General features: G+C 44.0%; 1 protein-coding gene across 1 annotated transcript; it reads left to right on the top strand.

Moving 5' to 3' along the window:
- The first annotated feature begins 99737 nt into the window (after positions 1 to 99737).
- On the top strand, positions 99738 to 235419 carry LOC124556088 (inversin-like). The gene is made up of 9 exons (XM_047130114.1): positions 99738 to 99795; positions 109547 to 109755; positions 124592 to 124703; positions 185533 to 185655; positions 185805 to 186028; positions 203300 to 203428; positions 215470 to 215627; positions 228696 to 228921; positions 235063 to 235419. Exons 1-9 carry the CDS (start codon positions 99738 to 99740, stop codon positions 235210 to 235212), a joined length of 1389 nt encoding a protein of 462 aa, XP_046986070.1. The 3' UTR covers positions 235213 to 235419.
- The last annotated feature ends 52939 nt before the right edge of the window (positions 235420 to 288358 follow it).

The raw sequence follows: 288358 nt of genomic DNA, 5'->3' as shown, positions 1-288358 counted from the left end.
CTTAAGCTATCGCAAGCCTAGTTAAGTGGTCATTTGTACTCAGGTGATTCATGAGAAAAGGTTTACGGCCTGATTATGGCCGCACGACGGCCATTAACGGATCTTGGACGCGGAATAGTAGTTGGAGCATTCAGTCTCGGAAAAGTTAGGGAATTCGGTATTCCGAGATCCACAGTGTCAAGAGCGCGCCGAGAATGCCAAATTCCAGGCATTACCTATCACCATGCACAACGTTGTGGCTGACAGTCTTTACATGACCCTTTCGGTCATGGCGTCCTCATACAAGGACATACTAAACAAATGCTTAGTGTATTAAAATTCGTTAAATTTTAGCATTTGTGATTGTTGTCCTCATATTGTCAAAAGCAGAGAGTTTATTTGAGAACAGTATCGACATCTCCTGTCAATCTGTGGTACCACAAAACAAAACTAAATGTGCACAGTCACATGGGCGCTTCCCAGTAATCTTTGTACCTCCCATCATAATAGCTTCTGAATTTAGGTAAACAAATTTATTTCTGCGTAGAAAGGTGCATTCTTGAAGATGAAAACTACTCGTAAAGGTGTCTTTCAGAACGTAAGGCAAGTGACATATTTATAACTTTATACATGTCTCCAAATGAGGACATTGTGATTGAAAGCTTGTAACAGCATAGATATTTAGGACATTATTTTGCTGTCTTTTTAGTTATCTTACGGTGATTTCACAATGCCCCGTGTCCAAGACAGACGAAGGCCACTTACAGAAGAAGAAGTTATAGAGCTCCTTAATTCATCTGAAATTGACGATCTAGCCGATGATCCTGGCGATAATTTTGAACAAGTGGACAATGATGGAGGTAATGTCAGACGTTTCATATCATACCATATATTGTAAGCTGAGTAGCCTAGACGCAAAGTCCGCTAACTGCACAGTAAGTGACACTCGTCCGATCCAAACGGCTGTGCATTGGCAGCGAGAATGTTATTGTTGCGTACGAATTTGTTACATCGCAGCCCAGCCAACCTAAAGCTGAATAAGAAAAGTATCCATTCTAATCGTAACAGACTGAAAGGTAGCTCTGAATATCCAGATTGGTAAATCAAGTCTGTTCAAGTGCTTTGCATCCGGACGTGCCTATTGGGCATTTAGCGGGCTTTGCATCCGAAGACAGCAGTTAGCTGCTTTTGAAACCGAACACGATTTTCGACAGCCGTTTTTGACAGTTTATAGCCGGTTTTGCAACGTGAAACTTATTCCATCACTTAGGCACTGAAAAAATCTATACGGCCGTGGGCTCACCTCAAAATCGACATAAAATGAATTTAGCGGCCTTTTCATCTGAGTTCCTCATACGTACGTTTTTTATAAGTTTTTCTTTTCGTAATAGCATTTTTTGTTATAGGGTCAGGAGAAATATTTTGAAATCGACCGGCCAGAAGTTACAGACTGAAAGGTAGCTCTGAATATCCAGATTGGTAAATCAAGTCTGTTCAAGTGCTTTGCATCCGGACGTGCCTATTGGGCATTTAGCGGGCTTTGCATCCGAAGACAGCAGTTAGCTGCTTTTGAAACCGAACACGATTTTCGACAGCCGTTTTTGACAGTTTATAGCCGGTCTTGCAACGTGAAACTTATTCCATCACTTAGGCACTGAAAAAATCTATACGGCCGTGGGCTCACCTCAAAATAGACATAAAATGAATTTAGCGGCCTTTTCATCTGAGTTCCTCATATGTACGTTTTTTATAAGTTTTTCTTTTCGTAATAGCATTTTTTTGTTATAGGGTCAGGAGAAATATTTTGAAATCGACCGGCCAGAAGTTATTCAAGTTTACAATCAATATATGGAAGGGGTCGACAACATGGATTTTCTGATAACAATTTATCGCACATTCATTAGATCGCGAAAGTGGACGCTTCGCACGTTTGCTCATGCAATTGATATTGCATGTGTAAATGCATGGGTTGAGTACAAGAAAAATGCATCAGAATTAGGTGTTCCTAAAAATAGGACCCTTGATTTGCTTCACTTTAGCGCGTGTGTGGCCAAAGTACTGACAAAAATAGATAAGCCAGCTGCCAGGAAAAGGGAGCATCCCACTTGTGAGAGTGCAATACCATCTCCAAGAACTTCAAAACGAGCCAATGCGGAAGTTCGTCCAGAAGCTGATTTTCGCTTGGACAATGCTGGGCATCTTCCAGAAGTCAGTGACAAAAAAATCAAGTGACAGATGCAAGAAACCGGCTTGCAAAGGCAAAACCACATTTTATTGTGTAAAATGTAACATTCACATATGTCTGGATAGAAAAAAGATTGTTTCTTTGATTATGTTTCTTCAAAAGTGGAAAACCGTAGTTTATGTGTCTAATCATTAAGTAAGCTTTGTGTGATTTATGTATTTTGGTGAAATAAAATACTTTGACTTTTCGACTTATTCTCTACGCACTTGAACACGATGTCTCATTCGGGGACGTGTTGTATTCCCCCTTCCGGAGCACATCGGAATATTTTATACATCTGAAAAATCTTAATTTAATTCGAAGAACTGGATAGCAAAGCACAGATTTTTTTTTTTTTTTTTTTTTTTTTTTTTTTTTACAGGAACAAAATAATTCGTGACCGAAAGGGTTAACCACAGAGAGCAGCGGCGTTTGTGATGATGTTCTCAGTGCTAACAGGCAAGCAACACTGCGTGAAGTAACCCCAGGCATCAATGTGGGATGTACGACGAACGTATCCGTTAGGACAATGCGGCGAAATTTGTCGTTAATGAGCTATGGCAACAAACGACCGACGCGAGTGCCTTTGCAAACAGCACGACATTGCCTGAGGCGCATCTCCACGGCTGGTGGTGACCATATACATTGGACGCTACACGACTGGAAAACTGTGACACGGTCGCATGAGCTTCTGTTTCAGTTGGTGAGAGCTGATGGTAGGGTTAGAGTTTGTCGCAGAACCCACGAAGTCACGGACCCAGGTTGTCAACAAGTCACTGTGCAAGCTGGTGGTGGCTCCATAACAGTATGGGCTGTGTTTACATGGGATGGACTGGGTCCTCTGGTCCACCTGAAACCATCATAGACTGGAAATGGGTATGTTCGACTACTTGGAGACCATTTGTAGCCATTCATTGCCTTCATGTTCCAAAACAACGATGGAATTTCTGTGGATGAGAATGCGCCGTGTCACTGGTCCACAGTTGCTCGCGATTGGTTTGAAGAACATAGCCGCGCGGGATTAGTCGAGCGCTGTTAGGCGCTGCAGTCATGGACTGTGCGGCTGATCCCGGCGGAGGTTCGAGTCCTCCTTTGGGCATGGGAGTGTGTGTTTGTCCTTAGGATAGTTTAGGTTAAGTAGTGTGTAAGCTTAAGGACTGATGACCTTAGCAGTTAAGTCCCGTAAGATTTCACACACATTTTTTTGAAGAACATTCTGAAGGATTCGAGTGAATGACTTGGCCTTCCATATCGCTCGACATGAATCCCGTCGAACATTTCTGGGACATAACCGAGGAGTTTCATTGGCAAAACTTTCGCAATTATGGACGTCCATAGAGGAAGCATGGTTCAATATTTCTGTGGGGGGCCTCCAACGACTTTTTGAGTTGTCACGTCGAGTTGCTGCGTTACGTCACGCAGTAGGAGGACCGACACGATAATGCATCTCAGTTAATTTAATCTGTCATTCTATAACTCATTACGTCGAAGTAACATGTTATTTTGCGGGAGGGGTGTAATTTGGATCTATCCAGTTCATTAATAAAATATTGCAATTCAGTAATGGACATTTATTCTCTTTAAACACTAACTATGGCCATCGATTCTTACAATAAAAGGTACTTAAGAGCGGCTTCACTCAATGAAACATGAACAAGGAAAATGTTACAATCACACAGTCTCCTAAAACAACTGATAATTCACGCTCAGTAACATGGGAATGCTACTGCAACATAGCATGTCTTATATGCCCGGTGGTTAGGGAGAATGGTGTGAGAGAGTGGTAACAGAAATCATTCAAACTCAAGAGAATTGTCATACAAGGAGTCAGAGATGTAAACTAGTAAGGACCTGCAAATATTCAGTTACTACAGTCAAATTGACTGGGGTGAAAACAGAGCGAGTAAATGCATGTAGCTGGACACTCAAAACTATAATAATGAGCTCAACGAAAATACCATGTCATACTTACAGGGCGGCCACCAGACAAGTGCTAGTGGGTTCGCAGATTTCGCTGAGTTTGTTTTCGCTGAGGGGCGGTAACAGTTAGTACCGTTAGACCGCGTTCTCACGTTGGCGCCAACAATGTTGGTCCAATGCGTGAATCGATAAAATAGTATTGGAACATACACTGGCCGCTGGTTCCGTTGCTTGTCGGCATTTCGACGAAACATCAAAAGGAGCTGGCGCCAGTGCTGAAACGCCGACCACCCACAGACGCCAACGAAGTTCGTTTTGGTTGTCGTTTCGAAACACGAATGCGTTCGCCGCTTGAACCTCCAGGTCGGACATTTGAAAACACAGCGTCTCAGGAACACTGGAGTAACATGCAAATTCTTGAGGTTTGTAACTTTACCAGCAAGAAATACGTTTGTGGAATCGTACTATAACGAAACACAGAAATCGCAGTGTTACTGCGGATGCTGGTAACCAAAGAGCTACACAACTGCTGAATCTCTTTTCGGTATCGTACCTGTTAAGGTATAAACACACGCACATATCTCAGAAAAGATTGATTATTAATGTATATATTTTTATTCATGTTCCGTAGCTGTGCTGAGTTTTTCTACATTGATGTATTTGTTTACTAGTGTAACGAAGCTTGATTCACTCAAGTTCTTGCCCATATCTTAAGCCATCTGATACTCCGAGAATGCCGGCCGCGGTGGTCGTGCGGTTCTAGGCGCTCCAGTCCGGAGCCGCACTGCTGCTACGGTCGCAGGTTCGAATCCTGCCTCGGGCATGGATGTGTGTGATGTCCTTGGGTTAGTTGGGTTTAAGTAGTTCTAAGTTTAGGGGACTGATGATCTCAGATGTTAAGTCCCATAGTTCTTAGAGCCATTTGATTTTGAACTCCGAGAATTTCGCGACGATGGAGAATGCTGACAAATGGTTCCCTTATACTTCAACACTTCTGAAACGTCAGGAGTATAAAGTCGTAAGTTTTTGTTATGACTGAAAACGTAGTTCCTGTATGGAAGGTATTGTGAATTATGTCTTTTTTTCTATGAGTATTATTAAGTTGGCTAACTGATTTAACTGATTGGGTTTTTGAATGGTATTACTCCAGTAACTGTTTTTGTTGGTTTCTGGAAATTTGAATTAAGTATGTTTTCGCAATATAAAATATGAATTACAGACAGAATGGCCGCTTACTTTCAACGAGCAGATAGTTTGTATGCAAGGTAAAAAAAGTGCATGTTACTCTGTGAAACAATTTTGATAGGTACCCTTGTGTATTTAAGTGACTATTATGAGGAGTTTGGATCTATATAATGAACAGATCATAAAATAATACAGGAGAAAGCCAGCTTAGCAAGGTAGCGTTTTACGTATTAATTTCATAAACTTACGATCACTCAACAACTACGTTCTAATTAGACTTATTGGTGGGTTAGTTTGTAATTATCTGATCCGTGAGTCACAGTTTCCATGTTTCATCCACGTAACACACAGTTTAACTGAAATAAAAATTTAACCATATCGTACATACTACTTATATGAACGTATTTTAAAACATTTTTCTCTTAATTCTTTTCCCCGAAAATTGCGGATTACGCACATCTGCAACTGATTTGGTGGTCTAGCGGTTCTAGGCGCTCAGTCCGGAGCCGCACGACTGCTACGGTCGCAGGTTCGAATCCTGCCTCGGGCATGGATGTGTGTGAGGTCCTTAGGTTAGTTAGGTTTAAGTAGTCCTAAGTTCTAGGGGACTGATGACCATAGATGTTAAGTCCCATAGTGCTCAGAGCCAACTGATTTTGGAAATTTTCTGCATTGACTTTATCATATGTGAGGTAAAGGGTGTGTTAAACCGCACGAAGACGATCCTACACTGAATTTTGCAAACCATGTCTTCATATTCTGAACGCCACTCAACAGATCGTCTGAGACTGGAGTACTTATAGGCCTATATATGTGTTAGTCATTGTCCACTATCTCCTTTAACATGTTTTCGTTTTGTGTTTTGCAGTGACAAAATATGGTCAATCACCTTCAAACCTCAAATGCACCGGCCGCGATCTGTTCGTCAGATACGCTTACGAGACGCCAGTGTTGGCACCGACATGTGGATGGAGAGTTACTCACTTGCCTACTGCAGGGCAGCGTGAATCTAAGCTACGGGACGTCTGACACGCTCTGTGTTCTCCATTAACCCTACGATTATCAAACTATTGCAAGGTGGCCACAGACCACGCACCGTGGAGTTGAGTCTCTGGCCCCCGCAAAACTTCTAAAACTAATTCATCCATCCACTTATTCAGAAAAACTATATTGCAGGGTCTGTACTTTTACAACGTTCTCTGCAACGTCTTTCAGACATGCATGTGTGTCTGAATGAACAGGCACTGCCGCGATCGCCAGATATATGAAATACAAGAAATATATTCGTTTTGTGCGGGGTCGGCAGTCGGACTCGGATATCCCGCTTTAGGTGAGCGGTCGCCTTAACCGCCTCGACCATCCCAGCACGCCTCCAGAACCGAAACAAACTTCCGTACGTCATCGTGTGCCTACGTCCTGTACTCGCGCAGCTACTGTGATTCCTGGAAAGGGAGAGACTTACGATTATTATCGCGGGCTTGTCTTTCCATGAAATACTATACTGCACTGCCTGTGATTTTACGATGTACTTTGCAATGTCCTTCAGACTTGAATACACTTCAACTTCTCTTCGTCCCAAAATTTCGGGATGCTTCGTGGAACATCAGTAAGTGGTAGACCTCTGGAGTTTTTCGAGTAACTGTCAGAGTGCTACAGCTCGTATGAGTAGAATAAGAATTTTATCGTTTTACCGCTGCCCCAAAAGACCCAGTGAGAGTGGAAACCCTTCTAAAATCATTTCGCAATTATAGGTATGTTGGAAAATCATCTGAATCCAGGGATTAATGTTGCCTAACTGTCGGGGGTGTACGTTCTGGGTAACATATCACTTCTTCCCACATACGTCTCGAGAAATCAGTTAATACACAAGTTTACCAACAATAAGTTTTTTCCAAGTAAATGGGGCAGCATACAGTTTGCGTTTTCGCCGGAGAGTACACCATGTATTAATGTAAGCTAGTGGGTGCCCATATACTATTGATCAGGTCGTGTATCCACAATTTCAATCACACGGCACACTTCGAGCAGTTATAGGAAAGCAAATTCGCCCGTGCGCAGTGGAGTATACGGGGAAAACAAGTACCACTACGGGGAAATACACAATGTGTCCACTGCCTGTGTTCGACGTCAGCGTATAATAACCACACACAGACGGCAGGTGGCAGCAATAGCAATGGAGGGCCCATAAAGCATATCGGAAAGAACGCGGAGAACAGTGCAGTCATTGTCGTAACGCGGAAATGGAACAATTTATTTGACGTTCAAGAAAGAATGAGCATTGGCTTTCGGGCCAAGAGTAGAAGCATTTCCAAAACAGCTAAATTTGTTCGCGTGCCGCCGTGGTTAAAGTATACCGTTCATGGCAAGATAGTACTACCCAAAACGAGCGCAGTGGCAAGTGTGGTGCATCACATTCCATAGATGACAGGGCTGCGGAGATGTGCACGGACGTATAGACATGTTACACTATGTGATAAAAAGTATCCGGACACCCCCAAAACCTTACCTTTTTCATATGAGATGCATTGTGCTGCGACCTACTGCCAGGTTCTCCATATTAACGACATCACTAATCATTAGACGTCGTAAGAGAGCGGAATGAGGGCTCCGCGAAACTCACGGACTTCGAACGCCGGCCGCTGTGGAAGAGCGGTTCTAAGCACTTCAGTCTGGAACCGAGGTGCTGCTACGGTCGCAGGTTCGAATCCCGCCTTGGGTATGGATGTGTATGATGACATTAAGTTAGTTAGGTTTAAGTATTTCTAAGTCTAGGGGACTGATGACCTCAGATGTTACGTCCCATGGTGCTCAGAGCCATTTGAACCATTTTTTAGTTTTCGAACGTGGTCAGGTGATTGGGTGTAACTTGTGTCATACGTCTGTACACTCCTAAACATCCCTAGGTCCACTGTTTCCGATGTGATAGTGAAGTGAAAACGTGAATGGACACGTACAGCACAAAAGTGTACAGGTCGACCTCGTCTGTTGGCTGACAGATACCGCCGACAGTTGAAGAGGGTCGTAATGTGTAAGAGGCAGACATTTATCCAGACCATCACACAGGAACTTCAAACTGCATCAGGATCCACAGCAAATACTATGGAAGTTAGGTAGGAGGTGAGAAAACTTCGATTTCATGGTCGAGCGGCTGCTCATAAGCCACACATTACGCCGGTAAATGCGAAACGACGCCTCGCTAGGTGTAAACATTGGACGACTGAACAGTGGGAAAACGTTGTGTGGAGAAACAAATCACAGTACAGAACGTGGCGATCCGATGGCAGAGTGTCGGTATGGTGAATGCCCGGTTAACGTCATCTGCCAGAGTAGGTAGTGCCAACAGTAAACTTCGGAGGTGGTGGTTGAAGTGTCGAGACAACATGTAATTACACCTTTTACGCAACGACACAAACTCAGCACAATAGGCTTTAGGGTGGTAGGACTGCACCAAAGTGACATATCAGGCAATCACCATCCAGAGTTGCACCTAACATTTTATTTGGTACCTTTAAACAAGAGAACTTGACAAAGAGAAGCATCACATGTTTAAAACTACCACACTTCTTTAAATTTACCATTCAGGTGAAAATAAATTAGTTCAATTTTAAACGTTCATAAAAACGCGGCACTTATGGCTTTAATTTACTTAAATGAGTTAAATTTTATAACTAAAGTACTCTTTCATTACGACAGTGATTGTTATTACTAAAATAATTCAGTTACTTTAACATATAACATATAAAATTTCATGTGAGCAAGCAAGCTCGTGAGAGTCAACAGCTAACGCTCAGAAAACGGACGCCCGCCCATTCAGCTGTTTGCAATACAGGTTCAACATCGACCCCAGACGGGAGCAGCAACGGGCACGAGAAAATCCCAGAACTAGTGGGTATCCACAACAGACTGACATCTGCCTTAAATAACTAGAAACACAATAACTCACTAAAACACATAAGTAAAATTAATACATGAAATTAATTACAATATTGATCTACTGTCATTGAAGGAATTCTAGTACCACCAGAAATAGAATCCGTTTCAGGCCCATAAACACACAATAACAACTGGCCTCTCAATAACTGGTAAGAATTTATGAAACTACTTATTTCAAAATTATACACGTGTCTCTCAGACACGCTATTAATTCAAACAGAAGCGTAACAGTAATGTTATTACAATTCAGATATAAATATATCCAGGGAAATATATATCAGTAGCGACTGGACATCTTAACTCCGTGGTGTGATATAATAAGTAGGGATCTACAACGGAATGTCATTGCACTCCAGGCCCTCGTAAATGTTAATGTTCACAGCACATACACCGTAAATCATTACGTATTAAACCAATTAAAATCAACACACTGTAGGCCAGACTCAGTAGGAGTAGCGACGGCCGCCCAAGAAAAAACAGTGAACCGCACAAAGCCCAGTAGTGGATTCCGAGCACAATTTACAGGACTAGCAAGGCCCTTACTCCCTTGCTTGTTCGATGAAGAAAGCCGCCGCAGATACCGATGCCAGGAGACATGAAGCAAGCGGGAAACCAACACCAACGGCTTCACAGTAACGTCCCTTTCCACGCTGCCGATATTTGCCACGGCGCCGTCACCCGGGTAAACAGCCCCTTCTGCACATGCCCTGCTTGCTGGCTGACACCGGACGTTAGCTGTCCGCTACAGTTCCCAAAACGCCGTTACTGCTCGGCGTCCCAAAGCGAAATCACTCCCTCTTCCTCAGCTTTTCCTTTCGCTCCAAATCGGCCTGGTAGGTGGCGCCAGCTCGCGCTCCGCGCACCTCGCCGGGAAGATGACGGCGGAGGGAATATCGCTGATCGAGCCACACGGCTCAGTGGTGTTATAGCGTGGTCGTGTTTTTCATGGAGGGGGCTTGCACCCCTTGTTGTTTTGCGTGGCACTATCACAGCACAGGCCTACATCGATGTTTTAAGCACCTTCTTGCTTCCCACTGTTGAAGAACAATTCGGGGATGACGACTGCATCTTTCAACACGATCAAGCACCTGTTCATAATGTACAGCCTGTGGCGGAGTTGTTACACGACAATAACATCCCTGTAATGGACTGGCCTGCACAGAGTCCTGACCTGAATCCTATACAACACTTTTGGGATGTTTTGGAACGCGGACTTCGTGCCAGGCCTCACCGTCCGACATCGATACCTCTTCTCAGTGCAGCATTGCGTGAAGAATCGGTTGCCATTCCCCAAGAAACCTTCCAGCACCTGACTGAACGTACGCCTGCGAGAGTGGAAGCTGCCATCAAGGTTAAGGGTGGGCCAACACCATATTGAATTCCATCATTACCGAAGGAGGGGCCGGCCGTGGTGGTCGAGCGGTTCTAGGCGCTTTAGTCAGAAACCGCACGACCGCTACGGTCGCAGGTTCGAATCCTACCTTGGATGTGTGATGTCCTTAGGTTAGTTAGGTTTCAGTAGTTCTAAGTTCTAGGGGACTGATGACCTCAGATGTTAAGTCCCATAGTGCTAAGAGCCATTTGAACCATTTGAACCGATGGAGGGCGCCACGAACTTTTAGCCCATTTTCAGCCAGGTGTACGGATACTTTTGATCAAATAGTGTAGGTTCATTTTTTCTTAATCTGTCTGGAGGTGGTGGTAGCTGATATCTGCTGTTGACGCTACATAATCTGAATTTTCACCATCTATGGTGTACAGAACACAAGTGACGATACTCACATAATTGGCCTACATAGGGGATGGGAAGGGGAGGGGAGAGGGTGGGGGGAGGAGAGGGTAGGAGGACGTTGATCATCGCGCTTAGAGATAGGGAGAGCATTGACCCTTGACCTTTGAGACAGGGAGAATGACGCGCACTTTGTCCTATAGTGCCCAGTCGTCCACTACTACTAATGAAAATATTACAGTACTTGACTTTGGTATGAATACGGTGCATGGAATTATTTTAAAGTTCACTTTTACTGATCAGTCTTTAACTCTGGTCGGTTCTCGGGCCCAGTGAACGATAACTACGATCAGTTGTAGGATGAGGATGTTTTAAGATTTATTCCACTTGTTACGATATACTTCGCTTTGTCGTTTATGGCATACGCTGATGAGCCCACACGCGATGAACACCTGCTTAATAGCGTGTTGGTCCACCTTCGACACACAATACAACAGCGATTCTGCATCGTTTGGATATGACATGTTGTTGGTAGGTTTCTGCAGGTATGTCTACGCACAGGTCACGCAATTCCTGTAAATTACGGTCCAATTATCTCTGGGTGCGGAGCTGGTACCCATCAACGTCCCAGATGAGTCCCACCTGGTTCAGATCAGCATATTTGGTGGCCAAGACATCAACGTGAGTTCACTATCAGATTCCTCAAACCACTGTGGCACGTTCCTGCTGTTGTGACTCGGACAAGATTCCCTCCCGAAAATGACATCGTCTGCGGAGAAGACATCAGGCATGAATGGAAGCAAATGATACGCAATAAAATTCACGTAGTCCACAACCGTGGTGGTGCTTCGATTACTGTGGCAGGTTCCATGGAAGCCCAGGTGTATGTTCCTTCATTGCATACTACTGCCCCCACCGCCCTGTGTCCACGGCGTAGTGCATGTTTCGAGCACCCATTCGCCTGGATGATGGCGAGTCCAGGCACAATTATCGACCTGGTGTAACAAGAAGCATGATTCATTCCACTGGCGACGAGTTTCCATGGATTTATTAATAAAGAAAATGAATTTACTGTACGAATCTGCGAATATTGCAAATATTTTGTGAATAAAACCGTCTTGATCACTTAATGTATCTCTTTATTTATTATGCAGTTTCGTCCATTGCCATTATCAGACCAAAACCTAGAATTTGCAAGACAAGGTTTAGTCTCAATATGAAAGATCTATCGAAACAATGTTGAGTGTTACTATCAAAAATAATAAATATAAATAATAAATAGATCTTTGATACTGACACTGATTTTTTAAAAGTCCTGTGTATTGATCTGATGATGGAAGTAACCGAAATGGCATAATAAACAGGTGTATTAAGCGATCCAGACGGTTTCATTCACGAAAACGTCTCCACGAACCCGTGTCCTCTGCAATCGTAACTGACAATCTCGTTGTGTCAGTCTGTGAATACGTAGGGATCGTCTGCTGCGGAGCCCTATATCCAGCAATCTGCGCTGAACAGTGTGCTCCAAAACACTTGTGGCTACACCAGCACCGTGTCGCCATATCTGCCTCAGATGGCTGCCTGTCCTGCTTTGCAGAGTGGACAAGCATCCGTCCTCCACGTTCTGTGATGACGTGTGGACGTCCAACACTTTATCAGCAGCACGTGTTTTCACCGTCTTTCAACCACTTTCCATATATGCTCACGACAGTAGCACGCGAAGAGCCAACCAATTTCGCTGTTTCCGAGCTGATGGTTCCTTGTCGCCGGCCACAACAATCTCCCATTTGACAAAGTCACTTTTGTCTGTGGATTTCTCCATTTGCGGTCCATATCGTCACTAGACTGATTCGTTGTTCGTCTTTGCAACGACACCAGGTAGCATTCGAACTCGAAGTGGGCAGTAGCAGCTCACTAGTGTACGTGGCAATAAACTTCCCCTCCACAATTTGCGTCATCTTTTCAGGGTTATCGTCAGATGCCCTCTGAGCTAAGCTGAATCATACACTAACTGTGAATGAGGAAATTCACATATCTGTGGAATGTGTCACGTTTTCCTGAGTATTCATCTTCTTTACCACGTTTTCACAGCATACATCCGATACGATACTATTGCAATATATGCACCAAATCATGTAGAGACTTGCTATGAAAGTTACGGTGGTGTAAACCACAAATCAGTGAAACAGATGCGCCCGTCACAGTCGGAAAGTCTCAATAATAAACTAATTCTCATACTACCCAACGAATGTTTTTATGTTGAATATTAAACAGTCGCCAACTTGTAACTTTATAGCATCAAATCCATTTTTTGTTGTTAACGAAATCCGTTACCAGTTCCTTCTCATTGCTCACCCATGCTATGTTATGAGCTGCATTTACGTCTCATAGAACGGGGGAAAATGTCGCCCAACGTGAAAAAAGAACATGAGTGTTTGGTCTCCCGTCGACGACTAGGTCTTTAGCAGGAAGGAAGAGATCATTAAGCACAGGACTCTAGTCGGCCGCTGTGGCCGAGCGGTTCTAGGCGCTTCAGTCCGGAACCGCGCTGCTGCTACGGTCGCAGGTTCGAATCCTGCCTCGGTCATGGATGTGTATGATGTCCTTAGGTTAGTTAGGTTTAAGTAGTTCTAAGTCTAGGGGACTGATGACCTCAGATGTTAAGTTCCATAGTGCTCAGAGCCATTTGAACCATTTTGAACGGGACTCTAGTTCGGACTGGCGAGAGATGGGGAAGGAAATCGAACAGTTTCTTTTCGAGGGAACTATCCCGGTTTTCGACCTTAGCGATATTGGGAAGCGTATACATTTTAACCCAAGGATGGTAAAACGAAAACTAGAGCCCCGCCCCTGCGGAATACAAATTCAGTGTGTTTACAGCTTCCTGATTATTGGGTCCACTTAAAATAACGCGAGACCAATAAATCCGTTTATGGAGGCAATCACAGAAAAAGAGCACTTGTTTACTCGAAAGTGGTCAGAAGATAACAAGATCAAATGAAAGGTAACACTGAGAAACTAAAAGTAGAGCTGTGAGCCCGGCCTAAGGTCGGGGACATCATTTTTTATACCATGAGTGTCTCCTAAGACGTGCCAGGCGATTTCCTTTAGTGTTTTGCGAAATATTTGCAGTTTACTTTTCTCAATGTACATGGAGTCTGACGAAGCAAATGGCTGCTCGTCATACGTGTTTCAAGCAACGTCCAGTGTCAACGTGAAGAGATAATTGGCTTTCCATTACAAACAAAATGTTTATTTAATGGTATTTCATGTGATCATTTGGTAGAGATTTTTCAGTATTGGCCTAGTGCGACGTTTGATTGCTTCTAACACTTGTTATATCTGCAAACGTATGTTCGCCACGTATTCTTTGCTGCCTTGCCCCACCTCGTATGCGGCGCTGCTTGCCTACTATGGCCATTCAGCGGCGCTACTCAGTCGCTACTGGAGTACTCCTTATTCCTCGTGTTTTTCTGGTCTTGTATTACAAACTCACACTCTTTGAATTGTGATGGCGGACGTGATAGTGAGCGAATTACATCGAGCTCGTGTTTTTTTCTGGTGTTTCAGTGGTCGTAACTATTGTTCGAAGTCAACAGTTTCACATTTGACGAGAGCATGTCACTGATCTTCACATCATTTCCGAGGTTATGTGTTGATAGATTATTAAACTTCGTGTCTAGACTAGGGCACTCAGCTTCGTCAGTGCTCCGATGGTCCTATTGCTGTGTCTAGTACTGGAGTCATCTGGACCCACAATTCACAAAATCCAGTATCATCCAAAGTGCAAAGAATGCTAGTGTGTGTTAAATATTTTGAAAAGTAGCTATATTAGTGTATATCATGTATCAGTATACACGCACATAAGTGGGATACTAACGGTTTTTCATATGAGATGTAGTTAGGTGTAACTTAAAACAATGTTTGCATTATAAGTGCGCAAATTTGTCGTAAGCTGTGCTTTCGTGCTATGGCAGTAATGTGACTTGGTAATGTATGGGCGAACAGTCAGAGACTACTTCAGGAGATCTGTATATGTTTTGGGTTGAAGTCTCCATATCAAGTATACATGAGTATTGGGACAACCTGTATATCACCCCAAAGTACCATTATGCAAGATGGCGGCGATGACGTCATCCAACATGGCGGCGATGACGTCACCCAAGACGGCGGCTGTGACGTCATTCAAGATGGCGGATTTTGGCGCCAAGTTTGAATTTTGGCGGGAAAGTACCATGCCCCCCACTCCCCCCATAAAATGGCGGTAAGTTCAAATTCCAACAGGATAATGCACCGCACCCCAGTTATCTCCACTAAGCAAAGAAAATCGCTGGAAGATAGCTCACTTGGCCTACCTCCACTAACCTAAGTCACCCGACCGCCACCTCCTCCTACAGACTGGCGGGAAGTTAAAATTCCAACAGAATAATGCACCACATGCCTGTTATCTCTACTGAGCCAAGAAAATCGCGGGAGGATAGCTCACTTGGGCTACCTCCACTAACCTAAGTCACCCGACAGCAACTTTCCAATGAACTATCGCCAAGTTTTGGCGGTAAATAAAGGTCACTTGGGATTTCGCTGCTAAGGTAAGAAAATGGCGCAAAACAAAGGACACTAGTACTAACCTCAGTGCCCGACCACCATCTCAACCTAATGATTCATGGGAAAAAAGGACTTAGAGATAAGTCTTTATTATTTAACCAATTTCATGCAGATATGCTCGCCACGAGGTCCAGATCCCAACTGCCTTAGTACACATCGCCACCAGCAGAGGGCTCCCTCATCTGTGATGTAATGCAAGATTTGCGGCACCCAGTGTGTTCACCATGAGGTCCAGAGCCCAACTGACTTAGTACATTTCGTCGCCGCCAGAGGGCGCTACCGTGACGTCAGGTGATGACGCAAGTACCGCTATCCATGATGGCAGCAAACACTGTGTTCACCGAGAGCTCCAGACTCCAACTGACTTAGTACACAGTACCGGCACCACAGGGCGCTGTCGTCTGTAACGTCATCTGATGACATGACTACCGTTATTCTAGGTGGCGGCATACACTGTGTTCACCACGAGGCCTAGTACATATTGACACCACCAGAGAGCGCTACCCTGCACTTGGAATGAATTTTCGTGAATGCAATGCCCACCTGCACTTGGAAGGAAATAGTTAAAGTCTCCACCACGATCCTCAACCGACCGCCACATCCCCTTACCAACCAATGTTGTCAGGCTAATGTACACTAACGTGCACTAACGTGTACTAACGTGCACAGCACATGACATCATACAAGATGGTGGGGATGATATGGCGGGAAAACGACTCTGCCTATGATTGACATAAGTCTTTATTATTTTGCAAGCAATGTCTCCACCATGAGATCTAGACTCTAACTAATCTAGTACACATTACTGCCACCAGAGGCTACTGTCATCCCTCCTGTGACCAAATCCCAGATGATGGTCTGTAGGGGGAAAATGGTGTGAAAATGACTCAGCCTGCGCTAGGCTGCTGTATTGAGTAAGGAAGGATTGCACTCAATTTATATTTTGAAACAATTTGTTTAGGGAATGAGTATATTTATTACACTGACACAAAACACTAGCCCTAATGTGCTCGAGGTCACAATACACAGTCTGCAGACATGCAAGCAACTCCTAGTTTTCCGAAGTAATTTCAGTGCAGACCTGTAAACTGCTCCTAAATAAAGCAGTACACAGATGTGCAGACACGAAATCAACTCGTAAACTGTCCAAATAACTCATAGCACAGCCCAAAGACCCGCTCGCAAAATAATGCAACAGACACGCATTCAACGCGCGCCACAGCCCCCATGAAGTGACGCAGCCGTCAGCTGTCAAAGCATACACACACGTCCGTTCAGGACCGCATGCACCGTCACACCTACGACCCACTGCTGGACGCAGGGGAAAGTTCTCTCTATTTCCGAGCATACAGTCATGGCTATACCGATGTCACAGAACTACAAGGCGCGTTCACGTTTGCCTCATACTCGAGACACCTCAAGGCAGCACTTGTCTTTACCACTGATGACAGAATAGCACAGGTTACTTTGCCCTTAGCGTTTGTAACAGACCGTGCGTGACGTGTTCAGCCATGCGTACCCGACCCCAGCGTGGCTCACACCTCGCCTCACCGCGAAGCGTCCGCGTGGCGACTCGCCATCTAAAATGTTCTCACTGTTATTCTTACGTCACACGGCTTTGTAAAAAATAACAGCCAAGTCGACCTCTCCAGAATTGTATAGCGTCCCAGAAATAGTTACTGCGCGCTTTATTGATGTCTCAGCTTGTATGCACGAAAATTCTTACATTAACAGAACCTGTTTACGAAAATAACGCCGAATACAGTCTTTCTCGCGGACCTAACGTGATAGCCTTCCTGCTCTCAAGATACGCAAATATTCTCACCGGTATGTAAAGGCTCCTATATCTCAGCACAAAGGATGTCAATCAATCGAGCATTATGATTGGCTCTTATCGAATTTACCCGCTGAATTACTGATACCGCCGATATCGAAGCACTGTCCGTCCTTTTACCTTCTGTAGACAAGGCTTTCTGCGGTTATTTTACGCAGATCGCCATATTGCACTGACAATTAAATCATACAAAGTACCATACATATCGTCAAATACGGAAATACTCCTACAATAGGACACACAGTCATCCTCTCTACTCACGCCATAACCTAAACCATACTAACTTTACAATGCAATATATACATATTTTACACAACGTAAGTCACAGTAACTCTAGAGTACAAATATATACACATTTTACACAAACAGTGCAGTTATCTTTTATATCTGTACAGTACCCGAAGAAATTATGGTGTGCCTACACTCACACAGGATATATGTCATGATGCTCCCCGGTCCTAGGGAAGCTCCATCAGCCTGTTTTCTTTCTATAAACGTGACATTCTGCGCCATACAAAATCATCCCTTTTACATGAGAGCACGCTCAGTGGACTGAAGTCGATGTCAGAACTCTTCTACAAATTCCAGATCGTGTCCCCTAGGCACAGACGCGTTACTGTTTCCGCTCCGAACCTGCTCACTTTTCTGCAGACATCTCCAGACTCGGGGATTACAAGAACACACGTATTTACGCATGGTTCACATAATATACTATTTTCGCGGTACTTCTGGATATCAAGCACTAGGCGTCCTCCTACCGATCGCTAGCGCAACGTAATTCCCAAAATATAGACTGCAAATTATTTCTCTACAATCTCCAAACTTTAGCGAGGTGCAGCATGCTGTAAACCACTGAGTAACTAGAAACAAATACATGAAACTCTTATTTCCACTCTCGAATACCGAAGTAGGTGATGTATCAGATTCCAAATCACCCCTGTAATTTACAAGCCAACTAAGGTCTTTCCCATGTCTAGCTTTCTTTCTACAAACGTGACATTCATCGCCATACAAAATCTTCAGTTTATGAAGAGATCTTGTTGAAACCAATCAAACGTTTCCTCGACATCTATGAATTCTCGGCAAAGTAGTAATACACACTCATTTTCCCATTTCTATAGTTTCGTTTATAACTTGTAAATTGATTAATATGCTCTATTCAGTTTTGAAGCTAACGTGACCTTTTCCTGATAAAAGTCTGAGTTTTTTTGTGTGTGGTTGATGATTATTTTGTAGTCTTCAGTCCAGAGACTGGTTTGATGCAGCTCTCCATGCTACTCTATCTGAGCAAGCTCCTTCATCTCCCAGTACCTACTGCAACCTACATCCTTCTGAATCTGCTTAGTGTATTCATTTCTTGGTCTCCCTCTACGATTTTTACCCTCCACGCTGCCCTCCAGTACTAAACTGGTGATCCCTTGATACCTCAGAACATGTCCTACCAACCGATCCCTCCTTCTAGTCAAGTTGTGCCACATATTTCTCTTCTCCTCAATTCTATTCAATACCTCCTCATTAGTTATGTGATCTATCCATAGCATTCTTCTGTAGCACCACATTTCAAATGCTTCTATTTTCTTCTTGTCCAAACTATTTAACGTCCACGTTTCCCTTCCATACATGGCTACAATCCATACAAATACTTTCAGAAACGACTTCCTTACACTTCAATCTATACTCGACGTTAACAAATTTCTCTTCTTCAAAAACGCTTTCCTTGCCATTGCCAGTCTACATTTTATATCCTCTCTACTTCGGCCATCATCAGTTATTTTGCTCCCCAAATAGCAAAAGTGTCTCATTTCCTAATCTAATTCCCTCAGCATCACGCGACTTAATTAGACTACATTCCATTATCCTCGTTTTGCTTTTGTTGATGTTCATCTTATATCCTCCTTTCAAGGCACTCCATGAATTTTAATGCCTACTCAGAATTTTTCTTTTGTTTCCTTTACTGCTTGCTCAATATACAGATTAAATAACATCTGGGATAGGTTACAACCCTGTCTCACTCCCTTCCCAATCACTGCTTCCCTTTCATGCCCCTCGACTCTTATACCCGCCATCTGGTTTCTATACAAATTGTAAATAGCCTTTCACTCCCTGTAATTTACCCCTGCCACCTTTAGAATTTTAAAGAGAGTATTCCAGTCAACATTGTCAAAAGTTTTCTCTAAGTCTACAAATGCTAGAAACGTAGGTTTGCCTTTCCTTAACCTTTCTTCTAAGATAAGTCGTAGGGTCAGTATTGCCTCACGTGTTCCAACATTTCTACGGAATCCAAACTGATCTTCCCCGAGGTCGGCTTCTACCAGTTTTTCCATTCGTCTGTGAAGAATTCGCGTTAGCGTTTTGCAGCCGTGACTTATTAAACTGATAGTTCGGCAATTTTCACATTCTTTGGGATTTGAATTACTATATTCTTCTTGAAGTCTGAGGGTATTTCACCTGTCTCATACATCTTGCTCACCAGACGGTAAAGTTTTGTCAGGGCTGGCTCTCCCAAGGCTGTCAGTAGTTTTGATGGAATGTTGTCTACTCCCGGGGCCTTTTTTCGACTTAGGTCTTTCAGTGCTCTGTCAAACTCTTCATGCAGTATCATATCTCCCATTTCATCTTCATCTACATCCTCTTCCATTTCCATAATATTGTCCTCAAGTACATCGCCCTCGTATAGACCCTCTATATTCTCCTTCCACCTTCCTGCTTTCCCTTCTTTGCTTAGAACTGAGTTTCCATCTGAGCTCTTTATATTCATACAAGTGGTTCTCTTTTCTCCAAAGGACTCTTTAATTTTCCTGTAGGCAGTATCTATTTTACCCCTAGTGAGATATGCCTCTATATCCTTACATTTGTCCTCTGGCCATCCCTGCTTAGCCATTTTGCACTTCCTATCGATCTCATTTTTGAGACCTTTGTATTCATTTTTGCCTGCTTCATTTACTACATTTTTATATTTTCTCCTTTCATCAATTAAGTTCAATATTTCTTCTGTTACCCAAGGATTTCCACTACCCCTCATCTTTTTACCTACTTGATCCTCTGCTGTCTTCACTATTTCATCCCTCAAAGCTACCCATTCTTCTTCTACTGAATTTCCTTCCCCCATTCCTGCCAATCGTTTCCTAATGCTCTCCCTAAAACTCCCTACAACCTCTGGTTCCGTCAGTTTATCCAGGTCCCATCTCCATAAATTCCCACCTTTTTGTAGTTTCTTCATTTTTAATCTACAGTTCATAACCAATAGATTATGGGCAGAGTCCACATCTGCCCCTGGAAATGTCTTACAATTTAAAACGTGGTTCCTAAATCTCTGTCTTTCCATTATATAATCTATCTGAAACCATCTAGTATCTCTAGGCCTCTTCCATGTATACAACCTTCTTTCATGACTCTTGAACGAAGTGTTAGCTGTGATTAAGTTGTGCTCTGTGCAAAATTCTACCAGGCGGCTTCCTCTTTCATTTCTTACCCCCATTCCATATTCACCTACTACGTTTCCTTCTCTTCCTATTCCTACTATCGAATTCCAATCACCCATGACTATTAAATTTTCGTCTCTCTTCACTATCTGAATAATTTCTTTTATCTCATCATACATTTCATCAATCTCTTCGTCATCTGCAGAGCTAGTTGGCATATAAACTTGTACTACTGTGGTTGGCGTGGGCTTCGTGTCTATCTAGGCCACAATAATGCGTTCACTATGCTGATTGTAGTAGCTTACCCGCACTCCTATTTTTCATTCATTATTAAACCTACTCCAGTATTACCCCTATTTGATTTTGTATTTATAACCCTGTATTTACCTGACCAGAAGTTTTGTACCTCCTGCCACCGAACTTCACTAATTCCCACTATATCTAACTTCAACCGATCCCTTTTCCTTTTTAAATTTTCTAACCGACCTGCCCGATTAAGGGATCTGACATTCCACGCTCCGATCCGTAGAACGCCAGTTCTCTTTCTCCTGACCTCCTCCTTAGTAGTCCCCGCCCGAAGATCCGAATGGGGGACTATTTTACCTCCGTAATATTTTACCCAAGAGGACACCATCATCATTTAACCATACATTAAAGTTGCATGCCCTCGGGAAAAATTAGGGCTGTAGTTTCCCCTTGCTTTCAGCCGTTCGCAGTACCAGCACAGCAAGACCGTTTTGGTTAGTGTTACAAGGCCAGATCAGTCAATCATCCAGACTGTAGCCCCTGCAACTACTGAAAAGGCTGCCCACCAACGGCAAGGTCCATGGTTCATGGGGGGGGGGGGGGTAGTAAATATGTTGTAAGTTACGGAGAGGAGGCTGATAGACTTATAGTTTCGTATGTATTATATCTTCCTTCATATCAAGTAGAATACTTACAGCACATTCTAGTTGTGGGAGACTGTCTTCGTTTAATATCATTCTGTAATTAAGTTTACTTGTTGTTTTTGTATTACTTTTACACCATATTTATCCATTTCTTTTGAAAAACTGCCGTCTCCAGTCGTATTTCCTTCCTTCATACACCTATAGATTTATGCACCTCATCTGGAATTGCATTTGGAATGTCATTATTTTCGTATGTTCGTCCCGGTTCATTTACCTGTTCACAGAATACTTTTATTTAAAAAAATTGTATTCCTTTCAGTTGCTATCAGGCCAGGTTATTCTCAACTCCAGCAACTGAAGGGTTTTAGGAACATCCACATCTTTTCAGGCTAATGAGATTTTAATCCCTTAATGATAAGACTGGTGAGTTTCTTAGTACGGACTTCCATGGTGCGTTGACATATTACCTATTCAAATCGCTGCAACATTACAGTTACACAGTGCACTGACTTCTGATATAGTACTGAATGAAAAACTTTAGAACGATGTGGTAATTATTTTTAGCTGAATATCTCATGAGTAGAATCCAGAAACTCCTTTTCTATGGTGAGATGGAGACAACGAGTCCTTTTCTGCATCTATCCTGAACTTAAAAAAATTAATTACTTAATTAAAAAGTTCACTGATAACTGTAGTAGATATGCAAGGTGAGTTCTGGATGAGATAACGATCTTATCTCAGGGTCTTCTGGTATGAGGTTACATTCTGAGGCAGTTGGGCTAGTTATATTCATGGTCACCCCTCTCTCCCTGTCCCCCCTCCCAGGATACTTACCACACACATTAGGAAGTTGTACAAGTAATATTCAAGGTCACCCTGGGGAAGCCCCACATCTGATGTGGTACAGAACATAATCCAATACTAGTCACGTGGTCATCTGACACTTGTGTGACTAAATATTGGTGGGAAACCCCTGTCCCTTTCAGTCAATGGCAACAGATTAAAATGGCCTCTTCCCCCCCCCCCCCCACACACACACACAAACCAATAAGATTCAAGCCTCTCCCCCCTCTGCCACTTCTCATCTTTTACAATTAATTCATTTTTACAGACCCCTTCATTCGAGGTCTGTGTATCATAGAGAGAGATTCAGGTCAGGTTGGGCTCGGGGTGTTGGGTATTTGTTGTAAATAAAAAATAACACATGAATTATATTATGATTCGAATTACGTGAGTTTCGTGATTTTAGGCTCCATAGGGAGAGGCCCATCGTGTGCGTATTTGTTATAAATAATAACAAAATAAGTTCCTTGTTATTCCAATTACGCGAGTTTCGCCATTCGATGTATGTGCTCGTAGGGATTGGACCAGGATGTGGGTAATTGTTATAAATATCTAATTAATTCCAATTCAGATTAATTCCAATCACGCAATTTTCGTCATTCGATATGCCAGCAGAGACTAGCCACCACCCTCAAGCACAATAAGAAGATGTGTAAGTAATATTATAATTAATTGCTATTTTGAGTAAATTAGTCGCAATTTTTACCCATTTTCTCCAAATACAAACATCTCTGTCCCAACTTCTATGTTGACAAATCACTGCAGCACATAATTTAACAACAAATACGCTCTTTCAAAGTCTTTAAACGTTAAAGAAATATCAAAGTGCGATATACAAACCAATAAACTCCTGCTAAGTCATCCGTACATTGCTAGTGTGTGTGTGTGTGTGTGTGTGTGTGTGTGTGTGTGTGTGTGTGTGTGTGACGTCACAGCATATGTATTAAAACGAGCATATTTTCCTATTTGCGGAAAAAAAAATGATGTCACAGTATATTCCGCAAAATCCCAGTAAATGTCAACAAAATGTATGATGTCAGACAATAGTGTGCGTCGTCATAGAAAAATTCTGTAAGTACTACAATTTTACCGATTTCGAAGACTGTCAGCCAAAGACGCCCGTGAATTATCACAGTTATACATATACATACAGGAGCTGCTAGTGACAAGTGAAATATTTGTAAACTAGGCTACACTTCATACAGTCTAAAGTGTGCTGATTTTGGCCACAGCGACAGAATCAAATCGAGCAGCTTACGCCACGCTAGCCCACACTGCCATCAATGATAAGGAAATTTGCGATATTTAAGCAAGAGATGTGTAATCGTTTCCGACGCGCCCGACCCGATTGCTGGCAGAAAATACACTGCTACTAAATCAGGCATTCAGGGAGTGCCATCCAGCCAACGCTAAAAACAGAAAACCTGTCCTAACCTGCCGGCGCCTACGTGTTCGCCAACGGATATCTTTTTACAGGTTTGCTAACACTTTAAGAGCCAAGCTCTTCCCTCCCCTCCTGCTTTTCTCTCTGGACCAATAACTAAGAAACTCCCCCTCCTCCCCAACTCCCTGCTTTTAATACTAGAGCTTGTGCGTGGACAACGTTATTTTTGGTGAAACAGAGCTCCCAGGTAGAATAAAAGGACACCGAATTAGAATTAACTCTCGCTATTTACCAAATCCACATCACTCCTAATATGTGACTCATAGCGTGTGTTAAAAAACGAGATTTGCTATAATTTAACGATATCACAACGTTTTCTGTTTGCACTACAAATTATGACCCACAATCAACATTCCAAAAAACGTATGAGATGCTTGAATGTTTAATAAATTACGTAATGTATTATTTAACAACAAGTACCCAGGTGCCAAATACCAAACATACATTTACCAGTCAGTTGAAGACGTCAAAAATAACGTTGTTAATTACTGCACAAACAGCTCTGTCCATGACCATGTAACAAGAGCTAGACTCAACTTACATTTACCAAGAAAAAATAAACACAAAACTCAAAACAGTATTTTCTACCAAGGAATAAAACTGTACAACATATTAACAAAAGAGATGAAAGAAATTGCAAAAATACACTTATTTAAAGAGGCAGCTATAAAGTATCTGTTATGCAATACATTTTATACATCGAAGGATTACTTAGATAAAATAGAGTAGGGGTTTGGTAAAAAAAATTATACAAATAAATAATAATAATGCTTATAAAACATCCAAAATTCCACGTAACATCTTCAAACTATGCTTTTTTCCTTGTTTTTTTTCCTTTTCCAGAAATACTCACCCCCAAGCTATGCATAGCACGATACTAACATCTCTTCCTCTATCTGAGCTCAACGTTTCACTCATTATAGAGGGATGCTGACTCAGTTTTTCAGGATAGCAAAGGGGAAGTTGCGGTACAGAAAATGGCCCAGAGATCACCAGTGTGTGTGTGTTGGTATGTGCAGTGAGTGAAGTGCTATGAAACAATGTTTGTATAGTGTGTGCAGTGACTGATAGTGAGATATGAGTGAACAGTGTGACATTACGTTATTTAATAAGTTCTTTGTAAAAAAAAAGTATTGTTTACCAGGAGTAAGTCTAATGATTGTCTCTATCTAGAAGCCTGTAAATGTATGTGTATACAAATTACCTTATTTTAAATTGGTCTAAACTTGTAAATATTTTCACATGTCCTATATCCATGTAAAAATAGATCTACGGATGAATAAAGCTACTGCAGCTACTACTACATCATCCCTGCAGTAACTGCTGGAGTACTCGTTATTCATAGTGCTTTAATGTTTCTCTTAATACAGTTCGATAAAACGAATGTCGCACTAGACTAATAAGGGACTCCTATATCGAAAGGACACGTAAAATTCCGCTTTGAAAATCGTTTTGCTTGTAACCGGAACAAACCGACGTTTTCCGTTGACACTGGGCGGCACATGAAAAAAAAACCAAAAACTCAAATATCTGCTGAAACGCCAGAGGAAAAGTCCCTGTTAACTCTTTGGAGGGAACCCTGTATATAAAGTGCACATCAGCCTAATTTGGGAATATGTGAATAGCCTCCTCTCGTGGGAGCGAGTTTTGTACAGGGCCAGTGAAAAATTACCGATTTGCTGAGCTATACTGCGTATCTTGTCAGTACAAATATCACAAGGCAGCAGGAGCCAAGGTATCACGTTCCTGTGATAAAAGTAGATATGTGCTATTTGTTATCGGTTTATTGCGCTTTATCAGCGTCTCTTCGCGTAGTGCTCATAAGCTAAGAATACCGCAGGAAGTCACGCTGCCCAATAAGGAGTGGATGCTAAGAATCTTATCATTAGCAAGTTCTCTCGGTCTGCCATAGGAGGAAAAATATGGCTCCTGTATCTTTAGGTTTTCCAAATTCACATGAGCTAATGCTGGTGTTGTTCCTGTCTCCGCCTCAGAAACGTAACACACAAAAAGTTCAAACACGAATTCGCTTACGCAGTCACGTACACGATTTGTGAATCAAAATGGCTCTGAGCACTATGGGACTCAACTGCAGAGGTCATTAGTCCCCTAGAACTTAGAACTAGTTAAACCTAACTAACCTAAGGACATCACAAACATCCATGCCTGAGGCAGGATTCGAACCTGCGACCGTAGCGGTCTTGCGGTTCCAGACTGCAGCGCCTTTAACCGCACGGCCACGTTTGTGAATCGATTGAAGGCTACGAAGCAAGTAGAATTCAGTACTTCATTGTTAACGGGCAGAAATTTTCAGATATGAAAGTGATGGTATAAGGCCGATGCTGTTCACGACATACATGAATGATATTTTGAATGACACTATGAGTTCTTGATACTGTTGACAGACGATGTTTTTTCACATAAGTAAGCCTAACACATGAAAATTCGAGCAATATGCACGAATATTTGACTGTTTGACGCTTGGTATTCGGACTGACATTGATCCTTGCTATAAACAAATTAAATGTGTTGTGCTGAACAGGCAAAGATACGTTGGTATTGGATCATACAATTTGCGATCAATCACTGTTAGGAGCCATAAACTTTGAATAGCAAGAGTATGGATCCCTAACAGTTTAAATTGTAACAGCTGTACAAAAATAGTTGTAGGAAGAACAGATGACAGGTTCAGATTTATGGGATGAATCTTATGAAACTGTAATTCACTCATGTAAGTAGTAGTTCCCAGCACTCTTTTTGAATGCTTCCTAAGTTTCGTTCGTCAGTCTGTACTGTTTCGTTAGTAAGTACCAGTGCGTCATGGAGATGTGCATTCATCACTAGTGTCAAATGCTACAAGAGAGACGTCAAGTATGACAGAGAACTTACTTGTAACATTCTAAGAGCGTACGCCCCAAGAAGGGAAAAGTAACGTATTCCCTCTTACATCTCGTGAAATGACCATGACGTAGAATCAAAGCATATACAAAAAAAAAAAGTCCTTCTTCCTGCGCACCTTTCGCGAGTAGAACAAGAAAGGTGGGAATGTTGCGCACGAAATACTCTCCACCACACACCGTATAGCGACTTGTGCAGAATTGATGTAACTGTGATTGTAGAACAAAGTTTAAACTTTTCACACACAGACAGCGATCACGACTTTCATCATTTAGGAAAACTGATCTCTGTGGCTACAAGTAAGGTATAAAAATAGATGACGGCTGCTCATGATAGGCGAATCTTGTGACAGGTGGAATAAACAATCAATTGTGAGATGAAGAATGTAAGTGAGTGCAGGGAGAATTTGTCATTGTTTTTGTTGTGGTCATCAGTCCAAAGCGTGATTTGATGCAGCTTTCAACTCTTCTCTGTCCTGAGCGAACCTCCTCATCTCTGCCGCACTGCTGCAACCTACATCTACACTCCTGGAAATGGAAAAAAGAACACACTGACACCGGTGTGTCAGACCCACCATACTTGCTCCGGACACTGCGAGAGGGCTGTACATGCAATGATCACACGCACGGCACAGCGGACACACCAGGAACCGCGGTGTTGGCCGTCGAATGGCGCTAGCTGCGCAGCATTTGTGCACCGCCGCCGTCAGTGTCAGCCAGTTTGCCGTGGCATACGGAGCTCCATCGCAGTCTTTAACACTGGTAGCATGCTACGACAGCGTGGACGTGAAACGTATGTGCAGTTGACGGACTTTGAGCGAGGGCATATAGTGGGCATGCGGGAGGCCGGGTGGACGTACCGCCGAATTGCTCAACACGTGGGGCGTGAGGTCTCCACAGTACATCGATGTTGTCGCCAGTGGCCGGCGGAAGGTGCACGTGCCCGTCGACCTGGGACCGGACCGCAGCGACGCACGGATGCACGCCAAGACCGTAGGATCCTACGCAGTGCCGTAGGGGACCGCACCGCCACTTCCCAGCAAATTAGGGACACTGTTGCTCCTGGGTTATCGGCGAGGACCATTCGCAACCGTCTCCATGAAGCTGGGCTACGGTCCCGCACACCGTTAGGCCGTCTTCCGCTCACGCCCCAACATCGTGCAGCCCGCCTCCAGTGGTGTCGCGACAGGCGTGAATGGAGGGACGAATGGAGACGTGTCGTCTTCAGCGATGAGAGTCGCTTCTGCCTTGGTGCCAATGATGGTCGTATGCGTGTTTGGCGCCGTGCAGGTGAGCGCCACAATCAGGACTGCATACGACCGAGGCACACAGGGCCAACACCCGGCATCATGGTGTGGGGAGCGATCTCCTACACTGGCCGTACACCACTGGTGATCGTCGAGGGGACACTGAATAGTGCACAGTACATCCAAACCGTCATCGAACCCATCGTTATACCATTCCTAGACCGGCAAGGGAACTTGCTGTTCCAACAGGACAATGCACGTCCGCATGTATCCCGTGCCACCCAACGTGCTCTAGAAGGTGTAAGTCAACTACCCTGGCCAGCAAGATCTCCGGATCTGTCCCCCATTGAGCATGTTTGGGACTGGATGAAGCGTCGTCTCACGCGGCCTGCACGTCCAGCACGAACGCTGGTCCAACTGAGGCGCCAGGTGGAAATGGCATGGCAAGCCGTTCCACAGGACTACATCCAGCATCTCTACGATCGTCTCCATGGGAGAATAGCAGCGTGCATTGCTGCGAAAGGTGGATATACACTGTACTAGTGCCGACATTGTGCATGCTCTGTTGCCTGTGTCTATGTGCCTGTGGTTCTGTCAGTGTGATCATGTGATGTATCTGACCCCAGGAATGTGCAGCATTTGTGCACCGCCGCCGTCAGTGTCAGCCAGTTTGCCGTGGAATACGGAGCTCCATCGCAGTCTTTAACACTGGTAGCATGCCGCGACAGCGTGGACGTGAAACGTATGTGCAGTTGACGGACTTTGAGCGAGGGCGTATAGTGGGCATGCGGGAGGCCGGGTGGACGTACCGCCGAATTGCTCAACACGTGGGGCGTGAGGTCTCCACAGTACATCGATGTTGTCGCCAGTGGCCGGCGGAAGGTGCACGTGCCCGTCGACCTGGGACCGGACCGCAGCGACGCACGGATGCACGCCAAGACCGTAGGATCCTACGCAGTGCCGTAGGGGACCGCACCGCCACTTCCCAGCAAATTAGGGACACTGTTGCTCCTGGGTTATCGGCGAGGACCATTCGCAACCGTCTCCATGAAGCTGGGCTACGGTCCCGCACACCGTTAGGCCGTCTTCCGCTCACGCCCCAACATCGTGCAGCCCGCCTCCAGTGGTGTCGCGACAGGCGTGAATGGAGGGACGAATGGAGACGTGTCGTCTTCAGCGATGAGAGTCGCTTCTGCCTTGGTGCCAATGATGGTCGTATGCGTGTTTGGCGCCGTGCAGGTGAGCGCCACAATCAGGACTGCATACGACCGAGGCACACAGGGCCAACACCCGGCATCATGGTGTGGGGAGCGATCTCCTACACTGGCCGTACACCACTGGTGATCGTCGAGGGGACACTGAATAGTGCACAGTACATCCAAACCGTCATCGAACCCATCGTTATACCATTCCTAGACCGGCAAGGGAACTTGCTGTTCCAACAGGACAATGCACGTCCGCATGTATCCCGTGCCACCCAACGTGCTCTAGAAGGTGTAAGTCAACTACCCTGGCCAGCAAGATCTCCGGATCTGTCCCCCATTGAGCATGTTTGGGACTGGATGAAGCGTCGTCTCACGCGGCCTGCACGTCCAGCACGAACGCTGGTCCAACTGAGGCGCCAGGTGGAAATGGCATGGCAAGCCGTTCCACAGGACTACATCCAGCATCTCTACGATCGTCTCCATGGGAGAATAGCAGCCTGCATTGCTGCGAAAGGTGGATATACACTGTACTAGTGCCGACATTGTGCATGCTCTGTTGCCTGTGTCTATGTGCCTGTGGTTCTGTCAGTGTGATCATGTGATGTATCTGACCCCAGGAATGTGTCAATAAAGTTTCCCCTTCCTGGGACAATGAATTCACGGTGTTTTTATTTCAATTTCCAGGAGTGTAGTACTTCGATAATGAAGATTATATCCTAGCAGGAATTCCCGCTGTCTACGGCCATGTTCGTACAACACGGTGGTTGTTTTGAACAATGACGAGAGTACGTAAATTTAGCAGGACAAGTTGCACTGGTAAGAAACGTTGCTTGGATCGTTATCAGATCTCAGCGCCAGGGTTCCCTAAATAAAATGAAGACATTCATGCTCTCCTGAAAGAATGTCTCATCATCATGTAAATACCCTGCCTCGTTCCGGCGATACAGATAAATTATTTGGTCCAGTTCTTGTGTAAAAAATGAGGTAAGTTACAGGGTTTAGCCGAATATCATCAGGGCAGTTAGTTATGAGACTATATTTGACACATTCTTCAATCCTGTTACCGTGTCTTGAAGAGAATGGTTAAGAATTTCAAATGTTCAGAGAACCGGTTTCGTCAAACAATAATTTTATTGAAGAAGTCTGGGATGTTGTTGAACGCAAGCTCAGATGACAGTAACCACGTAGTCGCCGTCCAAAAACAAAAGATCCGTGTGTCAGACAGATGAAGCTATTAAGTAGGTGGCCGTGATGCTGCGCTGTTGTCACAGACTATTTGAGAAACTGTTCTCGACACAGCTACTCGTTTTACGATAGTTGCGATGTATAAGAGAAGTTAGCGTAGAGAGACATCCTTGAGCAGAAGTAGCTGTAAAAGCACGCGATATGCAGGATAGATGTCGTGATATAATACCTAAACAGCAGACAAAGCGACGGCTGTGGGGCAGATGCCCGTAGTTACGTGACTGCCGTGACAAAGAGCCGCAGCGCCACACCCAGCAGGCGCACGCACCAGTTCACACGCGATATGGCGAAAGAGTTCGTGTAGAAGAAATAAAAGCTTTACGCTTTGCCTATGATATCGTAATTCTGTCAGAGATGGCAAAGGACTTAGAAGAGCAGCTGAAAGGAATGGACAGCGTCCCGAAAAGAGATTTTATGTGAATACCAACAAAAATAAAACAAGGGCAAATGAGTGTCATCATCGTTTATTGCATATGAATAGACCATTTAGGCCCATGGCAGAAGACAAAAATATACGAATACATAAACATGAAACAGATAAATAAAATAAATAAATGTGTGTGAAATCTTATGGGACTTTACACTTAACTGCTAAGGTCATCAGTCCCTAAGCTTACACACTACTTAACCTAAATCATCCTAAGGACAAACACACATCCATGCCCGAGGGAGGACTCGAACCTCCGCCGGGACCAGCCGCACAGTCCATGACTTACTTGCGAAACATAAATAATAGATTCGAGCAAAAGAAATCATATAATGATTTCTGTCGTATAAGGGGCAACATAGCTATTAAATAACAGCAACGAGTTTACTAGAGCAGTCACTTTCAGTGTTACACAAAATAACATTATACCTTGTAAATTATCACGACACAAAATGAAGATGATAAGCAAAGTGGGACTTCCTTCCGTTTACGTTTGAAACTCTCGGAGAACTCCTGTATGGCGAGGAGGGTGGGAGGGGAAGAAAGGGGAGCCTCAATTTGTCTTGCCAGCCCGGGCCTCTGACAAGTTTAGCGCGCCACTAGTAGCAAACCCCACGGTAGGAAACCCCACGACACCCCATGACTGCAGCGCCTGAGACCGCCCGGCTAATCCCGCGCGGCCATGAAACAGAATGAAATGTTCAACACATCCAGTCCATGAATCATGACTATATATAATTGTAACATCACAAACACTGATTACATATGTCTGGCCATTTAATTCTGTCTCGGGCATCCTGCACGTATGCTGTTGGATCTGCCTCTTCCAGCATCCGTAAGTTCTGTCTTTCCACCTCATTCGCGGTCAATGCCTTGGACGTATACGAATGGCTAATGTGCTAACACTTTGCTAGATACAGTACCCTCTGCTCGGAGAACATGCCCTGCTCATTGTAGTATTCTTTTTGCAGTCAGTGTCCCAGTATCAGATTTCTTAAACCACCGATAGAGATCTTCGTTGTGCCTTCTTTCCCGTCTTCCAGTTTCTGTACTGTATGCCGGATCATAAATATTCCTTAAAATCTTCATCTCAAATGCAAGGACGGACTCTTTCATTGTCTATGTACCAGTCCATGTCTCAAAACCATACAATACAACTGGTTTCACTAATGGCATATACAGCTGTATCTTGCTTTCCTGGGATACAATGCGTGAAATGTATAGGTGGTTTAAACTGTAGTACATCCGGTTCCCAGTTATTATTCTTTGTCGAATTTCCTTCTCTGTCTCACTTTTATCCGCCAATATCGATCCCAGCTGTTTGAATATTTCGATTTTTTTAAAATTATTGCTGCCTGTACTAATGGCGTCCATATAATTTTATCAACGAGAGACTACCATATACTTTGTTTTCTCGTCGTTGACTAGTAACCCTAGTTTGCTCGCTTTTAGCAGTTGTGTGTAGTCGAATTGAATCGGGCGATGCTGAGGGAACTAGGTTAGGAAATGAGACACTAAAAAGCAATAGAAGAGTTATGCTATTTGGGCCGGAAACAACTGATGACAGCCGAAGTACAGAGGATGTAAAATACAGACTGCTACGGCAAGAAAACGTTTCTGACAAACAGGAATCAGTATTTTCTGAAGTGTCTGGAGTGTACCCGTCAGCCCAAAAATTGAATTAAAAAAAAATTGAGAAAAGTTAGGATAGCGGTTTTATTGCTTCAGGTCTTCTACATAGCCCCCCTCCCCCCCTGACAAAGCACAGAAAATTCATACAACCACGTGAAACGGTCACAAAAATACATCTCTGGGATGTTGTTCAGCTCGCACGTCACGTTGGTTTGAATATAGGGTTTTCTCGCCCCTCATACGAATTTCTGCATTTTGACGTTTCTTGGTGGGTTCTTACTGATAACACCAAGGATCGTCATCCGTGATGATTTTTTCCGGAAAGAACTATTCGCGTTTTGTATTTCAATCATGTCGCGGAAAGCATCCATGCGTCATTGTTTTTGTTCGGGGTAGCAAGGTGTGCGGGATAAACTTACCACACATTTCTGGAGAATGTGTTGAACACTTGATTTTAAAATGTTGCTCCATTGCAATTTGTGACACAAGAACACTGACATACTACGGCAGCGGGTCTACTGCTTTTAACACTGTCTGCTCACAACTGACTGACGGGATGCACATCTGTTGTTTACAGTTGTTAGTCCAAGCTGCCACCGTAGACGCTGCGCTGACGTTGCTTGTACGACAGAAAAAATCAGCCTCTGAACTTTTTGGATGAGAGGTGTTGCCTTATACGCGCAAGATAAGCAGTCCAGACAAGAAGGGAATAGAATCTTTTGAAATGTACAATTACAGAAGAATACTGAAGACTAGATGGATGGATCGAATGAGGAGATATTGAATCGACTGGAGGAGAACGAAATTTACAGCAAACCTTGAATGAAAAAAGGGACCGGTTGATAGGACATATCCTGAGGCATCAAGGAAACGTCGGATTGGTAACAGAGGGAAGTGCGTGGGCTAAAAACTGTGGAAGGAGACTAAGACTTGATTACAGTAATCAGGTGCAAATACACTCCTGGAAATTGAAATAAGAACACCGTGAATTCATTGTCCCAGGAAGGGGAAACTTTATTGACACATTCCTGGGGTCAGATACATCACATGATCACACTGACAGAACCACAGGCACATAGACACAGGCAACAGAGCATGCACAATGTCGGCACTAGTACAGTGTATATCCACCTTTCGCAGCAATGCAGGCTGCTATTCTCCCATGGAGACGATCGTAGAGATGCTGGATGTAGTCCTGTGGAACGGCTTGCCATGCCATTTCCACCTGGCGCCTCAGTTGGACCAGCGTTCGTGCTGGACGTGCAGACCGCGTGAGACGACGCTTCATCCAGTCCCAAACATGCTCAATGGGGGACAGATCCGGAGATCTTGCTGGCCAGGGTAGTTGACTTACACCTTCTAGAGCACGTTGGGTGGCACGGGATACATGCGGACGTGCATTGTCCTGTTGGAACAGCAAGTTCCCTTGCCGGTCTAGGAATGGTAGAACGATGGGTTCGATGACGGTTTGGATGTACCGTGCACTATTCAGTGTCCCCTCGACGATCACCAGTGGTGTACGGCCAGTGTAGGAGATCGCTCCCCACACCATGATGCCGGGTGTTGGCCCTGTGTGCCTCGGTCGTATGCAGTCCTGATTGTGGCGCTCACCTGCACGGCGCCAAACACGCATACGACCATCATTGGCACCAAGGCAGAAGCGACTCTCATCGCTGAAGACGACACGTCTCCATTCGTCCCTCCATTCACGCCTGTCGCGACACCACTGGAGGCGGGCTGCACGATGTTGGGGCGTGACCGGAAGACGGCCTAACGGTGTGCGGGACCGTAGCCCAGCTTCATGGAGACGGTTGCGAATGGTCCTCGCCGATACCCCAGGAGCAACAGTGTCCCTAATTTGCTGGGAAGTGGCGGTGCGGTCCCCTACGGCACTGCGTAGGATCCTACGGTCTTGGCGTGCATCCGTGCGTCGCTGCGGTCCGGTCCCAGGTCGACGGGCACGTGCACCTTCCGCCGACCACTGGCGACAACATCGATATACTGTGGAGACCTCACGCCCCACGTGTTGAGCAATTCGGCGGTACGTCCACCCGGCCTCCCGCATGCCCACTATACACCCTCGCTCAAAGTCCGTCAACTGCACATACGGTTCACGTCCACGCTGTCGCGGCATGCTACCAGTGTTAAAGACTGCGATGGAGCTCCGTATGCCACGGCAAACTGGCTGACACTGACGGCGGCGGTGCACAAATGCTGCGCAGCTAGCGCCATTCGACGGCCAACACCGCGGTTCCTGGTGTGTCCGCTGTGCCGTGCGTGTGATCATTGCTTGTACAGCCCTCTCGCAGTGTCCGGAGCAAGTATGGTGGGTCTGACACACCGGTGTCAATGTGTTCTTTTTTCCATTTCCAGGAGTGTATTTAGGTTTAACAATACGCGGCCAAAGAATATGTAAATAAGTACAAAAATAGACGTCTGAAAAGCTTTTTCATGATACTTATTTTAACAGTGGAGTAGTCAGTTCCATTAGGAAGAAAAGCATATCTTTGTCTTATTCGGCAGTAAGGAATGATGGCAAAAGCTAAAGACAGACGGTGAATATGTATTTTGTTCTAAGTCTTGTTGTTCTGCAAGAGCAAGAAGAAATAGCTGTTTTGATATTTAGACCATTAACTGTCTTTTGCAGTTTGAAAGGATTTTAATGGCTCTAATATTTTGATGAAAATTTTTCCAAAGTCGGGTTCCTGACACAGAAAATGATTTAGAGAACATGGCAGTGTTGTGTAATGGGATACAGAGATTTCACTCTGTTGGGAACGAGTATTTCTGCTGTGTTTAGACAGTAGTGTAAGGTAAGGGATGAAGATAAATAGAAAGGAGTGTAATGATTGAGAAGACGATACAGCAAATACAGGTGCGCTCATCGGCACGTACCATGATAACTGTTCATAGGCAGGAGTAACATGGTCGAAATAGCGTACATCACAAATGTATCGCACACAAGCATTCATCGCCAGTTCCAGTCGACGTGAGCTCTCACACGATAGTCCTTAAGAATAGGACCACCATAATCAAGGATGGGAAGTGTTTGTGACTCTACGAGTTTCTTTTTAAGCTCGAAGTAAATACTTTTTCCATATTTCTGTTATGAATGAAATGATGCTGACACCTTCTTACAGACTACAGTTGTGCGTTTAGTTCAGTCTAGGTGATGATTCAGAGTTATCCCCAAATTCTTTACAGAAGAAGAAAAGGTGTTTTCTGTGCTGTCTAGGATTAAGAGTGGAAGAGATTCTCTGCATTGAGGAGTAATAAGTCTTTCGTGGGCCCCTAAGATTGCTCGCGTTTTAGATGGGTTCAGTTTCAAACCTATGTTCTGCGCCCATTCCGATCTAGCAAGTACCACAGCATTTACACAGCACAGCACAGCATGTACGCAGATTTGTTGGGCTTGCACTTAGGTAAAAATGAAAGTCATCAGCGTACAAATGATTTTGCAATGGGAGATAATAGTCGACACATCATTAACATATCCTTGTGGCAATCCTGATACTACATTTTTCCATTGTGACCACTTTGTTTCGAAAATTAGACATTGTTGGCGGTATGAATGGTATGAGTGAAACCACTGTACAGCACTTGAAGAAAAGTTTTGACTTTTGAGTTCAGTAAGAATATCAATTGCTGAAACCTACAGAGTACTAATAATCGCCTCTTCTTTGCCCATAGGTTGTTTCAGTTCTTAAGTCACTATCATAAGAGCAGTCGTCGTGCTGCGATTTTTCCGGACGCCAGATTTGTATTCACGCAGAAGGTTATTTGAGGTTAAGTACATGGTAAGCTGATGGTGAACTATGTATTCTGAAGTCTTAGATAATGCTGGTAGAATGCAGATGGACCTGTAGTCAGAAGGTTCTTTGGCAGATTTGGATAGAGATAAAATGAGTTCCTTTTTCCAGACCAATGGGAAGATGCTGGAGGTGAGAGAATGGTTAAAAATATACGTTATTATCGGCAGTAATGGATCGACGATGGAGCTGATCATTTGTATTGTAATACTGTCATCTTCTGCAGCTGCAGAATAAATTTTCTCAGTTGAATTGGTGATTGTATTAAGGCTTAACGGTTGCAGAAAAAATTTTTCGTTTGTACCGACCTCATAGATTTAAAGGGATTCGATGCTTTGTGTCCTTGTGCCTTGGTCAAGAAGAGATTGTGGCGAAATACTCTTTTAGATTCTCAATAGAAACGAGAAGTTCAGCTGCAGATTGGGATTTGCCTACTCCTAGCCTTCGTAGACTTTTCCACACGACGGAAAACCTGTGACAGTCCTGAGTTAACGAGTGGGCGTACCTGGGTTTTACATTTCTCGCTGACTGGCTAACTCGTTGCATAGTCGCTCGTAGGCGAGATGATTCTTGGAGGTCAGGTAACGTTTTTATTTCGTGTGTGCTGCGACTCTGATTCTCATAAGGTGTTTGAGCTGATCGGTAAGCCATGGTGCAATTTTTCTCCTGACTCTTGTAGTTTTTATGAGCGTGTGTTTATCGTAAAAATTATACGTTTAGAGTCTCTGAGTGAAATTAGATACTTCATAAATTATGTCAAAATTAATTCCCTGCGAAGAGAGATCATAGGCGTCAGCTGTCAGCTCAGACATATTCAAGCGCTTAAAATCTCTAAAAGTGGCCACTTGTAGTTTGTTCTATGGACATAACAACAAATAATTCGTGAATATTACATCATGAGCGGATAAGCCAGGTGCGGAAATTTGATCAGCACGAATTACTCTGTTTGGAGACTTGGTTGCAAAAATATCATAGCGTATTTTGTAGAACAAAGTAATATTTACGCTTTTAAAATGTTTCACGACACTTTTCCACTTGTCTCAATTCCCAAAAACGTATAAAATTTACGACATGATCTTGGTGAAGCCAGTCGTTGTTAATTTTGCTTTACCCCTTCGTAAGTTTGAAACATTTCGTCTCGCTAGATCACGAGCTAGATCACGGAGCTTCCATGACGTTGAGCAAAGTCACTCTTGTGTCCGTGACCAGAGCCGAAGTACTCTTGGCGATGTGCAAGCACGAGACCGATGTCTCTACGTATTGCTCCGTAGACTTCCTCAAAAACGTTTGTTGGCAGACCCGAATGTGACCAGATGAAACAACACTGAAGGAAAAAAATCGCAACACCAAGGAGGAGTTGTGCGACATAAACGAAAGCTGGTAGGCGTGTTTCTACATATGAAAAATGATGTCTGCTAACATTTCGCGCCAGTAGCATAATGTTGGCGCTAGTAGCGCCACTATGAGAATGCAAATCAGATTTGCTTTAAATACACGCAGTTACGGTTGTGAGCGTTAGTTACATTTCAGACTGGAGGTGGTGACTTTATGTTAATTAAGAATGGCTTTGAGGCGACAAAGACGCCATTTTCAACACCTCATTGAGTTTGGACGACGTCGAGTAATAGGGCTACGACAAGTGGATGTTCCTTCTGCAATACTGCAGAAAGACTTGGCAGGGCTGTAGCCACTGTACATGATTGCTGGTGGCGGTGGTAGCAAGAAGACCGGACCTCGGACGGCCACGTGGCAATACCGAGAGGGAAGACGACCGTGTTCGGCATATGGCTCTGGCGCATCGTACTGCATATGCAGGAGAAACCGGAGCAGCAGTTGGAACCATAGTGACACAATAAACTGTTACAAATCGGTTACTTCAAGGACACATCAGAGCCAGACGCCCTATATCGTGCATTCCACTGACCCCAAACCACCCCCATTTGCGACTTCAGTGGTGTCAAGCGGGAGTTCAATGGAGGTGATGGTGAAGATCAGTTGTGTTTTCTGATGAAAGCTGGTTCTCCTTCGGCGTCCGTCATGGCCGTGTTGGTTAGGAGGCCAGTTGGGAGGGCCTGCACCCAACCTATCTTCGTGCTACGCACACCTGGAGTTGTCATCTGGGGTGCGATTTCGTATGACAGCGGGAGTGTCATACACTCAGCCTGACTGCAAATTTGTACGTCAGTCTAGTGATTCCACCTGTTGTGCTGCCATTCATGAACAGTATTCCAACTAGTGTTTTCCAACAGGATAACGCTCGCCCACATACCACTGTGTAACCCAACATGCTCTACAGAGTGTCGACATATTGCCTTGGTCTGCTCCATCACCAGATCTGTCTCCAGTCGGGCACATATGGTGCATCATCCGACGGAAACTCCAGGTCATCCACAAAACAGCGTTAACCGACTCTGTATTGACCGACCAAGTGCAACAGGCGTGGAACTTCATCCCACAAACTGTACAACACAGGTCTCTCACGTTTGCATGCTCGTGTTCAACGTTCTGTCGATTACACCGGTTATTAATGTACCAGCGTTTCACATTTGCAATGGCTTATTTCGCGCTTACATTAAGCTGTGATCTTGCAGTGTTAATCACTTACATATGTTACCTACAGAAATGTATTCTCGAAATTTCATTACTCCTTTTTAATTATTTTTTGGTGTTGCGATCATTTTTCCGGAAGTGTACTTTCGTCCGGCCACAGCTGTGAGTTCTCTGACTGCTCTAGGAGAAGACGCATCAGACTAGAACACATGAAATATTAGTTCACTTTATTACACAAATGAATGAGAAATTTACTTAACTTTGACAAACATCTATGGTTCAGGAGTACTGAATAATTTACAACTGTCGTGGACTAGCAAAGCATCACTTATTGGACTAATTAACTGGCTGTTCCCTTGAGATACAATGTTCAACATTAATAAAGCGATAAGTTCATCTGAAATTTTAACGACTCATTGGTCGTACGTTATAATGTCTACTACTGTAGCTGAGGTCTAGAATTGGGCAAAGGTCTTACATCCTCTTCACTATATTGACTTCAGCATAAGGGTGCTGCTGTTGCTTAAAGCGAGGGGATGTCTTCTTGAGCGCCCCCCATACATCGCTACGAATGGCAGCAAGCTCTTATTAATGCCTGTGGTATCGATTCACGTTGCCGGCTTTGCTGTGGCACCACGATCTCTGGACGATACCACACCAGATTATTTCTGTGCACTGCTACACATACACTATCAAGCTAAATAAGGGTCGCCAGCCTCACTTCGTTCCTTGAGACGGTGTCAAAATAGTCACTTCTCCGCCCCTTCTCACAAAACAGGAAAACAGCTGAGCTCTTCATACGCTTGCACCGGATGTGAACTGGCCAACTCTCAGTTTTCCATAGCAGAACATGTCCACTGATTACTAAGGATCACTCACTCTCGACTTCATACAAGCAACACATTCAAAACCACAATTCCGCGCCCCCCTCCCCCCTCCCCCCCCGCCCCCCCCCCCCCCCGGTCAGTAACTTACATGTTACAAGTTCACCTACTACCACTTTCCGCCCCGGTAGCTGAATGGTCAGCGTGACGGACTGACGTCCTAAGGGGCCCGGATTCGATTCCCGGCTGGGTCGGGGATATTCTCCGCTCATGGACTGGGTATTGTGTTGTCTTCATCATCATTTCATCCCCATCCGGCGTGCAGGTCGCCCAATGTGGTGTCGAATGTAATAAGACCTGCACCAAGGCGGCCCGACCTGCCATGTAAGGGGCCTCCCGGCCAATGACGCCAAACGCTCATTTCCATTTACCTACTACCACTGTCAATTCTTTAACCCTACGAGTACCAGTGGTTTTTGCCTGAAAGGGGACATGAATCGACAGTTTCGCAATGTAAAACTGTATGTGATATAAGGTACTCTTTCTCAGAATTTATATTAGCTATTGAGTTAATTTTTTTACAGTTTATGCTCACATGTATCCTGTCAATGTTGAAACAACGATATTGTAAAGTATTTTCCGAAGACTTGAATATAATTTTTTTCTCTATGAGCTACACTTTTTAAAAAATTCTTCATTTCATTGCCTGTATTTTTTTATTTTGCAAGTAATGGACATAATACTGTTTCATTACGTACACATCAGCTGTGTAATCACTCACAGAAAATCTGAGAGTTCAATTTTTAGTAAAAGCTGAGAGAAGGTACATTAAATGTGGAAAAATGAGACTTTCGGGACATTGGCTTCGAAGCTAAAAGAGCCCTGGTGCATTGCTACAGTCTTCATCTTCATCTTCCAATGCACCATGAAGTTTTTCCATAGCACCTGTTTTCATCTTCTGTGCTTTCTGTACTAATCTTTTGAGAGAGTTGTGTGACTCTCGATCCTAACCTGAACTAAGGCTAACATGGCACTCACCATCTGGGAGCCAACAGGAATTCCTAGTAGCTCAAGAACATGGCATTTTGTGATGTTACCTTGGTTAAATGATGCCACAGCAACATATACACCAAAATGAAGTGTGTTAATACCCACAAACACTGTTTTTGGGGGACGATGCCATATTACACTATTTACACTTTCATTTGAGTTCTGTGTTCTCCCGTGAAGACATTTCTTCTGGAGGTTTACATCAGACAGATCCCTGAAGACTGGTTTATTTTTCTCCATTACCACTGCTGGTAAATTGTGATAGTGATCGTAATTATCTACTGTTCTTTTTCCCCCATTATGCTATTTACACCAACTGTTCTGAGCATCAGGACCCGTGACTAGGGTTCTCATTTGTAGAGGGAACGTGGAAAAGCAGTGCCCATACAGCTTTCCTCATAGCTTGCACATCACTTTTATTTTGTCTGATTGCTAGACCGAATATAGTGGCCGGCCGAAGTGGCCGTGCGGTTAAAGGCGCTGCAGTCTGGAACCGCAAGACCGCTACAGTCGCAGGTTCGAATCCTGCCTTGGGCATGGATGTTTGTGATGTCCTTAGGTTAGTTAGGTTTAATTAGTTCTGAGTTCTAGGGGACTAATGACCTCAGCAGTTGAGTCCCATAGTGCTCAGAGCCATTTGAACCATTTTCGAATATAGTGTATTGCAACAACGAATAATTATAGGCCTATTTCGCTTACGTCAATCTGTTGTAGAATAATGGAACATGTTTTGTGTTCTCGTATTATGACGTTCTTAGATAATACAAATCTCCTTCATCATAACCAACATGGATTCCGCAAACAGAGATCATGTGAAACTCAGCTCGCCCTATTTGCCCAAGAAATTCACAGTGCCGTAGACACTGGCGAGCAGATTGATGCCGTATTCCTGGACTTCAGGAAGGCATTTGATACGGTTCCGCACTTACGCTTAGTGAAAAAAATACGAGCTTACGGAATATCGGACCAGGTTTGTGATTGGATTCAGGATTTCCTAGAAGAAAGAACACAACATGTCATTCTTAACGGTTCAAAATCTGCAGATGTAGAGGTAATTTCGGGAGTACCGCAGGGAAGCGTGATAGGACCTTTATTGTTTACAATATACATAAATGACTTAGTTGACAACATCGGTAGCTCCGTGAGGCTATTTGCAGATGACACGGTTGTCTACAAGAAAGTAGCAACATCAGAAGACTCGTACGTACTCCAGGAGGACCTGCAGAGGATTAATGCATGGTGCGACAGCTGGCAGCTTTCCCTAAACGTAGATAAATGTAATATAATGCGCATACATAGGGGCAGAAATCCATTCCAGTACGATTATGCCATAGGTGGTAAATCATTGGAAGCGGTAACGACCGTAAAATACTTAGGAGTTACTATCCGGAGCGATCTGAAGTGGAATGATCACATAAAACAAATAGTGGGAAAAGCAGGCGCCAGGTTGAGATTCATAGGAAGAATTCTAAGAAAATGTGACTCATCGACGAAAGAAGTAGCTTACAAAACGCTTGTTCGTCCGATTCTTGAGTATTGCTCATCAGTATGGGACCCTTACCAGGTTGGATTAATAGAAGAGATAGACATGATCCAGCGAAAAGCAGCGCGATTCGTCATGGGGACATTTAGTCAGCGCGAGAGCGTTACGGAGATGCTGAACAAGCTCCAGTGGCGGACACTTCAAGAAAGGCGTTACGCAATACGGAGAGGTTTATTATCGAAATTACGAGAGAGCACATTCCGGGAAGAGATGGGCAACATATTACTACCGCCCACATATATCTCGCGTAATGATCACAACGAAAAGATCCGAGAAATTAGAGCAAATACGGAGACTTACAAGCAGTCGTTCTTCCCACGCACAATTCGTGAATGGAACAGGGAAGGGGGGATCAGATAGTGGTACAATAAGTACCCTCCGCCACACACCGTAAGGTGGCTCGCGGAGTATAGATGTAGATGTAGATCAGTCAGCCCCCCTTTGCCATCTGATTTTTTCCCATTACTTGGCATTTTTCCTTTCATTGTCGTCTTCAGACGTCTAAGTCTAGTTCCCATTCTTTTCGAAACAGGCCCCACACACTTGAGCTCCTGTATCTCAACATTGTTTCCATATGGTTTGCTTTCATAACATGTTTGAAGGCTTTTGAATCACCATTCCCAAAATACTGTAAATAACGTACGCTATACAACTGGGAGGGGTGATCAGATATTATCTTACTCCAGCAACCTCCATATCACCATTGTTACCTGGGTAATTTGCAGTACCCTTATCACTATGTTCGTTATTCGGTTTATTAGCACAGCGACAGTATTTTGACATAAGAGCCACGTCAAACATCTTTCCAGTGTCAACACCTGTAGCTGTAACAACGTCATTGTAGGAGATATGACTCCGTTCTGCCATGCACCATTGAAAGCTACTGTGAGGTCACGGGAATTTTGATTTTCTTTGACTGCTTCTGCTACAGCTTCACGCATAGTTTTGTGGGCTACATCCTCAGCTGCAGAGCCTAATGCATAGTTGTACATGTCGAATTTTAAAGAAAGATTCATAGCTCCTGCTGCTCTTCCTTTACCGTTATTTCGCAGCCTGTACACTAATCTAATATTGACATTACAAACTTCAATGTAATTGATTTTCACTGAATCAGAACTGGAAAACTCGCAACTGTCATTACATTCACTGCAGATTAGTACAAACTTAGCAGACAGACAAATACGTCGTTCAATACGTAGAGAAACGTTTTCCTTGAAACACTTTTTGGAACGCATGTTCTGTTCAAGATCTTCAGACAATTTACTGATGTCGAAAATCTCATAAACTTCCTTGCCCTTTTCAAGCATTTTATACATGTTTTCAGCGTCTTTGAGCTTCCTACTCCACGAACTAGTACCAGGGGAAGTTGCAGAACATTCGCTGGGGTTCTGTGGATCAGCTACGATGGCACATCTTGGTTCTTCCATCGCTGAAGACATTGAAACAATGTCTCCTACTGAGTGTAACCTGTTCTTCACTCCCGTCTACCAATTCACACGGTTTTTGGACACTTTTCCACTAGCCCTTGCCATCTTTACATAAAAACACAAACAATATGCGAGAATTTTCTTAGTGTGTTCACCACACGCAAATAAACACTGAAGTCAGATATAAGCGGAAAACAAGGGAGCATCTTTTCCAAGCTGGCAAACAGTGAAGCTGCGAATATTTCACATAACACAAATTAACCACTGGAAACTAGCAGTCTTGATATCACGATGAATGACTGGCATATCTCCAGTCGGCCATGGCAGGGAGAAAATGTAAGTGCACCACTTCGGAAAGCTGGTAAATGAAAATGGTTATGAATGGAGTACAACAACGTGCAAGACATCATTTGAAAGAGGAAGTCCCGTAGAATATTTTAAGACAATAAACAGATTCCCTGTTTTCATCGAAAATAGGATTCCATGTCCCCTCTCTGGAGGATACCACACCATATTATTTCTGTGCCCTGCTACACGTATACTATCAAGCTAAATAAGGGTCACCAGCCTCACTTCGATCCTCAAGGCAGGGTTAAAATAGTTCTACATTAACAGTCAGTGCCCTGTTGTACTTTAGCTACGTCCAAAAGATTGTCAGATCCGACAATTGTATTGGAAAATGAGCAGAACATAGAGTTATTTCACCGTATTCAACTGGTTTATAGTATTTCCCCATCAAAACAAAAAAGCAGGTAAACAGTCTAAAATTAATAGGAAGATGGTCACACACAAAATCACCCCGAGTTTCCACTGGAACAAACGCAACTTATTGCCCTCTACAAGACCTCGCAAAGCGCAACTCGTTATTATCAAACTACCTCTTGTTAGCTGGTCTCCACGTCCTGATACGAGACCTCTATCCACCTAACAAGTGTTCGCTGACTGAGTCGCACCCTTTCTCAAAAAAACAGGAAAACAGCTGGGCCCTTCACAACTATGCACCAGAAATGCACTTTGCCAACTCTTTCAGTTTTCCGTAGAAGAACAACATCTCCACTGATTACTAAGGATCACAAGCTCTCGACTTCATACAAGCAACACATTCAAAACCACAATTCCGCCCCACAGAGTCAGTAACTTACATGTTACAAGTTCACCTACTACCACTGTCAGTTCTTCAATCGATCGAGTACCAGTGGTTTTCGCCTGAAACCATCATATTATTATTATTATTATTATTATTATTATTGAAACACCACTACCTTTCGCATGAAACCACCGATTCTACTGCAAGCTAAGGACTTCTAGTGGTACACTGAGGTACTTCTACAAATGTAGTGCACTGTAGCAGTCACGGCGCTGAAAGCAACAGCCGGCGAGGAGATTGTGCTACGTGATTGTAGGAGATTCTAGCATGTGTTTTCCTATAGTTGGCATATTGAGGATATCATTGACAGTGAAAGTAAGTATATCTGAAGTTGCTGTAACGTGAATTTGAGTTTGTACCAATGCTTTTTTGAGCGGTTTCGAAATGAAACCACTCAGGCAGTACGTAATTTTGATACAAATTTGTTATATTTTAGACCCATTTTTGCTTGTTCTTTAGACATTAAGAGTTCATGGAAGTTTCGAGATGTGGGATTATGCCTAGGAAAAATGCGAAATTGTCTTCAAATACACTCCAAGACAAAAAAAAGAGGCTCAAAGAAGTAGTTATCCGAATGGGACGGAAATTGGTAGATGAGATGCACAAGTACAGAAAAAATGATCACGATTTCCGAATAATTGGATGACTTATTCAAAAGAAAGAGCTTCACAAATTGAGCAAGTCTGTAATAACTCGTTGGTCTACCTCTGGCCCTTACGCAAGCAGTTATTCGACTTGGCATTGATTGACAGAGTTGTTGGATGTCCTCCTGGGGAATATAGTGGCAAATTCTATCCAATTGTAGCGTTAGATAGTCAGAATCCAGAGCTTGTTGGAGGGCTCTGCCTACAATTCTCCAAACGTTCTCGTTTAGGAGGAGATTGAGCGACCTTGCTGGGCAGGATAGGGTTTGGCAACCACGAAAACATGCAGTAGAAACTCTTGCCCTGTGCAGGCGGGTACTATCTTGCTAAAAATGTAAGACTAGAATGGCTTTCTATGAAGGACAACAAATCGGGGCCTGGAATCTCATTTACTGGAGTAGAATTGTCTTTAGGTATGTGTCCCGTTTCGAATTGAGGCGTGTCTGGTGGGGCCCTGGCCAGCGGGGGGGATACTAAACTGACTGTTGCCCTGCCATACGGCCCGAAAACCGCGGGTGATGGTCTCGGGTGGCATTTGTTTTCATGGCAGCACTCCTTTGGTTGTCACCTTATAGCATATTGTTCGTTGACGATATTCTACGACCCGTTTTGTTTCCCTTCATGGTAAGCCATTTTGGGCTTACATTTCGGCGAGATAATGCCAGCTCACACATGTCGAGAGTTTCTACTGCTTGTCTGCGTGCTTACCAAACACTACATTGGCCAGCAAAGTCGCCGGATCAATCCCCAGTTGAGAACGTCTGGAACATAATGGGCAGGACCCTCCAACCAGCTCGGGATTTTGACGACTTAATGCGTCAATTGGACAGAATCTGGAATGATATCCCTCAGCAGGACATCAGAGAACTCTATCAATCAATGCCATGTCGAATAACTGCTTGTATAAGGGCCAGATGAGGACCAATGCGTTAGTGACTCACTCAGTATATGAAGCTCTATCTTTTGACCACCACATCCAGCTTTTCTGAACTTGTAATCATTGGTTTGTCTGCACATGTACATTACATCTATCGATTTCCATCCCATTTGGATAATTTCTTCGCAGTGCTTGGAATTTTTTGTCTTAGTCTATATCTCATGAAATGATGAGTGGTTGAAAACACTATGTCGAAGTGGCAGAAAAGTGAAACCACCTCTTTAAAACAACTGACTGTTTTCTTTTTGCGAATTTTTTCTTCTATTCGTTGCTTACTATGATGCTGAAGATCAATTTAGTGAAAAATTTTAAAAATTAAAATTTTCTTTATGTTATTGGGACAAAAAACGGTTCAAATGGCTCTGAGCACTATGGGACTTAACATCTGAGGTCATCAGTCCCCTAGAACTTAGAACTACTTAAACCTAACTAACATTAGGACATCACACAGATCCATGCCCGAGGCAGGATTCGAACCTGCGACCGTAGCGGTCGGACGGTTCCAGACTGAAGCGCCTAGAACCGCTCGGCTACATCGGGCGGCTATTATTGGGACACCAACCTTCAATTCTTACACCATTTTTCAAATTTCTGTCCGGCCGCAGTGGCCGAGCGGTTCTAGGCGCTTCAGTATGGAGCTTGGCGACCGCTACGGTTGCAGGTTCGAATCCTGCCTCGGGCATGGATGTGTGTGATGTCCTTAGGTTACTTAGGTTTCAGTAGTTCTAAGTTCTAGGGAACTGATGACCTCCGATGTTAAGTCCCACAGTGCTCACAGCCATTTCAACCATTTGAACCAAATTTCTGAAAGATGGACGGTCCCTCTTAACCTCTCTTTCACGATTCAGTAGTGGGCTGCGCGAAGTTAGTGCTGCTGACGTAACATATAATCTGAACACAGCACCATTTTACTTCACCTGACGTTCCGTTGACGACTAGTGTGAATCGGCTTTAAACCATTGCCTTTATCATCAGTTTTGACCTCATATTAACGATGAATTTGCAGTTGACCCACAACGTAAATAAATGTAACATATTACGCATACATAGACGTAAACGGATCTGTCAGATCCATTGCTGTTTGATTATGCTATTGGCGATACATCACTGGACATGGTACTACCGAAAAATACCTAGGAGTAACCATCTGGAACGACCTACAGCACTATTAACACTTAAAATTAGTTTTACGAATAGCAGATATCGGACGGAGATTCACTGGAACAATCCTAAACAAATTTTATTCATCCATGATAGAAGTGGCGTACAAAACACTCGTCCGATCACTCCTTGTGTACTACTAGCCAATCTCAGACCATTACCAGGTTGGATCAGTAGAAGATGAACTTCCAACCGAGAGTGACACGTTTCACTACGAGACCGTCTAGAAAGAATGAGAGCGTTACAGAAATGTTTATCAAATTCCAGTGGCAGACTCCACGAGAGACACGTTGCGCTTAGGGAAGAAATTTACTGTTACAATTGCGTAAGCAGACGTTCCGAGGACAGTCAGGAAATGAATTATTTCCTCCTGCAAAAAATTGACGAAATTACCACTTTTAGAAAATCAGAGAAATAAGAGCTCATACGAAGGCCGAAAAGAAGTCTACCTGTATCAAACATTGGGCTTAATTTGAGCAAAAGAGTACTGAAAATGAACGTCTGGAGCGCATCATTGAGTGGAAGTGAACCACGGACTATGAGAAAACCAGGAACAAAGAAAATCAAAGAGTTTTAGATGTAATGCTACAGCAGGATGTTGAAATTTAAATGGAATTATAAGATAAAAATGAAGATGTTCTCCACACAACGTCGAGGAAAATAATATGTGGAAAATGCTGACAAGAAGAAGGGACACTCTGCTTTAGGCTTTGAGCCAGTCTTCATCAAAAGGACAGGATTATAGCACATGTGTTAAGTCATTATAAGAATGCCTTTCATAGTAATAGAGAGAGTTGTAGAGGGTGAAAACTGTCGGGGAAGACCGAAATTTGTAATATATCCAAGAAATAATAGAGGAAGTCTTCGCGGGCGGCACCAGACTAGTCGTAAGACCGATGAAAAATTTGAAGGCCGTTGACAGTACTCTCTGCCACACACCGTACATGTGCATGTAGACGCTGTAACTTCGAATACCTCATAGTCTCCTCGAATAATTATCATACGGACTCACAAACGGCATCACTTCCTTGAAAATTTTTATATGTATCCCAAGTCTCTGCAAGCTCATTGGAATTCATATAGTTCTGCATAAAAGCCATGCTGCACCTTTATATCATGTAGCACGCGCTGGGAAAGACAACAATCTCTCTGTTCTTATCAAACACACGAGTGCATGGATTCGTGACTTTACCAGCTGTGAAGCGCGTGCTGCGCCAAGCAAAGACGTAAGCGGGCTGTGTGCCAGATGTTACGCCTCGCTGGCAGAGGTTACCGCAACCCATGTGTTTGGCAGGGCGCGCTTGTTGCGAGGAGAGAAAATAGTTCGCTGACTTCATTCAGAAGGACAGAGGGGCGCAGCTTCTGCATCACTGACCACACTTCTTCTCGCAGTGTTGATTTCAGCACGGCGTCTGGCCCAAGTCCTGGCAAGTGTTTAGGAAAATGAAAGACGAGCAGCCTTGACCACTGTTTATTCGTTAACTTCACTCTGAGCTTTCCTGCCAGTTTATTAGTGACGAAATACGCTGCAGAATCGGCATGACTTTCCGAACCGCCCGTCTACATTTTTAACACAAACATTACTAAAATGTTTTTTCATCAGTTTGTCAATAATAATTATATAAAATGAATAACTTCCCAATATACATGGTACGTTCTCAAATATGTGACTACTTCGAACTCCGTACGTTGTCCCGGGAGGTGAGTGTTCACGACAGGTAAGGGTAATGTCAAGAGTGCCCCAGAGAAGCGTAATAGGAGCGATCCTGTTCCCCATGTACATATACGATTTATTGGATAGCGTGGGCAGTAATCCGAGTGTCTGTGATTTAGATCATTGCAAGAGTGTTACGGAAATGCTCCGAGAGCTTAGATGGGCATCCTTGGAGGAAAGAAAATAAACTTTTTGAGAAAAACTAAGAAGGGAGTTTAGAGAAGCAGCGTTTTCTAGGAATTGCAGAGCGATTCACTGTATGCACCATTAACCTTACGTAAGGGTCGTAAGGACAAAATAATGGGGATTAAGGCTGATACAGGGGCGTATAGGCAACCATTTTTCCCTTGGTCCACTTACACAGTACTCTCCGCAATGCGACGGATGGTGGCTTGCGAAATCTGTGTGTAGACAGAGAAAATAGTATAATATGTGATCAAAAGCGTCTGGAAACCTATTCCTGAACATTAATGTCGGGGAACTCCACCCTTCACCTTTTGAGCTGTGTTGGGAATGCTTTCGTTGAGGTATCTGAATGTCTGTGGAGGAATAACAGCTCATTCTTACTCAAGAGCCGAAACAAGAGAAGTTAGTGATGTTGAAGACTGTGGTCTTGAGCGAAGTCGATGTTCTATCTCATCCCAAAGATCTTTTATTGGGGCAGACCAGTCCATTTCAAGGATATTATTGACCATAGAAATTGCGTCACAGATGCTGCTTTATGACAGGAAGCATTGCCATGCTAACGCAAACAATAATTGTCTCCAAACTGTTCCTCTACTATATACAGTACTCAACGCTGTGATGATGATGATATTTGGTTTGTGGGGCGCTCAACTGCGCGGTCATCAGCGGCCGCACAAAGTCCCAATTGTTACACAATCAAATTTTTTTCAAAGTCCGATCTAGCAACTGTCACAAATGATGATGAGGAGGACAACACAAACACCCAGTCCCCGAGCAGAGAAAATCCCCAACCCGGTTGGGAATCGAACTTCAGACCCCATGATCCAGAGGAACCAACGCTGCGGACATACACAACACTGTAGAATATTTTCATATTCTTCTGCATTTAGCGTTTTCCACACCCTAGCCACGGAAAACAGCCCCACACCTTAACACAACCTCCTCTGTACTTCACTCTATCAGAGCAATCAGAGCATGAGATCTGTTTGGTCTCGCTGTAGCTACAATTGTTCCTTCACCTCTCCACTTCACAACCACATTACCAACATTCGTCTTGGACAGCTTTAGAAGGGCTGCAATGTCCCTGATCAATTTGTTACTCAGGTGGTATCCAGTCAGTACGCTCACCTTGTAAGGTTTTGGGTTCAGAACAACATCTGTGTAAGCTGTAAATATCTTTGGTTTAATGTTGCAATCTTATCACTGAAATACACTCATTTACACAGTTAACTATGTGACAATGCTACGACAGTTGTCAGACGAATGCATCTCATCCTCAGAAAGTGAAATAATCCTAAACAAAACAATAGTAAATTTTAACTAGCAGTTTCTTTACAAAATTATTCTTACGACTACATCATGACGTTGGCCAGTACTACGATAAATCATCCGATTCCGGGCCGGCCGTGGTGGCCGAGCAGTTCTAGGCCCTACAGTCTGGAACCGCGCGACCGCTACGGTCGCAGGTTCGAATCCTGCCTCGGGCATGGAAGTGTGTGATGTTCTTAGGTTAGTTAGGTTTAAGTAGTTCTAAGTTCTAGGGGACTGATGCCCTCGGATGTTGAGTACCATAGTGCTCAGAGACATTTGAACCATCCGATTCTGGTTTAAAGTTCGGTACTATTTAGGATGACAACCAAGTCTATGGAGAATGGTTAGTTTTGTGACAAGTTGAGCAAAAGATTACCCAAGGTCGCTCGAGTTTCCAGTGGATGCGCCGGCCGGAGTAGCCATGCGGTTCTAGGCGCTACTGTCTGGAACCGAGAGACCGCTACGGTCGCAGGTTCGAATCCTGCCTCGGGCATGGATGTGTGTGATGTCCTTAGTTAGGTTTAATTAGTTCTAAGTTCTAGGCGACTGATGACCACAGAAGTTAAGTCGCGTAGTTCTCAGAGCCATTTGAACCATTTTGAACAGTGGATGCAAGCCGGTGGACCAACAAGTTTACACCTCTGCCCTCGGTATTTACCTTAGCTGCGATGAGCTGTTGTCTGCATGGCTGCTATCGCCCACTGAAATTCCTATAAAAACTAATTAAGCCTTTGTTGATTTTTCCAGCAGAAACTCTCCCTATGTTTCTCGTTATGCGAGAAAACATGTTCTCAGTCCTAGTCTTGGAATATGGCGATATGCACAGACATGACAAGCAGTGTGCATATTAAAATGCCCTCTCAGTCCTCTCAAGGACAATTAACTAACTGGCTTGTTCGTTTCTCCACAGTTGGAGCTAAATGGCGCTACAGCTAATATCTAGCTGAATGTCAGCCGCAGCGAACGCAGTGTTCACTCAAATTTCTCCTCCGCGCCGTACTTGACGCCAGTTCAGAGAAGAGTCCTCGAAAATTTTCCTCTCGTCTTTCTCGTAGCTGAACTGTCTCCTCACCTGGATTCTTTCATTCTCCATGTCACGACTTTTTTCGACTAATAGGAGCGTTCCTCTTATTTTGTGAAAACTCTCTCTGCCGATCGCTAGGGCCCTACCATTGACTTGCGTCGAAATCTCGGCACTTTACTCCTTCCTAGTTCGTTTCCGCCAATCGGACGTTTTGTGCCCACTCCAGCCACCTAAAAGTTACATGCATACATCACATGTGTACCATTCGCTGTTCACGTAATCAACTGCATCACTAGTTTTGTTCGTATCCATTTGGAATTCCGAAATGCAGTTTTCTAGAGCTTTTTTCTGTCCCACTTCTGGTGGCCCATTACTTGCTCTCAAGCATGCGTCACCTGTGGCTGACTCCCGCCGTGGGACGTCCCCTAAGAGCTTTTCGTGGTGCCTCCCGTGGTGCGGCCTCTGCTTCTGCCCGCGCCCGTTTCCACACGAAACGTTTCCTCTCGCTACTTGTTTGACCTTATGCTCATTAACATGCATTGTATAGGAGCAGTGTGTTAACACCATCGATTGAGTGTCATCCCTTTTGCATTACGAGGGTAATCCCAAAAGTAAAGTCTCCTATTTTTTATAAGTACATAGACCTGTTTATTTCTACAGTGATTGACATCAGTTTACAGCTTGAACATTTAGCTATTTTTCGACATAATCGCCATTTCTGTCGATGCATTTTTGTAGACGCTGTGGCAGTTTTTGTATGCTCATGTCATACCAGCTCGCCGCCATGCTGTTCAGAAAGTTATGAACCTCTTCTTTCACCTCGTCGTCGGAGCTGAATCGTTTTCTGGTCAAATGTTTTTTTAACCTAGAGAACAGGTGATAGTCACTGGGCGCCAAGTTAGGACTATAGGGTGGGTGGGTGATTATGCTCCACTGAAACTACTGCAGGAGAGCAAAGGTTTCCCGAGCGATGTGTGGGCGAGCGTTGTTATGGAGAATGTGTACGCCCTTGCTCAACATTCCTCTTCTCCGGTTCTGAATAGCGGTTTGAGTTTTTTCAGAGTCTCACAGCACCTGTAAACGTTAATTGTGGTCCCAGCGATTCAGCTCCGACGACGAGGTGAAAGAAGAAGTTCATAACTTTCTGAACAGCATAGCGGCGAGTATTACATGGGCATACAAAAACTGCCACAGCTTCTACAACAATGCATCGACAGAAATGGTGATTATGTCGAAAAATAGCTAAATGCTCAGGCTGTAAACTGATGTAAACCATTGTAGAAATAGTCGGGTCTACGTACTTATAAAAAATAGGAGACCTTACTTTTGGGATTACCCTCGTACATACTTATAGGCAAATCTGCTCATTACCGCTGAAGTAAGTTACGCGTCATATTCACCATCCCGTTACGATGTATAAAACTCTTACGTAAGATGCGAAATTCGCCTTCATTTATTCTGCCACCTTACAACCTGGCCGTGCGGTTCTGGCGCTGCAGTCCGGAACCGCGGGACTGCTACGGTCGCAGGTTCGAATCCTGCCTCGGGCATGGGTGTGTGTGATGTCCTTAGGTTAGTTAGGTTTAAGTAGTTCTAAGTTCTAGGGGACTTATGACCTAAGATGTTGAGTCCCATAGTGCTCAGAGCCATTTGAACCATTTGAACCTTACTACCTGACCGACCCATTCTGCTGTTACTGGTTCTCTACCGACAACAGAATACTGCCCGCCTCCATTTAAACAGGCGTGTAGTGGTCAATTCCACATTACGTAAGGGTGTCCGGGTACTTCTGAGCGGATAGTGTAGTCATTACGGTTACTTGCGATGATTTAACGAAGAATGGCTGCAACTTCATGACAGAAAATACAAAATCATAATTAACAAAGTAACACGTACTACTGAAATTTCAAAAAATGTTAATTTCAAATGTACAAAGGTGACTTAGAAGAGGGTTTTGACAGTTATGTGTCGTGGATTTAAATGCAATTTCACATGGATCTTGTTCATCAACATTTACAACAACACATACAAGGGAATGGTTCAGATTTGTGTCGAAACCTGCCGTAATTTTTTGCCACTCGTAGTTATTGTCACATAAAATCCACCTTCAGAATTTCAGAACCGGAAGTTACTAAAAACAACTACAAACTAGGGCGTTTTTGTCATAATTCATGCCCTTGACACTGCCTGGTGTAGAGTCTAGAATTCTATCGTTGCTTCCAATGGTTTACGATGCGAACGCTGAATCAGCGATTGAAGCAATCGTGATATAATTAAATATTCGCAGAGAAATACAAATTAGAATTTATCCTTAACGCTCCTTCCGAGTTGGTATAGAGGATTCACAAATAAATGTAAGATTTCCAGTACGTCTACATTAATTTTATTCCTTGTAACGATATCAGAAATGTAAAATACTGGTGAAATATCACACATATATATTTTTGTGCAACATGTACGTACAATTAAAGACGACATCTGTCAATCCTTCGAGAAGCAGACAGTCGTTTTTAGTCGAAACTGGACAGGAGTTAGGAGTAAATCCTGTCTAATATCGCTATATTTTGATTAGCGATATTCATTTTTAAATAGTTTCTGAAACCGTGAGGAAAATTCATACAGTACTAGTGACTACTTCTTGAGAATACTATCACGGTGACAGATTGGAAATTGCGGTGGTTAGTCCATGATAATTTTGTCTCTCAATGATCATTAAAATGCCTCCTACTGATGGAAAAATTCTCTGTCTAACGGTCAGTACATTCGTCGCACGCTATGGAATCTGAAGTATCGCTACTTCCTTGTGAGGGTGAATTCTAATTGCGGCTGTTGTGAATCTGAACTTTTACGACCCGACCAGTAATTCAGAAAAACGGATTTGCTCCCACAAAACGGAAGAGAACGTGACGCATGAAAAATATAACGCTTTCATTTCCAATTTTTCCATATGCTGTCTGATGTGTATCTCCACAGCAAGCAGCAGAACATTCATAAAGATCCCCATCGCTTGCGAGGTGAGACTAAACATGCGAAATATTTTTTGAAACTCCAACTAAGGACACAAAGACGTGTTTCCAAATACCTACAGACATTAGGAGAAAGAACCACAAAAAATGAATGTTAGTTTCCTTTTCTTACAAAACCGTGAAGCGATAATACGATGGCCGCACTTCCCCGATCATAAACACAACGCCCCTAAAATATTAACTAGCGACATTTGTTAGTTGCAAGCACCAAGCAACGAACTACCCGTTTTCGTAATCTTTTAAAGTAACTTCGAGTTCATTTCGGGAGCATGTGGATTTTTACAACGTTAACTACAAGCTGGAAAAAAAAACACGCACACACACACACACCGCAAAATGTCGACATGAAGCGTTTGATCATTCTTATGTTAGGCATATTGGCCTGTTCAGTCTCTTCACAATTAATGTCGCCACATTCTCTCAATGCTTTCCAAAGTTCAAAAGATCGTTTTCATTTGGTCTGCAGAGTGGTGACAGTCAAACTTTCGCTGTTTGAGTCATTGTAGACGGAAAACTGTGTCCCGTATGAGTACCAAACTTCATAGGAACCATATCCAGACTGTGCGATGCATCATTCCCGTTCTTAGTAGTGTTAGCCTCATGACTTACGTTAACCACCTGTACATTGTTGAACACTGTCCTCCTGAAGGGTAGGGTTTATCAATCGGACACCAAAACCCGTTGAGGTGAGCATCAAGGGAGGTAGCCAATATCTCACCTGAGACTTTTCGGACAGCAGTGGAACAATCTCTAGTGCGGTTCCAGGCTGTCGTGGATACAAACGGTCACAGCACTGAGCAACATTTGTAACCTGAAACGTAAACATGGTACACAATTAACAAATATTGCCCTGTCATATGGAACTTAGAATGTGTTTCTTTTTATTCAAAAATGGTTGAAATGGCTCTGAGCACTATGGGACTTAAAATCTGAGGTCATTAGTCCCCTAGAACTTAGAACTACTTAAACCTAACTAACCTAAGGACATCACACACATCCATGCCCGAGGCAGGATTCGAACCTGCGACCGTAGCAGTTGCCCGGTTCCGGACTGAAGCGCCTAGAACCGCTCGGCCACCGCAGCCGGCTTTCTTTTTATTATTTGTTGTTTCTCTTCCGCACGTCCTTACAAATGTTTCCGCAAATTTTCATTGTCCTACGACCATTCGTTTTTTATGGCTCGCTCACGTAGCGAAAGTTTAATTATAACCACCCTGCATATTGAGCTATGGCTTCAATTATTATCGCGTTTCCCATTTCGTTTAGTGTTCTTTCCATTATATTCAGTATTCCGATTTTATTTCCATAATAGCCTAAATTATGTGTTATGAATGAATGTTTTCGTACTTTAAGCATCGTTTCTTCGTCTCATCTCCTGAAAACTCAATTTCACTGACAGATAGTCAAACTGGTAATGCCGTTACTTTATGAAATATCAGTAGTATTCTGTTCTACCCTATGTTACTTGTACAGTTGCTAAGAAATAATTAAAATAATTCAGGTTGTGGCGGTACACCTAACCTGTAAACCATTTGCTCTAGCAAGATGAACCTAAGGAAAGAGATCCCACTCCGTATAAACTCAGAAGTACCATAGTCGAACCTACTTACAGACATGAATCAAGCATTGATTAATGGATGTTAGTAATGAAGATACGGTGAACAGGAAGAGCCATACAACAATAATAACAAGATAAAGAGACAAAATTTGACTCCATAACTGAAATATATCGTGCGTTAAAGATGTATGTTTACTTATACAAACAAATATTTTTTACCAATATTAGAGACAAGGTGTGTGTTAGCAACAATCATGAGGTTTCGCTGATTACCAAAGCATCAAATTAAAAAAGTTGCCAAATGGATATCTTTTGGTTATTTGGGGATATCAATTATACGCCTCTATAATTTCACTTTGGTCAAGGAGCAACGATTTATAACCGGTGTCGCGCACTGTTTCCCCAAAAATGTAACCACGAAAAGACCTAGTTCGAAAAACGGGCTCGTTTAAATAACTTTCGGGGACCGACTGACAAGATAAGGTATGTTCAATTTTTGAGTGGCTGCTGGAGTTCTGAGGATCATCACATATTAATTAGCTTAGGAGGTGATGACAAGAACAGATACGAGAGCAATATGGCGCATCAGCTTTCTGGGAAAAGTTAATGTGGTTTCTCGTGCCGCAATTTCCAGTCTACGTGTGTGCCGCTATAACAACCTAACAGGTGGACCGAAAACTCACGTAAATTTGTTGAATATCACTCCCTAGCCGCGCCTGTGTGCTCGTCCTATCTCTTTTGTGTATGTTACAGGGCCATTTTGCAATAGCTGGGAGAAGACCATTTTGCTCAACTCCGATTTTATGAGACTGTCTGTCTCTAATCTTCCTAAATTGGTAGTGGCCTGGGAATACAATACCGGGTCAAGGTCAAATGATCTGCCCACGGAACATGATGTTTTCCAAAACCTGTTGTAGAGAAATTTCTAAAAGTCCCAGCAAGAAGCGCTGTAAGTGGGAGCAAGAAATGATGGATGAAAATGTTTACATTCCGTTCCTGACTCTGATCAACTGAAAGGCCTAAATGTGAAATAATTTCGTGGATCAGTTTGGAGCTTGCGAAACAGAGCAGTCGGCCGGCAGCCCTAGTGGGCTTGAGGTGGCAAGTCGCGGATCATGTGGGGTGGAGATTGTGTTTTAAAGTGTTTATCATTTCAGAAGTCGAGGGTTAGTAATCCTGTGACCACGAGGCTACTTTCCCACTATGGAAAACATTTTGACGAGCCTGCATCTGTGTGATTATGGATATATTAGATGGCGCTACGGCTGTAACTAATTTTGAATTACGAAACACCTTTTGATCTTATAATATTTTGTAACATTGATAAAACATATTTTCTCAGTGTGAGTTTACTGGTTTATTTCCATGTTTGTGGACCCATAGTTCTTATGTCATGTTTATTTATCTTCGTTTAATCTGAATACCTATGGCTTTTTATTTTCGACTTACTACTGAGAACATTGATTATCGTATGTAATTAATCTTATTTCCACTTGTTAGTCATCGAGAGAGAATTTTGATCTTAACAACATATAAAGCTGTTAAAAAACCCCTATTATTTATTGTTTCCAAAACTAATCGAGTATCCAAATTTAACATAGACGCTGTAAATTATTCTACATTGGCCTATACGTGATCTGCGAAGAACTATCAATATAAATCATATTCTGTGAACTATAGATGTAAAACTTTTGTATCTTTAGTTTATGTTACCTAACTGTAAGGAGTTCGTAGAGAATTGTGCAGGACAGGAGTCGAAAATGTAATGTGGACTATATTGTCGATGTGACAAGAAATGTAAAAAATATTGTTTTTTGGTTCTTTGAAAGTGAAGAATAAATATTATATTAACTTCAATTGGTGTTTCATTTTAATAGAGTTACAGTTATATCTGATTACATAATTCTGAGGATACAACTGATCTGCACTATTGATGATTTTGTTGGATGAATTAATTACACCATAATACTGAGGGCACGAGGAAGATTAACATATTGTTCTTAAACACTTTCAAGATCCATGCACTCTTCGGCGAAACCATACCCTATTTATTTTCAGGACAACGAGCAACAACAATAACTGCAGCAAGAATCAAAATATGAGGATTATTTTCTAGCATTGATCTTTCAAAACGTTAAGTGTGAACGAAATAGTTCTTGCACCCTTGCCCTGCAGTTAACTTAATCAATTCTATGTCTAGTGCCCACCGACAGAATTTAGACCGTTCTTTTATTACATCTTTTATTCAACAATATATTTATTATAGACAAGACAGGGTAGCATTAGACCCTACAAAGCATTCGACGGTGCGTTCTTGTGCGCCCTCACAGAATTCTGCTTGTGCCCTTTCGTGTTTTATAGACGAATTTTGTGGGTTAAGAAGTGTGGTCTTATCCGTAGGAAGACACATCACAGGAAAGCATGGCGTCACTAGTTAAATGAAGTGGTACTAGATAAAAGTAACGGATTTGTCTAGGGTTAGCCAATGCCAACAAATTTCGTTTGTAAATTTTGAGAGTGATATTTTTATGCGACTGTCTTTTATCGACATGGAACTGTTTTTTTTTTTTTTTTTGCAGAGATTATCAGCGGACATTGTTAAGAGCTAGCTGGAGGCACTGTCGGATATGTAATGGTGTACGTGTTACAGTCCAATGTATCTGGGAATCTTTCTGAGAGTAGTTGGATTTAATTATTGACATTAAGCTGAGAAGCTTAAATACCTCTAGCGGAAAGTGAGGATGGTGAATCTTCTTTATACTGATTTTGTAAGTGCGGAATGGAGAAAATTGGTCAGGGTCAGGATTCCTGACTAAATGCGCGGAGCAGCACGATGCATAAATTTGTCGCACGCCCCGCACATGGCTGTTGTCAGTAGCCACGAGGGTCATTTCGCGCGATGCAATGGAAATGGAATTGAGCGTTTGGCGTCATTGGCCGGGAGGCCCCTCGCGGGGCAGGTCCAGCCGCCATATCGCAGGTCTTATTACATTCGGCGCCACATTGGGCGACCTGCACGCCGGATGGGGATGAAATGATGATGATCACAACACAACACCCAGTCCCTGAGCGGAGAAAATCTCCGACCCAGCCGGGAATCGAACCCGGGCCCAGAGGACGGCAATCCGTCACGCTGACCACTCAGCTACTGGGGCGGACGCGCGATGCAATGGAAACACCGAAGTACAGGCGGCAGTAATGTTTCAAGGTCAAGCAAGAGAATGACAGTTGTCTGCGAAATCCTTTAAGATTAATTCAAAGCCTAATTTGTAGCGTGAAAAGACGGTCACTACAATTTTCTATCTTTCCGAAATTGTCTCAGTTATTCAGCACAACTTTTCGCATTCTGTTTGTCATGTATGATTAAAACTAGGTAAAAAATTTTAGTGACTGGAGTAAAATCAAAAAGGAAGTCACACAAGGTTCAATTTTGGGTCCACTATTATTCCTTATATACACTCCTGGAAATGGAAAAAGGAACACATTGACACCGGTGTGTCAGATCCACCAAACTTGCTCCGGACACTGCGAGAGGGCTGTACAAGCAATGATCACACGCACGGCACAGCGGACACACCAGGAACCGCGGTGTTGGCCGTCGAATGGCGCTAGCTGCGCAGCATTTGTGCACCGCCGCCGTCAGTGTCAGCCAGTTTGCCGTGGCATACGGAGCTCCATCGCAGTCTTTAAACACTGGTAGCATGCCGCGACAGCGTGGACGTGAACCGTATGTGCAGTTGACGGACTTTGAGCGAGGGCGTATAGTGGGCATGCGGGAGGCCGGGTGGACGTACCGCCGAATTGCTCAACACGTGGGGCGTGAGGTCTCCACAGTACATCGATGTTGTCGCCAGTGGTCGGCGGAAGGTGCACGTGCCCGTCGACCTGGGACCGGACCGCAGCGACTCACGGATGCACGCCAAGACCGTAGGATCCTACGCAGTGCCGTAGGGGACCGCACCGCCACTTCCCAGCAAATTAGGGACACTGTTGCTCCTGGGGTATCGGCGAGGACCATTCGCAACCGTCTCCATGAAGCTGGGCTACGGTCCCGCACACCGTTAGGCCGTCTTCCGCTCACGCCCCAACATCGTGCAGCCCGCCTCCAGTGGTGTCGCGACAGGCGTGAATGGAGGGACGAATGGAGACGCTTCAGCGATGAGAGTCGCTTCTGCCTTGGTGCCAATGATGGTCGTATGCGTGTTTGGCGCCGTGCAGGTGAGCGCCACAATCAGGACTGCATACGACCGAGGCACACAGGGCCAACACCCGGCATCATGGTGTGGGGAGCGATCTCCTACACTGGCCGTACACCACTGGTGATCGTCGAGGGGACACTGAATAGTGCACGGTACATCCAAACCGTCATCGAACCCATCGTTCTACCATTCCTAGACCGGCAAGGGAACTTGCTGTTCCAACAGGACAATGCACGTCCGCATGTATCCCGTGCCACCCAACGTGCTCTAGAAGGTGTAAGTCAACTACCCTGGCCAGCAAGATCTCCGGATCTGTCCCCCATTGAGCATGTTTGAGACTGGATGAAGCGTCGTCTCACGCGGTCTGCACGTCCAGCACGAACGCTGGTCCAACTGAGGCGCCAGGTGGAAATGGCATGGCAAGCCGTTCCACAGGACTACATCCAGCATCTCTACGATCGTCTCCATGGGAGAATAGCAGCCTGCATTGCTGCGAAAGGTGGATATACACTGTACTAGCGCCGACATTGTGCATGCTCTGTTGCCTGTGTCTATGTGCCTGTGGTTCTGTCAGTGTGATCATGTGATGTATCTGACCCCAGGAATGTGTCAATAAAGTTTCCCCTTCCTGGGACAATGAATTCACGGTGTTCTTATTTCAATTTCCAGGAGTGTATGTAAATGAACTTCCGCTTAACATTAACAAGCAAATTTGGTACTTTTGGTACTTTTTGCAGGGGATATTACAGTTATAACAAATCATATTAGAGAGAAAGCAACAGAAGAGTTAGTAAATGATTTTTCCGAAGAATTATTTAGTAGTTCTCTGAAAATCGACTCTCCCTAATTTATGAAAAAATCTACATTCAGTTGTGTGCAACTAATAGAGTCATACCAACAATAGAGTCAGTCAATAGGGTATGATGCTCCAGATTTTTGGATATACATACTGATGAATCTTTGAAGTGGAAGAAGCATATTACAGCGCTTCTCAAACTGTTAAGTTCATCTGCTTTTGCTCTTCGTATAATAGCTAATCTGGGAAATAAACGTATCAGCCTCCTGTCATATTTTGCATATTTTCACTCAATAATGTCGTACGAAATAATTTGCTGGGGTAAAAAAGCATTGCCTGCACAAAAGCGAGCAGTAAGAATAATAAGTGATGATCACCCACGGTATCTCATCAAGGAGCTAGGCATTTTAACTGCGCCGTCACAATACATATTTTCGCTAGTGAAATTCATCATAAATAATCCATCCAAATTTGCGAAGAACAGTGATGTATATACCTACAACACTATATGGAAAAATGACCTTTATTATCCATTGTTAAAGCTATCATTGGGTCACAGTGGAGTTTAATGAGCAGCATAAAAAATTTTTGATCATTTGCCGGGTAACACAAAATGTCTGATAGGTCTCGAAGCAAGTCTTAAATCTAATTTAAAGTCGTTTATTCCGGACAACTCCAGCTATTGCATTGACGAATTTCTGCTTAAAAACTGGTAGCTAGTTAAAAAAACTTTTTTAAAGTGCAGTTGCATGAGCAGGAATAAAGTGATTATGTGTTCATTAATGTTAACACTAACTGTGTATAAATATCTTGCACACTCACTCGTTCCAAATGACTTTGATTAAAAAAATCGTTCAAATGATCTATGGAACATTTTACTAACTAACTAGCTATTCCAATTCTACGCTCGTCACAACGAGCGACATTAACCAGCACGCGTGCGTTTTTTTAAATACGAACCCCAATTTTTTATTACATATTCGTGTAGTACGTAAAGAAATATGAATGTTTTAGTTGGACCACTTTTTTCGCTTTGTGACAGATGGCGCTGTAATAGTCACAAACGTATAAGTACGTGGTACCACGTAACATTCCGCCAATGCGGACGGTATTTGCCTCGTGATACATTACCAGTGTTAAAATGGACCGTTTCGTTTCTATTCCATTGCATATGGAAACATTTCTATATGTCTTTCTTGCATTCACAGTGCCAAATTTGCATTTGGCCGTCAGAATTGGAAGTAATTTTTTTTCCAGTGTCAATCAAGTCCCACATTAACACATTAGAGTATGTACCAAATTTGGCTTCCATACGATAATTACAGCCCACACTGGGCACTTGTGATTAGCTCCACAATACTTACAACAATCCGGTAGTAGGATAGCATAGGAGCATTCATATATCTAATCAATCAAGACCACCCACAGATACTACATCAGTCCTCACATTTATATGAGGACACTGCGTCAGTGGGCCAGATGACATCCACTGGCTGGCTGCTCAGAGTTCGCCATCAAACTTGAGCGCTTCAGCAGTGTGTTTGCAATTGCTGACCAGCCCTGGTATCCAACAGCCTAGCAACAACTTATGTCATACAAGGGACCGCCAGATGGCACATGAGCTGTTTTTATCGCCAGGAATGTGCTCTCATATCCTGGGAGTCGGGCAGCTCTTAGCAGGTCCAAAACAGAGCAGGAGCGAGTAACGTCGCAGTCCCCTGTGTTTGCTGCATCAAGGCTACTACGACCACACGATTCCAGTCACTAGCATCTCTAGTCTGCAGGATATTGCGATGCCATTTATAGTATACTACACCACAGGAAACCACTTAGACGGTTTTTCCATCACGGAGTTTCTGTAATAGACACAACCTACTATGCTGGAAGACTGCTAAATAAAATGAACTTAATGATCTGTTTTCAGCTGTTGTGGGAACTGTTTTTAACAATACACAGTGCCAAGCAGTCGATGACAACTGTCAAGCGAGGCGCAACGATTCTGCAGACTGTTATTCAGCTTTCACTCGGTGCACACATGATGTGAACGAAATGAAGTATGGTTCGATACTGTATATCCAGAACGCATTCTAGAGCGATTAGAGTGATACAATTGCTTGTTAAGTTTTTGCAATGTAAACTGTAAGGAAAGAAGACGGAAAAAGAGAAAATCTGATCGATCAAACTGTATTTTTTACATTTACTGCCATGTTAAACATAGCGCAATGGACACTTTATTACTTCGACAGACATTGTCAACAAATGTAGCAAAGTTTCTGCCCCTTTTAATGAAATGTTTTCTACAAATAGCAGGTGCAAATTCTAAAATATTCATTGCCTGACTAATGACGTACTAACACTCAAAATCTTCACGAAGCTTGTGGGCAAACTTTACTTTGTACAACAGTCATGTGATTTTGGAGACAGCTGGAGAATCTAAAATTGTGGCTGATTAACATGCAGTCAGACTTCAAGGGTATCAACACAGACGAGCGAAAACTCTATAATTACATGCTTAATAGGTAAATTTACGTGACACAGGCCTTTAGTGGGATTGCTGAACTCTGAGACATCAAATGATTACGAAACTTTCGTTCGATTCTGGTGCGAGTTTCCTTTATGGCTCTACAATGGTGTGGGCTGTATTTGCATGGACTGGGTCTCCTGGTCCAACTGAATCGACCGTTGACTGGAAATGGTTATGTTCGGCTACCTTGGGACCTCTTCAGCCATTCATGGACTTTAAGCTCCCAAACAGCGATTGAATTTTTATGGACGACGATGCGCCATGTCACTGGTCCACAGCAACTGATTTGAAGAACATTCTGGACAATTCGAGCGATCGATTTGGCCACCCACATCGCACGACGTGAATCCCACTGAACATTTATGGGGCATAATCGAGAGGCCAGTTTGTGCACAAAATCGTGCACTGGCAGCGCTTTTGCAGTTATGGACTGCTGTGGCAGTATGGCCCAAAATTTCTGCAGGAGACTTCTAACAACTTGTTGAGTCCATGCCACATACAGTTGTTGCACTATGCCGGGCACAAAGATGGTCCGACACGATGTCAGAAGGTATCCCACGACTTTTGTCACCTCAGTGTATGATATCAGTGGCTCGAAGGAGGCTGAGAGCCAGAGCTGGCCGGCAGTTGCAGAAGCGCTCGTGTGTCGTGACGAGTTCTAAGTAACCATCCAGCGGATGGCATCTGGCGCCACGACCACGGTAGCCTTACATGAATGTTTCGACAAATAACTGTCCCTGTCTTATCCTACTACACGCACAAAGCAATGGCAATTGTTTTGGTTACACAGTTTTAAACTTAGGACAAGTGGTCTTGTTCTGACAAACATGCAGATGCATCAGCGAGTTTTCTGCCATTTTAAACTTACGGTAAGTGGTCTTTTGATTGTTTGACTATTCCTAGATTTTAAACTTAGATAACGTGGGATGAATCACCCATCTTGGATTCGAAACCTTAGCCCAGGTGATCTACTTCTGCTTAACTGTTTAATGTCTCTATCCTACCCTCACAGAGGTAATTGTTTAAACATTAAACAGCACAAGTGGGCCTTAAACTTATGGCAAAAAAGTTGTGAACTGTTAAAACATTAAATATCAGCATAGTACGAGGGGGCTGGCAACTGGGGGAGGGGGGGGGGAGGAATCTGGCAGTGTTGCGCGATGTCATTGGGTGATGTGGCGACCTTCCCCATGCTTGGAGTATGTAATGATTGTATTCCTGTAGCTATGCTTATCTCTGTGCAGTGAGCAGACATGATTTCTGTGTCTGTAGCGTGGAAGTGATTCATAAGGCTGCGCACTGGCCTTAGTTGTTAGCATTGGACTGGCGAATGATTTGTGGCACTAAGGCATGTCTATTGCTGCTGCAATCAACGGCTATTATCTGTGGTGTTCATCGGTAACAGCTGTCATCGACACCCGTATCGAGGCGCTCATACTACACCCTTGACACGGTGGCATGTGTGACGTACAGTGGCTACAACAACTTGGAGATACGGGTGCGATCAAATGCGCTGACAGCGCCGACATTCTAGTCCTCCAACAAATAGTTCTATCGCATCTGCCGTCGCTGCATACATCTGCTCTCCCCAACTCAGCAACTACATGTAATACGATCGCTAATGAATGCATGTAGTCATTACAGTGACTAATGACCATCATATAATTTTCCGGAAAGCTGAGTGAAATAACAGGATAGTCTTTAGGTGTGGAATAACCATCCTCAAACAAAAACAATTGGATAAACAGAAATTTATGTCAAGTAATATGACCTGGAAGAGGGTGGAAATCTACGGGGCTGTGTTACCAACATGATGGGATGCCGTGTGGTCTGGGGCGCCTTGTGACGGTTCACGCGGCTCCCACCGTCGGAGGTTCGAGTCATCCCTCGGGCATGGTTGTGTGCGTTGTCCTTAGCGTAAGTTAGATTAAGTAGTGTGTAAGCCTAAGGACCGATGACCTCAGCAGTTTGGTCCCATAGGAACTTACCACAAATTTCCAGTTTCAAACATGATGAGCATTTTGGGAGCTGAGAACTCGGATGCAACTCATAATTTTCAGATGATCTCTCGATCTGTCACTGATGTTTCTTCCTTCAAGATGACGTGAAAGCTGATGACGTTAACTCAAGCTGAACGCGCTGAGATCATACTGATGATTGGATAGACAAGCACCCTTGCTACCACAGGGGATTTCAGACCAACTATTACGCAAAGTGCTGTGCTGCAGCGAACAGTCTAAACTGACCACGGCTGAAGCAACACAAATCGCCGTTCTGGCATCGTTCAGTAAGAGCCCAGATTGCAGTAGTTGTCGCATCACACATGCAAGTGGGGTCAGCCTTGTATGTGATCTGTGGTTACACAGAATGTGACACATCTCTAAACTGAATAAGACTATGCGCAAAAGAAAGACAGTTATTTAAATTGTGTAATTCTCTACCTATTTGATGTGTCACCATCCAAGACGGATGTTTCCAAAACGGCCACCATGTTCGTAACACAGGCTCATAGGTTCATACCCTCTCCAATAGTATCAGACTTAAATTTCTGTTTACTCACCTGTTTATGTCATAGAAGGGTGGTTCTTTACCAGTGGACTACCCTGTACATCTAAAGAACTCAAGCCGGCCGAAGTGGCCGTGCGGTTAAAGGCGCTGCAGTCTGGAACCGCAAGACCGCTACGGTCGCAGGTTCGAATCCTGCCTTGGGCATGGATGTTTGTGATGTCCTTAGGTTAGTTAGGTTTAACTAGTTCTAAGTTCTTGGGGACTAATGACCTCAGCAGTTGAGTCCCATAGTGCTCAGAACCATTTTTTTTAAAGAACTCAGCTCGAGTTCTCCGTTCGTTTTGCAGTCATCAGTAAAGATGTAACAGGCAAGTAATAAATGGAAGTGTCGAATGACTAAAATTGCCTCTAGTAATTTTGTTCAAAGTTTTTGTTTTAAGGAAGTCTGGCTCTTGTTTAAATGTTCAGTCATATGACCCGCTGTCCTAGTAAGAGACTACAAAACCTAGTGACGTGAAGGGTCCTGTATACAAACTGTTGGTTCGAAACTCACAGGTACAAGAAATTTTCACATCTGAGGTGAGAGGGCATAATACCCGATGGCTAGATGGTCCGCTAATGCCTTGATGAATGCCATGCCTCACATCAGTGTCACTTGTAAAGAGTGCATCTGTCCGTTAGACATAAAGGTTGCACTGCTGTTTGTCGAGTGGGCAGATTGTATTCCTTCCTAGGTATGATGGTTTCGTCTGATACAGAATAAAACGTGGTACTATACATTGCCCGAGCAAGTATTTAAGTCCTTCATAGATACAGCTAAAAATCGTTCTCGGATCTAGTGAATCCCATGGCAAACTTTCTACACTAGCTCTTTCCTCTGAACAGCAAAACACGGAAAGTCTAAGTACTCTGTAAATGTAGGGTATAAAACTTTGCTTGATTGCTAGCAAGTCTATGATTTTTTTTAACTGTTGAGTTTTTAGCAAAAAATAGCTCATATTAGGATTAGTTTTTTTGTTTGCAAAAGCTTGCAGTAATACTGCGTATGAGGCAAAAGATTCACGATATTCATACATCACAACGCGTTTAAGTATTTAATTTCCTACCTGCCGTCTCTGCCTATCACAAATAATACAACGTGGCGACCGTCATCTAATTAGGCGTTGTTTGTAATTGAAACTGAATGTCCGACGTCATTAACCCTTCCTTTACTGATCTGCGAAGGACACATCCGCTACAAAGAATTCTCTGCAGAAGAAAAACAGGCTTATACAGTAAACAATAGGGGCTAAACTACGTACGACATACAGGATGTAATGTCAGCGTTTTATATACATAGTTATAAAAATAATTGATACACATTTGTAGCTACCACACTCGTTGTTATCGGCATGAGAGCTTGTAAAACAATAGGGAAAGTGTTGTGAATCTGGCCGGGCAATTGGCCAGCTGCAGGTGTGACAAATGGGAGTGCCTTCTGACCTGTAAGGAAGACAAAGTGTTGCAGCGAGCCAAATTGGAGCAAATATATCGAATACTGCCAGTCTGCTACGAGTTCCAAAAGAAACTGCGTCAAGGTGTTGACAGCACGCTGATGCGTTGCCAGATATTGTCAATGAAGAGTAATGTTGAACGAAAATCGTTCTTCAATAATCAAAGTAGTGGAAAACTGAAAATGATGGATGCCATAAAGCATGGAGCTAAACCGTAACAGGTAACATCAGCATCTTGGTAGGACGGCTCTTTCAAAATGTCCATTGCCGATTTCCTACCCTGTACCTGTCTGGTCCGATTCAGTGCTCGTATCTAATGAAGTCGTCGTCGACAGCACGTCTACGAACACAATCCGATACGAGCAGAACAAACTGAGGAAAGGAAAGGAGATGACAAGGTCATTAGAGGGGAAACACAAGTTCAAATAGGACACGGACAGAAAAGGGAATCGGCGGTGTACTTCTCAAAAGAAACATCCAGACATTCGCCGTAGAGGATTTATGGAAACCAAGGGAATCTTAAATCTGGATGGCCGGCAGGAGATTTGAAGTACACGCCTCCTGACTGCGAATCCAGTGACTTAACCGTCGTGTACCCCGCACAGTTACAAGTTGAGGTTCTTATCACCACCATGAAATAAAAGGGTCCAAGACTACTCAGTATGGACAAAAGATGATTACAAGAGTGAAACATGGTTCACTGAATAATCCTTCGCCGCGTTTCCAACCGACAGACGGGGGTCTATAAAGTGCATAACCGACTTTGAATGGAACCTGAACTATATTCTTCCTGTCGTTTAACATGGAGGTAACTATGTGACTGTCTAGTCCGCTTGCAAGCTCCTTCCAGTTTTAAATCTTACTCATTACACATCATTGGATGATTTAGTGCCACAGAAGGAAGTCGTGCTTGAGGAAGAACCGTTAGATCTTCCTCACTGAGTCGGTGCACAAACTCTTTCTTTCCTCTTATCGGGCCGGCCGGTTGTTCTGCACAAGTAGACTCTACCAGCTTAGCAAGGAGAGTGAGTAAACCGAGCATAGCCGAGGCCTCATGGCATTACCGTGTAAACATAACTACTGGATACATCGATTGCTACTTACCTATACAATGACTAGCAGAATAAATTTCTGTAACTTTTTCGAAGTCTGCTGTATATTTATTTTAATATTTAAAACTATTCAGGGAATGTCTAACAATTATGTTGACACACACACACATTCGACATGTTACTAAATATGTGACGATGGAATAAGAAAATAGGACATGAGGATGAACTGTAGTGAACTTTTGCCAAACATCACTCTCCCCCTTTTGGAACACATTTGCAGATGTATTCATCACCACTCCACAGTTTCACAAAACACTGCTTCGTTAGAGCCCATCTGTTCCCGCGAGTCAGTCATTTTCACCCTGTCACTGCTATACTAACTAATGTTAAGCATATGTAGGAGAGTTATTCGACTATCTAGAATTGGTAGAAGGTAAGGGGAATATTTGTTTGTGCAGCTAAACACTAATCGGCGTGGCCTGGCCCAGCCTAAGCGACAGGTACAGTCCCGGCCACGTGCGAAGTCAGGCAGTGCTTGGGCATAAACAGGTAAAACCCGGTGCAAGGAATTTGGACAACAATTGCTCACTTTGTAAAAGAATACATGATAGGCCAGAAATTCTGGAGTGTAAGGGTGTCTGAAATATGGCTACTTACAGTTCTTAGAAACTGTGAATACATCTGTGATCTTAGAAAAATGAGAGCCATCTAACGAAACAATGATAATTTCAATATCTTACAAACTACAGAAGTTAATATTTTACAGTGCTTAAATATTTTCACAATGAACCTCATAATTAACAACTTATTAAGGCTTTATGCAGTTTCAACAAACGATATGTGAGATGATAGCATTGCACTACAACTATCATCCCTGAAAGCTCTGTATCTGTAACTATTTTAACTATGGTTCAAATGGCTCTGAGCACTGTGGGACTTAACATCTGAGGTCATCAGTCACCTAGAACCTAAAACTACTTAAACCTAACTAACCTAAGGACACCACACACATCCATGCCCGAGGCAAGATTCGAACGTGCAACAGTAGCGGTCGCGCGGTTACAGACTGAAGCGCCTAGAACCGCTCAGCCACACTGGCTGGCTTTTATCTATAGATTTCTTACATTTTTATTTCCTTTTCATAATGCAAATGTTTGTCAGAACATTCCATCCTCCACAATAACACAGCAATTGAATGAAGCATAAAAACTTCATATCTTATCATCCTGATGGAGTTATATGATGGATATTTTTCTATTTCGCCAGTAACATTATTTATAAATGTTAAAAATCAATGTTAAAAAGCCATGGTAATTGAAGAAGTGGTCAATTGCATGTGTTAGCTGACACCACTACTGAAAAGAGTGTCAAAGGACACTTCTGTTGAGCAGGCCTAAATAATTGGTTCAAATGGCTCTGAGCACTATGGGACTTAACATCTGAGGTCATCAGTCCCCTAGAACGTAGAACTGCTTAAACCTAACTAACCTAAGGACATCACACACACCCATGCCCGAGGCAGGATTCGAACCTGCGACCGTAGCAGTCGCGCGGTTCCAAACTGAAGCGCCTAGAACCGCTCGGCCACACCGGCCGGCCCTAAATAATTATTACACAATATTTAACGACGCTCTGTTGCCATTTAATATGAACACGCTTGCGTAAAAATGATGGCTTATTTACGAAGGTTGGAACTTTAATAGTGGCAAATATTTGTTTACAGCTCGTACAAAATACACTCCTGGAAACTGAAATAAGAACACCGTGAATTCATTGTCCCAGGAAGGGGAAACTTTATTGACACATTCCTGGGGTCAGATACATCACATGATCACACCGACAGAACCACAGGCACATAGACACAGGCAACAGAGCATGCACAATGTCGGCACTAGTACAGTGTATATCCACCTTTCGCAGCAATGCAGGCTGCTATTCTCCCATGGAGACGATCGTAGAGATGCTGGATGTAGTCCTGTGGAACGGCTTGCCATGCCATTTCCACCTGGCGCCTCAGTTGGATCAGCGTTCGTGCTGGACGTGCAGACTGCGTGAGACGACGCTTCATCCAGTCCCAAACATGCTCAATGGGGGACAGATCCGGAGATCTTGCTGGCCAGGGTAGTTGACTTACACCTTCTAGAGCACGTTGGGTGGCACGGGATACATGCGGACGTGCATTGTCCTGTTGGAACAGCAAGTTCCCTTGCCGGTCTAGGAATGGTAGAACGATGGGTTCGATGACGGTTTGGATGTACCGTGCACTATTCAGTGTCCCCTCGACGATCACCAGTGGTGTACGGCCAGGGTAGGAGATCGCTCCCCACACCATGATGCCGGGTGTTGGCCCTGTGTGCCTCTGTCGTATGCAGTCCTGATTGTGGCGCTCACCTGCACGGCGCCAAACACGCATACGACCATCATTGGCACCAAGGCAGAAGCGACTCTCATCGCTGAAGACGACACGTCTCCATTCGTCCCTCCATTCACGCCTGTCGCGACACCACTGGAGGCGGGCTGCACGATGTTGGGGCGTGAGCGGAAGACGGCCTAACGGTGTGCGGGACCGTAGCCCAGCTTCATGGAGACGGTTGCGAATGGTCCTCGCCGATACCCCAGGAGCAACAGTGTCCCTAATTTGCTGGGAAGTGGCGGTGCGGTCCCCTACGGCACTGCGTAGGATCCTACGGTCTTGGCGTGCATCCGTGCGTCGCTGTGGTCCGGTCCCCGGTCGACGGGCACGTGCACCTTCCGCCGACCACTGGCGACAACATCGATGTACTGTGGAGACCTCACGCCCCACGTATTGAGCAATTCGGCGGTACGTCCACCCGGCCTCCCGCATGCCCACTATACGCCCTCGCTCAAAGTCCGTCAACTGCACATACGGTTCACGTCCACGCTGTCGCGGCATGCTACCAGTGTTAAAGACTGCGATGGAGCTCCGTATGCCACGGCAAACTGGCTGACACTGACGGCGGCGGTGCACAAATGCTGCGCAGCTAGCGCCATTCGACGGCCAACACCGCGGTTCCTGGTGTGTCCGCTGTGCCGTGCGTGTGATCATTGCTTGTACAGCCCTCTCGCAGTGTCCGGAGCAAGTATGGTGGGTCTGACACACCGGTGTCAATGTGTTCTTTTTTCCATTTCCAGGAGTGTAGATACGTGTTTCAAAGTTTTACTGGCCTTCAAAGTAGTCACCAGCATTGTGTTTAACCCGTTGCCAGCGATGTGGAAGTCGTAGGATACTCTTAGCAGTGCCAGTTGTGTTGACAATTCGAGTGGCGCGGTCTATTGCCCGACGAATTTGTAGCAGTTCTGAAGCGAATGCCGGGAAGTGTTTCCTTCAGTTTAGAAATCGAATAAACTCACGAGGGCTCAAGTCAGGGGAGTGCAGTAGGTGGTATAGCACTTCGCAGCCCCATCAGTCAAACAAATCAGTAACAGCTTGCACTGTACGTGCTTGAGCAGTGTCCTGCAAAATGATGGTTAGGTCCTGCAGAAACTACTTTGACAGTCAGTAAAGCTTTGAAACACGTATCTATTTTGTACGAGCTATAAATAAATATTTGCCACTATTAAAGTTCAACCCTCGTATTTATGAATAAACCTTTATTTATATATATCGTAAATGGCCTTAGTGCGACAGGATTTTTATTTCTTAATTTAAATTTTGGTAAAATATATTAGTTTAGTGTGGGAAGTGGTAATGTCGAGTCAGAATCATATCTGTAGTACATAAGAACGATGTGTTTTTGGTGGGGACGGACTTCAGCCAATCAAGAAGTAGGCAGTGGCAGAATACTGTTGGAGTCAAGTGGAGACAGACATTTTTGGAGTGGTGTGCTCAAGGGAGCGATTCTGGGCACTTTACGTTGAGATCTGGTGGAAGTCAGACCTATCTCAGGTAATGAGAATTATTCAGTTGTGTGGGTGACTGATTCTGGGCAGTGAATGGCCGCTACAATACTTTAATTTTTGCAGGGACTTTAACTTTCGTGAGGTCTGGATGTGATCCATTGCAGAGCTTAAACTTCCTGCTTGCATTATGGAACTGTGAATAGACAGAGTATGAGATTCTACTCGTTATCGCCGGCCGGTGTGGCCGAGCGGATCTAGGCGCTTCAGTCTGGAACCGCAAGACCGCTACGGTCGCAGGTTCGAATCCTGCCTCGGGCATGGATGTGTGTGATGTCCTTAGGTTAGTTAGGTTTAAGTAGTTCTAAGTTCTAGGGGACTGATGACCTCAGATGTTAAGTCCCATAGTACTCAGAGCCATTTGAACCATTTTTTCTACTCGTTATCACTCGTATGTTATTGTGTAGATTGTCATACTGAACTCTGAATTATTTGAACTGGCGGATATTTTGTGTATTGTGATCACGAAATGCATTTCGTTTTCTCGCGTCTTGGATAACTGTTTAGCTTGGAGATTCTTCCAGAATTCCTATAACACTTTCGAAGCAACTTTATTGCATTTTATAAGGTCGTCATTCTGTCCGTATAACAGGTGGTCATCGTAGGACCGCATTCCGTTTGTTTAAGATTACTTTTTGAATAAACACTATTCAATATAGTTTTCTTGTGTCGTCTACATCATTAAAAACTTTAGAGTAGAATCATTTTTAATAATTATTCATCGAAGTTTTATTTACTATTTCTATTTATTTTATTAATTCTCATTTCTAGCCAGCGTGTAGACTATTTGACTGTAGGTTATTAATTGCATCGAGTCAGCTGCTGGGCGTGACTGTAGAAATGCGCAGCTCGGGTCTACGACATCATCGAGCTACTTTTTTAAAGCAAAGCCGTGCATAGCCTGGTTACTTAAGGTATGAGCAACGTCAGGGAAAGTAGCATTAGGCTTGCTCGTATGGGATGCTGACGAGAGAATCTATTACACAGTAGAATATCCATTAGGTAATGTCGCAAACTACGGCACTGAGAATGTGCGTTCGAACTTCAGTACTAAGTTACGGCTAGCCTTACACTCACGCACGCTGCAATAAGAGAGAACGGGTCGATGAGTAGGAAGACAACCTCAGCGCCTCCGTTCTGATACAAACTCGTGGAACTACAGTGGCAAGGAAGGAAGCTCGCTCTGTTTCTGAAATCCAGTTCACACGTCGGATAACAACAGATGGTCCAAAAGCCTCTGAGTATCCTTAATCGATTCAGGCCTAACTGGAGGTGTGAGAACTAGATACAGAGCTCACAGAAAGTCTGTTATTTTATTTCCACGCCACAGTATAATGTTAACATTAACACACCGCTGATAATGAAAAGAACTGACATTAGTAATAGGGAGCGACCATCACCGAATGTAAACGAAGATGTGCGAACTGTTGTTCAAAGTGTGAGGTACTGACAAGGTTAACCACCTTTGCAGAGAGATGGTCCTGACAACTCGACCGCGACAAGGCGAGCTTTATATTACACTGTCATTCAGAGAAGACCTAACAGTTAGTGCTCAAGTAAGTAACGATTCAAATGTCAGAGTCAGGTCTGAATGAACAGTTAATTGTGAATGAATGGGAATGCCAGTGTTTGGACTTTATAGAGATTCTCTCAGGATCTGGTGCTGAGTAATTGCAGTTGTCACTGATCAGTTTACATGATTCGTGTGATAGCTTACCGCTGCTCTGGCTAAGGCCACAAATTTGTTTTTTCCTGTGATCAGCGCAGCTGCCCAGAGCGACAAAGCTGATACCGTCCGGTAAGAGGAATGGTTCAAATGGCTCTGAGTACTATGGGACTTAACATCTGAGGTTAATAGTCCCCTAGAACTTAGAACTAACTTACCTAAGGACATCACACACATCCATGCCAGAGGTAGGATTCGAACCTGCGACCGTAGCGGTCAGCGGTTCCAGACTCATCATATGGAGAAGGCAAGTTTGCAGATGACATCGTGAGTTTAAAGCGAGTATACAAAACTCAAATCTTTTGATTAGCCTGGATACGCCATTATCCAGGAGAACGACTGCTCGAAACATTCACCACGCTATGAACACGGTCCGGTGGAGGCAGTATTATGTGATTGGAGACATTCACCTGTGTTTCCAAGGGATCTGTGGTAGCAATCGAAGGCACCATGACAGCTGTGGACAACATGAACATTATCGTTGATGTCTGCCCTGATGGCGATAGTATCTTCTAGTAGAATAAATGTAACAAAGCCAGAAGCAAGCCACAGTTGTTTGCAGAGCACGATAGTGCACCCACGTAGATGTCTTGGCTACCAAATTCACCTGATCTGCGTCCTATGGAACATACCTGGGACGTTATTGTGCACCACTACGTGCCCACAAACCACCTGCCCAAAATTTACGCGAATTGCGTGACCCCCGCATAGTTATCTATTGCCACAGACCTCCAGAAATCTACCAAATGCTTGCCAAATCCGTGCGACAAAAAATCACTGCTGTAATGCGTTCTAAAGGTGGACCACCACGCTATTAAGCAGGTAGTCATAATCTTTTGGCTCATGGGTATACATCTGACTTTAATGGATGAAGGAGGGTATGAACCTACTTTTGGGCCCATCTACGCCAGTTTCATAAGAGTCTGACCTCTCCGCCTGAAGGTCACCTGCACCCCCTTGTCGCTACCTTCTCTCTCCTCCCACTTCCCATACCTCCTCCCTCCCCCATTCCATCACATTCTCCCTCCCCACCCTCTATCCCCCCATGCAGCATAAATCTAAGACTGCTCATCTAGCCTCCTTGTGCAACTTCAAAAAAATTAAGAGAGCTGAAATAGATGGTGAACTCTACCGTTTATTATTATTTATTTATAAATTATGACGCTGGAGCAGTCAGTCTCTACCCATGAAGCACACAAACCTGGAGATAGATGTTGACTGAAGGCCCATGACATGCCTTAGGCAGCCCAGCCGGCTGACCACATGAGTAGGGATACCAAAGGTCTCCTACTACTGGTGGGGCCTATTTGCAGCGAATTCAGTAGCCCATCTATCTAATTTGTTTCGGAATTTGCCTGCTACTCAGCAGTTTGACTTCGTGCGTCGTGCTGCTTATGTTTGTTATAATCTTGCTCTAACCAGCTTCGATATATCGATACGAACTCTCCAGCAGCCTCTTTGCATGATCACTGTGACAAAATTAAGTCTTTGGAAAGTCGGCTTTGTTCTTGACCAATACCATGCATTCACAAATGTGCAACATATGATCTTGTTTGTCTGACAGTTGTTCCCTATTACTCGTGATCTGGAGTTGCTATTGGATAAATGAAGAGGCACTTTGTCCTGCGTTTCTGATGTTAAGAAGATAGCCATTTTTGTCGGCCACCATTGAGCAGACACTGCAGTGCATAAGGATTGTGTGAGACCAATCCAATTTATTTTTCTGTTATGAAGGTTAGCTTTAGGTGGTGAGATTAGCCTTGGAATGCTTGTTTGGAGCAGATGGTTATAATTAAACTGACGGTGTTCTGAGTGCTGCAGTGCAGACTGTATACATCATGCGATGCTGAAACATCTTAGGTATGTACAATAATAGGTGCGCGCATGCACCAGTTAATGAAGATACCTATGGTATTTCAGCGTACTGCGATGTATGCAGCCAACACTTCAGCACTCGGAACACCATCAGTTTAATTACAATTGTCTGGTATTACTTCGTATGTTGGTCACCGATTCTGTGATTCCACGCAGAGCAATAGGCGCCCAAAGGTAGCTGTGTCTAAATACTTGGGAGCTGGTTATTGGATCACTTATTACTTTATTCAATTCCGTGCTACTGTAAATTCATTTATGTTAACTGTTCATGGAGTGCAATATTAATTATTTTGATTAAGGAATGAGGACTACGTATTTTAGATGATGTTACCTCCGTTTGTAAAGTTGAATTAGTTTAGAATATCCCTGGATGGTACTAATTTTTTCTCTTGCCTTTACAGTCAATATACTCTTTGTTACATTCACGTCTTATGAAATCATTTTCCAGATGCACACCATTTCTTTTTACTTGATCTATTTGAGTGTGCCATACTGGTGGGCTGCCATCTTGTCATGCTAAGAAAGTCAAATACCCAGTCGTAGTCACTCTGATGGTTCTCGCTTCCCTCGCCCGGGTTCCCGGGTTCGATTCCCGGCGGGGTCAGGGATTTTCTCTGCCTCGTGGTGACTGGGTGTTGTGTGATGTCCTTAGGTTAGTTAGGTTTAAGTAGTTCTAAGTTCAAGGGGACTGATGACCATAAATGTTAAGTCCCATAGTGCTCAGAGCCATTTGAACCATTTTTTTTCACTCTGATGAATCACCACTCAACTGCAGAGTGATCACTGAGAATTATAAGTAATAATAATTATTATAACCTCTCTGAATGCTAATTGGGTTTCAAGTGTTGATTAAAAATGTACAGTGAGACGCTGTATTGTGTCATCTCATTCATATAATGACTTGATATGTACGAAACGAATTTGGGTTGCAAGTGCCCGCACTGACAACTAACAATTTTCTGTACTCTGAATTTATGTGTACACAATAGGGGAGACTGCCCCACTACACAACTGGATGCTGTAAGTGGAAAGCTATCACATCTTCAAAGTAATCTATTGTATTCACGAACCTGTTCATTCATGTGTTACATACACATCTTAGATACTGAGACCCTCATTTCTTTTTGCTCCGCCGAATTTATGAAAGTGTATGCTGTGTGATTCTTTTTACTTGTTTTCGAGTCAGATCACGTTACTAAATTTGTTCTTTTGGGCATTAGAAATTTATATTCTGCATGTCTTCAAACTATTAGGGCTTATTTTTCACTACCTTGAGAGTAATGTGTGCTTCTTTACATAACAACAACAACAACAACAAAACACACACACACACACACACACACACACACACACACACACACACACAACTTTTAGCATCACTTCTTTTGTTTGCTGCTGTGTAGAAGTTGACTTCTGTTCGAAACATATGAGGGTTGATCTGGCACCTGGTAGAGAATGCAATGTTTTACTCGAACTGGAGCATACTCAATGGAATACGAACGCTGAGATGTAGTGTGACCAGTTGCTTAGCATGCAGGGTTACACTGTGGTTTCAAAATTTTTTTTTTTTTTTTGCAAACTCATAACTATGTATGATGCACTTCCTATCTTGGATGCTATGCTACTAGATGATTTGAGGATTAGTGAGCCATGCTATATACCACATCTTTGACATCCACACATCTGTTGTGTGATGAAGGGAAACAAAGCAACTGAACCAACACCTTGTTCCCTCGACACCCTGCGACACGCTTTATGAGGAACACATCGGGTTCTATGCTTCTCTGTAATTCTTCAGTTTGGAAACTTCCTGCTACTTCATTACCTCTGCTGTTCTTTAGAATGTATGTTCCTGGATTTGTCTGCTGCACCTTGGATACTGCAAATATATGTGTTGATCAGCTTGGTAGGTATGACTTCATGAATGCAATATTTTATTTTGAGATATGTGCCAAATCACCTACATTTAAATCCTGTTTGTGTAGCTCCAGCATTTCAAAGTGAGTGTTTACAGTATTTAGAAGCTCATTACCATAGACATTAATTGGTTCATGTTCACTGTTTAGTGAAATGTTTGGTTATACTACTCAGTTACCTGTGAAAGTATAGTTATCCATTTGTATAATCCTTAAAGATTTTTAGCATTCTGTTCCAACGTTCCATGATATTTGTTTTCATCTGGGAGAACGGTGAACAGTGATGTATAACATACCAACCCAGTACTGCCCTAAAATATCTATTTTACAACTCATTGCCATGATCGGTTTGAAGGCTTACTGGAGAGAAATTCAACCCCATCATCAGCAGTTGGTCCACTGTCTGGGCAGCAGCCTTCTCCATCTTTGTTTTTGCAGGTAAAACCCAAGTGAATTTGGAATACGTATCAATGACCATTAAAATATATTTGAAACCATTATTATCCCATGAATATTGCTCCATACCTATAAGATCATCTTGCCAAAAGTCATTCAAGCCTTGTATTCCCTATGTGGATGCTGTGGCCAGTCTTAAATATTCTGTTAATTCCTTGGGCTCATCATAAAATATATACATATATAAGAACATTGTATTCAGTAAACCAGATGTTCTCTCAAATTCTCTATTCCCATTCCGTATTGTGTGCTTCGTTACACTTATAAGTAATGCACTCAACAAATGTAGTTCTTCCATGCTAATTCCGTATGTTACATCTGTGTAGGCACTGCTGTGACATTTAATGCAATTTGTTCTGTCTGTTCTCCCTATCAAGTGACATGTGTTTGAATTTGCCATTAGTGTATTGCATAATGGCATTATTATCCATTTTTTGCTATACATGTATTACTTTCCCAGCCTGTCTGTTGCTTTACTTTCAAGATTGTGTGTCAGTTTCGTGTGTTGCATCCGCATATTTAATAATTTGGTACAGATCTATAGAAATATTCATTGAATCAGCTGTGAGATTCACCTACATTTAAACTTTTTTTCAGGCAACTGTAAACAACAGAAATATATACTGAGAAACGTACAACACCGTGTTGTACTATTTTCCTTCTTTATTACATCCTGTTTCGGTCCTGAAGCATCATCTAGGTAAGAAAGAAAAACTGACTTAATATGTTATACATAATTACACATACAAGGAACATCTCGAGTACTGTTACACTTATAGTGTACATCTAAAAGAACAAAATTTTCGTAAGTGAGACATTGTGACCCATTCAGTAGCAGAGGAATTACTGAATGTTGCGATTCCATGCACATCGAAATCAGGTGACAACTGTACTGAACTCTTTGTGGAGATAATGTAAATCAATTAATGCACTTACTGGACAAAGAAGAAACTAAACGTATGATAAGACAACTGGATAAACTTTACAAAAAAAATAGTGTCACCCTCATGACTTGAATAGTCTGTATTTCTCCGTTGCTTTTATTTCTTTTTATTTATTGTGAACTTCGTTCTCAATAAGCTTTTTAACACAACAAATCGCTACTTACTACAACCTCTTTAATGTATGTAAAAGTAAACCTGTGTTCTTAGTGCATTTCAGCAGAGTGCACTCGTCTCCAGTCATGAACGGTGCAGTGCAGACTGCGGACATTGTTCATTGTGACAGCATGTCTCAAAGAGTAATTTCAAGCATAGATTATGGCCAGACTGTCACCTTACAGTAAGACGGGTTGTCAGCACAGAAAGAGCCCAACAAATTGGCATTGACCACAGCTACCTCATTCAGCAATTTTTAGGGGAAACGGTAGAACTGAGTCGACCTAGAAGTCATACATTCATCCCCATATGATCAGTTTGGCCTCTAGGCTCTCGATACGAACAACAGTTCAAACTCCACATCCATAACAGTGGGGATCACGAAGAAGATAGGACCTGGATCAGTGACGCTGGTTCACTTCACCAAATAGTACAGGAGTTGTCTAACCACTGAGGATCGCCATAGAAGAGCATGGAAGCAGCCAGCTACCAATTCACGTCTCAGGCATGCAGTTTCAGGGGTTCAGTAGGGAGGTGAGTTAGTCATGATTTCGCCATATCATGCACGGATGTCGGACGCTTCCCATCGATATAATGGATAATTTTAAGCCTGTGAAGTTATCAGGACAGGCTCCCCCTCCCCCCTGTTGTCTAGCAACATCTTGGCGATGAGGTCTATCAAGACAATACTGCACGAGCACAACACACCCATCTCATGAACCTCTTCTCCAAATTGCATGATTCAAATGTAAGCAATGGTCTATCTAATGTCTTCATCGCGACTGAGCATGTTTGGGATCAGCTGAAACTTGTAGTGTGTCCTAGCGGGATCCTCAGAGAATGGGTGACCTCGGGAGGGCTGCTATCGAATAGTTGGACATGCTTGAGCACCATCATGTGGACAATGGTAGGTAGGATCCAAACACATTACATTTTATGGAGTGGAGGAATACGATATTGAATGCTACCCACAAGCAGATTTTCAAGATGTGCCCATTTGAACAGACTGTTCATTTTTGGTTATTGTTCAGCTTTTATTTCATAGTAACGTTACTGTTTTCTAGTTCCATGAAGTTCATTCTTTCATTCAATATTCCCTTGAATCTAAGCCCATACACATTCTAAGATATGAGAAAAACTTCATTTGAACAGTTTACATTTTTAAAGGTGTAACATTCTAGGAGAAACACCATATGACCATTTAAATTAAAGGTAATCGTTGTTCTGTTCAGTGCATGTTGACAGTTCCTCCCAGTAGCTGTGTGGACACTGAGCTTTTATACTCTTCACGTACCACCGTATCAGGGCTACACCGTGAGTATTCGATTCCGGAAGAACTTTTATTTGTAGAATAACCCACCATGGATAAATAGGAGTAAATGGCAAGGATAGCTATCGACTATCGTTACTTACAAAGGTGTATTGATAAAGGTACAATGGAGCAAATCAGAAGTCAATACAATACTAGACAGTAACCGGCCACATAGCACAAGCAAGTGTACATCTGCTCTCTGCACGCTGCAAAGCATAGAGATTGGTATGGGCACTGGAACACAGTTGTGCTGCAGGTAGCTATACGCGGACGTCAGTATGACGGTATGAGGAAATGTACATAAGGTGATGCAGTCCTCTTGAAAACAAGGCACTGTTCACGTGGGTGTTTTGGTGGACGTTTAGATCTACATACGCATCTGTACTTCGCAAGCCACCTTATGAAGTGTGGCGGAGGGTTGTTTGTGTACCGCTGTCGTAGGAGGAAGCCATATATCGGTTGACTGTTCTAGAAACGCACAGTTTCCGAATTTTAACAGTAAACTACACCGTGATACGCATCGCTTCTCTTGTAGCATTTGCAACTAGAGTTGAATGAGCGTCTCGGTGACGCTTTCGGGCTTACTAGATGAATTTCTGACGAAACGCGCCTCTCTTCGTGGATACTCTCTATTTCTTCTATTAGTTCTATCTAGTATGGAGCCCAGACTGACAAGCAGTATTCAAGTACTGGGCGAAAAATGGTTTTTTAAGTTGCCACCTTCGTGAGAGAACTGCACTTCCCGAGCATTCTTCCAGTGAATCTCAGAGTCGCACCTACAATACTTGCGATTAATTTTTCTGGTCTTTCCAATCTAAAACGCTCCGTACGCATATTCCAATGTATTTAATGGATGCGTCTGCCTCCAGCAATAGTTATGCCATCGTGTCATCATATAATAATGGATGTATGTGCATAACTTAATATTTGTTTCTGTTGAGGATCAACTCCATACCCCAACACAAAGCGTCCAACCTCAACAGGTTTTTTTTCCTACGCCTCGCTAGAATTTTACAGCTTCACGTCTTCTCTTTATTATAATAGCATCGTCCGCGAAAAGCCTCATGGAACTTCCAGTGTTACCCACTTGATCATTTATATATACACTGAGGTGACAGAAGTCATGGTATACTTCCTAATATCGTGTCGGACCTCCTTTTGCCCGGCTTAGTGCAGCAACGCGACATGGCATTAACTCAACAAGTCGTTGGAGGTCCCCTGCACGAATATTGAGCCATGCTGCCTCTATAGCTGTTCATAATTGCGAAAGTGTTGCCGGTGCAGGATTCTGTGCACGAACTGACCTCTCAGTTACGTCCTACTCACGTCGGGCCATCAGGGTGACCAAATCATTCGCTCGAATTGGCCAGAATGTTCTTCAAATCAATCGTAAACCGTTGTGGCCCGGTGACATGGAATCGTTTCTTAGGAACACGAGGTACATGGACTGTTGTGAGCGGTCTCCAAGTAGCTGAACATAACCATTTACATTCAGTGGTCGGTTCAGTTGGATCAGAGGACCCAGTACACTCCAAGTACACACCACACACCATTATGGAGCCACCACCACATGGGTCCATGGATAAGTGGGGGCTGCACCACACGCGAAAACTACCATCAGCTCTTACCAACTGAAATCGGGACTCATATGACAAAACCACGGTTTTACAGTCGTCTAGAGTCCAATCGATATTGTCACGATCCCAGGTGGGGCGTTGTAGGCGATGTCGTGCTGCTGCTGTTATCAAAGGCACTCGCGTCGGTCATCTACTGCCACAATCAATTAACACAAAATTTTTTGCACTGCCCTAACGGACACGTTCACCGTACGTCCCACATTGATTTCTGCGGCTATTTCAGGCAGTGTTGCTTTTCTGTTAGAACCGACAACTCTACGCAAACACCACTGCTCTCGAAGGCCGTCGGTCACTGCGCTGTCCGTGGTGAGAGGTAATACCTGTAATCTTGTATTCTCGGCACACTCTTGACGCTGTAGATCTCAGAATATTGAATTCCCTAACGATATCTGAAATGGAATGTCCCGTGCGTCTAGCTTCAACTACCACTCTGCGTTCAGTCTGTTAACTCCCGTCATGTGGCCACAGTCACGTCAGAAACGTTTCCACATGAATCACTTGAGTACAAATGACAGCTCTGCCAATTAACTGTCCTTTTATACCTTGTGTACGCGATACTACAGCCGGCTGTATATGTACATATCGCTATGCTATGACTTTCGTCACCTCAGTGTATATTGTGAAAAGTAAATGGTCGCGTACCACTCCTTTATGGTACACTTGAAGTTAATTTTAATTCTGAAGATTTCTCTCCGTTAAGAATCATGTGCCGTCTTTCGTTTACTGGAATCTCTTCATTCCAGTCACACAGCCAGTCTGACATTCCATACTCTAGAATTTGTTCGTTAGGAGGTAGTGAGGAACTGTTTCGGACGCCTTCTGGAAATCAAGGAACGCGCCATCTGCCTGACGTGTTGGTCTTGTGAATGAACAAAGTAAGTTGGTCTTCATAACGAGATGGAATGGAGTCCCTCATAAATTTGTTATCGTTTCTCAGTAGGTGACGCTAGATGAAACTACTGTCCGACTACGCGTGCCCGTTTCATCGCCTACAGCAGATCGCAGGTGACCTGCAATGTCAAAATGAACATGCACCACCCCATCCTTGACCAACTGAGTAATAATGATTTCAGGAATATTTCACAGTTTTGAGAATGCTTGCATAGCCGCGCAGCTCATTTCTACCAAGCTTATTTGCGTCATCACTGAGCGAGATAGCGTAATTTTGGAGCAAGCCTTTGGGTGGCGTTTGACCCGTTTTGAACCATGTTGGCGTTTCAGTGCTTGGGGTCTCTCGTGGTGTCCAGCCGCAACGCCTAACGACGTCATCAACCTACATTGTGTTCTGCAATTGTATCTAATTCAATAGCAATGAGCGAATATGATAGAATTTGCAGAATATATACGAACATTAATTCCCTTTATAATCTGACTTGGAACGATTTTTTTGTCAGTCAAGGCGGATCACACATTTGGTAACATTTGAATTTTGGTACAAAACCTGAGCTGATGAATTGCTCTAGAGTATAAAGATTTTGAAGACATAACATGTGCACTGCAAAAATATAATTTATGTTTACGTAATAACAATATTCTGTGTTCATGTTGGTGCCTTCTCGTTTATATAGCTGTCGAAAGAACCAGAGATCAAATATTTGTTGTTCATGCTCGCCCGCCTGGAAAATAACACTCAATGCGATATTGCAGTGCCTGTGTTATTCCGGATTACGATGTAATATTCTTTCTCACATGCATGTCCGAAAGAACGCTGCATTGTAATTCGAAATCATTTATCCGTCGACACCGGGCAAGCGACTTTCAAGTAAAATGTCTCCCCTTTATGGATATATACGTAACGGATGTGCGAGTACAGGTTGTAGATACGTGGTTCAACATATGCAAGTTTGGGTCCGGTGGTTAGTCGTGCTCGAATAGCCTAATGGTAATGCGACCGCTCAAGGTAAGTGGGAAATCCGGGTCCGAGTCCCCGTCCTGCACAAATTTCCATTGTCCTCGTTCCATTACAGAGCTGATGGTTTTCCATAATCGCAACTGCTAATACATTTCTTGTATATAATAAAACTTAAGTTTACAGCTGTTGAGGATGCTGAAATTTCCCGTCTCATATCCTTCAAACACTTTCAACGCGGCTATCTCTTCTCTTAGAACTTCCGCCTGGGAGATCTTGGACGATGCAAACAACTACACTCCTGGAAATGGAAAAAAGAACATATTGACACCGGTGTGTCAGACCCACCATACTTGCTCCGGACACTGCGAGAGGGCTGTACAAGCAATGATCACACGCACGGCACAGCGGACACACCAGGAACCGCGGTGTTGGCCGTCGAATGGCGCTAGCTGCGCAGCATTTGTGCACCGCCGCCGTCAGTGTCAGCCAGTTTGCCGTGGCATACGGAGCTCCATCGCAGTCTTTAACACTGGTAGCATGCCGCGACAGCGTGGACGTGAACCGTATGTGCAGTTGACGGACTTTGAGCGAGGGCGTATAGTGGGCATGCGGGAGGCCGGGTGGACGTACCGCCGAATTGCTCAACACGTGGGGCGTGAGGTCTCCACAGTACATCGATGTTGTCGCCAGTGGTCGGCGGAAGGTGCAAGTGCCCGTCGACCTGGGACCGGACCGCAGCGACGCACGGATGCACGCCAAGACCGTAGGATCCTACGCAGTGCCGTAGGGGACCGCACCGCCACTTCCCAGCAAATTAGGGACACTGTTGCTCCTGGGGTATCGGCGAGGACCATTCGCAACCGTCTCCATGAAGCTGGGCTACGGTCCCGCACACAGTTAGGCCGTCTTCCGCTCACGCCCCAACATCGTGCAGCCCGCCTCCAGTGGTGTCGCGACAGGCGTGAATGGAGGGACGAATGGAGACGTGTCGTCTTCAGCGATGAGAGTCGCTTCTGCCTTGGTGCCAATGATGGTCGTATGCGTGTTTGGCGCCGTGCAGGTGAGCGCCACAATCAGGACTGCATACGACCGAGGCACACAGGGCCAACACCCGGCATCATGGTGTGGGGAGCGATCTCCTACACTGGCCGTACACCACTGGTGATCGTCGAGGGGACACTGAATAGTGCACGGTACATCCAAACCGTCATCGAACCCATCGTTCTACCATTCCTAGACCGGCAAGGGAACTTGCTGTTCCAACAGGACAATGCACGTCCGCATGTATCCCGTGCCACCCAACGTGCTCTAGAAGGTGTAAGTCAACTACCCTGGCCAGCAAGATCTCCGGATCTGTCCCCCATTGAGCATGTTTGGGACTGGATGAAGCGTCGTCTCACGCGGTATGCACGTCCAGCACGAACGCTGGTCCAACTGAGGCGCCAGGTGGAAATGGCATGGCAAGCCGTTCCACAGGACTACATCCAGCATCTCTACGATCGTCTCCATGGGAGAATAGCAGCCTGCATTGCTGCGAAAGGTGGATATACACTGTACTAGTGCCGACATTGTGCATGCTCTGTTGCCTGTGTCTATGTGCCTGTGGTTCTGTCGGTGTGATCATGTGATGTATCTGACCCCAGGAATGTGTCAATAAAGTTTCCCCTTCCTGGGACAATGAATTCACGGTGTTCTTATTTCAGTTTCCAGGAGTGTATTTACTGAAACTTCCTGGCAGATTAAAACTGTGTGCCGGACCGAGACTCGAACTCGGGACCTTTGCCTTTCGCGGGCAAGTGCTCTACCAACTGAGCTACCCAAGCACGACTCACGCCCCCTCCACACAGCTTTACTTCTGTCAGTGCCTCGTCTCCTACTTTCCAAACTTTACAGAAGCTCTTCTGCGAAACTTGCAGAAGTAGCACTCCTGAAAGAAAGGATATTGAGGAGACATGGCTTAGCCACAGCCTGGGGGATGTTTCCAGAATGAGATTTTCACTCTACAGCGGGGTGTTCGAAACACTCCGCTTCTGGAAACATCCCCCAGGCTGTGGCTAAGCCATGTCTCCTCAATATCCTTTCTTTCAGGAGTGCTAGTTCTGCAAGTTTCGCAGAAGAGTTTCTGTAAAGTTTGGAAAGTAGGAGACGAGACACTGACAGAAGTAAAGCTGTGAGGACGGGGCATGAGTCGTGCTTGGGTAGCTCAGTTGGTAGAGCATCTGCCGGCGAAAGGCATAGGTCCCGAGTTTGAGTCTCGGTCTGACACACAGTTTTAATCTGCCAGGAAAAAAATTTATACTGACGTTTCGTCTTCAGCTGCGAGAGACAACTTCTGAGATAAGAATGGCAGCTGCACTGAAAGCTCAAAGGATCCCAAATTCAAAGAAGCGTTAAGGTCTCTATATAGGGTACCACCATTACAGAATACATAAATATCTCTTACAAGTGCCAAAATTCTTGATTAAAAGTTATCGATTGTAAGAATTATTCCCTCAGTGGAAAGTTGGCATCCTGATTTAATTAAACTGCTAGTATCAACTCAGAAGATGTGTCTTGCAGACTGTGACGGAACAACAGTAAATATGTCGACCTCAGCCTCTCAGCTCTGAAATCTTAACACTGTCCTTAAGAACATTCATTGTTTTATTAGTGCTATTTCTGTTCGTGCAGCCGTTGTCTAAATTCAGTTACCAGTTCTACCAGATGACAGCTCGATTCAAGTCTGTTTCTACACTGAAACTTGCTTCGCATATCCACCCTTCTATTTCCTCGCCTTATTCCGTGTGTTCACGATGTCGACATTTTATTCTGGATTTTGGCAATGTTAGTGAATAGGAAAAAGAATCCCATAATGTTGAATACTCCATTAGTAGTGTAGCGCTTGACACAGTCACGTCGATTAAATATTTGGGCTTAACATTGCGGAGCGATATGAAGTGGGACAAGCATGTAATGGCAGTTGTGGGGAAGGCGGATAGTCGTCTTCGGTTCATTGGTAGAATTTTGGGAAGATGTGGTTCATCTGTAAAGGAGACCGTTTATAAAACACTAATATGACCTATTCTTGAGTACTGCTCGAGCGTTTGGGATCCCTATCAGCTCGGATTAAGGGAGGACGTAGAAGCAATTCAGAGGCGGGCTGCTAGATTTGTTACTTACTGGTAGGTTTGATCATCACGCGAGTGTTACGGAACTGCTTCAGGAACTCGGGTGGGAGGAGGAAAGGAGGCGTTCTTTTCGTGATTCGCTGCTGAGGAAATTTAGAGAACCAGCATTTGAGGCTGACTGCAGTACAATTTTACTGCCGCCAACTTATATTTCGCAGAAAGACCACAAAGATAAGATAAGAGAGATTAGGGCTCTTACAGAGGCATATAGGCAGTCATTTTTCCCTCGTTCTGTTTGGGGGTGGAACAGGGAGAGACGATGCTAGTTGTGGTACGAGGTACCCTCCGCCACGCACCGTATGGTGGATTGCGGAGTATGTATGTAGATGTAGAATGCTAGAGGGCAGCCAGATGCCCTTCCTGTCTCCTCCTTCCCCCCCCCCCCCCCACCATCTCTCCCTCTTCCCTCCATCTCTCCCCTTCCACACCCGTATCTACCCTCTCTCCTCCTACCGGCGCGGAATTTGTGTACCCCATGCGTCTGTGTTTAGTGTTGTACCATGTGGAAGTGTGCGAAAGTTTCAGAAACTTTTGCGGATCCTGTAACTGACGCGAGACGTGGGTACCAGCCCGGTATTCTCCTATTCGGATGTAGGAAATCGCCTAAAAACGACATATAGGCCGACCACCGAGCGAGGTGGCGCAGTGGTTAGCACATTGGACTCGCATTCGGGAGGACGACGGTTCAATCCCGCGTCCGGCCATCCTGATTTGGGTTTTCCGTGATTTCCCTAAATTGTTCGAGGAAAATGCCGGGATGGTTCCTTTGAAAGGGCACGGCCGACTTCCTGCCCCATCCTCCCCTAATCCAATGAGACCGATGACCTCGCTGTTTGGTCTCTTCCCCCAAACAACTCAACTATAGGCCGATCGGCACGCCAGCCCTCACCTTTAATCCGGCGGGATGATCCGATCTGCTGCCTGCGCGCCTTTCCGAATGGCGGAAGGGCGTGCTAACGAACGCTGCTATCCGGGTGGGTGTCTCACTTGTTCATTAATTCATTATATTAACTGACAAACACATGGAGCAGCATATTCTGCTACACTGTCGTGCTTAAATATGCGAGCGGCGAATTGACCAGTTTCAAACGAAACTTAATTTCGATCAGACGTATTTCGAAAGAGAAGAAGTTGTGCGTTTTTTTGAAGGCAGCTTCAAAAGAGAGTACACAAGAGAAAGAAGATTTTGTTTTAACGTCACGTCGACGACTAGATCGCTAGAGACGGATGGAGGAATACACATTTACATAGATGCACAACTAACCACAAAATCAAATGTCAGTCAGGTTTAGTGACAGGAGTGATTAGGAAAATTTATGAATTTCCTTTGTTTTCTGTATGCTGGCAGATTTTTACGAACCTGACGTCTTGGGCTGCATTAAGCTCAGTTCTAAGCTTGTGTGTGGGAGATATATTTAGTGTCGAAGCTCGTGCTGAAGTTCTGACATCTGCTGGCCTCTCGACCCAAATACTCCGGCATGCAGAATCAGGTCGCAGATCTCACGCTTTATCCAGGAATCTGTCACTTTGCCAAAGACAATAAATTTGTTTCAGGAGTTTCACTGCACAGTGCTATATTTACGGAGACGTAGAACAGCTGGGGGATATGGGAGTAATTCATTGGCTTCTCGTATTAGTGTCTTAGTAAGCGATTCCAGTCTGTGCCTCAATACTGACACTGCTCGAAGATCTGAAATTTTCTCTGCCTAGCCGATTTTATTTGCATACTTAACCAGGTTTGCGACAGGAATGAAACCTTCGAGACGGGCTGGAAGCTGCGCATTAAAGTGAATGGAGAGACATCTATAGACACTGAAATACTATCTAATGTTCCCTACTGTCCTGTAACAGCACTGTTGCTGTTCTTGTTATACCTTAACGACTTAGCAGGTACTATTGAGTACAATGTGATGCTTTGCACCGGCAAGTCAGATATCTACGACGAAATGCCATCCACTAAAAATTGTAGTAATATCCAGTTAGATGTCCACAAAACATAATATTTGCGCAATGATCAGCAACTAGCTTTTAACGTAGAGAAATACCAAATTGTGCGCTTTAGCAAATGTAAAAGCATGGCATCCTTTGGCTATAGACTAATGAGTCGCAATTACAGTCACCCATGTTTTATAAATATTTTAGGGTACCAATACGTAGAGATATGAAGTGCAACGATCACATAGGCTCAACTGTAGATAAATGATCATGGGGAGCTACCTCTCACTCAAACGTTTCTGAGTTGGCATCACGACGTTGAGTGCACTCTGTTCCAGTCCTCCCAACAACGAAAAAAAAAATACCTGGCAGTCTCAGGAATCGAACCCGGTTCCTCCATACAGAGGGCAGACACGAAGGCCACTTAGCTACGGAGGTTAGAAAGGTAATGCTTTTGCAAAGTTATTATTTATCAGTAGAGTAATTGGAAACTACAAAAGAGATTATAAATAAAACACTTGTGCGACCCTTACTCAAATACTTCTCAAGTTAATGGGATATATATCAGTTCACACCAACAGGCTCAAAGAAGTATGGTAGGCACGGTCAGAGTCTTGTTTGAATGGCAAAAGAGAGTAACGGAAACTCCTGAAAATCCTAACCCACGGACACTCGAAGAAAGACTCCTTGCATGTCCCAGAGATAGTGCTGGTACAATTAGACATCATCTCGCTCAGTGGCACACAGTCAGTCTTTCCATCCTCTATATGTGAATGACATGGAAAGAAACACTTGTATTTTTATAGTGGAAAGTACACTCTGCCACGTACTTCAGCAGGATTAACAGAGCATTGATGTAGATGTAGTCTTTATTGATGGGTTTTAATCTACTCTTTTCAACGTCTTGTGCAAAGTGTGTTAACTGACATTGTATAAAAACAAAACTACTCATTACGGATTTTGCCTGGATTCAGAACTTCTTAGGAGATATAATTGAACACGTTGTTCTTCACCTGCCTAAATCGATATACGAGGGGGTTCAATAAGTAATGCAACACTTTTTTTCATCCAGTTTCTGGTGAAAAAATGCGAAATTTGTTGTGGGAGATAGTTGAATACTTACGTTTCAGCGTCGTAAGAGTTTATCGAACGAGGTGGCGCAGTGGTTAGCCCACTAGACTCGCATTCGGGAGGACGATGGTTAAAACCCACGCCGACCATCCTGATTTAGGTTCTCCGTGATTTCCCTAAATCGCTTCAGGCAAATGCCGGGATGGTTCCTTCGAAAGGGCGCAGCCAACTTCCTTCCCCATCCTTCCACAGTCCGAAAGGACCGATGAGCTCGCTGTTTGGTCCCCTCCCCCGAATCAATCAACCAAACCCATATAGTTTCATAAAGTTCCGGCAGTGGCAGCGATATACGTACGGTTCAAAATGGCTTCTGTAATGGAGGTGCGTTCCAAGAAGAGTGGTGTCATTGAGTTTCTTTTGGCGGAAAACTAGAGCATCGCAGATAAAATGGTTCAAATGGCTCTAAGCACTATGGGTCTGAGGTCATCAGTCACCTAGACTTAGAACTACTTAGACCTAACTAACCTAAGGAAATCACACACATCTATGCCTGGGGCAGGATTCGAGCCTACAACCGTAGCAGCAGCGCGGTTCCAGACTGAAGCGCCTAGAACCGCTCGGCCACAGACGCCGGCAGCATCGCAGATATTCATAGGCTCTTGTACAACGGCTACGGAGACCGGACAGTGAACAAAAGCTCGGCGAGTAGGTTGACGAGGTGTCTGTCATCATTGCAACAAGGTCGCGCAAACCTGTCCGACACCTCGCGTACCGGCCGGCCGCACGCAGCTGACTCCTGCAATGTTGGTACGTGCGGACACTGTCATTCGAGGTGATCGACAAGTCACAATCAGACACCTCGCTGCACAACTGGACGTCTCTGTTGGTAGTGCTGATACACACTTCCTCCAGTTTGGTACTCAAAGGTGTGTGCCCGCTGGGTTCCTAGCCGCCTAACAGAAGATCGTAAGGAGCAACGAAAGACCATTTGTGCGGAACTGACTGCGCGCTCCGAGGCCAATCGTGACATTTTTTTGTCGAACATCATCGCTGGCGATGAAACGGTTTCATCACTTCGAAACGCAAACCAAACGGCAATACATGGAGTGGCGCCACACCACCTCTTCTCCGAAGAAAAATTTCAAAGCCGCACCCTCAGCCCGTAAAGTCATAACAACGGTCTTCTGGGACTCTGAAGGGGTTGTTGATGCATCAAGACGTTGGCTCCGACGTCGACCAGTACAGTGGTACCACGCAGGCATACAGGACCTCCCAGTAAGATGGCGTAAGGCCGTCTCATGGAACGGAAATTGTGTTGAAAAATAGGGTTTTGTAATCAAAAGAGTTGGGGAATAATATGGTGCATTGAAATCCTGCATAAAATCAGTCTGCGTTCAGAAAGAAAAATATGTTGCATTACTTCTTGAATGACCCTCGTATTTAACAATAAATTCTGTACATGGGGATAACGTCGGAAGCCCCATGAAGCAGTTCTCAGACGATGCTGCTATCTGCTGGAAGGTTCCAACTCTAGGAAACTGTAGCGAAATGCAAGAAGTCCTGCAGGGGATTGATGGCTGGTGCAAAGACTGGCGGTTGATCCTCAACATAAATAAATGAAGACTATTGCGCAGAAATAGACGGTTAATCAATTACCGTTAGATTACACTAATGCTGATATACCACTGGAAACAGGACAAACCGTATACTACTTAGGAGTAAGAGTCTGAAGCGATCTAAAGTGAAATGATCACATGAAATAAGTTACAGGAAAGGGAGGTACCAGGTTCAGACTCACTGGTTGGAAATGCAATTCATGCGTGGAAGAAGTGGTTTACAGAACACTTGTTCGTCATATTCTACAGTACTGCTCATCAATCTGTGACCCTTTATAGATTGTATTAGTAGAAGAGATAGAGAAATCAAACATAAAATCAGAGGCACTAGATCTCATGCGGAGGTTTATTAACAGTCTTTCTTTCCATCCACTATCCGCAAATGGGACAGTGAAAGGGGAGGGGGCGTTTGAAAGTGGTACCACATGTGCCGCGGCCGGCCGTAGTAGCCGAGCGGTTCTAGGCGCTTCAGTCCGGAACCGCACGACCGCTACGGTCGCAGGTTCGAATCCTGCCTCGGGCATGGATGTGTGTGATGTCTTTAGGTTAGTTAGGTTTAAGTAGTTCTAAGTTCTAGGGGACTGATGACCACAGCAGTTAAGTCCCATAGTGCTCAGAGCCATTTGAACCATTTGAACCATGTGCCGCAGACCTTAGGGTGACTTGCTGACTATAGATCGTACAGCAGAAGGCGGCTCCTTTTGAACTGCCTCATGCACTGTGTAGTAGTTAACACGGTAGCACTCCATTTATGTTTACACATTTGCTTCAACAGTGGCGCATCCTGGTGAAAGCCAGTGCCTTCAGTTCACTGCAAACCGTTCAAATATATGTGAAATCTTATGGGACTTAACTGCTAAGGTCGTCAGTCCCTGAACTTACACACTACTTAACCTAAATTATCCTAAGGACAAACACACACAACCATGCCCGAGGGAGGACTCGAACCTCCGCCGGGACCAGCCGCACAGTCCATGACTGCAGCGCCTTAGACCGCTCGGCTACTACAAACTGTCCTGTGTCAAGGATACCAGTGTTGTGACTTATTCAACCAATGCTCGTAAGTTTGATAATTTCGCCCTCGAAATGACTGTTACTGAATTTCACATACTTTGGTTGCGTCAGAGATATTTACTGTTTATTTATCTGTCATAAGCTAGGAACTGAGATTCTTTCCTCTTTCCACGACAGAATAATTGGAATTTTAGAGTTTGCCGCAATTAAACACCACCATCAAACTTTCCTGCCTTATTAGCAAACATTTCTTTAACACTGTGGTCCAAAATTAGGAGTGTAATGGAACCAATGTTGCTAATCATGAAATGCGTACAGAATATAAGTTCTCTGGATAAAATATAAACCTCCATCTTCAGTCGATAGGCGTCACTGGATGCGGATATAGAGGGACATAGGGGATCAGCACACTGCTCTCCCGGCCGTTGTCAGTTTTCTTGACCAGACCGGCTACTTCTAAATCAAGTAACCCATCCAACTGGCATTACGAGGGGTGAGTGCTCCCGGCTGGCCAACAGCGCTGGGCAGACGCAGGCAGTCACCCATCCAAGTGCTAGCCAAGTCCGACAGCGCTCCACATCATTTATCTGAAGGGAACCGGTGTTACCACTGCGGCAAGGCCGTTGGCGAATAAAATACAAGTCACCGCAATAAAAGCGCACTCGGCTCGTTTTGGAGTGCTATACATGGTATAACTGGAAACAGACGGTCATGTGATGATGTGACTCTCCGCTGCTAGCGTAACTCGTAATCATGAAATGATATGTATAGACCAGTCACTTATATGGTATCAGCACAAGAAGATGGGTCGACATAGAGATGTGACATAACAACAGAAAGGACCTATCATATTTAGACATGTTCATCACCACACCGTGAACATATATGTGGTGTCTGTTGTTTCGGACATGTGTGAAAGAACAGACATCATACATATAGTTAAGACAAGAACAGTCAATGATCACTTCAGGGTGGACGCATACCACACTCGAACTCTTAAGGAAATCAGCGAAATGCCGCGAGTGGTGAGGTTAATGGAGAATGGGCACTACATTAGCAGTGTGTGGATAAGTTGAGAATTGGGGTCATATGGGAGGCGTGCTAGGGTAGTTCGTGCAGCTGCGATGACCACAGTGTCTGGATGGCGCAGTGGTCAACGCATCGAATCTGCCTAGTAATCAGTCTGGGTTCGAACCCCAGTCCGGCACAAATTTTCAACTTCCCCATCGATTTAAATCAAAGCCCTCCGGTAGCTAATGTCATTAATTCCTTTGTTCCTTGACACAGTGAATACATTGCCTGGTATCTTGGTGTATGAATGTGGACTGTACATTGTGTCTACAAGGACATGGACTGGTATACCACTCGCAGCCCTGTAACACAGCGTAAAAACAGTGGTCGCAAAAGATCCTAACCGACATGGACCAGAGTCGAGATTCACGCTTTGTGAATGACATTCGGTTTCAAACTAGACAGGAATTGCTGTTGTCAGCAAATGCAGGTCTATCCAACAGCTTCGCACTCTAATTTTCCCGCCGAGCACACGAACACTCACTAAACCTCATCACTCGTCGCGGTAACTGGGAAACGATTAAGCTAAATTCCATGCCAACGCATACGAAAACATTTGCAAGTTCTTGTTCGCTTTCCGTACGAGCAGAATAACTTTATTGACCTTAGAGGATAACACTCTCCCGACTTCGTCCCGTCCTAAAACAATACTTCCATCCCACAGCGCCCACGACTTGCATTCTACACACGCGAGGCTTACAACTTGCTCTCGAATTTCGATCCCCCAGTCACTCCACAAAGCGGTTTTAACGTCCAAGCCTTCCAGCCAATCAACGTCAGAGGCAAGGTGTAAGTATTTTCATTGGCCATTTCCTGCATCCATTAATTATACTCCTCTACAAAATGCTGCTTCCTCCCAGGTCTTTTCAAAACTTTAATTTCAACTTGGATTGGAAAACACCTGGTATAATGGGAAATTGCTAGCCTTAAGCAAGTAGGCCTCAACGAAAACCCATTTAGAATGATTGTTGAAAGACCATCCCATCATCTCCAGGGTGGACAAAGCCCCCTTTCCCTAGATATTGCCGGCCATTGTGGCCGAGCGGTTCTAGGCGCTACAGTCTGGAACCGCGCGACCGCTCCGGTCGCAGGTTCGAATCCTGCCTCGGGCATGGATGTGTGTGATGTCCTTAGGTTAGTTAGGTTTAAGTAGTTCTAAGTTCTAGGGGACTGATGACCTCAGAAGTTAAGTCCCATAGTGCTCAGAGCCATTTGAACCCTAGATATTGGGAACGAACTGTAACGTCAACGATTGCCTGAAGAATGAGTCCACAGATGCGATCAGGAATGATATTGTTGCGCCATTGTCTGTCAGCTTGGTGGCTGTAGCCTGTGACCAAGCAAACAGAAAGCTGTCATTGTATTCTGATGCAAGAATCTGTAGAGATTCTGCGCTGACACGACAGGAATCTCTGTCCTTGCCCTACTGTGAGACTGCTTACCATGGGTCCAACCTCCATCGCTGCTAATGGAGCTGGAACACTGTTGACACAATGTAGAAAGAGGCCAGACTGTTGCAGTGGTGACCATTACATCTGAGCATGGTACTGCGTCTCTTCCGGGATCTACTTGATCAGAAATGATCTCCTGTCACCACGTGGTGGCGCCCAGCAACCGCACCGCCCGCCCCCATTATGCAGTGTCTGTCGTCATACATCGAGTTCATTAGAGACTGTGTCAAGGATTGGGAAGGAATGCACCGCGCGCCCCCATTATGCAGTGTCTGTCGTCATACATCGAGTTCATTAGAGACTGTGTCAAGGATTGGGAAGGAATGCACCGCACGCCCCCATTATGCAGTGTCTGTCGTCATACATCGAGTTCATTAGAGACTGTGTCAAGGATTGGGAAGGAATGCACCGCGCGCCCCCATTATGCAGTGTCTGTCGTAATACATCGAGTTCATTAGAGACTGTGTCAAGGATTGGGAAGGAATGCACCGCGCGCCCCCATTATGCAGTGTCTGTCGTCATACATCGAGTTCATTAGAGACTGTGTCAAGGGTTGGGAAGGAATGCACCGCGCGCCCCCATTATGCAGTGTCTGTCGTCATACATCGAGTTCATTAGAGACTGTGTCAAGGATTGGGAAGGAATGCACCGCGCGCCCCCATTATGCAGTGTCTGTCGTCATACATCGAGTTCATTAGAGACTGTGTCAAGGATTGGGAAGGAATGCACCGCGCGCCCCCATTATGCAGTGTCTGTCGTCATACATCGAGTTCATTAGAGACTGTGTCAAGGATTGGGAAGGAATGCACCGCGCGCCCCCATTATGCAGTGTCTGTCGTCATACATCGAGTTCATTAGAGACTGTGTCAAGGATTGGGAAGGAATGCACCGCGCGCCCCCATTATGCAGTATCTGTCGTCATACATCGAGTTCATTAGAGACTGTGTCAAGGATTGGGAAGGAATGCACCGCGCGCCCCCATTATGCAGTGTCTGTCGTCATACATCGATTTCATTAGAGACTGTGTCAAGGATTGGGAAGGAATGCACCGCGCGCCCCCATTATGCAGTGTCTGTCGTCATACATCGAGTTCATTAGAGACTGTGTCAAGGATTGGGGAGGAATGCACCGCGCGCCCCCATTATGCAGTGTCTGTCGTCATACATCGAGTTCATTAGAGACTGTGTCAAGGATTGGGAAGGAATGCACCGCGCGCCCCCATTATGCAGTGTCTGTCGTCATACATCGAGTTCATTAGAGACTGTGTCAAGGATTGGGAAGGAATGCACCGCGCGCCCCCATTATGCAGTGTCTGTCGTCATACATCGAGTTCATTAGAGACTGTGTCAAGGATTGGGAAGGAATGCACCGCGCGCCCCCATTATGCAGTGTCTGTCGTCATACATCGAGTTCATTAGAGACTGTGTCAAGGATTGGGAAGGAATGCACCGCGCGCCCCCATTATGCAGTGTCTGTCGTCATACATCGAGTTCATTAGAGACTGTGTCAAGGATTGGGAAGGAATTCACCTGTGCCCTTTCAAAGGAACCATCCCGGCATTTTGCCTGGAGCGATTTAGGGACATCACGAAAAACCTAAATCTAGACGCCCAGACGCAGATTTTAACCGTCGTCCTGCCAAATGCAAGTCAGGTGGGCTAGCCGCTGCGCCACGTCGCTCGGTACTAGACGTCGCCTCTGCTAACTGCAGGTCAATGAGCTGCGCTTAGTCCTGACGCTAACTGCAGCTGAACAGCTGCCTTCCAGCTGGAAGCCATCTTGTGGCTGACTTCAAACGACTCGGGGCGCCTTTCCAGGAGCCCACGGTTTGCATCTGCACCTGACTTGCTGCTGAGCCGCCGCCTACCCTGTGTAAATGCAGGCTGCTACAACTGACTTGCGCCCATGGCCGCTGATGCTGTTTTCTACGCTGGGGCCCTTGGTTTGCCACCGCGCTCACGTGCTCCCTGCACAGGAAACTTCTCCGCCAAACGCCGTGACTGACTTACTACGGAGTCTGTTGTCGCTGCGCTTGCCGCTTGCCCGGATTGACGCCGCCCTGCACTCGCCAAGGTACTGACCACTGAGCCCGCGAGAAAGTCGGGACACAGTGCGTACATCACAGCACGTGACACCGCAGGTACTACGAGTGCTAGCAGTCGTCTCCGACGGAGAGCGAATAACTGTTTCAGACAAGTTTAATAATTCTTAACTGCGAATTCAAATGCATGTAAGCTGTCGATAGCACACGACAATGTTAATACCTTTAGTGGTTCAAAATGGTTCAAATGGCTCTGAGCACTATGCGACTTAACTTCTGAGGTCATCAGTCGCCTAGAATTTAGAACTAATTAAACCTAACTAACCTAAGGACATCACACACATCCATGCCCGAGGCAGGATTCAACCTGCGACCGTATCGGTCGCTCGTCTCCAGACTGTAGCGCCTAGAACCGCACGGCCACTCCAGCCGGCAATACCTTTAGTGGTAACCTTTCCATTGACATATTGATTTCCAATGGGTCCTGCACGGAGTTGAGCGTTCGCGAAGTATGGCGGTAAGGCGGCTAGTGTGATGTCACAAGTTCCTTGTGGTGACCTGTATTTCTCGTTGGCCCCACTGACAATGTAACTTTTTGACTGCTGCCGCCTGTTTGTGCGGAGATGTAGTGTGCTGGCCACGTGCTGAGCTAAGCACGTACCACCGTCCTGGGCCAGCCTACTCCACTGCACACTGATCGCAGCAAGACGATGCTCTGACTACTGTGCTGCTTGTAATCAACAAAACTCGCTCTTGTTTCCTCACCGCTTCTATGACTTTATGACGGCCATCCATCTGGCTCTACGCACCTGCTGACCCACCAGATATCCTCCATCATCATCGCAATCTGCAACGAGGACAATAAACAGTCAAGCCATCCAAATCCCATTGCAGTTTCTTACCATTTCTTCCTAGAAAGATCTCTTAAGCAATAGAACATGCATAATTAAGAAAGGTAAGTATCTCTATTTATGTAAATTATGAAGTATGTTGCTCACCAGACCTTTCAAGAAATCCTGTCATTAATTTTGATTTCAGGCAATATCGATTGGACAGCCACGTGGGGACGAAAGAAATTCTGTCCTTCGTAGGCCATAAATCCCAACAGCAGTTGCCTAACTCTTGAGCTGTAGCGACCTAAAATGTTGTGGCATGCAGAATCACTTGTATCTGATCGTGCAGATGGGATAATCATGTGAGAATCCCTGGCGGTAATTTCTCATTCGTAAATAACAGACGTAATGACTTAGAACGTCATACTGTCTGATAAATGTAGGTTTCTCAAGAGTCGCAGCGTATCCTGGATAAAGCCGACTTTATTGATAAGCGAATTTAGCAAACGACTATCGTACAGCGATTCCTATGGCGTCAGAGGCCTCTTAGGATAGTCTTAATCTTAATGCCTTGAAAGATATGAATATCAGAGTCGTATTAAGCACATGGAGCTTATCTCAGTTTTCAACATAATAGCTCTTATACATGAGTCCTCCAGCAGAAGTAAGTAGTGATTACCCTCGACCATTGCTCTGGAAGGGACAAATTCTTGATCCCGTCCGCATCCTTATTGGTGTTTTCAGCAGTTGCCTTAAATCAAATGAGGCGAATACCTCGATAGTACCTTACATGGGACCTCAACCCATTTCCTCTCACGTCTTGTCCCGTCTAGGTATGTGCTTCATCTCTGATGACCTTGATGTTATACTTTAACATTCTCTTCAGGAGTAAGTAATGAAATCATACCCTCTATTTTCTGGAATACAACCTAACGTTATACTATGTTCGTAACGTTTGAACAAATGAAATGTTCTACCATTATAAAAATCAGCTCGAATATGATCTATAGAACATGTAACCAAACAAATTATTTTCTGAAAAGAATACATATATTCTTGAATTCGATACAAGGAAAAACAGAAATAAAAGAGAGAAAATCGTGTAGAAGGTTTTATACGTTTGAGACAGCCTGTTATACGACACAATTTTCTTTTGTCGGGTGGACATCAGTGTCTTTTGCAGGAAGATCTTAAACTACACTTCTGTTTTATTTTCAAATAAGTTTTTTAAAACAAGTGCAGTGGCTATAACATTAAATTTAATCTTAATATTCTTTCAACAAAGAGAAGAGCTTTTGCGGCAAAACATATGCTATTATGCACAAGATACTGATTATTCTTGCTTGATCTCAAACACGATAAAATTGCCTTAGTTTTGTTGACCTACAGTTTTTACATTACATTCTTGGAAGTAAGATAAAGATCTGTTTCGAAAGTGTTACTGAAAGGATAACGTATCACACTAATCTGATTTTGAAATGTCATTGTTTATTATTTGAGGTTTTGGTAATCACGGAAAGCTATTATCATTATACCTTGAGCGATAAAACAAATACTTCCTTCATTTGTCGCTCAGAATCTACGTGATGACCAAATTTCAAGTTTCTGAGACTAATGGAAGCACGCTACGTTTTCGACTAAACTTATGAAAGTCCATTATTCTGGTGGACGTAGGACAGCGGCTGACAATATAAGTAATGGAAGTGGAACACCACAGCCGTATTTTCGAAGTATTTATTATTCAGAGGACTAGTTTGAACGGTACATTTGCGTCATGTTCAGGTCCTACTATAAAACAAATAAGTACTTCCAGTCAATGGCTCATGTGATTTGCCCATGTGGTCTTAGTTGTGACTACACGTTCGAAATATACACTCCTGAAGAACAGCGGTCTACGGCACCTAGTTATTGCATGAGTTCTATGACGCACGAGCCAATGACTGTAAGTATTTATTTGGTTTATAGTACGACCTGAAGATGACGCAACTGTGACGTTGAAATTAGTCATGAATAACAAACACTTTGAAAATACGGCTGTCGTGCTCTACTTCCATTACTTTTTTGACTAATGTTCGCCATACGCAAGAAGGAGTGTCAATAGCAAATAGGCAAGAAATTAACAGAAGCATACAATCTGTGGTTTTTCTCCTTGCTTCTGACTCAGATATTCCATACACTCTGAAGTAAATATAGTTGTTACTGGAAGAATGATACAATTTTAAATAGACGTTCATGCACCCGACTGACTGAGAACGTCCTCTCAAACACTGCTGTCCTTAAAAAGAGATCTTTTTTCTGATAGAATCCAATAGGCATTTTCCAGAACGGTCATTGTTACGACACCCCACGAAATGTCAAACTGATAAGCTGTGCCCCTAGGCATGGAGAAGGTGACCCTGATTTCACCTAGTTTTCAGAACAAATTATTGCGTTGAGTAGAAACTGTTAAGAAAATGAAAGAAGAGGATCTATGGCTGAGGAACCACCTGCAGCGATGTGAAAGTTCTCTTCCAGGATCATGTGCCAGCAAAGGCTGATTTTATACTAGAAAACACGTAGTTTCGATGGGTTCAACAGCCGCTGGTCAGGTCGTTAAGCTGGAACACCAGCGCTGTGTTAAACAATTCTAGCATTCATTTCACGCTCATAATCCCTGCCGCTGGCGTTGGTCCCTGAACGGCAACACACAATCGTTCGACATCCCTGAAAGAAACTAACGGAACAACTTCCTTTGACGTATTTTCGTGTTTGCCATGTTAACCAGAGTCGAGCAGTTACTACAATTTTTTCCTTAAAGTTTATTATAATCAGAACTCGTGTCGGCATTTTTGTTCGAATACCACTTTCGACTGGATAGACATTTTCGGTATAGCATGAATGAGTCTTCGTTTAAGGTTGCTTCGTAATACTATGATGAGACAAAACATTATGACCAAATGCTCAGGAGCCAGTTGGTCCAACGTTAGAATGCAGTACAGCAACTATTGGTTCAAATGGCTCTGAGCACTATGGGACTCAACTGCTGAGGTCATTAGTCCCCTAGAACTTAGAACTAGTTAAACCTAACTAACCTAAGGACATCACAAACATCCATGCCCGAGGCAGGATTCGAACCTGCGACCGTAGCGGTCTTGCGGTTCCAGATTGCAGCGCCTTTAACCGCACGGCCACACAGCAACTATTCTGTTGGCACCAGATGTCTGCGCATGTGCACGGGTCACAGGCTGGTGGTTTGCGAAGACGGACATGACACGCAGTAGAATCCCAGATGTATTCCATTGGGTTCAGATCAGGCGAACTTCGTGGCCAAGTTATCAACGTCATTTCACTGTCATGCTTCTCGAGCCACTGTACTACGATTCTGGTGTTGTGACATGGGCGTTTATCCTGCTGGAAAATGCCATCAGGAAAGACATCAAACATAAGTGTATGCAGGTGGTTCACAATACTGTTCACGTGGTCCACAGCTGTCATGGTGCCTTTGACTACTATCACAGGTCCCATTGAAACCCACGTGAACGTCATTCATAGCATTGTACCGTCTTCGCCGGCCTGTGTCCGTTTCGTGGTACATTTTTCGAGCAGTTTGCCTGGGTGATGGTGTATCTGGACGCGACCGTTGACATAGTGTAACAAGAAACATAATTCATAACACTAGGTGACCCGATTCCTTTGATCCACGGTCCATTCTCGATGATTCCACGTCCACTGCAAATGTAACCATCGACGTCATTGTGTCAACACGGGAATAAATAGGGACCGTCCGCTACGGTACTCCATCTTCAACAACGAACGGTGAACGGTGGGATCCGAAACACTCGTGCGAGCGCCAGCGTCGTACTTTGCCGTCAAATGTGTCACAGATGACTACCAATCTTGCTTAACAGGGCTAAACAGCCTCCGAATTCTATGTTTTAAATAAGTCGTGGATGTCCAACCAACACCTTCTCGCCATCGCGTCGTTTCACCCTCCTTGAACCACTTTCCATAGATGATCACGACAGTAGCACGCTAACAGCCGACCGACCATACACGCCATTCTCGAGACGTCGTTTTCCAGCCACCGGGCCATAACGACCAGCTCTTTGTCGAAGTCGCTTATGTCAGTGTATTTCACTATTTGTGGAGCGTATGTTTCTCTAGAATGAATATCTATTCGTTTCTGCTCCGCTTATACAGTCACGTAAGACATAACACGCCTTTTCTTGCGTGAACGGTTCCAGATACCGAAACGAGCTTTTCGGCAAACGATAGTACCATAAGGGACACGTCTTTGGTGTCAGACACACAGTCTTAACTTTTGTATCTATCGGGTTATCGACACAGGTATTTTTTTCTTTTTAATGCATGATGTATTTCTAATGGTATCCGAGTGCGCTTGTTAATGTTGAGGTTTAAACTCTTGGAGAAAAAATGAGAAATTTTCTAAAATTGATAAAAAAAGTCAGCTGGAATCGGCTACTGCGTTGTAAATATGCTCATTCCATCAAGACATAAGACTTTACTTGTCTATACTGCAGAACTAGCAATAATTGTGTCGTCCATCGGCAGGTCATTTCTGATTCAAGATTCTTTGCATGCAGACGTGAACATCAATGAGGAGAAGTTAGACACGCTCCTTTTATACAGCGTTCAGTGGCACGAGACGCATTGCCAAGGAATGTGGGGTCAGCCAAAGGAGTGCCATTCGCATCTTGCATCGACATAAATTCCACCCTTATCATCTGTCACTGCGTCAGGCACTCGGAGAACGTGATTTCAAAACCCCTATAGCATTTTGTTGGCTTGCTCTGCAACACTTGGGAGACAACACTACGCTTTTCCAACGCGCGCTCTTTACCGCCGAAGCAACGTGCAGAACCATGTTAAAGTAAATTTGAGTAGCAAGTACTACCGGGCAGCTGAAAATCTACGATGCCTTCATCAGGTACAACAACAACGACCTTGAACCATAAACCGATGGTGTGGCGTCATAGGAAGTTTGACTGCGGGACCTTACTTCATTCCGGAGATATTAAATGGAAATACACATGCACACTTTCTTACGAACGTTCTATCCGTTCTTCTAGAAGAGGCGCCACTGAATAAGTGACAGTGCCACCAGACAACACTGAAGCTCGTTGTGGGCGGTGATGATAATGTTTTGGCTCATCAGTACATGAGCAGCAGCTGAACGGCGTCTCGCGGAGTCCTTGCCACTATGCGTCGTCTCTTTTGGGGTGGCATTTAGTAAAAAAAAAAACAACTCATTTTCCAACACTGCTAGCCATTCATATTGCAACATCATACAAATGGCATGCAATAAACTCCAGACTGGCATGAACTGTACTACATGCTTGGTTACACAAATGATCAGCATGTCAGTGCAAACGTATACATAAGGTATGAGTAAGGCCATGTACATTTGGCATGGAGGAGAAGATCATAGGACTGGTTTCTCATTCGAAAATCGCATCTGAAAGTCCTTTTTTTAATGTCATGCTTTGCCTCGCGTAAGAAGAAAATATGCAGCACCTGTCGCAATTCCACAGCCTCAAGTCTGCGGCCTGTCGAGATTGGTTTATTGTTCCTCAGTATTATTACTCGAGTTGGATGACATCCTACGACTGTCATACGAATATAGAGTCGACTGATTCGGGAGGGCCATGCTAAACACCGTGCAGAATGTCAGTGGCTCCACACGACTAGTATCTGTATTTCGAGACTGGAAATAAGTTATTTGCAGCAAGATAAGTATCCACACAGACAATGCGACGACGCCCGGAGTGTAACGGACAGTCATCATTGTCACCGTTGTTGCGGCTTCCTTTGACACGGAAGCAGGCGCGTGCCCTGGACCAACCACTGTACACTATAGTGGCCACACGTAATATTTTAGAATGAGTCCCGCTTTTGCGTATAGCATCACAATGGACTTCTCCGTGTCTGGAGGCTTCAAAGAGAACAAATGGTGCCAGATTTCATTCCTTATTGTCACATGGGCCAGCACGCGTGGCGTGATTGGTTTGGGGCGCCATTAGATACAGAATATAATCAGTTCTGGTTGACACAGCCGCTAATTTGAAAAGTGGCAGTTACACTAACGACGTCTTAAAACCAGTGGCGAAACCATATCCTTAGGCCTCCGTGGCATTATCTTTAAACAAGATAACGCGAAATCTCATGATGGCTGGTGTCGCCTAACATAACTCGATACAGAGGGGGTTCTAATGTTTCCCTGGCCAACACATTATCCAGATCTCCCAACCATAGAAATTTTCTGGTCATGGGTTACCAAGAGTCTAATATATAACCACTTGCCACTCTTTTCACACGACTCCTAGTTCTTCGTTTAGATCATGGCGGACACATCCATTTATGGAGGCTCCGAGGAGAACGAACGTCTCTTGATTGCGTTCTTCATCGTCATATGGGCCCACCACCTGCCATGATCTTACTGGATGCCATTGGGTACATAATACGATCACCTGCAGTTCGCATAGCAGGTAATTTGGGCAGAAGCCGCAACATATCTGGCGGGTTAAGACTGGTGGCTGTCTCCTTTCTTCGAAGTATTTGTGACATCTTTCAACAAGATACTGCAAGACTGCATATTGTCCATTCTCTCCTGGCTTACTTCGACACAAACGGCATTCGACTATTGCTATGGCCTGCATGTTTTACATCTCCCATCCATTGAAAATACACTACTGGCCATTAAAATTGCTTCACCACGAATATGACTTGCTACAGACGCGAAATTTAACCGACAGGAAGAAGATGCTGTGATATGCAAATGATTAGCTTTTCAGAGCATTCACACAAGGTTGGCGCCGGAGGCGACACCTACAACGTGCTGACATGAGGAACGTTTCCAACCGATTTCTCATACACAAACAGCAGTTGACCGGCGTTGCCTGGTGAAACGTTGTTGTGATGCCCCGTGTAAGGAGAAGAAATGCGTACCATCACGTTTCCGACTTTGATAAAGGTCGGACTGTAGCCTATCACGATTGAGGTTTATCGTATCTCGACACTGCTGCTCGCGTTGGTCGAGATCCAATGACTGTTAGCAGAATATGGAATCGGTGGGTTCAGGAGGGTAATACGGAACGCCGTGCTGGATCCCAACGGCCTCGTATCACTAGCAGTCGAGATGACAGGCATCTTATCCGCATGGCTGTAATGGATCGTGCAGCCACGTCTCGATCCCTGAGTCAAGAGATGGGGACGTTTGCAAGACAACAACCATCTGCACGATCAGTTCGACGACGTTTGCAGCTGCATGGACTATCAGCTCGGAGACCCTTGACGCTGCATCACAGACAGGAGCGCCTGCGATGGTGTACTCAACGACGGACCTGGGTGTACGAATGGCAAAACGTCATCTTTTCGGATGAGTCCAGGTTCTGTTTACAGCATCATGATGATCGCATCCGTATTTGGCGATTCGCGGTGAACGCACATTGGAAGCGTGTATTCGTCATCGCCGTACTAGCGTATCATCCGGCGTGATGGTATGGGGTGCCATTGGTTACACGTCTCGGTCACCTCTTGTTCGCACTGACGGCACTTTGAACAGTGGACGTTACATTTTAGACGTGTTACGACCCGTGGCTCTACCCTTCATTCGATCCCTGCGAAACCCTACATTTCGGTAGAGTAATGCACGACCGCATGTAGCAGGTCCTGTATGGGCCTTTCCGGATACAGAAAATGTTCGACTGCTGTCCTGGCCAGCACGTTCTCCAGATCTCTCACCAGTTTAAAACGTCTGGTCAATGGTGACCGAGCAAGTGGCTCGTCACAATACGCCAGTCACTACTCTTGATGAACTGTGATATCGTGTTGAAGCTGCATGGGCAGTTGTACCTGTACACGCCATCCAAGCTCTGTTTGACTCAATGCCCAGGCGTATCAAGGCCGTTATTACGGCCAGAGGTGGTGGTTCTGGGTACTGATTTCTCAGGATCTATGCACCCAAATCGCGTGAAAATGTAATCACATATCAGTTCTAGTATAATATATTTTTCCAATGAATACCCGTTATCATCTGCATTTCTTCTTGGTGTAGCAGTTTTAATGGCCAGTAGTGTATCTTGTTATACGTTGCCACCACCATTCGCCAGCCATTATGCCGAACTATGGTACAGAGTGGAATGAGGATGGAATGGCGTATCCCTGTCTGTCATCCAAGCTCAGTCTGGCTTGCTGCCGAGCCCGATTAAAGTCATTGTTGCCAGAGATGTACTAAATTTCACACCGAGTACACCCCGAAGTCACCCGAGTGGTGAAGCATTGGTGAGACACTCCATTCTCATTGGAGACGACGGTGGTTCACGTCATCGACTGACCATCTAAATTAAGGTTTTCCACGGTTTCCTAACTCGTTTAAGGCAAATGCCAAGTAGGAATAGACAAATCCTATTTTTTTCGCCACTCTTCCAAAATACAAGCTTACGTTCCGTCTCTAATGACGTCAACGTGGCATTACATTATATTATTTTTTTCGTTTTTCCCCTCACAGTGGTGGAGTGGAGCACGTTCTCAGATCTGGGACAATTGATTGGTAAACATGGCGGCTTATACACTTCTGTATAAGAGATGAGGCAGAACATTCTAATCAATGAACTCCGTGAGACTGAATGCTTCTGGTGGCGTTGTGGGCACGTACCGCGGCAAGAAAAGTGTATAAATAAAAATGGCTCTGAGCACTATGGGACTTAACATCTTAGGTCATCAGTCCCCTAGAACTTGGAACTACTTAAACCTAACTAACCTAAGTACATCACACACATCCATGCCCGAGGCAGGATTCGAACCTGCGACCGTAGCAGTCCCGCGGTTCCGGACTGCAGCGCCTAGAACCGCACGGCCACCGCGGCCGGCAAAAGTGTATAAGTTGAACAGAAACGGATAGGGATTAATTCTAGTGAATATACTGGTCGCAGATGAGGAAATCCAGTGACATAAGGGGCTTTGACAAACAGCTGATTGTTATAACCCGATGCCTCGGAACGAGCATCTCGGTAATCGCGAAGCTGGCCGGAAGTCTGCAAGCTACTCGCCTGAATGTCTATGCAAAGTGATTCAAAGACTGTGAAACGATGGCTAGGCAACAAGGTATTGGCTGGACATCCGCGCCTCATTCACAACGTGAGTTCGGAGGCTTGATCGTCCTGTGACGCAAGATAGATGGCCATCTGTGGTACATCTGACGTCGGAGTATAATGCTGGTGCAATCACAGATGTTTCGAACCGCATCGTTCAGCGCACATTGCTGAACATAGAGCTCCCCAAAGCAGACGACACCTACGTGTCACAACGCTGATCCAACGACATCGTCAACTACGACTGCAGTGGGCACGGAGTCATCGAGATTGAAACATGGACCAAAGTAATCGTGTCACCTGTTCTGATAATAATTAATGTCATGTGCCTAAGGCCCCCCGCCGGGTAGACCGTTTGCCGGCTGCAAGTCTTTCGATTTGACGCCACTTCGGCGACCTGCGCGTCGATGGGGATGAAATGATGATGATTAGGACAACACAACACCCAGTCCCTGAGCGGAGAAAATCTCCGACCCAGCCGGGAATCGAACCCGGTCCCTTAGGAATGACATTCTGTAGCACTGACCACTCAGCTACCGGTTGCGGACACCTGTTCTGATGAAGCAAGTTCCACGTTTATGTAAGGTCGATGAACGTGTCTGGATATGCCGTCATCCAGGGGAACGGTTTCTCGAGACTTGCAACACACCACGGACCTAGGTCGCTGGTGGCAGTATTACCCTATGGTGGACATCCATCTGCCATTCCAAGGGACGAATGATGATAATTGAAGACATCATGACAGCCGTGAATTAAGTGAACATCTCTGAGGTCCACTTGCACTCCGCCATGTTTAATGGCTTCCCTGATGGCGATGGTATCTTCCAACAGGATAACTACCCGTGTGACAAGGCTAGAATTATGCTACAGTGGTTTGAGAAGCATGGTAATGAACCTAAGTTGATATCTTGGCCGCCAAATTCACCTGATCTTATCCTGAATGAATACATATAAAATGTTATTGGGCGCCTGCTCCGTGCCCGCAAACAACCAACTCGTAATTTATGGGAACTGCGTGATCTGTGCCTAGAGATCTAGTGCCACATACCTGCAGAAACCTACTAAGAACTCGTCGAATCCATGGTACCCAGAATCGCTGGTGTATTAGTTTCGAAAGCTGGGCCAGTATGCTGTTATGCGGACTGCCGTGACGTTTAGACTCTCCCAGTGTAAACACTGCGAGCGGGTAAAATCACGTGTTGTGTGATGAGTGGCTACAATTATTTACGTAAAGACAATGTACGCTCTGGGAGCGCGCGGGGCGAACGTGAGGGCAGCGAGGCGGCTACCTGTGGAGCTGCGCGGTCTGTTATTCCGGGCGGTCAGCCGGTCAGGCGGTGACCGCGCGCCCCGTGTCGGCTATTCCAATTGATTCCCTCAGCGGTGCGACTGGAGGCCCGCCAAGCGCCGGCGGACGCACGAGCGCAGAGCCGCGACCGCTAATTTTAGTGGGCGTCGCGCGCGCGGGCTGCGAAGGTGCGCCGGATGAGCACGCCGGCTGGTCGCACACGGCTCCTCGCAACATGCTGCACGCCGTAAGTCGCCAGCTCCCTGCCTTGCTCTCTCACCGCACCCAAAGCAGAGCGCATCGGTAACACATCGCGGACGAGTATCGCTCCATTAATCTCTTCCTACATCTTGCTTCATTTTTACTCTTACATTTTGAGGTGATTGTTGTTGTTGTTGTTGTTGTCCACAGTCCGAAGACAGGTTTGAAGCAACTCTGCACTCTGCAGGCTAGTCTATCCATTGCAAGGCTGTTCATCTCTGCATAACTACTGCAATCTCCATCCATTTGAACCTGCTTGCTGTCTACTTCTACAATTTTACCGCCTTCCCCCTCCCCCCTCTACTCCCATTTCCTACCATTACGAAACTCACGATCTCATGATGCCTCAGGATGTGTTCTATCAACCGATCTATTCTTTAAATCAAGTTGAGCCACAAATGCGGCTGATCCCGGCGGAGGTTCGAGTCCTCCCTCGGGCATGGGTGTGTGTGTTTGTCCTTACGATAATTTAGGTTAAGTAGTGTGTAAGCTTAGGGACTGATGACCTTAGCAGTTAAGTCCCATAAGGTTTCACACACATTTGAACATTTTTTTGAGTCACAAATTTCCTTTTTCCAGATTCCAGTCAGCACCTCCTCATTACTTATTAGATTTACATATCTAATTTTTGGCATCTCCTGTAGCACCACACCTCAAAAGCTTCCATTGTCTTCTTTTTTGTGCTGTTTATCGCCCACGTTTCAATCCATATAAACACCTTCAGAAAAAAGACTTCTTAACAGTTAGATTATATTATATGTTAACATATATTTCATTTTCAGACACGCTTTTCTTACAAGTGCCTGCCTGCATTTCGTATCCTCTCTACCTCCACCAGCGTCAGTTATTTTGTTGCCCATATACCAAAACTCATCGAATACTTGTGGTGTCTCATTTCTAATTAGAATCAACTGATTTAATTCAGCTACTTCCCATTCCTCTCGTTTTACACTTGTTGATATTCACCTTTCAATCTCTTTTCTCGATATTACACATGCCAATCAACTGATCTTGCAAGTCCGTCGTCGCCTCTGACAGAATTACAATATTATCGGTGAACATCAAAGTTTTTATTTCGTCTCTCTCAACTTTAATTCTTTTCCTAATGTAGGCCTAAGTCTTTGAAATTCTTCTCACAGTAATGTGTCTCCATTTCATCTTCCTCTAGTTACCCTTCCATTTTTCTAATATTGTCATCAAGTTTGTTTCCTTTGTAAAAGCCCTTTATATTTGTCTTCCACATTTCAGCCTTCCCTTAATTTCTTAGCACGGGTTTATCATCTTAGCTCTTAATATTCATACCGGTATTTTTTCTTTCTCCAAAGGCCTCTTTAATTTTCCTATAGGCGGCGTATGTCTTTCCTGTACACACCCATATTTCTACAGCCTTGGATTTCACGTCTAGCCATTACTGCTTTGCCATTTTGTACTTGGCCTCAGTCTCATTTTTAGACGTCTATATTCCCTTTTATACTTGATTTGCTGAATTTTTATATTTTCTCTTTTCACCAATTACAACGCTTGCAAAGGAGTTGAAATGTAAAATAGTTTACATCATATTGTTGTACTTTACGCTTAGGTCCCCCAGCGTTTGCTGCTCTATTGGCTATGTTCGCAACACAAATAATTTTATTTTACAGGCTGAACTCTAACTCCATCGACAAAATCTCGAAGGTTTTTCGGCGATGTTCTCTGACTATAATGGTATAAGGGACCCGTGGTCACCAGCGGCTCGTCACATTTATTTTGATTTCTTATCACCATTAACCTTTTTATCCGTATTGCACTGAAAATATCTGCAGACAGAAGAAATGTTGACGATATGCGCTGTGTATATTGTCTGGAAACAATTTTGTTCCATCTACTCATGGTACTAACTGTCGTCTTTACTCTTCGCTCTCGAGTTATCATTCAGTACTGCTCTGTTCTGTCTCGGTTTTGTTTTTCCGGCATTGTTAATTGTATGTTAATATTATTACACGGCAGTATGCATACGTTTACCGATGAATAGTTGGCCAATCGTACAGCAGCAGAATCCGATGCGATGAAAAGCTTCGTGTTTCGTCTGAGTGTTAATGCAATACTTCGTGTTTGGTGATGGCATACTATTGGCATTGTCACTGTTGCACTGTTTTGGAGGTATTTTCAGAGAAAAAAGCTAATTGAGCTATCAAACAAAATAACTTATCACGTTATTACTCTGTAACCAGCCACCGGAGTCCAGCGGTCCATTAAAGCAAAATACTCAAAGAATATCATTGAACAACCTCTGAAATTTTGTTGGTGGAGTTTAGTTCACCCTATACGTACATTATGAAATCACTGCAGTTTCCATTACAACTCTTTATTATTCCTTGATATACAAAATATCAGCGGGATATATACGTTTATAAAATATCACGTTAAACACTAATCTCCTCCTCCTTCTCCTCAAACTTTCATATACTGTCAATTTTTCCATCAACTGAAGTTACTATTTATGATTTTTTTTAAAATTTTTTGTGATTTGATTGGTGTGAGCAACGAACATTGATACAATACTGCTTCATTGTGATAAAACTTATTTCGTGTCTAGAAATGTTTGAATTGAGTCCTACCTGATACAGATATACGTAATCTTTCATAAGTAAATCAACGTAACGAAAGAATGTGTACGCAAAGCATGACAACGGGAGGGGGCCATTATTCTGCAGCTTTCTTACTAGTCGTTATTTTGATCACTTGGACGTAACGATAATAACAGTTTTCTTAAGTGCAACGCGTACATATTTAACGAAGTTCTATAGTTTGTACAGCGAGAAATGCAGTGATGTAAGTTTTGTTAATTTTTACTGTGAAACTTTTCGGTGAAATTAACAGGGCAGCATACTAAAAGAGAAGCTGATTCCTGGTGGTACAACACCGCTACAACCCTATGCAGTGTTTACCTATCACAGGAAGTGGAACTGCGCTGTACCGCCAGTCTTTATCTGCCTTTACAGCCTTTATAAACTGCATCCTCATTCCTATGTTAAGTTTCACTCTTATCACTGACACATATAACAACCTCGAACAGCTGAATGCTGTTAAGAAAGTATATATACGATTTGAAACAACCATAGCTGATTAAATGGCTCTGAGCACTATGGGACTTAACTGCTAAGGTCATCAGTCCCCTAGAACTTAGAACTACTTAAACCTAACTAACCTACGGACATCACACACATCCGTGCCCGAGGCAGGATTCGAACCTGTGACCGTAGCGGTCGCGCGGTTCCAGACTGTAGCGCCTAGAACCGCTCGGCCACAACGGCCGGCGCTGATTAAATAATTCAGTAGATATAAAAGCTACTAACATTCATTGTACCTTGAAATGATCTTCTATTCGCATAGAACACCTTGCCAGGAACCTAGTTTCTCTATCTTGAACGTACGAAATATTAATTGCTTCCTCTTCAAGTGGTCATGGGGTGATGGAGTGCGTGAAGCGCACGAGGATGTTTACCTACTCTGCTGACGAAGTATCGCTGTTGACATTTTCTTCCGTTGCAGAAACTGAACTCGCCAGGCGCTGTGTCTAATGGCAGCGTTATCATCGTATTTAATGACTCAGTAGACATGAACCCAATGTCTGCGTACAGTGTGTGCTGCATAACGTGGAAAACATCGTATTTTATAAACACAAAATCAGGGCAATAAAACGTTTCGCAGATGTTAGTAGGCAAAGGGATTAGTATTTTGCAACTTGGTTAATAATCTATGTAATAGATTTCGTTTCTCGATGCAACTCGGCGTATAACTACTACTCATGGCACTACATTAAAGCCTTTTTATTTATCTTCTTGTCACAGGGCCAGTATCTAGCATAATGCTACGAAAATAAACAAGTAACTTCCATGTGCAGTATAAAAAGACAAATCAAAACTTTCGAAAATTAGTTTGTGAGAATGACGAATATTTAAAAAAAAAGACTGTTTGCAGTTTTATATGTTTATGTTCAGTACACAGTCACGGGTTCTAGAATATCCGTAATGGGTATGCTTGACAATCCGTAAGTTTTAAAACTTTTATCGATTATGGCTGTGAAATACTGCAATTGTGTTGAATAAAGATTTTCAGAAATGACCGCGATCAGTCGCCATTCATGATAGTGGGATTTTTTATTTACCTGTTATCGGGTTCAAGTCACCTAGTGACTCATCATCGTATGGTACAGTTCATAGAGGATTGCGGAGGTCGTTGTGTAGCTGTGGCAGAACAGAGAAAAATCCAAACAAGTGTGCACTGAATATGGCAAGTTATCTGAAGTTATTTACATAAAGTGATCATTACGGTAAGTGACGCTGTTCTCATCTAAATGACTAGTCTGCAAGTCACACTTAAGTCCCTGACTGACGGTTCTTCGAATCACCTTCAGACTATTTCTCTACCGTTCCACTCTCTAACAGCGCGTGGGAAATGGTTCAAATGGCTCTGAGCACTATGGGACTTAACATCTGAGGTCATCAGTCCCCTGGAACTTAGAACTACTTAAACTTAACTAACACAAGGACAAACACACATCCATGCCCGAGGCAGGATTCGAACCTGCGACCGTAGCGGTCGCGCGGTTCCAGACTGAAGTGCCTAGAACCGTTCGGTCACAACGGCCGGCCGCGTGGGAAAAATGAACACTTAAATCTGTGTGTACGAGCTCTGATTTGTTTTGTTTTATCACGATGATCATTTCTCCATATACCGGTTGGCGATAATAAATTATTTTGACAGTGAGAGGAGAAAGTGTGTTCGTGAAATTTTGTGAAAGGATCACGCCGCAACGAAAAAGGCCTTTGTATTAATTATAGCCACCCCAACTTCCTTTCATACCCGTAAGTGATACTCTCTCCCGTATTAGGCGATAATACAAAACGAACTGCCCTTATCTGGACTTTTTCGATGTCCTCCATGAGTCCCGTCTGGTAAAGATTCCGTACTGCACAGCAGTACTCTAGTAGCCTACGGACAAGCGTAGTTAGTGTAAGCAGTCTCTTCAATAGATCTGTTGCATCTTCTAGGTGGTCTGCCAATAAAATACGATCTTTGGTTTGCCCTTCCCACAACAACGTCTATGTAATCGTTCCAATCATTATCAAGCCGCCTTTATAATTTATGATGTAAATAACTCTAGATAGTTCGCCACATACTGTGTTTACTCGTTACCATCATGTTTTGTCTTTCCACAGCTACACAATGATCCCCACAATGCTATGAATGGTCACTGAGAAATATAACAACTGATGATGAGTCGTTAGATGACATGAAACCGGTAACGGGAAAACAGAAACTCCACCATGACGAAATGCGACTGGTTGCAGTCATGTCCGAAATCCTTAACTTTTTATGTACCAGTGTGTTAAAGTGATTACCATTTACTGTAACGTAATGAAGCACATTCTGGCTCTTGAAAAATAAAATATGGTGACGTAGTGCTTGTTTGAGACTGCGTTGAGACCTTCCACGAAAGTAGTCGGGGGAATGTGTCATGTGTGAAGTCAGCACACGCAGTGCTGCTACGGCTTTACATGTCATGTTTACATGTGAATGGAGGCGAAACGGTGCCGGCGCTATTGGCTTTCACTTTCAGACCATATCCCGGCTAGTTTCGTGAAAAATTTCACTTGAAACGTTCACATTGCCTTCTTTTCATTACCCGTCGAAAGCTGTTAAACGTACATAATTTATATAATTCTTTTCAAAACGAACTTTATAAAACATGTGTACAAATAAAAAGTTATTCTAGTTATTAATTACAAAGCCAAAATCAGCTCTTTCCATACTATTGTTTCCCTATTGCGGACTTCGCTTCGATGTACAGAGTCGTTCCTAAAATACGAAAATCGATATTGCTCACTCGACTCGGACTTGTATTTTATCAACACAAAATATGTTTGTGTTTAAGAGGTAGTGGCAAACATTTCAAACGGAAAGTTCTGTTCCCAGCGCAAACTTTCTTCAGTTTGGATTACTATTCTCTACAGCGATCAACACGTCAGCATAAAATAAAGATATATTAATGTGAAATCGAAATGACCAGTTAGTAACGAACACATCTCAATTTGAAAACAGAGGAATTAATTATATGAGAACGTAAGGGAAAGAAAAGGTTACTCGTGCAAAGGTATTATTTAAATAGCCGCGCTCATTAGCTATTTATATCGAGAAAAAATAACACGTTGTGCATAACTGACACTTTCCCCAGACACAGGGTATTTGTTTTGGCAGCTGAACGAAAAGGGCAAGTGACGAAAAAATTAGGAAGCTTTCTCAGACGTAAACACGCCTATGCAACAACGGCAGCTACTCGTGTGTTTTCAGTCTGAGTCCTTTTGAAACCTTTAGCTATCTACGACTTAGAACAATAAAGAAAATTATTACAATGTTGAACAGGACTGAGGTTCAGCAACCGTATTGTAGTTTTAATGCAGGACAAAACTAGCCAGCCGTTTGGCTGTCGCTGTAAACTGTCATCTTAAAATAATTTTTGAAATTATACCATAGATTTACCATCGAATTGTCATCTACAGCTGGTTGCCGAAATATGAGGTATAATAAGACATTTTACACGGATGAAGTGAAGGAAGCGCAACCTATAACAAGGATTAGACATTTTCCGTGCCATTTTGCGTGTTACTTACGAGAACTGCTTTCCAGCTTCGGGACGGAACCATTTCTAGCGACCACCTTGCCAGGCGTGTAGTCGATGACTAAATAAATATCAGCTACCTTATCCTGTATGCCACATTGTTAATGTTAGGGATGTAACTTAATCAGCTGGAAGATGTCTGAATAGACCTTTAATTTATTGCAAGATTGAAACCCTAAATTTGGTCATGAAAAGACTCTGAAGTGTAAGATTAAGGTATAAACTACGAAGCGAGTTCGAGTCGCGGTTCAGTAGATAATTCCAATATTAGTAGGGGCAAAATTAGCGAACATTCCGGTATTTAATGAAGCTTTTGAATGAGGAATGTAATCTTCACACAAGATCGAAGGTTACTTAATGAAGTGTCTGATGAATTTATGAACCATAACAGTCGCATTAATGTGACCACCTGTCAAAAGCCTGAACAAACACCTTTTGCAGTGCATACAGGCAGGGAGAGGGTCAGTGAGGTTCTGGAAAGTAGTGACAGGGATGTGCAGCCGCATGACTCCAGTGTGGTGGCCAACTGCCCTAGGTTTCTCAGTTGAGGATCCATGGCACCAACAGCCCAGACGAAGTGGTCTCATCGATTCTCTATTGGGTTTAAATCGGTGGAGTTTGGTGACAAGGGGAGTACGGTAAACTCAACCTGGTGCTCTTCGAAACACGCGTGTACACTGCGAGCTGTGTGACACGTTGTATTATCCTGCTGGGCGATTCCAATGTGCCGAGGAAAAAGCGAACTGCATGTATGGATGGACATGGTCCCCAAGGACAGATGTATACGTGTGTTGATCTACTGCGCCTTCCAGAATGACAAGAACACCCAAGAAAACCTTCCACAGACCAATACTGGCTCCTGCGGCCCGGATTAGGGCGGTTGTTGTAGGGCGTTATACGCCTACACTCAGTGAACGTCCAATTGCGGTATATGCGTGCCAATTCAAGCCTTCGTCGCCGATGAACAGCAGTTAGCATGGGTGCATGAGCCGGGCGCCTGCTGTTTGGTTTATTGATTTGGGGGAGGGGACCAAACAGCGAGATCATCGGTACCATTGGATTAGGAAGGATGGGGAAAGAAGTCGGCTGTGCCCTTTCAAAGGAACCATCCAAGCATTTACCTGAAGCGAATTAGGGAAATAACTGAAAACGTAAATCAGAATTGTCGGACACGGGTTTGAACCGTCGTCCTCCCGAATGCGAATTCAGTGTGCTAACCACTGCGCCACCTTGCTCTGTCAGGCGCCTGCTGTGGAGGCCCATACACAGCAGCAGTCGCTGAACGGTCTTTGAGGAGACACTGTTGGTAGCCCATTGGTTCATCTGGGCGGTCAGCTGCTCAACAGTGCGCGTCTATTCGTCCGTACACATCTCGGCAGCCATCGTTCACCCCTGTCATCTGTGGCCCCTGGTGCACAGTTGCCTCGGCGCTGGCTTCATATAGCCATGATATGATCATGCCCTTTTGAACATCAGATAAATCGCTCCGTTTCCTCGTTACGACAACGTCTGCATTGTTTTCCGCGTCCCCCCGACGCGCTTTATGTACCCTCCACTACTAGTGCTGCCACTTGCCGTCTGTGAATGTTACTGTACGTTGACGTCGAGCAGTGGCGGTGGTCACATTAATGAGACTGGATCGTGTATGGTTCAAATGGCTCTGAGCACTATGGGACTCAACTGCTGTGGTCATAAGTCCCCTAGAACTTAGAACTACTTAAACCTAACTAACCTAAGGACAGCACACAACACCCAGCCATCACGAGGCAGAGAAAATCCCTGACCCCGCCGGGAATCGAACCCGGGAACCCGGGCGTGGGAAGCGAGAACGCTACCGCACGACCACGGGATCGTGTATTTCTAGAGCTGTTGAAAGACATCTACGAAAACAGAGGACTTAAACTGATTTATACTGCTGAAGACGTCATCTTCGTACAGTACTGGGTAAAAGAAGCAAATTAATACCGTTATAAAATACTGAACTCTCATTCGGGAAGAATGCCGAGATAGTTCCTTTAAAAGGGAGCAGGAGACATGCTTCGCCAGCCATTGCCTATCGCATCTTGTGCCTCGTATATAACGACCTCATCGTCGTTAGGATGTAGATTCCTAATCTTCCTTTTCTCCTTTCTTTTTTTAGGGCATCAAAGTATGGATTACTATGGTCAATCACAAAAGCAGAATTCAAGACACAGAAATGAAGTCTTTGAGATGAATCAAAAGGTTCAGTAAACTGACTCACATTCGTAGTGAAGACAACAGAAGGGGATATAAATTGTTGAAGAATACAGGGAAAAATGGCTCAAACGTGTCCTTCGGACGGGTAGTCTATTGAACACCGACCGATGGGCAAAAGATGTTTGCGAAGACAAAGGAAGAGCTGGGCTGATGACTGGAACAGGACTCTAGGCTTAACACGTGAAGTAGGTGATGCTGACGATGATAATTACTACAGATTACGTAGATCACAATATGGAAATGATTTGCACTACAGAATTCTACTCCAAGATGCTACTCCAGGCGGGTATAAAATGAATGTGCGCAACGGAAAATACTGAACGCGAAAATCAAGATTTGGCCCTGTCTGACTACCCCCTGAAGCAGATCTTAGGATCTCTTAATTGTGGTATTATTTCCTTCTTCTTGCTCTTACAAAACCTAACCCTAACCACAAATGAATGATTAAGGGAGCTAGTAACTACTAAATGATAAATGTTGTTTCTGCTTATACATTTATTGTAGATTAAAAACCCCTTTGTATTAAAAATTTTTGTATTTCCTAACTAATATTACTGATCAACTCCCCAAATCTGCCCCTTTTTATGGCTACGCGATCTAATATAAATAACGCGAGATGATTGACATCATCTACACGTACGTACCAAACACTAGAAGGCACTACTTTCAAAGATGAACTACAGTGGTGTGCAACCTCAGTGGAAATAGAACTTACGTGATCACAGCTGTTTAGCCTTATAGCCCTAACAAACCTAAGCAATTAGCAATATCACCGTATGTACTGCATCCGGTGCGTCGGAGTGATGGTTCTCGTACATGTCTGCGACGATGGAAAAATTCCAGCCACAAAATAAACTCTTTCAAACACTAGGACGGCAGAAGGGCTCCTCTGACTAATATAATCTAATACTGTCTTCTCCTCTCATTGTTCTACAGACAAGAAACGCGAACTCCCAGCCACAAGGCCGGAATTCAAAAAAATGTTTCAAATGGCTCTGAGCGCTATGGGACTTAACTTCTGAGGTCATCAGTCCCCTAGAACTTAGAACTACTTAAACCTAACTAACCTAAGGACATCACACACATCCATGCCCGAGGCAGGATTCGAACCTGCGACCGTAGCTGTCGCGTGGTTCCAGACTGTAGCGCCTAGAACAGCTCGGCCACTCCGGCCGGCTGACGGGATGCAGATAACGTCTCTACGTGAGTATAGACAGAAGTGCTCTCAATCACTGAACGCTACGTACTCAACGACTTCCACACCGGAGGCGAAGTCCAGAATCGTATAAGTTCGCAACTGTATATTGCCTAAGTGTTCTAACTATAAAATTTCCTGAGAGCAAAGGCAGCAAGTCGGTCTGTACCAACAAAGCTGATATTGAGCGACCGTCAAACACGGGCGCTCGAAACGGAAGACCTTTTTTCCACCGCTAGCTACCCAGCAAAGCCCGGCTCCCCTCCCTCGTAACTGCAGAAGGCGAATCATATTCTCGAAACCACGGAATATTCTCCCTCTCTACAGATTCTTCCGAACGCCGACCAAACATATTTTAGTCCTTTGTCGTCCAACGCGGGAAGTTTGCAAGGAAATACCTATCCCCGTTAGTTCAAGAATTCATACAATGGCACGCTTCTCAGAGTAAAAATCCTCGGAAATAACCCAGCCTGCGTGATTTCTGAAGTAACGCTTACTTGTTCCTCTTTGCTGCGTCCAAGATTTTCAAAGTTTCCGACTATCCTTCCGGCCTAGCTACACAACCGGCCAACCGCCACTATATTGTGCTTCAACGCTCAGGTGCCCCGACCGTCCGGCTAGGGCTACTTCCTCTGTTAAGCAGGACCAACACACCTGTGCGGGCTTTTCCACACAGGGCCGAAGTTACGCCTGGCGTTTCATTTCCACTGGCGTTCCAACCTCTACTAGTATAGGCAATCATTCATTATGCCCTTTTGATAATAAAGACACTCCATCACCTTTCATGCAATAAGCGTTAGCAACTATTTACAGAGTGTACTTGACAATGTCAGTCTTCTTTAAATATTTACATATACGATGTACAACCTATCAAATGATATCTAATTCCGGTTGTAAATCACGGCAAAGTATGTAGATGTGAGGTTGTAAGGTGCGAAATTATAGCCACCTTACACTACATAGAATATGAATTGGAGAGTTTAGTGTAAAGGAGATTTGCTATTTGGAGAGCAAAATAACTGATGATGGTCGAAGTAGAGAGGATATAAAATGTAGACTGGCAATGGGAAGGAAAGCGTTTCTGAAGAAGAAAAATTTGTTAACATAGAGTATAGAGTTAAGTGTCAGGAAGTCGTTTATGAAAGTATTTGTATGGAGTGTAGCCATGTATGGAAGTGAAACATGGACGATAAATAGTTTGGACAAGAAGAGAATAGAAGCTTTCGAAATGTGGTGCTACAGAAGAATGCTGAAGATTAGATGGGTAGATCACATAACTAATGAGGAGGTATTGAACAGAGTTGGGGAGAAGAGGAGTTTGTGGCACAACTTGACTAGAAGAAGGGGTCGGTTGGTAGGACATGTTCTGAGGCATCAAGGGATCACCAATTTAGTATTGGAGGGCAGCGTGGAGGGTAAAAATCGTAGAAGGAGACCGAGAGATAAATACACTAAGCAGATTCACAAGGATGTAGGCTGCAGTACGTAATGGGAGATGAAGCAGCTTGCACAGGATAGCTTAGCATGGAGAGGTGCATTTAACCAGTCTCAGGACTGAAGACCACAACAACAACAACAGTGTGGTATGAACCCATCAGGTGGTGTAATAAAAACTCTAAACGCTGTAGCATGGTATCAGAGGGTCGGTTGATATTCGTGGCGAATCTCCCACCAAGAATTTTATATACGAATGCACAAAGCATAAGGACTGGTAACTGAACAACTGTGGCCCATCAGCCTCAGGAGCAGAATGCGTACATTGTAACTGGTCATTTCTTCTCCCACTAATATCGTTTCTTTGTAAAGTGCTACTTTTGTGTGTTTGGTTGGTTGGATGATTTGGGGGAGGGGACCAAACAGCGAGGTCGACGGTGAAGGATGAGGAAGGAAGTCGGCAGTGCCCTTTCAATAGAACCATCCCGGCATTTGCCTAAAGCGATTTAGGGAAATCACGGAAAACCTAAATCAGGATGGCCAGACGCGGGTTGGAACTGTCGTCGTTTCGAGTGCGAGTCCAATGTGCTAACCACTGCGCCACCTCGCTCAGTAGGGACTTTTCGCAAGTTTATTTTCAACATGTGCTGCGAAACATCTGCTGTTATTGGGAACTCGACAGCCAGCCTAGCAGTATACGGCCATTGGACTGAACTTGTGATTTCCTGCCAGAGAGGTCAGTATTTTGTGACAATCTGAGCAGCCCTCTCAGATTTTTACATATCCTACTGTCGTTCGCCATCCAGCCATCAGAAGATCGAAAGATTGGTCTTAACTTGTGATTTCCTCCCAGAGAGGTCAGTATTTTGTGACAATCTGAGCAGCCCTCTCAGATTTTTACAGATCCTACTGTGGTTCGCCATCAGAAGATCGAAAGATTAGGTTGTGATTAACAAAAATCAACCCATCAACTCCAAACTATAAAAATTACAAAGCCACCGGAAGCTGGCTGTGTGCCCCTAACAACCGAGAGGACGAACTACACTATGGTCTGGATTGACATGTTACAAAAAGTTCCTCACCCGTTCATAGCGACCATGTGGGCAAGATGGCCCAATATCCGCTCGTCACTATGGTGAAACCTATCTTCAATTCGACATTCGTTTGTTTCACCTTAAACAGCATTCTTTGTACATCACAAAATCTCACGATATGAGAAAAAAATGGTTCAAATGGCTCTGAGCACTATGGGACTTATCATCTGAGGTCATCAGTCTCCTAGAACTTAGAACTACTTAAACCTAACTAACATAAGGACATCACACACATCCATGCCCGAGGCAAGATTCGAACCTGCGACTGTAGCGGTCTCGCGGTTTCAGACTGTAGCGCCTAGAACCGCTCGGTCACTCCGGCCGGCCACGATATGAGAAACCAGTTTCCCAGAGACTGATAATTTTGCCCTGTTAACTCTTACAAGCTTATCGGACAGAATATTAGTTACCTCCTTATCAAAGCTCACAGCTTTGGATCGCTGTAGATGGCGTTGCAATGGTATCAGGCGGTCATGTGTCCCGCCACCACAGACGTAAGTCTTAACAACATTGTGGTGGGTACATGCGAGTCTTTTGTATGGAATGAGCGCCGTTAGATGGCTCAACTTTGAGACGTGACAGAACGGCTGAATGTCAACAGAATGTGTATATCAACACTCTCGGAGACCAAGTGTTGCCATTTCTCCAACATCATGATAAGTACGCAGTGGGCACTCCCGTCTTCCAGGATGTCAACGTTTCGCTGTGCATCCAGATGGGCTGTCGCACGTTTCTATAAGGAATGTTGCTCCATTAGCAGTCATGTAACACGGAATAAGAGCAGGGACTGGCGACGCGTATCACGCCTTGTCAATGAAAACCGATTTCCAAACCAAAACGAATTAGTGCCGTCGGTGACTGGAGGTCGTTTCCATTCAGTTTCCGAACTCTGCTTGCCGTGAACATGTGCGATACGGTTGCTCGCAAAAGACCATTTCTCAAAGCGCTACTTAACATATTTCGGACGAAACTAGGGCTCGGACAGCGGTAGTTAGTCAAGCGAACGGTGGCCGAGTCTTTCACCAGTTCTTGGACCGTGCAGACTTGGGCGACATTTTCCCGAAAAGATACCATCCAGTAAGAAAAAATCGATCTCACAAGTTTTTGCAAAGTAAAAGTCAGTAGGGAAAAATACCCAGAAAAGAAACGTCCTGGTCGTGTCCAGATTGTAATGTAGCTCTTTGTATGCTTGAGCTTTTCAAAACATACCATATTCGGGCAAATAATTTGTAAAAACGGCGTATACAAGCTATTTTACAGAATAAAAATATGATTCAGTAAAAAAATGTATATATCCTAATGTTAATAGCACATAACAAGGCTTTTAAGAATAGACAAACCGGGTTCCATTGTTGCAAATGAAACGTCACACAGACTTATTGGATTCACTGTTAAAATCTATTATTTTCAAAATATCTGTTAAAAACAGCAGTCCACAGCATGTGACAGATGTAGTTCAACCCAGAAGTAATCCTCGACGTGTTGGCGGTGTTTTTTGTACCATGACTTGGGCACTCTCATTGAAGTTACTAAGAATGTCAACAGAATGTGTATATCAGCACTATCGGAGACCAAGTGTTGACATTTCTCCAACATCATGATAAGCATGCAGTGGCCACTCCCGTCTTCCAGGATTTCAACAGCCATGTTCACGGAACTCCATGTATACTTTCCTGGTTTGACGAAAACTCTGGCGCCTTATCGCTCCTTGGCTTCCCCACTAAGTTACCCTAACTTAATCCTATAGAAAGTATCTGGCTCTAATTGGAAAGCAGCAGTCATCATGCCGTCAGTTTGGTAGCTGTTCAGGATTTAATCATCAATGAGTGGCTTCAGCTAAAAATGGCATGCCTGAAGAAACGTATACTCTCTCTTTCTCACCGAATTCAGACCATTACATGGTATTTGCATCGTCATGTCTCCAGGAGGTGACTCATTTTTTGTCTGGTGTGGTTATATGCTCACTGTCTCGAGGGAATCACTACCGAATTTCCTTGATAGACCACATTGAAATTATTACAGTCAATATGCTATACAGATCCGTGTATTCTTTTGGAGTGTGTGTGTGTGTGCGTGTGTAGGAGAGAGAGAGAGAGAGAGAGAGAGAGAGAGAGAGAGAGAGAGAGATCAAATGCTGTCCTGCAATTCATCAAATATTCATGGATGACGTTTCCGTTATGTTGTACTTGTTCTGTTTCAGTCTGAAGATGTAGCAGCGTTACGAAAAAAAATTACGTCCGAAGCCATCGAAAATCTACATCTCAGCGTGGTACGGGGAAATATCCAGAATGTTAAAGACTGCCTGAAATCCGGTGAGTTGGAGACATTTATTCACTTTGGTTAGCTGTTTTGATCTGCAGAAAATCTGGAGCCATTTACTGCCTATCACTGCGAACAGCGTGACAAGCATTCTTTCTATTGTGTCTTAAGTAAGGCTTCTGCCCATCGCATTCATGAATAGTAAGCCAGTGCTATAAAAGGTGTTAGTAGTATAAGTGCAGATATTGTGATCACTGGTGCCTTAATATGTATTCACTTCAGTATATTAGTTGTTTTATCTCTGCAACTAACTGTCGGGTCAGGGATTTTCTCTGCCTCGTGATGACTGGGTGTTGTGTGATATTCTTAGGTTAGTTAGGTTTAAGAAGTTCTAAGTTCTAGGGGACTGATGACCATAGATGTTAAGTCCCATAGTGCTCAGAGCCATTTGAACCATTTGAACCAACTAACAGTCTTTCCACAAGGGTGTTACATAATTTACTACCTGATGTTTTCTGCACAGTCGTAAATGCACCACCAAGACTAACCGTTTGTCGTCCACATGCCCACGCTTCAACACTTGACCTGCTGCCCAGGGGAAAATAAGCATTAATGGCTGGCTTTTGCCACATGTATGTGGAGGTCATGACCAACCTACAATGACCAGTCTACAATTATTAGTCTGTAAACGAAGTAAATACTGACATAATGTTGTTCAGTAGACTGTTCTCATTCACCCAGTATGTCTCTGAGCAAATGATTATTAGTCTTTTTTTGTAATGCACAGTTCCTGATGGGACTGGTACGTAAGAAGTAAAACTAATTTCCTCAAACTGCATTCTGAAATTTTGTTTTCGAAGTCTGTACATAGATATCGAGAAAAAATAAGGATCGTTCACCGAGTGTCTGCCTCATTTATGTGAGACTCTTCCACAAGTCAAACGAAGGTATGATCATCGAGCCTGCCCTTCTTTCGCTCTGTACAGGAAAAATGATCAGAATTGATGTGCCCATTGATAACAAACTCGTTAAAGAAGAACTGTCAATGTGCTTTGAAACTGAAAACATCGCTGACGTGAAACCCAATTCGTGCTTTTCTCGCGTGACATTCTGAAAGTCCTGGATGAAGACCATCAGGCAGGGGCATATTACTTGAATTCCCAAAATCATCTGACTCAGTATGACACCAATGTTTGGTAACGAGAATAAGTTCATATGGGATATCAAACAAAATTTTTGACTGGACTGAGGCATTGCTTGACTGGGACAAAGTAGCTTGTTGTCTTCGATGTTGAGTCATGGACAGATGTACTAGAAGTAACTTTACGCCTGCCCTAGGAACATATGTTGGGACCCTTGCTGTTCATGTGTGTATACGGCCAAGCAGATGGAAACGGTCAAGAGGCAGCACGGCTATACCAAAACAAATAGCGTCACAGACACCAACCACAGCACACAACACTTCAAGCCCTTTTTGGGGGGTTCGTGTGATCATGGGTCATTTCAGACAAACAGACATACAGGGAGGTGGCGGACTGTGCCTACACCAGATTTGGAGGATCTGGTTCTCTCTCTCGACCATTTCCATCTGCTTAGCTGTACATAAACACCCTCTTCGCTTGTTCCCGACATGAACGCCAGACCATTCTGCTGTTTACAGTACTATGCGTCAATCACACAGCCCGTAGCACACAAGGAACACATGGGGAGAGGAACATCCATTCGTCAGCGCCATCTACCGTGGCGGCGATGCATTTCCGGACATATGTTCATAGGATCCTGTTTCCTCCACTTACAGTCAGGAATCCTTCCCTGTAGTTTGTCGGTTTTACTAATATTCACCGTATATAATATATATATTAGTTCTACTGCCGCGTTTTTCTGTCTTTTGTGAAGGCTAATCTTAGGAACTTCTGTAGGGATTTTGATACGTTTTTCTCTCACAGAGAGACTGATTTACGAGGTTAGTTTGTGCACATAATTTATTACCGTTACACCAGAAAAGTCCTCCGGCCGTAGATAGCGTTACCTGTGAAAAACTGGGATAGGTCGTCCAGCTCATTTTCTTTGGTGTTTTGCGGATATGTACAATTACGTTATTTGGATGTGTTGCTGGAGTCAGCCCGAACAGATACTGCTGATCACGTCTTTCATGCGACTATCGGTATAGACAGAAAGCATCGGTTCGTTTCCCACTACAAACGAATTAGTTTCAAAGCAGGACTCTTAGGAGGGACATCCTATATGGACATATGACTTAGCAGACATTAATAGTAATCTCAGACTTTATACAAATGATGCACTTATCTGTAATGAAGTGCCACCTGAAAATAGCTGATCAAATATTCAGGCAGATCTCGATAAGTTTTCAAAGTAGTCCAAAGGTTGTCAACTTGCATTCAATGTTCAGAAACGTAAAATTTTGCATTTCACTAAACGTAAAATCATGTCTCTTCTGACTGTAGTATCAGTGCGTTTCAGCTGGGATCAGTAAACACATACAAATACCTGGGCGTAACAATTTGTAGCGATGTGCTGTGAAACGATCGTAGGTAAATTAGGTGGTAAATTTCGCTTCATGTTAGGGTACTGAGAAACTTCAACTCTTGTGCAGTTCATCCTAGAACATTGCTCAAGTGTTTGGGTCCCACATCAAATAGATCTAACTGCGAAACGAGAACGTATGCAGGGAAAGACAGTGCGAATGATGGAACTTTTGTTTGACCTTCGGGAGAGTGTCATGGAAATACTGAAAAATCTGAACTGGCAGGCACCTGAAGACAGATCCACAATATCTCGCAATTCAAGAACCAATAATAAGTAGAGAGCCGTTTATCCAGCAGTGGGTGTCTAATATTGGTTGTTGTTGTTGATGATGACGATGATCTATTGAAACATAACCAACATAGATTCAGAAAATATTCTTGTCAAACACAATTGGCACTTTATTGAAAGTAATGAGTGACATCCACAGATATTTCTAGATTTCCAGAAGGCTTTTGACACTGTTCATCACAATTGCTTGCCTATCGAGTATCGTGTTAGCTGTGCGACTGGATTCGCGATTTCCAATCAGATAGATTACAGCTGGTAGTAACTGAGGGGAAGTCATCTACTGAAACCTAAGTTATATCTCGGGTTCCCCAAAGAAGCATTATAGGCCCTCTATTTAAAGATTTAGTAGACAATGTGAACTGCTCTTTTTAGAGTGTTTGCAAAAGATACTGTGTTTTACCGTCTATAAAGCCATCAGAACATAAAAATAAAATCAGTCACAAAATGATTTTGACAAGATGTTTGCGGGGTGCCAAAAGTGGCAATTTCTCCTGAATAATAAAAACGTGAGTTCTTCTACGTGTGCACTAAAAGTATATTGGTAATCCTCGGCTGCACGAGAAATCACTCAAATTTAAGCGTTATCTAGTCGACTAAATACCTATGGATTACAACTACCAACAATAGTGGTTAGACACTGGACGCGCATTCGGGATGACGACGGTTCAATCCCGCGTCCGGCCATCCTGATTTAGGTTTTCCGTGATTTCCCTAAATCGCTCCAGGCAAATGCCGGGATGGTTCCTTTCAAAGGGCACGGCCGACTTCCTTCCCCGTCCTTCCCTAATCCGATGAGACCGATGACCTAGCTGTCTGGTCTCCTTCTCCGAACAACCCAACCCCCCAACCAACAATAAATCGGAGCCATCAAATAAAAGGAGAATTATAGACTGTTTTTTATTGCCAGAATGCTTAAAAGGCGCACCACACCTACTTAAGAGACTGTCTGCGCTACGATTGTCCGCCCTCCTTTTCAGTCCTGCTGGGCGGTATGGATTCCTTACCATTTATAATTGACAAAGAACATTCAAAATGTTCAAAGAGCAGTTCGTTTTGCATAAGCGAGTTGAGGTGACTCTCAATAAAACAAGGGCGTTTTTCGTCGCAGCGAGATCTTTTCACGAAATTAGAATTACCAACTTTCTCCTAATAATGGTAAAATATTTTGTTGATTTCTACCTACAAAGGGAGAAATGATCATTGCAGTAAAATAAGAGAACTCAAAGCTCGCCCGGAAAGATTTGGGTGTTCATTCTTCCCACGCGATATTCAAGAGTAAGATGGTAGAGAAATAGTCTTAAACTGGTTATATGAAATGTTGCCAAACACTTAACTGGGAAATGCGGAGTAAAATTATGTAATTGCAGATGAAGATGTAGATGATGATAATGATAATTATGACAGAATAGCTAGACAGCGAAAATAACCCATTGCTGAATGCCTCTTCATGGTACTAAAAATATTATCCAACATAATTCTTGTGGAGGCCTTGGTGATAGAGGAAATGCTTAGCTCATCATGGAATCTCTAGCTGTAGTAAGATAGACTTAGAACTGTGTACTTGGAATGCCCATTCTTGTGGATTCATTGTGATTTCAGTAATCGCTCGATACGTTTTCTTTAACCCGCGAGAGGCTAGCTAACACAACTTCCGTACACGAAATAGAAACCGTACTGTTTCTTAGTTACAGTGAATAAAAGAGAGGTAAATGTGATTAATCGATAGCAGCACATTTCATTCCTCTATAACTGCTAACGAAACATTTCCAAATATTTACTCAACTAAACAATATTGATCCCACATATCCTTCTGTGGGCATGTCCTCATGATGTAGGAAAGAAATCTGAGCATATCAGAGGACAAGAGACTTATATCTGGCCCAGATATGTGTCACACTGAAAAACTAATGGAGGCAAAGTAGATTAGTTGACGATAACACAGACTTCATCTGTAATGTATAAAGATTTGTTTGAGTTCAGAAATAGAAAGACGGACAGTCAAATTTCAAAACAAGCATGTACTACCAATATATTCCTCTAGTTATCTACCATAAATAGTGACATTTCAATAACAGCTACTAGAGAAGAAAGTTGCGATGCTTAGTGATTCATACTGCAAAATTCTAAACTGCCTCATGGCTCCAGTTTGATTTCTTCTCACTAGAAACGGTATTTCAGTCAACGTAACGCAAATTATAAAATATATAGACTGAATTAACTAGTACGTACTTTCTAATACGAAATAACTCCGCCGCGTGAAGTAGCCGCGCGATGTGAGGCGTCTTGTCACGGTTCGCGCGGCTCCCCCAGTCGGAGGTTCGAGTCCTCCCTCGGGCATGCGTGTGTGTATGTTGTCCTTAGCGTAAGTTAGTTCAATTTAGATTAAGTGGTTTGTAAGTTCAGGGACCGCAGCAGTTTGGTCCCATAGAAGCTTACCACAAATTTCCAAAAACAAAAAATAACTCCCACAATCAGAAAATGGATGCAACTTCGACTCCTCTTTGCCCATCTATGAAAATCTTAATTCTGTGAGGATACTGATATGTGATTAATCGGTTATGGAGAATAATGTAGTTTATCAGCTCCCCAATTGCTTAAAGAAGAAATTAAAATCTGCAGATCACTGGAATCACAGATTTATTAAGTGTATATATTTTCACTGAGAAAACGTATTATTTTTGTAAGCCAGTTAATGTGATCCATAGCTAGATATAGTAATCACATAACAGAACTAGTCAGTTAATGAAGAGCTTTCTCCCAGGTAAAAGAAAAATACTAAGTAACTGGTTCAAATGGCTCTAAGCGCAATGGGACTTAACATCTGACGTCATTAGTCCCCTAGACTCAGAACTACTTAAACCTAACTAACCTAAGGACATCACACACATCCATGCCCGAGGCAGGATTATAACCTGCGACCGTAGCAGTCGCGCGGTTCCGGACTGAAGCGCCTAGAACTGCTCGTCCACAGCGGCCGGCTACTAAGTAATTGTTCCAAATAGTGACGACTGAAGTGGATTTTAAGAAACGTTTTTAGAAACCCATTAATGGAAGACATACATTATTTCTAGTGAATCATAGGTTTCCTGAAATATTTTGAATTTATTTTCAGAGAAGTAAGACCCAGGTCACTGTGTGTTCATATACAACAACTATGCGTTTACATTAGATGTAAGTATTAAACACCTGAATGTGGAGTGGGAAGAAAGGAAAGGAACTAATGACAACAGTTGTATCGGGGCTTCGTGTGGAGTCAGTGGCGACGAGCGAAAATGTGTGCCGGACCAGGACTCGAACATGGGATTTCCTGCTTACTAGGCAGCTGCATTAACCACAGCGCCATCCGGAGAGAGTGCTTAGGTCAAATGCGCGGACTATCTCGGCATGATCCACGGCCGACCCACATTCCCGCCGAACACCACCTATCTGCAGTTCCCATCCATGTCCTCCATTTTGCGATAAATACTGTGTCCGAATGACACTAAATTTCCAAGTAAGCAGGAAATCACAAGTTCGAGTCCCGGTCCAGCACACAATTTCACTCGTCGCTGTTGACTCCGCACGAAGTCGTGAAACAGTTGATATCGTTGGTTCCTTCTCTTTTCTTTCCTTACTCCTCCACCTCTAGTTATATAATGTTTATCGGACATGTCCGAAAGAACAGACACCATGCATCTTGTAATCAGGTGTAAGTCCCTAATGTATTATAGTTCAGCTTATTCATCATGCAATATTTGTCGTTGCAGTCCATTAGGAACAAACGATAAATTTTTGGTCATCGTCGCACAGCGTTCTTCCTGATTTCTAACTCTGTCAATGTTTTATAGTTTTAAAATGAGTTCTACTGAATTATATACGTCTCCCTTCTTAAAGTCAAATCAGGAGCATTCCCTTACGGTTTACTGGTATACTTTCGTCAGTACTACTTGTGGGCCGGCCGCTGTGGCCGAGCGGTTCTAGGCGCTTCAGTCTGGAACCGCGCCGCTGCTACGGTCGCAGGTTCGGATCCTGCCTCGGGCATGGATGTGAGTGATGTCCTTTGGTTAGATAGGTTTAAGTAGTTCTACGTCTAGGGGACTGGTGACCTCAGATGATATGTCCCATAGTGCTTAGAGCCATCTGAACCATTTTGAACTACTTGCGGAATCTTCAAAGATTTTTGTGCCGTCCGTTTCATTTCCATAATCATAAAATATATCTGATGAACACCTTATACCAGTTATTAAGAGAGAAAACTCAAATGATGTAAATTACAGAGTGACATAGCGTCCGTGTGTTGAGTGCCCACTAAACAGCTTTAGGAGGTCCACAACAGACGAAAACAGGAAGTTGGACCACCTCTCGCGTTTTATAGAATTTTTGTGTTTTGTGAACAGACCCTCTAACTGTGAAATACTGAGTGCAAAAGACGAGAAGAGCAAGGAATGTTTTGGGTAACAGGAATGCGTCATATTTATTTTAGAAATACCTGCAGCTCCAGATGCATCTATATCCGAAGGTAATTAATGAGTTTTATAACAGAGAATCCAACATCAGGGGCAGAGTCCACATAGCATGAAACACCTGTAGCTTACATATTTTATTCCCTCACTTCCTTCCCTTGAGATTAGCCTTCAGCAGAAAAGAAACATAAGTGAATGACTATCATTTTTGATCCAGAAATGTAAAAAGATTTGACAGTATCGCCTTGATTTCGATACACTGGTCTTCGAGCACCACGGTCTCATCTTCTCTTGCGATTCCCAATTCTTGACAGAGAGATGGTCTGCCACTTCCCTTTTCATTAATCAGACTTGTCTGACCACACTGTGTCATACGACGCGCCGTTAGTGCTGAGCACTTTCACCAGCTAAGAAAGTATTGTTGCAGCGTTGTTCCACTTCAAATGCAAATGAATTACTGCTAGGTACTCCACTTTATCAGTGGTCTGTTACTTGTTTTGGTCCCCTCTTGCGCCGTGCTACTGTACCGTACTGTGGTGTGGGATTTAAGTGTGTCCTGGGACTGTAAACACGTACCTACCCTCAAAGAAAAAATGAATTACATAACTTTATTTTTTTCTGCGAAATGCCAGTGTAACCCTAAGTTGATCCGCACCAGTTGGTTCTACTCAAGTCGTAGCTTTTATAACCATAGGATAGAAAATTTTCCCTTGTCCCGTCTGCCTTCCGCTAATTTGCTGACCATTGCACAATGCCCTCTGAAGACAGATAATTGCCAAGAGGCACACGTCGTGAACCGTCCATTATTGTAGGAGGTTAGTCGCCATAGGGTATCTTTTTAGCATATACACTGGGTTCACGTGCTGACCTCTGCTCAAGGTCCCAGAGAACCTGCCTTGGGCGACCTGGAGCATCTCTGCCCTCAGTCGGCGTCCGGCTTTTAAGATGCCCAAAGGGTCCCATGGGAGCAGCACGGTAGGGTGTGCCGGTCACTGTCCTGGCTTTCTGTTAACGCTGGCTGTTCAAGGCCTCGGCTTTTAAGCAAAAATACTACATTCATGCACCGATTCCAAATTACCAGACAGAAAAGAAATTGATAAAGATGGCTTGACCTGTACTATCACTGTCATAATCCTCATTATTTACACAAAACATAATGAACAGGGCATGCTACACATGACTTTAATCGGTGTCAGATGTGATTTGCGTATTACTAAAATGGAAAGTTTCAGCCTGGAAATGACTTGACACTTTTCATCGCATCCAGACCGTCTTAAAAAAGTTGTGCATTTGGTGTTACACTAAAGATTATGGTGTCTGTGGTGTATGTTTTGTCTATCATGGACAGATCCACTGAAAAGCGTTATACAAAAGAACCCAACTTGCTCTGAGAAATGTAATACATTTGCGTTCGCCACACAAGGTATGTGTATGTGGACATTGCCACATCAGTATCAGAAAAAACACAACACAAAAAGATGTTCAGTTGAAGGTGCATTCACTATGATACAGGTGCATGGCGGTAGCATGCATAGTGGTAGGTAATCTGATCAGAATGTCCTGTCATTGATTAGACCTCCCTCTCTCTGGGGAGGAGAGGTCCAGGCAAGGTCCACGGCGAAGTATGGTGGCTTCCATCAAGGTGGGAATCCATCAAGGTGGGAACAAGATACAGACTTCCTCTTCTGAACATCTCTGGGTTTCAGCTGGGTTTCTTCATTGTTCAGGAAGAGAGCAAAGCTTTATTTTTTACCGGCTCTGCATGGTGCAGAGGACCACATACAAGAATTTACGTCTTAGGTTGTGATTCTCCATTGCACTGATAAAAGCGAGATGCAAAACGAGTCGCTCACCAGAGCAAAGGAAAGAGTTGTCTATAGAGTACTGCTACAGTACGTTATATTGCTATCCAACTGCTTGATTCAGGAGTGCTTTTCATACTGCTTGAGCAGTGTGATAGCACATGAGAATTCTGGCTCAAATGGCTCTGAGCACATGAGAATTCTCTCAAAGAGAAAAACTTGTGGAAAGGTTTACGGCACAGTACTGCCCCGCATGACGGACTGGCCAGTCTCGTTGTCAGAAAATGGAACATGTGTGGCGTTTGATTCTGCATTGCCTTCATACATCAATATGTGCAGAGCTGCAGTTGAATGTCTCTTCTCTGCTGCTGCGGTGTGATAATGTGAACAAAATTACGTGTTGCAGTTGCATGTGTTGATAAAGTTAGCATTATAGGCGTCAGACGCCTGCTGATTTCCATGACGGCCCCTCGTGCAACGGCTCGCCATCAGTTGGTTGGTGCCCCAACTACCTTCCTTCAAGGTTGTCTCACCAGACCGCCCAGCGCTGAGGCGGCTCACTCACTCCACCAGAAGCGTGAGCGGAACTCGTTATTGTACACCCAGTATACTGCTAACTCTTTCTCTTCTGTCTCCTTCCCTTTGGTGTGTCTGCACACCGCTGCCAGCTGGGTTTCCAGGGAGGGCCACGTCATCACATAGAACTCTCCGTTCACCTACAGCTGCCGACCAATGTCCATACCTTTCGCTTGCATTTGCCATTGGCCTCCTGCACAGAACTCAAAGTCCAGGAATTACAATGGTATCTTAATTTAGTTATTAATACTTTCAAAATTAGCTGCCCTTTGAATGATTTGTTCTCTAATTACATTTGCTTGCAATATACAATTTAATCAAAAAATTGCAAAAGTATCCTGATCGATCTATTTTACAATAGTCCTCTTATTAATAAATTAATTATCTCTTACCCCTTCATTTTAACTCATCATGCTCTATAAGTTTAAAGTAGCACTATATTCACATCATAAATTGACCCTCATATACAGAGGAGTTTGTTAGATTCATTGATCATTACTGAACACGTGTATCTCTCCTCCTTTCATCCATGCAACTCTTAGTTTATGTACACGTTTTAAAGTAATAATACCGCATCTGTTATTTTCAACACATCCTAATGCTATTAACAAAGTGAAGATGAACATGAAACCGTCACCCATTCACTGTCATCTCCCTTTACTTCCTTGTGTATTCTTCCCTTCTTCCACTCCCTGTCATCTCTCTTATTCGTCAAGTCTCATTGATTATTCTCATTACTCTTTTGTCTTTTACATTTGGATGGCGTGCACATACAGCAAGTAGTTCATCTGTGAACATTAACTTTACACAGAAATTTACACACAACTCCTTCTCTTTTCAGTATAGGAATGTGGGGCAACAAAAAAGTCATAGAAATTATAATCATATCTATATTTTTATTAGAGTGCTTCCAAGACTTTTCCTTGTTTTTTCGTATTGTTGTTGTTGTGGTCTTCAGTCCTGAGACTGGTTTGATGCAGCTCTCCATGCTACTCTATCCTGTGCAAGCTTCTTCATCTCCCAGTACTTACTGCAACCTACATCCTTCTGAATCTGCTTAGTGTATTCATCTCTTGGCCTCCCTCTACGATTTTTACCCTCCACGCTGCCCTCCAATGCTAAATTTGTGATTCCTTGATGCCTCAAAACATGTCCTACCAACCGATCCCTTCTTCTAGTCAAGTTGTGCCACAAACTTCTCTTCTCACCAATCCTATTCAATACCTCCTCATTAGTTACGCGATCTACCCACCTTATCTTCAGCATTCTTCTGTAGCACCACATTTCGAAAGCTTCTATTCTCTTCTTGTCCAAACTAGTTATCGTCCATGTTTCACTTCCATACATGGCTACACTCCATACAAATACTTTCAGAAACGACTTCGTGGCACTTAAATCTATACTCGATGTTAACAAATTTCTCTTCTTCAGAAACGATTTCCTTGCCATTGCCAGTCTACATTATATATCCTCTCTACTTCGACCATCATCAGTTATTTTACTCCCTAAATAGCAAAACTCCTTTACTACTTTAAGTGTCTCATTTCCTAATCTAATTCCCTCAGCATCACCCGATTTAATTTGACTACATTCCATTATCCTCGTTTTGCTTTTGTTGATGTTCATCTTATATCCTCCTTTCAAGACACTATCCATTCCGTTCAACTGCTCTTCCAAGTCCTTTGCTGTCTCTGACAGAATTACAATCTCATCGGTGAACCTCAAAGTTTTTACTTCTTCTCCATGAATTTTAATACCTACTCCGAATTTTACTTTTTTTCTTTACTGCTTGCTCAATATACAGATTGAATAACATCGGGGAGAGGCTACAACCCTGTCTCACTCCTTTCCCAACCACTGCTTCCCTTTCATGCCCCTCGACTCTTATAACTGCCATCTGGTTTCTGTACAAATTGTAAATAGCCTTTCGCTCCCTGTATTTTACCCCTGCCACCTTCAGAATTTGAAAGAGAGTATTCCGGTTTACATTGTCAAAAGTTTCTCTAAGTCTACAAATGCTAGAAATGTAGGTTTGCCTTTTCTTAATCTTTCTTCTAAGATAAGTCGTAAGGTTAGTATTGCCTCATGTGTTCCAACATTTCTACGGAATCCAAACTGATCTTCCCCGAGGTCCGCTTCTACCAGTTTTTCCATTCGTCTGTAAAGAATTCGCATTAGTATTTTGCAGCTGTGACTTATTAAACTGATAGTTCGGTAATTTTCACATCTGTCAACACCTGCTTTCTTTGGGATTGGAATTATTATATTCTTCTTGAAGCCTGAGGGTATTTCGCCTGTCTCATACATCTTGCTCACCAGATTGTAGAGTTTTGTCATGACTGGCTCTCCCAAGGCCATCAGTAGTTCTAATGGAATGTTGTCTACTCCCGGGGCCTTATTTCGACTCAGGTCTTTCAGTGCTCTGTCAAACTCTTCACGCAGTATCTTATCTCCCATTTCGTCTTCATCTACATCCTCTTCCATTTCCATAATATTGTCCTCAAGTGCATTGCCCTTGTATAAACCCTCTATATACTCCTTCCACCTTTCTCCCTTCCCTTCTTTGCTTAGAACGGGGTTGCCATCTGAGCTCTTGATATTCATACAAGTGGTTCTCGTATCTCCAAAGGTCTCTTTAATTTTCCTGTACGCGGTATGTATCTTACCCCTAGTGAGACAAGCCTCTACATCCTTACATTTGTCCTCTAGCCATCCCTGCTTAGCCATTTTGCACTTCCTGTCGATCTCATTTTTGAGACGTTTGTATTCCTTTTTGCCTGCTTCATTTACTGCATTTTTATATTTTCTCCTTTCATCAATTAAATTCAATATTTCTTCTGTTACCCAAGGATTTCTATTAGTCCTCGTCTTTTTACCTACTTGATCGTCTGCTGCCTTCACTACTTCATCCCTCAGAGCTACCCATTCTTCTTCTACTGTATTTCTTTCCCCCATTCCTGTCAATTGTTCCCTTATGCTCTCCCTGAAACTCTCTACAACCTCTGGTTCTTTCAGTTTATCCAGGTCCCATCTCCTTAAATTCCCACCTTTTTGCAGTTTCTTCAGTTTCAATCTGCAGTTCATAACCAATAGATTGTGGTCAGAATCCGCATCTGCCCCTGGAAATGTCTTACAATTTAAAACCTGGTTCCTAAATCTCTGTCTTACCATTATATAATCTATCTGATACCTTTTAGTATCTCCAGGATTCTTCCAAGTATATAACCTTTTTTTATGATTCTTGAACCAAGTGTTAGTTATGATTAAGTTATGCTCTGTGCAAAATTCTACAAGGCGGCTTCCTCTCTCATTTCTTCCCCCCAATCCATATTCTCCCTTTTCCTACTGACGAATTCCAGTCACCCATGACTATTAAATTTTCGTCTCCCTTCACTATCTGAATAATTTCTTTTATTTCGTCATATTTTTCTTCAATTTCTTCGTCATCTGCAGAGCTAGTTGGCATATAAACTTGTACTACTGTAGTAGGCGTGGGCTTCGTGTCTATCTTGGCCACAATAATGCGTTCACTATGCTGTTTGTAATAGCTTACCCGCATTCCTATTTTTTTATTCATTATTAAACCTACTCCTGCATTACCCCTATTTGACTTTGTATTTATAATCCTGTATTCGCCTGACCAAAAGTCTTGTTCCTCCCGCCACCGAACTTCACTAATTCTCACTATATCTAACTTTAACCTATCCATTTCCCTTTTTAAATTTTCTAACCTACCTGCCCGATTAAGGGATCTGACATTCCACGCTCCGATCCGTAGAACACCAGTTTTCTTTCTCCTGATAACGACGTCCTCCTGAGTAGTCCCCGCCCGGAGATCCGAATGGGGGACTATTTTACTTCCGGAATATTTTACCCAAGAGGACGCCATCATCATTAACCGTACAGTAGAGCTGCATGCCCTCGGGAAAAATTACGGCTGTAGTTTCCCCTTGCTTTTAACCGTTCGCAGTACCAGCACAGCGAGGCTGTTTTGGTTAGTGTTACAAGGCCAGATCAGTCAATCATCCAGACTGTTGCCCCTGCAACTACTGAAAAGGCTAGCCGGCCGAAGTGGCCGTGCGGTTAAAGGCGCTGCAGTCTGGAACCGCAAGACCGCTACGGTCGCAGGTTCGAATCCTGCCTCGGGCATGGATGTTTGTGATGTCCTTAGGTTAGTTAGGTTTAACTAGTTCTAAGTTCTAGGGGACTACTGACCTCAGCAGTTGAGTCCCATAGTGCTCAGAGCCATTTTTAAAAAATTTTTTTTTACTGAAATGGCTGCTGCCCCTCTTCAGGAACCAAGCGTTTGTCTGGCCTCTCAACAGATACCCCTCCGTTGTGGTTGCACCTACAGTACGGCTATCTGTATCGCTGAGGCACGCAAGCCTCCCCACCAACGGCAAGGTCCATGGTTCATGAGACTAATAACAGTAATAATAGGCAGTGGTACGGTTGGCTAAGATAATTTAACAGCGGGTCGTATTAATGCGTGGCTTCGAAATGAAACCAGCGATTGTATGGTCATTTCAGAAAGAGAAAATGAGATTATATGTGTCTGATCCTGCCCGCCTAGTCACGAAAAGCGAACGTGAATTTATTGAAATATTAACAAACACATAACTCCGTTCCACCCTAACCAACTGATGCCGCTAGATATTTTCACCATTATGTACGTGTTGTCGAGTAGATAGAGTACTGCAGATGAATGTCGACAAAGCTCGCCCGCCAAATCAACCTCCTCGCCAGCAAAAGAAATCTGAGTGCCATCTGACTCCGTTTAAGTCTCACCGCATCCTGCTCTGCGAGTGAACTCCATTTGTCTACTTCTGAGTCTTTCGTCCAACTGCCATCCGCTATCAGAAAGTATCTGCCGCTATTGTGATATCTTCAACGACAGTGAAAAGAGCATAAGTCTCCGGTCTTGCTCTTCTCAGAGTCTCCTTCGAAAAACATCACCCTGAAATGAGCAAAAAGCTCGCTTGGTGCTAGCCAGTAGTGCAATTTTTATGTTGTTAATGTCTCCTACTAGAAACTGAATAAAAATCGCTCTCTCGTCCCGAGAATTACAAGTCTAAGTCAGAGCCTCGAATCTCGCCTCGAAAATATTTTGAAAGAGGTCAGTGACTTTCAGTTCTTAGCTTTCTTCTTCAGAACGCCAAGTCGTAGCTTTTATGGTCGTGCAATAGAAAAATTTCCTCTCATCCCTCCAAATGGTTCAAATGGCTCTGAGCGCTATGGGACTTAACATCTCAGGTCATCAGTCCCCTAGAACTTAGAACTACTTAAACCTAACTAACCTAAGGACACCACACACATCCATGCCCGAGGCAGGATTCGAACCTGCGACCGTAGCGGTCGCGTGGTTCCAGACTGAAGCGCCTAGAACCGCTCGGCCACCAACGGCCGGCTCATCCCTCCTTCCTTCTGCGGACAATGCACAGTGCCCTCTGCAGAAAGCGCATTGTCGGAAGTGCCATGTCGTTAAATTTACATTATTACGGGAGGCGAGTCGCCACGAAATATCTTTTTAGCGTGTGCACTGAGTCTACGAGCTGTTCTCTGCTTAAGGCGCTCCAGAAGGACAATGCAGTTGCAGAGACACCCTGCCTTGGGCGCCTATGCCCTCAATACTCTAAGGTGCAGCCTGATGGTTTTATCCTGAGTAGTTGCTCTCTAAACAGCATCCCATATGAGCAATCCTGCTGCGACTTTACCTGGGGTTGCTCGCACCTTAAGTAGTTGGCCTACTCACGGCTCTGTTTAAAAAAGAATAGGTCGATGTAGTCATAGGGTCGAGCCACACATGTCTGCTTTCATCCCCACCAGCTAGCTCGCTACTAACAATAATTTGCAGATGTGACCCTGCAGTCAAATAGCCTATTCCTTGGCTGTATTCATAAACTACACACAAATATTAGATAAAGAATAAATGAATAATTCAGTCACAAGGGTTCTATCTAAAACCTATAATTGGTGTAGACGATAGAGAATTATGTTGAATAATGTTTATTCAAGAAAGAACATCTCAGATAAATGGGCCGGCCGAAGTGGCCGTGCGGTTAAAGGCGCTGCAGTCTGGAACCGCAAGACCGCTACGGTTGCAGGTTCGAATCCTGCCTCGGGCATGGATGTTTGTGATGTCCTTAGGTTAGTTAGGTTTAACTAGTTCTAAGTTCTAGGGGACTAATAACCTCAGCAGTTGAGTCCCATAGTGCTCAGAGTCATTTGAACCATTCAGGTAAATGGAACGTGGGCCTACAATATCCAATTCGGACAGTAAGTACCCCTATCAAATACAACAAAGTTGTTACATTGAGAGCGTTACGAGAAAGGTAGCAAAATCCCCAACTAAATAGCCATCAAAGATGCATGAAAACTAAGTCCATTTCGTGATCACAATACACGAAATATGCACCAGCTCAAAACAATTTAGATTAAACATAATTATTTTTAAAGTAACACATGCGAGATAAAGAGTGGAAACTAATACTCTGTGTATTCTCAAATCCGTAATGCAAACAGAAAAAGTTAGAGTATCATAGTTGCCGTTAATCGCCCAGACTCTATCACCAACACAACCGAATATCACACGTTACCACAGGCAGGTCTGCCTTCCACCATATCTCACAAGGGGAAGGCGTCAGACACGGCCAAACGATTCGGCTCATATTTGGCAGGTCGCTTGTGTACAACCTAAAACGAAGGACTCTAAGATATTTTGGGTTAACACCCCCACGTTTTTGAGAAAATGACCCCTAAAGTTTATGACGAGCAATCGACTTAAAATTGGCGGGATTGATAGATAATTGTAAATAGAACATTTTTCATCATCGGGTTTGGGGTCCTAAAACGCATACTTTTCCAGAATTCGAGGAAAGAAACTTTTCCAACTGCCAATTCTGTACCCACATGGTAAACGCATTTCGCCGCCAGCACCGATAGCGCATCGGCCAAGGTAGCTGGCGGGGAATTGTAGAACTCGGGTTCGAATCTCGAAGAAACCTAGCGGGTGTTCTTGTTTTCCTTTGTATTTTTCCATACGTCAATTGAAAGGAATAGGAGGGTTACTAATGTAAGTAAATCAATAAAGAATGATAAGAATAAGGTAGGCAAATAAATTTCTCTAACCTCTTGGGATAGTAAACAACTAAAATGTTACTCCAGGTCACTTTACAATGGCTCTTCCAGTCACCGTTACGCGTCATTTTTCTTCGAACAACGAGATGTGTGGTACTTGTCACATAACCATTCGAAACAAATATACTCACGGCACCAAGAACATCTAATGAATGCAGTCTTTCGACAGCTACACTGTTTCTCCCGAAGAGTCTGCGGAAAACAAACTTGGTTTACATTTAAAAATGTCTTTTTCGGGAATTAATTTTGATGCATACCACGCATACGGTATCATTGCCTGAAAAATCGGTGCTGAAAGTTCGTTATGAATTATACCGTGAATAGTTATTGCATCCGTGCGGTTGTGCAATTCCCGCTGGGTTTCCAGAAGCACACTGCAATTCTGATGCCTGGAAATAAAGTTTTTAACCTGGCTATAGAAATAAACATCACACGGCTGGCGCATGGTGTGCAGTTTGGCGGTATTACTTTTACTGTGCACGTCGGCTGACCCTCGTCATCTAGAAACATTGTGTCATACATTGTAGTATTAATTTGTCCACTCCAGTAATCGAATATTAGACAAAACTTGTTATCAGAAACGTATGGTTTTAAAACATTCTAAAGAAATGTTCTGTAAATCACATTCGTCAGTGTCCCGGATTTGGAGCAGGTAATGCAAGCATTTTTCAACGAGTAGGTTAAACCATTGACCTCTTCTATAACCCGAGGACCAAATGTAACATTCGTTTCTTGTAAACAGAGGAAAACCTTAGGCAACACTTTTCCAGAGGCTGTGATGGCATATTGCGCCGTGTACGAATGTATTATTTTGTTTTCACTACCAACTGCGACAAGGGTTCGTTTTTCTCCCTTCTGCGATAACATGCATCGAATGTTCACCCGATACTCGCATCCTGTTTGATCGGTGTTGATCACGTAATCACGATTAAAACCGGTCATAAGCGACGCCGTTTGCGTGCTGAAAAGAGCCGCCACTTTCTGTATATCTTCTATATTTTGTACCTCCTTATGAGAGACGTATTTAGTGACGTGCCGTTGACGAATTTTATATTCCGATTTGAAATTTCTTGCCAAAGATAATGACGCAGCAAACGTAAAATCCTTGTTGGCCTGTATTGAAGCGCTGCACCTGCGGCCCACTCCTGAAGTATTCTCGTCGTTGCATTCTCGTTACAACGAGATTCGACAAATCGGAAGAACACCGTATTCATTCACAAAACGTATTTAATTCGGCGCATTAACGATGGAAAAATCACTTATTTATCGCCTGGTATTTGCTGTAGCTTGTCCTTCCTTTAACGATATCACTTTCCCATAATTTCAAGTCCTTCTTCCTTTTCGGGGCTGTTGTTGCTCCATTCTTTTGCAGTGTTTGTAAGTTCCAATTTTGATGATTCCTGGCTAGCGCTACCGCCTTTACTTTTACTTCAATGGGTATAGCGCCGTAGTTCAGTCGTTTAGTAACCTGTTCGTAGTACTCATCGGCAACAGATGAAGCATATATTCCGAGTGACGTGGAGATTTCCAAAGTGTTATGACCATTTTGCGATTCACTAATCGGGATATCTTCCACTGAATCACCTTCTGCTTCGTCTTCATGGTTTAGTACTTCAGTATCAACAAAAGTCATTTCGTTCGTCAGCTCCAAAAAACGCTCGACGATAGCCGCTCCTATCAATCTGGAACGCCGAGAAACAGAACTGCCTGCTTCCGGTAGAGCATTGATAATACATCTGTCTTTCAACACTTTTACAAACCAAAACACAGCGTCGGTAACTTCCCGCTTGCCACCGTCTGTGACAGGCTCCTAACTATATATTACAGCGCTAGTCGAAGGGTGTACATCTTCCATTATTCAGATTATGCACCTGAAAGATATGACACAACAAACAATAACTAGCTACTACGGCATAAACAGACGAGCAAATTACTACAAACTACATACAGTACTCATCATATATTATTTACGGAAGAACACCGTATTCATTCACAAAACGTATTTAATTCGGCGCATTAACGATGGAAAAATCACTACACGTATCCTCGAGGTTCGCGGCAGCCCAATGACGGAAAACAACTCTTTCCGATTGACTTCTATAAGGCTTGTGCTGGACACCTTCACTCTTCCAGGTTTACAACTATGATATGACGAAGAGGCAACCGGGACAACATAACTCTCCCCGCGTGCGTTCTGTCCCGTGCCTCGCTGTAAACAAGCGTCGCGCGGTTGGCTATCTGAGATCCTCCGTGAGGAATTCGCAGCACTCTTACTCGGAATTGTTTTCATGTGACAAGGCTTAAAAGTTTAATACTTTACTAACTTACTGCGTTTGGGAAATTAGTTTCCCTACCTTATTATTATCATTCCTTATTGATTTACTTACCTTATTAACCCTCCTATCCCTATCAATTGAGATATGGAAAAATACAAACGAAAAGAATAACATCCGCTAGGTTTCTTCGAGATTCGAACCCGGGTTTTCCGAATCCGAGCCAGTTACCGTGGCCGTTGCGCTATCGGCTCTGTCGGCGGAAAGCTTTCACCATGTGGGTACAGAAGGGGCAGTTGTAAAAGTTTCTTTCCTCGATTTCAGGAAAAGTATGCATTTGTGGACCCCATACCTGATGATGATAAATGCTCTATTTACAATTATCTATCGATCCCTCCAATTTTGAGTCAATTGCTCGTCATAACCTTTAGAGGTGATTTTCTCAAAAACGCGGGGGTGTTGACCCAAAATATTTTAGAGTCCTTCATTTCAGTTTGTACACAAGCGACCTGCCAAATTTGAGCCGAATCGGTTGGCCGTGTCTGAGGCCTTCCCCTGGTCAGTCTAAATTGTCCTCCTTCTTCAAGGTCTAACCGTACAGTGTATTGAAAATTCAAGTCTTGTACCGGCCGTTCACTGCCCAGAATCTATCACCTACACTGCCAAGTTCCACATGATACCGCAGACATGTCTGCCTCCCACCAGATCTCCAAGCGAAGTCCCCAGAATTCCTCCCTTGAGTTCTTCAGGCGGCCGCGGTGGCCGTGCGGTTCTGGCGCTGCAGTCCGGAACCGCGGGACTGCTACGGTCGCAGGTTCGTATCCTGGCTCGGGCATGGGTGTGTGTGATGTCCTTAGGTTAGTTAGGTTTAAGTAGTTCTAAGTTCTAGGGGACTTATGACCTAAGATGTTGAGTCCCATAGTGCTCAGAGCCATTTGAACCATTTTGAGTTCTTCATTCGGAAAAGTATGTCTCCACTTAACTTCTGCAGTCTTCCGCCACTGTCCAGCTCTCATTGATTAAAGGCTATCTGCAATAAAACTGCATTGTTCTTAAATTCTACAGACATGACTCGACTCAACTTGACCACCTTCCGCACTAAACTAATATATTACAACAACATTTAACCAAAGGAACGTTATAAACATTCGGTTACACTTCGGTCATGCACACTAAATATAAATAAAGATTTATTCATAAGTATTCTTGCGCAAGTTCACTCACATTTAATGACAAAAGATTGTCGCTAAATATTGTTTAAACAACTAATCAGGCCTACTTGACAGAAGCGCCTTTTGGCACTCTTTACAGTAGTGGTGTCAGCTAACACAAGCCATTGACCCCTTCAAAAATTTTCATGATTTTGTGTTAGCAATTGTAATCAATATTTAAATAAAGGTACTGACAAAATAGTAAAATAATCATTAAGTAAATACCCAAGTATGACCAGATATGAGGTATTCATGCTGCAATCATTTGCTGCAACATCGTGGAAATCATTTGCGTAATAAAAAGATATAAAAGACATCGTAACTCAATTAACGAAATACGCTGAAGAATCAAAGAAACTGGTACACCTTCTTAAAGTCGTGTAGGGCCCCCCGCGAGCATGCAGAAGTGCCGCAGCACGACGTGGCATGGACTCGACTAATGCCTGAAGTAGTGCTGGAGGGAACTGACACCATGAAACCTGCAGGGCTGTCCATCAACCTGTAAGAGTACAAGGGCCGCGCAGGATGGCCACATGGTTAGAGGCGCCGTGTCACGGATTGCGCGACCCCTCCCGCCGGAGGTTCGACTCCTGCCTCGGGCGTGGTTTTGTGTGTTGTTCTCAGCATAAGTTAGTTCAAGTAGTGTGTCAGTCAAGGGACCGATGACCTCAGCAGTTTCGTTCCTTAGGAATTCACACACATTTGAACATGTGAACAAGAGTACGAGAAGGTGGAGAACTCTTCTGAACAGCACACTGCAAGGCGTCCAAAATATGTTCAATAATGTTCATGTCTGGGGAGTTTGGTGATCAGCAGAATTGTTTAAACTCAGAAGAGTGTTACTGGAGCCACTCTGCAGCAATTCTAGACGTGTGGGGTGTCGCATTGTCCTGCTGGAATAAACGATGTCCGCGCGGGATTACCCGAGCGGTCTAGGCGCTGCAGCCATGGACTATGCGGCTGATCCCGGCGGAGGTTCGAGTCCTCCCTCGGGCATGGGTGTGTGTGTTTGTCCTTAGGATAATTTAGGTTAAGTAGTGTGTAAGCTTAGGGACTGATGACCTTAGCAGTTAAGTCCCATAAGATTTCACACACATTTGAACATTTTGAATATACGGTGGACATGAATAGATGCAGGTGGTCAGACATGTTGCTTACGTACGTGTCACCTGTCAGAGTCGTATCTAGACGTATCAGGGCTCCCATATAACTCCAACTGCACACGCCCCACACAATTACAGAGCCTCCACCAGCTGGAACAGTCCCCTGCTGACATGCAGGGTCCGTTGCTGTCATCATCAAAATGTTCAAATGTGTGTGAAATGTTATTGGACTTAACTGCTAAGGTCATCAGTCCCTAAGCTTACACACTACTTAACCTAAATTGGTCCCAGGCGAGACGTAAAGCTCTGTGTCGTGCAGTCATCAAGGGCACACGTGTGGACCTTCGGCTCCGAAAGCCCATATCGATGATATTTCGTTGAATGGTTCGTAAGCTGACATTTACTGATGACCCAGCACTGAAATCTGCAGCAATTTGCGGAAGGGTTGCACTTCTGCCACGCTGAACTATTCTCTTCAGTCGTCGTTGGTCTCGTTCTTGCAGGATCTTTTTCCGGCCGCAACTATGTCGGAGATTTGATGTTTTACCGGATTCGTGATATTCACGATGCTCTCGTGAAATGGTCGTACTGGAAAGTTCCCACTTCATAACTAACTGGGAGATGCTGAGTCCCATCGCTCGTGCGCCGACTGTAACACCACATTCAAACTCACTTAAATCTTGATAACCTGCCACTGTAGCAGCAGTAACCGATCTATCAACTGCGCCAGACACTTGTCCACAGCGCCGTTTTCTGCCTTCTTACATATCTCTGTATTTGAGTACGCATGTCTTTCTTTGGTGCTTCATTGTAGATACATGTGAGTGGCTTTCAGGCATGATAGCTGTAGTGCAATGCTATCATCTGAGACGTCGTTTGATGAAATCGCATGAATTGTTTAAAAGTTGTTAGTTGAGAGGTCCACAGTGTAAATGTTTAGTCACTGTAACATGTTAACGTCTGTACTATAAAAGATGTTGAAAACATCGTTGTGTTATTGAATGTATCTCATTTATCTGAGATCTCAGATGCATTCAGATTTGCTTTAATATTTGACTGTGATTTATCGTCGAATTTCGAAGAGCTGTAAGAACTCATCTTTCAGTTTGTCTGATACTTCGCCAAATTCCCCGTACCAGGATTTTCCCCCTTTTCCTAAGCCTTTGTACCCGTACTTAGGCTCGCCAGCAACATTCGCTGCGGCTGGACAGGCTGCGGCTCTTTGGCGGGCCGTCCGGTGTGGCCGAGCGGTTCTAGGCGCTTCAGTCTGGAACCGCGCGACCGCTACGGTCGCAGGTTCGAATCCTGCATCGGGCATAGATGTGTGTGATGTCCTTAGGTTAGCTAGGTTTAAGTAGTTCTAAGTTCTAGGGGACTGATGGCCTCAGATGCTAAGTCCCAAAGTGCTCAGAGCCATTTGAACCATTTGAACCTCTTTGGCGGTCCTGGGGCTGTCCACCAGCGTTTAGCCTCACGAGCAAATTCACCTCACCTCGTACCAATTCTAGGCAACCGTTTATCTGATTTACATACACGTAACGTTACAAAGTGTCCCACGGACTGATGACCATAGATGTTAAGTCCCATAGTGCTCAGAGTGTCCCACGGGAGCGTCACGTTAGGACGTGCCGATCACTGCCTTAGCTTTCTGTTAATGCTGGCTGATTATCGCGTCGGCCTGTAAGAGAAAATACTACATTCATGGACGTATTCCCAGTTACCAGATAAAAAAGAGATTAATAAAGATTCCTTTAACTATGAAATCACTGTCGCAATCCTCGTCACAAAAATAATGAGTTGCTCGGTCTACACATGTATTTAATCAGTATCATATGTGACTTGCAAATCAGAAAAATGAAAACTGTCAGGCTGAGAATTGCTTAACGCTTTTCATTTCGAGGAGATACTTAACCTTCGTGACTATCTTCGAAGCTCCGGTTCAAGAAATGTCCTACAATGTGCATAATTTGTCTCTGTAATTTTTGTTATTAACTTGTAGTTCCCAAAGAAATTACTTATGCACGGAGCGCAACACGTAGTACATTAGCTCTGAAGACGAAAGGCGTAGTGATTTGAACGCTCTGTTCTGTGTTTTGTCTACAAGCCGTACTGAAGACCATTATGTACCAGACTATTAATGACGCTTTCTGGTCAACTGTCAGTCGTAGTCAGATCACTGCTCTGTGTAGTTGTGAGTGCACTGTGTCGGAGCTAACTGAATTCGAACGTGGACAAATTGTTGGTGCTCTTATGGAGCGTGCTTCCTTAGCCAACGGAGCAGAAGTGTGTGGTATTTCAAGAAGCGCCGTATCTAATACTTATACCGCATACAGGGAAAGCGGGAAAACATCATCCGCTAAGTCACAACGCGGATGAAAGTGTGTGCTAAGTGATCGTGACAGACGGTCATTGAAGAAGATTGTGGAGAAAAATATGAGGACGACAGCCGTAATCGTCACTGAAGAACTGAATGTTGCACTCGTGAGCCCTGTCAGCACCGAAAGAACACGAAAGGCGCTCCAGAAGCAGATAATTGCAGGGCAAGCTGGAATTCCAAAACCACTCATCAGTGATACCAATTCCCGTAACAGGAAAACGTGGTGCGTACGTCATAAAACCTAGACTATGGAGCAATGGAAGAAAGTCATTTGGTCGGATGAGTCTTGTTTCACACGACTTCCAACTTCTGCCAAGAGTGAAACATAGCCGGAGTTCGGTGAAAATTTAGGCAGACATTTCGTGGGATTCCGTAGGCCCATGGTTATCCCGCTAGGTCACATTAGTGCCAAGGATTCTATGACAGTTTAGTCTGATCAGGTCCATCCCATGATCCAATGTTTGTTCCCCAATGCTGATGCTGTGTTGCAAGAGCACAGGGTCCCTGTTCACACAGCTCACGTCGTTCAAATGGCTCTATGCACTATGGGACTTAACATCTGAGGTCATCAGTCCCCTAGAATTAGAACTACTTAAACCTAACTTACCTAACGACATCACACACATCCATGCCCGAAGCAGGATTCGAACCTGCGACCGTAGCAGCAGCGCGGTTCCGATCTGAAGCGCCTAGAACCACTCGGCCACAGCGAGCGGCAGCTCACATCGTCCAGGACAGGTTTTGTGAGCACGAGGATGAATTGTCGCATCTCCCCTGGTCACCACAGTCACCAGATTTCTTCATTATTGAACCTTTCTGGTCTACTTTGGAGAGAAAGGTGCGTGATCGCTATCCGTCTCCATTATCATTACCTGAACTTGTCACTATTTTTCATGGAGAATGGTATAAGATTCTCTTAACCCGCCAGGGTAGCCGAGAGCGCTATCGCGCTGCTTCCTGGACTCAGGTAGGCGCGCCGGCCCCAGATGGAATCCGCCCGGCGGATTGACGACGAGGGCCGGTGTGCCGGCCAGCCTGGATGTGGTTCTTAGGCGGTTTTCCACATCCCGCTAGGTGAATACCGGGCTGGTCCCCACGTTCCGCCTCAGCTACACAGCTGGCAGACATCTGAACACATTCACGCTATTTCATGGATTCCACTAGACGCAGACACTTGGGGTACACTCATTCCGTCCTACGGGGGGAGGGGGGGGGGGGTACAGGGTGGCGGCAGGAAGGGCATCCGGCCACCCCTTAAAATAAACATGCCAAATCCGATTAACCATGTCCGACCTTGCGTAACCGCGGGACAAGGCGCATGCGATAGGTATAAGATTCTCTTGGAAACCATACAGGATTTGTATTTATCCATTCCGAAATGACCGGAGGCTGTTTTGAACGCCAACGGTTTTCCCCCGCCGTGTTAGGCCTGATATTATGCTTTGATTTCGTGGTGTTTCCATATTTTTGTCCACAGCCTGAAGTTTGTGTATAATTGTGAACTACATTAAAAAAAATGGCTCTGAGCACTATGGGACTCAACTGCTGAGGTCATTAGTCCCCTAGAACTTAGAACTAGTTAAACCTAACTAACCTAAGGACATCACAAACATCCATGCCTGAGGCAGGATTCGAACCTGCGACCGTAGCGGTCTTGCGGTTCCAGACTGCAGCGCCTTTAACCACTCGGCCACTTCGGCCGGCGTCAACTACATCATTTCCTTTTCCCGTCACTAACGGTAGGCGAGAAAAACGAATGTTGATAAGTTTCCGTGTGAGCTTGAATCTTTCTGATTTTACCTTCATGGAGATTTCGTGAGGTAAACGTAGGAGCAAGTAATATACTGGTTGATTCGTCTACGAACTTACGTTCACTGATTTTTAAAAGTAAACGACAAGATGCGCAGCGCATCTCTTGCTATGTCTGCCACTGGAGTTGCACGAGCATATCCTTGACGTTTTCGCACTTTCTGAACGAACCTTGACGAAACGCGCTACTCTTTTTTGGACTTCTCTATTTCCTCTGTCAGTTCTTTTGGAACGGGTCTCAGAAACGGCCAGTATTTAAGTATCGGTCGAACGAGCGCTTTGAATGTCAAAAATGGTTCAAATGGTTCTGAGCACTATGGGACTTAACTGCTGTGGTCATCAGTCCCCTAGAACTTAGAACTACTTAAACCTGACTAACCAAAGGACATCACACACATCCATGCCCGAGGCAGGACACGAAACTGCGACCGTAGCGGTCGCGCGGTTCCAGACTGTAGCGCCTAGAACCGCTGGCTTTGAATGTCACCTCCTTCATGAGTGGTCTACATTTCCTGAGGATCCATCCTTTGTCTCACATGTGCTTTTCTTGCGATTAGTTGTATGTGATCGTTCCACTGTTAAGTATTCCGTAAGCATATTCCCAGTTATTGCTTCCAGCTATTGTTTTGCAATCGAGTAGTTATACAATGATGGGTCTTTCTTCTTGTTTATGCGCAATACGTTTCATACGTTTATGTTGTGAGCCAACTGCCAATTCCTGCAGAAAGCGTCGACTCTGAATGTCTCTCTGCATTTCGCTACAGTTTTTTAGCGTTACGACGTCTTTAAACACAACAATATTATCCGCGAACAACTTCATGGAACTTCCGACGTGATCCATTAGTTCATTTACAAACTGCATATTGTGAGTAGTAATGGCTCTGTAACACTTCCTTGGGTTACGCCCGTGCCTACTTTTACGTCTGCAGAGTAATGTGGAATGAAGTTTACGCGCCACTGCAGCCGTCTGCAGCTGCCAAATGGCCTGGAATTTCAGAGGCGATAACTTCCCGAGGTCAAGTTCGGAGAGCCGGCTGCGCAGACGAGAATATCTGGAGAGGCCTGCCGTGTCAAGTAGCGCACTCCGCCAGCTGCCATCACCACAGCTCTCGCCTCGGCCGTCGCACAAAGGGAGCTACGACTGTAAAAGTGACAGACCGCGAGGCAGCTCAGGGCAACTCGGGAGGTACAAATATCCGAATAACAGAACTCATTGCACCAAAACCATGAGCGAACTTTTGTTACAACTGTAGTTTCAACAATATATATCTACATCTACACGATTACTCCGCATTTCACACTTACGTGACTGACAGAAAGTGCATAAAAACACTCTTTGACTGTTTCTCTGTCGTTCCACTCTCGAAAAGGTCGAAAAATAAATATCTAAGTCATTCCGTGCGAGCTCTGGTTTCTCTTACATTATCACGATCGCCTCTCTCACTATATGGGTGGGAATCATTAAAGTATTTAGGCATTTGGCGGAGACATTTGGTGACTGCAATTTCGTGACAAGATCATCTCGCCTCAACGGAAAAAAACCTTCCTTTTAATGATATTCACCCCGAATCGACTATCATATCCGTGACACTGTCTTCCCTGTTTCGTGACAGTACAAAAGGAGCTGCCCCTCACTGAACTTTTTTTTTATATATCCCGTCAGTCCTACCTGGTAAAGATTTCATGCCATGCAGGAATACGATAGAAGACTACGGACAAGCTTAGTGTAAGCAGACCCTTTGGTGGCAGATTTATTGCACCATCCAAGCTTTCCGCCAATAAAGTGCAAGCACTGGTTCGCCTTCCCCATGACAGTTTCTATGCGATAGCTTCAATTTAAGTTGAATAAATACTTCGCGTTAGATTCGACACTCTCGAGATTTCCACAACTTCCTCCGACATCATCGTCAGGAGATACAATGAAGCGCCAAAGAAACGGCTATAGACATGCCTATTGAAATACAGAGGTATGTAAACAGGCAGAAAAGGCAGAGCTCGACAACCCCCATATAAGACAGCAAGTGTCTGGCCCAGTTGTTAGATCGGTTACTGCTGCTACAGTGGCTGGTTATCAAGATTTACGTGAGTTTCAACGTGATGTTATACTCGGCGCACAAGCGGTGGGACGCATCATCTCCGAGGTAGCGGTGAAGTGGGGATTTTCCCGTACGACCATTTCACGAGTGTACCGTGAATATCACGAATCCGGTAAAACATCAAATCTCCGAAATCGTTGCGGCCGGAAAAAGATCCTGCAAGAACGGGAGCAACGACGACTGAAGAGAATCGTTCAACGTGACCGAAGTGCAATCTTCCCGCAAATTGCTGCAGATTTCAGTGCTGGGTCATCAACAAGTGTCAGCGTACGAATCATTCAACGAAACATCATCGCTATGGGCTTTCGGAGACGAGGGCCCACTCGTGTACTCTTGATGACTGCACGACACAAAGCTTTACGTTTCGCCTGGACCCGTCAACACCGACATTGGACTGTTGATGACTGGAGACATGTTGCCTGGTCGAATGAGTCTCGTTTCAAACTGTATCGAACGGATGGACGTGTACGGGTATGGAGACAAGCTCAGCGAGGGAGTGTTCAAGTTGGTGGAGGTTCTGTAATGGTGTGGGCCGTGTGATATGGGACCCCTGGAGTGTCTAGATACAATTCTGACAGATGACACGTACGTAAGCATCCTGCCTGATCACCTGCACCCATTCCTGTCCACTGTGCATTCCAACGGACTTGGGCAATTCCAGCAGGACAAGACGACATCCCATACGTCCATAATTGCTACATAGTGGCTCCAGGAACATACTTCTGAGTTTAAACACTTCCGCTGGCCACATAACTCCCCAGACATGAACGTTATTGAGCATAACTGTGATGCCTTGCAGTGTGCTGTTCATAAGAGGTCTCCAGCCCCTTGTACTCTTACGGATATATGGACAGCCCTGCAGGATTCATGGTGTCATTTTCCTCCATCACAACTTCAGACATTAGTCGATTCCGTGCCACGTCGTGTTGCGGCACTTCTGCGTGCTCGCGGGAGCCCTACACGATATTAGGCAGGTGTACCAGTTTCTTTGGCTCTTCAGTGTATTTCAGTAGGCCGTTCAGTACTTTAGTTGGCACAGTTATGTCATGGAGACTTCAAAGATGTATGTAAATTCCATACCCCACCAAAGGTAATGTCGATGTCTGTGACTGAAGAATAGTGGTAGTGTTGCTGATTTCGTTAGATAGTGGATGATTCAGATGATTTCTCTGCTGCCTTTCAGCATCAAATGCCCGTTTCCATGTACCACTAAGGATGTAGCCACTGTCTCGGTTAAAGTTGCTCTTACGCTTTCCGATTTCAAAGGCTTCTTTGATGATAGAACCAAGTAGGTGAATGCATGGTATCATATTTGCGATTCAGCAGACATAATCGTACGTTTCTTCATGAGGTTGTGTTCGGCAACAGCAGGTTCGTAGAAATCGCGATCTTTAATGCGGCGTTGCTAATGTGTGCAGCGTTCTGAAATTGACTGACCAACATACCTGGTACCATATTCACAAGGTATTTTGCGAGGTCGTGCTGAAAAGTAATGCCTCCGAATTTTCAATGTGAAAACCCTTAAAGCCTTTTCAATAAAACAAACTTTACGACCATTCTACATCTTTATTTTTCATGTCTACATTCCTCATGTCTACATATTTGCAGTCCTCTGCGGCTAGAGGACACCGAATTCTAGCATGTAACATGGCGGTGTTTAACATAAATACGTCAGTGCGTGAGAAAGAGTGAGCTTCAATCGAGTACAGAAAGGGCAACAGCCTCAACGGGTGCGGGGCAAAGTCAGGACATGCGGGGAACAAGCAGCAATCGGTATTCTAATTGTCAACTGTCGAAGCTGCGTTGGTAAAGTACCGGAACTTCAAGCGCTGATAGAAAGCACCGAAGCTGAAATCGTTATAGGTACAGAAAGCTGGCTTAAGCCAGAGATAAATTCTGCCGAAATTTTTACAAAGGTACAGACGGTGTTTAGAAAGGATAGATTGCATGCAACCGGTGGTGGAGTGTTCATCGCTGTTAGTAGTAGTTTATCCTGTAGTGAAGTAGAAGTGGATAGTTCCTGTGAATTATTATGGGTGGAGGTTACACTAAACAACCGAACTAGGTTAATAATTGGCTCCTTTTACCGACCTCCCGACTCAGCAGCATTAGTGGCAGAACAACTGAGAGAAAATTTGGAATACATTTCACATAAATTTTCTCAGCATGTTATAGTCTTAGGTGGAGATTTCAATTTACCAGATATAGACTGGGACACTCAGATGTTTAGGACGGGTGGTAGGGACAGAGCATCGAGTGACATTATACTGAGTGCACTATCCGAAAATTACCTCGAGCAATTAAACAGAGAACCGACTCGTGGAGATAACATATTGGACCTACTGATAACAAACAGACCCGAACTTTTCGAATCTGTATGTACAGAGCAGGGAATCAGTAATCATAAGGCCGTTGCAGCATCCCTGAATATGGAAGTTAATAGGAATATAAAAAAAGGGAGGAAGGTTTATCTGTTTAGCAAGAGTAATAGAAGGCAGATTTCAGACTACCTAACAGATCAAAACGAAAATTTCTGTTCCGACACTGACAATGTTGAGTGTTTATGGAAAAAGTTCAAGGCAATCGTAAAATGCGTTTTAGACAGGTACGTGCCGAGTAAAACTGTGAGGGACGGGAAAAACCCACCGTGGTACAACAACAAAGTTAGGAAACTACTGCGAAAGCAAAGAGAGCTCCACTCCAAGTTTAAACGCAGCCAAAACCTCTCAGACAAACAGAAGCTAAACGATGTCAAAGTTAGCGTAAGGAGGGCTATGCGTGAAGCGTTCATTGAATTCGAAAGTAAAATTCTATGTACCGACTTGACAGAAAATCCTAGGAAGTTCTGGTCTTACGTTAAATCAGTAAGTGGCTCGAAACAGCATATCCAGACACTACGGGATGATGATGGCATTGAAACAGAGGATGACTCGCGTAAAGCTGAAATACTAAACACCTTTTTCCAAAGCTGTTTCACAGAGGAAGACCGCACTGCAGTTCCTTCTCTAAATCCTCGCACAAACGAAAAAATGGCTGACATCGAAATAAGTGTCCAAGGAATAGAAAAGCAACTGGAATCACTCAATAGAGGAAAGTCCACTGGACCTGACGGGATACCAATTCGATTCTACACAGAGTACGCGAAAGAACTAGCCCCCCTTCTAACAGCCGTGTACCGCAAGTCTCTAGAGGAACGGAGGGTTCCAAATGATTGGAAAAGAGCACAGATAGTCCCAGTCTTCAAGAAGGGTCGTCGAGCAGATGCGCAAAACTATAGACCTATATCTCTTACGTCGATCTCTTGTAGAATTTTAGAACATGTTTTTTGCTCGCGTATCATGTCATTTCTGGAAACCCAGAATCTACTATGTAGGAATCAACATGGATTCCGGAAACAGCGATCGTGTGAGACCCAACTCGCCTTATTTGTTCATGAGACCCAGAAAATATTAGATACAGGCTCCCAGGTAGATGCTATTTTTCTTGACTTCCGGAAGGCGTTCGATACAGTTCCGCACTGTCGCCTGATAAACAAAGTAAGAGCCTACGGAATATCAGACCAGCTGTGTGGCTGGATTGAAGAGTTTTTAGCAAACAGAACACAGCATGTTGTTATCAATGGAGAGACGTCTACAGACGTTAAAGTAACCTCTGGCGTGCCACAGGGGAGTGTTATGGGACCATTGCTTTTCACAATATATATAAATGACTTAGTAGATAGTGTCGGAAGTTCCATGCGGCTTTTCGCGGATGATGCTGTAGTATACAGAGAAGTTGCTGCATTAGAAAATTGTAGCGAAATACAGGAAGATCTGCAGCGGATAGGCACTTGGTGCAGGGAGTGGCAACTGACCCTTAACAGAGACAAATGTAATGTATTGCGAATACATAGAAAGAAGGATCCTTTATTGTATGATTATATGATAGCGGAACAAACACTGGTAGCAGTTACTTCTGTAAAATATCTGGGAGTATGCGTACGGAACGATTTGAAGTGGAATGATCATATAAAACTAATTGTTGGTAAGGCGGGTACCAGGTTGAGATTCATTGGGAGAGTGCTTAGAAAATGTAGTCCATCAACAAAGGAGGTGGCTTACAAAACACTCGTTCGACCTATACTTGAGTATTGCTCGTCAGTGTGGGATCCGTACCAGGTCGGGTTGACGGAGGAGATAGAGAAGATCCAAAGAAGAGCGGCGCGTTTCGTCACTGGGTTATTTGGTAACCGTGATAGCGTTACGGAGATGTTTAATAAACTCAAGTGGCAGACTCTGCAAGAGAGGCGCTCTGCATCGCGGTGTAGCTTGCTCGCCAGGTTTCGAGAGGGTGCGTTTCTGGATGAGGTATCGAATATATTGCTTCCCCCTACTTATACTTCACGAGGAGATCACGAATGTAAAATTAGAGAGATTAGAGCGCGCACGGAGGCTTTCAGACAGTCGTTCTTCCCGCGAACCATACGCGACTGGAACAGGAAAGGGAGCTAATGACAGTGGCACGTAAAGTGCCCTCCGCCACACACCGTTGGGTGGCTTGCGGAGTATCAATGTAGATGTAGATGTAGATGTAGTTTCGAATTCGGAGTGTACGTCCACACATGGAGCACCCTCTCTTTCAGCATAACAATGCCAGTTCGCACACAAGCTCTGCGACGTCTGCAACAATCCGACGCTTTGGGTTCACTGTAATCGATCATCCTCCGTACAGTGCCGATTTGGCCACATCCGATTTTCATCCGTTTCCAAAACTTAAAGAACACCTTAGAGGACTTCATTTCGATAGTGATGAAGCTGTGTAAGCGAATGTGATGTGTCTCCTTCAGCAAAGTCAAACATTCCATAGTGACGGTATCAACAAATTGTTCTCTCTTTGGGAGGCCTGCGTACGTCGCCAGGGTGACTATGTTGTGAAATGAATATGTAGGCATGAAGAACAAAAATCTAGAATGTTAATAACGTTTCTTTTATTTAGAAAGCCTTACGAGTTTTCGCATATAATATTTCGGTGGCATTACTTCCCAGCACACCCTCATATATATTCCAGGTACACCGAGTCCCAGGCTGTCTTATACAGGATCCAGCATCTCTCTAATTCTGCTAGGTAGTCGGAAAATGGTTTGAATATCTTGTGAATTGGTAGCAGTTACATTGGCCGATCAGTAACAACATCAGAACGCTGCAGTTAGCACCGACGCCATATTAAATATCTGCTGTTGCCTACCACAGCCTCTTGAACAAACATAGGATTGTGTTTTACGAAACAGAAATATTATCCCATGCATCTACCTACTGTACTTCTGTCATCAAAGGAGCCGTTCAAATCAGAATTTGTAACAACATACTTTACCGTAGTAGTGCCTACGCCCTTAGTGATGTATGGAAACGGGCACTTAATGCTGCAAGGCAACATAAAAATCAGCGGAATCATCCGCAATCTACCGAAATCAGCATCACTACCAGTGTTCTTTAGCCACAAAAACCTACATTATCTCTGGCAGCATATGGAAGTTCCACGAGTCCGTGACGTCTCCATGAAATAATTCGACCAAATAAAGCACCTAATGGCCTATTGATAGATCTCCTGACAATGATGATGAAGGAAACGGACGAATCTAACGCGGCAAGAAATCCCTGAAGCATTTATTCAAGAATGTCACAACGAAAAACTACGCTCTCCAGTTTGAGTTGTTCGTATTTTAACGCCTAGATGATTAGTCGAAACGAAAACCTTTAAATTTGTACGATTTATCCTGTAACCGAAATTTAACCTAAATATTTTTAGTGCTCATGTGGAGGACTTTACTTTTTTTTCTTGTTCAGGAACAACTGCTACTTTTTGCACCTCCGAATATCTTGCCTGGATCATTCTGTGTTTAGATATTCTCATGACTTTACAAGACGGCTAACGACAGCATCATCAGCAAACAATCAAAGAGAGCTGCACAGATTGTCTTCTAAGTATTTTCGATAGATTAAGAACAAGTCAGCCTGTAACGCCTCCTTGGGCAACACCAGGTTTATCTTCGGTTTCACCAGATGATTTCCTGGCAGTTTCCACAATCTTTGATCTTTCTGACAGGAAATCACGAATGCAGTCGCACAGCTGAGATGATACTCGACAAGCAAGCAATTTGATTAGATGCCGCTTGTGAGGAACGGTTTCAAAAGCCTACTGGATATCTTTAGATATGGAATCAACTTGCGATCCCCTGTCGATAACGATCATTGCTTCGTGCGAAAGAAGCAGCAGTTATGTTCCACAAGAACGATGTTTTCTGAACCCGTGCTGGTTGTGTGTCAACAGATCGTTTTCTTCGAGATATTTCTAATGTTGGAACACAGTATATTTAATAAAAAGATCTACATTACCATAATTTAAAGACTTTACACTGTGTGTCGACACAGTGGAACGTCATTATTACTATCACACAGCCAGTGATGTACAGAATTTCAAAGCTAACAAAATTATCTTCTTATAGACTGAAATCAAATCTGCTACTCAAGAATTTCTGAACGTGTAAGAAACTGGAGCGTGTATGTGTGTGTCTGTGTATTGGAGAGAGAGAGATTTGAAAGTCCTTAAGTATATGTCACTGTATGAAAAAAGGATAAGCAGTTAACTAACTGGCAGACTATTGCAGAATTGCCGGCCTCGATGTTTCGTTTCGACAGTATTCCTTGCTAAAGAGAAAATATGGAGCTGAAATTCGTGTTAAAATTCAGCGTGCAGTGAGATGAATGACTGGGCGCGATATGGTTCAAACACTTCATAGATGAGAACACTAATATGTCCTAGATGAGCCTCATAATGTTCGTCCTCGAGCTGCCTCCATAGTACGCAACAAGAAAACTTTAATATTCTTGCTGGACTCGTACATCGGATCGAGATGATGCTCCAGCTTTGGCCATCCAGAGTTGTTCGGCTTCACTTCTTCTCTGCGGGCAAAATACACTGCCCGTCAGTTGGCAAGACACTATGGCGGCGTAACCTAGGAGGAAAGAGTGCGCTCGCTTGCTCTTCGTTTTTCTCTGGGCTTCCTATTTGTGGCTTCATCTGTACACTGCTAACGGTTCTTGGATTTCACCTTTCGGATTACCTTCGTTTTGCCTGTCGTATTTGTATAGTTTTGCCGTCAACCTCTCGGTCCTCTCGGCCATTCATTGGTTTTAGAGAAACCGACTCGTTGCATTCCATCGTCTGGGTAATGCGTTACTGGAGAAATAGCTGAGGAGTTCATAAGAGAAATCAATCGTATCAATGTGGATGAATTTCTAACTACTTGCAATAGGACTTCATGCGATACAGGAAATTTATTCTAACTTGGGCTATCGAAATTTTTCTGCTCTTTGGGTCAAACGCTAATTGACCGGACACAAAGTTGAGAGAAGTGAGCTTTCGAAATGGAGAAGACGTTTTTCGACGAGTATTGTGACACGTGATGACTGCTGGGTCCATCGTTACGAGCATGATACCTACGACGTGGCACAATTGAATTCATCATCAAAAATAAAGCAAGGGCAGTACGAGATACTGAGAGAATTATGGGATGTAGATGTATTTCATTCTGGTTGATTTTCTCAAACTTGGACAGGCCATAATACACGGTCGAGTCATATTAATGTTACCACCACCTGTGTTCAATGTCAACGTGCTGTAAAGAGTGACAGGCGGTGGGTGGCAGCACTAGCAATGGAGAATATATGAAGCGTGTCTAGGGGACACGGGAAAACTGTGCAATTGTTGTCGTAATTCGGCAAAGGCGGTGATTTATCCGACGTCCAAAAGGGCGTGATCATTGGCTTTCGGAAAAGGTTGCAAGCATTTCCGAAATAGTTAAATTTGTTAACTGTTCGTATGCCGCTGTGGTTAAAGTATACCGTGCATGTCAAATTGGCTCGAAAACCGGCATCGAGGCAACTGTAGTACACCATGGGCCATAGATGACAGGGGTGAACGACAACTGCGGAGATATGTACGAGCCAAGAGACGTTCAACTGTTGAGCAACTGACTGCTCAGATGAACCAAGGAGCTACCAATAGCGTCTGTTTAAGGGCCGTTCAGCGAACGTCGCTGCATATGCGTCTGTTTAAGGACCGTTCAGCGAACGTCGCTGCATATGCGTCTGTTTAAGGACCGTTCAGCGAACGTCGCTGCATATGCAGGAGGCGCCTGATTCATGTACATATGCTGACTCCTGTTCATCGGCGACGAAGGCTGGAATTAGCACGCCAGTACCGCAACTGGACGTCCGATGAGTGGCGGCAGGTGGCCTTTTCAGATGAATCTCGTTTTATGCTCCATCAGCGTGAACCATCTGAAAGCAAACACCTTGCAACAATCGTCGGGAGGGTCCAGGCCGGAGGAGGGAGCGTTACAGTGTGATACCCACCTGGTCACCAAACTCCCCGGATTTAAACCCATGCGAGAATCTGTGACCACGTCGATCGGGCTGTTCGCGTCATGGAGCCTCAACCGAGACACGTAGCGTAGCTGAGCACGGCGTGGCTCCACATCCCCGTCGGTACCTTCCAGCACCTCATTGATTCTCTTACTGCAGGTAGGGTAGCGGTCCGCGCCGCAAAAGGGGGCTATTCCGGCTTTTGACTGCTCGTCATATTAATGTGTCTGGACAGTGTAGTTACCCGCTACATCCAGACATTTTTGAAGCTGCGTAGTCCATTGCACGACAGACGCCCTAGGAATATCGTAATGCAGCATAATAACGCGGTGCCTCCCACTGCTTGTATTTCGTCGGGAAAGTCATCGTAACCTTCTCTACGGTCTCGGCCTGGTACCTTCTACTACCATTTTTTGGGTTCTGTGCAACGGCAAATGCGATGCCAACGCTTTAAGACGCCGGAAGGGATCCGGAAAGTGGGGTGTGTCAGTGTCTTTGGGCAGCAAGAACGGACTTCTATAGCAATAAAATTTTCAAACTTACACAACAATGAAAAAAATGTGTACAAAGAAATGGCGAACAAATGTCAAAGTGATAAAAAGTCTGATAATGTATTGTATAGGTTCAAATAACTTACGCAAATGCAGCCAGTTGACGCCTTTGACACCCTCCGATAATTCGAAAGGCGCACACCCTGTCATTTTAAAGGCAAAAATGCAACGAGAAAATGCTGTGCAAGGAAATTTCCTAGAAGACTGCTTTCTCCTTACGTTTGTGCCTCAAAAATGGGCAGGATGTACAGCTTTCGAAATATCGACAGGCGTGAAATGCGTCACCTGGTTACATTCTTGTAAGTTGTTTCAAATCATACGCCATGAGAAACTCAATTTTCACATACCGTATGTACCTTGTTTCTAAAAATTAATATCCATAACAATGGATTGCTCATTACTTTCAGCATGCCACTCTTATAAGATGGCTATTCAGTACAGGAATTGACAGAAAGGAACTTCAATCAACGAAAACAGCTACATTCGTCCTCTCCCTCCCCCCTCCTAAAAAGATAAAAAGATACATGTCTTTAACGGCCACTCTTCTGTATTTGAAATATTCCCTAAATATAAGCCCTACGAGTCAAATTGTATGATGACGTGTCGCCTGGTCGAGTGAATCACGTTTCTTGGTACATCCGGTCGACGATCGTGTACGGATACGCCGACATTCAGGCGAATGTCTGCTTGAAACCTGCGCTGCATTACGGGCGCATCCCGTTGGGGACGATAGTATATGATGGTGGACATTCACCTGGTTTCCATGAGATCTGCGGTAGTAATCGAAGGCACCAATGACAGCTGTGGACTACGTGAAAATTATTGCGGACCACCTGTATCCCTTCATCGTGTCGCCTTCCCTAAGGGCAATGGTATCTTCCAGCCGGATAATTGTCAATTTCACAAGGCTAGAATTGAGCTCCAGTGATTTGAGGATCATGGTAGTAAACTCACGTTGACGTCTTACCCATCAAGCTCGCCAAATTGGAACCAGATCGAACACATCTGGGATGCTATAGGACGTTAGCTCCGCGCCCACGAATCGCCGGCCTGTAACTTAGTGGAACTTCGAGATCTGTGCGTAGGCGTCTGGTGCTACATGCCTCCAGAATCCGACTAAGGACTTGTCGAATCCATGCCACGTGTAATCGCTACTGAATCCCAAAGGTGGACCAACTCGCTACGAAGCAGGTGGTCATAACGTTTTGGTTCAGCAGAAAATCTGAAGACGCCTTTATTGGTACATGTGTTAGGTAGCACCGTTGTTAATACAGTGGACCCGGATTCGGGAGGAGCTTTTTGCAAATCGACATTTGGTAATCGAAATTCAGGTTTTCGTTTTTTTCCTTAAATCGAAGTGTCCAAAACGAACAAGTGCCTAGTCTCTAATGACTATGTCATAGCGAGACGTTAAATCCTAATCACCCTACCTCTGGTACATCAGTACTCTAGTAGCTATCGTACGATGTGTGGCGGTGGGTACACAGTGTGATTTCCCTCCTCCATTCGCTGATGGTAAGCTGGAAGGATAATGTCGGTAGCCGGCCGGAGTGGCCGAGCGGTTCTAGGCGCTACAGTCTGGAGCCGCGCGGCCGCTGCGGTCGCGGGTTCGAATCCTGCCTCGGGCATGGATGTGTGTGATGTCCTTAGGATAGTTAGGTTTAAGTAGTTCTAAGTTCTAGGGGACTGATGACCACAGATGTTAAGTCCCATAGTGCTCAGAGCCATTTGAACCATTTGATAATGTCGGTAGCCCTCTGTTTGAGCCCGAATTGCACAGCCACAACTACGGCTATTTTCTGTCAGCCACGTTATGATGTGAGACAGAGGGTACTTTGTATACCACTGTTAGTTACCACGTTTTAGTTTGTCACGACTGGTCCACGTAAAAAAAAAGACTGTTGAAAGCTTTCATCTTTATCGTCTTTTCGCGAGGTGTACGTAGGAGGAAGCAATTATTGTTTGACTTTTCTGGAAACGTCCGCTCTCGAAAATTTGGCAGTATACTACAATATGATGCACAACGTCTCTCTTGTAACGCCAGCCACTAGAGTTGGATGAGCATCTCTGTGACGCTTTCGCGCTTACTAAATGAACCTGTGACAAAATACACTGCCCTTCTTTGGATATTATCCATTTATTCTATCTGGTAAAAGATGGCAATAAAACACTGTATTGTGGACAACCAGTTTCGGTAAACTATGTTACCATCAAGATCTGTAATACCATTACAAAAGGTACTACAAACTGTTTAACAAATAACGCCAGATTAACCCATAGAGGAATCAGTGGCAACATACCTTCGTTCAGGTTATTATATATTGTGCCAGATGCACACAAAATCTTTCCATTAAATCATCAGATACACAACATATGACATGAGTGATGTGTTGGCACGTCAAAAGTAAAAGTTAAAATTAGTATGTACGCAATTCGCCACAACATTGCATCCATACGATCACACGTCATGCCTACCAGGGCGCCACAAGACAACAGCCAATGCATGAGATGAACTGATAACAAGTACGACAGGCGTCGCTGCAGTGCATAGTTTCTGCCATTAAAAGTCAAATACGGAATTGAAAACCAACCATGATTCCAAATATAAAAGTTCTAAAATGCTAAAAGAACTTCTTGATGATTTCTTCCTGACAAAACATAGTTACGACATCTTATGCATCATATTTACGATAAATGCATTATATCATCACAAAACAGCAAGTACCTTTATGACAGCATAGCTAAGCAAGTGCAAACATAAATACTAAAGAAAATTAAAATTTTTTAAACATTACAAAAAGAAATTAGGCTGAATGCCAAAAAAACTTTTAGGAAATTATCAAAAGTGTTCAACCCAAAGTCTGGAGCTAGCGCAAATAACCTTAAAATTTCACTATTATTGTGAAACACACCATGCTTAGAGCACGAAAACATTAGGCGATGTGATTGCCTATATCAAAACTATAATTACTACGAGGCATGCCAACAGAAAGCGATCAAAAATGGTTACAGCCTGCTTCTTAGATTGAAGACATGGACGTCTGTAGCCAAATGATACTGAACAAAAAAACAAAACTTGATCCTGAATCACAACCTTATGAAAGCTCATTCATTTTGTTGTATGAAAATAAATAACGAACTAATATATAACGATGCCTACGAACATTGTCATGTAGCCAACTATCTGCCTTTATCCATCAACCTACACAAAGGTAATCCATTGTGGATGGAACTTTGAATAACTCACATGATTCGCCAGAGATACAGCATGGGCTCAAATAATTAATACTAGAATACTTGGAGACTATCCTTAATAAATCGTTCTATTACGCCATTGTAGCTCGAAGTCCACGTGCGTCAGCATACAGGCGCAGGTACTAAAGAGCTAACCACACCAAATACTCGGCGCCTGCTTGCAGCAAGGCAAAACTGCTTTCTACCCGAAGAGTAGAAGGCTATAAATTTGCTAGATACCTAGTTATGAAATATATCATCGTTCATGCGACTTATATACCCCTTCGTAGCCTGAGGACTCCGTTCAAACCGTACTTGTAGAATGGAGGCTTTCACGACCGGGTGACATGTCTGTTGATATACTTTCCGGGATGTGAGGTCGTGGTCCAAGAACTTTTCTGCTCCTTACGTTTCGTCCATAAATGCGCTGGACTTCCTCAGAGGCGCTGCTCCGCTGAGTCGGCAAGACTCAGCGGAGCAGCGCCTCTGAGGAAGTCCAGCGCAGTTCTGGACAAAACGTAAGGAGCAGAAAAGTTCTTGGACCACGACCTCACATCCCGGAAAGTATATCAACAGCCAAACCGTACTTGGCTCAGAAGTTTCTCTTCTCCTAAGAAAGTAAATACAGATCGCCCCTTCATACTCAGTATGAGTAAACAAATATATATATATATATATATATATATATATATATATATATATATATATATATGTGTGTGTGTGGGTGTGTGTGGGTGTGGGTGTGTGCGTGTGCGTGTGGAGTGTTGATGTTGTGGCCTTCAGTCCGAAGTCTGGTCATATGCAAGCCTCTTCATCTCCAAATAACTTACTGCAACTTACATTCTTTTGAAACTGCTTTCTGTATTAATCTTTTGGTCTCCCTCTACAGTTCTGACACTCCGGATTTCTCACAATACTAAATCGATGATGGGAACGTGTCCTATCAACTGATCCCTTCTTTTAGTCAATGTGTGCCACAAATTTCTTTTCTCCTCAGTTCCATTCAATAACTCCTCATTAGTTACATGATTTAACCATCTAATCTTCAACATTCTTCCATTCCCTTATTGCCTGAACTTTTTATAGTCCGCGTTTCACTTCCGTACAAGGCTATACTCCAGACAAATACCTCCAGAAAAGATTTCCTAACATATAAATGTGTATTCGCAGTTAAAAAAATTTTTCTTCTTCAGAAACGCTTTCCTTTCCGTTGCTATTCTATACTTTGTATCCTCTCTACTTCAACTATCATCAGTTATTTTACTGCCCAAATAGCAAAACTCTCTATCGCTTTCAGGATCTCGTTTCTTAATCTAATTGTCTTAGCATCGCCTTATTTAATTGGACTACGTACCATTACTCTTGTTTTGATTTTGTTGATGTTCATCTTATATGCTCCTTCCTACATACTATCATTTTGGTGTCTCCAGGTCTCTTCCACGTATACAACGTTTTACCATGATTCGTAAGCGAAGTATTAGGAATGACTAAATCATGATCTGTGCAAAGTTCTACCACACGGCTTACTCTCTCATTTCTTTCCCTGATCCAAATACAACTACTATTTTTCCTTTTCTTCCTATTCCTTTTATCGAATTCTATCACAAACTCAATGAAGTTTTTGTCTCCCTAAATCATCTGAATAATTTGTTTTATCTCACCCTACATTTCTACAGTCTCTTCATTATCTGCGGTGTTAGTTGGCATTTTACTGTCGTGTATGTTGTCTTCCTGTCTATCATGGTCGTGATGACTGGATATTGTGTGATGTCCTTAGGTTAGTTAGGTTTAAGTAGTTCTAAGTTCTAGGGGACTGATGACCATAGATGTTAAGTCCCATAGTGCTCAGAGCCGTCTATCATGGGTACGAGAATGGTTCACTATGTTATTCATAGTACCTTACCAGCATTCCTATTTTCTTATCCACTTATTACCTCACTGCTGTCTGGGGCGTCTCCAGACACGTCTCCGCTGGTCATCATGCCTCAGTACGATGCAGGACTCATCACTGAATACAGTTCTACTCCAGTCAGCGAGATTCCAGACCGATGACGTGTCTGGAGACGCCCTGGATAGCGTTGAGATACCAACCTGACTGTCGCCCTCATGCGGCCTGACAACCAAGAGTGATGATCTGAGGTGCCATTTCTTTTCATAGTAGGACCCCTTTGGTTGTCATCCGTGATACCCTTACAGTTCAGCAGTACGCCTGCGATATTCTACGCCCCGTTTTGTTGCCCTTCCTGGAAAGCCATCTCGGGCTTTTATTTCAGCAAGATAATGTCCGCCCGCACACGGCAAGAGTTTCTAATACTTGTTTTCGTACTTGCTAAACCCTATCCTGGTCCTCAAGGATGTCGTACCTCTCACCAATTGAGAGCGTTTGGAGCATTATAGGCAGAGCCCTCCAACAGTCTCGGGATTTTGACTATCTAATGCGCCACCTGGACAGAGTTTGATACGATATCCCTCAGGACTTCCAATAAATCTATTAGTCAATGCCAATCCAAATAGCTACTTTCATAAGGGCCAGACGTGGATTAATGCGATATTGACTGGCTCAATTTGAGAAGCTCTTTCTCTTGAACAAAGATCCAATTTTTTTCTGGAATTTTAATCATTTGTTAGTCTGTACATGTACACTACTTGCCATTAAAATTGCTACACCAAGAAGAAATGCAGATGATAAACGGGTATTCATTGAACAAATACATTATACTAGAACTGACATGTGATTACATTTTCACGCAATTTGGGTGCATAGATCCTGGGAAATCAGTACCCAGAACAACCACCTCTGGCCTTAATAACGGCCTTTATACGCCTGGGCATTGAGTCAAAAAGAGTTTGGATGGCGTGTACAGGTACAGCTGCCCATGCAGCTTCAACACGATACCACAGTTCATCAAGAGTAGTGACTGGCGTATTGTGACGAGCCAGTTGCTCGGCCACCATTGACCAGACGTTTTCAATTGGTGAGAGATCTGGAAAATGTGCTGGCCAGGGCAGCAGTCCAACATTTTCTGTATCCAGAAAGGCCCGTACAGAACCTGCAACATTCGGTCATGCATTATCCTGCTGAAATGAAGGGTTTCGTAGGGATCGAATGAAGGGTAGAGCCACGGGTCGTAACACATCTGAAATGTAACGTCCACTGTTCAAAGTGCCGTCAATGCGAACAAGAGGTGACCGAGACGTGTAACCAATGGCACCCCATGCCATCACGCCGGGTGATACGCCAGTATGGCGATGAGAAATACACGCTTCCAATGTGCGTTCACCGCGATGTCGCCAAACACGGATGCGACCATCATGATGCTGTAAACAGAACCTGGATTCATCCGAAAAAATGACGTTTTCCCATTCGTGCACCCAGGTTCGTCGTTGAGTACACCATCGCAGGCGCTCCTGTCTGTGATGCAGCGTCAAGGGCAACCGCAGCCGTGGTCTCCGAGCTGATAGTCTATGCTTCTGCAAACGTCGTCGAGCTGTTCGTGCAGATGGTTGTTGTCTTGCAAACGTCCTCATCTGTTGACACAGGGATCTAGACGTTCCTGCACGATCCGTTACAGCCATGCGGATAAGATGCCTGTTATCTCGACTGCTAGTGATACGAGGCCGTTGGAATACGGCACGGCGTTCCGTATTACCCTCCTCAACCCACCGATTTCTCCTCCTTACACGAGGCATCACAACAACGTTTCACCAGGCAACGCCGGTCAACTGCTGTTTGTGTATGAGAAATCGGTTGGAAACTTTCCTCATGTCAGCACGTTGTAGGTGTCGCCACCGGCGCCAACCTTGTGTGAATGCTCTGAATAGCTAATCATTTGCGTATCACAGCATCTTCTTCCTGTCGGTTAAATTTCGCGTCTGTAACATGTCATCTTCGTGGTGTAGCAATTTTAATGGCCAGTAGTGTACATCACACCTACCGCTTTCCGTCCCATTTGTATAATTCATTCGTGGTGCGTCGTTTTTTTTCTTCTGTCTTAGAGTGAACGTACTAATTCTTCGTGTCTACATACACTCCTGGAAATGGAATAAAGAACACATTGACACCGGTGTGTCAGACCCACCATACTTGCTCCGGACACTGCGAGAGTGCTGTACAAGCAATGATCACACGCACGGCACAGCGGACACACCAGGAACCGCGGTGTTGGCCGTCGAATGGCGCTAGCTGCACAGCATTTGTGCACCGCCGCCGTCAGTGTCCGCCAGTTTGCCGTGGCATACGGAGCTCCATCGCAGTCTTTAACACTGGTAGCATGCCGCGACAGCGTGGACGTGAACCGTATGTGCAGTTGACGGACTTTGAGCGAGGGCGTATAGTGGGCATGCGGGAGGCCGGGTGGACGTACCGCCGAATTGCTCAACACGTGGGGCGTGAGGTCTCCACAGTACATCGATGTTGTCGCCAGTGGTCGGCGGAAGGTGCACGTGCCCGTCGACCTGGGACCGGACCGCAGCGACGCACGGATGCACGCCAAGACCGTAGGATCCTACGCAGTGCCGTAGGGGACCGCACCGCCACTTCCCAGCAAATTAGGGACACTGTTGCTCCTGGGGTATCGGCGAGGACCATTCGCAACCGTCTCCATGAAGCTGGGCTACGGTCCCGCACACCGTTAGGCCGTCTTCCGCTCACGCCCCAACATCGTGCAGCCCGCCTCCAGTGGTGTCGCGACAGGCGTGAATGGAGGGACGAATGGAGACGTGTCGTCTTCAGCGATGAGAGTCGCTTCTGCCTTGGTGCCAATGATGGTCGTATGCGTGTTTGGCGCCGTGCAGGTGAGCGCCACAATCAGGACTGCATACGACCGAGGCACACAGGGCCAACACCCGGCATCATGGTGTGGGGAGCGATCTCCTACACTGGCCGTACACCACTGGTCATCGTCGAGGGGACACTGAATAGTGCACGGTACATCCAAACCGTCATCGAACCCATCGTTCTACCATTCCTAGATCGGCAAGGGAACTTGCTGTTCCAACAGGACAATGCACGTCCGCATGTATCCCGTGCCACCCAACGTGCTCTAGAAGGTGTAAGTCAACTACCCTGGCCAGCAAGATCTCCGGATCTGTCCCCCATTGAGCATGTTTGGGACTGGATGAAGCGTCGTCTCACGCGGTCTGCACGTCCAGCACGAACGCTGGTCCAACTGAGGCGCCAGGTGGAAATGGTATGGCAAGCCGTTCCACAGGACTACATCCAGCATCTCTACGATCGTCTCCATGGGAGAATAGCAGCCTGCATTGCTGCGAAAGGTGTATATACACTGTACTAGTGCCGACATCGTGCATGCTCTGTTGCCTGTGTCTGTGCGCCTGTGGTTCTGTCAGTGTGATCATGTGATGTATCTGACCCCAGGAATGTGTCAATAAAGCTTCCCCTTCCTGGGACAATGAATTCACGGTGTTCTTATTTCACTTTCCAGGAGTGTATTTGCAGTCCTCTGCCGCTGTAGGCCTCTAAATCGTAGCGTGTAACATGGCGTTGTATAACGTAAGGAGACCAGTGCGTGAGTAACAGAGTGCTGTAATCGAGTTTTGAAATGAAGAGCTCGTCTACACATAGAGCACCCTCTCCTTCAACGTGACGATGCCAGACTACACATGAGCGCTGCGACATCTGCAACCAACGCCTTGAGTTCACAGTCATCTATCATACCCCACACAGTCCCGACTTGGCCCCATCCGATTTTCGTCTGCTTCCAAACTTAATAAACACCTTTGAGGACTTCACTTTGACGTTGATGAAGCAGTACAAGTAGAGGTAAGGCTGTGGCTCGGTCAACGAAGTCAAACATTCCACAAAGACGGTGTCAACAAACTGGTCTCTCGTTGGTAGAAATGCGTTCGCCGCCAGGGTGGCTGTATTGAGAAATAAATAAGTAGACATGAAGAAAAAATGTACAATGTTAATAACGTCTATTTTGTTTAAAAAGCTTTATGAGTTTTCACTTAAAAACTCAGAGGCATTACTTTTCAGTACGCCCTCATATAAACCTCTACTCATCTGACTGGAACTTGCCACTGAATTTCACTCTCCCATGGTTTTGATGGTGTTTCCAATAAAATATTAGATTTGTTCCCCTATAATAAGACTGGTCTTATCTGAAATACTTAATGCATTATTAACTCAAGGCATTTTTCCAGAGAGACTGAAATATGCCGTTGTTAAACCCCTCTTTGGGAAAGGTGATATTAACCTCTGCAGACCACAGTTTGGGTTTCAGAAAAGTTGCTTTACCGAGAATGCCATTTATATTTTCACTCGCAAAATTTTAGATGCATTAAATGATAAAATTATACCGGATGGTATTTTCTGCGACCTATAAGGCATTTGACTGCGTGAATCACAGTATTCACCAAGATAAATTGAAGTTTTATAGGATTGATGGTACAGCCAATCAATGGATAATATCTTATGCAACCAAACGATGCAGAATGTTAATTCAGCCAATATAGTCCAGGGATGTAATTCTGACTTGGTTTTGGCAAGGCCCAATCTTAGGTCCACTGTTGTTCCTCATACCCAAAAAACAGGAATTCTTTTTTAAAGCTATATATTTTCAAACAGCTTAGAAAACACCCTTATCTCCTTCAAATACTCTCCATCTCAAGTAATACATTTGTCCCACTGGTGCTTCCACCGTTCGAATCATTTTTTGTAATCTTCTTTAGAAATTACTGCCAGCTCCTCCCTCGTTTTTTCTTGACTTCTTCAGTGTTGTTGAATGGGTGTCCTTTCATGGCCCTTTTCATGCGTGGAAATAAGAAAAAGTCGTATGGAGCCAGATCAGGCGAATAAAGTGCGCGGGGCAGCAGAACCACACCAATTTTAGCCCAAAACTGTCTAACAGCGATGGCTGTGTGCAGGTGCTTTGTCGTGGTGGAAGAACCAGTTTCCTGTCTGCCACAAATCGGGTCTTTTTTGACGAACACCGAGCTCCAAGATAACCCACTAATCTCTGACAGCTGATCAATTGTCTGTCGACGGTCTGTGAGCGCAAGCTCTAGAATTTGTGCAATATTTTCGTCGATTCGGGCAATTGACGCATATCCAGAACGAGGTTCGTCATCAGTCGACATGTCACTATTTTTAAATCGAGCAAATCACCCGTACACTTGCGTTTTTCCCATAGCTTCACCTTGGTAATCTATCGTTAACATTAAAACAGTCTCAGCAGCATTTTTACCGAGTAGAGAACAAAAGTTCACAGCTGCACGTTGTTCACTTAAATTATCAATCATAAAAAGCGAAACAAGGACAGAAAAGAGCTAGCAAAAACTATAACCACAGATGAACACAACAAGCCAGGTCGACAACACAGGCGGCACTGAACTGGTAATGAGTTGCGCTAAACACGCCTAGCGGCAGAAATGTGTACTACACAAGTTCCCCCCACGGCAATGCTATTCCGGTGTTTTTTGGGCATCCCCTCTTATATGTAAAAGATCTTCCGTCTAATATATAACAAGCAACATAGTTCTTTTGCAGATGACACTAATATTGTGATTAATCCAGGCATACATACAGAAACAGAAGAAATGGTAAACACGGTTCTTAAAAGTATCGTTGACAGCTTTTCTGCGAATTTTGGAGCTCCTAAAACAACGTACTCCAACCACATTTGCATTTAGAATCATTGCAAATCTTAGGGAGAGACATATCAATAAGTTGACATATTTTGCATACTTTCATTCAATAATGTCGTTCTGGGGTAACTCATCTTTAAGAAAGAAAGTCTTCATTGCTCAAAAACATGTAAGAATAGTGTGTGGTGCTCCATCTGTTTAAGAAGTTGGGCTTTCTGACTACTACTTCACATTATATTTGTTCCCTCATGAAGTTTGTTGTAAATAATCAAAAATGGTTCAAATGGCTCTGAGCACTATGGGACTTAACATCTGAGGTCATCAGTCCCCTAGAACTTAGAACTACTTAAACCTAACTAACCTAAGGGCATCACACACATCCATGCCCGAGGCAGGATTCGAACCTGCGACCGTAGCGGTCACGCGGTCCCAGACTGAAGCGCCTAGAACCGCACGGTCACACCGGCCAACTGTAAATAATCCACTACAGTTCAAATGGCGCAATGATGTATATAACTACAATGCCAGAAGGAAAAATGACATTCATTACTCTACGCGAAATAAAAGCTGTCAACGATACTTTTAAGAACCGTGTTTACCATTTCTTCTGTTTCTGTATGTATGTCTGGATTAATCACAATATTAGTGTCATCTGCAAAAGAACTATGTTGCTTTTTATATATTAGACGGAAGATCTTTTACATATAAGAGGGGATGCCCAAAAAACACTGAAATAGCATTGCCGTGGGCGGAACTTGTGTAGTACACATTTCTGCCGCTAGGCGTGTTTAGCGCAACTCATTACCAGTTCAGTGCCGCCTGTGTTGTCGACCTGGCTTGTTGTGTTCATCTGCGGTTATAGTTTTTGATAGCTCTTTTCTGTCCTTCTTTCGCTTTTTATGATTGAAAATTTAAGTGAACAACGTGCAGCTGTGAACTTTTGTTCTCTACTCGGTAAAAATTCTGCTGAGACTGTTTTAATGTTAACGATAGATTACCAAGGTGAAGCCATCCCCTCCTCTCGGAGATCCAAATGAGGGACTATTTTACCTCCGCAATGATTCACCCAAGAGGGTGCCATCATCATTTAACCATATAACAGAGCTGTATGCCCCCGTGAAAAATTACGGCTGTAGTTTCCCCTTGCTTTCTGCCGTTCGCAGTACCAGCACAACAAGGCCTGTTCGCTAATGTTACAGGACCATATCAGACAATTATTCGGACCGTCGCACTGCAACTACTGAGAAGGCTGCTGCCCCTCTTAGGAACCGCACATTTATCTGGTCTCTCAACAGACACGCCTGCGTTGTGGTAGATATATGGTGGTTTTTTTAGTGTCCGTATTCTTACAGGCGATAGTGTTGGACAACACTAGAAAGGAAGTCCAAGAAACTTATGTCCGAAGACAAATACGTCTTGAGAGATATTGTTGTACTAACTCCGTTATCAGCACAAGAGACATACTGGAGGCACACGCACACTCTTCCATCATGGTAACAGCTTCACCAGAAGGACAGCAAGAGCAAATGTAGAACACTGTAGAAACACAGCCGATGACGCTGTCTTAATGAAGTGAAGCGAAACGCTTCTGGCAAAGCAAATATTGCCTTTATTCTGTTACATGCAGACGGTCCTAACATAACATTCATTAATATAATACAAAAATTAACTGCTCATTTGCGACTATTAATTCTCTATCTAAAAAGATCGATGCCTAAAAGAAATTGACTTCACGATCTTAGCTTAAAATAACAAAATTTTCTAATGAGAACACTCTTGCTGATGACCAACTTCGAGCCATCATAAATTGAATATAACATATTTGTAATAAATGAGCACAAAATAGAGAGAGTGAATAAATTCAACTTCTTTGGAAACACTTTCTCCTTTACAAACGAAAAAGATACTCTGTAAAAATTTAAGTGTCGAGTTATATTAACGTGACAAAAAAAACCTAACAAAGTCCTACAGAAGAACGTACATTTTATGGTAGTGAAACTTGGACAACAATATCTGCAAATGGATGAAGAACACACGATGCGGAAATGAGGTTTTTAAGGACAAAAGCTGGCCATGGACTACCTGATTTGATAAGAAATACATCAATGAGACAAGAACTAGGACTTAAAATGAATATATCAAGGAGCATGGAAATTAATGGAGAGATCATGTCACAGAAAGGAAATAAATAAAACACATAAAATAATAATGAATGATTGACCAATAGGGAAAAGAGCAATAGGTAGACGAAGAAAGAGGCGGAATAATCGTATATAAACAAACCACCGTTGAAAGAGAAACCGAACAAAAGGATGTAACAGGCAAATGCCTACACTTGAAGAAGAAATAAGAAGAAGAAGATCCGAAGAACTCAAATGGTTCAAATGGCTCTGAGCACTATGGGACTCAACTGCTGAGGTCATTAGTCCCCTAGAACTTAGAACTAGGTAAACCTAACTAACCTAAGCACATCACAAACATCCATGCCCGAGGCAGGATTCGAACCTGCGACCGTAGCGGTCTTGCGGTTCCAGACTGCAGCGCCTTTAACCGCACGGCCACTTCGGCCGGCCAGAAGAACTCAATTTACAATTCTCCACCACCTACATACAGCAGCATCATACATAAAAATCTTCATGTAGCTACTTTCTTGCCACACGATTTCTCCCCGTGAAGAACACCGGCCGGAGTTCTTGTTTTATTGTCCGCGGCTCGTGGTCTAGTGGCTAGCGTTGCTACCTCTGGATTACGGGGTCCCGGGTTCGATTCCCAGCCGGGTTGGGGATTTTCTCTGCTCGGGGACTGGGTGTTTGTGTTGTCCTCATCATTCCATCATCATTCATGAAAGTGGCTAGATTGGGCTGTGTGCAGGTTGGGAATGTGTATGGGCGCTGATCACAGCGCAGTTGAAGGCCCACAAACCAAACATTATCATCTTGTTTTATTCATGTTTGTTTCTGTACCACGGAAACGCCACGTCTCCATAGATTCCTATTCGCATAACTACCCGCTCAGCACCCTCTGCACATCCTAAGGGTTTGTAAGTGGAGCGTTCTCTGCATAAATGTAATAAGAACAAAAAAGAAAAGCCCAATGTATCGTGAGGATGGTCACGATGCATTGGGCTGACACGGTTTAACCCCGCATCTAGCGATGATAATGGGCTTAATTGGGCGAGGAATACAGTCCGGAACTTCGTTTAGGTATGCATGTGCAGCTAAAGCCAAGCACTCATGACTAGATGCCGAAAAGTTACCACATCTCGGGGCTGCTGATCACTTCTTTTCACCCGCTGTTCCAAATAGTCTCGGACCTTTTCTATGACATTACGATCGGGTGGTTTAATGGGCCAGTCAAGATTTGATATACTGCCTCTGTAGTCGTCAGACTTGGACCGTATGAGCACTATGAGTACTGCTTTGTGAAAATGGCTGTCGTCGTAATATCCTGGTTCATTTTCATAGCAACATGAACGAGTGAGAGCAGTTTATGGAACAAAAAACACACCAACAACAACACAGAATTCTCGCTTTACTATGGAGGTGGAAAACATGGCTGCTTTCCCTTCCTTGATATTTTGGTTAGGGTAAAGGCTGATGGTACTCGTAAATTGGGATATTCCGTTAATGGAAACCGAACTCACAGTGCTTTGCATAGGCTGATAGTTGTCATCTTCCGATTTATCGCGCAGGGGTACATCGGACCTTGATCCATAAGGTCCATGTCATCTCATATCGTTAAAGTTTGTCAGCTGAGTTAGCCCATCTCGAAGTCACCTTTCGCTAGAGTAGCTATAGAGAAAGGCAGGTCAGACGCGCGTTTCACTATCGATCAACCGTAATGAAAATAAGGAAATGACACATAAATCTACGGCATTTTTGCCTTACCTAGGTAGTCGTATTCTGCAAAAATACAATGTGAAGTGTGTTTTACGTCTACTATCTAAGGCCAGGCCCTTTTAGGGTCTGTGAAATATGCTCGTCGGTTGCGTAATGCGCGTGTCTGTCGCATCCCGTGCAGTGTTGGCATGTCATATACTGTTCAGACCACCAGAATCATGAAGACGCGAGCAAGTCTGCTTTTGCAGAACATTACCTTGGACTACAACAACACAGAGATTCTGGCGTGCGCTTCCACCTATTCTTTACTGCTGTTAAGGACTCATTTGAGATTATATTAGCACGTGACCTCATAAGCAGAGACGGAGGTTTTTGATAAATTCTGCTTGGAATCCTACTCTCTCCCTAGTAAAACAGCATAGTGGCAGAGTTAATGCTACTTCCTCACACGTTGATAATTAATATTCACTTCCGACGTTGTCGTCTTTTCTGTGTGATGGCGCCAGTTGTTTACGGTGTGCGTGTTGTCTTTCTATCATGGTTCTCATGGTGACCACTCCTACCGACTGATGACCATAGATGTTAAGTCCCATAGTGCTCAGAGCCATTTGAACCACTCCTACCGAGGGTTTAAACTTCCTTGTACAGCGCTCTCTAGATGCATTTACGGTGTGTTCACCTATCGAAATACAATCTAAGACAAAAAAATGCACCACGAAGGAATTATCGAAATTGTACGGAAATCGGTAGGTATGGTGTACATTTACAAACAAATGATCACAATTTCAGAAAAAAATGGATCATTTATTCAAGAGAATGAGCTTCCCAAATTGAGCAAGGCAATGACGCGTTGGTCCATGTCTGGCCCTTATGCAAGCAGTTATTCGACTTGACATTGATTGATGGAGTTGTTGGATATCCTTCTAAGGGATTATAGGGCCATATTTTGTCCAATCGGCGCGTTAGATCATCAAAATCCCGAGCCAGTTGGAAGGCCCTACCCATAATACTCCAATAGTCCTCAGTTGGGGAGAGATCCGGTGACCTTGCTGGAGAAGGTAGGATTTGGCAAGCAGTAGAAATTCTTACAGTGTGCGGGAGGATGTTATGTTGCTGATATGTAACCCCAGGAGTGCTTGCCATGAAAGGCTACAAAACAGGTTGTGGAATATCGTCGACATACCGCTGTGCTGTAAGTGTACGGCAGATGACGCCCAAAGGGTTCTACTATGAATTTAAATGGCAACTCAGTTCATCACTCCTGGTTGTCTGGCCGAATGGTGGCCGACATTCAGGTTGGTATCCCACCGCTGTCCAGGGCGTCTCTAGACACGCCTTCGCTAGTCATCGTGGCTCAGTTCGAAGCGGGAATCATCACTGAAGACAATTCTATTCCGGTCAGTGAGTTCCAGGCCGAATGTGTCCGACGCCACTGCAAACAGGCTTGCTGGTGACAGAGGTCAATGGTAGACGGCGCAATGGGTGCCATGAACTCAGCCTCCTTTCTTTGAGCTTCCTATGAATGGTCCTTGTGGTCACTGAAGCACCAGTTGCACGTCGAATCGATGATAGTGGTGAATCCGGGTCCCTGAGTTCCTCTCTGACGATTCCTCGGCCATCTTGTTCTGTCGTCTCTCTGGGTCTACACTGTTCGGCCATGCTTCACCCTTTCCTGCCAACATAGTCAAATAGTGGAATCGCTCCTATTCGGATGTCGAGCGATTCGCCGATTACTCCAACCAGCTTCTTTGAGCTCAACTACGCGTCCTCTCTCAAATGTTGACGTCTACGTGTGTTCAGGTTTGTTAATATCAGGAACTGCGTGCTCCACGACCATTTTAATAAGACGTTGACACCTGCCTTTATTGAGGTTTGTTAACATCAGGAACTGCGTGCTCCACGACCATGCTAATAAGATCCAAGGCAGCAGGAAGGACAGCATCGGTCGTAAATTTTTAGTCTGCTTAACTCAGATCGTTTTCAACTACTGTGTAGCTATCTTCAGCGCAATTATATCCAAGTCATGATGACTCATCGGAAATAAAATCGCACATGGTATCACTTTGCCATTACAAATAAGTCTCTATAATGGCAAGGTGGTACCGTGTGCGATTTTGTTTACGATGACTCATCGTGACTTGGTTATAGTTGCACTAAAGACAGATATACAGTAGCTCACATCTATATGTATTAAACAGATTTAAAATTTAGGACCGATGCTGCCCTCCTCCTGTCTTGAATCTGCGTATATCGTTCGCATGGCTTTCTGCGAGGCGTAGTTACCGTTCAAATGAGTACACGGAATGAAATTCGCAAAGACTTTATGCCCTGGTATCGGCATGTCCCCTGTTTACTATCCTTGTCAGCTGCGCGGTGAAATAGTGCTGCAGCGTCATGCATTCACCCATCGTCCGCTAAAGTTTATAGTTTTGCATTTTCCGTCGATAACTGTATGAATATCAATTTGAGACCGAGATCGATAACTCCTTGGCGGTGCGGTTATTTTTTATTTCTTATTTATTTTTTTCTCCCTCACTGTTGATACGGGAATGGAGCCGGGTCATGACTTCGACAACCGCCGATCTTTCGCCATTTCAAATGAAATGAAAATGTTGAAATATCGGCGGTTGTCTAAGACATCAGCCGGCTGCATTCCCGTAAGTTGTTCGATCATTTCATACGCAGGGACAAACTCAAGTTTCAGATGTTAGTGCGTTGCAGTAAACGTCACAAGTACGTGATGTCGTGAAAGCAATATGTTTCATAAAATACTCTCTGATTAACATCTTAAAACTGGTGTTAAGTCACACTTTTCGCAGCCTCTGGAGATTTTTTTTTTCTTCTTTCAGTGCGCAATTCAAGTTGGACACTTCACTTCTCTACCAGTAGTTCTACTCAACACCTTGGTAAACTAACATTGTTTTACGCAAGTCAGACCTCTCCGCTCATGGTATGGAAATCACAGGTGTTCGGGCAAGACTTTTCACAGCTTTAATTAAAAGTTGTAAATTCACGATTAAGTGTGTCAAGCATGGCTCCTTATGTTATTAGTATGAAGTAAAAGACTAATGTATCGTTCTCTTATTTTAGTCTCTTCACAGTAGTGCCTTAGTTACATTTATAATCATTTACTTAACGATATATCGTAGTTACGACAGTGTAAGATCAGTTAACTACAGCGATGCATTTCACTGTCAGCGTATATTGCATTTTATTATTGAAAGCAGTGACAAAGGATCGTTTTCATTTCATTCCATGGCGCAGTAAGAATGCTGCCACGCAGGTTGCTGTAAATAATTTTATGATACCTAAACATGATTAGATCATCGAAACTGGTAGGAATAAAGATTTATTCCATCAACAGCTCTTGGCAGGTCAGAAATATGACTTTTTCATTTTCTTGCCACTTATTTGCCCATCAAAGCTTGTGTTTATTTTTTACGTTATCGCTATATTTCTTTGTTCAACACTGCATCAGTTTCCATTTTTTGTATGATACTATGTCACCACGTGTAGTCGACCAAAGGAAAGGACTGTGTCCCGAAATACAGCAAAATGAAGGAGTTTAAGGATTTAGTGACTGCGCAATAAACGTATTTGACAGCGAAATGTGAGAGTTTAGGTTCAGTTATTGGCAACAATAGCAACTGTACAATACTGAGAAGTACCGATCCGAAGCCACCTACAGTGGAATGACAACATAAAACTAATTGTAGGAAAAGCAGACGCCAAGCCGAGATACATTGGAAGAACCTTAAGGTAATGTAATTCAACCAAGAAAGAAATGACTTACAAAACACTTGTCGCACGCATTCATGAATACAGTCATCAGTCTGGGACTCTTAATACGTAAGAGTAATAGAAGGGATGGATAAGACACAAGGTAGAGCGGTACGTTTCCTCACGGGATCGTTTCGTAAGTGCGAGAACTTTACGGAAATGATCAAAAATCTCCAGTGGCAATAGCTGCAAGAGAGAGGCGTTGTGTATGACTGAGAGGATTACTGTTGATATTCCGAAAGCGTACGTTCGAACGGACAAAATCGGAGAAATTAGAGTTTGTACGGAAGCTTATCGACAATCGTTCTTTGCACACACGATTCACGAATGGAACAGGGAAGATGGAAAATGACAATGATTCCAGAAGTACGCTCCGCCACACACCCTAATGTGAGTTGTGGAGTACAGGGGTTAATGTAAAGTAGATCGACAATATCAAGGGCCTCGTGTAGATTTCTCAATTCACAAGAAATCATCAGAGGAATCTTCGATGTTATGATGAAATGTAGGTCATGTGGCTCTAGACTAAAGAGGAACCATTGGCGCTAATCAATAAAGGATCGAGTGCTCTGAACTTTTGTTGTCAGTTATGAAAACAGTTATTTGAGATGACATTACAAGAGAGGTGTCCTGCGTCACACACAGGTTTGCTGTTACAATCCGGAAAGCGTATGTGTCAAGAAAAGTCAAGCAATATGTAGAGTGGACTGATAAAACTTCGGAGGTTTTCTTAGTATTGTCGAACAAGGGGTTCGTCGCAACGGGTCATTACAGAGTAGTAATTTAATTGTGAATTCTTTGGATTGTTATCCATCTTACATTTGTTCCTGTGCCAATACCTTCATAACAGTGAAAAATCGTATAATATATAATCATCAAAATGCGTAATACAAAACGCAGAGTAACGCAAAAACACTCACACTAGCAAAGCGTTTTCTGATATGGCTGCAGTAGCTGCGGGAACACTTTAGGATAGCGTCTTCGTGCCACTCTTTCATTGCATACACTGAACCCATACACATGCTGCATGTAGGCCAGCTCATCAGTAAATCTTTCCATACAGCTATGTATCACTGTTAACGTACTACCAACACTCCCTGAAAAACAAGCCACAGACAGATCCGAGCAAACTTGAGGGTAAAGTGTAAAGTGGGCGTTACTGTGGTCGACAGCATGTACCGTGAGTAAATGGAACCATTTCACTACCCACAAGACACCACTGCATACCTTCCATCAATATTTGAACTGTTGTGCAGATATTTACAGTGCAATACGGATGGGAAGATAAATAAGAGCAAGAAATCAAATGAACTGCAAGTACCTTCGTTATGCCTACCCACATAAAACTCTCAAAATGACCTTGACAGATAAATGAGAGAAGTTGGAATTCATAGTTTTCAACTTTCCAAATGAGCTACACGTATTGCAACGTTTAGGCTTTTAAAATGTACAAATGATTTTCCGTACACTGTGCAACAAAATTAAGGGATCACTATTTCTAAACCCAGTAATTGTCTCCAGCTGTGATGCGTAAGTTTGAATTTTGGCTCAAATGTGCCTAATATTCCTCTGTAATGGTGCAAAAGCGTGGCGACCTGCGACTTCAATCCCCCCCGGCTCGGAGACGCTTCAAACAGAAAGATGTCGACACTAGCGAAAACAAGGCCACACGTCAGAATTTCATGCGAGCTTTAATATTTGGTTAATGATGTCACATTGGCACCAAATTTCACGACAGTTCTGTTCATCCTCACCATAGACATGTTACAGGATAGTAAGGTCGTCACACCCCCTCTTACTCTCATTTCACCCCTTGCTTTTGACACTTCTGGTATGAATGTCAGAGCCGCAACACCCTGCATTCAAATCACGCGCTTTTCTTATAAGTGACAGAGGAAAACATTTCAAACACGCCACCGCTCGGAATCGACACGAAAATGTCAGAGGTTGTGACGTAAAGGGCGTCAGTGAAACTACGTCTTTCCTTGAAGTGTTGATTACCAAACATTTCGCATTCGATAACAATAGCTCGCAGTGTTATGAGCAACAGGACGATTTTCTTGACAAATTTGGCCACTGCTGCTAACCCCTGTGTATTTCATCCCTACTCTAAGGACACTGAAGGGCTGGAACCCCACTGAACGTGATCGCACCCCTTTGGAGTGCAGCGTGACAGCCGGTTTCGCTGTGCCATACAGGGTGAAACCACTAGGGGCCGTTCAAAACAGTTCGATGAAATTTGTAACGTGAAGTAGAAGAGTGTTTCTATGCCCCCTCCTGTCGCGTGATCACAGGAGAGATCGACATTGGCCTGTACGTGAATAAAACGGCAAAGTGCCCCTCTAAGACCACCCAGTTCGGCTACACCCTCAGTGCCACCTACACACCTTTGTTGAGCGCGTTAAAATTATACCTGTCAGCAACTACAACACCAATTCAGCTGCGAGGCTGCTCTAGCGCCTGAGCGTTATGCAACCTCTTCGACTCCTGTAGGTGGAGATATTAAAACTTCACGCATGATGCTGCATTTTTCACACATCTCATTGTTTATGACGTCGTATCTCCTAAACTACAATTATTACGTGGTTCTTACTCCAACAACGACTGTTTCCTCGCAATAAGGGATATGTGTACCAAGTTTGGTTGAAATCGGTCCAGTGGTTTAGGAGGAGATGTGGAACATATGTACATACATACATTAAGACACACAAGCCTTTTTATAATATGTAGGGATACAGAGGCTTATCGACAGTCGTCCTTTCCGTGTACCATTCACGGATGGAACAGGGAGGGGAAGAAGTGATAGTGGTATCCGCAGTACCCAAATCAATCATAGCACTCTCCGCCACACATCATAAGGCAGTAAGTGAAGTGCAGATTAAGATACAGATGTGGACAGGTATCACTCCGGAATGCGAGAACAAGACCATCCTGAGTGCGCCACCTCGCTCGGTTGGAGCAGACGTTGAAGTTTATGGTTAGTTAGAATTAATATTTTCTTATCATGGATAAAACACGTGACAAATTAATATATGTACGGGTGTCTTGGGAAAAAAGTGTGTTCTAGTATTTGTTTTGAACGTGATTTCACAACGAAACGGCCGGTAAACCAGAGATTGTTCACTTATTGTGGTATTCTGTCTAACAGTTATTATTACTCACCCAGTGTCCAACTCCATATGTCTAGCATATCTATTTTGTACAAAAATCAAACAGTGGGAACTCCAGGTAGGAATATCAACAATGTAGGAAAAGACAGTGACTACTTGCCGTAAAGAAGGCATGTCAAAAAAGGCACTCATATATAACTTACGGCCACAGCCTTCGTCAGTAAGGAGACTCTTGGTTGTGTGTGTGTGTGTGTGTGTGTGTGTGTGTGTGTGTGAATTTTGTGTGTGTGCGTCTCTCTTTACTGACGAAGGCTGTTGCCGAAAGCTATGTGTGAGTGTCTTTTAATCGTGCCTGTCTGCAACTTGTCGTGGCTTCTTTACGGTAAGAAGCAATCTGTCTTTTTCTACATTGTTGATATCTATTTTGTAGAATGGGTGCGTCTAGCAGTGCTACACAAGACACACTTCCTTGATGCTCTCTTTGCACGCATATGTGCTGCTTCATTTACCGATCTGCCTAATGGAACGTGTGGTCTGTAAGAGCCCGTGTTGTAGTGCTTTAACGCCGGCCGCTGTTGCCGAGTGTTTCTAGGCGCTTCAAATGGTTCAAATGGCTCTAAGCACTATGGGACTTAACATCTGAAGTCATCAGTCCCCTAGAACTTAGAACCACTTAAACCTAACTAACCTAAGGACATCACACACATCCATGCCCCAGGCAGGATTCGAACCTGCGACCGTAGCGGTCACGCGGTTCCAGACTGAAGCGCCTAGAACCGCACGGCCACACCGGCCGGCTCTAGGCGCTTCAGTCCGGAACCGCGCTGCTGCTACGGTCGCAGGTTAGAATCCTGCCTCGGGGGTGGGTGTGTGGGATGTCCTTAGGTTATTTAGGTTTACGTAGTTCTAAGTCTACAGGATTCAAATTGTTCAAATGGCTCTGAGCACTATAGGACGTAACATCTGAGGTCATCAGTCCCCTAGACTTAGAACTACTTAAACCTAACATAAGGACAGCACACACATCCATGCCCGAGGCAGGATTCGAACCTGCGACCGTAGCAGCAGCGCGGTTCCAGACTGAAGCGCCTAGAACCTCTCGGCCACAACGGCCGGCGTCTAGAGGGCTGATGACCTCAGATGTTAAGTCCCATAGTGCTTAGAGCCATTTCAACCATTTTTTGTAGTTTATTTGTTCTTGTTGACGGCAAACTCATTGATACCCTAATAAGCCACGCAATGACAAGTTCTCTGAACTCTTTCAAACCAGTTCTATCTTCTGCATTAATTTCGCTGAAGAAAAAAAAAATTGCACTTTGCGGTTCCACTACATCACTTTTATTGTCGCTGTTAGAGGTTACTGGCTTCTAGTCACCTGGTGATTCAGCCAGTAGCTGATATTGCATGTCACTGGTGAGGTCAGCAGCTCGCACATTCGGCTGCTGAATAAGAGGGAAAGACTCGACCTTTACCGGCCAGTGATTGCAGACAGAAACCACACAAGACTATCTTGTTTAGTACGAGAGCTGTATCGTATTAACGAGTTGCGATCTACACTTACGATCAACAAAAGCTGAAGTTCTCTGAAATGTCTAGTCATTAAACAGTAAAATTTATAGGATTTAAAAACTCCTTGTTCTAACATTTTCCTTTTGTTTTGTAATGTATCTTGGCTACAAGTTCTTTGTTCTATTTCTGCAAGACACACATCTGATAATGGTCGCGTAGATCGAAACCGGTTGTTTCTGTGGTCTTCATTCCGAAGACTGGTATGATGCACCTCTCCGTGTTAGTCTGTCCCGCGCAAATGAGCATCTTCGTCTTGGAATAACTACCGTAACCTACAGCCATTTAATCGTGCGTACAGTTTTTATCCCTTGGTCTCCATCTACCAATTTTATCCCACATTTTTCCCTCCAATACCAAATTGGCAACTCCACACTTACCATCGACAAAAACTGAAGTTCTCTGAACAGTAAAAAAGCAAAATCCGTAGACTTTAATCCACTCTTTCACCATTTTTTTAATCTTGTGACGTATCTGGCCTAGAAAGTTTTGTTTCATACAGACACATTTGATGATGGTGATATAGATCGGAAACGGTTATAAAATAAAAGGAAACAACTTGCGATCCAGGATTGTATTTAATTCTACAAACTTTAAACAATGGATACTTGTGTCCTTCACTGCGATTATACCACATTTCATCGCAAAGTAGTAAATACTTGCAGACAACGGAACATGAGCTACAACGGTATTCTCAAAGCCAGGGAAGGTGGGAAATGTGTACTATTCACCACCGAATCTGTAGCTGCGTGCTGGAGGTCAGCAACTACCAGCACACGTCATTGTTACGCTAGGACAGTGGCGGTGGTAGGCGGCCTAAAACGAAGATGGTCTCGCACACTAACCACTGTCAAACAAATTATTAGAATTAAGACTGCAGTAATTCATGTCATTAGGCATAGCGTTAGATGTATGCAATATGGCAAACAGTCACTCAGCAGAACTACTTGTTTAGAATGTTGCTAAGACCAACGAGATTTATTACCGCAGACGTTTCCAGTATACTAGATAGCAGTGAGAATAATACATTCCGTGAAGGAAGTCTCACTTAACGTTCTGTTATCGTAAATGATACTTAATGATTATGTTTCCTTCGTATGAATGACAATTGTTGTGGTTTTTTTAATTCAGGTGTGTATGTCGACGAAAGACTGAAAGGAGAATGGAGCCCATTGATGTTTGCATGCTCCTTAGGCCATGCAGAAATAGTAGACTGCCTACTGCAATATGGCTCCAATCCCAACTTCCACAAAGGTATCGTCATACATAAATATTTTTCACTTAGACAAAATTTTCTCGACAAGATTTTGTTCATGCCCTGAGTCTTACATTAAAAAAAAATAATGTTGTTAATTTACTCTTGTGATGACATTCTCTTCATTTATTTATGCGTCACGTTTCAGGACACTTTACACCATTGATGGCTACCTGCACTTCTACTAAAGACGAGAAGAAGCTCTTAGATTGTGTGAAGCTACTGGTGTACAGCGGAGCAAACGTAAACGCCATAGACCAGTTCCATCACACGCCCATCATGTACGCGTCGAGGGAAGGCCATGCTGAGATAGTAGATTTTCTCGTCCAGAGGAACGCCAACGTCCACTCAAGAGATAAACAAGGGAGAACAGTAAGTGTTTTGTCGAGGATACGCTCGTAATCTGCCACCCACCAAGGTGGCTGGGGTTAACGTCCCCTTCCAGCCATCAAGATCTAGATTTTCCGTGGTTTCCTTTAACTATCTAACGTAAATTCCTGGCTGGTTCCTTTGAAATGGTTCGGTCAATTACCTTCCCCATCTTTCATCAGTTTAAACCACTGCTCCGCGCCTAATGACCCAGTCGTCGACGGGACGCTAAACCGTATTTGTCCTTCTTTCCTTTCTTAATACTACGTTCTGTGTGCGTTGCTCTTCTCGCCAGCTTTACCCGATATAATGAAACGAATAAGAGAGGAGTAATTTCATGACTGTATTTATTTTAGATTACGAAAAAATATGTGAAGAAACAGGCATTGGCCTTGGATATATTTTCCAAAAGTGACAGGATGGTGCAACATACATCTGTATAGGAAGGTTGGAAATAGAGATGTGCTGTATGAGTAATTAAACTACCAAAATTCGAATCCTTCTGTAATACTCAGGGAACAAAAATAATGTAGTGAGGGTTCTATAATTTTTTTCCGCTGCTGTATGTGGCTCTCCTAGTCTCTCTCCGTAGCAGATGTCACCGTCATGAGTCGGAGCTACGGTACTGGCTTATTCGTGTCGCGTGATACCTGCAAGTCCTTACGTATGGCAGCATAGATTTGTAGTGAACTTGTAAAAGTTCATGTTTGGTTCAAATATAGGCATCGCGTCCTTCAGTTTTGCAGACAGCCGTCACCCCTTCCGAACCTAAATCAGCTTCAGTCAACAACAGTATCTAAATCACGAGGAGATGCGAATCGTCAGTTTAGAGTCCAGTGTTCACTGTACTGACAAAAATTTCTCATTTCGTACGGAGTCTTGGCTGATGGATTAATTTCTAGTAAATACATACGTGCTTGATGGTTATTTGGTGATGAGAGTCGCAGATCAAAGACTTGGCCTTTTTTACCCCAGAGTTCACAGACTTCATGATACTGACAAAGAAAATGCGATAAAGATCGTAAGAAACTGATTCTTGACGTGCGACGTACGTTTGAGATCAATATGCAAAGTTGCCGGTCTTGCAGTGAGCGACTATGTTTTTAGGAGAGAAATGTGCTTATTTTGATATCACCCCTTTCTACGTCAGTGCTCTTTGTTCAACTCTTGTATGTCCCCCACGTATACTTCTGACAAGAAGGCAAAATACCGATCTACGGTTACCTCAACCCCCCCCCCCCCCAAAAAAAAAAAAATTCCATCTACCAACTTATTTACGTGAGGGAACAGGTGAAAGCCAGCAAGTCAAGCTCTGAGCAAGGGCGCTCGCGTCGGTCGTCTGCTGCAATAGCCCATTAAAACCAGACATCACTGCACTGACTTAACGGATACGTTCGTCCCTTCATTGATTTCTGCGCTTACGTCACGCAGTGTTGCTTGTCTGTTAGCACTGACAATCATACGCAAACGCCGCTGCTTTCGGTCATTAACTGAAGGCCATCAGCAACTGCATTGTCCGTGTTGAGAGGTGATACTGAAATTTGGTATTTTCGGCACACCTTTCGCACTGTGGATCTAGGAATATTAAATTCCCTAGCTATTTCCGAAATGGATGTCCCATGCCTCTGCTCCAACTGCCATTCCGCGTTCAGTCTGTTAATTCCCGTCCTGCGGCCATAATCACTTGGTAAATCTTTTCACATGAATCACCTGAGTACAAACGACAGCTCCATCAAAGCACTACCCATTTATACGTTGTGTACGCGATACTACTGCCGTCTGTGTATGCACATATGCCAGTCGGTTGTATCGAATAAGTACAGAAGGACAGGTGGACGTGACAGAATGGGAGAAAGGAACTGTCGTGTTTGGACGTACCCATAGCCACACCGTGAATGAAGTTGCCTAGTTGGTGGGTGTATGAAAGCGTACGAACAGCGTGCCTACTAGGAATGGTGTACCACTCAACGCTATGTAATGTGGTGTAGAACAATGATTGCAAAAGGACCCGAGATGAGTGTCAACCCTTGTTAATGACAGTCGGTTTCAAATCAAACACAAACTGCTGCTGTCGGTGAATGGCGGTTCTGAGCGAACACTGCGGTAGGAACTGCATGCAGTGTTCATTTGATATCGGGCACCTTTTTAAACACCAGTATTTATAGTGGCATACACAATTTCACGTTTTCATTGCGCCAAGCAATACAGAAACTGGACAGAAGCTGACTGGAGGTATGTGGTATGCTCCGATGAGAAATGATTTTGCCTCTTTTCAAATGATGCATGGTGTCAAGCACACCGATGGTCGAATGCGGCGTTGAACCCGAAGTGTGTAGCTCAGGTCTGAGGTGGTTCTACGATGTTTCTCGTCACACGGCTTTGGCCAACTCAATCATGTTACCGTGAACGTGAATTAGTATGTCTGTTTCAACATTCTCGGTGGCCAAGTGTTGTCATTTTCATGAGAAGTACGTTGTGGACACTCTCGTCCTCCAAGATGGCAACAGCCATGTCATCCATACACACGTTCCTGGTTTGACTAACTCTCAAGCACAGTATCGCTCTTCCGTTGGCCACTTGATCCCATTGTAAATGTCTGGTACTATTTGGAACAGAAGGTGAAATGTATCAGTCAGTATCACCGCAATTTGTTAGCTCTAAGGGACCTAATCACCAACGGGTGCCGTCAGGTAGGCGTAACATACCTGAGGAAGCTTTTCGGCTCTCTTCTTCATCGGATTGAGGTCATTATCAAGGCTAGAGCCGGTGTTAGCTTGATGTCTCCTGAGGATGACTATTTTTTTCCAATGTGATTCCATTTATTGTGACCGTCCGGGTCTGCCGAGCGCTGTCGGCAAGCAGGTTTTTTTTTACTAAGGATGGGGCCCCTCCACGCCCGCACCAACGTGGTGACCAACACAAAAGTTCTACTGTCACCTCCGTATGCATGTTAGTTTTGAATCAAGGCGTCACAGGATGCAGGCTGTGATGTTATCCATGCGTCTGGGTAAGGCTACTCATTAACATGGTCCATCAGGAGATAGTAGTGGTCGAAAGCGATCGAAGGGTAGCGGTTGTAAGAGCAGAGGAAAAAAAGTGCCAAGGCCAGCGCCAAGGGAAAAAAACCTCTGCGACAGTAGGACGGGAAGTAAGAGCAGTAGCGGTTTGCTAGCTGCGACAGAGCATGCAAGGTGAGGGGGGTTAGCGTGAGGTATCGTGCAACGTTACCTATGTACTGCGTGGTCGTTCGCTGGGTCAGTCCGGTGCCGCGGCTGGGCTCCCTCGTTGTCTCCTGGGCCGGCCGCAGTGGATTACTCCCTGTAACACAAAAGTTCGGCGCGGCAGCGCGGCGACGCTTGCGCGATGAAGACTGCCCTGGCGGTTTTCTTCTTTGCACCTTTCACCTGCGGTGCTGCTGGGGCAACCGCTGGGACAGGCGCGCGAACGTCCTTCTGCGAGGTCGCAGGAGTGTTCGCAGGTACGACTGCACTGAGGCCTTGGGCGAAGACTGCTCGCAGTTGCCTCAAGGCCTCTTCCTTCTCTGCAGCCACGGCGGCTGCGAAGGCAGCCCTCTCCGCCGCCATTACGGCTTTGAGGGCTGCTGTGGCCTCCTTCACGGCGATGCCGAGCTCGAGGTCACATCTCTTCGCGGGAGGGCGAGCTGCGTCCTGGCGGCCCGTTTCCGAGCGGCCGTCCCCGCCCCTGGCAGGTGGATCTGCTGCTGCGCCGTCCCTCAGCTGCACCGGGCTGTTCTCCGCCCTACGCCGTTTCCGACGTCTTCTTCTCTTCTGCTGCTGCGTCGGTGCGGCCGCGGCCGCTTCGCCGCCCCCGGCACGGCTGCGGCTAGAGAAAGCCGCGCAACCGCGCCAGCTGGCGACGTGCGGGCCGCCACACCGGACACAAGTCGGCAGAGCGTTGCTGCCGCGGTCGCAGGCGCGGCTGTCGTGCTCACCTGAGCACTTGACGCACCGCGCCGCGTTGCGGCAGTACTTCGCAACATGGCCCTCGCCCTGGCACCTGAAGCACTGGGGCTGAGGATCCATGGCGGTCGGGAGAGCCTCCGTCGTAACCGGGAAGCCCAGCAACTTCCGCAAGTCGAAGATGTCGCTCCCGCCGTCGACCGTTTGCACGGTCACGGCATAGAGCGGCGCCCTCTTCCTGTTGGTCCGGTTGTGCAACCTTGCGGCTGCATTACCAAACCCGGCTCGCAGCAGCCCTTCCCGGACCGCTGCCTCGTCACAGCACCAAGGCAAGCCCCTGAGGAGTGCCTTAGTCGTCTTCATCCTTCCTACGGAAGGTGCCTTCTCACGCGCCGGCGGCGCGTCGACGATGTGGTCGGCCACTGCGACCTTGATCGCCCTGTGGTCGGCCACGTTTGCGGCTCGAACGCAGATCAGCGAGTCTGTATCGACAGACTCGTAGACCACCTCGTTCCGAGCGCATTTCGTCATGGTGTCGAACAGCGCTGTCCACCCGCCTTTGCACTTGACGTACAAAGGGGGGACAGGCCGCGACTCGTCTTCTCGGGAGTTCCTTGCACGGTCGGCAGACTCAGAGAGTCGCACAACCGAAGGACCCCTCGTAGCGGCAGGTTTCCTCTGCGCACCCTTCTTTCCCATGCTGCGAGGCGCGGAACACGACAATTTGCACGCGTTGTCAAAACAACGCACGACAATTTGCTCTCCGCGGCGCCCACAGCACAGAAAACCTCTTCACGAGCTCTCAACGGCCGAGTAAGCGAAGCGCGCAACAGCAGCGATGCGCTCGCCTCGCCAGCTCAGGCCGCTCGCCCGGCAAGCAGGGTCCACTCACCTTTGTGAGGGCAGTTGAGGATCTACTTGACTAAGCTCCAGCCACGAAAACTGGCAACGGCCAAGAGGGCGGTGTGCTGACCACATGCCCCTCCATATCCGCAACCAGTGACCCCTGTCATCTGGGGATGACACGGCGGTCGGTCGGTGCCGTTAGGCCTTCCGAGACCTGTTCGGACGGAGTTTCATTTTGGATTCTCTTTATTACAAGTTTCTGCACAAGAAACACTTTCTGCCGCAATGATCAGTTGCTCCAGAATATAATACTATAGGAGGTTAGTGAATGAAAATAGGAAAAGTGAAATTGAGATTTTCGTCTCCAAATTTTCTGTTATCCGTAATGCAAAAGTAGTACAACTTAGACTTTTAAGAAAATATGTAACATTTGACCTTCTGATAATAACAGAACGCAGAAATCAGTCGCAAGTAATCTGACTTTATTGCAGATTGAAAGATATATGTGTTTAAGCACAAGTTTGATGTTACCACATTAGGTGATGTCTGGTACATATTTTTCTCATTTGTAATTTTATTTCATTACACCGTATTGTATATGCTTGTATTTCATTCTTTTCTGTTACCTCTAGCAATGATGATTGTTGTTCTATAGCCGAACTAGATCTGCAATAAATTCAAATTATTCGCGACTGATAGCAGCACTCTTCCATTTGTGTATCCAGCCGTCGCTGTACACGGAAGTCGTATGGATCCCGACATAAATTTGACTTCCAGTTCAAGTTTTTATCGACAACACACCTAAGAATTTAGGATAATATGTTTAGTTTATTAATTTATTCTCGCACATTGTTTCTAATGGTGTGGATAGTCTTGTAAAGTACAGAATTGCATGTACTGCGTTGTGTGTTTAGGTTTGATTATAATAGCTGCACCTTTAGCGAAGAGAACTATTTCTGTTTCTTGGGTGTATTATGGTAGATACATTTTGTAGGAGAAAGTGTTGTATCTGCAGGTTAGTGTATCTACGAATACGTGTTTTCTGGTCGATGTTTCAATGTAATGGCTGATTTTAGAGTCACATGAAGGAACACGAAAAAGAGACCGCCATAAGTAGTTTCTGCCATTTTCTACTGTTTTGTTGTTGTAAGACAAGAGATTGTGTTTTGTGTAGCGTTTATAAATATTACGAGTACCACCTCTTTAGGGACTGTATAATATGTTAAAGCTATCTGGTGGATATTGTTAAGTCTTCAGTTACGGTGCTTTATGGGGAGTGTAATTCTGTCTATTTTTAAAACAAGTTACGTAACTCGGCAGCTTTACGCCGTACTTCGTTAGTCGTGCGTTATCTTGTACCTTCAAACAGAACGTCTTCTACCAAGGAACACATCATATTTGCGAATAAAGTGGTTTTCTTTAATATCTTAACAATTTTCCAAGCCCTGAAAATGTAAACTTGTTGCAGTTTCAAAATGTTTCTAAATTGTGACTGGTTTTTGATTACGCTTCTTCTTAATTTTATTTCCCTTACTAATTATTGACGTGTAGAACAGTAATAATTTAACACACAGACAATTAAATACTGTATTGACAAGATTTTCTGAATTACAACACATCTAAATTTGAATAGAATAATTGTTCCTAGTGCATGACCATGTTGTACCTTGGAACATTGGAAAAACATTACTTTTCCGGAGCAGGTTTTGTAATTTAAGAAAAAAGCTGCACCACACATAAAGTAAATGCTATCACTTCGAAATGGAATAAGACAAAATATTAAACTTCTATTAATGGGCTGACTAGAGGCGAAAATCTGAAAAGTGTTCCAAGGAACAATATTCTCCCCTAAGTAACAAGAACATCAAGGATTCAGTATCGATCTCTGTGATACAGCTGTAATGATAATGATGGTATTTGGTTTGTGGGGCGCACAACTCCGCGGTTATCAGCGTGCTTACAAATTCTCAATCTTTACACAGTCCAGACTCGCCATTTTCACGAATGATGATGAAATCATACGGACAGCACAAACACCCAGTCCCCGAGGGGAGAAAATCCCCCACCCGGCCGGGAATCGAGCCCGGGACCCCGTGATTCAGAGGCAGCAACGCTAGCCACTAGACCACGAGCTGCGGACACAACTGTAATGATTTATGAAGAAAGTGTTACATTATGTATTCTCCATGGGTTTCATAATTTGGTACTCTGTATTCTGTTTGTTTGATAGGATGAAATCGACTCACCGGCGAGAATATCTTTTCATCACTAAAAACACCGGCCGTTCTTTTTTAATGGTGAAGTGACTTCTAGTAAGGAAGATATAACCGCTCGGATTCTGCAGTACGACTTTCTTCAATGACTAGTTTAAATAACATTATCAAGACCTGGTCGAACGTAATTAAGCCGATAGGGCAATCTAATGCAATCCAATGTCATCATGTGCTATGAATGATTAACCATTGAACAAACACTCATTAAATCTTCTGGCAAAGGTTGTGATAGAAATGACATTAATCGAAACGTTACGTCACTTCGACTAAATCATCCACTGAGATCTCAAGTACTTCATATTAGTTGCGAAAAACAACTAGATTGTAACTGTCAGCTGAGAAGTGATTAGTAGCTACTATGAAATTCCATCGAATGTACATGATTAAAACGATATCTGTTTGTGTCCCTTTTATTTTATTTCAAACTTAAACTGACGGGAAAAAATCGCATCGCCAAGAAGGAGTTATGTGACATAAACGAAAGTTGGTAGGGATTTTTCTACTTCTGGAAGATGGTGTCTATTCAGATTTCTTGCCAGTCGCATAAGAGTGGCGCAATTACTGCCACTATGAGGATGCAAATTAAGTTTCCTTTAAATACAGACTGTAATAGTCGTGATCGTTAGTTACCTTTGAAATTAGACGTGGTGAGTTGATGGTAGGCAAGAACGTCTTTAGGTTGACAGACACCCCATTATTAACACCTCAATGAGTTTGAACCAGGTCATGTAATAGGGCAACGAGAAGCTGAATGCTCCTTCTGCGATATTGCTGAAAAGCTTGGCAGGAATGTAGCCACTGTAGATGATAGCTGACAGCGGTGGTCACGAGCACGTATGGTCCCAAGAAGACAGGGCTCCGGACAGCCTCATGGCCTACTGACACGGTAAATTATCGGGATTCGGCGTATTGCTCTGTCGCATCGTACTGCATCTGCAGCAGCAATTTGAGCAGCAGTTGACACCACAGTGACATAACTAACTGTTACAGATCGGTTACTTCAGGGCCGCGCGGGATTAGCCGAGCGGTCTCAGGCGCTACAATCATGGACTGTGCAGCTGGTCCCGGCGGAGGTTCGAGTCCTCCCTTGGGCATGGGTGTGTGTGTTAGTCCTTAGGATAATTTAAGTAGTGTGTAAGCTTAGGGACTGATGACCTTAGCAGTTAAGTCAAATGGTTCAAATGGCTCTTAGCACCATGGGACTTAACTTCTGAGGTCATCAGTCCCCTAGGTTGGTTGGTTGGTTTGGGGAAGGAGACCAGACAGCGTGGTCATCGGTCTCATCGGATTAGGGAAGGATGGGGAAGGAAGTCGGCCGTGCCCTTTCAGAGGAACCATCCCGGCATTTGCCTGGAGTGATTTAGGGAAATCACGGAAAACCTAAATCAGGATGGCCGGACGCGGGATTGAACCGTCGTCCTCCCGAATGCGAGTCCAGTGTCTAACCACTGCGAGTCCCCTAGAACGTAGAACTACTTAAACCAAACTAACCTAAGGACATCACACACATCCATGCCCGAGGCAGGATTCGAACCTGCGACCGTAGCGGTCGCGCGGTTCCAGACTGTAGCGCCTAGAAACGCTCGGCTACCCCGGCCGGAGTAGTTAAGTCCCATAAGATTTCACACACATTTTACCTTTTTTTTTTTTTTTTTGTTACATCAGGGGTAGCTCCGAGGCTGACGCCCTCTATCGTACATACCACTGACCCCAAACCAACGCCCTTGGCGACTTCAGCAGTGTCAAGCGAGAGCTCATTGGAGGGTAGAGTGCGGGTCTGTTGTGTTTTCTGATGAACGCTGGTACTGCCTTGGTGCCAGTGATGGCCGTGTGTTTGTTAGAAGAAGGCTAGTTGAGGACCTGCAACCAACCTGTCTGCGGCGTAGACACACTGGACATACACTTGGGAATTATGGTCTGGGGTGCGATTTCGTCTGACAGCAGGAGCACTCTCGTTGTTGTCCCACGCACCCTGAGTGAAAATTTGTACGTCAGACTGGTGATTCGACTTGTTATAATGCCATTCATGAACAGCATTCCATGGCTTGTTTTCCAACGCTCGCTCACGTACCGCTGTTGTAAGCCAACATACTCTATAGAATGTCAACATATTGCCTTGGCCTGCTCGATCACCAGATCTGTCTCCAGTCGAGCACATATGGGACATAAAAAAATGGTTCAAATGGCTCTGAGCACTATGGCACTTAACTTCTGAGGTCATCAGGCCCCTAGAACTTAGAACACATCCATGCTCGAGGCAGGATTCGAACCTGCGACCGTAGCGGTCGCGCGGTTCCAGACTGTAGCGCCTAGAACCTCTCGGCCACTCCGGCCGGCTATGAGACATCATCGGACGACAACTCCAGCATCATCCACAATCAGCATTAACCGCCCCTGTGTCCACCGATGAAGCGCAACAGGCATCGAACTCCATCCCATAAACTGATATATGTCACCTGTACGACACAATGCATGCACGTTTTCATGCTTGCATTCAACATTCTGGTGATTACAACGGATATTAATGTGCCAGAATTTCACATTTACATAGGTAAATGTATTCCCGAAGTCTCGTAACTCTACATTAATTATTTTTGGTGATGCGTTTTTTTTTCCTTCAGTTTATTTTTGTGTCGTAGAGAAATCAACTACTTAGAGTCATTCGTTTCACTTACTTTATGTAACTTTTAACTGCATTTGGTTTTTCATTGAAGTCGCTTATCCAGTGGAAACAATTACAGTTACAAAGTCGGAAATTCTAAGCTTGGTCTCGTTTTCCAGAAGCATTTTTGGTGGCGGATTCCAAAATACTCGTAAAATATAGTGTGAATCCTCACTTCGCTGCATTTCTCAATGCATGAGTTGTGTAATGTGGCTTCATACTGGGGCAGCGCGAGCCAGATGTTCTTAGTACCAGATAATTGCAGCAAGGAGGTGACGCCAAAGAATTTAGTCCAAGTAGTATTTTCGGAAACCTAGCGCAGCAAATACTTTGGGGTTCGTCTACACCAGCATGTACTCTCTACAAGTCACCTAATGGTATGTAGCAGATGGTGCTTATCATATCACCACCGCCTCCCCCGCCTTTCTCCATTCACCAATGGTGCGCAGGCAGAAAAAATCCATAATCCTCCGTATTAGCTCTAATTACCCTAATTTAGCTGTAGTGATCATTTCGCGAGAAGTATCTATGAGTAAATACTATGTTACTGGCCTTCTTGGAACGTGCTGTCTCTTAATTTTAACAGCAAACTTCTCTGCAAGGGCCGGCCGGAGTGGCCGTGCGGTTCTAGGCGCTACAGTCTGGAACCGAGCGACCGCTATGGTCGCAGGTTCGGATCCTGCCTCGGGCATGGATGTGTGTGATGTCCTTAGGTTAGTTAGGTTTAATTAGTTCTAATTTTTAGGCGACTGATGACCTCAGAAGTTAAGTCGCATAGTGCTCAGAGCCATTTGAACCAATCTCTGCAAAGCACAACGGTCGAAAGTAAACTGCTGACCCTAGCTGCTTCATATCGTTGGCAACGTAGTGTAAAGCGGGTATACTGTGGTTAATCGCTTGGTGGCAGGAAAGTTAGTGGGCTGCACTGAGTGGAGTCACTTAATATACATTCACAATATATCTTGTAGGATAGATGTCAATATTTTAGACGGAATGGGACTGATAATTTCAGCTCAAGAACAGTAATGTGCCGTAATGTATTGCGTGTTCTGTAGTAGAGGGAGCCGATTTAAGCTCCTGAACCCTTTTAGATGGCGATAGATCTGAGGCCGGGGTGATGCATTTGTGCGTCCCCCCCCCTACACCCCCCCCCCGTCCCCCTGTGAAAACATTTCCAGCCGTCGATAGTAGAGGCACTGAAGTCGAGACTGTTGAATACATATTGGCAGAATGTTACTCTAGGGCCAGGCTCTTCAGAGTTGTAGCCAACTGATAGCTGCAGCTGTTGAGCTTCGTGTCAAGTTACACTCAGTCCCATACCAGCAAGTATATTGATCAAATTTTTTGATCCAAACTACCTGTGAACGAGGAGAACCGCAGATTATGGGACAGGTGATATGAACGATCGAGGGCGAATTGCAGAAATGGCAGCATGAGATACAGATAGCAGCTTATTTTCAGTTTTCCGTTTTGCCCTTTTTCTCCATGAACTGCACTCCGTGAATACATGGAGCATACGAGGTACCATTTCCTCAGCCTCACTACATAATTTGTCAAAGTATAAAAACTGAATTTCCATGCGACGTTGGCAAAGTTTCTTCGAAGATTATCGTAGCAGCTGTCTTCACAATTCTCTGCAGTTCTCCTTTTTCGTCTTTTGCAATTTGAACAATACCACACATCATTCAAAATTTTTCACCTAAACTACGGAAGCACAGAACAGTTTTTCTGGTGTGAATTGTACTGAGAACAATGCGGTCCCAATATTTTTCTCTCATTCTGTCGTTGATTGCCTTTATATGAGCTATTGCTCTCCAAACCTGCTCAAACAACTTGCCAATAAAGTAAGCTGAACTAGCGGTTGTTATTTCCCTCTATGTAACTGACAATCTCCTCCACTGATTGAGAAATTTCTTCATTTTCAGGGCGTCCGCTTTTTCTCGATGTAGCTACCGAGCTTATAAAGAACATTTTGTAGCAGTCGTAGTGATACTTTGCATCTGCAGTGTGTAGATTCCCAACAGAGCCGTGCGTCTGCGGATGGTGTTTCTCCACTCATTCTCACCCTTCTATGCACGAACTGTAATCATACTGTCGTAACTGAAGGATCGAGCATTGAAACCCTTTCGCCACAATTGTTCGGGTTTTTCCCACTGTCAGTTACGAAATTCGTTGTCAGCAGGTTCTGCACAAAGCAGACAATTAGTTTTAAAATCAAATTTCATCTCAGCTGAACGCAGACCTTGGACACTGTTGACGCTGAAGGCTGTTCCTCAGCAAGAACTTCTCTCAGCGTCAGCTCTGGTGTATTCTTTTGTGCAAGATGCATGAACATCGCCGGATTTTTTCCTGAAATCTTCAACTTTCGCATCTTGACTCAAATAACTTGCACTTACCAATCCACGTATCCCTTTCAGACCAAGGTTACAAAGGTCACTGCCAACATCACACTCACAAATTGAATACTTCTTAGTCATTGCATGTACAAACACGAGCCCAGTGAAGTTATTTTGTCTACCCAGGTAAAATAACTGTTCAGAAAATGCTCTGGAGATAGAGATGGAGGGGGTCGAACAAAGGAAGAAAGCATTAGACCACATTCCGGTGACCTGCCTTCCCTCACGTTTCTACCCTCCATCCCACCTCTCTGCATGCTGTCACATCCACGAAACATCATTTATCCCTTAACACGACTCTACTGCTCTTACATGCGGTACAGACGTTTGCAATTTGGCCTTAATCGATTTCATTTAACAATAAACATTAATTTTATGCGATTGAAACATTGTTTTTATTAATCTGTGATTTTTCAATCCCTTGCATCAGGCAAAAAAGTTGTTCTAGAAAAAATGAATAGGACCTTTTTTTAAGAAAATTTGCAGATTACTTTTGTTCTCGGAGACGTTTTAGCTAGAGACTACGGTTTTCGAGTTGTTGCAGAGAAAGTGTTCTTCAAACGCACCACACCAACTGCCGCTCATCCTCACCTGTCAGGACCTTTAGTACATTGTTCGCGCCGCTCCGTCCTACCACTGAACAAAACTTGCGGCTAAACGAATTATTTCCCCTATTCTTTGCTCTTCCTTAACTCGAACGATATCGTAGCCACCGTAATGCATTGTTAATATCGGCCTATGATAAGAGTAATGTTTATGATACTCTTACAAACACAATCTTCTGAAATTCTGCTGCGCGAATAATCCATTGTCGAGATTCTTGACCGTAACTTTAAAGACCCAGCTTCTCGTACGTTTCCATTCACGGCACTATTATTTTCTTTCAGTTAGTGTATCACCTGTTCCGAAACTTTCCTCTGTTCATTTGTTCGAATTTTTAGATACTATATTCTGCTGTACTACACATTCGACAGCCATTCATAACCTCGATCAGTGGCAAACTCTCACGTAAACACTTCGTAAACGACTATGTATTGATTTTTCAAGGCAGCGCCATTAATGTCGATGTGGCTGGCAGTTTGTTAGGAAACAAGCAAATTACAAATATGTTCTTTTACCTCTCATGTATTGGTCATTCAAGTCCTCGTACTATCTGAAATATTTATTTCAGACCATTGGTTCCCTATCTCAAAATACTGAATTAGACATGTGTATCACATTCAGCGTCAAATACTGAAAGAGGACAACAAGCGGTCGTAGCACAGGTGTCAGGTCTGAGAGCATCATCCGCGTAAGCAGCTGGGAAATTCCGTTGCCTGTTAACTACGTATGCCATAAGCTCCTCCAATCAGATAATGTGGCTAGATATCTGAAAGCGAGCGATCGGGACGCAAGACGGTGGGCACGAATTCTCGAAGAAGATTGTGTGTCAGGCAAATTACTTAACAGCATTTCACTGAGAGAACCCTGGGATAGTGTAGCCTTCATGCAGAGGACATTTAGGACGTCATTTCATAAGGTAATTGGGCGGACGCTTTGGGACCAAGAAGGAGCCGTTTAAGAAAATTCATACGTGAGAAGAAGAGCTACAGGACTGCAGCAATATAGGCAGTAAAAAAATGTTTTCAAATACTCGAAGAGGAAAGCGTTCTTCTTCATCTTAAAAGCTACCTTTAACATTTGGATAAAATGTTGCAATGTCCTTACAACAACATTACATTACAGCAGTCTCGAAATGGTAGTGTGAGGCCAATAGCGATCACATAACAGTCACGGAATAAAGAAAAATTAAAACTTAATCCCAGACAGAATTTTGTAAGCACATTTTTGGAATTCGTCAGCTATCCACTCTATCCACGAAAGGCAAAAATTAGGTTTCGAAAGATATGTATGGCACAACTTGACTAAAAGAAGAGATCGTTTGATAAGACACATCCTGAGGCATGGTGGAGCAATCGGTTTTGGTAATGGAATAAAATCTGTAAGTGTGTTTGTGTGGAGGGATGGATTGTAACAGGCTTAGCTACATTAAACAAGTTTATGTCGATGTGGGCTGTAATAGGCAGAAATGAAGATTCTTGTATGAGAGAGATAACCGTGCTTCAAACCAGTCCTTGAATTGAAGACAACAACAACCTACAAAGTAAATGTTACAGTACTCAAACATTTGAGAAGATCTATAAAATGTACGAGCGTTTCCCAGAAAGTAAGGCACCGCAATTTTTTTCTTCAACAATTCTTTATCGAATATAATGAGAACTACACACACGAACGAATGGAGTTTTATCTACACACCACATTTTTCCGTTCAATCGCCATCCCTTTCTATGGCCATCATCAAGCGCGAAACAAGGGCTTGTATGCCCTCTCGATGCCAATCCTTGTCCTGGTAACGGAGCCAGTGCTTCACTGTGTGAATCACCTCATCGTCCTCAAAATATCGTAATGCGTCTGTCCTCGCGAATGACATCAGCTCGGTGCAACATGTCAGGTGTGACACCCATGGATATTCTCCCCGACCGCTGCAAATCGTGAACATGTCAGGTGTGACACCCATGGATATTCTCCCCGACCGCTGCAAATCGTGGAGCTCCGCCGAACCACTTTCTGATGACCTCACCCTCCGTGCCCAGCGACTAACTGTACTTCTGTCGACAGCAGATGCTCCATGGACTTTGCACAAGCGTTTGTGAATATTACCCACGGTTTCTTTCCCTGCAGTGAGAAATTCAATGACAGCACGTTGCTTGTAACGTACATCACCCACAGACACCATTTTGAAACTATCCTGCAGCTACGCTATCTGTCGGAAGTGACGGAAACTTGGTGCGCTCACTCAGGACTTCCAATAATACATACGTAACGTTTCGCATTATTAGCATTGTTTCCGCCTGAGAAAAAAATGCGGTGCATTACTTTCTGGGCAACGCTCGTAATTTATAGTTCAAGTTGTAACAGCACGAGTATATATAAGAACTCTGAACGTTCAGTTTTACATGTTATGTCCCCCCCAACTCTATTGTTATTTATAACGATGTATCCAGACTTGCACAAAATTGAATGAACTGTACTTTCTTCTAAGTTAAATGGCATGCGATTTATCGAGAATCTACGAATTTTTAATTTACCGTTTTCTTTTCTTTTGGTACTCCTTTTCTGGATTGGATCTTGTTGCTTCCCTCATCAGTAAAGAGTGCTAATTCTGTTTTCTCAGTGTGAGATGGAAGGTCGGTTATAGATATAACAAGGGCGGTCCCTACGTTCAACCTTGTGGAACATCGATAGTAATTTATCCTCATTTAAAAGAGAAACCGTCAAGGAAAGTTCGTGAGCTATTTAAGATACTTCACTGCTTCTATCAGTTAAGTGTGAAGCGAACCACTCATTCACTGAACACAAAAATCGTAAACTAAGTTATGTCAGAGGAATATTGTGATTCGCACAACAGACTGCCAGAGACCGATCACAAAAATTTCCATGAGATGAATTTTTATTGTTTCTAAGAAATACACTGCCGGTAAAGTGATACATAGTATGCTCAGTGGAGAGAGCATTGTGGAATTCAAGTTGTTACTGACTCCAAACCTCATAACTGCGAATATGTTCAACGATTCTTAACTACATGAGCTTTCCCAAAACCACTGTAATCATTGCCTGAATAGTCTCACAGATCTGTGGTTGAAAGGCACTAATGGCTATAATTTTTGTTTTCAGCTTTCTGTTTGGATACCCACATAATCGGGAACTATCGGAAAGGATAAGCACAATGCCCAAAGTCTCTCCGAAACTGAGCATTCGCCAAAGAAGGCCTGGATTTGGGCAGCGACGTGTCGTACGTGGCTTCATCATACTGCAAACATCCAGACAACGGTTTTTCCGTCGTCCGTTCGATTTGCAAATATGTTCAGTATCTTCATATAAGCAGAAATTGTAATGCTACACAGAACGCTACGTGATCTCGTCCTGCTGAAATACACCATTCCAACATACAATGTTCTAAAAATAAATGGGTTCTTCATGCATTCGCTGTGATTTTCATTGTCTCAGATACTTTAATTCTGTAACTAACATACCCCGCCAAGTTAGATAAACCGTAATCCGTAACCCAAGAGTAGTCAAGACTGTTCATATTTTTTTGAAAAGTGTCCTGAGTAACCGGCAGACTCCCACCACTCAGATTGACAGGCTAAACCACGGGCGAATCACAGCATGATATCATGCGTTTCACGCATCCAATAGCAGATACATAGTATTTGTTTCTATGAGAGTCTATGCAGCCATTTCTTGGTGGATACCCATAGCTATTTATTCTGGATGGCATCCTCTCCATATTAAGATGCTCTTTCACATGTTCGTTCAGTAACGCTTCCTTGCTTCGAATTTTGGACTGCACAACTCTCTTCAAACGTTTCCAGGAATAACTTTGCTGCTTCTGTCTACCAGAAGTCCTGCGATAAATTATCCAATTTTTATTTTCGCTGAGCCACATGAACACTATAGTATCTGATAGAGAACCTCAATCAAATGACGTATCAAAATAGATTAGAAGCGGAGAGTCAGATAACAAATGGACAAGTCAGTAAAACTCCACTCTGCGGCACAATAAATTCACTACTCATTGTAGACACAGTAAAAATTTCGTTGCAACACCTGCTTTAAACGGAGAGGCTCCAAGGTCGGTACTGATTACGGCTTCCTGCATAATGTCTTCAGCCCGCTGACCATAAATTAGTTTAATTTTGGGCGTAGTACGAATGTGTTCAAATGATCAGTGCCGCCACGACTCTTATGCTTCACGTTACAATAAATAATAAAAATGTTACGTTCACAAGGGATTCCCTTTTTGTGGTCAATCCTTGCCGTCACATTTTTCTTGTGGGTACGCATTTGTGTTCGTGCAAATTAAATAATTTGTTGGGCACTAGCTTCGTTTTCCAAGTATGCTTTTATTGTGCCACAATTCGCCGTCGCACAGCATTTAAGAAACAGAAGGGGAACTGAACTTCACAGCCCTCCCGAATGAGTTTAATATCTCTTCACATAGCTCTGTGTATACGTAACCAGTCTGTATGATTCTTTAGTGATAAATGACCGAGTCGTTCGTTATTATTATATTCTAAGTAGTCGAAGATATTTGTCTTTTATAACACTCGGTCTACAAATATTTTCCATTTTAGGCACTGTTTTGGGCCATAAACAACGGGAATACTGATGTTGTGAAAGTTCTACTTAAAGCTGGTGCACTGAAAAGCATCAGCGATAAGGAATTCTTGCCCGCCGATCTTAGCGCCATTGCTACAGAGAAGGTAAGTGAGTTGTGTTCTGTATTTAAAGCACTTCAAATAAGATTTATTTCTGTTTTTTATTTCTACTGTGGGAACAGCAAACGCTCTATCATATTTGCCGCATGTCTAGTCATGTGAGTAACATTTCTCCTTTGTTGTTTTATTTTCCTTATATAGGTGTTTACAGCGAAGCGATGTGATGTGAAACTCAGGAAGCAAAAAAATAAATAAATAAAATGAAATAAAATAAAAATAAAAAATAGGTCTTTATCCCAAAACTCTCGAGTCGTAAGTTTTGAGCTGAAACGGTTCCCAACAACACCCTTCAAGCATCGAATAGATGACTCCACAAAACTGATAACAATGGAAACACACATCGAAGCAACCTAACACACACAAGTTCAGGACAGCTGGAACTCATTCGTAATTATTGTTAAATTGGTGACAAGGCCTATAGCTACATAACTCTTTAGTAAATTCATTTTGCACACAAACTGATAATATATTTTCTGCAAGTGTCGTGGGGTGCTTCAATTGAAAGTTTAAGTGAATGTTTAAACGTGGTCCTGTACATCTAACATAAATGAGTTATTACCCAGCAAAACAATGATATAAAAATTCATCTGACTTCTAAATAAGACAAAGATCACAGTTAACTCAGTTTGTTACATAAATGGAAAAGAAATGGTTTAACAATCATTGAAATAAATAAACTAAAGCCTTGATAAACCTGGATAAGGAATCCAGAATGTCATTCAAATAAGTAGGTACTGGATAAATCATTTACATTTGCGCAAGTCTTACCCTGATTGCCTAGGGTTAGTGCATAGAGATAGGAAATACTACATAAGGATGTGCGTATACACCTACGGTCAGAGTTGAAAGCTTGTTGACCCTCAAATGCAAACAAGTCTTCAGAATGAAGACTGAAATTACTTAACACCTTTAAAATTGATTCGACTTTCCCTACAGTTGGCCTCGCTGTTGCGGCTGGATCTAAGCATATTCATAATCTTCAGGTGACGGCTGAAGTGTACGCTACATCAGTTAATGGCAGTTTATCAGCAACTTGCGTCTAAGTTCAGCTTACCCCGCTGAGAACCTCTCGTCTAAGATGAGCCTGAAGAAGTCGTCTAGAAGTAAAGTCTGCCCATCAAGATGCTGACTTAAGAAGAAACTTTCCACTGTGCACTTCCGACAAGGAAGAGTCTGCTTTGTGCGTTTTTTTGGCGTTGCACAATTTTGATTGGCTGAATGACAAATACTGTGAGTGCCGACTAGTAAGCTGTTTTCTTACAAGATGCTGGTCTCCCTCCTTTACTCGCATTTCAGTTGGTTAACTAGTTACAAAATTAGTTACATTTGGCTCTACTAATCTGTCTCCTACGCTCTCCCTCTCTCTGTCTACCTTCGTACACTACTCGCCATTAAAATTGCTACACCAAGAAGAAATGCAGATGATAAACGGGTATTCATTGGACAAATATATTATACTAGAACTGACATGTGATTACATTTTTACGCAATTTGGGTGCATAGATCTTGAGAAATCAGTACCCACAACAACCACCTCTGGCCATAATAACTGCCTTGATACGCCTGGGCATTGAGTCAAACAGAGCTTGGATGGCGTGTACAGGTACAGCTGCCCATGCAGCTTCAACACGATACCACAGTTCATCAAGGGTAGTGACTGGCGTATTGTGACGAACCAGTTGCTCGGCCACCACTGACCAGACGTTTTCAATTGGTGAGAGATCTGGAGAATGTGCTGGCCAGGACAGCAGTTGAACATTTTCTATATCCAGAAAGGCCCGTACAGGAACTGCAACATGCGGTCGTGCATTATTCTGCTCAAATGTAGGGTTTCGCAGGGATCGAATGAAGGATGGAGCCACGGGTCGTAACACATCTAAAATGTAACGTCCAGTGTCCAAAGTGCCGTCAGTGCGAACAAGAGGTGACCGAGACGTGTAACCAATGGCACCCCATACCATCACGCCGGATGATACGCCAGTATGGCGATGACGAATACACGCTTCCAATGTGCGTTCACCGCGATGTCGCCAAACACGGATGCAACCATCGTGATTCTGTAAACAGAACCTGGATTCATCCGAAAAAATGACGTTTTGCCATTCGTGCACCCAGGTTCGTCGTTGAGTACACCATCGCAGGCGCTCCTGTCTGTGATGCAGCGTATGGTGTATGGTGTGGCAGGTGGCAGTTGGCGCTAAATAACGAAAAGTGTGAGGTGATCCACATGAGTTCCAAAAGAAATCCGTTGGAATTCGATTACTCGATAAATAGTACAATTCTCAAGACTGTCAATTCAACTAAGTACCTGGGAGTTAAAATTACGAACAACTTCAGTTGGAAAGACCACATAGATAATATTGTGGGGAAGGCGAGCCAAAGGTTGCGTTTCATTGGCAGGCCACGTAGAAGATGCAACAAGTTCACTAAAGAGACAGCTTACGCTACACTCGTTCCTCCTCTGTTAGAATATTGCTACGCGATGTGGGATCCTTACCAGGTGGGATTGACGGAGGACATCGAAAGGGTGCAAAAAAGGGCAGCTCGTTTTAGATTATCACGTAATAGGGGAGAGAGTGTGGCAGATATGATACGCGAGTTGGGATGGAAGTCATTAAAGCAAAGACGTTTTTCGTCGCGACGAGATCTATTTACGAAATTTCAGTCACCAACTTTCTCTGCCGAATACGAACATATTTTGTTGAGCCCAACCTACAAAGGTAGGAATGATCATCAAAATAAAATAAGAGAAATCAGAGCTCGAACAGAAAGGTTTAGGTGTTTGTTTTTCCCGCGCGCTGTTCGGGAGTGGAATGGTAGAGACATAGTATGATTGTGGTTCGATGAACCCTCTGCCAAGCACTTAAATGTGAATTGCAGAGTAATCGTGTAGATGTAGATGTCAAGGGTAACCTCAGCCATGGTCTCCGAGTCGATAGTCCATGCTGCTGCAAACGTCGTCGAACTGTTCGTACAGATGGTTGTTGTCTTACAAACGTCCCCATCTGTTGACTCAGGAATTGAGACGTGGCTGCACGATCCGTTACAGCCATGCGGATAAGATGCCTGTCATCTCGACTGCTAGTGATACGAGGCCGTTGGGATCCAGCACGGCGTTCCGTATTACCCTCCTGAACCCACCGATTCCATTTTCTGCTAACAGTCATTGGATCTCGACCAACGCGAGCAGCAATGTCACGATACGATAAACCGCAATCGCGATAGACTACAATCCGACCTTTATCAAAGTCGGAAACATGATGCTACGCATTTCTCCTCCTTACACGAGGCATCACAACAACGTTTCACCAGACAACGCCGGTCAACTGCTGTTTGTGTATGAGAAATCGGTTGGAAACTTTCCTCATGTCAGCACGTTGTAGGTGTCGCCACCGGCGCCAACGTTGTGTGAATGCTCTGAAAAGCTAATCATTTGCATATCACAGCATCTCATTCCTGTCGGTTAAATTTCGCGTCTGTAGCACGTCATCTTCGTGGTGTAGAAATTTTAATGGCCAGTAGTGTATATTGGCCATTAAGGTTGGATCTCCATAAGCACAGCCATGCTCTTTACGCCAAATTCTAACTCATGTACGTTAACCAATGGTATCCGTTTTTACATTCCCCTAGACATTCAGGTTTTTGGGGAGTCGGAGTCTCACGATCCTAAAAGAAGTCCTAAGTTTTCTGTCCCAATTCCACTTTCGAAGATGTTACCTTAACAGTCCGTGTATTTCAGTGAATTTTGCCTGTCTGCAGTTCGTTCCATAAGAACAGTTCTTTCGGTACTCTGCCAAAAACGGCCCGCATCCCCTGACCACTCATATCTTGTTAAAACGGAGTCTTTGTTGTCCCTGCACAACTTTGAGATATAATCTGTATTATGTGACTTTGGGTGCCCGGCGCCAAGGCGGCTTTCATTCAAAGCACTGTTGGGCTCGGCTGCCTGGCATGACCGTTCACACGTCTGCAGGTGGCACTTCCATGAATACCATTGAGGGCTGGTTCCCTGTCAGTTTTATTGCCATACAGAGTGTCCCCTCACCCACAGCGTAGTGCAGTCTACTTTCAAAATGGCTTATTATCTCGATGTATATGCAGTTCAACAAAGGAAATTGTAATCTAAGTATTTATATATTGGCAATCATTGGTACTGATTTATATTTCATATTCTGGTGGAGACAAATGTATTCCGATTTTCCTTTTGGGTTTTACATCAGTTACGGGTCAGTTTGGAAACAAGATCACGTAACAGTGCTTCAAAATATGTAATAAACGTTCGTCATAGCGTACGTTGTAGCGAAAATACAGCTATGAAGAACAAATGCATGTAGGAGGATCCAAATGTCATTGTTTGGGGTAACCGTACGGATAGAAGACAGCAGTTGTTGAGAAGGGAGTGAGACAGTATTGTATCCTGTCTTCCAGATTATTCAATCTGTGCACTGTGCAAGCAGTAAAGGGTATAAAAGAGGAATTTGGAAAAGGAAATAAAGTTCAGGGAGAAGACACTGCAACTTTACGGTTTGCCCATGACATCGCAATTCTGTCAGAGACGGCAAAGGTGTCGAAAGATCAGTTGAACGGAATTAATATTGTCTTGAAAAGAAGTTATAAGATGAATATCAACAAAACTAAAACAAGGATCATGGAATGTACTCGAATTAAATCAAATGATGTTAAGAAAGTTAGATTAGGAGATGAGACACTAAAAGTACCAGACGAGTTTCGCTATTTGGACAGCGAAATAAGTGACTATGTCCTAAGCAGACTGGACATAAAATGCAGACTGGCAACGACTGTAAAAACCTTTCTGAAAAAGAGAAATTTGTTGACAGCACGTACAAATTTAAGTGTTAGGAAGTATTTCAGAAGCTATTTTTCTGTAATTTAATTTTTTAAGAAATCAAAATGTGGACTAAAACAATTCAGAAAAGAAGAGCAGAAAAGGTTTTAAAATGTGGTGCCCCAGAAGACTGCTCAAGATTAGAGGGGTAGATCGGATACTGAGCATAATTCGGGAGAACAGAAATTTATGGCATAACTTGACTAAAAGAAAGGGTCAGTTGATAAGACGTATACGGGGTATCAAGAAATTGTCAATTTGATAATAGAGGGAAATGTGATGGGTAACAAATTATAGGAGACCAGGCATAACTACAAGAAGCAGGTGAAAATGGATGTAGGTTTCAGTAGTTATTGTAGCGCCTCTGCCTTTCAAATCGTAGAGAAACCTGCTTCTAGTGATGCAATCCTGGCACCTGTGAACAAGTGAGCAGAAAGCTGTCACCGCATTTCTCGAGCAGAAGCTGAAAGGGAACGAGCTGTCATGACGAAAGTCTCCGCCTGGCACTAAAGTGAGTCTGGTTGTCACACGACTAGCCTCGCTGGCTGCTGCTCGAGGCTGGGACATTGTCGACGCATCTTAGCACGGGAGCCAGGCTATCGCAATGGTAGCCCGGATTACACCACGTGTAAGCCTGGCATTGCGCCGCTCCCATGGTCCAAGTAGTCAAAACTGAAGCCGCTGCTTTTTGCAGAGATTAAGAGGCTTGCACAGGATAAACTAACGTGGAGATCTGCATCAAACCAATGTTTGGACTGCAGTCCACAACAACATACAAGACTGCAGTACGAATTTTAGTGCCTTTAGTTTGCACGAAACAGTTTACAAATACAATGGGGAACGTTTAGCTTTCCATAAACATAATGACAACAGTTTTCATTATTCTTTATTGCGTAAATATGTGTATGAGTGCCACTATGTGGCAGTCAGCATGAGCTTAGCATGGAGTTTACATGTAACAAAAGGTAAAATAAAGTGGTGGAAGATGTAATGTTTATATGTTGGAAGTCTTCGCAAAAACATACTGTTTGTTATTAGGTAACATACATTATATGCATGGAAAAAATCTTCTTGTGCTCAAATGCAAATTCTGTTAACAGGAACAGCTTGCAAGCGTATTTGTCCTTAAAGCTGTTTTTCGTCTTAGAACGTATTATGTTTACTACCCATTTCCACACACCGAGACGACTATTAGTATGAAATGTTTCACACATATGTAAAAACGCACGTTATATCTATCTAAAGATGAAAGGCTACTCACTAGCAGATATTTACAGGTTGTAAATAAGGAACAACAGAACAACACTGTCATTTCATTCTTCCAGTTGTGGGGATGAGGGAGGGATGTGTGGCAGCAGCACTGTGGCTGCTTTGTAGCCTTACAGATTTAAAACTATGCAATGGAAATTTAAAAATTTTAAAATGGAAAAAGCAAATGATGAAAGTAAAATTTATGATTTTGATGAGGCGTTGTAGTTTTGTTGCTGACGAGAGTGATTAGTGCTGTTGAGTTGCCTGGGGGTGGTCTTCAGTAACTTGAGGATCAGCTCCGAATAAAGAAGGAGTATGGAAAGGGATCGTGATAAGGAAAGTGGAACTGAGTTTGTTAAGGAGTCGGTTTTTGGGGTATTGGTTGTAGAAGAAAGCATTTACAGGTGAAAGTGCGAAGGTTGTGTTAAAAGATAGGATTTGTTGTGCACTGGCGAAGATTAGCAACAGTAAGACTGGAAGTACGAGTACAGCGCAGGCGTAAGTGAGAGAATAATTTACGACGTTATTTAGGTTGATGGAAACTAAGTGAGAACGATTGTGGCGCTGAGGTGAAAGATGGGACAGGCTATCATTTGGATTTGTTGGAGTATATGGGGGCGCTCGAACGGATGGATGGTTAGTAGGACTGTGGTGACAAACTGGATGATATATTCGGCAGTGAGTGAGGAATATAGGGAGTTGCTTGGGTGGAGCGGCGAGTCAATGCGTCAATGGAGCGGATGAGGACAGTAAAAGTTCGGGTTTGGCGGAAGGGGGTTTGGCCTCACACTTGTAGGCGTAGGTACGATTGTGTTGATCACAGGTATTGCATTTGTGTGGGTATTGTAGGTTAGGGCATTGTTTTAGGTGATGATGTGATTTGCAGTGCAGGCAGGTGGGTTGTTTTTACAGTTTAGGGTCAGATGATTATCATAAGTGAGGCAATTATGGCATTGATATACATGGGCTTGAGAGTGGGAAGGTTCAACTCAGTGTCTGCAGCGGAAAATGAGGGAGCCTTGTTTGATGAAGTGGTCAATTCATGATGGGGTTTCCGGGAAAGTGGGGACATCAAACATGGACCCGGAATTTGTTGTGAATGTGGAGAACTTTTCTGACTGTGGTGTCTGGGTTTCAGTTCAGTTACCACTAAACCTCCTCTGTCGTGATTTGCTGGTCAACTCCTTTGATTATGGCAGTGAGAGTCGCCAGACGGCAGGCGATTGGCGTTGTCTGGGATGTGGAGGTGCGAGAGTGAGCAAGGAAGCGTGGAAACCAAAGGAGATGGCAGCGAGACAGCACAGCAGGTGGGAGTGGAACTAGGGATTTGTGGATTTTATGTGGAGTTATTTGTGTAATTTTGAAGTTGGAGAGCTTCTTTTAATGTTAGTAACTAACAAAAGAGCAATCAAGTTATAACAGCCAGCCTGAACACCGTTGGGTGGCTTGCGGAGTATCAATGTAGATGTAGATGTAGAACATCTGCTTGATGGGTATAAGGGCGTATCAAAGCTTTTCGGTCAAAATTATAGAATTAGCTGAGCGCCATAAACTGAATACTTCAAGATGAAGAACAAATGGCCAAAAAAAGAGTATTTATTTTTATTGACATAAAGATCTTTCTTACAGCAATAATTCAAACTTATCGCCGCTGTTCAAACTGACGACTGCCAGTCTCAATGCAGGCATTATAATGACGCATAAAAATATCCACACTCTCTCAAATACCCCTTTTGTCTGCTGTACAATGAGACAGACTGTTAGAACCCTACAAACAATCTCTTCAGTTTTTATCTGGGTTTCACTTATCAGCGATTTAATGTAACACCATAATAACCAGTTAATGTCAGTGAAATTCGGCAGTCGTGTTGGTTATGGTACAGGGCCTCCTCCTTCTAATTTAATGATGAGGTTATGTTGATCAGGTACGATGGGATGGTGCACCGACATGTTGAAACTATATCCTCTGGTAGACAAGAGGTGTAGTTTCGAATAACTGCTTATCTGGCGATCTGAAACTGTAGTGGAGTACCCATTTTCATCGTTCCAGACATGGCTATTGCTTCAGTTGAAAAAAAGCATCACAGTTGAAAGAGGCCTTATCCGTGAATAATGCAAACTATAGGAAGCTAGACACTTCAGTGTTCCGTTGGATAATCCACTGACATAACTGAACTCTGGGTTTAAAAAAAAATCCCTTTACTGCTTGCACACGTTGTTTATGACAGGTGTGCATCCATTCTCTACCATCACCCTCTACATTGTATTCGTCGAAATGCACACTTTACGGACGAGTTGACGAGTTCGTGTAGGAGTAGTGCTGCATTTTTTCTGACATGATGTCCTGAAAACCACGGATCAAGCCAATCGCGTGTGTATACTAGTTGTTGGCTCTGAAAAACGTTTAACTAGGTAACACACTAATACACTACTGACCATTAAAATTGATACACCAAGAAGAAATGCAGATGATAAATAGGTATTCATTGGACAAATATATTATACTAGAACTGACATGTGATTACATTTTCACGCAATTTGGATGCATAGATCCTGAGAAATCAGTACCCAGAACAACCACCTCTGACCGTAATAACGGCCTTGATACGCCTGGGCATTGAGTCAAACAGAGCTTGGATGGCGTGTACAGGTACAGCTGCCCATGCAGCTTCAACACGATACCACAGTTCATCAAGGGTAGTGATTGGCGTCTTGTGACGAGCCAGTTGCTCGGCCACCATTGACCAGACGTTTTCAACTGGTGAGAGATCTGGAGAATGTGCTGGCCAGGGCAGCAGGCAAACAATTTCTGTATCCAGAAAGGCCCGTACAGGACCTGCAACATGCGGTCACGCATTATCCTGCTGAAATGTAGGGTTTCGCAGGGATCGAATGGAGGGTAGAGCCACGGGTCGCAGCACATCTGAATTATAACGTCCACTGTTCAAAGTGCCGTCAATGCGAACAAGAGATGACCGAGACGTTTAACCAATGGCACCCCATACCATCACGCCGGGTGAGTCCACTATTGAAAGTGCCGTCAATGCAAACAAGATGTGACCGAGACGTGTAACCAATGGCACCCCATACCATCACGCCGGGTGAGTATGGCGATGGCGAATACACGTTTCCAATGTGCTTTCACCGCGATGTTGCCAAACACGGATGCGACCATCATGATGCTGTAAACAAAACCAGGATTCATCCGATAAAATGACGTTTTGCCATTCGTGTACCCAGGTTCGTCGTTGAGTACACCATCGCAGGCGCTCCTGTCTGTGATGCAGCGTCAAGGGTAACCGCAGCCATGGTCTCCGAGCTGATAGTCCATGCTGCTGCAAACGTCGTCGAACTGTTCTTGCAGATGGTTGTTGTCTTGGAAACGTCCCCATCTGTTGACTCAGGGATCGAGACGTGGCTGCACGGTCCGTTACAGCCATACGGATAAGATTCCTGTCATTTCGACTGCTAGTGATACGAGGCCGTTGGGATCCAGCACGGCGTTCCGTATTACCATCCTGAATCCACCGATTCCATATTCTGCTAACAGTCATTGGATCTCGACCAACTCGAGCAGCAATGTCGCGATCGATAAACCGCAATCGCGATAGGCTACAATCCGACCTTTATCAAAGTCGGAAACGTGATGGTAATCATTTCTCCTCCTTACCCGAGGCATCACAACAACGTTTCACCAGGCAACGCCGGTCAACTGCTGTTTGTGTATGAGAATTCGGTTGGAAACTTTCCTCATGTCAGCACGTTGTAGGTGTCGCCACCTGCGCCAACTTTGTGTGAATGCTCTGAAAAGCTAATCATTTGCGTATCACAGCATCTTATTCCTGTCAGTTAAATTTCGCGTCTGTAGCACGTCATTTTCGTGGTTTAGCAATTTTAATGGGCGGTAGTGTACGTATTAATGAAAGCGCAGTTACATTCCGCAACGCCTTCAGAAACCATACGTGAGATTTTCATATTCTGTCGCTCGCTATGCGCAAATTTTTCTACATTGACTTTCCTACAAAAATGTCCTGTGCATTTTTTCTGTAGGACTGATAAATCGCGTGTAGCGAGCAAGAGAATATGAAACTCTTGCACGTGGTATTTAAAGGCGTTGTGGGTTGCGTAAAACCCATGGGTAGGGACAGCTGAATCACCCTGCATAGTATCAAATGAAATTAGTGACAGGACTGAGGATTTCTTGCTAGGGAGAACACAGCATCGTGGCTAGTGAGTCATCGACAAACGAAGAACTACCATTGCATGAGCTGCAGGAAACTGTTCATTGAATATTAATGAGCTGGCAGATAATATTGATAGTAACCTCAGACATTTTGCAGTTGTTGCGGTGATCTGTAATGAAGTATTATCTGAAAGAAACCTGCACAAGTATTCAGTCAGATCTTGACAACATTTCGAAGTGGTGCAAAGCATGATAACTTGCTTTAAATGATCAGATATGTAAAATTGTTGTCTTCACAAAACGCAGTAACGTAGTATCCTATGCTTGTAATTTCAATAAGTCGAAGTTGGTGTTAGTCAAATCACACAAATACTTAATTGCAATAATTTGTTGGAGTATCATATGTGTGATTACATAGGCTACGTGGTAGACAAAGCAGATGGCAGACTTCATTTCATTGGCAGTATAATGGGAAAATACAATTAGTTCGCAAAAGAGATCTAGTGTGGTGTCACCGCCAGACACCACACTTGCTAGGTGGTAGCCTTTAAATCGGCCGCGGTCCGTTAGTATACGTCGGACCCGCGTGTCGCCACTATCAGTGATTGCATACCGAGCGCCGCCACACGGCAGGTCTACAGAGACTTTCTAGCACTCGCCCCAGATGTACAACCAACTTTGCTAGCGATGGTTCACTGACAAAATACGCTCGCATTTGTCGAGATGATAGTTAGCATAGCCTTCAGCTACGTCATTTGCTACGACCTAGCAAGGCGCCATTACCAGTTACTATTGATACTGAATCATGTACAATCACGAGCGACGTTCACCATTAATGGACTAATGTTAAGTATTCCACCAGCTACGTCCGTTTTTCTAAATTCTAATTTCCTTGTCCTGTTCCAGACCTCACGCCAGCCTGCGTGAGCTAAAACGCGTGCCTTTCGGCTTCCTCTAATATCACGGTGTTGGCTCTCCTGCCAACCCACAACATCTAGAATGCTTAAAAAACACTCATGGAATTCATGCCAAAGAGGACTACCAGAGGATATTAAACGGACGAAAAAAAAGGCAGCACGATTGATTAAAAGTTTGATAGAAATGCTGAAAAAGATGAATGGCAGACTCTTGAAGATAAGCGTCAAGTATCTTGCGTTTCAGGAACCACTATTAAGTGAGAAATCTGGGAATATGCCGCAGCCCCCTACTTATTGCTAGTGGCTAATAACCCGCAGGATTGTCTCCATTCTTTATCAGTGCATCTTTCATAATGCTATTTTCTCTAATTTTTTCTGGCTTTGTCGTTACAAATGTTGTTTTGTTCCTCATGGGCAACTCATTTATCTCACACTCCTTCCCATCAGGTAACTTCCTATCTTTACTTATTTGTTAGATTTTCTGTGCTGGTAGTCTATGACCATGGAATCAGCAGTTTCATATGTACCTTAATTTCCAGAAGTTTATCGTGTATTGTGTATGTAAACAGATGCAGAAGAATTTTGCGTATCAGTCGATAACGGCTAAGTTCAGAGTTCTGACGAAGTTCTAAATAGAATATGTGTTTTAAGTTCATTTTACTCATTTATTTTGCAGTGCAGTATCACGATAATCTTACTTTGTTGTCCGCTCTATTATTTTAGAAAATGTAGCAGCGATGATCACAAATAGATTATTTATTTTGTACATTTCTTGTATAGAGCAAATTTGAAAATAATTTAAGAATTAATTGAGATCTTCTTTCAACAGATGGTTAAATTATTTCATAATGACACCAACAACAACAACAATAAAAAGCTGAGCAGCAAACGAAATGGGTTGGTAACAATCAATAAGGAGCTTCCGGCCTTCCTCGAAAGTAACGAAGCGTTGGTGAAAGGTCGGAGTACGAATCTGACTGACTTGATGTAAGTATTGTTTGATGATTAGTGAAACAGCTTTTTGGTACTCTTGTAAAGGGTGTTCACATTCACTTGAGTTTGCTAACATTTCTAAACATTACAAATCGTTGACGGTTTATGGTGACTTTGTTACAATTTACTGAAACTAAAACTTCTAAAGAGGTGAACAGTATGCGATTTCTGTTTGTGAAAAACAGTAGTTCACGTGTATATAGGCACAAATGATGGACAGAATTTAGGAATAAACTTCAAATTTTCTCAGATATGTGAGAATGGAGGTAGGAGAACTAAACCCGGCCCAAGGAGCGATTTGGTTGCCTCTCGATGCTAGCCAAACCACACTAAACCACCTGGTAACTGTATGAATGTAGACTTACCTGAGTGTAACACTGATGACAAGCTGTTGGCTTTCCAGTTAGGTGATAGTGATGGAATACTGCAACATCTCAATCAGTGTCATTTTCGTCAACTTCTGGCGAATTCTGGTGACCACCACAAAAAGTTGTACTGCGCCTCTGCGAAAGCGTCAGTTTGCTGTTGTGGAATTCACAGGATGCAGGTCTGAGATGTAGCCCACGTTACTGGATGCGATCACTCATTAGTATGGTTCAATGTGATATATATTAAAAAGAAACCTTTGAAGGCTAGCAGTATAGGGCAGACGGAAATAGTGGCACAGCACGCCTTTGCAAAAAACCCTCTGCGACGGTTTAGGCCTGCAGGCGGATGGTAGGGCTTATGGTGGATTAGGATACCACCAGCGATGTTCATGCAAAGGTACAAGGATTGTTAGTAGTGGGTAAGTTACAGTTGTTGCTGGGCACGGACAACGTCTCCTGCGCCATCCGTAGCTGTCTCTGTGTTGTAAAATGTCAAAGTCCTCACCAGAGAGGTCAATTGCATTACAAATATCGGCCGCTCAGCGTAAATTATCGCATCGGTGGACGAGCATTGTGCTCTTGAAGAATGGCATCACGTTACTGACACATACGAGGTTACACACGAAGATGACCAAGAGATAGCATTGTGCCATCAAAGTTTATTCAGTCGCTACCAGGCATGAGCTGAAGTCATATGCAATGACCCCCACACCATTATTCCAGGAGTAACACCACTGTGCACCTCTAAAACTTTGGAAGAACGAGGCCCCTCACCAGGTCACCAGCATACTCGTCAATGTGGTCACCAGGTTAGTGCAAAACTGTGAGTCATCGCTGAACACAGTGCGACGTTATTCATCAGCATTCCATGCTTCCCAAGCATAACACCACTCCAAACACAGCCGTTTGTGTAGTGCTGTCAAAGACAGTCTTCGCATGGGACAGTAATTCCTAAGTCTGGCTGCTGCTAGTCTCTGACCAATGGTGCAGGATGTCACAGAATGTTGGAGGCATACCTTTACATGATCTCGGATTGCAGCTGCAAGTGTGAAGCAGCTGAGGTATACTTCTTGCACAATACAGCGACCCTTCCTTGTGGTGTATAGATGTATATGTGCATGTAGATGATGGCCAAACGTGTTCGACCAGGACCTAGACAATGAGTATACCGACTCTCACGTGCCCATACAGTCCAACATCGGACAACTGTCAGATCTGGATTCCCCTTAAAACTGGATATTGCAGATTCGACCAGCTGACCAAATGGAGGCCACTCTCAAATTCTGTCAGGTGCAGATAACGCCAGCTCACATGATTATGCAGTATCTACGTGTCCTTCACAGTAATCACTCAACATCTAACGCTGTTCACGTCCGTTATATACTCTACCAGGCCTGATAACAAGACTAAACGCGAACAACCTGCCACAGAGAATGGCAGTTCTAACCATTTACATACCCTCCAATGGTGTTCACACATCCGAAGATACATTGAAATCCGACCATGTCTTCTGGGGCCCTCACTTTTTTTTCAGACGTTGCATATTTCAGCCTTCCATAGGTGATCCATTTTCCCTATGAAAGAATGTTTTTCGTTTCTCATACTTCCACCCATAGTTGTGATCTAATCGAATGTCTCCAATTTCATGTAGCACTGAGGGCGAAATTCATTGTGCATGTGAACAGTGCTTGTGTACTGTGCAGCGCTGCTTACGATTCATAGTACCTTGTCCTGCATGACTTGCATGTGCCGCAAAAATGTTTTCACTGCATATCTCCAGAGTGAGGATTGGTTAGTTGGCTGATTTGGGGGAGGGGACCAGACAGTGAGGTCATCGGTCCCATCAGATTAGGGAAGGATGGAGAAGGAAGTCAGCTGTGCCCTTTCAAAGGAACCATCGCAGCATTTGCCTAAAGCGATTTAGGGAAATCACGGAAAGCCTAAATCAGCATGGCTGAATGTGGGTTTGAACCATTGTCCTCCCAAATGCTTGTCCAGTGTGCTAATCTCCCTGTCACCTTGCTCGTTCAGACTGAGGATCTATATGAGTAAGTCATAAGTGGTTTAATAAGAGTCATATACATGGACCTAGCTACCCATCTACACTACTGGCCATTAAAATTCCTACACCAAGAAGAAATGCAGATGATAAACGCGTACTCATTTGACAAATATATTATACTAGAAGTGACATGTGTTTACATTTTCACACAATTTGGGTGCATAGATCCTGAGATATCAGTACCCAGAACAACCTCCTCTGGCCGTAATAACGGCCTTGATACGCCTGGGCATTGAGTCAAAAAGAGAATGGATGGCGTGTACAGGTACAGCTGCCCACGCAGCTTCAACACGATACCACAGTTCATCAAGAGTAGTGACTGGCGTATTGTGACGAGCCAGTTGCTTGGCCACCATTGACCAGAAGTTTTCAATTGCTGAGAGATTTGGAGAATGTGCTGGCCATAGCAGCTGTCGAACATTTTCTGTATCCAGAAAGGCCTGTACAGGACCTGCAACACGCGGTCGTGCATTATCCTGCTCAAATGTAGGGTTTCGCAGGGATCGAATGAAGGGTAGAGCCACGGGTCGTAACACATCTGAAATATAGTGTCCACTGTTCAAAGTGCCGTCAATGTGAAGAAGAGGTAACCGAGACGTGTAACCAATGACACCCCATACCATCAGGCCGGGTGATACGCCAGTATGGCGATGACGAATACACGCTTCTAATGTGCGTTCACCGCGGTGTCGCCAAACACGCATGCGACCATCATGATGCTGTAAACAAAACCAGGATTCATCCAAAATACTGACGTTTTCCCATTCGTGCACCCAGGTTCGTCGTTGAGTACACCATCGCAGGCGCTCCTGTCTGTGAGGCAGCGTCAAGGGTAACCGCAGCCATGGTCTCCGAGCTGATAGTCCATCCTGCTGCAAACGTCGGCGAGCTGTTCGTACAGATGGTTGTTGTCCTTCAAACGTCCCCATGTGTTGACTCAAGGATCGAGACGTGGCTGCACGATCCGTTACAGCCATGCGGATAAGATGCCTATCATCTCGAATGCTAGTGATACGAGGCCGTTGGGATCCAGCACGGCGTTCCGTATTACCCTCCTGAACTCACCGATTCCATATTCTGCTAACAGTCATTGGATCTCGACCAACGCGAGCAGCAATGTCGCGATAAAATAAACCGCAATCGCGATAGGCTACAATCCGACCTTTATCCAAGTCGGAAACGTGGTGGTACGCATTTCTCCTCCTTACACGAGGCATGGCAACAACGTTTCACCAGGCAACGCCGGTCAACTGCTGTTTGTGTATGAGAAATCGGCTGGAAACTTTCCTCATGTCAGCACGTTGTAGGTGTCGCCACCGGCGCCAACGTTGTGTGAATGCTCTGAAAAGCTAATCATTTGCATATCACAGCATCTTATTCCTGTCCGTTAAATTTCGCGTCTGTAGCACTTCATCTTCGTGGTGTAGCAATTTTAATGGCCAGTAGTGTATTTAGCGTGTTTTGTCTGTTAAGCGTTGAATAGAGTTCTATGAGCATCGTGTTTGCTCGGTTGGCGACGTATTGTAGGTGATCCCTCAAGTCCGTTTCCAGTCCAGTCAGACACTGAGGTACCTGACTTTCTCACGGAAACATATTTTGTCAATACATTGCGAATGTCCCTCTATTTTAACGTGAGAGATGGCCCCCTTCCAACCTGGATCCGGGCTCTATGGTGTGAGCAGAAAGGGTGGGGTGGGAGTGGGGGTGGGGGGGAGGGAAGAGACATGTGCGGAAATGAAGATGATACCACAGCTGTGGTCAAATGTGAATGGTACAAGTGTGTCGTAGGAGGAGAGGGATGTAATCACCCTAAAAGTGAGCAACTATTAAAAATAAAAAAAAACACAAAAAAACCAATAGCAATGACTATCTTATGCTACGAATGCATCTCGGCTTTGCTTCTACAGGAAAACGAAAGAATGTAATAGCATCACACAACTATCGAAGAAGAAAAACTTCCACCAAAACAGTGCGTGTGACTTCACCTCGATGTGTTTATACAGACTAAGTAACTTAGGACCAGCCTTACCTACCCTCCTATCTCCTCCCCTCCCTCCCTTTCCTTCCTCCACAGGTAGGGATACTGCTTTTCCATGCATCTTCTAACCTATCGGTGATAGTACTCAAAGAGATCCATCTGCTAGCAGTGCTCTGCTTTTGTCGGTGTTGGGTTGACAATGACACACTGTTTCAGGTCTGCAGAAATTAAAGGTATTTCTAGGAAATGCTTTTCCTTTTAACAATACCAAACTACTCGACCATTCGTCACGAACAGCTCTCCACAAGAAGAACGGCCAACAGCATGCTACGGCCCTCGGCTACGTTTCGCGGTGGGAAGAGGCAGCTCTAAGGACTGCACTCGCGAGCGGGATGAGTGCCTTGACAAACGGCCGTTGTGGTCGCCTCGGGCGGTCACTCTGCACTACCCACGCTGCCGCCGGCCGCTTCCAGCAGCCTCCCTCAGTCCGTCCACTCTTCTAGCCTCAGAGAACTCAAAATTAGTGTCTGTGGCAGTCTCGTAAACAAATTGTCATGCATGTGGATATTACATAAATTTCAGACTCACAAATATCAATACAGAACAGCGGCTTTCTCGCTCTCTATTCCCAAGTCGGAAAAAAACATAGTCACTCTTAGACCCGACAGCAAGCTACAATTCACATCCCCTTCCTCTCGTTATACCGTAACATCCCGCTGAGTAAGACCACGAACTCACTCTACGATGTCGATAATTCATGAGCAAACTGCCGATGCCAGAGCCCTATAAGAATCATTTTTGTCGTATTTTCCTCACTTTAACGTATTTTCCATCAATTTTCATAATTTTATCTCGTTTACCGTAATTTCGACGCATTTTATTAGATTACTCGAGTTCCACACCACTGCTCTCGACGAGCTGTCATGTCAACAAGATATGTCATATCATCGATCTTACAATGCTATCAGCCAATAACACTGCAGCGTGGTTCTCAATTTCTGTACATTGCTAAACCTAGCCCTCCATTAGTTTGCGAGTACTATATACATGTGGCAGCACTCTACCCTCTATTTTAAAACGAACTGCCTCTTTGTTGAACCTATCGGCTAAGTATCCTGAGCTAAACTCTAGATGGTGCCTCTATGTATCTTGTGACTATTCCTACGTCTTTAACCAAGCCTCCCTGCGACATTGTCTACGATTTAATTTGGAAATGACATGAAGTAGGAGGGCACTATACCCGCTACATTTGCCGGCCGGAGTGGCGGTGCGGTTCTAGGCGCTACAGTCTGGAACCGAGCGACCTACGGTCGCCGGTTCGAATCCGGCCTCGGGCATGGATGTGTGTGATGTACTAAGGTTAGTTAGGTTTAATTAGTTCTTAGTTCTAGGCGACTCATGACCTCAGAAGTTAAGTCGCATAGTGCTCAGAGCCAACCCGCTACATTTGACGTCTCACGAAGGAACAGAATGAGCTGAGTTCCACATAATCAATACACTTCGATATTTTGCTTTCGGAAAGAGCATGACACGTGTTCCAAACTTGTACAACCGACTGATGCTAATCACATAGACTGGCATTCTCATTCTAGTGCCGGGACTGCTGTTCTGTAAAGACTGTGGATACGAGCCTGATTCATTTGAGAGTGTTGTGGTGATATAATAACAGACGGTTAAGAAGAAGAAGAAACTTATGGCTTATGCATGATGGAGCTCCAGACAGAAGAAGTTTGAAACATTTTACGTAAATCACTTGTGCTACCAATTCGGGAGTACTGTTCTAGTGTTTGGAGTCCACACCAAGAACGTACTGGAAAGGGAGAAATGATCATAGAACACAAACACACACTCCCAAGGCTACATAATTCTGCACTTAAACATGGTATAGTGTTAAAGCAGTGTGGTTTACGATATATTAGCCGTGGAATGCAATGCTGTTAATACCCCACTGCAAGAAATATATTTCCAAACCTGACATACGTTCACCCTGCAATTTTTCTATTCCAGTCACTATGGAGGCAAAATTCTATCGTCTACACCAAAGAGAAAAAAACATAGATTATTTGTCATACATGACTATATACTCGTAGGTTCCGGAGGTGTATAGCGCCCACTGTTTACATTCGATTGCGGTTCAGAAATTATGCTGTGCTCACATCAGTCCTATAAAATGATCGTCAAAAACGGAAAATATAAGAAACAATTACATCTTATGAGGAAATAGACAAATGCATAGCAGCCGTGTTTGACATATGAAATTACACCCCAGACTGCACTAAAACATAGCCTCTTCCACTCACAACAACTTTCAAGCAAAGGTATACACAGGAATTTGCTTCGCTGTGGCGACTGGCCTCAGCATATTTAGAGTCTGCAAGTGACGGCTGCTGTGGCTGAAACATGAGTCATTGTCTCCTTCCCAATAACTCGTCTCTGTCAAAGTCTAAATACAACCTCAGTCCGGTGAGATCCTCTCACCTCGGATGTGCGGAGAGGAGGTCTGGCATAGAGGCAGCATAGAAGTGAGTTTGGAAGTGAAGTGACGATCTGCAGAGTGTTTCCAACGAAAAAAAAATCTTTTAAGTTCTGTGTTTTTCAGTATTGTGTAATTCTGATTGGTAGAATACTGATTGTTGTGAGTGCCGACCAGTAAGATGCCTTACAAGACGCTGGCCTCCCTTCCTTACTCGTATTCCACATGGTTAACCAGTTAAAAAACTTGTTATTCTTGAAGCTCCAAAAATATGTGTTTTACTCGCTCTCTCTGCCTTCCTTCGTGCACCGACCAATACGGTTACATCTCTGCAAGCACAGTTGCACTCTCTTCTCCCTCTCCTTGATTGTTCATGTGAACTAATAGGAGCTGCCTTTACGTTTCTTTAAATATTCATTTACGTAGTTTGGCGTGGCCCGGTTATGTGTCGGCGTCTCATGCGCCACAGGGAACTCCCAACTTTCTGTTCCCGTTCCACTTTCTAAGATGCTATGTTAACGGAATTCCGTGCTCCGCATTGTCTTCGGGGCTACTCTCTCTCTCCCTCTCTCTCTCCCAACTAAACAAAACACCACTCTGACCATTTTCAGAGCTGTCTCTTGTCTTTCTTCACACAGGGAAGCAAACGGATGGTTCTGCGAATGGCGAAGGGGGTAGACTCCCTGGGAGTTTCAAGACCTAGACCTTCTTACAAGCATTGATTTTGATTTTCCAGTGGCCTTTTGTATAGCTATGCATGTAATTTAATGTATGAAATCAAAATCCAATTGGTCATGTGTTGGAAATCAATAGTACTAATTCAGATTTTATTACCTGGTGGGGATTAATTTATTCCAATTTAACTTGACTATCCCTTACAGGCTTTTAACAAGTTACGGGACAGTTTGATTAAAACGGCCACCTAACAACTTCACCCATCATACGCACGTGGTCAGCTATCTAAATACTAACTGGGTTCAATGTAGGTTGAGTGATCGAGGAAAAACCGTTGTATTCTATGTGGCAAGGACGTTGGCAGCTGCATGTGAGAAATGTAGATTAATTGTTGAGGTCCCTATCAGATAAGATGAAATTTTTTGGTATGTATAGAAATTTCAAGGTAGATTTCTTAAAAGATTCTGACAAGAGAAACTGATCATTTCCAACTCATGTGCAGCAATATAGCAGGACCCTAGTTGATAACATTTTTGTAGACAGTGCTCTAGATGAAACAATTAATTTGTACCAGACTGTTAATGGACTATTTGATCATGATGGACAATTAACGTAAATAAACAGTGTAACTCCTCACATCTCTGAGGCAAGTTCATACAGTGACTTATTAATGAGAACAAGGTACAGTGTTTTAAGTACAAGTTAAAATAGGTGGAATGGGATTAAGCCAGTATGGAATGAAATGCTAATACGAAATTCAGTACATTCCACAGCAAATTTGTGTCAATATATGAAGGTATCTTTCCTAAAAAGTTGTCCAGGAAGTCTATTAAAAATAAGTAAGCTGTGTGGGAATAATTAGAAAGTATTTTAACGTCAACTAACATACAACTTCATTTGTACAGAATGTCTGTAACATGGAAGTTACATAACATGTAATCTGAAGTTCACTCTTTGTGACTGATCTCCCGGCTTTCTTTTGTTGCGATCAAACTTCATCATTCTGTTATTTAAGCTAGAGTTTCACCACTCTATCCACTGGAACGTTGTATATTTATCCACTGACTCGTTTTAAAGTCTTGGTGACGTACCAACCAGAATCCTATCAGCTTTCCTGAAAGAAATTGTTCTTTACCCCAAATTCTTGTTACTTTTCAACCCCCTCTCATTTACTTACTCTAGCACGTTCATCACCTATTTTGCGACTCTCAGCAGCAGTCTCCAAAAATGGTTGTGTGCCTGGCCCGTCTACTCAGCATCGTAAAACCCGCAAAAAAGAAGAAAAAGTTACCCCATGACCCGCCCATAGTCGATCGACCAAGCCAGTCTCACTCTCTTAACGGCGTCAGAACTCTTCATCGCTGTCACTGCTAACATTCGAAAAACAACTTCTCATGTACAGCCGCTTCCCACTCTCAACGATAATACTGTGCACAACTGAGAAAATATCAACGCAGGAATACCAAACTTGCTCCAAAGAAGAAGTCATCCCGACTTATACTCGAAGAAGCAAAACTACTAATAAATTCTACTGGATTTTACACTACTATTAATGATAAGGATAAGACTAATCAGCTTAATGACGACTCCAGAAACAAGCCACATCAGTAACGAAATCTTCCAAGAACGTGACTGCAGTTATAAGTAAGTTCTACTCACCTTTCGCCAGCTTGACGATGCAGCTGTCATTGCAGCAATATCAGGCTGCGTCATACCTGGCCAAATCTTATGCCCCAAGCAAAGTTCCACAAAAAGGTATTTAATATCAGTGTCAGCTAAATTTAAAGATTCAGTGAAAGAAAAGTCAGCAGTCCAAGAAACCATTTCTGAACACTACATTCCTTATTAATTGGTAAAACAATTCTGAACCAAAGTGTTAAACCGTCAATGGCCACTATTAGATGATTTCCCAGTAGTTCTGTGAAGTTACTGCCCTTTCCTCAGCGACAGGAAGTTATATTATAATAACTTGCTGACAGCTTTGTGGATGGGACTCTTCCCTGTGCAGACTGTATGCTACAATCCGATTTCTCTCGTGTTTCTGGCCAGAGCCTCCAAACCTGTAGCCAACGTTTCGTCGTTGGTGGTGGCTGACGATGGCATGACATGCAAATGTCACTGTCAACAGTCCATCTGCGTCTCCCCAGCTGTTTCGTAGCGTCGCTTTCTCCAAGCCTTCTCGCACCAACAGACCACCCATTGGTCAGTTTTTTCGGCTTCCTGTTTCTCTACTACATTTAACCTTTCGCGTGGTTTAGAAAATAATATAGTTAGTATTTTAGATTCGTGTGTACCCTTCCCCTCTTTGTCAGTGATAAATTAAACATTCGAAGTTTCGTTAGCTACTTTAGAAACATACTCTTTGAAACTCGTTCGCTAGCTCGCTACCAATGACAGACTTCTTGCTTGTTGGTGGGGCCCTCGCCCATCCCTGCCTTTCACGATGCTACATTAACTAAGGCGTTCGTTTTTGGCCCCTTGACGCCTTATCGGACAACTTTACTTAAACTTTCAAAACATTTCTCTTGGCCACGAATCACAACCGTTACACCTTCTCTAAGTATAAGTGTGAAGCGTCGTCTGTCCACACTTCACATTCTATATAACCAGTTATAAATATCAATATATTGATCCACCATAGGGTTTCTACTGTATATAGCTGCAAGCGTTCGCTGTCAATTTTTATAGTGTTGTTGCATTAACTCACAAGCTATGGACTTGGAGATACTTACTCATACAGTATCACGCAGGAGTAACACGTCGTCGCATGAATTTTGTGGCATACCGAAAGCACTGAGGTAACACCCTGGCTGATGACAGTTCAATGCAATCCAAAACTAGACTGCTCCTGTTTTATGGAATCTCAGATGTGCTCACTACGATTTACACCACGTAACATGAACGGCCACACAAGTACCCTCACCCCTGTAAAGTTTATTTCAAATGATTCCGTTATATTTCAGGAACAACGGCAAGGTAAGCGCAGGGTGTCAAGGCTGAAGTCTAAGGACCACACCACAAAAATTTAAGTAAAGAAGACTTAGTCTTAATTGTGTGGTGTTGGCCTTCTGTAATCATAACAGCCGTAGATGTAATTATTTTTTATAGACTTATTTCGCTGAATTTTTCAGTTCACGGTTCATATGAGTTAAGTCAGCATTCGCCTCTGAAACACTGCGCTCCATCGCATCAAACTCCCCAGTGGCGCCATGTCCGACACGTGGCCCTGCAGTAGGCAAAATTGCTAATACTTTTGAGAGAACGGCTAACGGAATTTTTGTGATATGAAATGAGTTCCAACTCGCGCGAAGTAGATTTCCTGCAGAAAATATTTTGGCAATATGAGGGCCTTACGCTGGGGATTCACTCAGCCTTGTAGTGCACGCAGCAGCAAGGTGCTGCCTAAGTACCATGAGGTTTTTTGACTTTTTGGAAGAAATTTATCTACTTATCACAGCCTCAACTAACAGGTACAAAGTTCTAACCTATTGCTTGAAAAAGCAGGAACTGAAAAACCAATTCTCGTGCCTATAGGGAAATAAAGAGCGCATTTTTTGTAATTTTAGACGACATAGAAGAGTTAGAGAAATCATGTGTTACCTATCAAATTTTAGAGGACATAGAAGAGTTAGAAAAATCATGTGTTACCTCTCTAAGTTTGCGCAACGAAGTGTCAGAGATGTTATACTGATCATGTTTGCTGTGTTCTAGCACCAGTTGGAAGTATTAACCGCTGATTCTCTGTTATCCAGATGTCGAAAATGAAAACGTGGCTTTGTTTGGAATTTTGGGGTGATATCTTGGGACTATTAAACAAAGTAGTGAAACTCTGCAGAATACTCGACTGGACGTGATCACGGCTGCATTAGCACTGGCATCCATAACAAGGCTCCTAGAATCAAAAAGGGATAACTTTGAATTATATGATGTGAAAGTTACTGAGTTAGCTCATTGGGCTTAGTAGAAAAGTGAAACACAACGCAAGTGCAAAACAAACGTGTGTTTATCAGCTCATGTTTGTGTCGGAGCACTTGGAAGTCGAAGTGACTTTACAAGAAAAATTACAAACCAAGACATTCCTTCCTGCCATAGAACGGTTTGCACCTACACTGTGACAAAGGCTTGGGGTATACAAACTACTTGATTTCCATATTTGGTTTCTCTACAACGAAGAAATCATTGCAGTAGCTCACATTTTAGTCTAGATATATAACAATGCATTAATTTCTTAGACGGTAAAATAGAAAATAACTTATTTAGTTCAAGGTTTTCTACCACAAATTTCAAAAATACGACGAGGAAAATGAAAAACTAATTAGTCAGTAGAGGTGGATGTACAAACCCTTCCTCAACAAGAAAAAGTCTAATGTTGTTTCTCTAATATCGAAGCCGCTTTAAGAATTTGCCTGCGACATAGGTCAAAAACAGCAGTCTATAGCCATTTTCAGAATTAAAGTTGATCACAAACAGACTTCGAATCTCCATGTCAGAAGATAGACTCAATGTTGTTTCTTCGCTTAGAATCGATAGTTATATTTTAAGCCAACTAAGCTATGGAGATGTTATAAGTAAGTTGGGTTGGTTTGTGGGATTAAAGGGACCAGACTCCTACGGTCATCGGTCCCTTGATGTTATAAGTAGCTTCATCAGTATTAAATGTAGGCGCATATGCAGTAACCAATAAGATTATTTGAAACTTTCATTTTAGGGCTCGTTGTTTGGGAAAGTACTGTATTTGAGGTAAGTATAATTAAAATATTCTTGGTTGTTATAGTCCATCTGATAACTTTCATTTGCCTAACAAACATGCTTGCTTATAATTACAGTATGTTATTTTAAACTGAAATACCGATTTTTGGGTGGACATGGATCCCAACATTTTCTTTAAAAAGAAGTATAGTTGTTCATAATGATGTTAACAAATCATGTAGAATACCTTAATGATACCGGTTCGTTAATTTTTTAACTTCATCAGTTCATTAAGACATAAACTGTGTACTAAAATTTTATATATTTAAATAACAAATGTTAAACAGTGCGTTACAGTCATTTAGTTCTAAAATTAGGGTCTGAGTTAAAAGATTGTCTGTTATGTTGCGGCAATAGCCTGTGAGATACTTCAAGTGAACAAGTGGATGAACATTATTTGAGATTAGGTTCCTGCGTCTTTCGCCGATGAGTATCGATGTCAGAAATTTTAGTAACCCCATTACATTGTATGTAATACCTCTACCATACACTTGAATAGCGCCCATAGTTCAGATAATAACATTCCTGTAATAGCTTCATCTGACGATGAGGTTGCAGTGGCTCGAGAACTAGTTAATAGCGCCATAAATCGTATTAAGTTCAACAAGCGACCGGATGAGTATCATACCTACATAAAACGTCAGTATCTGTAATTCCGTCGTCACTGGAGGAAGTACTATGTCATTTCTTTTTCCTGATGTTCTAAATCGCCATTTAGCTTAACAGTGATGAATGTTAAACGTATCTAATTTTACAGACTGAAGGATGGCCTCAGCAAGATAGAAGAACTGAAAAGGAGGTTCTATCAGCAGTACGAAACTATCTACTACCTGAGGTTGAGGCTAGACAGTGTACCAAAGCAGCATCAGCCAGTTTCAAAAATGCCCATTACAAAGAAGTTGGCTACACAGGCTAGAGAGGCTATGACGGCAGCTGAGTGTGTTTATCACAACCTCAGGTTTCTCCATCACTTTACAGTTCAGGTAAGAATAATACTTGCCTAAAAAAAGACAGTTTATAGATTGTAAAGTCAGTTGTACCAAAAACATGTGAGTGGTGTTATAAATTAACTTGAAAATGTATGTACGCAATCACGTTCAGATGGTTCAAAATGGTTCAAATGGCTCTGAGCACTATGGGACTCAACTGCTGTGGTCATAAGTCCCCTAGAACTTAGAACTACTTAAACCTAACTAACCTAAGGACAGCACACAACACCCAGCCATCACGAGGCAGAGAAAATCCCTGACCCCGCCGGGAATCGAACCCGGGAACTCGGGCGTGGGAAGCGAGAACGCTACCGCACGACCACGAGATGCGGGCTCACGTTCAGAGAACCAGGTGTTGCTGAGCAGCCGATGTGTCTTCATCTGCCAATTGGCGTCGTTGGATATGGTACAGAGAGACATAGAGTCAGATCACCGCTCTCCTTGCCGTTAGTAGCTTTCCAGACTTTAGAGCCGCTACTTTCCATTTAAGTAGGCTGAGAGTACTCCATTTCAGTCATCTACAAAAATAAAAATTTCTAGCAGCATCGGTAACTGAACCTGAGTCTTCCACACGTCAGTCTGGCGCGTTGACCGCTCAGATATGGAGACGTACATGTAAATTATGATGGTAGTATTATCTTGGAACCCCAGTTACGATAGATCCCTTAATATACACTGGGAACACCAGCCAGACCGAACGTCTTCACCCTCAAGAGCTCGGCAAGGAAGTGACAGAATCTGAAAGTTCAAAAGTCTTACTCTCTGAACTGCAAAACAGCTCTTACAGTTGGTCAGTCATGGGGCATTGTATCCCCAGCAAGACTTTTCTTACATTTGTTTCACAAACAATCCATAACTGAAACTGAGGCTGCTATCTTATACTGGCGACAGAGAGTACTTAATGTTTTCGTGTTAGGTGTTGTTACCAGGCATGGTAGGGTATTTGTATAACGAGTGTCAGATGCTGAGTGATCACTGTGAGCGATGATTATCGTCAGCGCGTATGACGACGATCTGCGAAGAGGTCATAGTCTTACAATGTTTTTCAGAGGCATCATGATCTGGGTTACGATTGGAGGTCATGGCCGGTAGTGTTTGAGGGAATTATGACGGCACAGCGGCACATCACAGACGTCCTGCGTCCTCAAAGTTCTGATCGACCACTTCTGATCATTACTAGGAGGATCGCCCTACTGTACACCTGGCGCATCGCAACCTCTCATGCGGCAGTGTAGCACTACCATTTTTCAAAAGCGCCATGGACGTCCACAAATGACACGTGTACATTAAATGTATTCGAAATTGCGAATAATAACAACCATCAGCTGTAGACTGGAATGAGGACAATGAAAATTTGTGCCGCACCGGGACTCGAACCCGGATTTCCAGCTTATCGCGAGCGGTCGTCTTACAATTTGGCTATCCGTGCACGACTCATAGCACGACCCAAACATCCATATGTCGTCAACAATGTGTCTACGATCTGTATTCGTACATACATTATGTATATTCCAGTACAGGCCAGACGTTGTACATGCCCGGTATCGGCAGATATACACATCATAGCAGTGCCTGTGTTATTCTGATTACAATGGAATGGCAAGTGTGTCTAGGAAGTGTGTGTGTGATGTTGAGGGACTCCTGTGGCCAGCAAGACCTCCAGATCCGTCCCCAATAGAACACGTGTGCGAGAAGCTCGAACATAATCTCTGTCCCAGTGCCAGTGTCCAGGATATCAAGGACCAGTTACAACATTTGCGAACCAATTTTCTTCGGGAGAGGATACAACGGCTTTATGACACCCTTCCCAATCGAATCACTGTAAGGTCATACTAGTAAGTGGGCTAATACTATCATGTTCTTTGTAAATGTGATTCTGTTTCATGACCACCGAAATAACATCACACACCCTTTCAGCTATGGAGTTTCTTTCCGTTTCTTCTTCTTCTTCTTCTTCTATGTGCTTCACTTTTTTTGTCAGGGAGTGTATATTCGAAAATAACTCTTTTTTAGTTACAAGGAAAGGACAGCTTACACAATTCTGCAGAAGTAAAGTCGTATCGAAAGACAGTACGGAAAGCTTTCATTGTACAAGTTTCTGAGAGTTTCCTGTGAGACCGTGGAATCTTTTCTGAACATTAAATTTGCAAAATTTGGCCACGAGCTGAAGAGTGGCTATTAGCTACGGAGGCCAACAAGAGGCCTAAACGCTCAAGAAATTTAGAGTACTGCTCGAAACTCGCACAATCTGGGTATCGGTCACGGCCTCGCGTGGAGGGGCAGAGAAACGCCCTGTTTTGTGGACAAAATTAATCACTTTAGCGTGAAAGTGTATTGCTTTAATATTATGATTGTGAAAATGTTCCCATACTGTATGGACGATAGTTCTTCCTATCCAGTTGGATTCACATATGACAGCTCTTATAATTTTTATATCACATTCGTCAGTATTGTTCACATCCTTAGCTAAGTGTTCTGTGTGTCTGAATATCCAGTTTCCGATACTGCAAGGGATTTTTCTTTGACGGGACGAGTGGAATGAGGAGCAATCAGCCTCGTTGTGTCGACTGAGGAGCTCCTTAAGTGAGAAGTAGCGGCTCCAAGGTCTGAGAAACTGACGACGGCCGGGAGAGTGGTGTGCTTACCGCGTGCCTCTCTTTACCGCATCCGAATGACGGCATTGACAGAGGATGACACGTCGGCCGGTCGGTACCAAATAACCCGTCAGTGTCAGTACACGGAACTGGATTCGTAACCATGGATTCGGATAGTTCCTACAATTCCGATACTGGTCTTGTTCAGAAAGAGATCCGGACTTCTGCTGCTCTATTCACAACGCATCACAATTTATTCATAGACTACTTCCCGCAGCAATTGACAGGATGCTTCAGTGAATGTCGAGTGTTAGCGCAATTTCAGATGCAGTATGTCCTATGCGACAATACCCATTCTGATAACAAGCTAGAGCTATCGTTAGTCAATATTCGTAGAACCAGAACAGAAAACTACAAGTGTAAATCAAATGACAGAGCCATATCCAACCTCAGATACCATGATATCGTGTTACTAGGAGCTTCATTTACTACAGTAGCGAAGCGCGCCTCCTTTCTAAAGCAGCTCCACAGGGGTTATAGCTCTCCTAACGCTTGGAACGTAGCTTTTTTTTAAAAAAAAATCTTCCACTGTTAGTACAATGATGCTAATATTCCTGATCACGGGGTGGCCCATGGTTGTGTAACCAGCCTTCTACAATAAAACACCACTTGCATTTATGGTAGGTTTGCTGCCCACAGCAACCTACCGCCCTCTGTAAGTATAGTTTCTACACATTCCTGTATCACTCGTACCCCGTGCGCTGCACAACTCTCTTTGGTGCGAAAGAAAACAGACTAAGCTATAATCCTACAACATTCATCATTTTCGCATTATGAGAGACGGGATTCTTACTGTATTAAACTTAGGCGAAGCCTTTAGAAACATTATTATTATCAATAAGTTATGTTAAAGAAAAGTATTTAAGCAAGTCGTGGAGAGGGCAAACATTTACATAATACGCTATGCTACAAGTTATCTCACTAGAGGCCGCGTTCTCCGCTGGTGCCTCTGCACGAGATCAGATGTTGCCGGTTTGGGGCACTGGTAACGTCTCTACTTACAATTCCGAACAGACATCTGCGTCGGAGGCAAGGCCGGTTTGAGGCCCAAGCCACCCGAGCCACCGCTTGGGGCGACAAGCGGAGATGGGCGCCCGAGGTACCCAACTACAAGATTTGTATGCGGTGCGTACCACAATTGCTAGTGAACACTGACACGGGTGGAAGTGTAGAAGGAGAAAGGGAGGAGGTGGGCGCCAAATGATGACTCGATTGAATAAAAAAATGTTCTCGAACCGGCCCTGGTCTGAGCACACTTGCTAACTTTCATGCAAAATTCTATACTTCACATCGTCTTGTCGTTAGCTGCTTATTTCTCTTCAGTCGGTGTTAAGGGGACCTGGACGTGAAAATTACTGAAAAATAGAAAAAAAATTGTCTTCATCTGAAAGACAAATTTCTACCGTTTCCGAAAATGTGTGCATTATCAACTTTCAAATTGTTTATTTGTTCTTAAACGCTCTTTGAGCAAAAGTCTGTACAGCAGCCACGTCCCCTTTCAATTCACTGTCGCACTGCCACAGTCTTGCAAACCGTAAAGTCAATACACAGGAATTGCAGATACAAAATTATTTATCAGATCTCTACAAGACCACACACAGAATCATAATAAGAGTTTCAACAGTTGTGTGTGGCAACAAGTACCAAAAACAGTGTTTGTTGGAAGGACGGTACTCAAAATTGGTGTGATGGATGCTGTCATCTGTTTCAATGATGCTGCAATCAGCAGAACAAAAATAACGTACAAATTGGTCATCTAACCAGGAAATAATATGATAGTTCCTCCGACTGCCAAAGATCGTCAGCGAGTAGTTGAAGCTGAAAGGCTGCGGAGGCCACTACTGAAGAGTTCAGAGTAAGGAAAGGACTCCTGAAAAAGTGTAGAGGATAAAGAAACAGCTGGCCAGCAAGAATATGCTGCTGGAATGTTCTGAAAGAGGCATTTGGTGAGTCAAAAGTACTGTGAACTGTCATTTCTCATTTTCTTGAAACTACATTTTCCGAACTTTAGGTACATATATCTTCACTATGGTTTCAGCTATGTTCACCAAATTTCTCCCAAGTGAAGAATGGTATAGTCTCATTGCAGAAAATTTCTATGTTTGTCATTCTGCATATAATTTTAGCGGTAATTTCTGAGCAAAATAATTATGTGGTGTAATAAGATTTTTGTGTTTCCTTAGGTGCACTACAAACTACAAAACGAGAGGCATAATGTGTTCCTATGAATGTTGACAGCAGCCTGCCACAGTATGAATGCTGTTAGACTGATGATGCACCAGAAAATAGTACCAGAAATGAAACGAGTATTAGAAAACCATTTATTAGAGGAAATGTTGTAATTCTTGAACTATAACTGACAATTTAATAAATTTCCTTGTGCAGGTTCAGTTAATGTCATTCAGTGTTGGTACAAAACCGCAGCTTACTCCGCATTTCGGGTCACGGGTAACGCGCACCGAAAGCGAAGCATAAAAACACAGGCCGTTCACGTCCACGTCCCCTTAAGTTAAGCGGTCGATTCACATTTGACGAATCGGAACGGAACTTCATAAATTTCACAAGGCATTTCAAATGACGCAATTCACAGAGGCTGTTAACGCAACGGAACGGCACAGGACGTCAGCGTCAAGGCTTCTCGGGAAGTATAGACTTACAGAAGCGTTTTTGGGGCCTAGCCGGCCGCTGTGGCTGAGCGATTCTAGGCGCTTCAGTCCGGAACCACGTGGCTGCTACGGTCGCAGGTTCGAATCCTGCCTCGCGTGCGGATGTGTGTGATGTCCTTAGGTTAGTTAGGTTTAAGTAGTTCTAAGTCTAGGCGACTGATGACCTCTGATGTTAAGTCCCATAGTGCTTGGAGCCATTTTTTTGATCAATAAACTTTACCTTTACTAGTTCCTTAACTCTGATCCTATATTCCGAATTTTTGTATCACGAGTGGTATCTCACTACCTCACTTTCAGCGATCAGTGCTGGGCTGGGCGAAGTGACATTGTACTGACGTTCCGTCTAGTGCAGAGACAGCACCATTTGCGGTGCCATCGCCTGCCTTTCTGTTCCATGCACGTTTAGTACTTTATTTTTAATTTATTGACTTGCACGACGTACCCATTGAGGCATCTCAACAGCGTACTGTCATTTCTGACGATACGAACGTAAGGATAATACTAGACTAAATCCCCGAACGTAGAAAAATCCCCTCCAAGGCTGGTAATCGAACCCGGGGCCCTTAGGTTAGGAATCCACAGCGCTGACCGTGCAGGTACCGAGGCGGACTTGCGCGTTTAGTATGAGTCTTCCTTAAACAGTTACGTGAGACATTTGCGTACACTCAAACTGTCCATTGGTGATCTCATTTTATGGTACCACTTCACCCTATCTATCTCAAAACTTTTTTTTTATCTCGAAGTACATGTAAATGGATGTGATTCGTAAGTGAGTCCCAGTTTTATAAACGATCATGCACTTTTTATCATTTCAGTTGTCGGAAACGGACGACTTGGAGCCAGAAAACGATCCTGCCGAGAAGACTGACAACGAATCCTCCCAGAAATGGAGTTCTTTAATGGTCACCATTGGAATTATCGCCGTCACTCTATTCAAAACTAAAGTGTTTGGTTTTCTCAGATAGGATCCCAAGTACTAACCACGTAGCTTTGAAATTGCACATACTATTGACTGATGTCGATCTCAAAATTATTTATGGACTAGAAATTCCCAAATTATGTACCGTATAAAATATCACACAAAAGTTGTAAATGTATTACACAATTAACGAACTGTATATAGAAGTTGTTTAGTACAAATCATTTTGTAATAAAAGATTTCTCTTAGCTTACAGAGCATTCTCAAGATGAACTGAACATGAAGACCAATTGAAAAGCTTTATGCTGTGTCCAATAGGAATGACATACTGTGATTCTTCTGGTAAGCATCTAGGGGCTGATTTTACAGCATCGTTCCACAAAAGGCTACTCTGATTACATTAAATTCTTGTCATTTTATTTGCAGTGAGAAACACGTTGTTGCTCATGCTTGAAAATGCATAACTTGCCGATAGTTAAATTGGATCTCATTAGTGATTTCTTAAAGAATGAAATAGGTGGCCTCAAACAGTACACGATAGAAAGTACTTTCAAAATGAGGATCATACCAAGTTACAGCAGATAACAGGGCTTCAGTTAACAACTTGCACGCCGGCCGATGTGACCGAGCGGTTCTAGGCGCTTCAGTCCGGAACTGCGCAGCTGCTACGGTCGCAGGTTCGAATCCTGCCTCGTGCATGGATGTGTGTGATGTCCTTAGTTAGGTTTAAGTAGTTCTAAGTCTAGGGAACTCAGATGTTAAGTCCCATAGTGCTTAGAGCCATTTGAATCACTTTGAACACCTTGCACTCTCCGGCAATTTAAGCTCTGTGTCAGACAGCTTCGCTGATTTGAACGGTAATGGGTCTGCAACACAGAAAATAGCACAGAGCAAAACAATTAGAAAAATAAAGAGTAGATGTGGACTGTTGTTTCAGGGAAAAAATACGTTACTGGTTTAACATAATACAGACCGGGATACGGGCTGTATTTTTGCATCTGATTACATACTTCCCAAGCTACTGTGCAGTGAACAGCAGGAGGTGCTTACAGACAGTACCGTTTCTTCTCATCATTTTCCAGTCGTATATGTGTAGGAAGAGCTGTGGCCAGCCGTATTCTCATGCAAACGTCTTTTTCTTTGTCCTTTACAATAAAATGAATATCCTATTTTGTGCATTTTAGTGCGCCCTCTCGACGTTAAAGACGAACCAATTCGAGCGAGTTTGATAAAGCAAATTTATCTGGCATTTCTAAGGAATCATTCCCACGCTATACCGAAAGCGACTAAAGTCTAAATCAATCTGCTCGGATAATTATTTAATGATGGTTCCATATACGTCTACATCTGCACTCCGAAAGCTTATTTATGGTGCGTGGCGAAGGGTATTTTAGATCATTGTCACTTCCTCCCATCCCTGCTCGAGTAGTGAATGAAAAGAAAGACTGCTGATAATACTTCGTATGTGATCGAATCTCTCTAACGTTATTCCATAGTCCTTTCTCGAGATATACGGAGGAAGAAAAAAGTATACTGAATGACTCTTTCAGCCGGCCGCGGTGGCCATGCGGTTCTAGGTGCGGTAGTCTGGAATCGCGCGACCGCTACGGTCGCAGGTTCGAATCCTGCCTCGGGCATGGATGTGTGTGACGTCCTTAGGTTAGTTAGGTTTAAGTAGGTCTAAATTCTATGGGACTGATGACCTCAGATGTTAAGTCCCATAGTGCTCAGAGTCATTTGAACCATTTGACTCTTTCAGAACCGTATACTATCTGATTAAAAGCATCCGGACTCCCTTATGTAATGTGGAATTGACCACTAGATGATACGATAGGCGGACCAGTCAGTATAAAATTAGTCGGGGAGTATTGGGTTGTCAGTAGAAAAGCAGTAACAGCAGAATGGGTCGGTCAGGAGAGGTCACTGACTATGAACGTGGAGTAGGCATCGAATGTCCCCTGAGTAGCAAATCCATCAGCGACATTTCAACCCTTCTAAACATGCCCATGTCGGCTGTTGGTGATATATGATTGTGAACTGGATATGCGAAGGAACCTAGAAAGCTAAACCAAGATCAGGCAGACCTCGTGTATTGACGGACAGCGAAAATCGAGCATTCTGGAGGACGGTTGCAGAAAGCCGCATAAAATCAGAGGAAGGAATAACTTGTGATTTCCAAAATGCTACTAGCAGTCCAGCTAACACAATGACTGTGCGTAGATAGGTAAGAAGAATGGGACACAGTGGTCAAGCAGACCCTCGTAAGGCATGCGTTTATGTAGTCAGTACTGCGGGACAATTGAATTGGTGTAAAGAGAGACGCCACTCGGCAGTGGATAATTGGAAATTAATGTTTGGAAGTGATGAATCACGCTATACCCTGTGACAATCCAAAACGAGGATTTGGGATTGACGAACGTCTGGAGAACGTTACCTGTCATAGTGTGTAGTGCCAACAGTGAAGAACGGAGGAGATGGTCTTACAGAGTATGGGGGCGTTTTTGTGATTAGGGTGTGGTCCCCTCATTGCTCCTAATAAAACACAAAATGTGGAAGGATGTGAACAAATTTCACAGCGCTGTGTACTGTTGTGTACAGCAGGGGAACAGTTCAGAGACTATGACTGCAGAATCGATCACCGTGTCGTAACGCATCATCTGTGAAGCCATGGCTTGTGGACAGTAACATTCCCGAATGGACTGTCCTCCTCAGAGACTTTCAATCTGAGTCTGATGGAACATCTTTGGGATGAGTTAGAGCGTTGACATCGCTCCATTTCACAGTGTCCAACATCACTACCTTCTCTGGTTTCGGCCCTTTGATTAAGAATGGATTGCCATTCCTCAAAAGACATTCAGAAAACTCACTAAAAGTGTCGCTAGCAGAGTTCAATCTGTCATAAATACGTATATTAATGTCCACTAGTGGGTGTCCAAAGACTTTTGATCAGATAGTGTACGGTCTCAAGATTTTAACAGTTAACCACACTTTGAATCACAATGCTTCTCTTTCAACGTCTGCCACTGTAGTTCAGTGATCATCTCTGTGAGACTACTGTGCTCACCAAAAAAACCTGTGACGAATCGGGCTGCTCTTCTTTGGCATTTCTCCATTTCACCTATCAATCTCATGTGGTAAGTGTCTTAGACTGTCGAGTAATACTCAGGTTTCCATCGAACGAGGGTTTTGTAAGCTACCTTCTTCGTGAGTGGACTACACTACCCAAAGATTCTTCATGTGAACTTTTCAGTCTGGCATCCCTCTTTCCTACAATTAGTTTTATGTAGTCTTATTCCACCTCCCTTCTTAACAGCTGTGCGTGTTAAAGCGCTGCTTCCAGGACGGGATAATGTGATGGCCAGCCTGGACGTCGTTTTTAGGCAGTTTTCCATATTCCACTAGGTGAACATCGGGGTGGTACCCAAGTCCCAACGATTCGGAAAAATTTTGCACACTTTCACTAGAATACCACTGCATGCAGATAGCTGCGGTACACATATTTCGTCCTGGGGAGTAACGGGGGCCGATAGGAAGGGCATCCGGCTAGCCTTCAAACTAACCACGCCAAATCCGTTGATAACCACCCCAACCCTGCGCCAGTTTGAGACAAAGGTACAAGAAAAAGAAGTTTAAAAAGTGGTCCGTACCACTTTAAATCACTCCGTATGTCTACGCGCCGATATTAAGCTGATGTGACCGTTTCCACTGGTTGTTCGGCAATCATTCGACCAAGCGTCGACACTCTGCGGGTCTTCCTGCAATTCGTTTCCTCTACTAGTTAAGTCCGCAGCTAGTGTAGTGGCTAGCGTTGTTGCCTGTGGATCACGGGGTCCCGGGTTCGATTTCCAGCCAGGTTGGGGATTTTCTCCTCTCGGGGACTGGGTGTTTACGTTGTCCTCATCATTTCATCATCATTCATGGAAGTGGCGAGACTGGACTGAGTAAAGATTGGGAATTTGTACGGGTGCTGATAACCGCGCAGGTGAGCGCCCCACAAGCCATACAGCATCATCATCTACTAACAGACTGATCCTCTGCTTTACAAAACAGTACACAACAGTGTGAAATGTGCTCATATCCTTTCGCATTTAGTGTTTTCTTAAGAACAATAATGGCGCCGCACCATAATCACGAAGGTACCCCCAAGCTCTGTAACATCATCTCCTCCGTGCCTCACTGTTGGCACTACACATGATGGCTGATAACGTTCTCCGGGTACTCGCCAATTCCAAACACTTCTGTTGGATATACAGAGTGGGGCACCTAACTTTTTCACCTCAAATTACTTTTTACCCGTTAAAGACGAACATAATATGGTTTTGTCGACACTAACAGTGAAAAAGCACTCATGAAACAAACAATAATGCGTTTTCGCAACTTCATTAACAACCGTGACACAGCATCAACTACATTTTTGTAAATGGAGTTGTGCTGTTTTTTGCCATCGTAATAGCAGATCTCGTCGAAACAAATTCAGTGATACAGCTCTTTTGTAGATCTAATAATAAATCATGGGCTAAAAATACATTGAACAAAGGGGTTTCTGTGATGTTGCCGCCGGCGGATGGATCACCACCAGGAAGTTCACGCATCCAAGGAAACGGGCATTGCCGAGGCAACAGGTAAGTCATGTTTACGCAACTCTCGATGGAAATCTGCGTCGTCGTCAGTTATGTTTTGCCCTTCGGAGGAATTAAATGAAGTGCACTGAAAGTACTGTGTACGTATTTTAGGTTTGTAATGAGTAGTGCTGCAGTTCATTTACAGTGTGGTGCTTGTAAAATATCAACATAGTCTCATCGGCGGTAAGGCATTAACAGTTTCCAGAAAAAATCAGTTTCATTTACTTACAAATAATTGGTCGATGTGCTCATAATTTATGGCGAATGTCACTAAAATGCGTCAAGAGCAGCAGAGATGTGTACAGCATGATTCACAGGTACATCTGTCCAACATGCACTACTTTCGTTAATACCATAAAACGACTTTGTGAGACTGGAAGTCTCACCCAGAGAAAATGTATACAACGGAAGACTGCTAACAACGAAGCTGCATAACTAGCGGTTCTTGTAGCTGCACCGAGCGAGGTGGCACAGTGGTTAGCACACTGGACTCGCATTCGGGAGGACGACGGTTCAATCCCGTCTCCAGCCATCATGATTTAGGTTTTCCGTGATTTCCCTAAATCGTTTCAGGCAAATGCTGGGATGGTTCCTTTCAAAGGGCACGGCCGATTTCCTTCCCCATCCTTCCCTAACCCGAGCTAGCGCTCCGTCTCTAATGACCTCGTTGTCGACGGGACGTTAAACAACACTAACCTAACCTAACCTTGTAGCTGCAGCAATTAATCTGCATGTCAGTCCTCGTCAACTACAAAGAGAGGTTACTATCAGTCAAAGAAGCGTTTTGCTTGCCCTTCATAGACTTAAATATCACCCGTTCGCTATTTTTCTACATCAAAAGCTAATGGCAGGGATTTTCAAACTCGTTTTGAGTTTTTTCAGTGGGTTCTCCAGCAAGTTTGTGGAAAAAACTATTATTTACTGATAAGGCCACTTTTACAAATCACGGAAATGTACATCTGAGAAACAACCAGTTACAGTTAACGGAAAACGCGTATTGGTTCCGTCAGGTGTTCATCCAAAGACAGTGCAGTGTGCATGAATGGTGTAGCATAATCGGACAACACGTAATCATCCCTTATTTCCCTGACGGTGTGTTGGAAGGTAAAAAATATATGCATTTTCTGTTAAATACATTACCCTTGTTGGCCGGTCGTTGTGGCCGAGCGGTTCTAGGCGCTTCAGTCCGGAACCGCGCGGCTGCTACGGTTGCAAGTTCGAATCCTGCCTCGGGCATGGATGTGTGTGATGTCCTTTGGTTAGTTAGGTTTAAGTAGTTCTAAGTCTAGGGGACTGCTGAACTCGTATGTTAAGTTCCATAGTGCTTAGAATCATTTGAACCATTTATCCTTGTTATTAGAATATATGCCTTTTAAAACTCGTCAAATGATGTCCAAACATTATGGATGTCCTGTCCATAATTCTTTAGTACCAAGAGATGCATTGAACCGCTTATATCCAAACTGATGGATAGGAAGAGATAGTTCAACTCAGACGTACCCAGCATGATCGCCTGACTTAACGCCAATAGACTTCTTATTCAGGGACCATTTAAAGCAAGGGGTGTTCAAGGGAGGTTCCAACTACAGGGTGAGCCAGAAGTTACGCAGTCCTAAATTCCAAAAAATAGTATGGTGGGAAACTGAGTTTCTTGCATGCGGAAATGTTTGTGTAGCCAACGGATGATCTTGTGGGAGACGCAAAGAACGTGATATTCAATCAGGTTTCGCCCTTTTGATGTTAGATTGAGTAAGCTATGAGCGAGCAAACATGAGTTTCTCCAGGCTAAACGTATGTTCGTTCTTGAAAGTTACTTCAAATCTCAATCTTTCTTCAAATCTCAAGAGGACTTTAGGATAGCTTTTCCTGAAACAAGGTGCCTAACACATCAACTCTTTCGTGCGTTAGACAAACTGGTAATGTGAATGAATGTATACGTCCCCGCTGACCTACCGTGTTAACTGAAGCCACATTGGAAAATATGCGCAAATCTTCGCTACCTTCACCAAGAAAGTCGATACGAAAACTATGTCAGCAAACTGAAATGTGTTACAGAAGTGTTTGCAGAGCCATAAAAAAGCTGAAATTCAGTCCACATTGCATGCACGTGGTGCATGAGCATCGATAACCTGGTAGAGGAAAAAGGCTGTATTACTGTTAATCGTTTTTTACGTTTCATTCTTGTTCCGGTGTTGGATTATGTTTTCTGCTCTGATAAAGCACGCTTTCATCTAAGTGGCTGTGTAAACAGCCAGAACGACTGATATTGGAGTTCAAAAAATCCTCACGCTTTCCATGAGACCCCACTGCATTCACAAAAGTTTGGAGTTCGATGTACAATTTCGCGCAAAAGAATTTTAGGCCCAATTATTTTCTCGAAAACGATAACAGCTGAAAATTACCAGCACGTTGTCATGCAACTGGCTGCAGCAAAGTGGTGCAACAGTGCACATGACGAATGGTACCATGATAATGCTGCGAGTTCTTTAGGGAACACATCATTTCACGCGACTTGTGGCCACCTGTTCCCCTAGATTTAACTCCCCCAGGCTTTTTCTTTGGGGGCGTCTGACTGATAACCTCACACCAACGACCATCAGAACCACAACATCGAAGACGAAATAACTAACATAAGTGTAACGGCAATTCAAAAAATAGCAGCTAATATAAAGAAACGTGCTGAGGCGTGTGTTGTACCACATAGAGTACATTTCCAGCATCTTTTGTGCGTCAATATAATTATACTGAGTGTGTGTATATTATCAGTACATGTTCAAAAATGTTCCAATGTGCGCGAAATCTTATGGGACTTAACTGCTAAGGTCATCAGTCCCTAAGCTTACACATTACTTAACCTAAATTATCCTAAGGACAAACACACACACCCATGCCCGAGGGAGGACTCGAACCTCCGCCGGGGCCAGCCGCACAGTCCACGACTGCAGCGCCCAGACCGCTCGGATAATCCCGCGCGGCATCAGTACATGAATAAGAATTTTAATTTATTTGAATTTAGAGTTGTGTAAATTCTACCTCACACTGTACGTCCACATCTATACTCTCCGAATGACTAAGTACATGGCAAAGCGTACGCCCCACGATACCAGTTATTAGGATTTTTTCCTCTTCCACTCACGTATGGAGGGCAGGAAGAAATATATTTTAAATGTCTCGGTGTGTGCCCTAACTGATCTACAGGGTGGCGCACGAGATGTGTTACCATTTTGTTTTTGACTATAAACTTTATTGTCAATACAATCTGAAAGGAACATATACTACAATGAAGAGCCGTCCATGGAGATTTGTTCTAACTCAGCACATGCTCAATATGTCCACCATTTCGGTTCCTAACTTCCTTCAAACGAACACAGAAGTTAGTGATTACCCTACGGCCCATGTCTTCCGTAATTTCACTGCAAGCTTGAAGAATAAGTCTTCTGAGCTCCATTAAATCACGTGGACGTTTCGGGAAAATTTTTTCCTTTAGGTACCCCCAAAGAAAAAAGTCACATGGATTGAGGTCTGGACTATTGGGGGGCCAATTTTGTCTGTCATTGAAGCGACCTGGAAACCTGAGTGAAATGATCCGCATGTCGAAATGCTCGTGTAAAAACTCCAACACAGTGTTTGCAGTATGTGGCCTTGCTCCATCGTACAACCTGTGAATGGTCTTCTTGAAAGTGACCCATCGTGTGATAAACTGATGTCGAAAACGCCTCTGAGTCACAACAAGGCTTTTCGTTTCATGACAAAGTAGCACAATTGCCGATCGTTGCTGTGTCGTCAGTCTTCCATTGTCAGCCAGTGCTGCTTACAAGTCTCCTAGCGGCAGTATCGTGAATTACACGACATTTCGTAACTCATTTGTTTTTCCAAGCTCTGGTGGTACTGCTGTAGAGATCCCAGCGGGATATCTAATGTGCGTCGTAAATTGTGAAAGAAACGATTGGTAACACATTTCGTGCGCCACCCTGTTATATTGGCCTGACGATTCTTATGGGAACGATACTTAGGGGATTGTACTATATCCCTCGAATCATGATTTAAAGCCGTTTCTTGCAACTTCAGTTCTGCAGTGTCTCTGTGACATTGTCCCATGGATCATACAAACATGTGACTATCGCGCTGCCCTCTCTGCGTACGGTCAATAAATATCCCCTTTATTTGGTATGGGTCCCATACACTTGAACAATCCTGTAGGATGGGTCGCACGAGTAGTTTGTAAGCTATCTCCTTTTTAGAATGATTGTATTTCCGGAGTATTATTCCAATAAACCGAAGTCTACCATGTGTTCTACCCACAACTGAGCCTATGTGATCATTTCATTTCTTATCCCTCCAGTGTGTTACATCCATGGTGTATGAGTTAACCGATTCTAACAATGTCTCAGTGGTATTATAGGATACTACGTTTTCTCGTTTTGTGAAGTGCACAATTTTACATTTCTAAACATTTAAAGCACGTTGCCAAACGGAAACCTTTATCAAGAGCTGACTGAATATTCATGCAGCTTTTTTAGAGAGAACTTCATTATAGATAACGGCATCATCTGCAAAAAGTCTGAAATTACCATTAATGTTGTGTTCAAGGTCATTAATGTACAACATAAACAGCAAGGGTCCGAACAAACTTCCCTGGGGCACACCTGAAGTTACTCCTACATCTACCGATGACTCTCCATGCGAGATAACTTGCTGTGTCCTCCTTATAAAAAAGCCCTTAATCCTATCGCAAATTTCACTTGATACCACATGGCATCGTACTTTTTATAATAAGCGTAGATCTGATACTGAGTCAAATGCTTTTCGGAAATCAAGAAATTCTGGATCTGTCTGACTGCCTTGATTGGAAAAGTGCGAGTTAGGTTTCACATGAGCAATGTTTTCGGAATTCATGCTGATTGGCATGTAGGAGGTCATTCTGTTCCAGATACCTAATTATGTTTGAGTTCAGAACATTTTGTAAGATTCTACAACAAATCTATGACAAGGATATTGGAGGGTAGTTCTGTGGATCACTTCTACCATCCTTCTTGTAAACAGGTGTGACTTGAGATTCCTTCCAGCTAGTGGGTACCGTTTTCTGTTCGAGGGATCTACGATAGGTTATAGTTAAAAGAGTGGCTAACTCACCAGCAAATTCAGTGTAGAATCTGGTAGGGATTCTACCGGTCCCTGGAGCTTTGTAGTATTCTCCAGTTTTAACGATTTCGGCTGTTTCTTAACACTGGTGACGCTAATATCTGTTTCACCCATCTTTTCAGTGGTACGAGAATAAAACTGGGGCGATTCTCCTGGGTTTTCCTTTGTAAAGAAACTTTTGAAAATGAAGTTAAGCATTTCTGCTTTTGCTTTGCTACCCTCAGTTTCAGTTCCAGTCTCATCAGCGAGTGACTGGACACTAACTTTGGTGCCACCAGCAGCCTTTACACACGACCAGAATTTTGTAGATCGCCACTCCGTACTGTTTACTGGTTTACGCTTGATTATCACTTGCTATAGTCTGGCTGGTTGGAAAATTAGGCACTGGACATTCGTGAGTAGCCAGTTTTGGAAGGCGAGTTTACTCTCATGATACATGCGTGATAACTAAAGTTCTGACTGTGAACTTACGAACCACGCTCTACTTATTCCTCCACACTGTTCTATAACTCCTTGCCTTCCAAATTATTCTAAAAATAATGAAGAGGTTGTAATATATGAACACCTTCGTACGACACAGTTGATTTATTTCTCCTTAAATTCATGTATAATGTCCCTACTTGATGTGATCGCACTCACACTACAGTTACAGCCACTTACGTATCACGAACTTATATGAGATTACCATTCCCGATTCCTTACTGTACGATCGCCTTTTAATTATATAACAACTCACGCGATACGAAATTAACCCTGAGCTTCAAAATTATTATTTTAATCATGACTACCGTGACAAGTATAATGGCGTCGCGTCAACTGCTTGGTGCAAACGGGCTGGAGAGCCTGGGGAGCCTCAACACGTGACTCGTTATTATCGGTGCAAAGCAGGATGACACCTTGGTGAACCGCAAGGGAGTGCCGACGGGCAAAATATCGTCGAACCACCGAACTATGAATCTGTCTGGTTAACACGGCCAACCACTGAGGATGTAGTGCAAAAGAATGTGCAAATTAGGATCCGTTGCCGTGGCCTGGGCAATTTGCCAGTGAATAAACTGAAAGCTGTGCAAAGCATGCGTGTCTTGTGCATCAGTGCAGCAACAGGAAGCAGAGGACTAGAATGTTGGATCAGTGATAACACGGGGGCAAGAAGGTGCATCTGCGTTGGCGCGCTTAGAAGTGCGCTGATACACGGCCTCATATAGGTAATTACACAAACGAAGAACCCACCGTTGTAGCTTCTGCGCTGTGCGAAATGGGACTGACTGAGAAGGGTTAAACAAAGATTGTAGAGGTTTATGGACAGTCACCAAGTAAAATTTTCTGCCAAAAAGATACTGGCGAAACTTAGTGGCACCATAGACAATGGCGAGAGACTCACTTTCAATCTACGAATACATGCGTAGAGCTTTGTTTAACAGCTTCGAAGTAAATGCAATCGGCCTGTCAACACAACCAATTTTATGCGACAAAACTGCACAGGTACGGTAAGAGAAAGCGTCCACAGCCAAGACCACAGGTTTGGCTGGATCAAAACGAACAAGGCATCGATCACCAACGAAAGCATCTTTCACCTTCTGGAAAGCAGACTGATACTCTTGCGACCAAACTAAAGAAACATTCTTCCTGCGCAAGCGATGCAAAGGAGCAGCGATTTCAGCAGCGTTAGAAATAAATCGGATGTAATACGTGAGCTCCCGTAACACAGACTGCAATACGCGCACCTTGTTAGTGGGATAGCAAGCAAATGTGATTGCAATGGCTAAACACCCTGACTGTCGATGACATGTCTTAAGAACTCAAGTTCTGTCCGAAAAAAATACACTCCTGGAAATGGAAAAAAGAACACATTGACACCGGTGTGTCAGACCCACCATACTTGCTCCGGACACTGCGAGAGGGCTGTACAAGCAATGATCACACGCACGGCACAGCGGACACACCAGGAACCGCGGTGTTGGCCGTCGAATGGCACTAGCTGCGCAGCATTTGTGCACCGCCGCCGTCAGTGTCAGCCAGTTTGCCGTGGCATACGGAGCTCCATCGCAGTCTTTAACACTGGTAGCATGCCGCGACAGCGTGGACGTGAACCGTATGTGCAGTTGACGGACTTTGAGTGAGGGCGTATAGTGGGCATGTGGGAGGCCGGGTGGACGTACCGCCGAATTGCTCAACACGTGGGGCGTGAGGTCTCCACAGTACATCGATGTTGTCGCCAGTGGTCGGCGGAAGGTGCACGTGCCCGTCGACCTGGGACCAGACCGCAGCGACGCACGGATGCACGCCAAGACCGTAGGATCCTACACAGTGCCGTAGGGGACCGCACCGCCACTTCCCAGCAAATTAGGGACACTGTTGCTCCTGGGGTATCGGCGAGGACCATTCGCAACCGTCTCCATGAAGCTGGGCTACGGTCCCGCACACCGTTAGGCCGTCTTCCGCTCACGCCCCAACATCGTGCAGCCCGCCTCCAGTGGTGTCGCGACAGGCGTGAATGGAGGGACGAATGGAGACGTGTCGTCTTCAGCGATGAGAGTCGCTTCTGCCTTGGTGCCAATGATGGTCGTATGCGTGTTTGGCGCCGTGCAGGTGAGCGCCACAATCAGGACTGCATACGACCGAGGCACACAGGGCCAACACCCGGCATCATGGTGTGGGGAGCGATCTCCTACACTGGCCGTACACCACTGGTGATCGTCGACGGGACACTGAATAGTGCACGGTACATCCAAACCGTCATCGAACCCATCGTTCTACCATTCCTAGACCGGCAAGGGAACTTGCTGTTCCAACAGGACAATGCACGTCCGCATGTATCCCGTGCCACCCAACGTACTCTAGAAGGTGTAAGTCAACTACCCTGGCCAGCAAGATCTCCGGATCTGTCCCCCATTGAGCATGTTTGGGACTGGATGAAGCGTCGTCTCACGCGGTCTGCACGTCCAGCACGAACGCTGGTCCAACTGAGGCGCCAGGTGGAAATGGCATGGCAAGCCGTTCCACAGGACTACATCCAGCATCTCTACGATCGTCTCCATGGGAGAATAGCAGCCTGCATTGCTGCGAAAGGTGGATATACACTGTACTAGTGCCGACGTTGTGCATGCTCTGTTGCCTGTGTCTATGTGCCTGTGGTTCTGTCAGTGTGATCATGTGATGTATCAGACCCCAGGAATGTGTCAATAAAGTTTCCCCTTCCTGGGACAATGAATTCACGGTGTTCTTATTTCAATTTCCAGGAGTGTACATTTTTCTGTTACATTTGAGACCAGCTGAAGGCAACACTTGAAACAGGGTGCGATGATTGCTAGTGTGTTCTTCATGAGAGCGATCTGAGACGACATTGTCATCTAAATACCTCGAGCGAAAAGGAACTTTGGCAGTCAGCTGCTATAGAAACGGCAGAAATATGGTGGGAGCAGAAGCGCTGCCAAACGGCAGTCGTAAAAATTTCGAGAGACCCAGATGGGTGTTGATGACACTCTTGCAACTGCTCATTCAGAGGTATTTGCAAATAAGCGTCGCGCAAATTGCTTTTGGGAAAGTAATGACCGGCGCCAATTTATCCATCAGTTCTTCCGGGCGCGGCAAGGGGTAGCTGTCAACGACTGTTTGAGGATTCAGAGTTTTTTTTTTTTAAATCCGCTCACAGCCGGAGACTGCCGGAGGGTTTCCTTAGAATAACACGAGGGGATGCCCACTGATTGGCAGTAATGGGTGCTACAACCCCACTGTCTTACAGAGCAGTAAGTTCCTGAGCCATCTGTTCTCGAAGAGCCTGTGGGACAGGACAAGCTCTAACAAGATGTGGCTGTGCATTGTCCTTTGTTTTGTAACATGCCTAAACCCTCAGAAAACAAATGCTGAAATTCTGCATATAACTTATTCCCGAGGATCAAAGGAAGAAACAGAAAGTACGTTCTTCTGAATACTTAACCCAAACAAATCTAAATAGTCTAGAACAAAAATATTATCACTGTCTCGGGAGGAAAGCACTGTAAATGCCACTGTCTTCGTCAAATTTCTGAAGGTTGCAGAAAGGCTACAAATGTCTAAGACAGGAATGTCTTGGCCGTTATACGCCGTCAGCGTATGACGTGATGCGCACAATTCAGGTTTGCCAACCAATTCGTAAGTGCTACGGTTGAGCAAAGTCACTGCTGCGCCAGTGTCAAGTTGCAAACAGACTGATTGTCCAACAGTTGTAAGAGACAATAGATGCACTTCTCAGCCGTTATCGAGAAAATCGAGTTACAAGAAACCGTTGCGATGAAATACTCTCTACGCTTAATAATTTTCTACAGCGTCGTGGCTTAGCGGATGCCGGGACGGCTCAGCGAGTTCGGTCAGAGAGGTAGCTGCCCTCTGTAATAAAAGAATTGAGTTAATGGATCAACAACGAACTGAAACGAGTGTCTTTCGATGTCCGCGCCGAACAGATACAACGAACTAAAATGAACAAAATGAGATTAAAAAAAAATGATGAAAAAAATTTAAAAAAAGCGGTAGGCGCTCGGGTTCGTAATCCGAAGGTCGCCGGATCGAATCTCGCGCCATGCAACTCTTTTATTAGTTTTTTGTATCATAAACTATTAATGACTTGCTTATGCATGTTGGTGAAGGCGGATCGCTCTCCAATTGTACCGCCTCCATTTTTCCGTTAGTTTAACAGGGTGTACCAAAGCTCTCCCGTTCGCACTGATTTTCGACGATGTTATAAGTTGCGCTTGGGACCGCATCTACCTTCTTTCGAAGTTAGCAGACAACTACGCTGTTATGCGGCTGCTCGTCTCGGCCCATTCAACATCTGTCCTTCAAGTGTAACGAGCGAGTAACGGAGTTTATATTTCATTCCTGCCACAGCAAATTTGTGTTCGTGGGGTCTCTGTTCTAATTCGAACGTTTGACTTACGCTACACGTATTCGTTTCGGAATATCGTTTCTACGTCTTCCGTTAACTATACGTGGTTAACATCATGAAGACAATTAATAACATTTGTGAAATACAACTTTGTTTGCGGGAAACATAATGATGTTCGAAGTCGCCAGTTTTTCCACGAGAAACGAGTTTCAACAACTTATTATATGCATAATTGTTGCAACTGATTGCCGGGAATTATATATATACACATTAAAATTACAAAAAACAAATACTAAAAAAAAAGGGTTGCGTGGCGCGAGATTCGATCCGGCGACCTTCGGATTATGAACCCGAGCGCTTACCGCTGCGCCACGACGATATAGAAAAGCTATTAATCGTAGAGAGTATTTCACTGCAACGGTGTCTTTTAACTGTCGATTTGCTCGACAACGGCTGAGAAGTGCATCTTGGTGCTTTGCCACATTACACCTCTGACCATGGGCTTTTATTATGCGCAGTATGAATCGAATCTGAATTTCACAATTAGCGGCCTCCCCTTGTTAGACTTGCATGATGGAATAGGAGAAGTGGTTGTCTTACGGTTTTGTAAGCACACAGGCTGTACATGTCCCTGTCTACCGCAGAAAAAGTAAGTAGCTTCACGCAAGGTGCAAGATCAGCGAACACGTGCCGTATTACAGAGAGGGCACTACTTCGCACCTTGTGCCAAATGTGACACGTGTTTACGTGGGCGCTGTGGCTGTGGCCGGGGGGGGGGGGGGGGGGGGGGGACGACGCTGTTTGTCGTAGGTATCTACAGAACTAACAGGAGCAACCTCAAAACTGCCTGCTGCACTTTCGCAAGAATAGTGATATCTATAATCTGCAGAACTCTTTGCAAGTAAGGGTCCGGGTGTTTAAGAATCTGTTCCCGAATTCGAGAGTCAGCTATGTTGGGCGTGACGTCATCATGAATCATTGCATCACTGTAGTATTTGCCACAGTCACATCTGAATCTACGCTGTCTAGTAAGGCCTTGCAATTCAGTCAGCCACTGACGACGTGTCTGTCCTTGTTTTTTACGCAACTTAAGGAATGTGTAACGGGCAACCTCTACTTGTACCCCGTCCTCACAATTCTTTGCAAGCGCCTGCAGTGGTTGCTCATATTGTACTACTTCCGGGGGAAACATGGGGAAAACGTTTCGTGTAAAACTCATAAATAGTCACTCCCGCTGTAACCAAGAAATAAGAATGTTTGTCAGTACCCTGTAAGTGATGTACTGTGATGTTTGCGTTGAACTGTGAGAGGTACTCTGTCCGGTCTCCCTCTGCCTTGCCGAACTCACGAAATGGTGGCACATACACAGGTAGTGCGGGTGGTGGTGCTTCCTTTGGGTCCGTCGTCTTGATTGAAATCATCTTGCGCTGCAATGAAGCGATTCATCACTTCAAGCGTAGTTGCACCACTTGTTGGTTCTGAAACCGCATAAACTGAGATCAACTGCAGGCGGCGTAGAAGAAGGCGATTGCGGCGCTGTAGCCATTATCAAGTAACCAATGCACAAATGCAAGCAGCAAAAAGAAAAGAATAGCACAGAGACAGAAAACGGGGTGGTGCAAAAGCTGCAACCTCGGAATCTAGAACATAAATAGCACAAGCAAGGCAAACACTTGGTACCCAGAAGACAAGCAAGAACAGCAAAAACCAATCAAAAAGACAAAATGTGTTCAAATGTATGTGAAATCTTATGGGACTTAACTGCTAAGGAGGAGGAGGAGATTTAGTGTTTAACGTCCCGGCGACAACGAGGTCATTAGAGACGGAGCGCAAGCTCGGGTTAGGGAAGGATGGGGAAGGAAATCGGCCGTGCCCTTTCAAAGGATCCATCCCGGCATTTGCCTGAAGCGATTTAGGAAATCACGGAAAACCTAAATCAGGATGGCCGGAGACGGGATTGAACCGTCGTCCTCCCGAATGCGAGTCCAGTGTGCTAACCACTGCGCCACCTCGCTCGGTAAACTGCTAAGGTCATCAGTCCCTAAGCTTACACACAACTTAACCTAAATTATCCTAAGGACAAACACACATACCCATGCCCGAGGAAGGACTCGAACCTCCGCCGGGACCAGCCGCACAGTCCATGACTGCAGCGCCTGAGACCGCTCGACTAATCCCGCGCCAAAAAGACAAAAGAACAGGAAGAAAGTAACTAGACGTGACTGTCACACGTAGCCACGATGATTCGTCGCCAGGCATGTTGTGGACGGCTTCGTACACAACATTAAGGAGCGGTCGGCTACGGAGTGGTGTGGCAACTGTCGTCGTAGGAAAGCTGGACAGGAGCAGAAATGATTAGCAAACAAGCTAACACAGTAAACCGAGGATCTACTTAACCTGTATTTCTCCAAGTGTATGAAGACTCATTTCAAATAATGCAGCAAGATACAGAATCCAGCCGGCCGAAGTGGCCGTGCGGTTAAAGGCGCTGCAGTCGGGAACCGCCAGACCGCTACGGTCGCAGGTTCGAATCCTGCCTCGGACATGTATGTTTGTGATGTCCTTAGGTTAGTTAGGTTTAACTAGTTCTAAGTTCTAGGGGACTAATGACCTCAGCAGTTGAGTCCCATAGTGCTCAGAGCCATTTGAACCATTTTACAGAATCCATCTCTCAATGTCAACAAGGAAAAGACTCCTTGCACTACAGCACGAATGATGGTTTATGCATTTATTTATTTATTCTTCATAATTACAACATATTATCTGAACAGCTGAAATAGGCCATACAAATCACATTTCCTTGGATAGTAATTAATTTATATACTAACTATTTATTTCTGTTATTTAACTTTCCAAATACTACTTCTACTACTACAAAACGACAGTAAAATCCTTAACCAGTTACGCAACTGCTAATACTGCTATAAGCCCTACACAATCTGTTCTCCGTTTGGTCATTTGTTTTAGTGCATTTAGCTTGTAGATGTTTGTTTCCGCTATTGGTTCAAATGGTTCAAATGGCTCTGAGCACTATGGGACTCAACTGCTGAGGTCATTAGTCCCCTAGAACTTAGAACGAGTTAAACCTAACTAACCTAAGAACATCACAAACATCCATGCCCGAGGCAGGATTCGAACCTGCGACCGTAGCGGTCCTGCGGTTCCAGACTGCAGCGCCTTTAACCGCACGGCCACTTCGGCCGGCTACCCTCCGCTATTGGATCCGCCCTCATACTAACCGGGTCAACAGTCATTATCTGCTGGATTCCTTGGGCGTCGGGCTGCACGTCAGCAGCGTTCCCACCATAGCAAGCAATTCCATCCACCAGTGTTACATCTTGAAGTCCACACTTCCATGATCACTTGCACCAACACAGTGTAGGTTCTTGAGAAACCATTTCATTCGGTGGTCACCGAACTCAGTTATATTCTCTCCACATGCAGAGTATGTTGTCTTCCTGCTGACTTATAGTTGAGTGCCTCGTGATGCCTGCCTTAGCCGTCCTGAATACTGCGGCTGCAGTATCGTCCAAGATGCGCCAGGTCGACCCGCTCCTTAGTGTTGCTTTGAGATCCAACACCTTTAACAACTGCCGACCCCACCGCATCTCCATAGAGCTCGCAGACCCGTAATGTGTGTTTTGATGTCCCCACACTGCCGTGGGCGCAACTATCATTCATTTGTCGATTGATTTTGTATATACACGTAGCATACGGGCCATGGCCAGTCAGGTAATGTATCAATCCACTCGACGAGTTAAGAAATCTCATTTTTATCTCTCCCTGACTTTAGGGAAACATTTGTATGTTCCTCTGCAATGAGTCCCATTCATTTTGCTACAGTTTATTATGCGATCTTTTAATACCTTTTCGAATTAGCCTCAGTTTCAAGCACCACCGTTCATACTTCCAATTGATTGCCTTTATTTTAACCAGTAAAATGCTTCCCTTTTCAAAAAAATGTTCAAATGTGTGTGAATTCCTAAGGGAACAAACTGCTGTGGTCATCGGTCCCTAGACTTACACACTACTTAAACTAGCTTATGCTAGAACAACACACACACCCATGCCCAAGGGAGGACTCGAACCTCCGGCGGGAGGGGCCGCGCATTCTGCTTCCCTTTTCCTAATTTCCATGTCGAGTGGGCATAATCCTAGAATTACTAACAAAGCATCATTTGGGGGTAGTGCAGTAGGCTCCCGTTAATCTTGGTAGCACTCCTCGTTGAAATCTTCTCACTAATGAGACTGGCTTCACTAGCTGCAATCGATGAGCCGAAACGCTGGCTCCATATTCTACGATCGATGCTAATATATACTGGTGTTACAGTTTGATTGTTTTCAAGGAAAGCCGACATTGCCTATTTGCAATGGCTATAATTTTATCCATCACGTGTGTCCCTTTTTTGCCTACCTCCTCTGTATGATGTCCAAAGTTACGACATTCGTCCATAAATACCCCTTATATCTCGTTACTGCGCTTCTCCTAATCGTCTCTCTCTCTTCTCAGAGATCACAGGCCCTGTACACCACGCCCTACATCAACGATCTGCTTCCACCGCCTTTTATCTCTCGCAGCCTCTCTCCAGCCTGCGGAAATTCCTAATGCTGCGATGTCCTTCTCTATGTCATCTTTCCAACTTGTACAAGGTCAGCCCAATGGTCTTGTTGCCTGGAGAGTTCCTTCAAATGCTTTCTTCGTGATTCTGTTGTTTTCCATTCTGGCCACATGTCCAGCCCATTGCAGTCTCCTACTTTTTAGTTTCTGGATGATAGTGGGTTGCTTCATTAACTGATAAATTTCATTGTTCTTTCGAATTCTCTATACGCCATTCTCTAACACAGGTCCCCAGGTTTTTCTCTTTACTTTTCTTTCGAAAACATTCAGATTTTCTCTTTCATTCTTTGTAAGCGTCCAGCTTTCTGAACTGTACAGTACTATGGGGCAGATAATAGTGTTGTATATCTTCATCTTTGTGGTAATTGACAAAGCTTTATTTTTGAGTGGGTTGCTCCTAATCGTCACAAAAAAAATGGCTCTGAGCACTATGGGACTTAATATTTATGGTCATCAGTCCCCTAGAACTTAGAACTACTTAAACCTAACTAACCTAAGGACATCACACAACACCCAGTCATCACGAGGCAGAGAAAATCCCTAACCCCGCCGGGAATCGAACCCGGGAACCCGGGCGTGGGAAGCGAGAACGCTACCGCACGACCACGAGCTGCGGACCCTAATCGTCACAATATTTAATTTTATTTTAGGGTTTCTTACTAGGTTCTCTTTCAACAGGGCGTACGTTGTTTTTTGAGGTGTAGTGACAATCTAATATTTCGAAACCAGCCCTCAAGTTCGTCACATGGAAATGCTACCAGTCGGCTTATGGTACCGCCGCCAAGCAACTTCTGTAGTATAGGTTCCAGTGCTACATCCCGAACGCTGGACCACACACTGATCCTTGTGGACAGCCTTTGTTATTTCCTTTACTGGGCATGTTAAAGAAGCATATCGCTCGTGCAATAATCTCTCAGAGAGTTGTTCAGTGCTTCTATACACTCCAAATCCCTAAGGCGTCCAAAGGAAGACGGCCACCATCCGATATCTAAAGCGCCAGCCATATCGATCATCATCGCTAGGGCTTACTTAGATTGAGTATCTGTTGCTATCGAAATCGCCTTATTAATTGCTTCTTCACCTGACTTGTCTCTTCTAAATTCATACTGGTGAGGCTTGTCCCCTGTAACAGTCTACGATCTTGTAATCTTTTGCGTAACAGTTTTTCAAATATCTCGTCAAAAAGTTCAAAAGACAAATTGGTCTGAGGATCTGGGTATCATTGGATCCTTATCTTGCCATTTACTGATTATTACCGCTCCAGCATTCTTCCACGGTGTAGGAACGCTTCCTTGCAAGAGTCACTCGTTATACAGTTCGTGCAAGTAACTACATAATTTGTCACATAGGGCTTGTATTACTTCGGTAGGGATCCCGTCCAGTCCTCGAGATTTTTCCTTTTTCAGTCTTCAAATTATTTGCCTAATTTCTTCTTGTGCGAAGGGGTACTAAAGTTTGTTGTTTCTATAGTCTTCCCATAGCATTTTTCGTAACCTACGCTGATCATCTATCTCGCCTTCTTCTCCACCGTAAGGAAGTAGAGTTTCCATTAGCAGGGCAGCTGAATTTTCCAAACTTTCTGTTACCGTCTCATCATTCCTTTTGAGCGTGGTTTAGACTGTTGGTGATCGTATTTTCTCGCCGGCTTTTCTGTGTGGTACATCCCAGAGATTGGTTTCTAAGTTAGCCTCTACGAATTGCTTCCATCGATCCAGTTTTGTTTTCCGTAACTCTCCTTAAAATGTTTTTTAACATACCTGTAGCTATGCAACCTTCGGACTCTTTCTTATAGAGTCATGCTGCTCTGATATAGCTTCCTGGCTCTCCTTGTTTCGCATCTTAATTTCTGCAGCGCGTCGATCTAGATGTAAGGTTCTCCTTTAGAACGACTTCTGCTGAGAGGTAGCGATGCCTACATTGCTCTATGTACTCGTATACCCACTGTCAGTTCTTGCGCTTTCACACCTACATCATCACCCAGCGATGGACTTCCCGAACACTGAAACACCCTTCTTAGGTCTTCCCATTTAGAGTCGTTGATGTTGTATTTGAGTCTTATGCACACGTTTTCTGTGGCGTCTTGAATTTCCCTTCCAGTGATGGTATAGTGTATGATACTGTGGTCACTCTATGCAGTTCCATTCTCAACCTTCCAGCCTTTCACACGGCGCGGCGCTGCCGTATTTGCTAGAGTGACGTCAGTATTTGACGTTGCTCCGATCCTCCCTTCGTAGACTCGCGGGTTGCGAGGTGCATTCAATACCTGTAGGTAGAGTTCCACAATGGCTTCTTCTAGTTGTCTTCCACAGTCAACAGTCAGGCGGCCATGCCACAGTACTGACTTCCCACTTGCATTAGTGGAGTGCACAAGAGAAATAGTTCGTCCTAGGTGACAAATATCCTCTAGTCTTAGCAGATACGCGTCGATCTCATCATTAAACTGAAATTAGATGGAAACCAGGATGTAACTCTCCCTTCCGGTTAACATTTCCACGCAAATTACTTGTTCTGAAGAGTACTGGGTTATTTTTAACACTGTTATGACCTTGCTAAATACTATTATTGCTGCCCCTCTGTGACTACCTGGGTAGTTATTGGGATACAGGCGATCTTTCCTGCTTTCGTATACGGTTGTTGGAGGCACAATACATCTAACTACAATAAACTGACACTTTTCACGGGATTAAGCTGTCCTTCTTTATCTGCATTAGGGGTGATGAGTATACATACGACAATCTTGCCCTTCTCACCTGTAATCCCATGCTACACGACCATGCATCATCGCGAAGTGCACGTACAACGTATCTAAGGATAATGATTCATTTCTTCTAGCAGTAACATGCTTCAGCAACTTTTCCAGTTTTTCACTTCTCTTGGCAGACTGTTCTCTCAGAGATGGATTCTATCTACGAAGTCATGTACAGGAAAAGTGATACACTCCCCTTCTGGATGGTTATTCCTTACTAGATGTCTTAACGCTGTAGTAAGCGTCATCGGCTCTTTCAGTCTAGTGAGTTGCATACCGTTTTCTAAGCTTTCATAAGGATCTGTTCTGGTCTGCGTTTTATTATTTCCTTCTTTGTAGCAGGTGTTTGTTTCCTGTACGAACTAGCTCTGAGTCTCCTTCTGTTTCTGTTGCAGATTCTCATCCTGCCTTAGCAAATTTTCTTTTACTTGTGTAGGCAGAGTTGTGTTTTCCTCAGAATGTGTGCTGTTGTATTCTACGTATAACTGCCCAGTCTGTGTCACCAAATCCTGACCGCCTGTATCACATGTCACTCCTACATCCGTCTCTGATCTTGCTACTCTGTTATACCACGTAGTTCTAAATTTTCACGAAAAACTTCTTTCCTGCTTTTTTGTAAGTGCGTGATGCTTTACTTCGGTCTGTGTCGCATGCTCTTTTCTATGGCGCTTAATGTTCACTTTTTGCCACGACTTCTTCACTCTTTCGGCGTCCCTCCTCCTCCTCCTCCTCCTCCTCGATGGTGATTTATGTTTCTTGCATGGATGACACTTGATGGTGTCATCAGAGTCCTCATTGCTTCCTAGTGTTATGAGACGACAACCCATAATCCATTCTTAAAATCTGCCTTCTTAGGAGGCCTTGATACGTGTGACATTCATCTCTGTCCCCTGTGCACTTTTTATCCCATACTGAAATGGCACACATACTGCCGATTGTTTGATTTTATTGCAGTCTTTTCTGATGCGGCCTTCTTCCCCAAAATGTCCGCAAATTACTACTCGTTTATCACAACGTTTTGTCAAATGACCAAGGTCTTGACATTGAACGCACCGTCTCACTACTAGATAGACTTTCACTTAAACCGAATGAAACCCAAGATATAATTTTTGTCGCTTCATGAGAGTTGTGATAACCTCAGGGCTCACTTCAATAACGTGGTGGATCATTTTCCTTCCCTCTGATCCTGTCCTGAATCGTACTGTAAAGCCGCTTTCGAAGCTTTCCTGCCGGCCGGGCTGGCCGAGCGGTTCTAGGCGCTACAGTCTGGAACCGCGCGACCGCTACGGTCGCAGGTTCGAATCCTGCCTCGGGCATGGATGTGTGTGGCGTCCTTAGGTTAGTTAGGTTTAATTAGTTCTAAGTTCTAGGGGACTGATGACCTCAGCAGTTAAGTCCCATAGTGCTCGGAACCATTTGAACCATTTTTTTGAAGCTTTTCTGAATCAGTTCATCTTCAGGGTTCTGCATGTATATCGTGTCTTTTAGGGCCTTTGCATCTGCGTGGTCTGGGATGTCGTGGAGTATCATTAAAGGTCTCTTTTTCTTAGGCTGTTCACAAATCAGTGTCTCTTGTACCATTTTGTTGTTCATTATCTTTTCCTTGTCACTTTATGTAGCAGTTTCCAGGGTGACTAACATTATTGGTCTGCTTGATCTCCCTTATACAAATTTTCTCTTTGGTGGGGTTTATTAAAGTCGTTATTTTTCGTCGAACTACCTTAGTCTCTTTATTTGTTCTAGACATTAGCAACAAAGTATTTTGTTGCATTGTTTGCACTGCCACGATTTTAGCTGCAGGAGCTGTTTTCGATACATCTCTACTATGTGGCACAGTTAGCACTACACTTGCGTATGTTGTCGTTGGTTTTTGTGATTTTTCTCTACAACTTTCGTTTTATTTTTGTAGCTATTCCAAACGCCCGCTCTATCGCCCATTGCGATATTCTCCCCTTTAATTCCACTTTCAGTTCGCTTTCTCTTGCCTGTGTCATCTTTTGCCCAGAATATTCATTTTTTTAAATGTCGTCAAGTCTTCATAATGCTGTTTGTATTCACTGCTTCTATAATTGTTGCAGTTTTCCCTTCGGCATTCTCATTTGAATTAGCTACTCCAGTCGCCACCGTTCCTTTCTGGGTAGCCATCCTGACTACATCTGTTTGCCCATTTTATGTCGAACACGCTGCAGTGCACGGTGCATCTACTTTGAGTTGCACCGCTGACTGATTACGTCGCTTTCCGCTGTGTTGGCAGAAGCAGCGGGGTACGCGTCGGGTGTCGCGCGCCTTGCGCCGACCGCGGCTGGTCGGGACGGCAGTGTAGGCAGCGGCCGCGTGATGCAGTGCTGTGGCGCGCGTGCCTCTCCTCAGCTGACGCAGCGCAAACGTCGACACGCATTCTGCACCAACGGGAGAGCGACGATCCCTCCACGCTGGCGGCGACCTACCCCACTTAAAACTTTAAGTCACTCGCCCTACCCTGCTTGCACTCAATATCTCTTCGAGGAACGCGCACTTGGATAACTGACACTTCCACTACCTGCGAGACACTTCCACGAACGATGGTGTCGGAGCCGCGACTAGGGAGCATCTGCGTAGCGTCACGTAGCGAAAAGGTTCCAAACGCGAATGTGGTGGGTGGCTGCTACCGGCCGTCCTATATTTCGGCGGCAGAGGGCGCTAGTAGTCGAGTGCCACTGGAGGAGTGGTTCAGTGGGCGTCCACCATTGCTTCTGCCGGATCCCACAAGGCCACTACTAGCGTCAAATGGAAACTTGCAATTCTGTTGCCAACTTGAAGACGCCCGTGAGGTGGTATCGATACGTGATTTGCTTTGCATGTAAGTGTCATTTCAGCTAGTCTCATTTGTAAGGTAGCTATAATTTCGCACCTTACAAGAACTCAAAATGGTTCAAATGGCTCTGAGCGCTATGGGACTTAACTGCTGAGGTCATCAGTCCCCTATAACTTAGAACTACTTAAACCTAACTAACCTAAGGACATCACACACATCCATGCCCGAGGCAGGATTCGAACCTGCGACCGTAGCGGTCACGCGGTTCCAGACTGTAGCGCCTAGAACCGCTCGGCGACCCCGGCCGGCTACAAGAACTCATCCATATACTTTGTCGTGATCTACAAACACAATTAGGATCATGTAATAGGTTGTACATCGTATATATGAATATATAAATGAGACTGACATTATCATGTACGTCTTGTAGCCGGCCGGAGTGGCCGTGCGGTTCTGGGCGCTACAGTCTGGAACCGCGTGACCGCTACGGTCGCAGGTTCGAATCCTGCCTCGGGCATGGATGTGTGTGATGTCCTTAGGTTAGTTAGGTTTAAGTAGTTCTAAGTTCTAGGGGACTGATGACCACAGCAGTTAAGTCCCATAGTGCTCAGAGCCATTTGAACCATTTTTTTTACGTCTTGTAAATAATTGTTAACGCTTATTGCATGAAAGGTGACGGAGTGTCGTTATTATAAAAACGGCGTAATGAATGATTGGCTATACTAGTAGGGGTTGGAACGCCAGTGGAGATGAAACGGCAGGCAGAACTCAAGCTCTGGGTGGAAGGCCCGCACAGGTGTTGGTCCTGCTTAAACACAGGAAGTAGCTAGACAGATGTCGTGGCAGCTGAGCTCTGGAGCACAATAGGGTGACAGCCGGCCGCTATTGTAGTAGGGGCCGTAAGGATAACCGGATAATACCTCCGAACGCTGAAAATCTTGGACGCAGATGAGAGGAACGAAGAAGCGGCACCTCGGAAACCACGCAGGCTGGGTTATTTCCAAGGATTTTTACGCAGAAGCGTACCATTGTACGAGTATAGGGTTTTCCTTGCAAACTTTCCACGATGGACGACAAAAGACTAAAATACAGTTGGTCGGCGTTCGGAAGAATCTGTAGAGAAGGGGAATATTCCGTGGTTTCGGCAACGTGATTCGTTTTCGGAATTACGATGGTGGGGAGCCGAGCCTTGCTGGGAAGCCAGCGATGGAGAAACGAGGTCTTCCGTTGTGAGCGCCCGTGTGTGACGGTTGCTCGATATCAACTTTGTTGCTACGGACGGACTTGCTGTCTTTGCTCTCAGGAGAGTTTATAGTTGGAACAGTTAGGCACTGTACTGTTGCGAACCTATACGATTCTGGACTTCACCTCCGGGTTGGAAGTAGTTGTTGAGTAAGCAGCGTTCAGTAAGTGAGAGCACTTCCTCTGCCTATACTTACGTTGAGACGTTATCTGAACTCCGTTCTTGTAGCTGGGAGTTCGCGTTTCTCGGCTGCGTTGGGTTGTTTTGGGGAAGGAGACCAGACAGCGAGGTCATCGGTCTCATCGGTTTAGGGAAGGAAGACGGCCGTGCCCTTTCAAAGGAACCATCCCGGCATCTGCCTGGAGCGATTTAGGGAAATCACGGAAAACCTAAATCAGGACGGCCGGACGCGGGATTGAACCGTCGTCCTCCGAATGCGAGTCCAGTGTCTAACCACTGCGCCACCTCGCTCGTTTGTCGGCTGTAGAACACAGAGAGGAGAAGACAGTATTAACCGTCCTAGTGCCTGAAAGAGTTTATTTGTTGCTGGAGTTCTTCCACTGTCGCAGACGAGTACGAGAGCCATCACTTCGACGCACCGGACGCAGCACATACGGTGATATCGCAAATTGCTTCGGCTTATTAGGGCTATAAAAGCCAAACAGCTGTGATCACGTTAGTTTATTTCCACTGGGGTTCCACACCATCGTAGATCATCTTTGAAAGTAGTGTCTTCTAGTGTTTGAGACGTAGATGATGTCAGTCATTTCGCGTCATTGATATTAGACCGTGCAGTCATAATAAATGGCAGAGTTGGGCAGTCGATTAGTAATTTTACATAGGAAATGTAAACTTTGTAATCTAAAGTTTTTTGTAATTTACAATAAATATATAAGCAGGAACAACGTTTATCATTTAGTAGCATTAGTTGCCTTCATTATTCATTTATGTTTAGATTGTAATTTATAGAATTAAGAGATCCTAAGATCTGGGTGGAGTGGGGGGAGAGGGGTCTCCCTGTCGTTTTCGACCTTTCCTGTCAAAGCTTTTCATCTGTTCCTTTCATCCTGAAGATGCTTCTTCTTTGTGTATTTGCGTTCAGGACCCTGAACGTTTCTGTTTGATTCGCAAGGAGATCAACATGCATTTGTTTCACTTCACTCGGGGTTACGTTCCCCCCCCCCCCCCCCCCCCTCTATTGATGCGGTCATTTCTGGCAGCTGCATGTGGATTCACATCTGTTTATATTGTTCCTGTTCGATTATTTATCATTGTTTAGAGGAACACTGTCATCCCTCTTTTCGACCTCACTTTTCTTACAGTCTGGTGCTGCATTAACAGTGTTTCTAACAGCTTTTTTTTTCGAATTGGACGCTTCCACGGGTCTACGGTCCGTTACTGCTTGTTTATTGTGTATCATTTTGAAAACAGTTTCTTTACTAAGTGCCGTAGGTCCAAACATAGAGGCATTCGCAGACGCAGCGGTTTCTGGCTCCGCGGCCACTGCACTAGCGGTGCTGCCATCATAGCTTTACGCCACTTCCCGTCGGGAGCTATAACGGCTGTTTACAGGGGCAGTTATTACACAAGTCGTTGCGCTATTCACAAACAGAGCAGGTCTGCGGCTGGCTGCTATACGAGACGAAAGCCCTGTGTCTTGCTATGATCGAGAAGGTTGGCAAGTGATTTTTCAAATCGATCCTAACGGTTCTTACCCACGAATCAACGCAGAATCTGAACGTGGAGGACCATTTGTCACACTCAATACATTGCCTAAGCCACGCTGTGTCCGAATTATTTTTATCATTTGAAAATTCAAAAGTCAGATTATGTATCTTAATGTTCTTGACACCATTTCCAGCGTGATGTGTAACTACGTCACTGACGCTTCCGTCGTTGTACTTCAACTTTATAGTGTCCCCACTGTCTGATACATTCCGTTTGCATATAGCACTACTACTCATTTTCCAAAAAAGACAGCTAATTACAAATTCCAGTTGACTTTCAAATATCTCCGATTCCTACAGTTTTAACTCGCTGCTGATCCATCCATTTACAAAAGCAGATAGACGTTGATGGTTTCTGTCAAGCTACACTGCAGTGCATCTACGTGACTGACAGCAGACATTTTCTGATTACTTCTATATCTGTAATACATATAGTAAGGTCAGTTAGTTGAGGCCGGCACGAGTGGCCGAGCGGTTCTAGGCGCTACAGTCTGGAACCGCGCGACCGCTACGGTCGCAGGTTCGAATCTTGCCTCGGGCATGGATGTGTGTGATGTCCTTAGGTTAGTTAGGTTTAAGTAGTTCTAAGTTCTTGAGGACTGATGACCACATCAGTTAAGTCCCATAGTGCTCAGAGCCATTGGAACCATTTAGTTAGTTGAGGGGACCTGTGGCGGCTTCCGGCTTCTCCATAACACAGTGCGCAGACCGTCCTGGTTGCCCCCTACCGGACAGATGTGCGCCTCACCACTGCCTCAAGCAGACTGTGCCCGACTTAACTATCCGCGCACGATCCGCCCTCACATCTTTACTCCACCAGTACCTCGTCTTCTACCTTCCAAACTTCATTTTAGGTATTATTTTAATCTACGACTTTTTTAACGGTGTATAAATGACAGCATATGTAAACAGATCGAAGAGATTATTTAACATTTATTTAAACAGTATATTTTGTTCTGCAACTTCTTATAATTTTGTATCTAACAAATATTTCTTTGCGATCATACGATGTTCTCATGGAATATGGCATTTTCTAGAATCCTGTGGTGGTAAAAACGTCAATCATCTAGTCTTAATGCCGCCTGAAAGACTCACCAGCTATATAAGATCTTCTTTGATACGGAACAGTTCACAAGAGCAGGGTGACAAGAAGTCCGTTAACATTTGGAAATTCAATACTTCATGGAATAATGTAGGTGGAGAAGTAAATTGACACACTTGCTTGAAATGACATGGGTTTTTATTTAAATCAAAAACTTTGCACAAAATGACCAATTGATGACGCTTCATATGACACAAAAGCAATAATTAGTATAACAATTGATTTTTACCAAAGACGATGTTCTTTACAACAAATGCTTAACATGTCGGCTGTCATTCATCAGCATTACCTGTAGTCGAGGGACTACGTTGCGAACAGCACTGCACAGCATATCAGTAGGTATGGTGAGACATTGCCGTTGGATATTGTCTTTTTGCAGTTCTAATGAGGTCGCACGATCATGGTAGACTTGCGACTTCAGGTAACCCTACAACCAATAATCACACGGACGGAGGTCTAGGGACCTGGGAGGTTCAAATCTTGGTAGCACTCCTCGTTGAAATCTTCGCACTAGTGAGACTGGCTTCACTAGCTGCAATCTATGAGCCCAAACGCTCGCTCCATATTCTACGACCAACGCTAATATACACTGGTGTTACAGTTTGATTGTTTTCAAGTAAAACCGAAATTGCCTATTTGCAAAATGGTTCAAATGGCTCTGAGCACTATGGGACTTAACTGCTGAGGTCATCAGTCCCCTAGAACTTAAACCTAACAGCACACACATCCATGCCCGAGGCCGGATTCTAACCTGCGACCGCAGGACATGGGAGGCCAAGCACGATGGACGTGGAGGCTCAGCGCGCGATCCTCACCAGATTATGTGTGCAAGAGATCTTTCACACGTGTAGGAATATGGGGTGGAGGGCCAACCTGCATAACAGTCGTATCTTTCAGCAAATGTTTATAATCCAGCATAGAGATTATCTGACTCCCTCTCTCACTACAGCTCATTTTATACAAGATTCTCATGCGGCTTCAATGATGTATTGCTGTCCAGCACCATTTGTTGGCTAGTTTTTACATTCGTTTTCGGTTTCAATAGAACCCCGTGTCATTTGAGGCATGTCTGTTCATTTTTACTTCGTTACCTACACTATTCCGTGAATTAATGCATTTTCAAATGTTATTTAAACAATAAATATTGTCATGCAACTTGTTATAATTTTGCATCTATTGAGTTTTCTTGGAGAGTGGCGTAAACTTTCGGGCGGCGGGCCATTCAACGGTCGCAACAGTAGCGCAATTTATTTGTACTCCGTGACTTGTTGTTAGATTCATAAAAAAGAGTTATATCACTGAATTTTGCTCATTGAGATCTACTATTCCAGCAGCATGTACATGCATCATTTTAATACAAATTAAAACAGCCAACAATGACCGTAAATGAATGGCAACTTCAATAGCATGCTTACCAGTCTACAGAAATCAAATAATACGAGTATATTTTAATATACATGTACAAAACTTATTAACAAATCAGTAGACAAGATAGAGGCCGTGTGAACTTGTTATTGGTGAGTGTTAATAAACATAGTTTTAATAAAGGCAGTTTGATTTAGTAAAATGTCATCTGCAAAACGAAAATACTTGCAAAGCATATATTTGAGTGATCAAAGATTATGACGTAATCTGAGCAATAAAGAAAATAATTTCACATATATAACTGTAAATTACAGAAATAATTGCAAAACTGGCTGAAAATGTGAGGAATATACTCATAGAACTACTGTACAAGAGAAGTATTCTGTAATTCACGCATATGATAGCAGTCGAACGATTATGAAAGTGTCCTACATAAAGACAAGAAACACAAGGCATCATCTACCCTTTACAGTACTGGTAAGTATTAAGCTCATATCGCAAACACAATGCAAAATGCTTATGATGATAGTGAAGTTAATGTTAAATGTTAATCAGTGCGTTATCGCTTGGGGATTTGTTGGACTCCCGTTGGTAGATCAAGGGTGCACTACACAAAGGAAGCAGCTACTCGGCTATCAGAGTACTTGTGGAGTTTTTTAGACAGCGTACAGAATAAAGACACTTCGACTGTCAAAATTTCATCAGTAAACTGTCGAAGTATTGGCAACAAAGTTCCCGAATTTACTGCTCTCCAGAAAAGTTCTTGCCCTCACATTATTCTCGGGTCCGATAACTGGCTGAAAGCTGAAGTGATTAGCTCTGAGATATTTGGCGAGTCGTGGAACGTATATCGGAAGGACAGATTAGAGGCCATAGGAGGGGGAGTATTAATTGCAGTTGACAAAAATATTGTCTCTACTGAGGTTGAAGTTGAGTGTGACAGTGAAGTTATCTGGTCGCCGATAATAGGTCTAGGTGAAACCGAGCTGATTGTTGGATGTTTTACCGGCCGCCCGATTCTGCTCTAATAGTTCTACACCCATCCAAAGAACGTCTGCGGTCAGTAGCGCGTAAATACCCAGATCATGCATTACTAGTTGGACGCGACCTGACCTACCGAGTATGGACTGAGATGTCTATGGAATCGTTGCAGGGGGTGCAAACAGACATTCATGCAAAATAATTTTGAACACGTTTTCTGAAAACTGTCTTGCGCAGTTAGTTCGATAGCCCACGCGCATAGGAAATATCTTAAACCTTGTAGCTACAAACAGATCGGACCTTATCGACAACGTCAGTATAGAAAAGGGGATTAGCAATCATGACATCATTACAGCAACTATGGTTACTAAATCAGTTAAGAAGGCTAGGAGAGTGTTTCTGCTAGAAAGAACAGATAAGTAGTTATTAGCATCTCATTTAGACAGTGAACTTTGTTCATGAGACCCAGAAAATATTAGATACAGGCTCCCAGGTAGATGCTATTTTTCTTGACTTCCGGAAGGCGTTCGATACAGTTCCGCACAGTCGCCTGATAAACAAAGTAAGAGCCTACGGAATATCAGACCAGCTGTGTGGCTGGATTGAGGAGTTTTTGGCAAACAGAACACAGCATGTTGTTATCAATGGAGAGACGTCTACAGACGTTAAAGTAACCTCTGGCGTGCCACAGGGGAGTGTTATGGGACCATTGCTTTTCACAATATATATAAATGACTTAGTAGATAGTGTCGGAAGTTCCATGCGGCTTTTCGCGGATGATGCTGTAGTATACAGAGAAGTTGCTGCATTAGAAAATTGTAGCGAAATACAGGAAGATCTGCAGCGGATAGGCACTTGGTGCAGGGAGTGGCAACTGACCCTTAACATAGACAAATGTAATGTATTGCGAATACATAGAAAGAAGGATCCTTTATTGTATGATTATATGATAGCGGAACAAACACTGGTAGCAGTTACTTCTGTAAAATATCTGGGAGTATGCGTACGGAACGATTTGAAGTGGAATGATCATATAAAACTAATTGTTGGTAAGGCGGGTACCAGGTTGAGATTCATTGGGAGAGTGCTTAGAAAATGTAGTCCATCAACAAAGGAGGTGGCTTACAAAACACTCGTTCGACCTATACTTGAGTATTGCTCATCAGTGTGGGATCCGTACCAGGTCGGGTTGACGGAGGAGATAGAGAAGATCCAAAGAAGAGCGGCGCGTTTCGTCACTGGGTTATTTGGTAACCGTGATAGCGTTACGGAGATGTTTAATAAACTCAAGTGGCAGACTCTGCAAGAGAGGCGCTCTGCATCGCGGTGTAGCTTGCTTGCCAGGTTTCGAGAGGGTGCGTTTCTGGATGAGGTATCGAATATATTGCTTCCCCCTACTTATACTTCCCGAGGAGATCACGAATGTAAAATTAGAGAGATTAGAGCGCGCACGGAGGCTTTCAGACAGTCGTTCTTCCCGCGAACCATACGCGACTGGAACAGGAAAGGGAGGTAATGACAGTGGCACGTAAAGTGCCTCCGCCACACACCGTTGGGTGGCTTGCGGAGTATCAATGTAGATGTAGATGTAGATGTAGATGAACTGACATTACTTAGTTTCAGTAAGATGGACGTAGAGGAATTATGGGAAAAGTTTAAGCAGATTGTAAATCTTGGTCTGTAGAGTTATGTGCCTAGTAAACGGATTAAGGACGGAAAAGATCTATCGTGGTTTGATAACAAGATTCGGAAAATGCTGAGGAAGCGGAGGCTATTGCACTCTCGGTTCAAAAGAGAACGCGCAAATGACGTCAAGCGAAGGATAGTAGAGATTCGGTCGTCTATGAAAATATGTATGCGTGAAGCATACTAACCACCGTCATACCTTAGCAAAAGATCTCGCAGAGAACACGATGGGCTATGTACAATCGCTGAGTGGGGCTAAGGTTTCCATCCACTCACTTGTTGACCAGTTGTGTGTGGTAGGTGAAGATAGCAAAACGAAAGCCGAAGTTTTAAATTTCACGTTCAAAAAATTGTTCACACAGGAGAATCGTACAAATATATCTTCATTTGACCATCGAACAGACTCCCATATGAACGACATAGTAATAAGCATCCCTGGTGCAGGGAAACAACTGAAAGAGTTGAAAACAAATAAGTCACCAGGTCCGGATGAAATCTCAATTCGCTGTTTCAAAGCTCTAGGGCACTGACCTCTTACTTAGCTTGCATTTATCGTAAATCTCTAGCCTAGCACAAAATCTCAAGCGAATGGGAAACAGCGTAGCTGATTCCTGTGTATAAGAAGAGCAAAGGCACTGACTTGCAAAATTACAGACCAGTACCCCTAGCATCGGTTTGCTCCAGTATCCTTGAGAATATTCTCTGTTCGAATACAATAAATTTTCTTGAGATCGAGAAGTTTATGTCCACGAGTAAGCATGGTTTTAGAAAGCATCGCCCGTGCGAAATTCAGCTTGCCCTTTTCTCACATGATATATTGCGAACAATGGATGAAGGGCAACAGGCAGATTCCATATTTCTAGATTTCCGGAAAGCGTTTGACACGGTGCCCCATGCAAGCTGTAAAACAAGGTACGAGCGTATGGAATAGGTCCACAGATATGTGAGTGGCTCGAAGATTTCTTAAGTTTTAGAACCCAGCATGTTGTCGTCGATGGTGAGTGTTCATAAGAGACAAGGGTATCGTCAGGAGTGCCTCAGGGAAATGTCATAGGACCGCTCTTATTCTCAATATACATAAATGATTTGACGGACAGGGTGGGTAGCAACCTGCGGTTGTTTGCTGATGATGCTAAGATGTATGGTAAAGTGTCGAAGTTCAGTGACTGTAGGAGGATACAAGATGACTTAAACAAAATTTATAGTTGGTGTGATGAATGGCAGCTAGCTCTAAATGTAGGGAAAAAAATGTAAGCTAGTGCGGATGAGTAGGGAAAACAAAACCGTAATGTTCGAATACAGCATTGTTAGAGTCACGTCGTTTAAATATCTGGGCGTAACATTGCAAAGCGATAAAAATGGAACAAGCATGTGAGGACTGTGGTAAGAAAGGTGAATGATCGACTTCAGTTTATTTGGAGAATTCTAGGAGAGTGTTCAGATGGTTCAAATGGCTCTGAACACAATGGGACTTAACATCTGAAGTCATCAGTCCCCTAAAATTTAGAACTACTTAAACCTAACTGACCTAAGGACATCACACACATACATGCCCGAGGTAGGATTCGAACCTGCGACCGTAGCGGTCACGCGGTTCCAGACTGAAGTGCCTAGAACCTCTCGGCCACTCCGGTCGGCTAGGAGAGTGTGGTTCATCTGTAAAGGTGATCCGCATATAGGACGCTTGATCACTGCTCCAGTGTTGCGGATCCGTACCAGGTCGGATTAATGGAAGACACCGAAGTAATGCAGAGGCGGGGTGCTACGTTTGTTGCTGATAGTTTCTAACAACACGCAAGCGTAACGGAGATGCTTGGGGAACTCAAATGGGAATCCTTGGTGGGAAGACGACTTTCTTTCCGAGGAACACTATTGAGAAAATTTAGAGAACCGGCGTTTGAAGCTGACTGCCGAACGATCTACTGCCGCCAACACACATTGCGAGTAGGAACCACGAAATTAGGGCTCATACGGAAGCATATGGACAGTCGTTTTTCCCTCGTTCTGTCTGCGATTGGAACAGGAATGGAAATAACTAGTAGTGGTAAGGGGTACCCTCCACCACGCTTGGATTGCGGAGTGTCGATGTACTGTAGATGTAGAAGAGATGATCTATACTACACATGGCGTTTACAGTAGTCAACATGAATACGTAGTTAAAAAAGAAAAACATACGTAGCAACAGTAGCCGGCCGCTGTGACAGTTCTAGGCGCTTCAGTCCGGAACCGTGCTGCTGCTATGTTCGCAGGTTCGAATCCTGCTTCGGGCATGGATGTGTGTGATGTCCTTAGGTTTAAGTAGTTCTAATTCTAGAGGACTGATGACCTCAGATGTTAACTCCCATAGTGCTTAGAGCCATTTGTACCATTTGAGCAACAGCGTTGTGGTTCTCTATTATAGAGCACCTTCATACATGCTTGGGACAATTTATTAATAATTCTTGCACTTATTTTTATCGAAGCCTTGAATCATTCGTGAACAATCTTTTTCGAGCAGACCATTTTTTATATCACTGGACAACTTATTTGTTGAGATAAATGACACACGTTCTGATTATCACTGCACAACCTATATTCTGAGATGAATGACACACGCAAAATTCATGTTGGTTTACGAAGCGATACGTTGACAGCTGATCTGCGAAGCATGCGCAGTGTGGCGATGTTGACTGGTCGAGGTCGTTGGATGTTTGTAGCTGTCGACCGCTGACACCACCAAAGGGAAGAGAGCAGCGCGGTACAATGACCCAGTTTATTGTTTACTCCGTAGTGGACTGGAACTTAAGGAATCTGAACCAGCTACGGCATACCTCCGCGACGACGCTGTTGCATCAGATCTCTGGTATGTCGCTCTCGGGGACGTGTGTGCGCTCAAATACATGAAAATAGACAAATTGATACCGGCAGTAATTTACACAAGTGTAATTTACAAAAGTGTGTTGTGAGAAATGCATAGTGCTGCAGAACATCTAAAAAGTTGACGAAAATTATCAATGTCTAACCCAGAAAAACAACGATGTGCTAACAGACGGCATTTCCCGATGTAAGCGAGAAAGCAGCCAAAAAATCACCGTAAGTACAAACCAACCTATTCTTAACGAGCTGTTTTTCGATCTAAAAAGCAAATCAAAATATAAATTAACTTAATTACAGAGCACTGATGATGCTTTACCTCGATAAAGTGAAGCGCGTCTGGTGAAAAAATAACGCATTTTTGTAGTTGCAATTACGCATCAAAAATACCCTCATGCATTACAAAGAAACTACGAACACTATGACCACACAAATGAAGAATTGAACAATGAAGTATTCGACTAAGCATTTATCGACAAAAATTTTTATGGACAATACCCCCGTGCCGATTGTGACGGTGCAAACCCCCGTTACTAGATGAATATTTCTAGTATGCAAGGATTGCTTTGTGGAGAGCGAGAGCGCTACATGCGTGATTCGCGGAAGCGCGTGGCGCGCCCGCGCGAGATTTGCAACGGTCGGTGGGATGTCTCCGCCCGGGGGGCGGCCACGTGGCCTGCAGCTTGGGGCATTGTTTGGTTTTTCGCGCATTACGCGAAAACTATGTAACTTACGGTGAAGAGCGATGCGGCAGTGGATTGTGGTCAGCAATGTGCACCTTCTGAGAGATCGATCTTTATTTCAAGTCACAAGACGCAAAAGTTATAGTAACCTCAAAATCGGTTAATATCACGAATACTGAAAGATTAATAAAAATAGTAAATACCAACTTACAGGGATGAGCGAGCACTCATTAAAAACGTTTCGTCATAGCGGATCGAGTGCCGTAGTCATATGTTAAGATTCATAAATAATTAAGCCCGTAAAGAGCAATAAACAAAGTTTGAGGGAAAATTGTTTATAAAATTCAATAGAAAACTCATGACATAAAGAACGGCACTATATAGTATTTGGGTGGCATCACACGTATTTTAAACTAGTTTAGTTATGCTATACACGTAACTTGCAATAGTTTTCATTGTTTGCAAATTATTATTAAGTTTTATCGCCCATAATTAATTAATTATTATAGATACGAAGATTTTGAGCAGCGCAATGTGTATATCGCTATAGATTACGTGAAAAAACGGTGTTATATGCAGCTCTATGTTAAAATTTTGCAGCACAGATGTCAACAAACAAATTTGCGCTAAGTGGCGAAATTTTGCAAAAACTAAAACTCGATTTACGGGTAATAGAATAACCCTAGAAATTAATGTAAAATAGTATATGATATGTACGTTTTAGCGCAGTTCCGATGGTTTACTTATTTCTGTCGAGGGATGTATGTTTCAAAATTTGTAACCTTAACTGGTGAGGCTGGTACTTGCATAACCAGGGGGTTGACGTCCGAGCTTATATAAGCTAGCGGCTATCTTGGCCAGGGGTCAGTCGTTGGTCAGTCGTTTTGGAGGGTGAGTGGCGAGCAAACCCCACTTGAGGGTGGCCCATGTGGTCGTTTAAGTAAGAATTTTTCGCGCCGATTTATTTCGACAAAGAGTATTGTTTAACAGTGCAAGTGTGCAAGCATATATTTGGTGAACTGGAAGTGCTACTATTATTTGTGTGAGTACGATTTACGAGTAAGTGAACATGTGGCGAACTGTGATTTCGCGCCAAAACTGTTACGACAAAGAGGACAGTGGGAGTTGTGGTTCTGTTCGAATTGACTGAAAAGCTTTCGATTATAGCAGCTTACATTACTGCTATTGGGGGCTCGCAGCCAAATTATTATTAAAGTAAAACTGTAAACCGTCTCACCAGTGACAATTTCATTGTGTGAAAGAAAAGGACAACGCCAATAAATAGTGATTGAACTGTGTCGTGAAAAACTGATTTTAATATAATAATCGCCTAATTCTTGTTCCCTAGCATAAACTATACTTATGTCTGAGTGAATAATTAATTCAAGAAGTATAACAAATACGCGAGTGTGGAAGTGTGCTAATGCACCAATTGTGGAAATCATCCTCTGAGACTCACGTGAGAGCCAAAATTTGCAATAACATTGTTTTAACCAGCATTTGTATATGCGCATTCGTGTGAAAACGCTGCAACCGCACTTCTTCTTCATTATATTTACCGCCCCGTCGCACGACGCAGCACCTGCATAACAGAATAAGGAGCAGTGCCTGAAGCCCTCACAAACGGAAAACCTCAACCTGCCAGAAATATTCTCTTGTTCTGTGACTCTGAACGCGACTGAAAATTATTCACGACATACTTTGTATTCACGATCTCCTGTACAACCTCAACAATGCAGGAACCTCCATGGTATTCCTCTGGACGTAGATCCATGTAGGCATTCAGGGCAATGACCATGCTGATACATTAGCTAAGGAATCCTTTACGATGGATCTGCTACTAGCTAATACAAATCCCAGAAGCTGACTTACGGGTGTATCTGAGATACAATATTTTACAAGAATAGGGAGAAGAGTGGTTCAAATGGTTCAAATGGCTCTGAGCATTATGGGACTTAACAGCTGTGGTCATCAGTCCCCTAGAACTTAGAACTACTTAAACCTAACTAACCTAAGGACATCACACACATCCAAGCCCGAGGCAAGATTCGAACCTGCGACCGTAGCAGTCGCGCGGTTCTGGACTGCGCGCCTAGAACCGCGAGACCACCGCGGCCGGCGGAGAAGAGTGGGTGACCCATATGTGGCCCAACAAATACGCAAGAATAAACGCTTTCACCAGGACGTGGTGAAAGTCACTTCGCCCTTCTCGAAGAGACGCTGTAGTCCCACGCCTGCATCCGTATTGCTTACAGTTACCTAGCGAACGGGCGTGCACGCGTGCACACTTAGCTGCGTACTATGGCAGGGCATACTATACTACATACTATACAGAATCCTCCTCTGTGTATATACAGAATGACTCTGACAATCCAGAAGATCCTTGTTATTGTACCCCACTGGATAAAAACACAAATTATTATTTACACTCACGATAGGCGAGTCCAGTTACATGGTGCTTGGAGTAATGTTCAGGCAGGTGCGTAACACGTTCACAAATGGAACAGGGCAAATCCTGCAATTTTCAAGCGGTTAAATTTCAGAACGAATGCCGAGTCTGTCGTAAGCAATATGGAAACAGTGCCAGTTGTATCCACATAGAAATCCAATTCCACAGAGACGTCATTAACATGGCGCATTACAGAGTGCTTCATTTACAGTGTACGAACTGGTCTCCAGCCACGGTGTACGCTTATTCAAAGTGACCAAGAGACTAATGGGTTTGCCCGTTCTAAAAAGAGGAACATCAGAAATGTTAATCAAGGATTTTGATGTGTTGTAGAGGGACCAGTTGCAAGTGCCTGGCTAGCGGCTTTTCGTGCGACGGTCCTAGTATCCGTGAAAATCGACGTAAATTTTATTCGTGCCTCCTATACCCATAACGTTAGTCACGTAACACAGCGGCTAAAGTGAACTCTGACTTCGGCTGGCGAGCGGAGAGGAGGTATTGTTTGCGTCCCACGCGCAGAGTCGCAAGCGCGCATAGTCTGCTTACTTCCTCGTCGCAACAAGAACTCGAGTGTGGATGTGTGTGATGTCCTTACGTTAGTTAGGTGTAAGTAGTTCTAAGTTCTAGGGGACTGATGGCCTCAGATGTTAAGTCCCATAGTGCTCAGAGCCATTTGAACCATTTTGAGCCATCGTCAGTATCCACCTATCCGTCACAAGTAGCGCCGTCTACGTCAAGATGGTCGATGAAGCGATATGTAAGACTGTTGTGAGCAGATGCGCAAAAACTCGTAAGTTCAAACATTCCGATGGCCACATCGGGGCGGTTATTGTCGACCATGTGGAACTAGTATTATGCACTCTACGAGTCTCAGAACGGGGATTTCCAACTGTATGAGACGGTAATCAGCCATGTGGCAGAAAAATGGAACATCTTCGAGGTGTACCCGATCCTCAACGGCGTATGACAAGTTAAAATTGAATTAACAAAACACGTGCCATCCTACCTAATTACACGTGGATGCCAGGCAGTCGTGACGTACAATGGATATCAACATACGTGTTCCAGTTGTGGCTAGAAGATTATGTACGTTCAGTATGTATTCAATGTCAACTTACACAGATCCCTTTAAGTGAATCGGCACCGCCCCCTACGATAACGGCTAACCCCCCTCAATTACGCAGAGGTGACATGGTCGATCATCATGGCAGTCGGAGGACCACGTGGAAGACAGGGAACGCCAGACCATACACTCGTAGCAAGTTTGGGATTTACTGACATCACGACAGAGTCGTCACAGATTGAGGGGCGGCCGCCCATCGACTGCGCAGGGAGATTCAGATGAGCGAAGGGAACTCGATACTAAGGTTGCACCAACCTCTGCTTTTCTCCCTGAAGGTGGTGTTGTGAAGGAACCAATGATTCATTCGGACACGGAAACCCCCGTCTGCAAACAGAGATCGCTGAGGAAACATAAAAAGCGACGACGTACACCCTGCGGACGTCTTCCCCTGTTGACGACTGGACGTCCTACTCCACAGGAAACATTGATGACACAGGATCGCCTTCACTTGTAGCTCTCCCTGACAGCCCTTTCCAGTCTCTCAGGCAAACATTTAATGGGGACAGCGCCCGTCACCGATACACAACAGGAAACGACTGTGGGTTCAACTTTGATCAGCTGACTTGCAAGTGCGCTACCGCAGCCACTGTTAATTTACGGACCTTGAGGGTGGTCGACATCGAAGAATATTCTATGCCCACTGTGGTGGATGAGGAGAGAGGTGTCTCCTCACATGCATCAGTCCCTCCAGAGTAGCAGCAGAGGACGGAGCGGACACAACGTGCAGATGACAGGCCACATCATTTACGGCGACGCTGACGGCGGTCCCCATTACAGGAGATGATCTACAGACATATCGCTTAGCGACTATCAACATTAACACTCTTCGGACATGTACGAAGTTGTCGCTGCTCCAAGACATGCTCACTGCAGCAGACATCGATATTGACTTTCTCCAAGGGATGTACGTCGACCTATTTCCCGGGTATGTACAGTTGTGTGTCCCACGTCTCGCCAACTAACAGCAGTATTGCAGTTCTCGTCAGGGAGGGCCCCGAAGCTGACGAAGTACGGTATCTCCCGTCGCTAGAGGAATGGCTGTAACGGTGGTAGGCGTCCAGTTTATAAATGTATACGCTCCTACCGGAACGAGTCTACGTCTCGAACAATCGCTCTTATTCGCGGAAGGAGTGGCACCACTCTTTCAGGGCAGGCACGTCGACTTGGTGTTAGAGGGCGATTTCAATACCGTCCATGCGCCTCACGATCAGCTGCCACGCAATTCACTGTGCCCCAAACTTGGGGCACTTAGCAGCTATCTCCAGCTGGTAGATACATTGGAACATGCCCACGTCAATCGGCCGGAATTGAATCATTTTACGAGTCAATCGTTGTATCTCATTGACAGGATTTATGTCTCCCATTACCTCGTGACAACAGCGAGCGACTCGGGGGTGTCGCCTGTAGCCTTCTCTAATCACGCGGCCTAGATAAGCCTACGTGCCGCCACCTTCCGTTCCCAATGGGTGTGGGGCAGGAGAAATCCCTAGAAGTTAAACCTCGCTCATCTCGTTCCTCCGGATTGTGGGCGCGCCATCTAGGCCACACGGAGTTCGTGCATCCGTCAACTCCCAGTGTATCCTAAATCGATCAGTTGGTGGTTAAACTGCACCAAACCAGCACTACGAAGAACCTTGAGTGCTGCTTGGTGACAGCGCACCCTAGATTTTTATTTCACCGTCCTTCGCGAATGTACCTCCCTAGCACTGAAGTCGGAACGACAGACGACAGTACACCAAGCGAAGGCACAGATCGTAGCCCATATGCGCCGAAACCTCGAAAGAATGATCATCGGAACGCGAATAGCACCGGAACGACCCACCATGAACCGCATCGTTCGAGAACGTAAAATAAGACGAAGGTCGCTGATACAAGCCATCACTACTGCAGGCGGCCGTCGCCTCATCACGAAACGGGGCGTTGGTGCAGCCTTCTTCGACCATTACACACTACTTTATTCGGTTCAGTGTTCCAACCTGACGACTGTGACCCGAGTTTCGCGACTGGTTTATGGCGCTGTTCCCCAGGACTTACAAACTGAATTACTGGACGAAATTACGGAACAAGATGTTACCGGTGCCATAGGTATAGGAGGAACGGACACGTCTCGCGGTTCCAACGGACTCCCTGTGGAGTTTTATAAAACTTTCCAGTATTTACTGGCTGATAAGTTGACGGACATCTGTCGGGAGTTTATGTCTTCCGAGGTGCCGCTCCCCATAGCCATCGTCGAAGGAATTATTAGACATTCGACAAAGCGAGAGGTGACGCTCGATTACATGATTACCGACCACTGACACTCCTCAGCTGCGACATGAAGATATTCACCAGACTGTTACAGACTCGTCTACGGCCGACCACGCCTCAAGTCATCGCACCAGATCAGGCTTCTCTGGAGGAGATCAATAACATACATACAGCACTGCGTCGATACCGTGACATAATAGCCCTAGCGAAGGTACGCCGCAGCCTGGGGGCGTTAGCATCACTAGATTTTAGCCAAACTTTTGATCGGGTGGATCACGTGTACCTGAAGTCCGTTCTACAACACTTGCAGTACCCACAGCAATTTATAGACATCGTGATGCGCCACCTCCGAGGGGCAATCTCCAAGGCGCTCGTCAACGGGCGTCTGCCTCGATCCCTCCCGATTTTCTGATCGGTGCGTCAACGTCGGCGACCTTACTCTACGCCCCGGCATTGGAACCACTGCTCTGCGGCCTCCGTCAACGCCTCACCGGACTGACATTACGTGGCGTCACACTTCGCTGCTCAGCATATTCAGACTACCTGGTTCTCGTGCTCCGCAGCGGTGACAATGTAGCCAGAGCACTAGAACGGACTGACACATACTTTGTGGCTTCCGGCAGATGCCTCGGTGTCACCAAATCAGTCGCCGTTAACACAGAAGACGGCTTGGCCCCAACGTGTGTCGACCCGCTATAGCTATGTGGTATTGTCAGATACCTCGGTGTAGAGTTTCACAACGACATACGGCGCACTACAGCCCTTAACTACCGCCGCTTGTTAGAGCAAATTCAATTCAAGGTCACCAATCTTCGTCTGCGGACGCTCGACATTTTTCAAAGGACACACTTAGTCAATATTTACCTAGCATCACGCATTCCATACACAGTGCATGTACTTCCAGTACCGTTACTGATGGCTTAACATATATTAGCGGCATTTGGAGACTACGTCAGTACAGGCATGCTCCTGAAATCAGTTATGAATCGCTAAACCTTACCCCAGACAGAGGTGGTCTTGGCCTGTCCAAAACCACGACAGAGCGATGGCCCTGTTTGCCATCTCGCATATCAAGCAGTGGCTCCACCACCCTGAAAGTTTGGCAGGTTTGCTGCTGTAGTCCCTGGCTCCCCTCTCCCCTTCGCCACCACTGACGACGCAAGACATGCACCTGCCTTTTACTACTTTGGTCAATTTTCCCTCAAATATAGTTATGCCCGTATCGCACTACCAACGACGAAACAGGCGGCGGCACGAGAGATATATCGCGTCCTACAACGGAGGCGTCCACCAAACGTCGTGGAGGCCAAGAACCACACGTTAGTTTGAATGTGGTGCGGCGGACGATATTCGCAGTTACACTGGATACAGACGTCCGATCAATATCGTACATTACAGTCAACGATAAACAGGTCGTTTGATCACGCCTTCGCACGGTACACTTGACGGACTCACCTCTATGTGTGTACTGCGGTGTATCAGACACGGGCGAAACAGAAGACATATGAAGCTTGGTGTGACAAATTTTTATGTACTTTCTACGAGTTACCCCGGAACACATCGCACGTCGGCTCCTACTTTTTCCGGATGAACTGTATCCCATGCACCAAAAAAAAAAAAAAAAAAAAATGCAGTCATGTGAGTCTGTGAGCACGCGGTGAACAATTTATTTTACGATGGACCTAAAAATGTATTGCAGTTCTGGAAGTACCTACAAGAACGTCATTGTAAGACTGTCCGGAACCTAAAGTACAGGCAATATTTTTGTAATTCCTTAGGTAATGCCCTACGTGACCCTCCATGCAGCTGGATCATCAACCGGTAGGAGGAAATACCCACTGACTGAGCTGACGACAACACGACCGGATACCTGTGGAATAACCTACGACATGCGTGAAGACATAGATGGATTTTCAAGCGTAAGGAGAGCAGCGGCGCACTCTTCTGCATCGTTCTACGAAGCATACTTTCTGTCTCCCCATATACAGAGTGATTTTTACAAATGTGTACAAACTATAGAGATTGATCGATCAGAGGATACGGAACAAAAAAGGCCTAATGAACTTATGTCCACAAATTCATAGGTTCCATGCTAGAGACCATTTATTCAATCATACATTGTTACAGAGACTGCAGCCTAATACGCGCTGTACCATGCAGCCAAACAGTGTCAAAGGCAGCATGAATCCCCTGCTCCAGTGTCTCCACATCTGGAGTGGGCTCTGCACACAAGGTAATTTTGAGATGACCCATTACCAGAAATCGCACGGGATGACATCCGATGAACGAACAGGCCATGCAACTGGATCCCCTCGTCCGATTCTTTGACCAGGGAAAAGAGAAGTGAGATGCGTCCGGACATTAGCGGCGAAATGGGCTGGAGTACCACCATGTAGCAGCCACATTACCCTTCGAATCATCAATGGCACTTCTTCCAGTAGGTGAGGCAAAGTCACCCGCAAGAAAAGCCGATAGTTACGGTCTGTTAGGCGACGTGGAAGGAAGGCTGGTCCCAAAGTACGGTCGCCAATTATCCCGGTCCACATTTTCCGACTGCTCCGATGCTGACTGGTTACGAAAGTTGAAAATACCACTCCGCGTAAAGGTGGCCTCATCTGTGTATAGGATGGATGACACAAATCCCGGAATTGTGGTTACCTGGTAAAGAAACCAGTGACAACACTGTTCCCGATATGTAAAGTATGTCGCTAGTAAACCCTGCACGCCCTGTAAGTGATAAGACAAACGGAGAAACACTGTTGCAAACATTGAATGCTGTGGTTGTTGTCGGCGGGTATAGGTCTCCTGATTAAACCCTGCTGCCCGCCGCCCGTTGCCTTTTGCCTTTCTGTTAAGTAAACACCATGTTCGGAAGCTCTCGATTCGAATACGGAACCATTGTATACAACGCTGTATCACATCCACTACATGGTGAGTCAGCACACAACATTAACAATTATTACGGCAGGAGAGTGCGCTAAGGTATGACGTATGAGAAACAGTTCCACCCTCTAGGAGGAAATCATGCATACTGTAACTGTGGCTGCATGGTACAGCGCTTATTAGACCGCAGTCTCTGTAACAAGATTTGATTGAATAAATGGTCTCTAGCATGGAAACCATGCATTTGCAGACACACGTTCATTAGACCTTTCTTGTCCCTTATTCTGTCATCGATCAATCGGTAAAGTTGGCTGCACGGTGGAAAAAATCACCCTGTATAATGCCTCGGCCTAGGAAAATCCGGGATTATTTGTTTTGTTTACTTAGTGCAGGATGCAGTGCTAGTTCTACGTATTCTAGGTGTGGTATAAAAGAAAATAAAAAGAAAAAATAAAATAAGAAAAATAAACGAAAGGTCCCACTGTCTGACCTTCTCTCAGCACTCCTAATCCCGTGACGGCGAGGGAGACACCGCGGCCAGCCCTTGGGTTACGACCCCTGCCCACTCTGCCCTCCACACCCTCCTTCCCGAGCATATATACATATTTAATTTCATCGTACAGAATATCATAAGACAGTATATGTCACACAAAATTAGTCAAAAATAGTCATTTTGGTTCAAATGGCTCTGAGCACTATGGGACTTAACACCTATGGTCATCAGTCCCCTAGAACAGGGCTTCACAACATACGCGCTCGCGGAGCAAGCTGTGAGCAGCAAGGAGCGAGCACGCTACCCCCACTACCGGACCAGAGTGGAGAGAGTCACGTGGGGCACACAACAGCTGCCGCCAGTTAATGTAAATCCCCGGCCACCTGCAGGGATATCACTCACGAATTATTACTGTGACAAATGAAACAAATAAAAGAGAATGTACACGTGCCACATAATTTTATTAGCTTAGTGAATGCCTCTACATTCGTATTAATTTGTGAACTGTTACACAATAAAAGGTGTCACTGAAGTGTGGGATTCTCTGTTATCTTGTACTTTTTGCCCTTTACAATTGCGTCTATGTTCGGAGTAATTGTTCTTGTGCATCGTAGGCGCAGCGTGCAGTTTAAATTTCGATCAGACGATGCGTTTCTCAGGCGCGTCTTGTTACATTTCATTGCAGAGAACAGTTATTCGCAAACATACATGGAACCGAACATTGATATTATTGTAGCCGCCAGTTTGTGCAAATGAGGAAATCTATCCTGACGGAAGGGTCAGTAAAATTCCAAAATGTTTTTCTTGTTCTGAAATTTGTCTCTGTATTCTCTGTCACACTGCAGGTCAATAATTTCTAGTTGCAGCTCAGGACGAATCTCTTCAATATTCGCTGAATATGGAGAGAACAGATCAGAATCACTGTCTACTGCTGTCAGATCTTGAAAGCGTTGATCAAATTCTTCCTTAAGGGAAACTAAACTACGTAAATAACGTTCACAGTCTTTGTGAACATCTTGCATGGATGATAATTCAGGAAAATGAGCTAGATTTCCTGTTTCCAGCTGACTCACCCAAAGTGTCAATTTCATTTTAAAAGCTCGTACTCGATCTATGAAATGAGTAATTATCAGATCTTTACCTTGTAGTGAAATGTTCAAAGCATTCAGATGGCTAGTTAAATCTGCTAAGAACGCGAGATCACATTTCCATGAAGGCTCTTTCAATTCAGGAACACACATGTTATTTATTTCCATGAACATATTTATCTCATCTAATAGGCAAAAATTCGATTTAATAATTCGCCACGACTAAGCCAGCGGACCTCGCTGTAATAAGGCAGGCTACCATACTGGCTTTCTACATCCTCAAGAAAGCTTTTAAATTGTCTGTGTTGTAGCCCATGCTTCCTTATATAATTGGTTGTACGAACAACAACACTTATCAAATTTTTTAGAGTGATACTCTTTGCACATAAGTTTTCCTGGTGGATCACACAGTGAACGCCCCTTATTTCATTCGGCACGGTCAGTTTTTGCATTTTCTCCTTCAACAGCGCAACGAAAACTAATTTTTTCCCTGTCATCGCTGGTGCACCGTCTGTAGACACTGAAACTAAAGAATTCCACGACAATCCTATATTTTCAACACTTTCTTCAACACTACTTAAAATATCACCTCCGGCTGTAGTGTTCTTCATGGCTACTACATCGAGGAGCTCCTTCCTCACCTGAAGATGTCTGTTAAATATGGAAATCTGCGCTGTTCCAGTGATATCAACACTTTCGTCCAGAGCTAGAGAATACGCCATAAAATCTTTATAGATATTTGCAAGCTGGCTCTGGACGTTGTCTGCCATGCCCTGTATGCGACGCATAATGGTCATGTCAGATAATGGCACAATCCGAAACTGTTCAACTTGAGATGGACACAAATGTTCCGCTGCAACTACCAAACATCTTTTATTAAATCGCCATCAGTGAAGGGGCGCAGGGATTTTGCTAAAAGCAAAGCAATTTTGTAACTCACTCTGAGAGCTGCCTCAGTTGACTTTTCTTCGTCGTCCAGATCTTCTTCGGATAGCTCCCTTTTAAGTTTAATAACTTCCTGTGCACGATCTGGTCCATCACATTTTCCACTTCCGTAGTCTTTTGCGTGGTACGACATATAATGTCGCTGCAAATTAAATTTCCTAAAAGAATTCAGCGTTTTGTGACATACTAAACATTTTGAAACACCATCTTTTTCTGTAAACAGATACAATTCCTCCCAATGGGGGTTGAACTGCGAAAGCATGGTTGGGGTTACACAACGGCGACTTGACATGATTCTTAACCAGCGAAGCGACTGTTAGAGCTGATCGTAGTGCTTTTAACGTTACACAGTCGGCGCGAATTCAATAGGCACGCTGCAGTCCTATTCATACGTGCGCGCGCATTTCCCCTCCCTCCCCTCCCTCCCTACTCCGCGACCTTGCACCTGCTCGCGAGCACGTGCCTGAGCAGACGCGAGTACTCGCGCTCAAAACCGGCCAGTTGTTAAGCCCTGCCCTAGAACTTACAACTACTTAAACCTAAGGACAGCACACAACACCCAGTCATCACGAGGCAGAGAAGAATAGTCATTTTGCCGTAGTAATTTCGTTAATAGAACAATCATTACAGCAAACTTTCTTCAACTATGTATTCCGTTCGTTACAGATCGTCTTATTCGTTTCGTTTGCAGTGCAAGAACAGAATTCTGGATGGTATTTATCGTAGGAGCAACCGAAATACGCATTCGTAGAGCACCACGCACATTTAATGAAATCTACTGCCTTGCAGGCACACCGATTTTTCAGAAGCGACCGTGGAAAACACAAATCGTTTGAAGAGAAAAAGATTGTTCTTTCTGCGATCAACTTTGATGCAAAACACGCGTATTTCGTTATTCATGAGAAATCTGGAGCACTAAACTGGTGCAGAATGAAAGAATATATCTTTCTCGAATCTTCCCTCGAAGTGATTTCTCTGTTAGTCTTTTTTAGCAACTCGGGAGCATTTTGAATTTTTTTCGTGAACATTTTAGCCAGCCTGTAAAAATAAACACCACGTGGTTGGCAAAGTGGAGTACATTTTGGTGGAATAATTTTTACAGTACAGGTGCATCCTTTCTTTCATCTACAAAGATTTGATCGTAAAGTGTCTGGTCTGTCTGCCCTCCCCACGAATCAATATTGTAAGGAAATATGTCTTGTCCCACGTGCGAAAGAATGACAGATTTAAAAACTCTTCGTACAGCACTTTTGCGAACCTCCCTGATTCCGTGGAGGTTACAATCACATTTTTCAATTGATGAGTCAACTAGTCAACTCTTTTCTGAACAATTCGATCAAATTTCCTGAATGGTTTTTGCTCACACAAGAAAACGTAAGAGAATAGCTTTCCTGATGCAGTTATAGTATATGCGGTGTGAAGGAATGACTAATCTTGTTAAAATCTCTTTTCCGCTCAGGAACGGTTTTCGATCCTTGTTCCCCAAGGGACCTAGTGTACGTCGATTGGTACTGGCAGCCAGTCTGATCGGTATTAATTACATAATAGAGGTCAAAACCGGGACTGAGTGCTTTCACCCGCATCTGGAAACCTTCCACAGCTGCTATTACTTCGTCCATCGTCGCGAATTCTTTGGAACTGATACATTTTGTGATTTTCCTCTGCGTGACTGTGTGACTTTTTCTTTAATCGCTCACCGCAGATCGAGATTGCCTCGAAACTGAAACTGTCCAATGAAAATGGCGAACCAGAACTCATTGCCCATTGCTGCAGAGTCCACATTGTTACCTGATCATGGAAAAAACTGATGCTATTTTCACAAGCTATTCTCTTTTTTACAGTATGTGTGAAGTACACTATATTGTTAATATTATTTACCTGCTGCAAATTCTGCCTATCTTCGACGAATCGTTCGTACGTCTTACGATCAATAGTTTTCCAGGGTTCGTCCTTGTTTAACATGATCTTTCCATTGATAGAGAACTGCTTTGTGTTTCAATCGAGAGACTCCCTATGACTGCAGACTCTTCGAGCATCATCTTGGATGAGCTGCTGTGCTAGTGTCTGCGCTTGTTTTCTTAGATAAATGTGCATAATCCGCCGGTTCTCGTGCTAATTCTTCTGCGACGAAGTTGTCATCCACCCTTTTTTAATTTATCCGGAGGAAAGAAAACTACAAAAAAGTAGAACTTAAGGCGTCATATTCTTGCAATCTGTCTTTTGCACCAAAATCCGTTAAATCATCCGTGGCTGTGACTCGTCTTTCGGCGAACTGATCTTCCATTTCGCTCGATATCGCATTTCCAATACCTATGGAGTTAGCAGAAATCATGTTGCCATTCCACCGCTCATCACACGACTCTGTTTCCGATGGATCTTTTTCTGGCTGCCCCGTAGAAACGTTTGCTTCTTCCACTTCACTGTACCCTGTTCTGGCGACGCATTGAGAACAGCTGATGCTGGTCACAAATGCTAGCTGGCAGTTTACAGGGCAAGCGAATTCCGTAACGCGTCTGAGGGAGAGGAGGAAAACAGGAGGCAAGGTCATATCTAGTAATCGCAGGAAGCGATCGTTGTCCAAATATTTGGAATTTTAACTACGAACCACGAACGAAATACACATTTGAAGAAAGTTTGCTGTAATGTTTGACTTATTAATGAAATTACTAAAGGAAAATTGATTATTTTTGAATAATTTTCCACGACATACAATGTGAAACTTAAAATTTTTCCGGCGAATTAAATGGTAGAACAGACTGTGGGATTGCAGCCGGTCGTGGTAAACCTCTCTACATGATATTTCGACTGGACACCTGAAAGTCATCTTCAGGTGAGCTGCCCCATCTACGTAAGGCGCTGAGAGTATTGCCGCGCATGCGTCAGTCATGTTGATGGACCACAACGCCCGGTGGCAGCGCCCTCGCTGGTGGAACTGCGAATATGTGCTGTCTTCGGCGTTGCCGCTCGCCGCAGCCACCGGAGTATCCTGGTGTCTTCGTCTTAAGCAAATCTCGGAGATGACGGGATTGCACACATTATCCAGTTGGTAACCGCTGTCACGGTTCATTACATTTCAACAGATTCTCTTATAATGAAGTCCCAAAAAGGCGTTGCTTTGTCCAAAATTAATGTTATGTCATACTTCAACTTATGTGCGTTGGAGATATAAGGTTCCACAATTGCAGACTTGTTGGGTTGTAAAAGGATAGTGAAACGTTTATGTTCTGTGCAGCGTTCTTCCACTGTGCGTATTGTTTGTTCTACATAGGTCATACCACAATGGCAAGGTATTTTCTAAATTCCCACCTTCCGCAATAACAAATTATCCTTCACTGATCCCAGCAGGTCCGAAATCTTAGATGGTGGGAGGAAAACCCCTTTCACCCGAAAATTACTAAGGATTCTTTCTACTTAGAAGGAAATATTTCCAACGAAGGAAATTAAGGTAGGGACTTTGCTGGCGCGTTCTCCTCTTTATCCACGTCCCAGTTCTTGGATTTAGCTGAGAATGCTCTGCCAATTTGCCAGGTAGAGTTCCACTGTCTCTGAACACTGTCTTTAAATGAGAAATCTATTTAGGCAAACTACACTGGTGTCCAAAATTAGACCAAAAAACTGCTATTTCCCCGTCCTGTGTCTAATTCACTCTACAATCATACAAACTGCCAACAGATGCCGTTACGGTCGTGTTCTACACGGAAGATAGCACCCTGATCAACGGACAACCACGCCATCAGTGACGTCAGGGCACCTATCAAGAGGGGTAGTATTTTGCCGGGTAGTCCCACATCAGCAATCGCCGTGTGCACGGTCAGAGGCGGTGCAGTATGGCACAGAGAAGACGCCTACAGACTCTCTGCTGTGGAGGGCCGTAATAAGAATGGAAGCAAGGGAGTCGTAAACTGATATGGCCCGATGGCTTAATGTGAATAGTTCTATTACTTCTCGGATGAGACGACAGTTTATAGAGACCGAAACTGTATCCTGGAGACCAGAACGGGTCCAATCACGTGTGACATCAGAGAGGGTGGACCGTTAAGGGCACGACGGTACAGCCTTAGTACTGCACTACAACTGGTATCTGACCTCGCAGAACCCCCTGAACGTCTTGTATCGAGGCAAACGATGTATAGAAGCCTTCAGCAGAGTGGCCTTTAATGTTGGAGATGTTTACCTCCGGCATGTCTTCACGGAAGGGAACGTCTAGAGTGGAACCGTCAACATACCACCTAGACAGTCGAACAGTGGGTCAATGTTCTTTTCACAGACGAGTCCCGATGTTGTCTGGAGAGTGATTCTCGACGGATTCGCATCTGGAGGGCACGTGGAACACGATTTCGAGTCCCAAACATTGTGGAAAGAGACCGATATCGAAGAGGATCCCTAATGGTGTGGGCAGGGATTTTGTTGACCACACGAACACCTCTTCATGATCAAACAAATTTCGGGCTTCCAGCCGGTCGTCGTTCAATACTTCGCACGATATTTCAACTGGAGACCTGCCAGTCATCTTCAGGTGAGCCGTCGCAGACTGGCGAAAACGTCCTCCGTTCCGCAATATATAGCGTACTGTAACTATTCTGCGCATACGTCGAAAACTTGATAGTTGAACCACACCGCCCGCCGGCAGCGCCCTCGCTGGTGGAATAGCGGAACTCAGTCGCCCTCTGCGTTTCTGTTTGCCACGGCCGTCGACGCACTCTGTCGTCTTCGATTTGAGCAAATCGTGGAGATGATGGGATTCCATGCACTGTCCAGCTGGTAGCCGCTGTCACGGTTTAACAGATTTTCCACCAGTCGTATTTCTACGGATTCTTTAATAATGGAGTCCCAGAAAGACGTTGCTGTGGACAAAATCATTGTTTTGTCATACTCCATTGAATGTCCAGTAGAAATACAATGTTCAGCAATAGCGGACTTGCTTGGCTGCAAAATGCGGGTGTAACGTTGATGTTCAGTGCAGCGTTCTTTCACGGTGCGTGTGGTTTGACCTATGTAAGTCATACCACACTGGCACGGTATCTTGTAAATTCCGGCCTTTCGTAGTAACAGATTGTCCTTAACTGATCCCATAAGGTCCGCAATCTTCGATGGTGGGCGGAAAACCACTTTTACCTAAAATTTTCGGAGGATTCTTGCTATTTTAAACGAAGTGTTGGCAACGAAAGGAAGAAAAGCTAAAGATTGTTCCGGCATGTTCTCCTCTTTCTTCACTTCCTGCTTCTTAGTTTTAACTGTTAGTGCCCTGTTAATCTGCCGGATGGAATACCCATTTTCGCTGAATACTGTCTTTAGATGGGCGAGTTCTTGAGGTAAGCTATTTAGATCTGAGACAGTATGAGCTCTATGAACAAGCGTTTTAAGCAATCTCATGGTTTGCGATGGGTGATGGCAACTCGATGCTTGCAGGTACAAATCAGTATGAGTGGGTTTCTGGTAAACTGAATGCCCTAGAGAACCATCATTCTTCCTTCGAACCAGGACATACAAGAAAGGCAAACAACCATCTTTCTCTATTTCCATGGTGAACAGGATGCTGCT

Source organism: Schistocerca americana, chromosome X (genome assembly GCF_021461395.2).
Source record: "Schistocerca americana isolate TAMUIC-IGC-003095 chromosome X, iqSchAmer2.1, whole genome shotgun sequence".
NCBI lineage: Eukaryota > Metazoa > Arthropoda > Insecta > Orthoptera > Acrididae > Schistocerca > Schistocerca americana.
The sequence above is the reverse complement of the archived record's forward strand: the minus strand, read 5'-3'. Positions and strand labels throughout refer to the sequence as shown.

Coding starts and splice junctions, on each gene's coding strand:
- LOC124556088 (XM_047130114.1), top strand. CDS start 99,738: ATGGAGCTTATCTCAGTTTTCAACATAATAGCTCTTATACATGAGTCC. Junction 203,429..215,469: donor GCGCCATTGCTACAGAGAAG/GTAAGTGAGTTG, acceptor TTCTTTCAACAG/ATGGTTAAATTATTTCATAA. Junction 228,922..235,062: donor TCCATCACTTTACAGTTCAG/GTAAGAATAATA, acceptor TTATCATTTCAG/TTGTCGGAAACGGACGACTT.